Genomic DNA, 288,358 nt, shown 5'->3' with positions numbered 1-288,358 from the left:
TAGGGCCACTTTGGGTGTGCTGATCCGATTGCTGGTGGTAGTCTGATCATGCTCAGATTCACCTCTCTGCTTGTGTTTGTTCAGCAACTTAGATTTAAGGGAAATATATCCCAAACCTCATCCTGTAGGTTGTGTGGAGTCAGAGGAAACTCCTGCAACAAGCGTGATGGAAAGTTTTAGCAGCTCCCCTCTTGCAAGCACCCACAGGGGCTGTGCTGAGAAGCCAGTAAGGAGCCGTCCCCAGAAAGGGGGATGTCCTCATTGGGGAAAGGCCACCCAGCACGGCTGAGGCAGGTCTGTTACTAAAACAGACCGCCGCAAAAGGACGTCCAAGCTCCACTATAGCTCGTCCCACCCTGCTCAGCCAGTACCTCACAAGCATTGCAGTGATTTTAGGAAATCTGCAGTGCGTTGTTGTAGAAATTTTCACAGGACCAACAGAAATAGTTGGCACACCCATGGTCTCAGGTGGAAGAAACCCTGTGCGTTAATGAGTTGAGTCTAATTAACATGGGTGATTCATGCCTACTCCATTCCCTCTGATACTGAGAGGTGTGGATGGTGGTGCTGGTGGTCCTCTGTGACAGAGAAGACACAAGCTGACCAGAACTTCGACTGTGAAACAGGAGCTACAGGAAACCCAGGACTTCCAAAGTGTTATGTACACCATAAGTGTGTATACCAAATGTATATACCCTAAGTGGTATACACAGCACTTTGTGAAGTTTTCTTTCCTGTGTGGGAACCATCTAAAAATTTAGACTATACATTTAAGTTGTGTGTGTTTATGATATCATATTGCATATCTTTAGCAATCGTGTGCATGTTTACATTTAAGTATTTGTTCTTCACTCTGTAAAATATAAATTCCATAAATATACAATCAGAACCAGCCAAAGGCAACATTCTCCGATACTAGAGAATTTGGGTGGGAATCAGTTTTGTGATGCATAGCTAAATCTCGTCCTATGGCAAGTAGGTGCAAAGGGTTTTCCTGTATGAAAGGGAGCCAGATCTCTAAAAGCAAAAGAAGTGTTTCCCATATCCTGAAAGTCAGCTGCGCAAATGGTCTTACTCATACTCAGTGTTTTGGAGCCCTGATGCATATGAGGTCCTACCCTGCTATAATGATACTAACGTTGTACACACACGCACACACGCACGTCCCCCACACTGACGTTTTATGTGTGTGTGTGTACGTGTGTGAGGGTATGTTTACAAATACATGGAGAGATTCAGTAACTTGCTCAGTCACGCAGAGGTCTGTGGTGAGAGCCAGACTTTGAACCCAGTATTCCCAAGTCTGGGATCTTCTCACAAGCCTGCCTTTACTTTATACTGTACAAAAATCTACCCTCTCTTCTCCGTCTCTCTTTCCTGGCCATGTCATGTATGCAATAGTGTTCTTTTAAACGGACCTTTTAAGATCTACTTCTGGCTTCACTGGTTCTCATAAAAGTATCACTAGTTCAGGCACACATAACTAATGCATCTTTAGAAAATGCTTCAGCCTGACGTAAAGAAGGATATATTTGTTGACACTGTCCTTTATTGAAAAGAAAAATCATTAACAAGTATTAGCATGATGTCCACTTGGACATATATTTGAAAATATGAGCTTTGCTTCTCCTTAGGACAATTTACCTTCCTGGATCAGGAGGAACGTGAGCAGCTGAACTTAAAGCCCTCACACTCAAAGTACAGAGCTCATGTTCAAGTGAGCCAACTGCAATAGATCTGACTCAAACATCTTGGGAAAGCCAGTATTTTTCACTCACAGAGGGCTCACCTGATTCAACTTGGACTTGAAATACAGAATTAAAAGAGGTATTTGCCTTTAGGCAGAGATGTGAGCGGGTATTCATTCATCGGCCTCCTGCTGCACAGCTGTGTAAAGCCCGTAGAACTTTAGATCCCATCACAGGTGTAAGCAACTAAGAGTGGCTGTATAACATGGATGCTGGGGGTGACATTTATAGTGAGTGTTCAGTTGAGGCCATGCTGATCTCAGATGAAAATTAGCATGCATATAGGAGTTTTGCAGAACCAGGGCTCAAGAGTTGAGGAAATAATTCCTCCCAGCAAGGAGCAAGATCTCTTCTTCCTTGGGCTGGTCACTTTTTAGGGACATGATCATATGAATGGAGCACTCTGTACTGCAAAGCACGGGAAAGAGAGGCTAAAAAAAAGATTTGGTTTGATGGAAAATGGAACAACCCAGAAAAAAAAAAGGAGTTATTTCAATTACTAATTATTGTAGGCACTACCTATAAATGCTGTAATTCTTAAAAAATGCCAGCGTTCATGTGCAAATCAAATAGATCAGGTCTGTGCATGCAACAGTGCAGTCAGCAAAAGCTTGAGCCTGTGTCACTAGGGCAGAAGGGTTTGGGGTTTTGCTGAGCCAGCTCCTGGCAATTTTCACAGTTAAGTCATTTATAACTATAATTTAGAATTTATAAAACTTATTGCTCATGTAATTTAATTTAAGAGTTACCCAATGCCAATCAAGGCTGGCTTATGGGAGCACAAGAAATTTTCATAGTCAATAGAAGAAAAAAATTTGTTTTGTACCCAGTCTGAAAAAGTAAAGAATGCTTTGACTATGCATAGTTTACTGATGACAGAGAAAGGGAGCTATGGAGCTTGCACAAGGGGAAGTAGCAGCAGCTGAGCCAGAAGACTATCATGCCTTGTTTTGAGAAATGAAGAATGAAGTTACTAGGATGAAGGGGAAAAAGTATCTCCTTGCAACACACATAAAAGTCTACTGCAATGAAAAATGTAGGCTATCAATTTTAATAATGCCTGTATTAACACTTTTGTGTATGATAGACATCATTTTAATAAAATCTGAGATGAACATGGAAGGCAAGTGAAGGATAAATTACATACTGCTGGAGCTTAGCTGTGCTGGCCATAGTGAGCAGCATCTTTTTATAAAATACTCCTGCAGGTCAGTATCATATTTTGGGTTATTTTACATTAACGATATCTATTAAAATTGCTGAGGAATCTCTGATCATCTGATAACCTTTTTCTTTTTGTTGTGGCATCAGATATTAGATGTAAGGCATTCAAAAATTAGATGTAACTTTTTCAAGAAAGACTTGAGATACATACCTCCAGAACAGAGAGGGAATCATTCATATTCCTGCCAGTTAAAGTATCTGATGGTATTACATCTCAGATTTGTACGCTTTTCTTTAAGTACGTAACCCCTTTAAATGGATTTTAATATCTCTCAGGGCATCAAGGGATTTTGCAGTTATCAGTTCTGCATTTATAAAGCTCAGCTTACCTGGATGCAGGTTTATTAAAAGCATGTTCTTCTTCAAGAAGAAAAAGATCTATTAAGCTACCACTCTCAGAGGAAGAGCTGAGTGAACTATCCATAGCGTGTCAGAACTTATTCAGGCAAGTGGTTTTTTGCTTTAGTGAACACCGGGGGATGAAAAAAGTGCCAGTTAAGACAGATCTTTTTATGGGGCATATGTCCTTTTCTACAGTAGAGTCCTAGCAGTTAGCGCCAGAAAGAACTGTTATGTTGAGTTAAATGAAGCCCCTGCTTATCACAAGCAAAGTGTTGGATTCATCCAGTGTGTGCTATATCAAGCATATACACTGCAGGTAGGCTGTAGGATACCTCTTACAAAGTTACCCATATTCAGCTGAAAGACGCTGAGTCAAGTGGAATCAAACACAGCTTAAGCTATACTATTCCTTTGATTCATTACTGACTCCAAAGAGTGACATATCTCACACCTTATTTCAAGCTATTTTTTCCCTTGGCCTAGACTCCAGTCCCAGGTCATGAGGGACTTGGACCCAGGCAGGTTGACAGGAACTGCGGGAGGTGTCTTCTCCAACCTCCTGCTCAAAGGTCACCTCTGAGCATGAGTTCGCTTCATAGGCTGAAGAACACAGTCACTCTTTTGACATATGCAATACCCGGATTTTGAATACTCTGTGACACTGCAGCTGTGTATCTCAGAAAGTATAGACTGGCACTGGAAAAGGCAGAAAGATCCTGCTTTCAGCAGGAGAATGTTTTTTAGAAGGTAGTAGCTCCATTTGTAAACCCTCCATCCTGATCCTCAAAGCAGAGGTCACTTCTAAGGCACCTTCTAAGGACGAGCCAGGAAATTAAAATCCTTTGAACAGTGAAAGTTGAACAGTGAAAGTCATAGGCTCCATACAGCTATGCGTTGTATTGCACATTATTATTACACATTAGACATAATCATCTTATTGCCTCTCCTGCTGCTGAAACCTTTCCTCCGACCAATGGGAATCAAGCACCTTCTTTCTCTCAGATGATCTGATTAATTAACTGGTCTAGTTAAACTCCAAAAATATATTTTCAACTTTTGAAGACTGCTGTTTCTCTTTTTAGACCTGAAGAAAGCCTCGTGTGCCAAAAATCATGTTTATTTTTCCCAGCTATATTAATTGGCCTTGCAGAAGACTTAACCTCCTCCCACAGACCTTGCTATAATTACATCATGAGATTCATTACCACAAGGCATTCAGAAAAAGATAAATATGTTGAGAATAGGACTATCACTGACTATTTAAAATAGCATCTGGAGGACATATCAGGAAAGAACAATTCTATTCTTACCTTGTTCATTGCACATTTTTCTTAAATTGGTCATTAATGATAGAATACTAAGCTAGATGGATCTTTGGTCTGAGCAAAGGCAGTTCGTATTATGTTCTTGTAAATCATTTATGGTCAAAAATCTATTCCCTGGGTAAGTTGTTCATCAGGTCTCTGTTTAACTATCTCTTGGTTAAGTTAAAAAACTAGAGCTATGTTTCACATTTATAAACAGGAAAAAGGAAATCTATGGGATTTTAAGATTAACATCTGAAAATGGACAGCACAAGTCCCTGTGTAAACACACATTTGCCACAGACGTTCTTTTGGAGCAAAAATAAATCAACACTCAGAAAATAAATAGCAAGAGTCTTGAGTCTGGTCAAAGCAGGTGTCCAAATGGACGTTGCATTAGTTCTGTTTGGCAGCAGAAGCCTATTTCTAATTAGACGTTATCTTATGTGGGCAACATGTTTAAAATGAAAGATATATACTGCCTGGGTATTACATTATCTGCCTGCTGTTCATGTTAACTCATTCTTGTCATTCGCCATTGTATGTAGGACTGCTAAAAGCGGTATTTTTCTATTTGTATTCAGATTTTCACAGGACCCAAGAGCAGGAATAAGGCAGAGCTTAGAATCTTTGGCTGAAAGGAGAAATGTGGGTTTTTGCAATGTGTGTGCTCTTCTTCATCCTCATTAAATTGCAAGCATTTTGGACCAGCTTGTGCATTGCCTTGCATTGATGTGGTCATTTACAACAGTGCAAAGCTTGATTTTTAGCTGTCCTTCCCATTTCTTTTTGTTTAAAGGTGTGTATGCTATACAGATCAGTGGAGGACTAGGTCCTTTCTGTTAATTCAGAAAAACGGATAACAATCAGTCATTTACCTCTTCATGTCATCCTTATGACTCCTTTCTCCTGTTGTCAACAATGACTGAGAAAAAGAATTAAAAGCGTCCTCTTTGTGCTCTAGGGCAAAATACAGAGGTTGCAGGGTCTAGTCTGGTCTCAAAAGCTGTTTTCAGAGAGCAGGTATTCATTCTTATCAATCATATCATCAGAGATTACCATTAAAAATGAAAAAATATATAGAAAATGCTTTTGGTGGAAATAATTATACAGATCTGCCTGTTGTGCTAAATTCTTTTTTCAGCCTACCCAGTGCAACCACAGCTTTGTAAACAGAAGGAAAATTTTGCCCTACGTGTATTTTAAAGATTAACTTGTTCTGACCACAATTACAGTAAATATTATTTTGGGTGTAATATAATTACCAAAGTCATAACTGACTTTTTCTCTATTTTTTTTTCTCTAGTTCTTTTTTTTCCCCTCCTCAAATAATGCGCTCTTTCTTTTCATATGGCTGAATGTTACTGGACTACTGCTTCAAAAAACACATATTTTTTCATTTCTGGTGTGCTATTTCATGTGCAATGTCTTCATTGCATGCTTCCATTTTTAGAGCACTTCTGAAAAGCAAGATCAGTTTTACTGGAAAGACGATAAAAACTGTTTTACCTGTTTCCCTTCTGGAAAGTGCAGCTAGGCATGTGCAGTAAATTGGCACCTGCACCTATAAAAGACCTGGTTTTCCTCTACAGTGGTTCATGCTGTCTTTTCCAACTACACCTGAAGATTATCTTGCAAAGACTGGGTTTCCTTTCCAGGCTATGGCTCTTTGGCATTATGGTAATATGTCCAAATGGTAAACAAATGAGTATCATCATTGTTAACCAGAAACCAAAGAACAAACAGAATAACGGCCACAATGTTATTGATAAATATGTAAACGCACCCAAACTTTGCCAAGAACCTTTCTGGTGCACGAGGTTTTCTCCATATGTTAGAGCTGCTTCAAGTTTTCTGACCTCACAATTATCCCAAAGGGAAATACACCTTAACTGAAATCCAGTTCTTTGCGGTAAAATGTCTCTATTTTTTCCCTTTCAATCTTTTTAAATCAGTTTTTTTTTTGGTACTGAAATTTTTGTAAGAAATATTTTTTTAATCCATATGTGTGAATTCAGATGCCTTATTTCATGTTAAAAAAATCTTGCAGACATTTCGATTTTGGATTGGCATTTAGAATTTACATGGCAGAGAGTGAAATTCTCTTTCTAACATTCTTAAATTGCAAATTTTGTGCAACATAGAAGTACTTTTGCTTCCCATAGAAATCCAGAATAAGATATCTGTATATCTCTGTATAAGGAGAAAAATCAGGGGAGCAGCAACTTTGCCAATGTATTTATGCACCTTTGAAAAAGAGGTGTAAAAGCCCAAAAAACGTTGAGTGCATGCATTTGGAAAATGTGTCTCATTATACCTAAACAAACTTGCTATCAGATTCCAACTTTCACTGCCATGCCCCCTGCACAAACACCTGTGCTTACTGAAAGAAGGTATAAAATTCAGTGTGTGGGTGGGTGCATGTGCACGGGTGGATCGGTGGGACCATCCCGGTGCAAAGTGCAGAGAACCCAAGGGCTTCCCCTGGGCAGCAGAGGTGGGTGAAGCCGAAGGCCCGGGAGCAGGTGTAGGTACACCGCTGTCTCCCAACCGGGTCTGCAGTGGTTCGGTGTGGTTTTTACACTCTCGCCTCTTGGCTGAAGGCTGCCCTCGGGCTGGGGAAGGCTTCTTTTGAGTCATCGTGGCTGGTGGAAGGGATTTGTGTGGGAAGGTCTGGTGCACAAACCCTCCTCTGAGAAGCAAGCAGATTTAAGCTGGGCAAGTGTGGCAGAAGACTGATCTTTTGCTAACCGGAGTTTAGGCTGGGTTTAGTCTGGCTGATGACTGCTATTTTTGCTTATGAACAGCAGCCACGAACCAGGTTTCTTGCATGGCTAAACCCCTGGCATCTGCTTTGCAGGGCTGGAAGCATCCTTGCAAATGCAGTCCTCCACCTCTGAGCTTGACACGCTGCTTTGTCTCAGCTCATACTATTTGGTCTTATTTGAGGGACAGTAACATTTTATTTGTAATTGCTATTTTCGCAGTGCTCTCCTCAGGGCTATTGTTTGCTTCTGGAGAAATTTTGTGGATTTTCAAGCCACAGGGAACAGTTACGGTCTTTCAGGGCAACCTCTGCATAACACAAGCAATAAAGCTTTGCCCCTGGTTATTCCTGCTGTTAATCAGCTACCCTGTAGATGAGCTACAGCACACATCTGACAACAGTTTAAGAGGGCTTGGGTGCCTGCTCAGTAGTGTGGAGGTGTCTTAGCAGGCCTTGACTTTAGAAAACCATAGGCAACCTTTTCCTCTCCTTCATGTGTGATTATTTCTAAGGCATCATTGCGCTAAGTAATAAGCAGCCTCAGTGACCTTGATAACTGGATGGCTGTTTTTATCAAAGAGCGGCGGCACAGTTCCCGTAGAGCCAAACAGAAAGTGACAGCCGTCCAGTTATCAAGGTCACTGAGGCTACTTATTATTTAGTGCAATGATACCTGCCCGTTTCCTCACAAGCCTGGCCAGTGCATTAGGAGCGGTGCCTGCCAGAGCCAAGATCCCAAAGACTGGGCAGACCTGGGGGCTGCATTTTCAGCTGCAAACAGTCTGACGTGGCGTGCCTGCGTCAGCGCGTGTTGCTGTGCTTGCCTCCTTGTAGAAACCTTGGCCAATGCAAACGGTGTGTAAAACATGGTCTTGATCGGGTGGCGTTTCACAGTAGATTCCTGTAGCAGATACAGGGCAGCTGGGGAGATGATCCTCATCTTTGCTCCCATAAAGATGCTATATATCTGAGACCTGTCAACCAGAGAGATTTTCATATCAAGGTGTGGTGAGGAAAAAAACAAAAATGACAACCACCCAAACTAATTAAAGCATCAGTGGGGGGCAGTGTTGGTTCGTAAGTAAGGTGCTGAACTGGGAACATTTGAAACTGCAGCGTTGCAGCACCAGTTGGATATTTCACAAGAAAAAGAGGATCGTTAGCCTCACGTTTGACTTGCTGCTGCAGGCAGAGTATCTTGGGGTCCTGTTGCTGCTTCAGGAAAGCTACTCTGCAGAAAGTAAATGCCCAAAGATTGGCCACAGCAAGACTGACCTAATATTACAGAGAAATATTTGGCCAGTCAGTAGTAATGGGAACAAAAGAGTCCCTGGGACACCAGTTCAAGGAATCTGCTTGTCAGGAGTTTGTTTTTCTTATAGATGAAAGAATCTGGATAGCCATTCACCGACGCTGGGTATGCTTTTCAGAAATACCTGGACGAGTCGGTAGCAAAGCAGGGAAGAGAGCCCATCTCCCCAAATTTCCCACAGAGTGCTCTGTCCCCTCATCCCCACAAAAAGAGCTCACCTGCAAGAATCACCCACTAGGTTGTAGGGGCCCGAGGAAAATCTTGTTCAATTTCCATCGTGGTTTGTGACAAAGGAAGTGAACCACAGAGGTGACTGCTACATAAGGCTGTGTATACAAGGCCGAATAGATATAGATATAGATATAGATATAGATATAGATATAGATATAGATATAGATACACACACACACACATATGTGTGTGTATATATGTGTGTATCTATATCTATATCTATATATAGCGTCTTTGAATGGTTGGGTGCGGAGCATCTCAAGCACTATCACTGCTCCAAGGGGAAGGCCCTGCTGCCTTCACCCATCCAAGCCTAAGAGGGACACCTGTGGTTTGGTAATGCTTCTCTATGAAAGTGTGGCAGCTGGAAATATAGCTAGATGCAGCAGATACATTTTCTTCAGTACATGTCAATATAAGTTGTTTTGAACCCCTGTCCATAGTTCCCAGTTCTCTTATATCACATCTGCGGCTTCCACTTCTGGGATCAAGCCTTCAAAAGAGTTCAGAGCTGCAGCAGAGTCTGATGCTCCTTCTGTGCCTTGGCCTGAAATTTCCCTTCAAGACTCCTTTTGTTTTTAGCAAAATGCTTGAGCCCGTGTGCAAGTCTCCTGCTGAAAAACCTGAGAAAACTCAAATTTATTGCTTATCACAGTAATTTGCTAATTTGCTTTGCTTTTCACGAGGCTTCTCAGGAAAAACACAGCAATGGTGGTGTTTTTTGACCACTTCTCAAGGTGTTTCATCTGAATCAGTTTGGAGTAAAACCACAGCAATAAGAGTCAGGGAACATGTTGTGAATTCTTCCTTTTCTCTCTTTCTCTCTATGTACATATGTGTGTATGTGTGTGTGCGTGCACATGTGCTGGAAAGCTTTATAGATAGTACTACTTATTAGAGCCATAGTGACTATCACAGCATTCACAGATCTTCTTTCACTTTAGGGGTGACACAGGATGTAGCTGCATGTTATCAAGCTCACATGCACAGTCTGCCCTTTGCAAGCAAAAAAAAAAAAAAAAAAAAAAGGAGAGAGAGAGAGAGAGAGAGAGAGAGAGAGAGAGAGAGAAATTGATGGCCATGAATTAGTCATGGAAAGTATTTTTAGTAATACATACATCATTCCTCTATGTTCTGCATGAAGAAGCCCCTCTGTGAAACAGGCTTTATTTTCAGTTTGTGAATTTGAATGCTCAACTATAGAATGATTTTTGAGTAAATGTTTTGCCTCAGACTTTTGGAAGATGGCATCCCATGTTACCATGGCAGTCCACACCTGCAAAAATTGGTACCTATACTGAATGATGGAGACACCCAAACAAAACAAAAAATGCAAGTAGGATTTTATTTCTATTCTCTATCTTTTTGCAGCTGCAAAGTGCTTTTGCACAAAGGAATGTCTGGCTGAGGCCAAGCTGGAAGGGGAATTTGAAACAAAAAGATGAAGAACTCTTTTCCATGCCTTCCAAAATATAAATCTCTAATGGATGAAGGTGAAAGACCTCCAACCAACAAATTGTTGAAGGGATTAAAGCCCACCAAAATCCTTATAATAAAGACAAGCTTTGAAACAACACAAGTTTAGATTTGGTTCTCCCAAACAAATATATTTACTTAGTTCAAATATGTAAAAATTCTCATTGAGTTTAATGTGTTGCAGCACATTGCTTAACATTATGCACCAGATCTTTGATGTGCTGGGCCCTAGTTTGCAACCAGTAAGTTTTTGTCTTGTAAAGGCTTTTTGAATAGCACATTGTGTAGACATCTGAGGCTACCAAAAGAGTGAGGGTTTGGGAGCAGTGGACATCAGAAAGATAATTTATTTTGATGAGCTTAATCAGTTCCCACAGCCTGGTTGCTCACAATAAGATGGAACCAAACTTTCTCACCCAGAAATCTCTTCTGAACATATGTCTTATGTAACTGTGCCTTGTCTACTTAAATTACAAATGCTTCAGGTGGTACCTGCATCTGAGAGAGATTTGGAATTTGCGTTCTTACAGATATAATTTAACAAGAAAGTGAACTACCATCCTAAGGGTTGCGAGAGAGATGAAGTTTCTTCTAGCCTGGGATGTGGCAGATTTGGCTGTGCAGATCCCACAAATAGACTGAAAACAAGGCACTGGGGACCGTGCAGGGTGCTGCACTGCCTTGCAGTGGCTTAAGTTAGTTGGGGCTATGCCGTGCTTCAGCACCAGACCTAGGGCCACGTGTTGCTCCCGCGCTGGAGGGCCTTGGGAAGCATGGCCCTTTGCTGTGCTCTGGACATCAGTTTGCAAGAGCGGGGTGACTGATTCCCTGGTGGCCTGTGATGGAAAAATAGGACTCTCGCTCCTGCCCCTTACTGACTGTCTACCAGAGAGGAGCACGTCCCTGCAGACCCGGCACGCTGGGGAAGGACACCCGTGGGACTTGGCAGCTCCCCTGCACAGCTGTATGCAAAACCAACTGCATGAAAAATTAACGCCACCCAGGTTTTCATTTGTGCTCTGGCAGAGTGCTGGTCTGCTAGGAAACAATGTTTTTTTGCAAGACAGGAGGAGCTGCATCTTGTCAGGTGCATCACGTTTGGAGGGTGCAAAGCTGATCCCTCAGGTTGCAAAGTAACCGTGAGAGAAAAGGAGAGTTTTTTCCCCCTGGTTCCCGTGGCAGCTCTCACTCTGGTCCTCAGCACCACTCCAGCAGCTGACAGAGCACAAGTAGACCTGGGAGCTGGCGGTGGGGACAGGCAGGGGGTTGCACATCGCGTCATGATTTCTGAGCCTGGCTTGCTAGGGATGATGCTCTTGCAGTCTCAGCTGCAACACCTCCGTTCCTAGCCAAAGGAGCAGTGAAAAGAGAAGGGGCGGTAGGGGTGTATGTATGTGTGAGATGGGGAATTAGCTAGATTTCCAAAGGGACAGCTGTGATTTCCAAAAATATCCCTCCCACTAGTTGAGCTACAGATGTGTCACTATTTTTCAGCAGACCAGGCCATCTGCTGCAGTGTTTCCCTGGAAACTCCTTGCCTTCTCCCCATCCCTCCGCCTTCTCCATCCTTTGCTATCGGAGTGGGCGAGTGCCCTCCCATGCACAAACCATGGAAGTGAAATGAAAGCAGTTCCCAGTGACGTCATTGGCACTTTCTTACACAGGGAATCCCTAAGCAAAAAGAAATCCTCCTGAGCGCCAGGCGAGGAGCAAACCGTGATCCATAAAAAATTACAGAAAGAAATGGAATTGCCACAGTCCACAAAGCATGCTTCTCCATCATTATTTTGTATTAGAGATATCGTTCTCTTCTGCAAATTGCTCTTTGGGGGGGAAAAGAACTGATCTATGTAAATGTTTGCTAGGCTGCAGTAGCAACTCTGCCGCAGAGTGCTTTTCTTTTTCCATGCACTGCTTGAGAAATGTGGAACACACAAAGCTAAAATGCAGGGATTTTTTAGGTCTGCTAGACCCCAGGTCAGCTGCCAAGGGCCAAAACCCCATCACGCGAGTGACAATAATGCAATCATGGATTTATTCCAAAATTAAATTTTCTTTCCAATGGAAAGAATGGGCATAAGTATATTGGCATGTCTTAATTTACCTTTCCTTTGTGTGTGTATTTTTGTATGAAAGCAGTACCTATAAGGTAGGCCCCCGTGATGCCATTTGAAATGGAAAATGCAAAAGGATACATGCTCCCTTCAAGATCCTGCTTGGACATGTGAAATGCTAATTTCATGTTTATTGATTTGCCCCTTATGAAAAAATCCTAAAGGCAACAGATGTTCCCAGAAGTGTCTGCTGCTGCTCTGAACCTGACATAAAAGTGCTGAGAAATCCTATATTTTCAGCCATCGCTGGCTTCTGCTGAAACTGTGCACCTCACTCACTGAATACAGAAACAGAAACAGAAACAGAAACAGGTCAGGTATTGGCTTGTCTTGTATATGTCCCCTCTCTCTTTCATTATTTTAGAAGGGTTTTTTTTCAGATTGATGTAGAGAGCTTCAATTTGCCATTCACTTCCTGTACTAATTCAGAAGAAACAGAAACATCAACCTTAAAGTTCGTACCAGCATTTCTCATAAAAAATTTTGAAGACCAGTTACCTTAAATTAACAATTTTTAAAGCTAAGCTGAATAGAAAGGTTACTCTGATCTACAGAAATCCTTTAAAAAAAAAGTTATAAATCTTTTTTAAGTCTTAAGTAATTTTTATTTAAAAATGATATGTTTTGTCCATTGAACCCATCTATTCTAGCCATTCTTTCAACTTTCAGACTTTTTCATCCAGTAGACTTCTAATTCCAAAGAGTCCCAGTTTCTTAAAGGCAAAAACATTATGTGTGGACATAAATCCAAAGCTAATATTATCCAAAATACTTTTAAGCATATTTTTTGATCTTTCTCCAAAACTGCTCTAGAAATAGATTTCCTCCCTTCAGACTACTCTGGCAAGCTTACAGGCTTTTCTGCTTTCTACTTTGGTGCCTCAAAATCAGTGTATTGATTTACTAATTTATTTTGTTTGTTCACCTTTATTTTTAGGGAATTAATTAGAAAAGTTCAGGTAATCAATTTCTTCAGTTTCATTGCTTTAGAAATGTCTAATAATGTAGTCTTATCCAGGCTATAAAGAAACTTTAAATTTTGGATGATAACAACTTAGTTGCAAAATTTAAATAAGGACAAAATATTTACCTTGTGGTATCCAAAAGGAAGGCCTGAATAAGCCCCTTTTTTTTTTTTTTTTTTTTTTTTAAGTATCAGTCATCAGCCTGATGATGCATTATTGGTCTATTTGGATTATTACAAAATGCATACCTGAGAAGATCAACAGTGACTATGCATGGTTCATATTCTGCCCAGTTTATTTTTCCCAAAAGATGTCAACATTGTTCCGCGGTTTGTTTTTTAGAAGTTGTTGTTTGTATGTTTGTTTTTTAATTAAAGAAAATTTCACAACTGAACACAGAGTGGAGCACAGACAGAAGTAATGACTCAACAATTTCTAGATATGTGGCAGAAATGTGCATTCAGATTCAGAAATGAATTTCTCTACGGCCATGATCATAAATCATGTTCTTTCTTGGAACATCTGAATACTATAGCTCTTACTTCTGGTCCAGAAGTAGTCATTTGGGTTTGCATTTATATTTCACTTCTGGTAGTGTTATTTATATGTCGCTTATTACTGCTGTATCTCAGTCACTCTAGGGGCCGTAGCTGCAGTGCTAGTAATGCATAATGGACATGTATCAATGCTCATAAAAAGCTAATCTGAAGCATGGACACTTGAATACTAGCCACTAGTGAAATTCAGATTATTGAGTAGGTTGTATAATTTGTGGTTGCGTAGCATGGGTCCTCCAGAAATAAATAGACTATATTCGATTTATTGCTAGTAAGCAGTGGGAGGTGTATGAGCCAAAAATGTGAATATTGGCAGTGCAATGCTCACTGGCGATCTGCAGAGTTGGACTCATCCACTGAGCAAAACTGTGGGTAATTTGAAAGAGTGAATTCCTTGTGAAAGGAAATACAGGAAGATTTGCTAAGTTAGCAAAGACGTAGTTGCTCTTAATGTAACTTAATTCTTTTAATCAGTTTATCCATTTGGGAACGCATGTGGTTAGCAATGTTTGGTGCAGAGTCCCTGCATAAACCAGAGCCTCTGTTAAGTCCAGGACTTTTACTAGGAGGAAGAGCTGTTATTTTGGTACCTAGGCTCATATTTGGAAAATAATCTGTAACTCTCTGTTGGGGGCTGGGACAGATAGATCAGAGATGGGCCAGCTGTTTTGTGAGATGTTCTGATTTTGATAACAGGATGTGCCTCTCCTTTATGAGCTGCTTCTGGTAGTTCATTCTGGACCTTAACGACAAGTTTCTCGGGTCGGAGGCTTCTCAGGAGGGTTGTGATCAGATCCTGCCCTTGCCAGCCAAAGAGCAGATAAACTGCTTGAGTGCTCTCTTGCTACACTGAGCATAGGACTAGCGCTCTGCTTGTGCAATCACAGGGAGAACGTAAAAATCATCCCACCACTTTCCAGAAGTACTACTGATTACATCAGATATTCAGGGTCCTGGCAGGTCGTTGTCATAAGACAAAGCTAATGAGTTCTTGGTACTGAGATGCAGCCTCATGCTTAAGGAATTTCTTACAGAAATTAACCATATAAAAGGGAAATAAACTGATAACAGATTGCCCTCTCCCAGGGAAGACCATTTCTGAAATGGCCTGGTGGGCTGGCTTCAGCTCTCTGTTGCATATGGGAAGAATGGCACCATGTTCCCTCAACACATCAAGCCAGGTTCAAGGGTTGTATGTCCCAAGCCTACAGTCAGTCCATGGTGGCTTGGCTATTGTCATGTTTATTTTCTTTCAGGGGGCAATAATAAGCAATTTTTGTGTGTTTTTTAAAAATTATTATTATCTTATCTACTTGTGTGTGAAATAGTATTGTTAATATCCTCTTCAATGCATAAACATTCCGTATATCTGGACCCTGCCCTGGCGGTTTGCCTTGCCCTCTCGATGGTTAGTTTACAGCCTTTAGAGCCAAGTTAAGCACCAGGCTTGTCCTTATCACCTTGCTTTCACATTCACTGGAGAGTTTAGATTTCTAGCTGCCAGGGGAAGGCTCCCTTTAGCCATGCCTGAGGATATAAGGATTTAAAAATTTGGGCTACAGCAGTTAGTCTTTGATAAAGGTATTTACAAACTGTTATCTCAGTTACCTACTAAGTCGATGAATGACAGAAAGTCCTTGTGAAGGTTTGAATCTGAGTGAAATTCCCAGAAGAAGATGGTTTGAGAGGGTGAGCCAACAGGAGGTCATACAGGAGGTCATAAGGAGGTCAAGATTCAGCCTTGAGAGCAGTGTAAGTGTCCTATCAGGATTTTGTTTGAATGAGCAGAAAGAGACACTCTGAGTTAAAGAATAGCAGTTACTGTAAGGGTGTGTTTCTCTTATCTCTTTCTAGGTCTTGTATCTGTTTCATTCATCTTGCATTCTTAGTAAAATATATTCATTCTTTGTTCCTCACTTAACATTTGCATAAGGCTGGGCATGATGTGGGATTGGTTGGCTAACCACAGGTGTTGCTTTCCTGAGAACGGCAGTCCACAAATACAACAGCTGAAACTGCGCTTGCAACACTCAGCGAGATTATTCTTCAGTGCATTGTTCCTTAATGCAGGTGTTCCTCAACTGAAGTCTTAGGTTTGGTTTGGGACTTGGTAACACAGGTTGCCCATTTGGGATAGGTATTTCCCATTGGCAGGTCTTAGCAAGAACATCTTGGCACGGAGCAGGACAGGAAGGAGGGAGCTCAAAGATCTGTTCCAATTAGTACCGTAACTACAAGAAAAAAAATTGTTACCTCCTTAGACCTCCACAGCTACAGCAACAATATTTGCAGCAACATGAACAAGCAATTTCTGAGAGGTCATGTGGCTTTACATTTGAATATTTTCCACCTACAGTATTGTGGATTCAGTTTCATCTTCCAATTGCTTTAAGTAGTGTGGTGCGTAGGACAGTGTGAGACTGTCCTTGAATGCTGAGTACTAAGTCTCTGCCAGCCATAAAAATTGCAAGTAGCCATTAATATACAGGCCTTATATGACAAAAAGTCGTGATGCTGTAATTAGCCTATGCTTATTCCAAAAGGGTGGTGTATCTATACCCATTTGCAATACAGCAATTTTTGCTTCAGTGTTGAATGTACCATGCTTCCTTTCTACGTGCTTTTTTAATCAAAAGATGAAACTTGTGTCAGCATGGTTTTCCCATGTAGTGATCATTGTTAAGCATGCTGTTTATAGCAGTCCAAAGTTTGGATTTTAGTGGTTACGCAAGAACACATTGCACAAGAGCCTTGTAGGTACAACTTAAAGATTGTTCAGCCATTTATCTGTCTTGCAAGAAAATCATTTTCATCTTTGTGGAGTAAAAGGCAAGTGCAGCTTAGATTGTTGAGCACTTGTTTAGTTTTAAAACAAAAATAACAGGTTTTAGTGCCTAAAGCAGCTGTGAATTGATTCATTTCATTGACATTTTTCTTTCAAGATTTGGAGATTGTCACACAGATTTGAAAGCCTCCTTCTATCCTCTTTTACAGTCCAGGTGACTGGGAGAGTTTGACATGGCTGGTAATGGTTTTCTGTTGCTAGCTGTCCAGGTAAGCCCACAGTTTGCATTAGAGTTGTCCATGGACAGGATCAAAGGACCAGAATACCTTAGCAGTGTGCTTTGAGATGTGTTAACCATGAAGCAGGACAGACAATAGAGGCAGATCTGCTCGTGACTGCAAATCTTGTGTACAGTGTCCCAATGCCATGCTGAGGAGGGTTGTTTTAGAAAGATAGTCGATGAAAACTTTTCAGTGCACCTATGTCATCTGCATAGCTCAAGATAGGGTCAGGGCCTTCAAGGCCCTGGACACCTTTCTTCCCACAGATTAACAGGGCTGGGACATTAGTATGTAATGAACGACTGCATTTTCTGCACTGAAGTTTTATTCCTAGGACTGAGACTGCTCTGCAAATTCCTCAGTGCAGTCTTATTTGGAGGTGGTAAAAGAGCAAGGATGTGTTCATTTAACCTCACTTCTGGCACAGACAGGATTTTGACCTACTGCTCCCTGAATTACCTGTGTCATCAACCTGACAGGCAGTTTCTGAACATCTCCAGGCTGAGGGGGTCAGCCAGGGAGCTGGAGTGACTCATCTCCTGACCCTTTGTATTATCAAAGGCAGCATCATCTGGCACTGTATCATGCTGCAGAAGGAAGGGTTTAGCGGTGAAGGACATTTCTCATAGCCTCCCACAAATGATTTTGCTGTCAGGCCTGCACTGGAAAAAATGGACTAGGAAATTCTGCTCCAGATCTGATCTCTCCTCAGTGCAGCTCCCTGGACTTGAGCCCACAGGGCCAGCAAAGTCTGTGAAATGTCAATCCTGGCCTGAGCCAGGCAGCATGGAGCAAAGAGACATACTGAGCAGTCTGGCAGTGCTGCTATTAGAAAGGTTTGGTTGTTGGGTTTTTTTTGTTTGGTTCCCCCCCACCCTGACACCCCCATACTCTCTCTTTTTCCGGAGGCTGTCCTTTCTTTACTATTTATGTGAATAACTGTTTTGATGAGGAAGAGTCTTCCTGTAACATTCGTGTTCCTCATCTCCAGGGGTGACTCACACTGAGTACTGGGGCTGCGGGCATGCCAGGATCCTCCTTCCCATAAGCTTCTGCCTCTGCATTGTTCAGAAACGTGCTCTTAACCCACAGCATCCTGAAGGGACGCCTCTTCATCAGCGGGCTTAACTTTGTAGTGTAATAGCATCACTGCTGGATGGGAAATCAGTGCTGACTCGCAAATTCATCACAGGAATGTCCTTCCGGCTCTCTACCACTGGCTACTGAATAAGGGGAAAGGTAACAGCAAATGTATCATAGGTAGGTAGTGAGACCTCACACTTTTCTAAGAAATCTCTCCTTCAAATTGAGAATTGAGGAGATAGATTTTCCAAAGTGACACAAACTTCTCAGCTAAATAAGTCACACTAAAGTGTTAGGACCAGCAAGATATGGCATGGTACAGATCTGGTTAGGTCACAAAAAAATGTTAATCCTTGCCCACAGGGAGCATGACTTTTGCCTTTCAGTTCAGTCAAAGTAAGGTCATTCATAAATCATGGCATATAGATATAAAGAGATGAACTGACAGATAAATAGATGTTATATTTATATATTTAGAAATTATTTAATGAAATAAATCTGCCAAGTAAAACTGCTCAACTAAATAGTATCAATGTCTCAGCTAAACATTATGCACTGGGTCTCATCTAGAGGAAATTATTACAGCTCTGCTGGCAACTGCCATTAAGATCATATTGCAAGCTACAAAACCCACTGTTTCAGGCTTCATCCGGAAAGGGAGACTGGATCCTCTGCTCCGACCTTCTGTGTAGCAAAACCTGTCACATTTCCCTTCGCAATTTGACCCCAGAGCCCACACGTTCTGGTTGAGCTGCGGTGTACCTTCAGAGACTCACCCTACTTTGAGTAAAGATTCAAAGGACAGAGAATCAACATTATCGCTGGGACTGTTCGTCTTTAATGTTAAAATAATTAGCATTTTAAAAAATGAAACTTCTTTTTAGTCTGAATCTGTCTTCAATATCTAAGCACTATCTGGGTTTGGACCTTACTATATGGCTTAGTGTACCTTTACCTTGGCAGCAATCCCGGCTTAAGGAGGTTTTTTGTGCTCGTGCTGCTCTCAGCACCTTTTCTGCACTTCCATTCTCCTCTTTCTGGTGGCCAGCAGTTAGTTAGGACTGAACAGTAAATCAGGTCAGGATTTCATTTGCAGAATTGTTCTTGATCCATTTATTGATCTAACTTTCACCTTCACAAACAGTTGGTTCACACAACTGAAGGAATGATGTGGAGGAAGGGATGGTACCTGGGGTGGAAGAGGGGGAAAGGATCCATACATTGCCAGGAGGAAAGTAGGTGGTCTCACACCCTTGTCTGCTAAATAGAGTTATCAATAATCTTCTTTCCATGGAGATCCTATAATTAATTCACATCTCAACTTTCTCTTTGTTAAGTTAGACGAGCTAAGCTTTAGTCCTTCATAAGGAGCAGGTTTATGTGTCTCAAGTAACATTTTAGATTCTTTTTCTCATGTGCTTTTGAAAATTTGACTGTTGGAAACAGACACTGCCTTCCAACAGTGCCCCAAAAGAAGCAGTTGCCCTCTCCCTTCTTCTCTTGGACGCTCCTATATTTCATAGAACCAAGGACAGTACTGACTTGCTTCAGCCATCACTCAGTATGGCTATCTAGCTGCTCGTCCAGATCATTCCTACTTCCCTGGCCGTTTGTGGCCTGTGTTTCGTTATGCCAGTTGTGAAGCAATTGGCATTTTCTCTTCTTAACACTATCTAGACCAGAGTGTTTTGGGGATTGTTTATCTCCTCCCACTTTCAGTCTCTCTGAAGTCTCTCTTGGCCACTAGGCTTGAAGTAGAAGGTTCAGTGTTTTATTTTAGTGTCTGTTCCTCAGTTGGGGGCTCAAAGGTGGATTAGCTCCTGAACTTTGTAATTAAAACATTTAGTAGCAGCCAAGCATGTCATAACAGCCAGGTCAGAGCCATTCACAGTTCTCTGCCCAGACTTGCAGGAAGGAGGGAGACTAGGACCTCATTGTCATGCTCTGAGCCTTTCTAGCAAGGTGTGTCTCTCCTCTTTGCCTGGACTTGCAAAAGTGAAGGTTGCATTGCAGCTCTCAGTATAACCTCATCCTGCTGTTTTGTTTTAAAGGGGATGTCAGAGCAGGAGTGAAGAAATGTGCCAGTGAAACACGGAAAAGCAAATAACTATCAGATGCTGTTTGCCACTCACCAAGACTTAATTTAGTTCTCTGCATCAGCTCTCTGGATGCATTTATTTCTTAGAAAATAGAGAGACCTGTGAGGCTGCAATACGAAGAAGCTGTTAAAATGATAGTGATTGCCAACCATTGCCACATAGCTACCACAGACAATGGAGAAGATAATTGCTTTATTTCCACAGTGCCAACAGTGTGAAAAGTGATTTATGGATACTTCTGAGCTCTGTGAGACTCACCCTGTTCTTCTCTAGGTTTGGCTTCCACCACTGGGGCACTACTGACTCTAGTAGATTTATGCTGGGGTGTTTACAAAATCAGCTTGGACTGTGGCTCTAGCAGCTTGGTATCTCCTGCAAGAAACATACAGGAGAAACTGAGATGTTACACAGTCAGATGTCCACTAATTCCAGCATACATAATAATGGAATGGCAGCAGTACTATTTTTGAATACTGTGTCCAAAAACAGTAGAGATGAGAACTTGCTTTTATATCTGTAGAAAACTGGGATGTAAAGTGTATAGCAGATCTTGAACTTGTCCACGATTCTCAGGCGGCTCTTCAACAAACAAGATTATCTTTGGGTTTGTTTATGTGATGACTTCACTGTGGTTGCTAAAATGCACAGCAGAAAGTATTACATTCATGATATAACACTCATCTGAGGCACTTGGGGGAGGATTTTCAGAAGTTCACAATGTTTTCCAATTTGGTGGTGATTTGTATTAATAAAAGCACTTGCACTGAACATTGTCAATCAACACTGAACACTTAGAAGTATCTCAAGAAAGATCACACAGTTCCACAGACATTTAACAGGACATTTGTGCCTGATTTTTGAAAATCCTGTATATGAAGTAAAACCCTAACCAAGGAGAGCTCAGCACTCCCATCTCCTACTGCTGGAGAACTCACCAGCCATCTGTATCTTGCAGAAGTCATTCAGCATAAGAGCGGGACAAAAGCAGTCAGAAATTGTTAGTAGATTTGTCGCAAGTTTTGGCAAATGGCCCAGGCTAATAAAGGTTAGGAAGGCCAAAGTGAACCCTTCCAATTTCTCAGCTATGTCCTTTTATAAAGTGTGGTCCCAAGAACTAGGAAGGAAATATCCACCTTATACTTCCCAGCTTGGAAATAACAACATCAAGGATATCAGAGACCCAGGCTGAAATCCCTCTTCTGCCTGGGTTGGAAAAGAGAGTGGAATTTGGGGTCTCCCCTTCCATGAGAGTACCTAACCTCTTGGTTATGGGAGAAGAGGGTTTCTCAGTCTCTCCTGTAGCTGTTTTATCTTGAATAAGATACCGAATTCATTAGGTAAGCATCATTCTGTAGAGTGATTTCAAACTCTTTCTGACTTAATTATTATATAAGTGATATACAGCACTTCAAGGAGAGCTCCTGGCTGAACAAAAAAGGGATTTTAGTCTGGCTCTTGGTACCTTCACTCGTGCTTCTGCTTCTGAGCTGAGGTGGAACAGCACTGTCTCTCTTTAGTTTTGTGTTGGTGCTTTAATAAATCTGATCCCATGTTTTCAAAGTCCAAGATTTTAGTTAATAAAAGAAAGCCCTAAAGCTGATATTGTTGTGAGATTAACCAAAATTTTTAATTCACATGGTGCCATTATTCAGCATCTTTCAGACCTTCACCTCCTTTGGGGTGAGCAGCTCCGTGTCACAAAACTGATTCTTTTCATCCCTTTTATTTGTAGAGGTTTTTATTAAATTCTGTACGTATAATTGAGTGTTAGAGTCACACTGCAGCGGGATTCAAGGTGAACATGTCTTAATGTCATTATATGGACCTTTAGCAGTCAAACAGACAGAGCGTCACAGAAGTACTCAAGGCTCTTGAGTTGGGACTCAACCCTTTTGTGGCTGATGTGGAAGCCAAATGCATGAAAGGGTTGTGCTGAAATCCAAGACTGAGTCTTCACAGCTGCACAGGGAGTGTTGCTCGACAGTGGAGATGGAGGACAGGCTATGCTGTTATGAGTGACTGCAGTGATTATGGTCAGAATAGCCATTTTTGCTAATAGCTGTTAGATCTTCAGGGTCAGCCTGCTGCAGTGTGAATTGCTGCGAACTCTTTTTAAGATTAATGCAGGCATGTAATAAGGATGTATGTTGCAACTCAGCCACGCTTAGACAAATAAACAGAGAGAACATTTTATAAAGCTCATGCCTTCTTCCTGATGTGACAACATCAAATTCTCAAAAATTTCTTGCTCATAAAAATAGGAAGAAAAGCTAAAAATAAAAGTGTCTCTGAGAGCCTGCCTTCCTGTATTCTTCCATTTTTCTCTGTTTCCAAGAATAGCAATGCCACTTCTCTGCCATATGGAAATGGACTTTGACTATTGCTGCCCACCATTTTTCAGTTTGCCAGTGGAAAGCAAGCAAAGCAAGCCTGTTTATCCATGGGCCATGTTTATCCAAAGTCATGTGAGTGAAGGAAGCATAAAGAGCGCAGACAGCTGGAGGCCAAGCCCTGGTGGGAGGACGAATCCAAGTGTGGAAGATTTGGCCCTGAGGAACACCCTGTGAAAGGTGAATAGGACAGATGAAAATTCTGGCCATAAACTTTCAATCCCAAAGATTTCCATTGCAGCCTAGTGTAGTGCAGTGATAAGTTGTGAGTAAAATGCAAACACTCTAATAAAAAACACACCAAGAAAATGATGCTCCTCATGTTGGTGCAATATTCGGAAAGAAGAGCTGGTAGTGTGAGGATAACTGGCCTGCTAGATGGCTCTCAAGGTGGTGAAATTAAAAGGATTGCCAGGTTCATAGCATCCACCTTGAAGCTCCAGAGCCTTTCTGAATACTGTTACCCTGACTTGAGAAAGCAACTGGTGATTTGAGTAGAGGTCCATTTTGGGATGCTCTGATAGGGCCTGGTTTACAAAGGGCAGCTTCTCCTGCAAAGTACACCTTTATAACCATCCTGAATCCCAAGTCAGGTCAGAAAATCCTGGCCTAGCTCAGACCTCTATCCAATGTGCAGTGCACCACTTTCTCTGTGGCAGAGTGGTGTCGCACAGTCTTTGCTTTTTGGTGCTTTACTCACAGGTGGGAGAGCAGACCAGCAACTCAGTGCTGTGCCTGGTCATATGGTCAGTTATCTTTTAATTTCTGCCTGCTGCATTGCATCAAATTGACTTAAAAAATATACAAAATCTTTTCTTAATTTGCTTTCCATGTAAGCAGTCACTGTAGGTACCCTAAGGTGGTTATCTGATTTTGTGCAGGCAGGAGGGATGCACAGGACAGTGTCGCTGTTGAACTAGTCTGCCAGGGCGCCCAGTAAAGCTAGTCTGAATTACCTTTTAAAACAGATTAGTTAAAGCACATTAAATGCCCATGTGAGCAGTATCACTCAGAATTTAAAATAATTATCTGGTACACAAATACTCTGAAACAAAACAGTATTACTGTAAGAATTGCTGAAGCAATAACATATAGTATAAATGCCGCCTAATCCTCTTGTGAGGTAGATAAGATCCTGTTTGCACTTCTCTGTGGCCTGAATGCATTACTGTCATATTTAGGGACCTCAGTCTCCATCAGGATGCTGAGAGGATAGGCAAAGATAATGGTGGCAAATTATGACTGCTCTAAAGAGTCTCTGAGAAAAATGGATTAAGAGATTTGCACAAGAAAGCCCATCCGGTAGTCCCAGACATTCCGGAGGAAGGAATGAACTATCCAGACTGCATCTACTTGTCCAGTATTACATCAGAGACAATCTATTTCCTTCCTGCCTAAGTAGTTACTCAGCTCCTGCCCTGGTAAGTAAGATGATACTCACTTTGATTTTGATCAGACATAAGTATCACAGTGAGCTCCATACCTGGCTAGGCTCCTGTTTCAGGGACAAGGACATGTGCAATGATGCAATATGTTTCATGATGCTGTTGAACCCTTTGTAATTACTAATTATGTTTAAGTGGGGACTTTGTCTTGCCACTTACTGGGTGCAGAGTCCTTGCGTTCTTGTCAGTACAACCTCTGCTTTGTAAAATTGCAAGTAAAATGTCTGTCCTGATGTTAAGGAACTGTTTTTGCTCTATGCTCTGGAGCTCGTGGCCGTACCTGTGACAAGGTGGAAATGGCAACGCAGATATTGCCTCCCACAGAGCGCGACTGCAGAATATAACCAGCTAAGGCCTTCGCATCCGGCAGTCATATACAGCAGGCTCAAACTTAAGTGATGATGCTTTGTATCCTGATAAAAGGATAGTTTGGACTACTTCTCGCTGTTGTAAAACTTGGTGCTCCCATTGTGCAAACACATACTGAGAGAGAAAGACAGAAGATTTATGTGCCAGATGGCAGCCTGTTGCAGCTGACGTAGATGACAGAGTCAGATCCACAGCCGGGTGAATAGCTTCCCACACCTCTGCATTTACCTGACTGCTGGGAATAGATGCTGGGTCAGGGTCATTTGCAGAGAACAACTGGTATGTCTACCTATAATACCTTTTTCCACTCATTTGCTCCCTTTAAATAATGATGACAAAGTCAAAATGAGCAGATGGACATAGCTGTGCACCTAGAAGCTATCTGAGACTTTATCTTCCTAGTCCTTGAACTCTCCTGTCAGTGACCACACTGAACTGACTCTCACAGCAGAACCAAAGCACTCTGCAAAGACTGGGTCATAAAACATTTCTAACTCCTCTTGGGTTATTGCTTAAGCAGCAGCCGCATGTGATAAGGCTGCAGAATCTTATATACTGTAGCAGTTGATGTTGTAATGTTGCGTGCAACAGGTAGTCTTTTGATCTTGTTTTTGAATCAGTGTCGACGCATTAATCTTATTAGTAGCTAGCACCAGCTCCATTGCAAAGATTAAGGTTAGGTGGTATAATATGATTTTGACTTTGCAAATTGGCCATTACCAGTGAAAACTGAGAGGTTTAACAAGTATGTTTCCTTTGCTTTGTTTTCCATTGTGTTTCAGAAACACATGCATATTTTCTTAACTCAACCAGAGGCCTGTCAGTCTTGAGAGCTATTAGAGTGCCTTGGAGAAACATTTTTTATGTGGAAAATGCTGTGGAAAGCTATTCTGGGGCTCAAGTGCCCCTGAAGAAGCTAGAGGGAAGAAGTACAAGCCCAGAGCTCGTAATACTGAAGAGCTTGTAAGCCAGTCCACACTTCCCCAGTGGTTGTCTGGTTAGTGAGACAACTTACTCTAATCTTCCTACAGAGGTAGGGACTCTCAGATTTCAGCATAAATTGCTTTCATTTGACAGTTGTATAAAAAACAGAGTGGACAACATCAAATTTATCGTCTGCCACAGAGGATCCCAATCCCATCTGCCTGCGCGTCGCCCTCCTGCCCTGATGCTGCTGGATGCCCGTCATGGGACACAGTGTGGTGCAGGGATCTGGGCCGAAGGAAGATGACTCCTAAATGATTCTCTTCACTGCAGCAAGAGTAAGGGACATAGACTGCTGCTGAAGCAGAAGAAAAGGCTGAGTGGTGAAACCAAAGTCCAGCAAGGGAAAACAGGTGTGTGAGCAAAGCTCAAGTCTGTCCACAAGAACGAAGGACGTTTCGGTGTAACTGAGCATCTGTCTCTTAGAGCCAAATTCAAGCCCCCGGAGTCCACAAACTGCAAGGAGCATCTGTTCAGACCCTTAAAGGGTCTGAACAAACCCCAACATAAGACTTTAGAGACTGAGAACATTTTCAAGTTCAGAACTGCAAAACCACAGGAAGCGATACCAGGGAAGATGTGCATTTTTCTGGGTAAAAAAATAGCTACTGCTGTTTGAAGAGCTCTCCCCTGCACTCTCCCCACATGACCATGCACACTTTTACAGATGACACTAGTAAGCCTCTATAAAAAGAGAGATTATGAAGACTCTGCCACAGTTAATGGCTGAAAGAGAGCAATTTCAGCTGAAAATATGTTAGAATGAGGCTTCTTGACATGTTCCCTGTACCTTAATAATTTTAAATGGAGATGCCTGCGTTGCCTGGTAGTTTGCCTCATTTGAACATTGTGTTCTTTTATTCAGCAAAATGCACAGTCAAATATCCAGGAAAAGAAGTAAATAAATTGTGCTTGCAAAATAGAGGTCTGTATCCTGTAATGCACTGGAAAAGAGCTAATGGATCATGTTAGAGGTCTAATTGATCTGGGACCTCCAAAGCAATGTCATAGGACAACCAGGGTCACACAGAATAAAAAAGGGAACTAAGAGCTGAGAGACTGTTGTGATTGTGTGCATCAAAACAGATGTTAGAAATTTGGTAAGGGATTCAGAAAAGAACAGCAAAAATCACCTGAAGACCAGAAAACTTTCTTTACTGTGAGGTTATTTGAGAAGCACAGTCCATTTCATATGTTCAAGGGAAATGATCTGATGTCAACCTCTAGAGAATTACCTGGAGAAGAGATCACAGACCTCTCCTTTGCTTTGCAAAAGAAGTTGAAGTAAGAAGGCAGTGGCTAGAAGCCAAAACTAGACTAATTCCAACCAGGACAAAGGTGGAAAGGTTTATATGAGTCACAATTTACTGAGCAACATGGCAGATCTTCCGGTATTTGCAGGCTTTAAAATAAGGCAGAATAATTTTCTGTGAGAAACATTATTGTTCCTTTCAAAGTTGCTGAAAGTCGCTGGTTACACAGGAGATCAGAGCAGACCATCTCTGTGATGCACTTAGATGCTGAAGAATAACTTGTACTCAGGGATTATAGTAAGCATTGCACCTCTTTCAGCAATTTGCTAGTTAACCATTCTTTGTACCTCTAGAAATGAGGTTTATAATTTGAGCATAAGGTCATAAGGGGAAATGCATCTCTACTATGTTCTGTTCAACTATTGTAGTGAAAAAGCTTGTCTTCCGGAAAAAATAAATAGTAAAGGTAGGAAAATTACAGAGCTGCAAAGATGTGAAGAAGAAATGATTCCCAGATTTCTAGATGAGGTCCTGAATGTGTTTTTCAAAGAAAAATCAATCAAATTCTTGATAAAATAACTTCAGCAGTACTATTAGGAAATCTAGTCTGAGTTAGAAAGCAAAATGGTTTCTCTTTTTATTCCCGATGTGGTATTTGACAGTGTTGAATTACACAGCTGAATATACATACAAAAGATTCCAACAGTAATAACGTGAGGGAAAAAATCACTACGCAGTGAGTTAGGTGGCAGGAGGCCAACAGGTTTCCTTTTTTGCGTCTCACAATAAAATTGCACAGCTGGAACCTGCACGTTGTAAGTCAGTCAGAGTGCAGGTGAGCCTAAAGACTAGCTCTGCAGAAAGAAAACATTTAGGAGGGTCTGAAGGTTCGTTCTGAGGGTCCGTTTACACTGTCAGGCATGGATCTGATCCAGAGTTTGAGACTAGAGTTTCCCATCGTTCTCAAATAAAAGCCCTGTTTGGCTTCACTGAGCGTTAGTAAGAAAAGCCATACAGGTCCCTTTTCAAAGAGCACAGAGAATTTTGTTCTTTTTGAATGACTAGTACTAGCTGTGTAGCCCCAAAACCAGCCAGCATGAGCCGGTATGACAGCGCATGGAAAGAGGAGAGTACAGATACACCGGCTGCAGCTAGTTCACAACAGGGAAACTCACACCTTCTCTCCGCAGTCCGGCTGTCTGTCCGCAGCCCTAGCTCAATACTTGCCAGCAAGAGGACAGAGAGGGTCAGAGACTCAGAAATTGCTCTAACGCTCTTGCCTAGAAAAAAGATTTAGCTGCAGTTGCTTCTTCCTGCCACTATGAGCACTGCGAAGAGGAGAGGTGTGTGCGTGAGCAAGGAGGACAGGGTGCAGCCTGTCGCTCCCCTGGGTGTCCGGGATGTCCCCCAGAGCAGCAGCTCATAGCCTGGGAGCAGTGTCGTATTTCCCAAGGTGCTGGCCAGCAGCCAAAAAGCAGGAGATCAGGAACAAGTAAAAGTCAGCAGAGTAGGCCAGAAGAAACAGGGGAAACTTTAAAAGCTCATTTCTGCAGCTGGCCTTAGGGAACAACTGACAAGCCGGGATTTGCAGGAGAACTGGGCTCTGCCACTGGTGCATCACTACTCTGTTCACCCGACTGCCCTGCGCTGCTGATTTCACTTCCTGATGCCCCATCTTCCCTGTGCGCCAAATAGCGATAAATTTCCCAACTGCTTTTTGCCAGACACTTTGAAACCTCTGGAAAAGGAAGACCAACTCAGAGCTGGCTAGGATGAGCAAAGTGAAGCAGCAGCAGGAGGAGGCCAGTGAATGTGTGAGGTTATCTCAGGGACCACTTGCTTTGTGAGCATCCTGCGCATCTCAGCTGCTAGCGCTCGTGTCCCCTGTAGCTGATCTTTCAGCCCACAAGCCACCTGTGGGAAGGGGCTGATTGATTTAAATGGGGTTTGGCTGAGATGCTATGCAAGAGAGATCTTTCTCCTTCAGAAAAGGTCAAGACAGCTGAGCTACGACACTCCCAAAGTTCACAGTTCTCCTCCAGGTGCATGACAGCACAAGGAGAAAGCCACTTTCTTCCCTTTTTCCCAGCATGGGGTGAGGAACACATGACTTTCGTTAAAGCTGGACTGAGTCACAGCAGTTGCAAACTGGGCAGGGGAATCATGCTCCTGGGGACTCCATGCTTTTAGTATTTATCAGTGCTGGCTTAGGAGAACCCTGTTCCAGGGGTTACAACTGTGGTGGGTTTCTGTTGCAGCACCACCACCATACGACAGGAGAGAAAAGGTTTGTGAGGGATCCATGTGTGTCTCTTTCAGCTGGTCTCAACCAGAATATCCTTTGGAAAGTTATATATTAGCCCAAACCTCTCTTACGAGGTCAGCTATGCTCCAAAAGGTAGGAGACCAGCTCTTTCTTGAAGTAATTGTGTAAACACTGCATATGCTGCATCCTTTGCGTCACAGTAGTATAGGTCATTGCATCAGTTGAGGGCTGGCTTTGGAGTGACACATTGCCTAGTCTTTGAGGTTTTGAGATGACTAACTTACCAGGAAGGAAGAGGACTGAGCAGTCTTTATGTGGAAGCACGGGAAGAGGAGCAGGGCAAAAAGACTTACTAGAGAGGAGGGTATTGCCCTGCCCTGCCTTAGCAGTCTGGCCAGCCCATCCTTGGGCAGGATGAAGGAGCCGCTCCCTCTCCATGAGGGACAGTTAGGTAAGAAAAGACATGTTTTCCAAATATCTGCTGCCTCCGGCAAGTTCCTAGCACATGCACGCTGTGTTGTTCAGAGAGAGATTATTCATAGCCACATGCACACACCTCCCTGCTGAATTAAATGGAGCAGCGATGGTCAAGACTCTGTCTTCTAAAGTAGCTTTCATTGGACACAACAAAGCTTTTGTCCGGATCTAAATTTGCCTCTTTTGATGGCTCCCACCCCCAACGTTCACATTGTCCTTAGTTTGAGCTGGTTTCTTCTTCATCTCTGTTTCGTGTTCCTTCTCCCTCCCCTTCACCAGTCACACACCTGGTAAGAAAGGAAAGGAAGGGGCTAGGAACAGAGGCTTATAGAAAAGGAGACTGAGCTGAAATGGGGAAATGAAAGGTAATAAAATACATTTTTGAAAGAGAAAATAGACAGCTTTTCTCAGATGGCTGTTATACACCTGGATGTTAAATGAAAACACTGTGAAAACTAAGAAGTGTCTGACCTAGGGCTGCCTTGGGAGGGTCATTCGTCTCTGCAGTATGCGTATGCTAGGATGCAGTATTTCACTGCAAGAGCCTCACCTCTTGTGTCTCCCTGTTCCCCCGGATGTCCCCTCTGCAGCCTGCAACATTATTCCCCTTTCTGCTTGCTTCCTTCTGTCCTGCTGCTCCTCTCTTCATTTTCCAGGCTAGTTATTTTCCCGCAGGCCCAGCCCAGGGGAAGAGAGAGGCACATGTAGGCGAGCTCTTTGCCATATCAGGGCCTGAATACGTGGTATCAGTGGTAAAAAAGGCTTTCTGCGCATGTGAAACCTGGGATCAAGTACCTCTCACTGCTAAAGAGCAAGGGTGGGTATTTAAATGCATTAATTTAGGTGATACCCCCGGTGGAATCAGAGTTAGTACAGCTAACCTGGAGCTTTTCTGACATACTTCTGCAGCTATAGGCATTTCAATACCTTGAAAAAAATGGCTTCTATTATTTGTTTGATGTGTTACAGTGGGTTGCCTGTGTCTGATGGCAAGGAGGGACTGTGTTATCATTATAATATTCTGAATGATGTTGCTTGTAAGGTTGCATGACATTCCTGAAAGGCTTTGAGTTTTGGGTCCGGAAAGCTACAGAACCAACCTTCTTTTCTGTTCATGTAAAACTGAGAATTGGCCAGTTGTTATAGATGCCTTGGTTTCCTAATCTCTAATATGAGACATCTTAATGGATCAGGCTTCCAGAAAATATTAACCTTCTTAGGTCAGACACCTTTAAGGTACGTGGGAACCAGTGAGACCCCTAGATCGCTAGCCATGCCATTTCTTTTCTCAGCTGCTTACAGAGGAAGCTGTCTTCAGGGAAGGAAAAACATATTGAATACAATAAACAACCTTGTTCATCACACAAACTGAACACATAGCTCTTAGCTATAATTTGAATGTAATAAATATTTTCAAGTTAGCACGGCCTTTGAGTTTTGCCAGCATATTCATGTCACAGACACAGTAGTATCTGAAGTGCTGCAGTGCAATGAGATTGAGTAGAAACTCACGCTATAATTTATGAGGATATTCCTGTCAAAATATGTTCCACACTTTGACACCCTTGATTTATTTGCAACATGCTTGACAAGGTTTCAGTCTCACTGTGCCTATCTGACATTTGTTCGAGCACTGCCGTATTGCTAAAGAGACATTTCAGACAAGTCAGAGCTCATCAGCAGGGCATTTCCTTCGGCATTCTGTATCTAAATATTGACGGGTGTTTGCTGTTTATGATATTACTAAAGACTAAGCCATTGTTGTTAGGCTGGGGCATAATCAACTTCTATTGTGCCTTTGATCAAAGAGAGCTGACAGTGCCTTTTAGCTTGAAAATCCCCTTCATTTACAATCTTACACACAAAAAAAAATCTGCAGTTTCAAGCAAACTCCATTTCTGACCAAAGCAAAAATATTACAATGGTGCTGTGGCTTTGTCCGGACAAGTTAAAGCAGAGGCGTATTGACTTTCCCGATGTTCTTTGCCCTCAAGTTCTGCTCAATGAACATGTTTGCTTTTATTTAACAATATTGTCACAGGGGGGAGAAGCAGTGCCAGAGAAGTGGGCCGTCATTGGTGTTTCCGCACAGTTGGGATGATTTCCTTGTGAATCACCCATCTCACGAATGAAAGCACCCATCCCCAGCTCGAAAGGTGGGGAGGCGGCAGGAAAGACAAGGAGCTCCTTGCTACTGCCTCTCACGCTGGAAACATTTTGTGAATGACTTTAAATGCTTGAGTGGTTGGATCTCATTTAAAGCAAAAGTCACAAGAAAGTGATTCTCTTTGGTCATAGGGGTTTTATGTGCTATTTCAATCCCATTCTTCGTCTTCCAAGGGCACAGGGGCAGCAGCATGGAAGCAAGCTGCACTCAGAGGGTTTTGGAGAAGAACCCCTCGAGCAAATTGCTATGGCTCCATGTACACATTTCAGTTGTTCAGTGAGGGGATTCTCTCTGAACGGTTGTTTCCTGCTTGCAACTAGCCACCTATCATGGCTGTGGCCCGGGGACAGCAGGAGAGCAGTGCAAAGCAGGCTGTGCATCTCCTTGACAGAGAATTGCATGTTTCACAGATGCAGGCATGCTCTGAGCATGTTCGCTCTATTTTCTCTTACCCTTTTATTTCACCAGGAGAAAGGGAGTAGAGGGTCTCTCATCTCAAAATGGAGCTCTTCAAAAGATGTTTGCAGCTCCTTGAAGCGGTGCGGAAATATCTGAGCATACCAGCTGCCTGCTTGTGTGACTCTTGTGCTTGTGCCCAGGCATCCGCACCTGACCACTCTCTTAAACAGTGCTTGGTGGGTCTTTGCGCTCACCCTGTTTACTCATTCTTGTGCATCATTTGCTGTTCTCTTCTTTGACGCACGGTAAAGGCAAAGCATTGCTGAACTGAAAAGAATGCATTTTATCCTGGTGTAAATAGCAAAACAAATTTCAGAGAAACAGAGAATCTGTCCTGCAGACAGCATTTCAACTGAAAGCATCCAAATCTGCATTTTCCTTTGGTACAAGGCAAGAAAGGGGAGAAGATGATCCAGAAGCGAAAGTACTGGGATACGGGTTCAGTCCCATCTTCTGCCACAGGCTCCCTGATGGGGCCAGGAGTTGACATCTTCATCATCAGCATGGCAGAGAGGGAATGAGGGACAAGACAATGAATTCATTCGCTAAAGGTTATCAGATGAGAGCCAGGATCCCCTACACAGAGAATTTGGATTTAGTACAGAGCTGTTTCTCACCAGCACCACTGTCAAGTACTGTCAAACTAGCACAAGCCCCCTGTGCACATGTGAGTGGGCAGAAAACAGAAAGAACATCAGAAATTATGCACAGATATAGGTAGGTTTAGTCTGAACTGTAAATCTAGCTCCACGGAATTAAGTACAAATTATTTCATTATTGTAGAGCCGTTTTCATTCATATATAAAAATATACTTTGCTGCAGCAAAACCTGTTCTCCTTCACAAAATAAAACAGGAAAGCATTCCTTAAAAGCCTTGATAAAAGCAGAAGAAAGCTGAAGTAAATCAACAAGGAAATGTTCATTTAGAAGTGTTAGCAAAACACAGAGGGGGAGGTAAGTATCTGTACACAATATTTTATAGTTTGTGTTGCTAAGGACCGTGTTCAGTAAAGGGCTTAAGTGCGCTTAGCTTTAGGCACAGAAACATGAAGGTAAGACAGGATCTAATCCACTCTGAAGTCAAAAAGAAAGGATTCCTGCCAGCTGCAGCAAACGTTGAGTTGCGTCCCAAGCAGGTCTGGCTAAAGGCTTGGTCTCACAAAAGGGATTGAAAGAATAAGGGTAAAACATAAATACAACAAGAACAGCATGTCAGGTCTTCTTGTGGATCTTCTACAGTGTTTGGGTGAAGGGAAGCAGAGAAGGAGCTTTCTGTTGTTTTCCTCAGAACAGTTATTGTAATGTTTCTTATGCAAGAAATGAATTATCAGGAAGGAAATAAAAGAGTTCAGGAGTATTCCAGGAATGAAATTCTGGATTCCTTTTTACATATTTTTGCTGAAGTATTGGTAGTTTGTAGAATTAAAATATTTGGTTCACTGGGTTGAGCCTGGAAGTTCTTCTTTAAAAGCAGTCATTGCCAAAACTCTTAAGAGCACTTTCTTACTTCTATTATAACATTTAGCAGCTTGAAACTGAAATGTTTGTTTAATTTTTATCCACCCATGTGAGGTGTTTGCTGCCAGGCTGCTTGTCAAGTTCAGTGACACATCTGAATGGATTTTGTAGGAGCCGGGTTTATTTTTGTTTTTATTTTTAGCAAAAGCATGATTGAAATATTTGTTCTGAAAAGTCAGGCTTGGTATATAGGCTTTGAATATCAGAACAGATGGGAGAAATAGAAATCTCCTAGTTGGATTTCCTAAATCTAAAAAGCTACAGATAAAAATTTGCCAGTCAAATTTTCTTTTGCTAATCATTCGATATGCATTCTGTTGCAATACACTGGTACTGAAACTTGTGTCACCAAAAAACAGCTTTTTGTCCTGAAGCAGCAGAGGGTGCTAGACAGACATAATTAGCTATGTGCGATAGCTAGTCCCGGCTTCTGTAATTGTGAATGGAGACCTTTGTGTGCTGCATGTTCCTGGCATCTGCAGAGATGAAAATCTCAGAAATATACTGAACTGTGAGAGCAGCCACAGGGGAAAGGTGGAACATGCATCTGAAAAGTAACCAACGAGATCAGAAAGTAAGACAAGAGAGTACGTTCAAACGCTCTTAGGTAGGAAAAAGGATAAGAGCCTTGCAGTTTGGTGGGATGCAATCTTTTTAGACACTTTGACATTTTTGAAAATTGCATTTTTTGTTTCAAGAATGTGGGGAATTCCAGTCATTACTTCGGGAGCTTAGAATGGCCTTTTCTCTACCATCTGCATCTTCCTACATCTTCATCCTGACAATGGCACCAACTCAGAAAGCTTTTCGCCTTCTCCTCAGAATATATGCATATACCCCACTGAATATTGTGAGGTGTAAGCATGCACTGACAGTGAAACACATGCTTAAATGCATTGCTGAATAAAAGAAAAATTAATCACTTATACTTGAGCACGTGTTCAAGCATTTTACAATTCTCCTTGAAAGGTTTCACTTGAAAGCATATTAATGCAAGCAACAAATCCTTCAGCAGCTAAATATCTAGAAAATCTTCTCATTTTTACCAATTACCACAAAAAAAAAAACTTATTTTTCTGCACTGTGTTTTGGACAACCTTATGTATGTCTATGTTTTTCTGCGGATATGCATGTCTACATGTATATAAATACATTCTCATCAAGTTATTTTACAACGTGCATATTCCTCTTCCTACCCAATTTTCTACTCTCCCAGTTTGAGTCCAGTGACCACCAGAGGAGACACATAAATCCAAACACATACACTGTCTCAGAGGTCACCACAGATTTTTTGGTTCTCAGATCAGGGGAGTAATATTGCCCAAGGCAATGAAAAAAAACAAACAAAAAAAATGAAGTCCTGTGGCAGCTGCAAATTTTAGTCTCCATTCCCAGCCCTTCAGAGATTCTGAGCCAGGATCCTAAATAATCAAGTTTTGAAAATATGTAAGTTGGAGAAGGGGAGTATTCTCATTTACAGTCTAGATTTGGGGCCTTTAGAGTTCATACTTGCAGCTTTTAATTGCAATTAGAGACTTAATTTTTTGGGGGGGGGGAAGAGGGCTCTTCAGTTTCAGGACACTGCATTGCTGGTGCCCCATGCCTGGCTCTGTAGTGAGCTGTGTGTTTAGCTGCAGCCCTTTCTTCACTCAAGTCAACTTTTTTTTTGTATTTGGAGGCTGTCGGTGGTTCTTGATGGGACACTGCTTCAGTCTGTTTATTCAGGAGTCTGCTAGACACCTTTAGAGTTATTATTGTTTGCTTGCTTTCAAGAGTGGGGATGAGGTAAGATAAATTAGGTTTCAATCCTCACTAAACATATATTTAGCAGTCACATATTGTAGCATTTAGTGTGTCAGAGAAGAGATGTTTGTTAATTTGATGTTTGTTGAAAAAGCTTATTAGAAGAAAATATGTGTGCCTAATAAAAACTGTAAGGCAAGTGTATGTATCTGCAAATTATTTGACCCACTGAATTTCAAATACTTCTTACACAGGTGTTAAGAAGAGGGCAAATAAACTAGCCATCTTTGTACAGAATTATAGAAACATCTGCATTTGTAGCTTTGCTCAGTCCGTCCATTGTAGTATACAAAATGCTGGTTTTATTCAGGACACAAAGCCAGAGAATAACGAAAAGGTCAGTGGCAAAGGAAGATTTTTCTTGACAATCCTTTCATAAAGTAGGTATTTTCTGGAGCGTTTCCCCAATGTGTCTCCATGTCCCAGGGGAGGACTGGGGAGCTGTGACACTGCAGACCAGGAGAGCAGACGTAAGCACACAGAGGTTCAGGGAACTGAAGCGTTTGGTATTTTAATCCCACTGGAGCAACTCAGGTTCAGTGCCTGGAAGGATCTGGGTGTGTGTAGCTCTCAAGCTCCTTTTCTCCCTGATCTTGGCCTTGTTCGCTGTTCATACAGGTCCTGAAATGAAAGGAGTGAAAGATTGCTTCTTGGGGACTGATCTGCAGCGAGTCAGGGCTCATGGGTGCTCTCCTGGTGTCTCCGGGGGCCTTGGGCTAAGATGGATAAAGCACCAGTTGCTTTATTAGGCTGGTAATTTCATGTTTATGCTCTTGGATATGCACACAATCACTTTCTTTTTATAAATTCCCGTTTTTGTTAACTAAGGGGTCTGTGCTGAGACCTCCCGAAATCACAAAGTCTGCAGGCCCATACAAGCTCCCAGCGGTGGGACTGTCTAGGTGGGACCCTGGATTAATGTCACAGATAAATCACTCCTCTGTGGAGCCATTTTCAGACTGTGAGGACCAAACGCTGCAGTCCTTAACGAAGGCTCAGATACCACCCGCTCGGCACAGAGCGGCTTACGACAAAAACTGCGGGGGAGTCTGGCTTGAGATTTTCATTTTGTGTTAGAAAAGTGAAGGTGAGGGTCTGGGGAGAATGATCAGATTGTATTAAAACTCTCAAGAAAAGCGCAGGTTTTCTCCAGGGCAGTGTCCTACTCTGTGGCATGCTGCGCATGGTTTTCTGGTGTGAAAACCCCCTCCAGGATTTCAGCGAAACATGTTCTGAGTTGCCTCTAAAACTGGCTTGAGAGCCTATTACACTTTCCTTAAACGTTTTCATTAAAGAAATATTTTCATTTAAAAATGTCTTTGAGAGAACACTGACACCAAAATAAGTTGTTGTAGCTAAAAGCTTTTTTTTTCTAATTTTGATTCTTTATTAGAAAAAGGTGGCTTTTTGGATATTTTGTATTCTCTTTCTTTCCCTCCTCTTTATGTCTGCCTTTACTCTTACTGCCTTCAAATCTTGCGACTGAATGCAACAGGATAAATTCTGTCTAGCTCTTGGATTTTTCTTTTCCTAAATCACTCCAATTTATTTTTCTAAGTTACTGATATTTTTACCACCAAGAAAGGCGGGAAGGGAAACAACATGTCCATTATAAAGGACTCTGTAGGTTAAAGTCAGCATTAACAGAGGACTAAGCAGAGAGGCTTTCTAGGAGAGCGGTACAAAGGCATGGGGCAGGAAACCTATGAGGAAAGAAGAGTCCAGCAGAGGAGTCCGGGAGGAAGTAAAAACTGGCTTTCTTTCTATGCTGTTTCAGCCCAGACTGTGGCTTTGCTATAAATGCCATGCAATGAGCGGCAATCTCATTGTGCTGCCCCAGGCTGGTTTGTTTCTTTAAATGATGGTGTTGTCCCCGGTTGCTCCTGACCGGAATAAGAAATCTGAACTAACCTCTTCCTCAGGCAGAAAATGCCTCACTCTGCTCTGCCCTCACTACTAGGCCTGTAGATGTAATTTTTTGACATCTGCATAAATCTGAGTACATTTTCAAGATGGGTAACATACTTTGGACAACACTAGAGCAAGGGATGAAGGTGTTCATGTTAGGGACCATGGTACATGTTTTTCTGATACTTCTCCAAAAAAATATCACATCATTTTTATGAAGCAAACACCTTTGAAACTTGCTGTCCACTTACTATGTTGTAAAAAATGTTTTGTTTGCAAATTACCTGATTTTACTGGAAAACAGAAATGGTCTATACAACAAAAGGATTCATCAGTTCCTTTAAAATGTGTCCTTCGGTTTTCCCAGCACTGTCACCACTGGCAAAAATGTCTGAAGCACTGACATAACTCAGTACAGCTGGGACCTAGTCCCCCTCAAAATCTTTACTACCCAGTCAATAAACAAGAGATAAAATCAACTGAAAATGTCAACAGTGTATTTCCATTACAGAAATAGACAAAGAAGCAAAGTTAAGGTTGACATAGCTATGTAAACACTGTGTGTTAATAGTGAGTGATAAAGGCTTATGGGGCTTTTGGGAAGTGGCTAAATTCCATTACCGTCCATGTCTAGACAGACTTACTAGTTCTGGTCAGGAAATGGAGGTGAGGGGGAAGGGTTCCTCACCCTTTATGAAAAAATGTCTGCAAAACCAAAATAAATGAGTACTCTTTTTTTGTACACAGAACATTTGTAACAGGAAAATATTGTGACAAAAAGAATGATCCCCAGCAGAATTTCTCTTCAGAGATGCCCCAAAATATGTTTTTTCTGTTTGAAGAAAATCTGTGGGAAATTCTCAAACAGCTCTAGCTGTGACATATAGATTTTCTCAAGGGCTCTCATTTTAGCCATGTGTGGATCTCTGTTGTGTTGTTCATCTCTGCGCCTGCTTTTACAAGTTGATCTTTTCCAGTTTTGTTTGTGACTAAGGAGTCTCTGCTTGGACATCTCCAAAGTTTCACAGAGCTGAGTGGAGATTTGCTTTAATAACATCTTAGGATTTATAATCAGGTAATGCAGACAGTCATTTTCTGGAAAATTTTCATGTGAAATCCAAGCACTCAGAATTAATGAGTCTTTCCCCTGCCTAGAGTTTTAAGATTTATTTCATAAGAGTGTGATTTAAAAGATAGTCTATTTTCATGGAGATTTGTATTTTTCATCCCAGTGGGAGGAAAGAATTGGAGCCTGGAGCCCTTCTGATCAACAGGTATCTCCAAGCTCTGCAGGCTGGAAAGTTGCTCTTTGAGTGAAGTGAAAGCTGAAATTTTCAATTGTTGACTGAAACCAGTAGAAGGAACTTTCGAGGAAGGACCAAATATTCTCAAGCTCATGTTAACATTGTCAATATTGGAAATACCGCTGAGTCGAAATGCCAGGAGCAAAACTAGCGGCTTCTTCTTTCCGCAGAGCTATCTCCTTTCTGATAAAAGAGAAGTGAACATTGCTAGTAGCTGGGGTTAGTTACGCTAGGCAGAGATCTCACTTCTAGAGCAAGGTCTAGTTTTGAGATCAAACTTTAGTATACCCAGTACAGTGGGACAAATCAATAGCCCTGGTGGATTCTTCTTAATATACCCAAGACGAGGCTGACATGAACAGCAGTGTGAAGTTATGAGTTCATCTTACTGAACCTCACAGAAACACTTCCACGTATATTGTGATGCTAAGATGGAGATTGGGGCAGATCCCACTGGGACTACCTGGCAACATATTTGCACAAATCTGTTCTTATTCCTAAATTTTTAGTCATTATGAATTGGTGACTTCTTTTGACAAGCCTCCAGCCTCACCTATGAAGAGATTTATTTGCAGGCTCTTAAAGCAATGTGTGGTTGGGGAAAGAGCTGCTTATTTTGGTTAACCACCAGACAGTTAGACTGCAGTTGCAATGCAGAAGCAAGCAAAATGTTCAGTTATAAAATCTGGCTGCATTCTAATATAAACATCATCTATCCTCAGACGCTGCCTTTTTGGGGCAAACTGGGATCATACCACATAGCATCCCCAATTATCATTTTCTCTTTATCTAGGTCTCTCATTGAGGAATAAATCAATTTCAGTAAATCACAGGTTTGCCATTTTTATTAGAATAATAATGAACTACTGTTCTGTGCCTTGCAATGTGCAATGGCTTCCTAGCTCTGAATATGAAATAAATAAAGACATTCTTCTTTGAAGGGTTATAAAATGTTGGAGTCACTGAGAGCAGTTAAGTGGGGGGACAGCTTTCCTGATTGTCGAGAGCTTCGCCATGTTTATCCTCTATACTTCCCAAGGACTATGTCTATACTTCTGTCTAGACTGCATGTAGTGTTAAAACACCAAACGAACTTTATTTCAGAGAAACAGGAACAAGTAGTTCTCTGGCCATGGAACACAGTTAAACACAGGCAGACCAAAGAAACCACATAAATACTCCTGCCTGCGCTTCAAGCTGCTACAGCCAGGTTGAGTATCCTCATGCCACCATGCGTTTTTCAGGACAGACTTATTCTTGTGCTTTTCAGTGGAGATGCCGTGTTTTGAAGGAAGATTGAGGATGCTCCTCTGCAGTGAATTTGTGTCTGGGTCGCTGGGAGAATGGCTCCCTAAGTTCCTTCTGGCCCCACCAAACTTATCTCTCTAAAGCTGCCACAGAGGGATTTCCAAGCTGGGACAAATATTGGCTGATAAATTGATGTGGCTTATATCACTATGCTGACTATGAGGCTGAGGCGGTGGGGGAAAGCATGAGAAACTTTCAAAAGTAAATATAAAATTGCTCTGTGTAGCAAACACTTGGGAATACAATGAAGACACATCACTGCACAGTTTCTCTTCTCTGTAAGTATTTGATATGCACATATTTCCACACTTGTGAGCCCTGCTTCTGAAATCACTCTTTTGCTTAAAGTTATAATTAACAACTGACAACTGAACAAAGGTTCATTAAGCCAAGTGACTTGGCCTTGAATTAGGGGGACTATTTTTATAAAAGAAACGGTAACCTATCCCATATGCTAGTTGCAGAATCAAAGACAAAACAGCATCCCAAAGTATCTATGGTGAGGTCTTGATCACAGGTCTGTGCCTACTGATCTTGAACATGTCCTTAACATAACTTAAAATACTATATTTAACTTTTTTGAAGGCCCACATCTACTTTCCCCCCTTCCTTTTGCATTGGAAGGGAAGGGAGGGAACAGGACGGGATGGGACGGGAAGGAAATTTGAGAGCTACTGGTTTGATTTGCCAGTGTGCTGAGCACTTGAGAAATCACAGTGAACTGGGTCTGAATCACATACTGCTGTGTAATGCTAACTTCTGTGACAAATCAGGCCCAATCTATCTCAGTCTATCCTGAAATGTGTTATTTCTGTGCTTCTCATCCTCCTCTGTGAGATTAGGATAATAGCCTCTTGGGTCATTGTGGTGAAAACTGCATGTTTCCAAATCTTTCAGATAGTATAATAATGAAACCCATATTAAATGAGGAAATTAATAGCTGTGCTTTTTCACCAGGTTTTTTAATACTGAGCAACTACTGGAGAATAAGGGAAAACTGGAGAAAGGGAAATGTGTAAATATCAGAATGAGGAAATTTCCATACTGTGGAACAAGAGAGGGAAATAGTTATAGATTCTTGCTGCAAAGCCACATTTCTTCACTACTGAGCACTAAATAAAATCGAGGTAAGATAGTTGAAACCTGAATCATGAACCATCCACAAAAAAACAACCAAATCAGGGACTCAGGCATTGTCTAACATTTCAGTGTTTAATATTGCAAACTTAATGTTCTTCTTGTGTAGTTTGTCCATGCATAATATATACTGAGAGTTTGATCTTGCTCCCTTTGACTTTTGAGATATAGATCTTGATAACCTGGTATTTGTAATTAATACAGCTGTAATTCTGTCAGGGAGTTTTAGTGGTAACAGAAACCCCAAGATCAAAACTCCAGATACCTTATCTCTGAGAGGCATGCATACAGGAGGACCTTGCAAGAGCTGAAAGTGGAAAGGTTGTTGCAGTGAATCTAAGTGCTGATTTAATGGTAGTTTTATTGCTGTTGTCCTCATTCCAGACTTTAGCCACAGAAGCTGGGAGTTGTCCTCGTACGGTGTGGTGGTGCGCAGGGCAGTGGTAGGGGTTCATGTCTTCCCAAAAGTGCTGTTTCGGACTCAGCTAGGAAGCAGCAGCAGCCAAACGACAGAAGACAATCTTTGTCAATCTGCGCCTTAAAGCCGCATCCTGTCCTTGTGCTCAGCGATGGCAGCAGCAGCCGATTTGGGGATGATGGCAACGAGTCAGCAGCTGTAGCTGTGCCATCCCATCTGTGTGACAGGGGACTTTCTTCCTGTTTGTAAGATGGTGTGAGTTTGTCTCTTGCTGTGTTTATCTTCAAGGCATACACAAATGAGAAGATCTACCTTCCTGGGCTAAAGTTCACATTTCCCTTCTGCCTATGACCTGAGTCATAGTCTTTATGCTAAAAATACTGAGATGTCTCATGGGCGAAAGAGAGGGATACTGTACCTTAGTTTGAACGCGCTGTAGGGAAGCTGAATGCTCCCTAAACCCTGCCAGGCTGTGAGCTGGATCGGGCTGTGGCTAGCACTGCCTAAAGCCAGACGAACCCAAGGCCTGAAAAAGGAGCAACTTTCCTCCTGCTTCGTCATGACTTGCCTGAACGTTCCCCTGCAGAGACGTCCCCAAGCACTGTGGTCACCTCTGTCTGTCCATTCACTCGCTGCTTTGGTGGTGACAGGAGCTTTCCAGGTCCTGTCCCACCAGCCACATGCTGTCCTCAGGGATGAGACTGCAAGGGAACACGTGCTTGTGCCATTTCACTGACATTTCTGAACCTCCCTGAGCAAACTGCAGTTTCTCAGGTATACCATTCTTGCATATGGCTGGAGCAAGGGTGTTCTCTGACTCTTTTAAACCCGTGCTGAATCAATCTGAGTGAAATGAGAATAATCCAGAATCTTTTTCTCACTTGACTGGACCCTGAAAACCTCTTGTAGACTTGTATAAGTTCAGAAAACTTCTGTTTTCCATTAGTTCTTTTATTTCCTCTGGCAGAAGGACAAAACTACCCAGTGAATAGCAACCTTTGTGGTATTTCTGGCCTAGTCAGAAGAAAGATTTCTGCAGAGTTTTAGAAAACAAGATCCGTGGTTTAGTGTCTTAAATACAGCTTCAGATTGTATAGGCACTGCATGGATATAGGAAGAAGCACTGTTCCTGTCCCAAAGTGCTTAGAATACAGATTATAGCTACTCCAGGAGTACTTTACTTGAATCAGAATATGGGTACCCTGCCTCTTCTTTCTGCAGCTATAAATGGCACAAACCAGGATGGTTATATCACAGTTTGCCAGTCTACATCTCTGCTGAGGTTATCTGAACCACTCTGTCAGTCGGGACCATCAGCTGAAACTGCAGAGCCTGAGAGGGCACAACTGGTCCCCGCTGAGCATGTTGCACCTCCCACAGCTGCCAGCAAGGACCGTGAGGAGCCCCAGCATTTCTGACCCTCCCTGACCAAGCTGTCAGCAAGTTTTGTTTCTCCTTTATTTTAATTTCATGAAGGAGGTCAAGAAAGCGGGCAATCCTTTTTGAGTGTGAGATTTTCCAGCCCTGGTTTAGAGAGAGTAACTGCAGGGTGAAGGGATCTGGTCCAGACTGAGCTTTGGATCTCTTTGAGCTTTTGCTGTCCTTCTTGCGCCTCTGTGCCTACCACAGCTTGCATCTCCAAGGTAAGAGATGCCTACATTGCCATGACTTCACACTAGAGCTACTAGGGGTTGTTTCACTGCTTCCAAAGACTGCTTCACAAAAAGGCACCAAGCCTAAGAGATGTCCTGGCTGCCAGATGCGAAGGTTTATTCACTAGTGGAAGATGTGATAGCCTCGAGGGATTTTACAGGCTGAGTCATTGGTTAGTGACTAAGACTGGTTATTCATCAGTAGCTGACGATTGAAACAATTTTACAGCCTTGTGGGACAGCATCCTTCATAGCTTTGCAAAAAGTTCGTTTTAGCCTCATATTTAATTGTCACTTTACAGGTTGCACATTATGAATAACATTGTGATTCAGATGTCTCAGAGATGTTCAGAAACCTCTTATCTGGAGAACCCCTTGTCATGATTATTAATCATAGTTTTCCCAGAAGCAGGTCCACCCATGCAACATGCCTGTTGAACACAGGGGCTGAAAAGCAACCTCCTCCGTCCGTTTCCCTCATAAGCAACAGAGAAAAGCATGAGAAGAAGCCTGTAGCTACTTCCTGTGAGTAGCAGTAGGAGCAGTCACTGAAGACTACTAACCCCCAACACCTGCAAGGATAGTCATTTTTCACAGTCCCATTCTTTGTCAAGGTCAAATAAAGGTCTTATTCCTAATCAGCAGACTTAGAGCTTTTTCCGTTGACCTCAGTTTGAAGGGCTGAATAGCACTGACTCAACATCAGTCCACATTTACAGTTTTCTACCTGCTGGAGCGTTTATAAGGCTGCTGCGCCAAGATCAGGGGTTTGAATAATTGCAGAATATGTTTTACAAATATGAAAATTTAAATCTGCTTGTTTTACCTTAGCCTTGCTGGATCAAGCTGAGAAGACACTTAGGCAATCAGCATGTTTCCTTTTTACACCATTGACAAAGATTAAAGCAATGTAAGAAGTCAAAATCTTGATGCGGTCTCTGTGCTTGACTTCTGCAGTGTCTTCAAAAGTCTCGTGTACATATTATGCCTCTTAATTAGAGTAACACTGCCTGTGCTTTCAGCACAGCGTGGACACAATCCTTAGGAAATAGTGTGAGGGGTTGTCCCTAACCATTTTTTTTTTTTGCTAATTTATATGCTGCTGCGCAGATTTGCTTGCTTATTTTTCTCATGTTTCATACCTGTCCATCTCCTCTGGACCTTTGTTGTTCAGCCACTGGAAAGGCACCAGTGAGGCTGATTTTCGTCCTGCTTCTTTTCTACATAGTTTATTTTTGCGGATGACTACCTCTCTCTAGGTTGATAGTGGAATTTGGAGGGGTGAATTTTGAAACTAGAATCTGTTGGCCTCCTGTGGTGGAACTAACAGAGGAGCTTCAAGTGGCAGCTGTGTAGGCTTTATGCATTGACTGGCCAAAGTTCAGATCCTACAGATGTGTGGTGGGTTACATAGTGGGTGCCTCACGGTGTACCTTATATTCTGTACACCTCAGGTAATCCGAAGTGGAGGAAGTATGTAACCCTTGCAGAAAGAAATGGATATTTCTGCCATTTAACAGCTAGTCCACATACAAGGACTGAGTCTGCTTTGTGTGGCATTAGTAATTATAACTGTGCAGTGCCATAGTAATATTTACCGCTTTTACTCCCTGTGCCTTTCCTAGGAATCCTAGAATTTTTGGCTGTACCTGAGCATTGAATGACATTTTCCTGAGTTCGTCATGACCCTGAGATCTTTTCCCCCAGTGGCAATAGCTAGTTTTTTAACCAGCTACTGAGTCTGTAAAGTTAGGATTCCTTTCTCCTATCTGCTTTGCCTTCAGCAACACAAAATTTCCACTTCTATTTATCACCCACTCATTTGGGATCAACTTCTGCATTTGCTGCACTGCATGATGTAGGATCATCAACAGAGTGCTCAGTGTCATCAGTAACTCCATCTTCCACCTCCTTTTCCTGATCACTGATAAATACATTGAACAGCACAGGTCCCAGCACAGCGCATCAGCAAACTATGCTGGTATCTTCTTTTGTTGTGAAACCTGAGCATTTGTTTGTACCTTTTTGTTCTTCCTCTTTCAACCAGTCATTGATCCCTGAAAGGACCTCTGAAGAGATATTAGTTCCTTTCAAACCTTCAGTAAGGGTTTGTCAGATACTTTGCGGGACTGAAACTGTTCACCATCAACCTTATCCATGTGCTTGGTGACTCCTTAGACAAACTCTTAATGCATTTGCAAGGAATGGTTCTCCTCCCTGCATTGACTACACTGACTCTTCTTTTGTGTTAGACTGCAAGAAAGCTGTTGGACTTGCAAGAATAAAATTCTGTACAAACACATATTTATTATCCAATCTGCATGTGCAAATACATTTTGCATGTCCCAATGGGTGGTAGGTTTCTCTCCCAGCTGAAGATGCAGTGATAACTGTCTTCTAAACAAGTGATTTTCATCTCAGCAATTTTAGGCTTCTTTGGCTGCTTGTGAAGACCAAAAATGTTGATATAAAATAGGCAAACCAATATCACTCCCAATTACTCTCACTTACAGTGCTGCCCTGCAATTTCATTCTGAACCATATAGCTTGCCTAAAAGAGTAATTGCCCAATTAAATAAAGCTGCCCTGCAGCTTTGCATGCAAATTTATCTAGTATTCAGACTTACTTGCAGGATATTACAGACTAAGAAAGGACTTCTTGTCATTACCCACAAAGACTGGTACACAATACATATGCTACACTTCTAGGAGCTTTGTGAGAGAGCAATAAATCTGTAAACATAGAAAAGACTTTAGATGACCAAAGCCAGAGCTACCATAAGCTATATTCCTGTGTCATGGCTGTAAATAGCCTACACCAATGCTGCTGGCTCCTGTCATAAGTAGGAAGGTAACGTTTTAAGAGCACTTCTGAATGTAAATACAAATCAAACAGCTTTCAACATTGACAAAATCTTGGTCCCACTTGAGTAAATGGGAATCTTGCCACTGATTTCCAGGTAGCCCAAGACTTCATGGTGGTGCTTTCCGAACACCTGAAAGATGTTGTATTTCTCCTCTTGTTATCTTGGCAACAGTCCTGCAGTTCAAGGAGACGGCACTAAGACTTAGCCTCGAGGCCAAGCATAAAAAATGTCTCTCCAGGAAGCAATATTCACTGGAAGCTAAATACAGCTGAAAAAAAGCATTTGGAATGCAGATGACATCTCAGCCTGAACAACAACATCGCCAGTGCACAGCTTGTGCTGGAAAGGGTGCTTTCATTACCCTCCAGCTCCAAACCACCCCACTCTGGGGGTCTCAGCTCCACGTATTCACGAACATGTTGACATGCTTCAAAGAAGACTTAGGTTAAAGACAAATAAAAACAGCTCCCATGTATTGTAGCCTGGTGGTGGGGCCATGCATCTGCTGAGCTTCAGCACTATGAATCAGAGTGTGAATATTTGCAGCTAGATTGCTGCTGAGAAAGAGGAGGTTCCCAACCGCAATTTTTTGGGGTGAGCTTCTTTCTGCTGTCTCTAGATTTTGGCTTGTGGGTAGAAGAGTTGTCTCCGTATCCCTGAGTGGAGAAGCTAGGTTTGGAAGAGTAAATCCTTCCCCTTCTGCTGACATGCGGGTTTCCAGGGAAGTGGTCACAGGGGTGGTTCTGCTAAGCAGAGAAAGAGGCAAGTGAGGATGTCAAGGAAACCTCCTCCCCTGAGGCAACCCGCTGCTGCGTGAACAAGCCCTGCCTAGCTCAATACGAGTACATGGGACCGAAGTTCTGCAGGAAAGCCACTGGGATGTAAAGGTGACTTTAACAAACATCAGTGCTGTAGGCTGAAACACACAGTTTTTCTAGCCATGTACATCTTCTGCTACCCCACCCTCAAAAGTGTGTCCAGACTGAATGGGAAGCGAGGACTTGGGTGTTTAGCCCTAGCAGAACTCAGGCTCCGCATTTATCAAGTGCTTTTTTCCAGGGACAATAAGTAAGAAAAAAATAATACTAATGGTTTTAATTTCATTTAAAATAAGCATTGTAATGATTAAATATCACTTCTTCCAAACCCTTGCAAAGATCTTTTTTTAAAAGGCATTTGAACTTAGGATCGTCACTCTATATCTAAACCAATGCCTGTTTTTTGTGCATTTTTTTAATCTCATCCTACTTGAAGTCTCCAGAACTCCTGAAATTATTGTCTCATTCACATGGCAAATACCTAAAATGTCAAATATTTGTGGGATAATTGTTGTTTACTTGACATTTGTTGCTGCCCTGAATTTCATTGGACGCACGTTTGCACAGTTCAGCCATTAATAGTAAGCTTAACATCAGCCACTTTGCAAAGTTAAATAATTCAGCTGTTTGTATTTGCCTACTAATTGCTGAGAGCATCCATCCACACAAAGGATTAACTGACTGAAAAATTAAATTATTATTCTGTTGGAAGAGATCTGAAAAATGATGTTTAGTACTTTCATATATAGCATCTTGAGGAGCAAGTTAATGGAGCTTAACAAGTTTAAAAATGCATTCAGGTCTGCATATCAAATTCTAGCCTGATGTGCATTTAACTTTAGAAAAACATTTTAGAATGGAAGTAGCAGTCAGCTCTTAACTTCCATCTACTATTAGAGCGGAATGCAATGTTACTACTAAAATCAAACGGTTCATTAAAAAATAAATAAATAAGCCATCAACTCCGAAAGTATCTGAAAGCTGGCAGTAGGCATTAATGAAGACAGCAGGCTCTTCTGTGATTGGGGTGCTGAAAACAACACAGCAATATATAATCAAATGAATACTTTATGAGTCATTGTAAATCTGTCTTGTGATAGCGCCTTGAAACTAGAATTACATTCTTTCCCTAAACATTTTTAATTTAGTGGAGCTTTTTTGCTGAATTTTTTACAAGCAAATGTAACTTTTAAAAGATCTCCTTCCCATTGCAATGATAACTCCTGCACAGAGTTTATTGGTAAGAAATCAAGGGATACATCTCAAGGCAGTAATTTTCAGAGTATTCTTTTCAGTTTGACTAATCTGCTACGTTTACATCTCAAGGGTTCTTTCCCTGGTTAAATAAATACAGAGACTTTCACTTACTCTTGCACTTGCTGCTGCCAGTAACAATGACGCTCTAATTCAGCAAAGGAAAAATAATTGCACTGGAAGTAGCTGTAAAATACAAGATGGTATCTCTGCATCAATAAAACCAATTTTATTTCCTTTGTAGCTTGCACAAAGAAAAGGTGACTAAGGTCATGTTTCTTTGGTGCATCCTAGCGACATCCATGCCAGCTCAGAGGTGAGGGGCAGTGTCTGCACAGCAAGGTGCGATGCTGCGCAGAGGCTCCGGGGTGGACACCAGAAGACGCAGCTGGCCAAGCACAGCACTATGCCTGGAGGCTCTCGCCTTGGGGAAAGGCGGGCTGGTGTGCAGCAGCTGCACTCCTCCAGCCTCAGAGAGATGCCATGACATTGGTGCTGTGGCTCCCGCAGCTCTTGGGAGTGCTGTCAGGACGACACGTGTTTCCAAAGCTGCAACTCACAGCCAGCGTGTGCATCCCTTGGGGCGCTTTCCAGAGAGGGGCAGAGCTCACGGTAGGGTGGAGGTGTGCGCGCAGTGCAACCTCTGGCCCTGCTGCCAAAAGCTGCGCCAAACCGGCGCCAAAGCAGTTGGATGGCAGGCGACACCAGCTATTGCTACCAAAGGAAGGACGCGGTGGCGACGCATGGCCCTGCTGGTTCGGGGTCTAGCAGCTACCAGCAGCAGCTGTCTCTGTCCCCACCAGCAGGAGGAGCCAGCTCCAGCCCAGCTGTACAATTCCAGATGTTGCTTTGCTCCTATGGCAGCAGCAGCACCAGCTTGGCCCAGCACCAGCCTCTCACCTTCAGGCAAAATCCAGTGTCACCCACATGCCTGGGAAGCTTTTTCCTGAGTTACCTTCTCCAGACCTCTCAGAAACTGTTCGCAGATCCTCGTGGCTGGGAATGCCTGCTATAGGAGACATGCGTGCTCGTTAGAGCTAGTGCAGCCCGGGGGATGCTAGCAAAGGCCCCACTTCAGCAAAGTGCTCATACTTTGCTCCTGTTTTGCTCTCTCCTGCAAAATCCACTGCCTATTGAGCTTCCGTTCTTCCAAGAAACGGTCTTTGGACTGCTTCCTCTTGCGTAACGCTTGGTCTGCAAGGAATATTTCTGGGTTTCGTGTGACTGTTTGTCTATATCTCTACGCGGTCTGCAAAACTTGCCATGTGCTGTTGTAGTAACAAAGCTGGTTGGAGCAATGGATTTCTTGTAACCCGCACTGGTAGTTTTGAAATGGCTTTTAAAACCATTTTTAAACCATTTAAATCCAGGCACTACCTACTTTTTAGCGCTGTGTTGTGCAGGAGCCAGCTTCTGACTCTGGGGTGACTTTGCTTGCAGAACTTAACAGGGAAATAACTGGCCAGGTCTTATTTTAAGGTTACATTCTTACAAGGGTAGTATGTGATTAATGAAAGCTCTGAGCTTGTTATAGGCATGGGCAGTCTATGCTGTAAAAAGCTATAAACACAGCAGGAGAAGGTAGTGTAGCTACTTCTAAGCCAATGTTTATAAACAACTTGTCAAACTTTATCACTGTTGGTTAATGTCTATTAATAATGTATTAATGCTTTATAAACTATTTATAAATGGGACCTTAATATAGGAAGAAACTTTTGCAGCTCAGTTCTATCACTGCAGTTAAGAACATCTTCTCCCACTCCAGGCCACATCGATAATTTTTCTAAAGTCTAAAGAAGTAGTACTGGACCAACACTAAATGTTTTTGGCCTTGACAAATGCAACACTGATATAATGACAGACCAAAGCACACCACTCAGCAGGTTCTGATTTGGTACCCAGTTATTACTTACTGGATTCCCACTATTGCTCTACGCTAGGCAGTTCCCTGTACTAGCATCTGAACACAGAACGCTTCACAGTGTTTGGCCATTTATTGAAGGTCCCAAGGCTCATCTTGGGTAAATACATGGAGGGCAGTTTTGCTGGGTGATCACAAGTAACCAGACCACACTGCACTTGCTCTCCTAGTCCATGGAGAAAAAACAGGTGCTGCTGAAGAACTGAACTTTTTCAACAAACTTAGGTAAAAAGATGATCAGACAGGTATTTGGAGTGGGCCACAAGGAACCATTAGGCTCAGACATTTCAGTGGAAATCAGTTTAGCTGAACATACCTCCCTGCTCTCCCACTTCCACAGGGTACTTGCAGGGAGAAAAGAAAAAATAAATCGTTGATGTCTTTTCTTCGCGGAGCTCAACAGTGCTCTGGGCACAGCTGAGGCTATTGAATTAATTCAATTCATTGCATCACAGAAATGTGACATTTTATAAAAAACATATTCACTCCAAAACTGATTTGAAAAGATCAGAATATCACTGTGATAAATACTTGAGGACCATAGGAAGTAATAATTGCTTTTCAAAATATTATCTACAAGCATTTTTCCAAAGAATATTCATACTTCTCAGTTACAGTCAGGTCTCTTATTATCCATGAGTGGATTATACACATCGTAAATTGCCAAATTATGCTAAAAAATAAAACAAACCCAACTTTTTTTCCTTTACATTTATGAGTCATTCTACATCTTTTTTCAAAGATAAACATGGTGTGTTATGCTAGCTTACTTTACATATAATGTAAACTATTTGTACAGTACAGTTTTTTGCTTTGTCTGAGCTATCCATCATCTGCCCTGGATATCTGAGAGCTGAAAGTGCATCCATCCTACCTCACCACCCCGTGTTGTTAAGGAGGGGCCGTGGCTAGACAGAATAATGAGCAAACATCTGTACAGTGCGACACACTTGTGACCTAGCAGTCGAACTTTCTTTTGGCATGAGTTCCCACTGGCTCTAATCAACCTCACTTTGAGTCCCAGATTTCTTCCCCAGCTTCCCTCTCCACCCAGGATCCATAATCATGGGAAGGTAAAGCCAAGAGGAAGTTGAATGTATTCCCTGAACTGTGTGAAGAACATAGCAAATGTGCATTGTTTTTCATATTCTTGGGGTCTTCTGGTTTGGTATGAGGTATATTTTGTGGAGACTGACAAACAACACGTCATCGCTGTGCATTAATGAAAGAGTACAAACTCTTGGCACATGTTCAGGGTTAGCTTGAAATTCACAGGTGAGGGGTTGTGTGACCCACTGATTTGCTTCTGATGGTGCAGTGTCACTGCAAAGAGCAACCTGTGCTGTTCATCTCCATCTGACTACCATAGTCATAATTGCTAGAACAAACTGTACTAGCTTTCCTGACTGTGATGTAATTTCTTCAGAAGTGATCTGTGCATGGCGTTTTACTGAGCTGCATCTGGGTGGAAAAACTGGAAGAATTAGGACTGAGCAATATGTTAGCACTTCTGAAGCTAAAAAAAAAAAAAAAAAGTGAGATCTTTCAAAGACATATTCTGGTAAAAAGCCCAAACTCAGGTTTAATTTGTTTTAACTTAAGGTCTATCAGAGATACTTGCAAATTCACTGGCTGTGCTGAAAAAGTAAGCACTGGAGAAGAGGTGTTGTATTAATCACACAAAGCAAACAAGTCAAAGGAAGATTTCTGAAACCATTAGAGTGATTTAAGAGCTATTGCCCAGTTTGGGAAAATGACAGGCTTGCGAGACTTTAAATCTTTTTACCTGTCAATGAAACACAGCCTCTTAAGGACCTACAGATCTGCAAAAGTATTTAGATATTGAAGTGGAGAAATCTGCTAACAGGACAGAGCACAAGACACTGGGATACTGGCAGACGATGAGCATGGACCTATCTGCCTTCCACTTGCCCATGTCAGTGGGCATCCATGCACTAGATGCATCAAAGGCAGTTTTCAGACAGATGTGCAAAATTTGCCGGCATTCGCCATAAGAACCTACAAAATTTAGCAGGCTTAGCAGGTGAACTCTGAGTTCCCTTGTAGGTCTCCACAGGACAAAGCTGATGTGTTTGTGAGGCATGCTGGATAAGCTCTCACATGCTCTCTGTTTCTTAGCGGTCTTTCCAGACCATTGTGACAAAGTACCACATATGCTAGGGCTTTTTTTTTATTATTATTATTCTGTAAAAAAGAGAGAAATGTGAAATATTTAAATTTTTCCAAAGATCATTATCTAGGGCACATTCTCTTGCTGTCTCTTTTACATCTCTGTCGGTTGTACTCGCCATTACTGAATCATGCTGTTTGATAATTGAGACAGTCTCACTTGCCCCTGTTTGTTTTTATGGGAGATGTGCTGGCCACGCCAATGTGAAAACCACCCTGCAGACAATTACATTCACTTCAAAATCAATAAAAGCTGTTCTTAACAGAAAGTGACAGAAAATTATGCATCACACTACCTCACTTCTTTCTTTTCTCCAAATCATTTGTACTTGAGAGCTTGGCGGGCAGCATCTCATCGTCTCACATTTTCCTATGGTGAACTCTTTGGCTGATTCCATTTAATGTGAGAACGAGAATTACAGTTTATCTCCTCACTGAATTTTACTTTACTGCTTCTATTAAGAAGCAGAGCTTCCCCAAGCTGTTTTGATCTTCTCTTTGCCGTGGGCTCTCTTGCTAACCCAAGTGGCAAACTGAGCAAAGTGTCTTCACAGCAGTGCAGTCGCTGGGGTCAACATTTTCCTTTCAAAAATGCAGTCTTTGGACAGTTGTAAAAGTTGACCCTTGCACTCCCAGTAGAATGAATGGGATTGAAAACTGTTGATTCAGAGCTGTAAAAGAGACTTTCTGACATCTCACCCATTCACACAGGCGGTAGCTGTTCACTCCAGTAGTAGCCCAACAGCCAGTGAGATCAGAGAGATGGTGTCAGCATTTCTTCACAGGCAGACTGCAACAGCAGCCCTTTCTCATAGCCGTATAGACGTCAACTGAAACAGAGAAGAAACTTGTGTCAGACACCGAATACTGCTTTCCACGTACAACTGAGCAAAAGGTGGGATTGGCAAATGATGTACTGATGCACTTTTAGAGCACACACTTTGCTAACCAATTATTGGAGGTCTTCAAAAGGCTCAGAAGGTACTGTGGTGAAGCCTCAAAACAAAGAAAAATGAGTGGTGAAGTCCAGAACGAATGTCCAGAATTTAAAGCACATTCTTATTTGAAAGAATGCTGCCGAAGTCCAGGATCTGCAGGCCTGGAAATTTCTCCCTTTCTCAGCTAGGTGAAAAGAGCGTCTTTCTTTTTCTTTTTCTTAATGACCAAAAAAAAAAAAAAAAAAGGAATGAACTCAAAATGTTTTTTTTGTGGGAAGAGTTTTGTTTCAGATCTGAATACAAGAGAACCTTGCTGAAGGTTTCTCCTCTTGTCCCAGGCAGATTTTATCTAAACCAGAAAATTACTGAACGAGAAGCTCTAGTGTGGACAGAAAGCTATGCAATCATCATTCTTGCATCTTTCTGAGGAAAACAAAGGGCCTTACAACATCTCTGTGTATTTGGGGAATGTTGCTTGTATTCAAGTAAAAAAAACCGCAGAATTCCTATACCAAACACTGGTGGATTTTAGTCACAGTTTCACCAAGAGAACCATCTGTCCTGGTGGTTCCTGAGGTCCTGGAGGGCCTGTGTTGCTGCTGCACGCCTGCTGCAAAGGCTGAGGTAGCAGTGGGTGGGATTCCTGTCTCGGCAAGGGAGTGGGGTGAGGTAGGGTGGGGGAAGAAGTGCTGTACAAGTCGCATAGCTGCCTCCTAGCCGATCAGTAATGTAATGGAAAGAAGAGCTGCCTTTCCTTTGTGCCACCTACACCTTCCTGTGATAAGCAGTCAGCACACCCAGGGACCTGCCAGGGAGCTGTGCATCACTGGTGTGAATCTGAAGTCTCACGCAACGGTACAAAGATAAGGGCTTGTCCCTCGCTTGTGTGGCAGGAGCGGTCTCCTTGTTCACTTAGCTGCTCTGAAACTCACCCCACAGGGTGAGAAACAGGCCTTTGGGCCAGCATTTTTCAACAAGCTTCAGGGTCTCCCACCAAAATTGCCTCCCAGTGATAGCTGACACATAAGCAGTCAGGAAATGAATTCCCAAGCAAAAGCGATCCCCAGCTTCCCTATGCCTCACAGCGCTTTAGGGAAGCTCATGCTCAATCACACAAGCTGGCTCCACCTATTCTTTAATTCAGCCCATTGGAAAACTCTCAGTTAGTCTCATTTCTCTGAGACAGTGAGTGAAAGGAAATTACACTGGCGCTGCTTGGGTGATTAGCACTGCTAATTAGAAGGAATGAGGCAGTGTGGCCATCCAGCGCAGCCTGAATTTCACTTAGGTAAACTCTGCCAAGGGAGATTCAACTGTATTTTGCCTGGACTGTTTCAATTTTGTGTGAGCCAGATACTGTTTTCTTCATGGTCTGTGGTTTAGATTGATTGTTAGGTGTTTGATTCATCTTCTTCTTCCTTTTTTTTTTTTTTAAATGATGCAGAAAACCAGGCTGAAAGTAGAGAAGAATAGTACAAGAAAGACATTGGCAGCCCAGAGTGGGTCCACGGAGGTCTGAAGGCATCAGGGCTGGAGTCCTTGCCCTGCAAGGAGCAGTTGCAGGGCTGGGCTGGGTCACCCGGAGCAGGGATGGCTTTGGGGCACCTCGCAGCACCCCCAGCAGCAACGGGAAGGACAGTGAGGAGCTAGGGCCAGCTCCTCACAGAGAAGCCAGGTGGGAGGGCAAGAGGCAGTGGCCATGATTTGAAACAGGAGACCTTCTGACTGGATATACAGGAAAAAGAAAAAGAAAAAAGAAAACAATAAAAACACTACTAGGACAATTAGGCATTGAAACAGGGGTCCAGACAGGCTGTGGGATCTCTGTCCTTGGAGGTTTTTAAGTCCCACCAGGGCAAAGCCCTGAGCACCCTGGTCTGAATTCAGTGCTGACCCTGCTCAGACCAGGAAACTGGTCCAGAGACCTCCTGAGGTCTCTTCCAACTTGAATAATTCTGTGATTCTAGGAATAAGCATCTAATTTTTCTTTAAATAAGGACGAGAATAAAATATACTGAACAGGTACCTGCTGTGTCTCAGCCTTGACCACAAGGGATCCAGGCATAGTTAATTTTTCACTATCTTCTATGCTCAAACTCAATTGTTGTAAAAATTGCAGAAGAACAAACAAAGACTCATCACATAAACATGCCACGCAGCTACTTAACCACACATGGACTTTGCTGGCATGGTTTCTAGGGCTGGAATGTGTGCCTTTGCGTAAATCTCCATAGGACTGAGATTTAAATTAGCAAGCTACTGTCAAGGTGCCTGGACCCAAAATCCTGGGGTTGTCCAAATCTTAGTCTTTGAGCTAGCAAACTGCTTAGTTTCATGCTTCGATTTCAGTGCTTAGCTAAAATTTACCTGAAGAAAAATGTGTGTAGTTGCTTTGATGATCTGTGGCTGTAGCTAAGACTTGCAAGATGATAGCTCGTTTGTAAATCCACACTTTTCTTGTTGTTTGGTGGGAGTGGAACATACAGAAGCAGCTTGAATACATGAGCAAGCAGTTGCCTGGGAGCACTGTGAAATGCCAGCAATGGTCCTGATTAGGCTGGTATAGAGTTAAAGCTGGGCAGAATTCACCTTCAGGCCAAGGTTTTGCACACCCAAAGCTTGTGATGTGTGGTTATGGTTGTGGCTCACACCATGCTCATGTCTTCCACAGAGCTAGTTCTTGTTTTTCTCTGAAAGTGGGGAAGGTCACTGACTGCAACCAGAAACATCTGTAATAAAAAGAAACTTTATAGAGTTTGTAAGAGTTGTGAACCATGAACAGCACGTTCGATAAAAATGTTAGCAATTTATCTTTGTCAGTAGCACGAAGGATGTTGCACAAACTTGTAGGAAATTCCCATCCAGGGCAAAGAACGACACTCTTCCTCCACCTCGAATATTTATTCCAGCGCTTGCAAGACACAGACTGTTACAAAACGACGCGGAGTTGCTGTCACAGCACAGCAGCGCTGCCAATGCACATGATTCCTCTTAGAACTATGGCCCCTGCTGCCATGTCACTACGTGAGGGATCCCAGCTTTGACGGAAAGAAAGAACTTGCTCACGTCTGTGACTTGAGGGAAAATCTTGAAAGTATGACCTTACTGGTTCAAAAACCAGAGAGGCACTGGAAAGAACCTCTAATATTATTTTTCAATTTTTTGACGTTTCAATCTAAATTCAAAATAGAAGAGGAGAGAGGACATGAGCAAGGGAATCGTTGACTCAGTTTTTGATTTCTCAACTTTCAGTAGTGGCAATATTGCAGAAATATGAATGAAATAGCCCAAGTCATGCTTATCAAGGATTTCTACTCTTCCTCAGTCATTGAAATGAAATGCCCTTGTTTCTGAAACTGCTCCTTCCCCACTCTGATGTCATGGTCTTCTCCATAAAGGAAGAAAGTGGTGATTCTCCGCTTGTCTTACTAAATACAGTGAATGAACCTGAACACTTTGGTTCTAGGTAGCCAAACAGGACCTGAACACTGTAGGATATATGACACACTTTCTCTTATAAACTCAGCTGGCATTTTTTGTTATCATTTCTGTGCTCCCCATTGCCTATTGATACAGAAATTGCTAAGAGTATCACACTTTTGGCCAGTGAAAAACAGAATCCTCACTGGCAGAAATTCTTTTTTTTGGGGGGTTGCTGTTCCCTGTGGCAGTTCTGGTTGTTCTGTACGGTTGAAATGCCCCCCATCACTATGGCAGATGAAGTCAATTGACTGCATCATTTGGGGGGGGGGGGCATTTTCTATTCCATCAACAACTTGCTTATTTCTGAGCTGTTTTTGTTTACTTTTCTGGAAATTTGCTAAAATGAACAACTTAAGTACACACTGTTATTCAACAAATTCTCATTTTGGAAGTGACATACACTGAATGCCCTAACAGATCCCCACTGTCTTGGACTGATCCTTCCCCTACATCAATACTCTGCCCTGTTCCAGCAGAAATTTGTTGGTATCCCATGCATCTAATTGATATGATTTTGTCAGTGACAACTGTGGGAGAGTATTAACTTTCTCAAAATTTGGCTTTTTTTCATAGAAGTTACACAAGCTTGCCATGTAAGCCCTGTTAGAAATGGACAGAAACTGTCAACCTCGGTAGACAGGGGATTCTAAATCGTAGGTGGCTCCTTTCAAAACACATGGAGAGCTACCTTCCTCCACTGCCATTCAGTGTAAATTCAAGGCAGATTCTGCCTGCCCACAAAAATATGTAATTAAGCAGTATTTACCACTATTAAGCTATTATTTAGCACAGCAAGAGGGTTAAACAGTGCTGCGGCACTGCTTTTGAGACATCCTCTACACCCTGGCCTGCCTAGCTTCTTCAGGCCAGTGTGAAACCAGCTCTCTTCAGTTGAGGGAACAAGAAGAGACAACATCTAGTCAGAAGAGCTTTCTGCAATGCTTGTAGGATGAGATATCAATACAGTGCTGCTCACATCAAGACGAAGCCAGTACCTGCATCTTTTGAATCCAGTCCCTCCTGATTATGTGAAAGGCTAATGCCTCCCCAGGGACACTGTTCGTTTTGGTCCTGGACAGAGCTGAGATGGGCACACAGTGCCCACCCTTTGCACCGTGACCATCCCCAGGTGAGCAAGAAGATACCATTTCTAATGGTGTCTGCAGGCAATTATGACCCAGAAGGCCAAGATTCACTAAATCCACCTAGATGAAGTAGATATTTGCTCTACTGAACTGGGAGCCTAGGCAGAGTTCACAGGTGCCAGCAGCTGACTGTTCTGTTTAGGAAACACCTTCCTTCCTTAGGCTGTGAGTCGTGCTCCAGCCATGTACACCTGCCATCCACTAGCTTCCTTCTACGTTGCTGTCATATCCACAATTTTTCAGACAACATGAGTCGACTAGACATCTGGTGTCTCTAGAAACAGCAGGATTGTCCTACCCCTGCTATCTTGCCTGGTGGAAGAGAGGAGCAGGTGGGAAATCTGTGCCAGAGGTGGACAGCATGTCCGTTGTCTCTGTTTCACTGTGCTTTAGGATTCCTGAAGAGCATCCACATCAGGAATGCCCTGCATGTCCCTGACCGAACTGGGGAGAAAAACTGCCTATTTCACCCTGATGCTGGAGGGGTTCAGGCCTTGGGAAGAGCTTCACTGGGACAATGAAAGCCTGAGAAAAGATAGTCCCTGAACACCATGCTCTTTCCTTACCATTTGCAGAGTAAATTGCATATTAAAGGACTTATATATTGGAAACCTGGGTTAAACCCTGAGTCTCTGCTAGTCTATTTCAGTGACTGTAATGAAGTAGTTGAAAATAAATTTGCAAAGCAATACAGATCTCCAGACCACTGTCCTCCGTCTGAAAATGAGACTAATTTTGCATCTCTTCTAGCCTTTTGCCTTTCTTGCCTCTAAGCATTTCAGAGCAGACACGGACTCTTGCTTTGGGTTTAAACAGCTCCCAGCACGACTGGAAACTGTTTTTTTAGCTGAGGCCTCAGCTTCACTGCGGTGGAAATAAATGATTCATTGAAGTCCAGTTTCAGAATTGCTTTCAGCTACTTTTTTTCCCACATGGAAAACAGAGGGGTTGGTCCTGTATCCCTCATCTTTACATCCCTGTCCCCAGCTGGCATCTCATACCAGCTCTAATGCCTATGTGTACATATGGCCAGTCAGATCAAGGAGCCGACCTGCCTTAAAAGTAATGACTTATTGTTTCATGCTATTTTCTTGTAGGGTTAGTTTTCTGCCAGATGATTTCCCTTGTCCCTCATTGTCAACACAAGAGAGAGGATGAGAACAAAAGCAGAAGGGCAGGACAACCTCTTTCAGGAATAGATTGTCTTATATCAGTCATAACATTTCATGAGTAGAAAAACTTTAAATTCCCCCACGCCAAAGAACATAAATAATTCTTCTTATGGAGAAGAAATTTTCTTTCCTGAGGTTTTTTTCACAGAAACCCCATAAGTGAAGGCTGGTTTATAGATCTGTAAAAATACATTTGTTAGAAAATCTTGCTTTTCCGCTTTATTCTTGCTGCAAGTTTAGTTTTAGGCTTCCCTTTTGAGCAACGGGAATGGATACTCATTGCCGTGGTTTGTGCAATCTTGGGCTATCCAAAGCCATATGTATTTCTTCTTCAAACCCATATCATGTTTTCAGCATGTTCTTGGAAAAGATAGTAGCATTGTCATACTCCTAAACAGAACACGGTAATCTGCCCCACAGCTCAGAAGTAGCAGCAAAGTGGAAGATTCTACTGGCTGATAAAGATTATCTGCTGTTTCCTGTTCTAAGGACGAAAAATGAGCAAAAATAAAGGTCATCTGTGTTTATATTAACAATACAACAGTTGCACTATGTTTCGTAACAAAGTTGGGTCATTATTTATCCACTTGTCCTTTATATCATTGCTTTGAACTCTCTGGGTTTGCTTATCATGATATTTCTAAAATCTATAAACAGTCAGGGAGAAGCATTTCTAGTTTTCTAAATAGAGCATTAGGTCATTTTATTATCAGAGAACTAGTAGGCTGCCCATCTGTTGTTCTTCCACATGTGGAACAGCAGGCAGCCTCCTCCTAACTGTTAATTATTTCAAGGAAGTCACTACAGCAGCTTTGCCATCTGTGCCCTGTTTCATTTCTGCTTTTCAGCCTGCTCTTTTCCACTGCTATCGGTGAATTACAGGCAATGTTATGTTAAGAAAACACACAAATCCCCCAGTTAGCAACCCATTGGTGATACAACTTGCCACAAATGTTTTTCCTTTTTGTTAGTGGAGCAAAGGTAGGGTTTCATTTTCACTTTAAAGCATTAATGCAGCTTTCTGTTTTAAATTATGTTTGCATCTTCCTTGAATCCTCTGCAAAAGGTGAGATTTTCCCCTGCATGCCCCAGGGGTATTGTCACCTGCTAGATCACTGTACTGCTTCCTGCAGCAAGATGTCTCTCTTGCTGCTTTCATATAATGCAGGAGGTAGAGGCAGATGGGAGTAAAGGGGACAAGAGGAGTAATAGTTAACCAGGTCTGAAGATCCCAGGTCCCTTTGTGGTTCACTGATGTTCTTCCTTGTCAGAAGATGATGGAAACATTGAGGTAAAAGAGTTCAGTCCCAAAGTAAACAGAAGGCTCTGTATTGACCACTGTGTCCTTTAGGCAGGGACTGCACGCTTGCAAAGGATCTGTGCAGTGCCTAGAAAACTTTGCTAGTTCTTGCAAGTGGTTCAGCCACACAGCAAACAGGAGGGATTATTTTATATGAGAGAATAAATTTAGGAGTTTTGTAGGCAGCATGAGCCCATATTGATTTTACAGAGTAGAGAAAATCACATGTGAACTTGCTGCAACCTTTCACCTTATATACTGCTGTTCCCATCACCTCTCCTCTGCAGTGCCACCTCATTCAACACGTCCTGTACCTTGAGAAATCATCACCTCCACTGTGTAAATAAACACATCAACAGTGCATGAGGATGTGGTGCTTGGGGCTCTAATTCCCACAGGGATTTATGTTGAAGATCTGTATAGCAAAATTCAAGGCAGTTCCCACCCAAAGCCTGTCAAACCCTTCACTGTTACCTCCAGCAAGTGTTTTTCCATCAGCAAATTGACAAACGGTGGGAGAAAAGGATCAAGGAATCATCTAATGACCACAGCACTCAGTATCTGTGAGCACACTGACTTGCTGATTTTACTTAATGATCACCTTAGGCCTGATGGAAACATAACAGAAGAAATGTCCTGGGGCACCGGCTGGGTGTCTGTGGGCTCTCACTGCTTCTGTGGATGTTCCAGAGCATGAAACGCTGTGCAACCCACCAAGGCCAGCGTGGGGGAAAGTTTGTCTTGAGGTAGGGGATACATGTTTTGCTTTGTTTGGGGGGGTGGAATTGTTTCTTCTTTGTTTTTTTTTTTTGGGGGGGGGAGAGTAATTTTTCTTGGTCTACAGAGTTAGTACTGTGCAACACTAAGCATGCTACCTGTGGGTATGGCATGCTGTAACGTGGAGGAGGCCCAAGCACCCTGCATGATTTTTTTATTATTATTATTATTTTTTTTTAAATCTCAGCAACACCTTTCACACCTGTTCGCAATCCTCCTCTCTTTCTTCTGGTGCTGTGGGATCTTCTTATAGGGAAGCATGACATTCAAGATATACCAAGCCTACTTTAACTGTCTTCTAAGATATTAGGCAGCAGAAGGCAAAAAGTATGGCAAGAAAAGACTACAGACATTTGACAGGCCAGCAGCAGACCCCAGACCAGAGTTTGAGAAAGCTTGCAGTAGACACTGTAGGTATTAGACAGACTTCAGAAAGGACGGAGGGCCAATGTAAGCCAGTAGGGCTAGGCTGGACTAGAGGAATAGGGGTATGAATAATGTACCCAGCTCATCTTGAAAGCTGAGAGTCACACATAAGCAACATATCTGTATCAGGACACAGCTGTGTGTATTTTCATGCAGTCAAGACACCTCTCTTGCTTGTTTCGTATATCCAGTCCAGATAGGGAAATGCATGAGATGGCGCTTGGAGGATAGCACTCACTGAGCGACTGGGTGAGTCTCCTCAGGGAAACATGGTGAAGAAGTCTGAAGCAGGAAGATAGGTGCCTTTGGATTCACCGCATGGTGTGAGGACTCTGACCTGGGTACGGGATGTACCACCTTCCCCTTTCTACAAAAGGAAGGAGGTGTCCATAGCTTGAAGGAGATGAGTGAGAAGGTGTGAGCTGCAATGAGGGTGCGTCCTAGCCAGGGACCACCTCACCTCTTGGCCAGATGAGCAGGGGCAGCTCCACTGAGAGAGTCTCCTTTGCAATCAATGCAGTTACATCTGTTCATCCTGGCTGATGCCTTAGCTGTCAGGGGAAAATCCATGCTAAATACTGATCTACTCCATATGGATCCCCCCAAGACTCCACTGAGGTGCATGTTTTCAAGTCCCCATCCTTGCCACTGAGAATTTTATCATCAGTGACCTTATCGAACAGGAATTTGTTAAGCCGACGTGATAGTTTTCTTTAGGATCTGGCTTACTGTAGTAGGTAATTATTATGTCCCTATGAATTAGCCTGTGAGACAGTTTTCAAAGTGAAGAGTAGCTGTTCTTTTTGTGCCCTGCTGAAGAGGCAACCTGCCAAATTTTTTAATCCCCAATGACCTGTAACTGACTGCATGGGCTTGGATCACTTAAAAAAAAAAAAAGTGCAAATGAATTGCAAGTATACATTAAATATGAATTTTTTGGTTTTCACAGTTTTCCAGTGTGAGTGTGTGTGACTATGACTGCACATGGATCAGTGCACAGGCAAGACAACTTCAAGGCGTGATGGCACTATTAAGCATACTAGTTCCTTGAGTATAACCTCCCCTCATAAGCAATTACTGAATATTTGATATAGCAGCAAGGCTGATATTTTACAAAACATGTGTAATGCTCATATCAGTGCTCTTCCCTAAACTGGATGCTGCTGCCAGCGCACTTACTCTACTTACTCTCTCTTGCTTGTTTTTCTCCTCCTTTCTCAAGTTTGTGTATCTCTCATCCAAACAGTTTGTTACATGCCAAGAAAGCCCCTTGTCCTAAATCTTGATTCTATCTTATTTAAATGTCAGAAGTGTATGTTGTGCTTGTTGCAGCCTGACTGTACGTTACCTAATTTAACAATGAAATTTTGCCCCCAAGAACTTCACCATGTCTCTGAAAAACGGTGTTTTCTCTTGCTTATGAGGCTGGCAACCACTGCTTCATAAATCGCTAGAGGCAGCTGTCTCCATTTCCCAAAGCCCAGCTTGCCTGCTGCATGCATCCCCCAGAGAAGTGGAGTCTCTAGGCAGAGAAACCCACTGGCACTGCCATGGTTTTCCATCCGCACATGCCCACTTATAACTCTGCTCTCTGCCCAGATCCCTATTAGTGAGCTCTGTATCAGCACCAACATTACCTCCAAAAACGGGAACACTGCTCAGGACAAGCAAAGCTTTTCCAGCAGTTTTACATTTCTGCCTGTGAATCTTCTAAGGGGACTTTATGAAACACATAGTAAGTATATAATAAAATAATATAAAATAATAGAGCAGCAATAAAGTAGATTAGAATAAGGCTGAGTTAGGCTAAAGGAGGGGAGCGAAGAGACTATAAAACTAGGGGGAAAGAATGAAGGTAACCTGTTTTCTATCAGAAATCTAATTTAGAGCTCCAACTCCATTCCTGCAAGGACAGGAAGATGTGTGTGACACGTAAGGAAATGAACTCTCCAGGATGTGCCTTGGGAGTGCTCTAGGACAGAGGCATTTTGGAAAGAGGTGATAATGGCCTTAAAGGGCAGTGATGAGATTATGGAACTCCTGTGTGTGGGTTCTGGAAAAAAAAGATATATTTGAAAACCCCCAAAAAACAAAAGCTCCCGGAAAATACTGGCAGCTGGGCTAATTGCAGATACTTGGAAATGGAAAGACATTTCCTTTTTTTTTTTTTTTTTTTGACAGGCACTTTTGTAATCTGGCTTCTGTTCAAGGCATAAGGAAAATTGTCTTGATTTCCGTCTCTTTGTTTTGTATACTCTCCACAGTCACCGTCTGTAAACCTAAAATAAAGGAAATCACCAATGGCTAAACCCCAAAATACTGAACTGCACCCACTACACTGCTTATCAGTCATTAGGAAGTGGATATATTTTATAGATGTGTACATAATACTGCTTCCATTTTTACCCATCCATCAAATGAGAGCGTAGGAGAACATACCTGTACATCTAAGAGACAGGTATGGCAGTGTCCACCAGTAAACTTAAATTGCAGCTTCTGATCTAAATTATCCAAATTATGGGGAAATTGTAAAAAGCTAGCTCTGAAGTCCATTAACCACTCCAGTGTACCTGTGATAGACAACTCTCTGTTTGGTGCTTACATCTATACACGGCTTGATGATTTCTTAGCTGAGATGATGATAATATTTGTGTTACTGCAAGCATAGTGAGAAGTCTGTTGGATCTTGTACCAAATCAAATTCCCTCTGAAACTCTTATTTCTTGTTCTAGTTCTGCTCCTCATCTTGCAGTAGCAGCTCTGTGAAAATGATGTCAAACGTTAGGTTTTAGAAGATATTTCCTTATCAGAATCGATTGTTGCAGTTCCTTCTTTGTTTCATGTTCTATTTCAAGGATTTAAAAAAAAAGGGGGGGGGGGAAGAAAAAAAGCACTTTGAAGGCTGTGACCCTGCTGTGAAATATCTCCAGACTGTTGATTGCTAGGGTCTGCAGCAAGGCCCATCTTCTTGTCAAGGCTGCTGAAAAAGTAGACAAAGATAGGGTGTTTAAACTAAAATGAGAAACTTGTTTCTTTCTGGTTTGCAGCTGTTTGTCTTTTTTTTTTTTTTTTCAATGTTCAGGGATTTCCTATTATCTTTGTTGAGGTTTTGCCCTACTATTAATTACTGTGCCAATTTTGTCTAACGTGTTGATCTGGTTATCTCTTGCCCTTGCTATTTTGTGAAAATAATGGTATCCTGACCTGGCTTTTCTCATATACCCAATTTGTATTCACTGCTTAATACTCAAAAGCACGATTTGGCAAGTCAGAGACCAGAAATCCTGCTAAGCTATTGCACAGTGTAACTCCAAGGAGGTGAGAGACAGCTTAAGCAGATAGGTTTTTTTTAGGTTGGTGTACATATTTTCACAATCTCCAGGGTCTCTCAGCTCATTATGTCCATTGGAGTGCATCTTGATGTGAGCTGTTTTGGTGCAGAATAGACTTTAACTTAGTCCCAGAAGCACACAGCAAAAAGTATCAGGGAGGATGCTCCAGGAGGTACAACAGTGCTGCTGCTGAAGTCTGTCTCCCAGCACCTTGTCTATTTTATCTGTCCAGAAGGACCTAGCACTCGCAAAGCATTTGACTCTTCCACTAACTATGTCTTCTCCAGGTTTTAGCAGTTCTTGAGAGGCTGAGTAAAAGCACTGTGAATTACTGATCCATCCAGGAGAAATCTACAAGACTGAGTCTTCAGCTGACTTTTTGAACTGTGTGTAAGATACTACAATTCAATTCACAATAGCTCTGAGCTGGTGCACAAGCTATGTCCATTGCTCTCTTTTCCTTGGTGTAAGCCAACAATTAATCATGGCACAAGAGGTAAATGAGTAAGGGATTTCAGTGTAAACTCTGCTGTTGGATTGGTAAACATTTCTGGTATTGTTGCAAATAACCAACACAAGTGTAAGGAATGGAAGTTTAGCTTTAGCCCTGTATGTTTACCATTATGACTTTAAACTGTTTATACGAAGAAGAGTACTTTAAATGTCCCTGAGGAGATGGGCAAAACCACATGGCTACTAAGGGTTTAACTGAGATAAAGTGTTTGCCTTAAAACTCAGAGAAACATGGTCACTTTGCAGCCGTGTTTTGTCATTTAAAACATTGCTGTTGATACTGTGCTGTGACGACAGTCTAAAACGTTTATGATAACCCCAGAAATGAGGTGTATAAGAAAACAAGAGGCAACATCTGGACTCTTCTTTATCACTGTGTCCTCAAACAGAGCTAGTTCAGAGTTGTCCACATGAAATACCAATGCAAAAGCCCTTACTCCTACCGTTTTTGTTGGTGTCGTTAGGTGGAGGCTTAAACGGCTTTCAGTAAAGCTCTAGGTCTGCATGGCAATAGGTGAGGGTGTCAGTTTTCATGATGGCCACTAAAACCTTAACTGGGGTTTGCTACTAGCTGGGCCATTAGCTGGAGACTTGGGAGAGCTGGGTCCTGTTCCCCAGGGGCTTGTGAGCTGGGCGTCCCACTTCCTGCCAGGAGGCCTCGCCTGGGAGCTGCCCTCAATGCCGAGGAGCTTGGACACAGGAAACCACAGCTCAGATTCATCTTCTGTGTAAGACAGGTCAAACCCTCCTTTTCACCAAGAGACTCTCCAACTTGCAGGTGGCAAAATGTTCTGGTCTGAAGTTGCTCTTTACCATGTTAAAGCTATTTCACTCTGCAGAAAAAAATCAGACATTTACTGAAGCAGAGAGAGTAGCTCTCTAACCAGGTCATTATGGCACTTGGTTGGGACAGCAAAGCCCACGGTTCTGGCCTCTTTCCAAGGTCTTTTTAAACATCCTGTGAGGTTTGGCGCCCTGACTCAGGCTTTTTAAACATTTGTCATTGGCAAGTAAGAAGCAGAGCTCTCCCTGCAAGTACAGGTGGGGAAGGATGTCAGAAGGAGTTTGTCACTCAGCTTTGTGAAAGGGCTTGCTACAGCAGGGGCCGAACTCCACTCCGCCGCTGTTCACAGGAGTCCTGTGTTACCTGAGGACCAGCGTTGGTCTTGTGACCTTCCAAAGGAAAAGAGCAAATGTGCAACTTCTTGTAGGTGTAACCATTGCAGCCTAAAGTTATAAACAAGACAATTGTTTTTTGCACAAATGTGTAACTTCCCACTTAAGACAAGTGCTCTAAGATTTTAGGCTGACATTTGTACTCATTAGCTACAAAATATACAGGGACAGATGTAAACAACACTGCTGTCCTCACCTGAGAGCTCTGTTTCCCTTATTAACATCCTTAGTTGAGTGCTTTTGCTACAGCGGTACCAAGAGGGCCAGCATGACCCTGGTGGACTCTGCTCCGTTCAGTGCTGAGCAGACAATAAATGTCACGCCTCCTTGAAGAAGTTTTAATTTAAATAGAAGAAAACAAGCACAGAAAAGAAGACGAGCATCCTTATCCCATGTCTTTGGTTTTGCCCTTTAGCCCTGTGTTCTCCATGCATTCAGCTCGGCTCACAACAAACAAAACCACCTTTTTCTGCAGGTGCCACTCAAAAGAGAGCATGTTGGGTTTTGTGGCTTTTTCTTTGCGTGTCAGTGTAGCCTCATTCACACGGCCCTGAAGTAAAAACTTACCAACTAGCGTTTTCTTTTGCTCTCACTACATTTGTGAAATTTCTTGGCTAAGGCATCTCTGGGTCCCATTGTCAAAGACTGAGCTCTGCAGTGTTCATTCTCCTATTTTCCTCATGAGGAGAAAAAGGGTCTCCTAAACTTTTTTTAGGATAGGCTGCTCAAGTGTTGTGTGTTTAAATGCTTAAAATCATGTTGTAAATCCACAGGAGAGCAGCTCTCCCAAGCCCTAGACCAGCACTCAAGCCACTGAACCTGTCCAGTGATGTCAGTGCTCTGTTACCGATGCAATGCATATGAAAACATGTTCCATGCGGTGGGACGAAGACCCTGTAGAAACAGGAAGGAGTCACTGAGCCTCATCCAATGAGAAAGGATGCCTTCAATGCAAAGGATTCATAAGTACCACCTCTGTCAAGTTCCTGCATGAATTCCCCTCAGATTTGGAGTGCTTAAAAAGAAGGATTTTCTGGAAAACCCAGGGCTTGCTACACAGGGAGTGTTTTGGATGAAAAATGGATTAGTGTTATACTGGAAGGAGTATCCTTTGGTGTTTTTCCAATCTTTCTAAATGACTTAGATATGGAAGTAACCCTTCAAAACCATGCCACCTGAGCTGGTGTTTCACCTGAGTAGTCAGATTTTACTTCTTAAGACTCTGCCCCAAGCCCTGCCAAAGGGCAGTAGCACACAGTGTTTTCAACCTGCTCTAAATGTGTGCGAGTATTGGGTTGCTGTGCTTGGTTTAACTGATGAGGTGATGAGGAAGTACTAACAGCGCAGTCGGTTCAAAATGTAACACTAGCATCTACCTATAATACAGATGCGTCACGCTGGCCTGCAGACACCATTGAGTTCATATCCAGGTGCATAGCACTACATTTGCAAGGAAAAGACAATTCATTGCTAACTGGCAGACTCAGCTAGCAGGATTACAATACCCCTCTTTATACAGCAAAAGGCCAAGTTAATTATCTGTACTATACAGGATAGCTGCATGTGTCTGATGGCCTTTGCTCCTTCCTGAACGGAGAGATGGTTTATTATTTGCTAACTCCGGATCTGAAACTGCTAAGAAATTTGTTTTGATTTTTCTCTGTGGAAATGTCCTGGAATAGTTAATACTGCTGTTATTTCCCTTGCCTACTCTCAAAGATCAGAACGGAAGAAAATTCTGTTTGATCAGGCAGTTATGCATTTGGTTCTGCTGACTAACATATTCTGGGTTGTATGTACATATTTCTTATTCATATACATATCAATTTACATATATATGTACATGTATACACATGCACAGATATATTCATACACACACACTCATATATAGAGAGAGATTATATATATGCACACACACATATATCTGCACTACCACCCTGATATCCATAGCAGCTATTCTCCGAGAGAATTAGCTCAAAGGTTTCCTTGCGGACATTTCATCTTGCAAGGATGCTTTCTTTACCACAATATGGTGGTGGGATAACAGAAGGATTGGTAGTCCAGCCTTTTGCTTTGTAAATGAGCAGTTGCAGTGATTGTACGCTCTTCATCAGGAGAATTCACTTGTGAACTCTGTCATCATCCCACTAAAGCCTGTAAAAAGAAAGTTGACTTCACTGCAGGTGAGCCTCTGCCAGGAGTGGGGAAGAGGAAAGAGCACTTTGAATATGTTTCAGATTATAGGTCACAGCAAGAAAGCAGAAGAACCCTTGCAACCATTTCTAAAGGAATACTCAAAGTATTTTGGAATAGAGTCAGACGATGAGACATAAGCCTATGGAGAATGTATGAGGTTGGTTAGTTTGGGCTTCTCATGGATTTCTGTAATGTAATCATGCTGCAGTCTTGCCTTAGCAATAAAGAATGACTCAGCACAGCTTTTCTCCAAATGTATGTTGCGTGTGAGAAGCCTCATCATATGGTCTAAAGTTTCCTAGGATCTAGCATATGTAACAGACAAACATTAAAATTTAGGGGCCCACATTTTAAAATATGAGTTCATAGCTGGGTCCCAATTCAGGAAAATGTTAAGCACTTGCTTAACACAAGAAGACTAAGCTCTTCTTGATTTCAGTGGAAATAATGCATGTGCTGAGATTTAAGCATATGTCTGTGCATAAGCGCTTTGCTGAATCCGTTAGTAACAGCTTATATTCTCAGAGCTACCTCTCACCTCAGTTCCTGTTCAGGTTAATCATACTTATGAAGCTCATCGGAAATATAAAACTAGTCATGGGTCAACCATCCATGAATAATCAAATATATTAAAATATAAAGTGCACTCATGGAAATCACGTTGCTCCAGCAGACATTCTGTTCAGAGTGGTTAAAACTCATGGAATAAGTTACTCATTGTGAATTATTCACTCATTTGTAATAAACAATTGGTTTTCACCAGAAATCTTAGACTGGTTTATTTAGCAGAGATATAAACTGAGAATGGGATGGAGTAAATGCAATATACTTGGATTTTATAAGGCATTTGCTTTTGTATTTTCCAGAATTATAACTGAACATTTTTACATAGTTGTATTAGTTGCTAAAAAACAACAACAACAAAGTGGATTGAGTCTGGAGGAAAAAAAAAAATCACTGATTTGGACCTAGTGATACACTTGTGTGTTTTTACAGAAGAGGGAGTAAACTACATATAAATGGATTCATGAACAGAAAGGGGATGGAAAGATTTGGGGAGATACACAGCACTTACGCAGCTGGGGCATAAGAGACATGAAAAAGCAATAGAACAGAATTCATTTAGGAAAAACAAGAGTTACACTGACCCCATGTCCAAGGTAAAGATTTATTTAAAAAGCTATTCAGGTCTGAAGGTGTGGAATGGACAGCAGACATCAAGTTAAAGAGAATTTTGTTACATGATTAGACTATACAAATAATGGTTAATTTTAGTCCTGTAAGCATTAAAGCTTCTGCTTCCCAAGGTGAGGTTGGAACTGGCCATTTTTATATCCTGGATGGGTCCACACACGCCACTGGGGAGGTTCCTCTGTCTCTGAAAAATGGTAGCATGAAAGGAGATCAAAAAAGAGAGATAAAGCATTGTGATCTGTAGGAAGCAGCATAGGAGGTGGTAAGCAGCACAGAAGGGATTTACCCAAAGTAAGTGTGACCCACTGGTCACACTCTGCCCTGACCCTACAGGAGTCACCCACAGCTTGCCTATATCACCTGAGACACTGCAACTTTACAGGATAAAGCCTTGAGAAATGAAGCAAAATGAGTCCAAATCTGTCTTGTGAGGATAAGTCTTGCCAAAATTGATCCCTCCCGTTGCCTATTTTCCTTTTCTCTGGGTTGTTTCCATGAAATATTCATATAACTAAAAGGGAATGATAGAGAAAAAAACAGGACATATCTGGGAAGTGAATGGAACAAAAGGCAAGCTCTTCAATCCCATCTTCCAAAGCATGAGGAGGGACCTAAATGCTAGTGTTTTAGTCATGGAAAATGTCTGTGGTGTATAAAGACCTGGGAACTGAACCTTGGCACAGGAAGAGACCCTGGGATGGTTACCCTTGGAGAAATCTGTTTCTCAGTTTCAAGTGCTTTTGGCTATCCATGTGTGCAGTAAGCACATACCAAAAGTGTTTATTTCAACTTAAGAATGGATCTGAATACCTCCTTACTCTGCAAGACACTTAGGCCTAGATCCTCAAAGATATTTATTTGTCATTGAGAATTAGGTCCTTAAATATCTTTGTGGATCTGGACTTTACACCCTAGACTAGGAATGCCCTTAATCGTTTGCTCAGTTTAGGCATCCTCCTCTGACCCCAGCAATGCAGGTGAAGGTGTCAGCATCGCCCCAGTGGAAGCTGCCACCTCTGCATTTCTGCCAGCAGATTGGTTCCCTAATCTGTTGTCAGCAAAATCAGCTGGCGTAACCCAAACCCAAACCACATAGTTTAAATTTAAGTGTGTAAACCAGCCTGACTGACTTTCCCTGAAATGGAGGTGGTGATGAGCAGCTTGAGGGTGATAAATTCATCATCTGCCATGGCTCTGTGTAGTATGATGATCTGTCTACAGCTGTAAGGCATGGCAGCAGTTCAGTCACATTTATTGTAGCCACTTGCCCGCACCACACTGGAAAAGTGTCCAAGCAGGAACAGAAGACCTAAAAATATCAGAGGGGAACATTTGCAATATGACAGCTAAGAAAGGGCAAACAAAAGGAAAACACCCTAGAGGTGGAAGGGAGTCTTTCTTTATTTCAAATAGGTTTATTCTCATCTAGCATCTCACAGAGCATGGTTGGACTTTGCAGTCTAAAATGTCACCATGTTCACTGCACAGAGCACAGAAACTGACAGGTAATAGAGGCATAAGTCTTCAGGAAGGCTAGCCAGAGGAACCGATTTAGTCTGTATCAGGACCCACTCTCAAACAACATGTGCAAAGGTGTACCTGCAGCTTTAGGCTGTGCTTGGACCTCACAGAGGAAATGTCGTGGTGATTTTCCTTTTCATCCCCACCTACTGCCAGCATTTATATTTAACTGCTTGGTTATCTTTAGTGATTACTTAAAGTTACAAGAGATCTGTTCCTGTTTTGGTGCAATTCTCAGAGTTCAGGGACGGGATTTTCAAAACCACCAAAATGCAATAAAAGTTGTTGGGGTTTTTTTATTGACACCATGCAAAATATCTGGTTCAGTGGGAGTCAAGCAGCACAGCCCATTATGAAGAGTGAGCTTCACAAACTGTGAAGTCCTCTGTGTCATATTTCCAGATATATAATGTGAAAATAAAATATAGCCAGAAGACAAAACACTGCAAGAACCAGAAAAGATTTGGCTACTGAGGATTATCCACCTTGCTAAAATTTGCTAAATTATAGCTTCAAACAAGTTTCTATCCTTTATCTAGATAGTCTTTTTTCCAGGGGTCCATATAGCCATCTCTACACCATTGGACCTGCAAAGAGGTCTCTTCTAAATTTCTGCAAAAGCCATGGAAAATGGTATCTCTCCATTGTTGACAGGAATCAACCAGGGCAAATGTTTTGCAAGTTCATGACTTAAAAAAAAAACAGTATCTCCCCACAGCTTGCCTTCCATTGTCATCTCTATTACTCTAGTTCCCCTGTATTCCCTGATGGCAAAGACGACCGGTTTCTGTATGGATTGAGAGCCATTTTTTTTCCCTGGCAGGGACAGACCAAAACACCACTGACTTAGCCATCCCTGCCATCCTTCTCCTGCATCTACATGTATTGTCCATCATGGTCTGCCCCACAAAGCCTCCACAGAGCAACACTCCTAAGACCTTTGGCCTGCTGACCAGCTGGTATTCCTATGAACTGGGGAGCATTACTGGATCCTTGGGTTGGGAACTGGTTGTTCCTGATCTAAGGGAAGCTCTGAGCGTGATGTATCACTATCTATTCAGCTCCAGTACACAACTAGCTTTAGATAGCATGACTCATCAGCAGTCTCCCTGACTTCTGCCCAAATTCTGTTTAGTGTTCTTTTATTTAAGAAAATAACTTCTAACCTTGAAGAATGATTTGATTTCTTGAAAACATTGTGTTGATTTTTTTTTTCCCTTCCTTCCTGCTAATATTCACTGCTATAATGGACCTGTAATGTAAAAGTGCTAGTTTAGAGCAGGTGCATAGCTACAACGAAGCAAAATATAAGTGGCTCCAAAGTACCTTTTAGCCTTTCAGATATTAACCAATTTATCTGAATAGCATCTCTGTGAAGACCTGGTTGGCTTTTCTTTCGCCTAGTTGCTCAGTTAGGCTCCAGGCAGTGGAATGGGATGGCTTAAAAGAAGAAAGTGTAAAACCTGGAGTTGAATGATGCCATAGGCCTAATTCTGACTTAGGCTAAGTGCTCTGACTCACGCGTACTGACATCTTTGTCTGCAGTGGCTCAAAACTATTTACTGCTGTCCGCCCTGCTCCTCTGCCAGAAGATGCTACCCCCATGGTGCGGTAAGAGAAGCAAATGTGCCTACACCACAGCCCTGTGTATTACCTCAGAGTGCTCGTCAAGGGAGGGTGGACAGGCAGGGGGTGGTTACATCTGAACCTGCCGCAGATGAAACCACCCAAGCTCATGACTCAGAGCCCGCATGGCCCCACTGTACCACACAGATGGTGTGAAGTGGTCTTCCAGGCTTTATATCATTACAGGTGTCATGCTCCTGCACTTCCATGCAAAGATTACCATACCATTTAGAGGTATGCTCAGCATTGTACATCCAAAAGGAAAACCAGTTAAACCAGTTGCATAGACACTGAAGGAGGTCTAACTGTGCAGGGAATTCCTACCCACCTTGCATGAAACTGTTGAAAGGATCAGGAGGAAAACTGGTGACTGTTTCAAGTATTTCCAGGTTACAAGAAAGAATTAGACTGGATATATTTTCTTAAAAAGTTGTCAGGACTCTAGTGTATTTCCTCACTTCTCTTTTTGAACAAAACCTTAAAATCAATTCTCCACAGATTTGCTGTGCTTTCAAGGTGCATTTGAAAAGGCTGCTTTGGTTTCCCTGGAGTCTCTTAAAGGTGTTATAAGTATCTACCAGCTTGATGGCAGAAGGAATTGCACATAGCCCTCTTTCTACAAAAGTGGTTGACTATTTCAAATGGGTAATTGATTAGACAGCTGACATAGCAGTCAATTGACTACTCCAGTATCCAGCCTGATTGATGATTTTTCCCTTCTTTCCTGGTGAAGTGAAGCATACAAGTGTCTCTTTTGTTGTTGTGGAAACACTAAGGTCTTATGTAGCCTTTTATTTAGGTGGTTTCACCTTCGACACAGGAAAAATGGGCTTTTAGAAGTCAATGGGTGTAGATCAAAGCAAACGGGAGAGGAAGAGTTCATAAAGCGGGAAAGTGAATAAAGCCTGGAGGAGAGATGACTGTGAACTGGGTTGAGCTTTTATTCTGGCAGCAAGGCAGATCGTCTACAGCACTTTGTCTTCCTGCAGCTTCCCACTCCTGCGAGGCTGGAGGGGACAGAAGTGTCACCCATCTCCTGTGGAGCCTGGTAGTCAGATACTGGTGCATCTGCAATGGGGGAAAGTCTTCTTGTGTGCTCAGAGCACCACGCTCGAAAATGATTTTGTTCTCACAAGTTTCCCTGGATACATCTTAGTTGATTTTTAGGGGGGGTGACCCCAGGATGCCCTTCAGATCATATTGGCTGTCAGTACAAGCATCAGATTGGAAATGGGGTAGCCAGAGACTGGCCTTTGAAGTTCAGGGGATCCTCTGTGCCTGAACACAGTCAGTGGTTGAGTACACTGGTAGCATGACATTTGGCACCTATAGAAGGGCTAGGCACACCTAAGACAAGCTGCACTGTGGTGGGGTGATACAATCTGGCCATTCCCAACATCACCTTTTAAAGACAATGCAAGCGTACACATTGACTTTGGAGGGGGTTTTAACTCCTTTGTACCACAACCCCTTTAGAAAATGGGGCTGAAGTTGCTGGGTTCCTTGGGTGTTTTTAAACTGTGTATCCAGAAGCACACCAGCTTTTTGTGTGGTTAATGTTGAGCTGGAGAAGACGTTCGTAATGAATATTACATTCCCTCAACATTCACAACATGCAGGTTCTCATTTCTGTTAAGTTCTCTTCACGTTGTTGCAGGAGTGCTAAGTGGGTGTAAATATAATTTGCAGCCAATTTAAAGCTATTATAGGCTGCCAGAGTGATGTAAAAGGGTCTCCTAATGGAATAAATATCTGCCTTGAGAGTTCATTATTGTTCATACAGTAGCAATATAGCCAAAGGATTATAAAGCTCACTGAGCTGCACTTCTTAAGGTGATTTAGCAACCGGAAAGGAGCTTGGTAGAAATCCAGATAACGTGGTCTGAGTCCCACCATAGACCTTATTAATGTCCTGTGTATTTCCAAGCATGTTTGCTCATTGAATGGCTCAAACATGTTCCTAGTGCCATGATTTTTCTGTTGAGGTTCATGCAGTTAGAGGCAGCCATCCTGTTGCAATGGCAAAAGGAAGTTGATAGGTCTGTCCACTGAGCTACAGTATTGCTGGAGAGGTGAAGACAAGAGAGAAGGTGTGTTCAGGCTGAAAGACACATTTTTACATACTGTTTTAAAGTTCCACCTGCTGTCCCTTTTCTCTGCCTACTTTTTCATTTGCCTTATGGCCATATTAGATCCACAAAACCCTAACAGCACTACTTTTTATACCCGGCACTCTTCAACTATTTGGCCTATTCTTCATCTCAAGAGACATGGCACCATGGAAGAGGCATTTGCCTGTCTCAGATACAAGGTGGACAACATGTAAAGAGCAAGAAGGAAAAGGCAAAACAATACTACTTGCAGAGGTTTTTGCTCATAAACAGTGGTAAATATTTAGACATTGGATTTGTCCAACCTTATTCCCAATCGTAGCTAATGAACTGTAGCAGCAAGGCAGATCAGTGAGAATTTTACCTGTACTCCAGATGGAGGAGGTAGGCAGGCCCTGGAGAAGAGCTGAGGAGGGACTGCCCTTCCAAACTTTGGGACACCCATCTCATATCCCTTCTGCAGCATGGAGGCCTCCATGCTGGGCCGTATCCATTTGCCTGTTGGACCTGGGGAACAGCATTGCCCTTTTTTCAAACAAAACAGAATGACACTTGGGAGCATTTGATGACAGGAAGTAGGACTTTTTTGCATGTAGTCTTCCCCCCCCCCCGCCCCCGCTCATTTTAGCAGAGAGAGTAGGAGGAAGTGATTGAAAGTGAAGCCTGGAAACAGCTGGCTTCTCTTCTGGGTCACAGAATTATCCAAACTGTTTGCAAACACAGGTCTATAAAGCTAACAAAGTGGAAGTCACCAAATCCACCGTATACTTTATGTTTCATCTGACGCCCACATGCTCAAAAACTACCTCAGTTGCATCTGCTAATACAGCGAGATCCTTGCTGAAGCAAAGTCTCTCTCCTGCGCTGCTTGTCTGAGTGTGCTGATTTTCTGTGCTGGGAGGGTTTCCCTGAACTCTGGGCAGTGTCAGCACAAACACATCTGTGGCTTCCTCTCCCACCTGCTTGAGCATGAGTGAAGCCACCTGTAAATTCCCTCCACATGTTTTCATAACAAAGTTGTACTTTTTAGAGATAAATTTAGCAGGACTGGGTGTGTGGAAAAGAAAGCAGACAGTATGGCTGCATGTTTCCATAACCTCCAGCACAGCTGCTTGCAGTCAGTGCAGTCTTTGCCTTAGGCAAAGGAAATCCAGGAGGAACAAAAGTTTCACACCAGCAAACATCAGTGGGGTGTATATGTGATTGCCTCGCTCTTTAGGCTGCTCCTTTCCATGGAAGTGCAGAGTGCACATTAAAAGTAAATACATGAAAGAGTTGTAATAGAGCTGTCATCTGTCTTCCACTGTAACGCCAGGTCAGGTAGGCTGGCTAACTGCTTTCAAATGCCTTATCTGTCCCAGTGCAGCTTCCTCAACATGGATATTTTATTTTTATGTATCTATATTATGACAGTTCTCAAAGCCCATCAGTGCCTGTGCTGTTTTGCCATAGGCTTTATAGAAGTGTGCATGAGAAAGTTGCAAAAACACTTCCATCAGCTTTACTAACTTTCTGATGCACGGCTGATCCTAATGTTGTGACTTGTGAAGAATCTTCACCATGCCAGTCCCTGAGCCTATGGTCTGAAAGAGAAAACAGAGCAGGTGGATTTCAACCACTACATGGACAGCAAAGAGGGGTAACACAACTAAAGTGAGCTTTACAATGGCCTGTCCCATGCGCACTGCTTGCTTAATCTTTGTGATGTCTTTTACACTTTTCTCACACTTTATGTCAAAGGAAGAGGAGGTAAGCAGCAACGTGAAAAAGTTCCTTTTCTGTAGTCAAGAAGCTTCTAAGGTCTGTTGTTCTTAGATTGCATTTGTTAAGCTGTCATCCTCCATTCAACAACAGCAAGCATTTAAAGAATAAATCCTCACAGGGAGGAGGAAAAGCCTCTTTGTGGACTGTGTAGTTATCAGTTCCAGGCACAAGCAGACCAGCAAGAGCATCAGGGTTAAAAGAGCTCCTCATCTCTCTGAAGTTGTTCTTTCTGATGGAGCTAATATGAGCATGTTGTCCCAGAGGAGCCACCAGGTGTCTCATACTAACATAAACATAGCAAGGAAAAGTGTGCTTTCTTGTTTGATTTTATTTTCTTCCAACATAATTCAACATCTCAACATCAGCCAGGTTATATATTCCTTGCTTGTCAAATACTTTGCTGGGTTGAGGGGTTGGGTTTTTTTTGTTTTTGTTTTTGTTTTGGTCCGTAATATAATCACTTAGCTCAACAGCATCAGTTTTACTTCTGTTCTAGCAAGGCAGCAAGGCTTGAACACAAAGATTTTTCAGCAAGACTGGCTTTAGGTAGAGACAGTTCAAGCAGTCACTGCAGTTCACTGGCAGCTAGCAGCAGAAGGTGGCCCCACTGAGGCCATCTGCTTTTCCTCCACCCATTCTAGAAAAGGGAGACACAGCTGTCTGTGCAGCACACTACCTGAAGAGTTGGTCTCCATCTCTTGCATGAAGAGCCATGCACAGTGCCAGGCTTGCTGCTGCCACTGGGAGCTGAGTGGGGGTTTGTGGGACATCGGATGCTGCCCCACCCTTCTCCGTCTCCCCTCTCAGCAACAAGTCTCTGTATTCCTGCAAAACTGAGGAAAAACAAACTTCAGTGGGGTAGTCTGGTCCCCCTCTACCTCACCCTGTCCCCAGCCTACTCACACACCACCAACCTGGGAAGGGCAAGCCTACACCAATATGAAGATGAGGAGAAGATCCTACAAAAAGATTTGATCAGGTGATAGGACACATGGTACTGAGGAGGACAGAGAAAGAGACACCAGTGACCTTACCCATAACTGCCTGAAGCCTCCTCACCGTCCTGGAGCCCCATTCATCCATCTCCACCCTCCTCTCTTACTCCAGATGACCTCCAGTCGCATTCATCCCTCCCCACTGCAGCTCCTCTGTCTCTCACCCCCCCCCCCTTTTTAGCTCCCCATACACTTTTCTGACACATTTCTAAATACAGATTAGAAACAATTCCTCCTGGTCTCACTTAATCCTCTTCATTAGCCAGCTAGCTGGGTAATCACAAGAAATGCAGAAGTCCTGTAAACTATCAGTGAAGCTTTTGCTTTTTACTCTGGAAGGCACTTGCAGTTTGTCTACAGTTCACAAGTAACATGTAACTGCAGCAACTGCAAGTCTTTGTGGGTTTTATCTTTTCAGACTCATCCTGTAACTAAAGAAATGTGGATAGTTGATTTTTATTAGGTGATACAAGAATTCCATGTAGTACTATCCAGCAAAACTTACTTGGGAAAATAGTCCTTCTTTATCATGAAACAAAAACGATGCATACGTTGATTCAAATCAAAAGGGAATGACGCAAGCAAGATCAATTTAATCCTGAATTGAGATGAAAAGTGAAATTCCCAAAATGTTTTGCAAAATTAAACATTGTTTTGACTTTTATTGTTTTGACTTGGTATAATTTACGAAAGTCTAAACAAGAAAGTAAAAGATGAGCTGCTTAACGTTCTTATTGAAATTAAATCTTTTGAGTTTGTGAACATCATTAAATATTTTGTTCAACTTTTTATTTTAAATGTTGGTAAAAATGCTCAGCTTTGCAGTCACTGAAAACTAATTATCCTTTTTATATATTTTTTTATATGTGTGTGTATGTGTATATATATATATACACACAAAAATATATATACACATATATAATACATATAAATATATATACACATATATAATACATATAAATATATATATATATACACACATACTCTCTGTCTCTCTCTCTCTGTCTCTCTCTCTCTCTCTCTATATATATATATATAGTTTTAAAGAGCATTTACTGCGGGAGCGTGGAAACTTTTCTTATCCCTAAAATGGGTTATGAGAGTTGTATCCGGCAATGGCAGTTAATGGACACTATCATTTTTTTCAGTATATTGAGTTTCTCTGTTTCAGACAAGGAAGTCAGTTCACCAGGGGGTCTAAGGAAAGGCAGAGGTTTATAGGACAAGTCTGTATGTTCTGGTCCTCAACAATATGTTGAGGAATATTGCAAGTTTGATGTGATTGAAATACTAAGTAAATCAATAGTGTTTTCTTGATGTGCATTGACTGAAGAGCTGAGTGAATACCCTTTCATATTCCATGTCACCCAACAGTTTGACCCATTGCAGCAGAGAAGAATCAAATACATATTATTGATGTACCTCCATTTTTCTTTCACTCGGTGTCTGGTGGGGTCAGAGCGCAAAGCACACTGGTGCCATTGCAAGCTTTGCACCCGTTATCACCAAAGCAAGGTCCTGTTCACAGTAGAGAGAAAAGATCTTCTAAATATGATCATGAGTTGTATGACTCCATAGCATGCTTCGTGTGGGGGACCTTATGCTGTTGGCCAAGCTGGGCTCTTCTCATTTCAACAGGAAATAAATGAGTGATGCTGCCTCTGAAAAGTCACTGCACTGAGATGTCACCATGACCGGTGGAGGCCTCTGGCTTTCATATGTTTTTCATTAATGATAAAGTTGTGCCTGTTATTTTAATTCAGTTCTTCAAGTCATATCTTAGCCATCTGCTGTATGAATAAATACAGCAATCACTGGGATCAGGAAAAAATGTGACTTACATGGCTATTTGCTCCTCTAACAGGTTTTATTCAGATGACACCACTGGTTTGATTTGGAGGCAGCTCTGTGACCTTTCTGTGTTAATCACTTACAACTAGGGTGTGCAGTCATGACACAAAGAGCCTTGATAATGGGCCCCAGGGTTTAGCACAGCTGTCCAAGAAAAACTTCAAAATCAGTGTGTGTATCAGTTCTTCAGTCTGTTTAAATGACATAAGGCTTGTTTGGAGAACTCAAATCTTTAATTGGAACAGCTGATATAATAGGAAAATACAGTCATACTTCTAGCACACATGCCCTTCTTCGGCTCATCCTTTTTTTCCAGCTATATCAGTTGTTCTAATAACAGACATTACCTCTCCCTACAAGACCCACTTGCGCCCAAATTCATCACAGTTACCACAGCAGTCCTACCCATTTGTCCATCTGGTGAGCAGAAGCATTTCCTGACGTGACGTCTAGCTTCTGGTTGCAATGTGATTTAGCTTTTATTGGATTTTATCAGCTTGCATTTAAAAATTTTGTTGCAGGGATTTTAAGTTTATAAAGTCAAAAACCAGGAAGTAGTAGCAGGAAAAAAAATTGTCTGTACAGCTCAAATTCAGCATTCTAGTGTGCAGCCTTTATGGTACAATCTGTAATTGCGAAGGACTTTTTTCCTTATGACACCTTCCTCATCCAGTGCAGCTCTTCAAAAATCAAGGGGGCTTTTTAGGTACCTTAGGATGGAAACAAGTACCTACCTTTAAGCACTTATGCTTGAAGCATTTGCTGATGCTTTCCTTGTGCAGGAAATCACAGCTTCATCCTGTTGCAGGAATGGATCTCGTGTAAAGTCTGATTCTGATTCCCTGGTGGGAGGAAATTAAACCTCACTTGTAAGAGACTATGCTACTAGGATCTGGGTGCGAAAATTTGGCTTAACGTGGTGAATACCATTTAACCCACAAGATAAGTTTCCCATCCCCTGAAGTAAACCAGAATGTCAGTTCTTAAAATCCAAAGTTAAACATTAATGTGTTGGAGAAAAAGTTAACAGGAGGAACAGGCGGCTATGTAAAAGGAAATAAATTGAATAGATTGTGGACTCTACAGCATGGCCAGAGTTTCAAGAGCTGGATGCGGTGCTATCTTGCTTCTAATTCCCAGACTACTTCTTTCCTCAGAGTGTTAATCTAAATTTTACTGCTGATTTTTGTCTGCCACTTTTCAAGAAGAGGCGTGGTGTTTCTCCTTAAGGCTTAAAGGTATGGGATTTGGGGGCGGGGGGTGTTGGTGTGTGTGTTTTGTGCTATGATGCAGAATGCTGAGGATTTAACTGGTTATAAATTCATTATAGTTCAAGACATTAAAAATACTTCTACTAATACTTGCTTGTCTGCAGGAGCAGGAATGGAAAAGGGCATCTTGGGCTTGGCTGTAGGTGCATAGGACTCAGGAAAAATCCTTCTTTCATTTCCATAGGTTTTCAGCTACACAAAATGGGCAGAGACTGGTATGAATTTATATACAATATGTATAGGCTTATCAGCAGCAGCTAGTTTGGGCTTAATTGGGGACTTTTCAAAATAGCACTTAAAATATGTTAAAAGAGAAGGAAGTACTTTTATTCTTCTTACTAGTCTGTGGAGACTGTCGGCCCAAATGTCTGCACTGAACTCCAAGGTGTGTTTCCCTCTACCCACGTAAGGCAGAGCAGCCCAGAGGCAGCTTTAAATCATCTCTGAAACCACATCAGTGTTGAGAATGGGTGAAATACAGTTCCTCCAGGTGTAGCGCTGAAGGACTCCTGCATGCCGCTGGTTTTCCATGGCCACGGGGCAGGGTGGGCGGGTTGGCGGGAAGGTCAGGGGAACGGTGCCAGTTGCACCTCCTTAATCCACTGCAAAACTCCCTGCCCGGGGGGCTCTCAGCTGGCGCCCAGGGCCTGATCCTCTGAAGCAGGGAGTGGGGGACCTCTCCCTCTCGTCTGCTTCCCAGGCTTCAAAACCCTCTTGAAATAATAATAATAATAATAATAATAATAATAATAATAATAATAATAATGCCCCTGCTACCAGCACTTAGGAAAGAAAAAGAAAGGTCCTTCTCTGGGGTCAATTAAAAATGCAGGTTTAAAGACTGTGTGTAACAAGGCAACCATGAAGCTGAAGCAATCATCATGTACTTTGCCATTGTTCCAAAAATGGACATATGTGTTGCTTTCCCTCCTCTTTTCTCTTTCCCAAGCCCAAACAAGATGTTTGCCAGCTCTGTGCCTGTTAAGCCAAGATGGGAGCTACCAAAGACGGTGTGGTGTACCAGCCAGGAGCAGTAGCCCTTGGCAGAGAAAGATGCCATCCCCATGACTTTTGCTATGGTGACTGCCCCTCAGGTTTGCTCTTCTCCATACGTGACAACTGCCAGCCGGTGGAATGTGGCTAAAAGCTATCTTTGCCTCCCAACATGAAAATTCTGTGATCTGCAGTGTGTCAAAAATAACTGGGCCAGTGCCTGAGAGTCCCAGCACCCTCTGTACAGCTGCATGCCATGAAGACTGAGCAGGACTGGTGTCCTGCCAGACACACCTCCAGCCATCCTTCCTCACGCAGGCAAGGAGCAAAAGCATGTACAAAAGTGCAGTTTCCCAGCCTTGGAGCACAGCCTCAGCAGTAGCACTAACAATTTTTTCCTAAGGGATTGTAGTTTTGAAATTCTGGGTGCCCTATGTTAGAAGACCATCAGAAAGAAGGATTCTTGGTGGTTTATAGTGGAGGAAGCTAAGGGGGAAGGAAGGTGTGTGATTTTGCTAGAGTCATGCCTGACTCCTGATGAGCTCAGTATCTGCAAAGAGATCAGGTTGGGGCTCGGACATGTGGTACTGGTCCACGTGGGCTGTGCAGGCATAGCTTGTGCTGTAGAAAAGTGGTCAAATTGTCTCTTTCTCTGTTTAAAATACATACCTGGCAGGAAAAAGATATTTCTTCTTCTTATCTATGCATCAGGCAAATGAACTCCATACTGCAGTTAGACAGACGCTTTATGTTCATACTGCTTGAAGCAGTGCTACCAAGCACTGTGGAGGCTTCCTCAGCAGGGCTGGCCAATAAGTGGCTTGTGTTCTGGAGACCATGAGTCAGGATCTTTCCTCACATGACATTTGGGCTCACAGCTAATTTGTCACAGTGACCTTTCAATATGCTTGTCCTGCTGGTTTAACCAAGCAGTGTCCCCATATTAACTCCAGTGGACCTGGTCTACTTCCACACAGCAAGCAGCTTGGGTGGAAGTGACTGAAAAGGCCGCTCCTGACGTAGGAGAAAAGCTCTTTGTTCTTCACAATGTAGTTTAAGACATTCCCAAGCTCAGGCCTTTTGGAAAGCAATGTGATAAAGGTAACTCCTGTGCCTGGCAAGATGTTGCTGAAAGCCACCAGCTGGTCCTAGCACACTGTCCCGCAGTGCGCTGTACAGGAAGGGTGTGTGCTTGTGTGGGGTTAAAGGAGCTCCACCAGGAAATGCTGGTGGTTCCCAGAAATGATATAAGGTATTTACTGCCTGTGGAGCGAATGCCAGACTTGGATGAGCAGCATCCCATCCAACCAAGATGGACTTAGTAACCTCCCTCTTCTTTGGCAGTGGGGGCTATCTCAACCCTGCTGAAATTTGAAACACCTTTGTAAAATTTGCATGTTTCTATGGTGCTTGAATACTAACCATATAGTGCTCCTGTTAAACAGGAATAAAACAGCATCTTACCAACAAGGATGGACATGTAGCACATTACAAAGATGAAGAAGACAGTAAACATCGGTGTAATATTTTACAGGTCCCTTCATGTATCATTCTGTAAGATCCATAATCAAGATGATTCAAACGAATAGCATTGGTGACACGCAGGCTCTGTCTGAAAGATTTATCGTTGAAATTGTTGGACTAAGAACACCTCCTCTCCCTGGTTTCCTGTCATCAAATACAATAAAAATAGAAGTAATTTCCAGTTTAGTAACAATATTATGCATATGGCGGGTAAGGCACACAGGTCATGAGGTCTGTCACATACATATAATTTTCTTGGGTTTTTGAAACAGTGCATGGAGAAATTTGGAATAGCTCTTCTGTTAGTGATTGGCCAGCTCAAAAAAAATCACATACTGTACATTTTGGATTTGCATACTTCTTTTCCTTCCCTCTCTGCAATGATTATGCTGTCTTTGTTTGCTCAGCTTACACCCAGCCAATCCCGCATTCCTCTAACTTTCCAAAAATTATGTGACAGTTACAGAGATCATGCAAAGGTGGTTAAATTACACCTGGAGCAGGCATGCACAAATTTAAGCATGATCAGGTATTTGTGGCCTGGCTGGAGAACCCTTTCTCCTGATGAGTAGCACTTGGATGAGTAGTCCCACTGACTTAAACAGAATGACTCATGCAAGCAGTGTGCGTTGTAGCTAAATGTTGCTTGCACATAGGTGGAAAACCAAGAGGTGTATGAAAATTCCTCTCCGTTGAGTGCAAGCCCCCAGCTCCCGAACAGCATGAACAGCCAGTGCATGTGTCCACAGGCCTTTCTGCGGTAATGACTCATGCCTGATTTGAGTCTATGCCGGGAATAAGAAACAATATTTTTCTTCTTACCTTGCTGTGTCTGTTGGTCAACATTTGAATTTTTAACTGGGATAACAGGTAAATTTGGAGTTGTATTGCCTCTGTGGCAATGGAGACATTAAAGCAGCCCATTACTCTTGGCTATTCCAGGCTGATACAAGGCAGGGAGGAGGTTTGGAGCTGGCAAATCCCAGGCAAGGGTCATTCCGCTTTGAAAAGAGTGTTTCTGTCGGTGGCAAATGCCCTAGGAACAGGCAGCTGTCTAGTGGAGCCACTGCCTCCAACGTCAGTTTGAAGACAGCTCTGCGGTGTGCTTTGAAGGATCCCACATCACGGCCGCTGATAGAGCAGGGCCTGCACATTGCCACCCATCCAGCAGTCCTCCTGGGAGGAAAGCGAAGCCTTTTCAGCGTCGCAAGAGGAAGAGGAAGCAGCCCCCTCCTCCTCCTCCTCCCCCTCCGCTGCGTACGTGTGCGAAGGATCTGGCTAGTCTCCCCGCTGGCGTGCAGAGATTGTGCGAGCCGCGCGTGCCCCGCTCTGCTCTCCCGCCGCCGCCAGCGCCGGAGCCGGGAAGCACAAGCGCACCTTTGTGCGCCGGCCGAGCCGCGGCTCTGCCCGTCGTCTGTCCCCAGCCGCCTGCCGACGTGTCGCACCCGGGCGCCGCTCCTGGCCGCCTAGTGATGCTGATAGAAGCAGGGCATGAGGGACAAGGAGGTCAAAACGTACATAAGGGCAGGCTTTCAGTGCAGCTCTGCCGGCTTCCCTGAAATGGCACTGCCTTACACTGGCTGAAAACCTGTGTGTTCTTCCTGGGTTTGATGTCTTTTTCTCTCCTTAAGACAGGGACAGAGCAAGCTAGTGGTTACTATTTTTATGCAGAAAGTTCAAGTTAATCTCTGTTTTCGCATGAGTATAAATGCCAAGGCCTGCATACATATATTTCAGCAGCAAAGAGAAATTATTCACTGAATTTATGGCATTTCATTAGCATTTACGTTATCTTTGGGCCCAGAGGCCCCAAAGGAAACTGAGACACTCCTGTGAAAGGAACTTTTTTCAGGTCTTTATCCAGCTGGGTCTTGAAAACCTCTAAGGACAGAGAATACATGACCTGCCCCGCTGCCTGACTATCATTGTGGGGAAAATTTCCTCATCTCCAGTCTGAACTTCTCTTGTTTCAGCTTATGCCCAGCATCTCTTTCCCTCACACCAGCCACCACTGATTTCATGGGGTCCCTGTACAAATCTGTCTGCACTGTAGAACTCATGAACTAAAGAAACAAGATAAGTTAGGTCACAACAAAAATAAAGATGTGGAGGACATGGCTTGCCCAAACTGAGCTCGCTTAGCTGAGATCAGAAGTCCAGCTCAGTCAGTATCCTGTCATTGAAACCAGCCCACAGCTGCGGAAGAGTGAAAGGACACAGAGGTCTGCACCAGTACTTTTTGGAATACTTTCCCAGCTTCCAGGAATTTGTGTCTCAGAGGTGATGAGTTTATATTTAATAGCTCCTGAATCATTTTTTTGTCCATAAGTTTATCATATTGTTTCTGAATCCATGTAAACTTCTGCCATCCATAGCATCCTGTGGCAAGGAGTTCCGCATTGTAATTAACTAAATGTCATGTGAAAAACATGCTTCTTTTCATGTTTGAAAATAGCAGAGGTTGTGTTTGAAACCATCACTTTCTGTTTTTATTGAAGCTCCTTACCTGAATTACGGGAAACAGTGAATAATTCCTTAATCACCTTCTCTGTTCAGCTCATGCGGGATGCACAGGACTCTACCACATCTCTTCTCATCACCATGCTGCATCCTTTCAGCCACCTGCGTTGCCCTTCCCTGTACCTTACCCAGGTCTTCTGGGTAGATGTAAGGACAAGGACTGCACAGGATTTTCAAAAATACGGGTGCAAACTGACAGTTTGGCAGAAAGATGTTCTCTATTTTCTTCTCTCTTCCTTTTCCAAAAGGCTCTAATACTGAGTTTGCTGTTTCAGCTGAGCGCTAAACCTGCTATGTGCAGAGCTATGTGTTTGAACCTGAAGATCTCATCCTGAGCAGGAATAATCCATGCAGAACCTGTCCCTGCACCCAAAATAGTCAGGGAGGGTTTTTCCCTCATTCTGACCCCTTTATCTCCACTCCAGTGTCCTGTCCATTCAGCTAGGGCGGCTTCCAGGAATACTCCATAGGGGTGGTTCATTTCTGCTCCCATTTGTTTTCAGCTTGTGTCCAACACACTCCAAACCTTGCCTCTCTTTGGCCATGAGGCAGTGATCATACAACAAAGACTGTGCCCCAACAAAATACTTTTTTGGCTTTTGTTGGACAGAAGGTTTTATGACATCTCTGTGGGCTCATCTTCCAGCAATCCCACTGATTCCTTTGGGCCTCATGTTTATCCTAAACACCCAAGTTTCAACTTCTGAAGTAGCTTCCTTCCCTGCTTCCAGCCCCAAACATTAAAAGGCTATGAGAGCATGACCACATTCAAGGAACAGGAAAGCAGAGGCAGACAACCCCCTCTACACCCACTAAGCCATAGCCTGCATTACAGTGGTGATCAGCCTCCACTGGCATTGCTTCAGAGACAGTAAAATGGCAATAGCAAGTGTCACGAGTCCATATCTTGGCAGTGCCATTACCCTAGTGCCATCTCAGGGCAGGATCTGGGCACTATTGGGAGTTTACTAGCAATGGGATCAAACTAGTGTTCTCTTGACTCAAACTCCATGAAAAGGGAACAAAACTTGTTTTCATTGTTTCATTTATCTCAGAGAGCACTAGTATTTCTGACATGTAAAGTGACATGTGACTAGTCCAGCACAGTATAAAACCCTCACTCCATTTTCTTTTCTGTCACTGACTTCCTCTGTGGTTGGTACAATGCCCATATAAATATTCTCACTGATTTCTATGAGCAATGGATCTGGTCCTTTAGGGTTAAGTTGGGGTGGCCAGGCTTTCTTAAAAAGGTCTGTGGCTTGTGGTGTATTTTGTGTAGGGCCACACTGTAGTGGGTTGCCTGATGGGGCAACCAGTCTGCCTAGCCTGGCAAAGAGGCCAGTGTATGGTCTTGCGTGTCCTGTGTCCTACTTCCCCAGGGGACACAGCTTGAAAGGGACAAAAGAGAAATATTTTGTGCCCTGAATAAAGACCTGAGATAAGATTGTGCTCTGCAAATTTCTGGAACAATATTTTAAAGATCTGACATCTTTATGATTCTCCCACAGCTTTGATCTGCTTCCCTGAACAAATTGCTCCATCACATCATGCCTGAGTTTCCACCTCTGTTGAATAAGAAATATTATACTGACTCCTTAAAAGCCAGGAATTATTCCAAATATTCCCAGGGAATGGTATTGAAGGAGTTTCTTGAGGGTGAACACTGTCATTTCCTTGGTGGTTCACAGAAAGCATTCATGGATGTTAGAACTAATAGTAATTAATTGACCACGTAAAAACATTGATGACTTAAGCTGACTCAGATCCCACCTCTTTGTTTAGACTTGTCTGTAAATTCTTCACATTTTTGTTTGTTAAGAACAAAGATAAACTTCTTTAAATGTAACCACAGCCTGTGAACGTAACCTGCAACATCTGAAGGATGGGTCAGATTTTCTGTTGGGTGAGTGGGTGCAGCTCCTGATGCGGCTGAGAGGTTGGCTCAGGAGTTTCAAAGCTGCGATCATTTCCTCTATGAAAGAGAAATGGGTCTTTCTGCATAAAGCAGAAGATCAATTCTGCGTCATGCAGAAACTCAAAAGATGTGGTCTAAAAAGGCCAAGGGAGCAAGATGATGAACCAGAAGAAAATAACCTGAAAGAGCGGGCTTTTGCTGGAGGAGTATGCAGGTTCTTACTGAGCAAGGGGAAGGGGGCACAAAGGAAAGGTTTCAGCATGGCCTACAGTCCAAAACGCTGGTGATTAAGGGTTTTAAAGTACCACTCAAAACGAATGGAAGATAACAAACCCATGGGAGCAGGAAACCTCTCCACCCAAGTGCAAGTTTTGCACACGTGCGGTGGCAGGTGAGAGCCATGGGAGACTGAACCCCCTGTGCATTTCAGACACCGCGAGCTGCTGAACATCCCCCAGAGCACTTTTCAACAAGGCGAAAGTGCTGCCATGGAGCAAGCACAGCCAAGCACCAGTGTTAGACAAAGGACACCTGTGTGCTCATTGCTGATAAAGTAGTGACTCGGGGACACAGGTGCACTGGTGCTCAGGTCAGTCCCTTCGTTACATCCACCCCATCCGGATCCTCAGACAGCTCGAGCTGCAGTGTGTGTGTCAGCTCAGGTGCTAGGGCAGTCACTGCCCTGCCCCAAGGGAGGTCGGAGCGCGGAGCATCACTCCCTTGGTGTCACGCCTTAGCCTGCCAAAGCCATTAGCTTAGCTGAGAGAATAGGAAAAGGTTCTGAAAATATAATTTCAGGTTCTGAAAATATCATTCCAAACTAGGCCTGGCTTACCCCATTGTTCACAGGGAACAGCATTCGCATTCAATTGATTTGCCAAACCTTAAATATTTTAATTTTGCTACAGCAACTCATGCTAACTAATTATTCTCTCCAAATGAGTTCATTTTTTTCTCCAACCCTTCAGCACTTACTCAGGGCACTCACTCACTTACTTTTTTTTTGCCAAAACACTGGGATCTGTATCAATGTGACTTATTATTTTCTTGAGGTGTCCCTGACCATCAGACACTTCATCAGATTCTTTAATATCTTTTGCATCCTGTTGCTGTAGACAAGTTATGCACCTGCTGGACCATCTGCAGTTGCAGACTGCAGTTCAGCCCACGCACACAAGAGATTTCCTTATCCATTACTTTACACTTACACTAAATGGTATCTGTCTATACAGAGAGGCTCTAGTGATGTTTCTGATGAGGCCCAGCTCAAGACATTTCAGAAGCACAGGCAAAACTGAATTTTTTGCTGCCATGAGGACCAAGGACTTCTAGGGCTATCTCCAGAAGATGAGAGGAGTGCCCCAGGGAGTCTGCAGGGCAGCTCCAGCATGCTGATGTCTCTGTCTTGCACCCAGGGAAACGGGAGGTTGGAGACAGCAACTAGTGCAGCAGCACCAGCCAACATAGCTTCCAGGGACTGCAGCACAGACAAAGAAAGTGTGGGGTTATGGTCCTTTTCCTGCCAACATTTTGCTTATTCCCTGGCTTGTTCATTTCTTGCTCATGTTTATGGAACAGCACTACCAAGACTTGCTGTAATCACCTGGCATTAGCATGAATTTAATTTTTGCTGTTTATTCATTCTTTCTTTCTTTCTTTCTTTCTTTCTTTTTCTTGCTTGCTTGCTTGCTTTCTCGCTTTCTTTCTTTCCTTCTTTCTTTCTTTCTCTTTCTTTCCTTCTTTTTCCTTCCTTCCTTCCTTCCTTCCTTCCTTCCTTCCTTCCTTCCTTCCGTTGTCACAAGCCAGCCAGTTGAGAAACAGACTGTACAGACTCCTCTGTAAGTTTATTAGGCAGTCTGGCAAAATATCCAGCTTTTCACCATACTCCCAAAGCTTTGTGTCCATAGCAATATTTTACACTCTGATTTCTTTGCAGTTTAAGCTCAGAGAAGAATATTTTTGGTTTATTTTGTTGCATACATGATCCTGCATCACTGAAAACTATAAAGTTCAGTATTGAATGGGAGGACTTCTGTTCCCTGCCCTCAAGCTCCTAGCCACTGCAGATGTTGTTTTGGTAGGTCTTAATGGACCTTAATGGAAGTGTGCATTCCCCAGAGACACCCTTCCTAGATGACTTACCAGTCCAGTCTCACAAGATGAGTCCTTCGTATTTGGTTTTCTTGGACATTTCCTGTGGAAAACTAATAGCTTGTCAAGAAACTTCACAGAAGTGAATCCTCCTGGTCTACTCTCTGTAACAGCTGCTGATTACTAGAGCTACTGTGCACCCGCTTGGTGTGAACACCTCCTTTCTGGTGCAACCCAGAACATCTCGTGGCATTTTGACCCCCTTCTAGGTTTCACTGACAGGTTCCTGCCACATCATCAGGATTTGAGTGACTGTTCTTTTTGTTCTCTCTGCTAATGTGAGGCTGACCGTGATTTACCTGGCTGGAGAATGAAACACAGCTAAAGAATATAGTTAAATACTCCTTGACAGAGAATAGGGGCCTGTATGTACTGACCACAGTGGCAGCTGTTGGTCCCATTGTTATGTTCAAGCTCTGTTTCTGTTTATAAATGTTCCTTACCCATCTGAGGAGAAAAAACAGTGTAATTTAGGGGACCAGTGACATAGCTGAGATGGTGATTCAAGATTACAAAGTTCTCCGCAGTGGCTGCTTTGGATAGTTCAGGAGAAAACCAAAGGATTAAATGGGCTTTCATAAAACAATCTATCAAAGAACTACACATAGTGATCAAATTATCAAATAGCAATTTTATATTCTCCCTTATAACTGACATACCCACAGTCTTTTTGTGGGTTATTCATGAACAGAACAAAGGTCTGAGGTTGTGAAATAACATGGTCACTGATCATTTTAATTCAAGAGTAAATTTGTAGAAGGAATTGCCATTAAAATACATTCTTTTCCTACTTAGTGAGGTGATCCAACAACTTCCGGTGCTTTACTAGCAAACTGTGTAGGACTAGTACATTTAGAGTAATCGGATTCCTGTCTTGGCTCAGTTTTGAATGTTTTATGAGTCAATTAAAACCACTTGAAAGAATTTTACGACATAGGCACCACACATTTTATTCCTTGACAACTGAGTTCTGCGTTGTTTTCCTAGGCTAGGATTAATGAACGTTTTCAAAAAACTTTGCCCTAAAGGGAAGCACCCAGATCCCAACTATTTGTATTTTTAAGCATTGAAACTTGGCAACCAGGGCACTCCTTGTAGGAAGTTTTCAGTGATCCAAAAAAGCCCCACAGATATATGCATTTAGGTTTTCACATGTGCTAAGCACTGTGTTTACAGGGATCTGTGTGGCCCCACAGAATCTCCTGAGCCTTGTTTTGTGCGTTTGTGTGTGTGTGTGTGTGAGTGTGAGTGTGTGTGCATGTGTTGGGGGGAGACGGGGACACTTGAGGATTTGAACAGGGTTTTCCCTGAAGAGTATTTTATGAAAAGTTTTATCCGCACAGGAAGTCACACCACTCTGACTCTATCAGAGCAGTTACAGTGCTGAGGGTCTCTAGCACGACTCCCCATTCAGACTTCCTTTCGAAACAAGGAATTAGTCAGCATACAGAAAAGCTATTTGCTATCTACTTTAAACCAGGGTTCATCTGGAAATAGTCACACTGCGTTAGGACCAAATTTTCAGGAGTGCAAATCACCATTTCCATGGACTTCAAAGGAGCCATGCTCATTTTCCACCCTCAGGGATCTGACCCCTGGATTTCTCTTCAGCTTTTACACTGTGTTCACTATCTTCCTTACCGCTCCTTTTGCCAAACAAAGTTATATTTAGCCCTTTCTCTGATATTTTATGCTGAATTCAATTTTCCTACCTCCACCAAGAAACACATAATACCTCCATTAGTGATTTTACAAAGACATAAAAACAAAAAGGTCTTTTAAAATTTAGCTCTAACTTTACTCTAGAAGTCTTGTTGTAATAAGCATAGTTTGGTGACAGGCATAGTTTGGGGTCTAATGCTGCAAAATGGGGAAGCAGAAGAAAGTGATAATGGAGATCTGGTTATTCGAACTGTGATAGAATGATAGGTCAAAAGGATTTTACACCATGGGCTCATATGTGCAGAAAAAATGGGAAGAAGAAATGAGTCAACTGAATGACCTGGTGAGGGTTTTGGAGATGTGGAAAAATCCTTAAAGCCATCAGACCCACACACACACTTGAAAAGAAAAAGCTGTGGTGCTGGGACAGTAATTAAGGAAAGAGAAAGAAACCAGGATGCTGTTCCTGTAAACAGCCCTGAATCAGTGGTCACGTACAGATCACTGAAGTCACCACTTGCTTTGAGAAATACCCTGAAGCCCTGTGCTGACCCAAGACCTCAGGCACTTCTTAAATTGCGTGCAAAGGAAAAGAACACAAGAATAGTCCTGCTGGGTAAAACTAAAGGTCCATCCAGCTTAATATCCAACTTCTAGCAGCAGACAGGAGCAGACACCGGGCATGTGGAGAGTATTCCTGGGTTCATGCTCCCAGCTCCTGTCTGTCAGCCAGGTACCCAGTCCCTAGCATAACTGCAGAGCACCCAAAGTTAGTTCCCCCGCTACAGTTGGCAGGGTTCAAAACAGACAAATATACAGTTTTTGCTCTGGCCTGTCTGCAATCAGTGCCCCCCTCCACCCCACCCACAAGTGCACAGCATTTAAGGCAATTTCAAAACATTATTTTTGAGGCTTGAAATAACTGGATTTCCCTGGCCTTTAATTTATCACTTGACTAGTTTCCTATTTAACCTTTCACTTCAATCCTTATTTCACAGCATGAAATGATACCCCTGCACACCGTATTTCTCTTTTTGAGGCAAGCCTACCAAAATTATCTTCAGCTTGGATGTGATGGGAAGTGCATACCACTTTCTGAAACAAGTCAGTGAAAACAGCATATTATTTGAAAGAAAATTCTCAGTGAAGGTTGCAGCTGAGAAACTTCGATAGGAGAAATGGCATATCAGACAGGTTTTAACCGAAGTTCCACTTATTTAGAAAGGCAAGGGCATGAAAACTTTCTAAAAGAACAACCATTCCCAAAGCCCCATTTCAGTAAGATACCTAAGTCTGTGCCTCACTTTAAGGAAAGGAGTTGCTGTAGAAATACTCCCGAACTTAATATGATGCCCACTAAATTGTGGATTGAACCAGGGACTCTAGAATTAATCACACAGGCTTCTACAGCTTGAGCTAAACAGTCAAGACTTGCTAGCTGAAACTGTAAGGAGATATATTTCTTATGTGGATAAGGCACAGCAGGGAATCTTACCACTGGTTCAGACTTTAATTAGGCACATCTTAATTATCTTGTTGGATGGAAGCCCTAAAAACAAGGCTGGAGTGACTGTACCTCCTCTCCGACAGTGTATTTAATCATTTTACTAAGGATTAAAATAAGAAGAGTTAGAGAGAAGAGGAAGCCCACACAGAGAGATTCTTCACACCACATGTGACATATTTTTGTTTACTGCCGTACGTCTAACTGATTTTGTGGGCAGCAAAAGCTGCAGTTGAATCATACCAGTTTTTAACGAGCCGTGAATGTGTGTGTGTGTGTGCGTGCATGCGTGCGTGTGTCTCTCTCTCTCTATATATGTGTGTATTTATGTACATACATATGTGGGGTGGTATATGCATAGGGGAAGTCTCATCCTTTGCATTTATTTAGTCTGATGAAGAAACCCGAGCTCAGATTTCTCCTTTTTGAGGAGAGGACATTCACCAACATTAAGCTGTTAGCGCAGGTACGTGGGAGGTAAGGTGTCCCTGTTGCCTTCGTTTTCAGGTGCCATCTCCTTTTCTCGGGTGTTTGTCTTTCTCTGAGGCTGGAAAGGCACTTCTCTACAGCACGCACTTGAAAGTTCCTAAACTGCAACGAGGCATCTTGCTTTATTGTGAACATTTCTGATGGGGTGGTTTGGGTCGGTGGTAGCTCAGCAGACATGACTTTTGCAAATCCCACTGTTGGGCACTTAACGCTCCCCAACCTCTGAGAGGGGAGCCTGTGTGCTTAATTCAGGAGGCTGCTTTGGTGGCCAGGCCGTGAAGAGTTTGGAGATACAAAGCTGAGAGCTGTTATGTCTAAATCCCTGCTCGGTTCTAAGCCCGTTTTCTCCCATCCGTAAAGAAAGTGACTGATAGCTTTGCCATGCAGCCTCGGGAATGTTATGAAGACAGATACCTTGGAGACTGCATGTCATTGGGATCATCTAGGAAAGAAAGCTGTAACAACCTTGAGTCAGAGACACTGGGATAATTATGCACCTTGGTCAATTGCATCCCATTGGGAACACCATTTTTGCTCCAGCAATTGCTGAAGATTTCAGGTGCCTGTGGTCCCTGTCACTCCGTCGCTCACTTTTTGCAGGGCAAACCAGACTGCTGGGGAGACAAGGAGGGCTCAAGGGGGGCAGCGAGGCCACAGCACCGCCGCACTCGCCAGCACACGAGGTACAGGCACACCCACGAGGGGAGCTCCATGGCCCAGAGACAAAAACAGCTTTACCAAGCTGCCGAGCAGCGTGCAGTTTTGGACGGCTGACCATGTGGATGCAGCCTTTGGATGGGACTGGGCCAAAGACCTTTCTGACATATGTCACCTCAGAAGTAAGGCATGTGTGTTGATTGCACAGGAGACAGATTAACCATGGATTTATTTCCAATTTGTGCCAGCCTATTTAAGACCAGTGGGTCCCTGGTGAGTGTACCAGGGCAATGGGGATTATCATGCTTGGCCACTTAAGTTTTGTCTACAGTGAGAAAAATCAATCTGGATCCACAATAGATGTAGATTTAAAGTGAATTTGTTAAACCACATTAAAACTCTGTTTGGGCTTTTTCAATTAGAAGTGGTCTTAATGTGATTAGACTTAATTATTTTCCCAAGTGAATTGGTCTGAGCTTAATTTAAGATGTTTCAACCCTGGATGAGAGGATCTACCCAGAAATTGAATGAGGTTTCAATATCCACTTAAAAAAATTAATTTGAATTCATTTCCATGAGAGCACATTGTGTGGATTAAACATTAGTCAATGGAGTCACAGCAATGAAGTGACAGAACTGTCAGTTCTGTCGGCACCTGAGGATTTTACTGCCTTGCGGGTCTGGATTAAACAAAGGTTGTCAAAATTATGCCTTATAATAGATTTTCACCTTCTATGCCTTTTCCCCCTTGTTTTTTATTTTCAGCGGCCAAATTTTTGGTTATAACTAGTGATGTTCTTCAGGAATGTAGTAGCTGTTATGTCTGTAGAAACAACGAGCCACTCTGGCCTGGTATTTTTTTAAGAAAGATAAAGCTTACATTCATTAAATACACAAAACTATTTCTCTTTCATCCCGGATCAAACAGCATCAACATCTTGCCCATTAACGTGACTAGCAGTTGGTGACCAAAAGACCCAGAAAGTTCTGAAACAATGTATACCAAAGTGCCCATTTCTCTTGTTGTGACAGTTTCCCGAACTTTCACAAACCGCGTCTGTAAAAATTGTTGGTAAATCAGATGCTCTTGGATCTTGTTTGTAGCATCATATATACAGACACATGTACAAACAACTCCAAAATGTGCCATTTCCTGAAAAGAGACGTTAGTGAAACGTCATCACCTGTCACAATTGCTGCTGTTGCCAAACGCGTTGGTCTGTCAGCTTGACCTTTAAACTGCTGTTGGGATACTTGTATGTAATCATGATTTGCAACTTCAAATATGTCAGTAGAACAGAAGCTCCTGTTGTCCTGACTCAGCTGAGTAGATGTCAAAGTTTTGGTGCTTAGCTGCTGACAAAATTTCAAGTCCAGCTTAAGAGAAGAATATGTTTTATTCCCAGTTATGGGAAGGATACATCTTAATTATGTATTTCTACTTATGTTGATGTTTCTTGTCCTTTTCTTGCCATTAGTGGAGTAGTGATAAGTGGTTTGGTGATTATACAGATGTAGGTCCAAAATTCTGCCCTCCTTCATGGGTTTAAAGGAATACTAAATGGAGAGAAAGAGCAATCGGTAATTATCAGACTGATTTAAGAGTACCCTGAGAATAGGGTTAAACTACTAACTATGTTGATGCAAGAACCAATTTTGTTAAATCAGTGCAATTTCTGCAAAAAAAACAGAGGTCTGAAACCACTACATACCCTTCAGTAAGGCATTGGAGTCTCAAAGCAGTTGTAGTTAAGCCCCCTTTGTATGGTCAGTGTATTTGTAAAAAGGAGCCTAAAAGCAAAAGAAAATCAGGTTGTTGAAGTTTTACTCAACTGTTTGTTACACTGGAGCACTCTTTATTTATTTTTGTTTAGTGATCAGTCTCTTTTGCCCCACATTTCGCAAAGTTGTTTATGTGAGTGAAAAATTAGACTTAGCAGCATTTTGCATTCACTTTGCATTATGTAAATAATTGCACAAAGTGCAGAGGTTTGGAGTAGCCAGTTTCTCAGCAGTGAGATGAGCTTGGGCATAGACAGCTTTTTTTTCTCATATTGAAGAAGGTGAGATGAAGAGAGCAAGAGATGAATAAGCAAAAGCTCCACAAACAGTTGGCACCTACTGTGCCTTGGTGACCAGTGGGCAGCTCTCCTCTGCCCAGCCTGTGATGAAATGATGCACGTGAGAGTTTGACTTCTGTTCCCCTGAGATCTATGTAATCTTCCCAGGTTGTACAACATGTCTAAGTTATGGTTCTTACTCCACTGAAATGGTGTAAATGATAACATCCCTCTACCTGAAGAAGTCCAAGTGGCCTCTGGACATGGAGACAATAAAGTGCTCTGAGACCTGTAGATGGTACCGTGCTGTAACAACTCAAAATATTGTTGTATGCGGCTCATTTTTTGAACACTCTTTGAAACACTCTCTCATGGCAGCAGCCAGGCCACCCCCAAAGGCCACAAAACACACCCAGGCCACCCCTCCACACCTTCCATTTGCTTCTTGCTCTTTACCACCACTCTGCAGCAGAGGAGCAAACCCAGCTGCCAACATGGTATTAAATCAGCCACTGCCAGCTCTGTTATGGTATCTCAGAGCTGGCAGCAGCTAAGGAGGAAAAGACAAACTTCAGTGTCCGGAGCAATCCCTGCCACTTTCACATCAGCAGAGCTATGACCTGTTGCCTAAAAGGAACAACATGCCTCCTTCTGGGCATATTCCCTCAGGTTCCTGGGTCATCTCACAGTACTGGGCCCTCAGAAAGTGGCTCTAGTGGGGGGGTCCATCCTGCATCCTGCTCATCGTGCCCCAATGCTGATAACTCCCTAGCATGATTATACAACACTGGTGAATGCAGCGTGGAGGTAATGTTTACCTCGAGCATTTAAATTCCGCAGAGCACAGAAAACCAGGTCATATCGAGATTATTTAATAGTATACTAGGTTCTGCAAGCACAGTTTCTCCTTACGTTTTGCCGAAGTATGCTCCCTCCTTGCTGAGTAGTGACCCCTTAAGGAAAAACAGAGCTACTGCCGCCAGGAACACCTTCCTTGCCACAGGCTGTTCCTCCCGGAGATTTGCTTTTTCTCCCCTGCCTGGGGTTTATTCCCCGGTTATCTGTTCAGCACGTTTGAGAAAGGATGTCGTATCCCTGTGTATGAAGAAATTCAAGTGCTATTCAAGAACTCTGAGGAGTAGGTCTCTTCTGTGACTTTTTGTGTCAAAAATTGTGCCCTCATCTCTTTTCACGATCTGATACAAATCACCGATGCTGCGCTGCCAGGCCACTTTGCATGTTCATGTCTTTGCCTTATTGTTTTGCAGCCGATGTTGTTCACTCCTTTCAATTTACAATACAGTCACAGCTTAGGCAGGTATGGGATTTTTTTGATTGTTTTTATTAAGTCCAGACGCTAAAATCCCAATATCACTGGTTAACCACAGATTTCTTCAAAAGCTTCTTGCTCTAGGGGTTCATTGGGAAAATCTCGAAAAAATGGACCCTGCAACTTTCAGCTCCATAAGACAAGGAAGAGCAACTCAGTATTTATTGGTTTTATATGCTTAGGGCCTGACTCAGGAAAGTTTTCCAATTGTTTTCAGTCAAGCAATACTGGAAAATAGTTCTATAGCATCTTTTGTGCATGGTGATTTTTGTAAATGTTTTTGGAGCCTAACAGACAGTCAAAATAGTCTCGTCAAAGTCAGTCTCTAAGACCTGCTAAGTAGTAATGCTAGTTTTAGGCTCTGGTCCTATCTGTTTTTCTGTGTTACATGACATTTCCAAACCTACAGGATTCCATTGTGAGGTTTTGAGCAATTCATGCACTTTTTTTCTGTAACTTATCTGAGTACCCTGTTTCCTGCCTGATGGTGTAAGTGCACCTTTTACGGATAATACCGTTACCTGCGCCAGCAGGGACAAGCAGCTCAGGTTAGTGGAGCAAGTATTTACGCAGACTTTTGGACAAGTTTTCCAGATGCAGCGAGCTCCACATTGCCGTAGTGACAGCGCTGTCACTGGTGTAAGAGTCACTCAGGTATGTCCGTACGAGGAGCAGTTGCATCTGTGAACTGCGGCGAGGTGAACACCTGGCCTACTCCAACCCGTGTCCAGGTGGTTTTGGGATCGGCCCTTAAGGAAACGAAAATAGGAAGGGGTTAGGAGCTGGACCGCAAGTGCCTGCCGCCGTGGGGCTTTCCCGGGGGCAGGGTCCCCCCGCGGGGCGCAGGGCTGCACCCCAGCGTGGCCGCCTGCGCGCAGCTCCCCCGTCCCCCGCGCTCCGCCGGGCGCCGCGGCGTCCGCACGTGCCTAAGCGCGAGCGCGCAGGGCCCCCGCGGCAGCGGGCAGCCCCCTTTTTTTTTTTGGGGGGGGGGAGCCCGCACCGCTCCCTCCCCGCCGCGCCCGCAGGTCGCCCGATGGCCCCGCACAGCCGCTCGCCGCTGCCGCCCCCGGCCCAGCCCGGCCCGGTCCGGTCCGTCCCGCCGGGGCCGCGGTGCCTGCGCCCTCCCCGGGCCCCCCGTCCCGCCCCACGGCCCGCGGCCGCGCAGGCTCCTCCCGAGAGCAAGCGTGCGGTGCCCGGGGCGGGCATTAGCGCGGCGTGCGCGCAGGGGGGTGTGTATGTGGGCCGGGGTTTATTATTATTATTATTAAGAAGGGAAGGGGGGGGGGAGGGAGGGTGGGGAAGGAGGAGGGACGGAGGGGGTGAAGAAGAAAAAAAAACGCCGGAGAGGAGTTTCCAAAAACTTCCGAGGAACTCGCCGCTCCGGGTCGCGGGCGGCGGCGGCGGCGGCGGGCGAGGCGGACCCGCGGCGGGGGCGATGCTGGAGCCGCGGGCGCTGCGGGAGCCGGCGGACAGCGGGGCCGCGGTGGCGGCGGCGGCGGCGACGGCGGCGGCGGGGGGCGCCGGGCCCACCGGAGCCGGGATGGCCGAGAAGAAGAGAGACGGCAGAGGCAGGAAGGGGAGGAAAGGCAAAGGGCCCGGCAAGAAGCCGGCTCCGCCGGAGGAGGGCGAGGCGCCCGGCGCTGCCACAGGTAAGCCCGGCAGCAGGTGCGGGGGGCGGCCCGGCTCGGCCCCACCGCGGCCCGACCTGCTTTTGCCCGCACCCGGGGGCACGCAGCGAGGGGCGCATCCCCGCGCGGACCCGGACCCGGACTCGGACCCGGACCCGGACCCGGGACCCCGGACCCGGACCCGGACCCGGACCCCGGACCCGGACCCGGACCCGGACCCGGGAGCTCCACGCTCGGCCCCGCGGAGCGGCGGCGGCGCTGCCCGCAGCCCCCCGCAGCCGGTCCGGTCCGCTCGCCCACCCTCCGGCCGGCTCCTAAGCCCTGTGCGGCTCCCGGCCGGCTGTTGCTTGCTTTTGCGGGGGGGATGTCTCCCATGACAAAACGCGTTTTCTCTCCCTTCCTTTCCCCAGAAAGCACTCTAGCCGAGTTGGACAAATGACAAACTTTCGGGTCAGGTATCTTGTCCTGGGGCTGGGCTCGCGGCTAGTTCCTCAGGGACGAGCAGAGAGGACTTTTCTCTCACTTAGCAGCACGTGTTGTTCGCCGTACGCCCCACTAGTATGAAGCGCAAGGATTCTTGCTGGTGAGACCCTCGTCCTTTGTAGGTGACTAAGGCTGACCCACAGGTAGGGCTTCATGCTGCAGCGCTCACTGTAGGTGTTATTTCTATCAGCTGAACATCTCAATCAAGATCAAGTCTCCTGAGTGTTGTACAAACACACATGAGCACATGGTGCTTTTCCTAGAGAGCTCGTGTTATGCCACCTAGTTTATGGGAAAGCCTAGCTGTACGTACAGAGAGAGATGCACTTAGCTATTTGCAACGGTAACACATAACTGGAGTTATCGATTAGTCTCTTCACTTGTTTGAACTCTTTGTTGTAATTAGTTTTAAAAGAAGCGTATGAAAAGCAGTCAGTTACTCGTTTCTGGGTCCCCCCCCTCTTTTTTTCACCTAAAAAGACAAATAAGCAGAAAGCCCCAGAAGGGTAAAACTCTCTAAACACACCTAAGTTAATTTTGCTTGGTGCATCATGGCCAAATATGATGCTGCTCTAGACTTTAATCATCAGCTCTCAAGGCAGATATGCATGATTCAGCAGTGGCAGGTATCCCTTCAGGCTAATAATCTATACAAACCAGCACTGCCCAATGCATCCGCTCCTCCTCTGTCCCTCAGAGAGAGACATATCTCATCCAGCTTCTGCTCAGAAGTGGATATAAATGAAAGCTTCAGGTCCAGCAGGAGACATTTCCCTTGCTATGCCAAGCTGTAGAAAAACTCTTCTTTTGACCTTCTTACTGCCTCTCTTTCACTCTCTTGGTGTCTTTTTAAATATATAAAGCTGCTAACCATTACACAGTATGAGCATTGTGAGCCTCTCCTGCTAAAAACTAACTGCCTCTTGCAAAATTAAAACCTCTGGCAAACCTGCCAGTGACAGCTGGGCAGCTTGAAGTGTTTGGGTTTTTCTGTTTGTTTTTGTGGTTGATAAAGAAAGTACAAGGACAGTGACATGTTGGAGGACTTGTGACAGGAAAGCTCTGTCGAGGACGTGTGGTAAAGGAAAGAGACCTTTTCTGACTGCCTGCGTGTGCTCTGGAGGCTCTGTGTCCCACCCCGTTCGTGCAGGAGAGCTCTCCTTCTCCTGCTCCGGGGACAGTTTGCTGTCTCCAGCAGAGCAGGGCTGTTGCATGAGCTGGAGGAGCTGAGACGGTCTCAGGCAGCTGGGACCATCTCTGTGCAGGGCTGGGGAGACTTCAGGCGCCTTGGGCTGGGTGCTCGTGTCAGTGGGCAGGGAGCTGCAGAAATCAGCTGTGGAGTGGAGGGGGTATTTTTCAAGTAACCCAGCTGGCCTGACTCTGAGCTAGGCAGAGCTTTTGGGGAAGATGACCTTCTTTCTCAGGTGAGGGGAGCTGGAGTGACTGAGTCTGGAAGATCTGCACAGATATATAACACCTAAAGTTTTGGTATCCACATGGACTTAATTCCCAGTCCTGGGGCAGGCTCATCGGGTCTGCTGCGGTGAGAGTTTTATTTGAAAAGCTGAAGAGTGGCAAGTGCATTATTGTTGCAGCTTGAGGTCCACCAAGTCAGGATTCAGATCAAGCAAAGTTCCTAAGGCTTTGCTAACACGCCAGAGGGTTCATGTCCCTGCTAAGCCAAAATACGGCACTGTTTGTATCAGCAAAAGTCAAATTTTCTGGCAGTGCTTGCCTCAGTTTTTCAAATGAAGAGAGAAAGACCTGCAGAAACACTTATTTGGAGAAAACGCGTCTGTGCAAAAGTGCCAGTATGTTTTTGCCAGCATAAAAGTGTAACGCCCTCATCCATACCTGACATTACTAGTCAAAAGTTTCTTGTGTAGGCAAGAACTGAGCATTCCTCTATCTTATGTAAGGAAAATCCCACTCCTTCCAGGATGAGTGCATGTGGCAGGTAATTCACATGTGTAGCCAATCCCTGTACAGTGTTTGCAGGTACAGTATCTAACAAGGAGAATCAAATACAGCATGAGACATCACCTCGCACTTGACTTGCAGTCAAATAATGTCAAGTAGAAAGTGTTGTATTTACAAATTACACCTATTCTGTTATTTAAAGATATTTTTCTGGGAGCTTAGAACAAGAGCTGATATTCTAGAAGAGAAAGAGCAGCAAGACTGGTACGATAACGTGTAGCAGGGGAGTAGTTTTACATTTCATGCAATGGGCTTTTATTCTGTCTGTTCAGGCATGTTAGAGCTTAGGTTAGCGACTGGACTATACGTATTGATTAATGCTACATTAATTGAGCATGTAATGAAGGCCTCAGTGGGACCACGATTTCCCCTCTTAGCTAATAATGTTTTGCAGTAAGAAATAAAGCACTGTCATATATGCTGATCAGTTGGTGTGTTAGGAATGTAAAGCTGGAGAGGTCACACAGCAGCTCTGCTCTTTAGTTACCTGCTTTCCTAAATTGAAATATGCCAGGAATTGCCATTGTCTTTGTTGTGTTCCTCTCTGTCAGTAATTTACATCTATTCCTGGGCTTACTTCTGTATGAAAAGTAGCCCTTACCCCCAGACAGCAGTTTTAAGACCTGTGCAGCAGCACGGAAGCGCTTAGCAGAACTTGGGTTTTTTGTCTAGTGCTATGTTTTTCTGATTGTTGCTTCTCTCAGCTTAGTTTGGTGGGCTTTGGCTGTCAAAATAATTCACATATCCTTTCAGTCCTGGGTCTGGAAGCATTGTTTTAGTGGTAATTTGTCATCAACTTCAGAGTCAGCTTTATAATTTTTAAAAAATTGCATGGGAACTTTTCCATCTTCTCTTATAACTGTTCTGGGAAACTTCAGAATATGTATTAGACAAGAAAGTTAATTAGAACATTATTAAAAGAAAAATCTTAGCAGGTATGACCTGCTTTGCTCAGCTGCACAGTGGCAACACAGGAAAACATCACACTTTTCATTGCACAGGTGATATCAGGGCTCAGTAGCAACAGTTTGGGGAGGGCCACTCCGCTGTGGTTTATTTGTCCTAAAACTGGGCAAAAGAAAATTCCCCCCACACACACACACTTGAAGTGATCTTGAACAAATTGATTCTGACTTGCATAAAGTCCAGAGTGATTTTATCTTCCTTAACGTGGGCACTCTGGACCATGATAAATACAGAGGGTGGTAAACTGAGGAGAGAGTACTGTGAATTGACAGAAGCTTGCAGCTTTTCTCCCAGTGATTTCACTGACCTGCTGTGCCAACTGAGTGTGCAGGGGGCCAAGCAATCCGGCCAGCTGGACCTCCTGGGGCGCCGCCGGCGTGCCCAGGACATCCCACCTGGGCAGATGGACCTAACGCTGGAGGCTGAGGTGCTGGAGGGAGCGTTGTCTCCAAACCTGCCCTGCACAGAGGCACTGATCCTGACCCTGGGTGCTGTTACAGCTGGGGCTGGGAGGCAGAGATCGAGGCCCCTGTGTCAGTCCTTGAACCTTCCCATCAGCCAGACGTTAGGATTGTGCCCCATGAGGTGGTGCCAGTGAAGTGAGAGAAAGGAGTCAGCCTGGGAAGAATCTCACTGTGAATTTGGTAAATAAGATGGTGCACCGGCATATCGGCTGCCCTGCCCCTTTGTCGAGTGTTTGCAGACATCTTGGGGAATGTGAGTTTTCAGGCAGTTTCTCCTTCGCAGAGAAGATGAGGGAGAGGCTGCTGAGCTTGAGAGGACAAAGTATGAGAAAGCATGAGGTACCTCTGAGAAAAAAGCCTTGGTGGGCTGCAAGGGCTGGCTGTGCTGTCAGAGCAGAGGTCTCTGTGGCTATGGATTGTATCAGCCACTCCGAAGTTTAGAAGCAACGGTAGGACGAGCAAGGCTCTGTGACAGTCTGGTGAAAAAAGAATGAAATAAAAAATTTGACGGTTTTGGGGGAAGAGCAGCAAAGGTGGGACACCAGTCAGCATTTCAGTCAGCATTGTTCTGAACAGGTTTTAGGGACACACATCTACATCTGCAGAGCCCAGAGAAGGGATACTAAAGTCATTGACGTAGATGATAGCGAATATCTCCTGGTAAGAAACTTTATTTAGGCTTAGATGAAAGGCCAGAGCTTTGAGACTGCATGGCAGAAGAAAAAGCACAATGTTCAGATGAGATGAGTGTGACTGTGCATCACCTTCGACTTCATCTGGGTAGCAGGCCTGGCTGATGAAGAAAGAAATGGTGTTGAATGGTTATTAAAGACCAAGATTTAGTTCAGGGCTTGGTGAGGAGGATTGAGAGCTCAGTCTGGGGCTTGCAAAGTTTGAGTTGAGACTCAACATTAATAAAAAGAGGTCAGAAGGCAGATCAAGATTTTAGCATGAATTGAAAGAGAGAGCCTTGGAGATGGCAGTGGAAGCTGTGATTTCTGGGAAGAGTCATCCATTTCTAGAGGAAAACCATTGTGTAGAAGGAGTGACAACTTGCGGTGTTTTCAAGCCAAAATGTCCTTGTGCTGCCGGTATGCCTGTACATTTTTCTGGAAGGAAAGTAAAGCCTCTCCACCTGTCTGCAATGCATGAACGCTCCAAACATTCCATACAATCTTCAGAGCAATTTTGAGAATGAATCTTTTAAAAAGCATGCAAGTGTGTTCATGTTTTGTGAATAAATGAGATTAGTCACTATTCAACCTTTTTTGACTTAACACTACAAGTACTACTTGACTGTAGCCATGGGAATGCAAACAAAATTGTGAGGACATACCAGTACGGTTGTCCAGTAAATACTGCATGTGTATAGAAAGACATTCCCCCTATCTTCCAGAAACTGCTCTGAACTTTGCAAATATTGATAGCTGGAGAAGGCTGAACTGATTTTTTACCTTGGGTATAGAAACGCCAAGATCTGCTAAGCTAGGCAAAGATTTTAAAACATTAATGTCTGGCAAAACTTGTGAAATGACACTCAAATCTAAGTTCATGTCTTTGCAGTTGTGGGTTTCTCTTCTTTGGGCTCCTGGAAGGGCACTAACTGAACAGGAGAAAACAAGTTGAGTGAAACAGTTTGAAGCAGCTCTTTAAAAAAAAAGGGGGGGGGGATTTTATGGGGTGACTTTTCCAAAGGCTTCAGCATTCACTCTTTGGGGCAGCTCACTTTTGATCTTTTGCACAAAATCAAGGACACTGGCTTTTCAAGAGCACATTTGGGGTGTTGGGTTCACAAAGGTCTAGCTACCAGAGTCACAGAGGAGCTGCTGAGCATCTTCGAAAATGAGTTCTACTTTAGGCACCTAAGTGGCAATTTGTTCCTCTGAAAGTAAGGAGAGCTAACTACTGAACTGTGGAAAGCTTTCTTGCAAGCACATCCCCCCTGCCCCTTAATCTATCCCTAAGCGTCTGATACCCCTTTGAGGCAGGTACTTAAAACCCAAGAGCAAAACAGTGAAGAACAATCATGTCACAAAGTGTCAGAAGTTCTGGAAATGCTATGAATTCTTACCAAATCAGTGTTTTGTTAACATTCCAAAAGTAACAAGAGTGAATGTGACTTTAACAGTACTGATAGTTTATCATGTTCCGTTATGATACAAGAAAACAAACCAAGTGTCAATATTTTGTGTGAGTCATTCTAGCTGTACAAAGAACTGCCTGAATGTGCTTCAAGTGTTTGAGTTAACCCTAAGTTACTGCCTCGAATACACTGAGGACAAGCCCCGGGTGGGTTTATTCCAGCCCGAGAAAGTTTACAGGGGAAGGTCCGCGCGGGAAGAATTACGGAGTCGGGTCTGCACGCGACAAGCAACGGGAGCAGAGCTGGGGCGAAACGTACCTTGGTGTTTTATTGCAACCGCGGTGCTTTAACGTCATGCCCGCCGAGGCGTCTAGGGAAACGCGGCTGTAAAAATAACAGTAAATAGTGATAATGAAGAAAATTTGAAAAGGCCTTTCTTTGGTGACCCGAAGAGAAAAGGATGAGGGGCCGCCGCCGCGGTGTCGCTGCCGCCAGCGGCCGCGAGAGGGTGCGCGGGGCGCGCTGCTGGCCGCTGCCGCCGGGCATCGGCCGCCCCGGGACCACGGGCGTCGGCCGCCCCGGGACCACGGGACCCGGGCACTGACCGCCCCGGGACCCCGGGACCCGGGCACTGACCGCCCCGGGACCCCGAGCACTGACCGTCCCGGGACCCCGGGCTGCCCCCGGCCCCGCTGCCCTCGCTTCGCAGTCCCGGCAGTGCAGAGCGCCAGGCTGAGCCCTGCGGGAGTTTCACGAGTTCTGGAGGGATTTTTTGCTTTTTCGTTTTTTTTTTTTTCCTTTCCCCATCCTTCGGCTCTATGTGTATTTCACAAGCAGTGTGAGGTATCGGAGGATCATGTCTGAAAGCAATCTCCTGAAAATATAAGGTGTATGTGTGGGGGGGAGGCGGAGGGGGTTAAACCGTGCTGAAGCTCCGTGGATGTGCAGGTAAACTGGCAGGGAAGCTGTGAGGGAAACTTGGGTCCTGACACACACTCTGCTCTGATGTCATGTAATATGAGTATGAAGAAGTTCGGTGTGAGGTTACAGGAATGTTCATGAACATGCTTTTCTCTTCTGTTCCTTCCTCCGTTCCTGCGTCTTTTCCTTCCTCCTTTCCTTTCTCCTTTCTTTCTTCTTATTCCTTTTCTCCCTTACATTCCTCCCTTCCTTTCCTCCCTCCCTACTTTCCATTCTTCCTTTCCTTCTTCTCTGCCTTCCTCCCTCCATTCCTTAATCTATTCCACTCTCCCTTGTTCCCTTCTTTCCTCAAACCCTTCTTCCTTTCTATCCATCCATCCTTCCATCCCCCCTTCCTTCCTCCCTCTCTCTGTCCTTTTCTTCCTCCCTCCTTTCCTCCTTCCCTTCTACTTTTCTTCCAACCCCCCTCCTTTTCTCCTTCCCTTTTCCTTCTTTCCATCCATCTGTCCTTCCATCTGTCCTTCCCTCTGTCCTTCCTATTCACTTTGTTTCTGCTAATGGAGAAAAACAATAAAGGGAAAATAAAGCAAGAGATTTCATAAGGGACAAACAGGGAGCTTTAGTATAACACCCTGTCTGGAGTAACTGCTGTCCTTCTTGTGTCTGTTTTCTCATTTCTGCTTGTGTAATTTCTTTGGAAGCATAAGATCTGGGGAGAAATCAGCCATGTTATGTAGGTTGCTGGTCGTGTGCCATTTGACTCCCCTTAGCTCTGACAGGGAGTCCACAGGCTTCAGAGGTCAGGGACTGAGAGAGTGACATCATCCGACCCTATGTTTTGGCTGATGAGATGCTAATCCAGTTGTGATAGTTCATCCAGGCGTCTTTCCTCATTCCCTCTGTGCATCTGTTTCTCAGGTTTTATGAGCTGATCATCCCTTCCACCTCTGTAAGCAGGGGGAATCTGGGTCAGGCAGTTTGGGGCCTGGCATTCAGAGCTCGTACTCAGGTTGAGCCTTGCCCCACGGCTTTTTCCAGTGTTAACAGCTTTCATCTCACCCCAAGTTAACTGCATGCCGTGTCCTATGGCTAATGGTTAATCCCTTTGAAGACAGTTACAGGAGCATGAATGCATATCTGAGATGATATAAATAGAGTCTTGGTAACATCCAGTTGCAGAGGTGATTGACAGGGGTTGTTCCCACTGCAGGGGCTGCCAGAAAAGTTAAAATTTTTAATCTCATATAGGGAGATTTTGTGTGTGTGTGTATGTGTGTGTGTGTGTGTGTTGGCTTCTATAGAGATAGACTCTTTCATTTTTCTTTGGGGAAGTACACTGAACTTTGAAAGGGGAAAAGAAGGGGCTGTTCTGTCGACTCTATATTGCACCTGTATATGAAACAGCACTGAACACTGCTCTGAGTTATTGCATTATGTTTGGAATGGGTGCCAGGAAACAAAATAGGGCCAGTAATTCTGTGAATTCTTTTTTGCATGTAGCCTTGAACTGGACCAAATGCACGGATGTTGTTTGTGCCATGAAAGTGCTTCAAGATCTAACCGAAATCTGTGTCCTTCAAAGTGCCCACTGTGCAACAAGCTCAGGTTGAGAGAAAGCTCCTATTACCAAGGAGCCTGCAGTCTGCATGTCCCCTATCATCTGAGATCAGAGTCAGATCCCAGGACAGAACCCAAGTCTTTTTATTCACGTTAACCTCTTCCTACAAACAACCCCGTTTCCTGGTGTATGGCATTTCTATAGATAATAAGATACAGATAACATGAGCCAGCCCAGCTCATGCCCTGTTCTTTGACATGCAAAAAAAAAAAAAAAAAAGAAATCCTTTGTTGCTGTGAAAACGGGTTTCCTGGAGGGCACTGTGCATTGCTGGTTCATTTATTGTAGAGGGAAGAAAAGATCCAGGGAGCGTGCACACTGTTTTCCCATTGGTCATGTGGAGCCAACTCTGTGGCAGGAGCCATTTCCATAGGGAGGATATAAGGATGAAGAAAATCAGGGAAGATGTCGGTCATGCCGTTGTGCTGGAGCTGCACGTTCAGGGAATATCACGGAGAGGATTTGAGAGACCCACAGAGAGGAGCTGGTGTTAGAAAATTTTTCCATCAGGTTTATTCCAAGGACACATTTTCCGCTGCGAGAGAGAAGAGCAACTTGTGAGGGGAACTTCCTTAGCAGAGCTAGCTCTGGTGGGAGCAGTGTGGTCCAGCTGCCGGCACCTTCTTCTTGCTTCTGCCTTTGGCTGTACTGCTGCAGTGAACCACACCAGCTTTGCAGCCACGTCCTGACCAGCTACAGAAGCTCACAGAGCTTTGTCTGGATAAGTTAGCTAGGCTTTTGAAAAGTGAACATGAAAACATGAAAGCTGCTAGTTGGACCTGTTCTTGGAAAGGGTAGTCTGGCAATACAGAGGTATAAAGCACACTAAAATGCGTGTTCTCCGGGGGAGCTCTAGAGAATGAATGGAACTGCTAGCTCACGGATCAGATTAGATAAAAGGCACTGATTTTGAAAGTGAGAGTAATTATGCATAGGACTTGTCTGGGCATGTAGAGGATTTCCTGTCGCTCACAGCCTGGGAGGCAAGGATTGGTATCTTTTTTGAAAGTTATTCTATAGCTCAACCAGAAGTTATGGAATGAATGCAGAAGTTACTGGGTGAGGTTTTTTGTGTGTGTTTGGCTTCTAGGCCAACCTCCTGCACAATTTATTGCCAGACTTAGTTTTGTAAGTTCCAGCTGTCCTGGCCTCCTCTTTTTTTTTTCTTTTTTTTCTGTTGATACATTTGGACTTAAAACTGATTCTTCTCTTCAGCATGGTGTGGGTGGCACATCTGAGAAGGTGCTGCAAAAGTGTGCAAAAGGCTAAGTGCAAATGCTGGATGACAAAATGAGCTGCGAACGTAAGTGAAACTGATGTTGCGTGGAATTTTTCCTGGCTCTGTGAAGGGGTAGCAAGGTCAGAAACTGGAAAGCTATTTCAAATTAACCATCTAAAAAAAAAAGGCGAGGGGGGAATTAAAGTAAAGTAGGAGGTGGAATTTAAGATAGATGAATGTCCTTTTATCTCAGCTGCACTCCTGTATTATTTGGCACTGCTGTTCCTCAATTACTTCTCCCACCTGTGTGTGAGGCAGTCTCTCCCCCCCACTCCATCCCCACTGCTACAGGGCGAGGAGCCTCTTTGCAGGGTTAGGGCCAATCCTATCACAAAAATGGTCAGCACTCATCCCTCGCCACAAGGTCTCTCTTGAGGCTCATGTTAGTCCCACAGATCCCAGGTCCCACTGGTCTTGGCTACAGGTGTCCTTCTTCCCATCCCCAAAGTGCTGGCTGCCTCCTTCCCTTTTCCAGCTCACGCCTGACCGGCAGAGGCTGTTGGCAGTAACCAGATTGCCTCCAGTTTCCAGGCACGGTGCGTGACAGGAACCAGTTGTCCAGCTGCAGCGTGAGTTGTACTTAACAGCAGGATGCAGGCAGGCCTTGGTGTTATGGGGGTGTTATCTTCCCTGCTGTCCACAAGACAGAGCAATGGAGAGCATATCATTTCTGGGAGCTGCTGAGAGGGCAATGGCCTGATCTAGGCATTTTATTGAAAAGACATGGAAATAACGGCACTGCTGCTGCCAGTGATATTGTTGCTTCCTCCTGAGAGGAGGTGCTGAGGAGAGGTTCCCAGGGACGCAGAAGGCAGCTGAGGATGGCTCAGCCCCAGGGTGCGTTTTAACGGCATCTCATGGCTCTCTCTGGAATTCAGTGGCTTCCCCTCAAGTCTACTTCAGGTGCAAGTGCCATCAAAACTGAAGGAGGCTGTCAGATCTGGATATCTCTTTTCCTCTCCAGAGTCTGCAGTTTGATTCTGCAGTGTCTGTTTCCTTTTAATTTCCCCAAAAGTCAGACCTGTCCTCCTGCAATGAATAGTATTGTGCACTGACTGCCGTAGCAAGCTTGCCTGCAATAGTCCCCAGCCAATTAAATCTGATGTCCTGCATTGTGGCACTGGCAAAAGGCAAACGGCATGTAGATTAGATGAAATGGCAGGAGGACATCTTGCCTGCATGTAGAAAGACTTTACTTTGCAAGCACTTTGGATACTTGCATATGAAGAAGGTGTTTGGGGGCCCCTTCTTCTGCTGTTGCCCTGTGTATAGTCTCTACATACCTGCCCAAGATGCTTCTCATAACTGGGGATGACAAACCATTAATTTTCACCAGACTGTCTCCAGCACCAAAGCTTGCTTTGGAAGGGAGGCAGTTTGGTCCATGCTCTGCCATCTCCACCATGAGACAAAGTAGCCCAGAGACTTTTCTGGTTTATACCATCATTTAGTTTGTGCCAGGAGGTTGTAGGTGGTCATCCCCTTCCTGCCACAGTTCTTCACTAATACCTGGGGTTGGTGACCGCATTCGGGTCACTTTGTGCTGTCCAGGAGCAGCCAATTCTCAGTGTTACCATCTATCTCTGAGCTCTAAAAAAGTCTGTTTGGAGGGCATTTTTCCTGCCAGAAGTGGCAAAGAATGGATGGTAATGCTAACTTGCTTCAGTGTAGGCAGCTTTCTTTGGATGTTTCCCAGGCACTTGCACGCACCACAGCAGGTAAGAATAAAAGTTGCTGCTGGTCATTTTGAGGCAAGCTGCTGCTGGTCATTTTGAGGCAAACCCCCAGGGGAAGAAAAGCTTTCATCAGAGAGTTTGACTTGGGAGAAAGAAACATGGGCAGGACAAACATCGGGTGCCAGCTGTAGCAATACCACTTTCACGATATGCGTGGTCCTTATCTCGTAGCCAGAAGAGCGGGTCCAACCCCCTCCAAGCCATTACAGCTCTGGGGCTACTGTGTCTGTGTATCTCCCTGTCCTCTGCACTGCTTGGTCCTGCAAGAAACCTCATCTTCCAACTTACTCACAAAAACAAGTTCACCTGTCAAAAATGCAGGAAACTCCTTAAACTTTGCTGGGACAATTTGCAGACTTCAACTTAAGGACTCACTTAAGCACTTTGATAAATGCAACTAATGGGGGCTGTGTGTGAAGGGAAGATTTCATGCAGTCACATTTCCTCTCAGCCTACATGGGTGACCATGGTTTTTAAACTGTGAGCAGGCCCTCCCAGGTGTCCCTTGGCTAGTCCTGAAACAACACAAGCGTATAAGCAAAAATGCAGTTAATGACATTGCAAATTATTTAAACTGAAAATAACAAATGGTCTTCACAAAATTACAAATAACTTCCATCCTGCAAGCACGGCATTGAAAGAAGTTGACATCATGCATTGTATCATGTCTGCTGACCTACAGATGATACAGTAGAGAAAGATAATTAAATTAAATATTGAATGTTTGCTGCTGAGATTACTGTTTAACTCATCTGACCTGTGAAATCAAGTGGTTCTACATCTCCAGGTGTTTCGGCATCTTTTTCATCTTATTCTCTCTGCCTCAGCAAAGGGTCAGCCATTTCTCTTTCTACCTTGGTGTATTTAGCTCTTGCAAAGAGAAGGCAAAAGTGTTTCTTCTATCTAGAGTTATACTATAGCAAGACTAGGGCAAACACACAAGTAAACTTGTGCTCACACACACTTTGGTCCATCACAGCTGCAGCAAGAGGGGAGTTAATTTTTAAATGTTCAAGCCCTCCTAGAGCTGTATAACATCAGAGAATTCCTCCACTGGGGAAGTATCAAGAAAAGTAAAGACTCATTTTTAATCCATTTTTAATTTTTGTTTCCATAAAAATGCTGGAGCCCCTGGACAGACCCCCTCAGGGAGTGGTCGTGTGAAATGTGCCAACAGCTGGATGGCACAAATTTGGAAAGCACTGCTGTCCGTAAAGAACGGAACTGAATGCTGCTGTGAGAAAGCAGCGCGTTTTCCAAAATAATCCTTTTATTTCCATATTAATGTTTAAGAGAGGAACAAATGTGTATTCTTTGGATAGAGCTGGGAAGTCAGCTCTTTACAGAAAAGCAGAAGTTTCCCCACCACAGCTCACAGCAGGGAAGTGTTGAAATGTTTTACAATAGTAAATTCCCTTTGATTTTTTTTAAACTACAGTTGGTTCAGAACTCCCCTGACAAATTAAAGGAATACCGGGCAGCCTCAGGATTGCCTTGTTTCGTGGCATGTTTCGTGAGGTTTCTCACTCTCAGTTTCTAGGAAAAAGCCGATCCATTTCTGATCAATCCCAAAGAACCCGGGAACAAAACGGGAGCTCTAAAACACTTTGACGTTGTGGGATAGGCAACAGCTTGAGGTATTAAGAACTGGAATTTGTTTGCTAGGCTCTTTCCATTCATAAAACCACAGCAATTGCTGGCTTTGTAACCGGGGACCAGGTAAGATAAAAATGATAAGGCCGATGAAGGATTACGCTGATGGTGTACGCGGGCCGCTGTCCCATCAACCGGCCGGAGACTTACGGGTCTGGGGCCATTGCGTGAGGGTCGCCTGCTCTGCTCCTGCGAGGAGCTCCCCTTCACCCGCTCCCTCTCCCAGGCCCATGTCCCTCCATGGGGGGCACCCAGGCCTCCTCACCCACCCCCAAGTCTAGCCAGGAGAGGCGAGAGGTGGCCTGTCCACCTGCCTTTCGGCACAGAGGTCCCCAAGCACCTACCCCAACTCACCAGTACCTGCTTCCTCCTCGGCTCACCCACCTGGAGGACCTTGCCTCGTCCAGATGAGTCACAGCCAACAATTTGTGATAGCTTTTCATCTCATCTCTCTTCCCAGTCACCCACTGTCAGCTGCTGCTGGAGGTGGCACACCAGGCTAGACAAGCTTTTAGTCCAACCAGGGACATTGCTTTTGTGGACAGTGAAACCTCCATGAGGATGGAGGGAAACACGGGTATGTGGGCCTGTCTGACATGGGAAAATATGGGGTGTGGAAGATTTTTCGAGCAGGAGTGGAGGGCAGAGGCTTGACCAGGAATGAATGCATCGGCAGCCGAGGGAGTCCTTCCTTACACAGCTGCCCATTTCTCATGTTCTCAGTGCTCTGCTGCATCCCTTTCCCCAGCACCACCATTCACATTTCAAGCAAACCCTCTTGCCTGGAGCATGCTGTATATAATGTTTCTAAGGAGGAATGTGGGGGTGGAAAGACCACATGAGGTCATAAAGTTTTTGTGGAGTTGCAATTTGATCCAAAAAGTGAATTACCAGGTGCTTCTTCAGAGAGGGATTGGAGGTTATATTTAAATACCTCATTTAGGAAGGTATTTTACACCAGGAGAGAATCAATTCTATTTATTCTCTAAAGGTACATTTGTTTTACCATAGCATAATTCCAGAACGATGTTTTAATTGATCAGTGGATTGAACTAACAAATTAAAAAAAAAAAAAAAAAAAACAGGCTACATGTCGTTATCCCTAACAGAGGGTTTTACCAGCCTATGGAGTAATAAAACCTTAAAAAGGCAATACCCTTCAGATATTTATTTTCAGAAATTTCCTTCTCTTCTTTACCTTACAGGGAAGGGAGGGAGTGGGGGTGCTGTCCCCATGCGGTAATCAGCACATGATCTCAGTGCTCCAGGACCAGGGTGGATATAGCATCCATCAGTGTGTTTCAATCAAGCAGGGAAGACGGTGGAGCTTTGATAGTGCTCTGCAAATGGATATACTGCTGCTAGAACGGCTGTTAGCTCCGTTACCTCTGGGGGAGGCTTCTTGTAATAGAGGATTTATAGAAAAGATGTTGTGCTTCTGTGAGTTGTAAAGCAGGGGTGAGGCTGGCCATGACTTGGCTGGGAGGCTGCTAGGTTTGTTCCCAATTCGCATGTAGACAGGGCTGCTGGAAACACAGGCTGTATTTTCTTTCTGCAGTTTTACTGAACGGCAGGGCTGATTGCTCTCCTGCCCACTTCTTCAGATGTTCAGCGGGGCAGCTGGCTGGAGAAGTAACTGCACTGCTTAGGCATGCTTGCAAGGCAAGAGCCTGCAGCCAGTGGCCTGCTTCTGCAGGGACACTTGGAAAGCTCATCCCAGTGAGCTTTTAAAGCGCAATCATTAGGCCATACTAGATCACCACTTGCATATTTTTGTCTAGCTCTAAAATAGCCAGATTTAAGGTAGCTTTGTTTCTCAAGGTGAGTGCCTCCATCATAGTTTAACTAAAGCAGTTCAGACTCACAGTTGCACTTAGTTCAAGCAAAGTCTTGCAGCCCAGCCTTGTGCCAACAGCCCTAAAATGCCTCTCCCTTGCTGCTTAGCCTGGGCTAAGACTCTAGCCCCAGCTGAGACTTCAGGGGAAAAAAGGAAGTCCCAGGCCACAGTGCTCCTGCATCATGAGGTTTCAATAGGGACGGGGAGAGGTCAGCTTGGGAACGTGTTCGGGAGGAGGGGAGAAGTGGTGGAAAAGTGCGTATATGTATGGTGGGAGGTAATGGTGGGGCCAGACAGGAAGCTGTGGGAGAAGAGCTATAGTGAAGAGATGTTCTTGGTGGAGAGCAAGGAGAGGAGGGATGGAGAGCAGGAGCGGAGAGCCCAGGAGCCAGGCACGGCTGGGAGATGAGGAGTGTGGCAGAGGGACGGGGTCACGTTGGGCTCAGTGTGGGGCGACTGGAGATGTGGAAAGAGGAGAAACCAAGGCACACCAAAGCCTTATGATCGTGGGGTGAGTGAGGCAGAGAAGGAAGGAGGCCTCGGGGGTGGAGGCCGAAGGCTGCTGACGCCGGGGGCGTTGTGCAGCCCTTCTTTCCCCCAGGTCTGCAGGAAAAATGATTTCACTGGTCGTCCCCAGGGTCTTTCCCCCTACCTGCCTCACCATGCACAGGGACTGGGGCAACCCAAGCCCTCGCCCGGCTGCTCGAGGATGGTAGCTGTAAGGACAGCAGTAATGAGCACTGACAGAGGGGAGGGAAAGGAGAGCAGCTGCGGAGCAGGGGGAGCTTGCCGGAGTACAGTAATCGTGTTTGGCAGGTCAAGGGTGAACTGCGGCCGGCGGGATTTGAGCAATGCCCGAGGCTAGCAAAGTGGTGTTATAATAAACCCCAGATGTTTCCGCTATTTACAGTGTGTATGTTATGTTTAAACCTGAAAATGCGTCCTAGGATCTGGTGGGTAGGGAAACAGTTATTAGCTGCTTGGAAATGACTTGTTGGTAACGTATCTGTTCCCCCTAGATACTAGCTGTTGCCTGTTTAAAATATAAATCTTCTAAGCAGAGACCCTCAAGAACACCCCTTTTTTTTTTTTCCTTCCCCCCCCAAAACCAGTGGTTCCATTTGGCTTCACAAGAAACTCGCACCGTGCTCCTTGACAGCTTTTTGGGAGAGCCGAGCCTGGGCACTGCGGACCCTGGGAGCTGCGCTCACAGGCTGTGTGGGAGAGGGGAGAGACGCTGCTGTCAGGCGTGGGGGAACGAGGCAGTCACAGGTGCACAGAAAGCACCATTTAATTTTCCCAGTCTAATTGTTTCAGAGCTTGGAGCCAGGAACCTTGTGGGATGTCATGGGTCGCAGCAGAACCACAGCAGCTTTGAATAAGCGTTTAAGGGGGGATTTAGTTGGTTGGGCTTTTGTGTCAAATCAAAGGTTTGTCTATGAGAGTAAATTAGTTAACAAAACTGTGAATTTACAGCCCGATGGTTGCTCTGCGTAAACCCTCCAGGTGATCACAGTTACAGCTGGTCCAGACAGGGCACTCAGAATATTAACATTTAAAGTGGTTTAATTGAACTGTGAAAAACCCCGAGGAGGATGTTGCTGTGGAGGCTTGAAGAGCTGTGCCTGAACTTCCACCAAATCTGCTTTGGGAATGAGGCAAACCAAAGCGAACCAAAGCCACCTGAATGGAGCCGCTCACTCCGATGTTTAATTTGATTTAACTATTACAGGTGAAATTCACATCTTCAATGAATCCCGACTGATTTTTCCTCCCCGTGTCCCCTGTCTGCCCCGATCCCCGTAGGTCAGTCTGCACTGTGCAGCGATCACCCCATTGCGTGGGCGGCTGCGGTGCGAGGGGACTTGTGTGGGGTCCCCTGCGCTTGGGTGTACAGAGACTAGACCTCAGTGTCAGACGTGGAAGAGAAATGCTTAAAAAAGCCAGGCTGTGGGGAAACCTTGCTGAAGGTCAGGCTGCTGTTCGCAAGGAAAATGACTAAAAACGGGGTCCTAACCTGGACACACCAGTCTAATTTATTTCTACCAAGAATCCTTTTGCCAAGGATCCCTGGGACATGAGCAAGAGCTGAGTAGCCACCTTACACTGCACTTGTCATGTCTGGATATGTCTTTGGGTCTGGGTACATAGAAACCTGGGGGTGCTGGGGAGCTAGCTGTGCTGATCCTGACAGTTTCCATCAAGTTCTTCTTCCTTGTTCTCTCTGTTTATCCCAAATCCTTCCTGTGCAGCTATTCAATCACAAGTCTATTGTGGCTTCTACTAGGAAAGATATCTTTTTTTTTTTTCTTTTCTCCTGACTTTATTGTCCTCCCGCATCCAGTGTGCCTTCCTCATAGAGATTTTCTCCTGCTTGAGCCCCCATGGACAGCTCCCTGCCTGGCCATCCGGTCTTACAGTATTTCACATCTTAAAAAGGGGCACGGTGCAAGGGTTCAGGCAGACTGCATGCCCGCGTGGTGTCGGTGGCTCTCCGCAGTCCTCACTGCTCGCTCGGACACGTCCGCAGCAGGGAAGGACCCATTTTCTGCAGCTCTAATGCGATGCTGCCCACCCCAGTTTAAAGTGCAGGAGGCCTCTCCAGTTAATGTGGATTTGGTGTCTGCGATGACTTAATGCAGACTTACGAGAGCCCGTCCCATCCCAGGTGCTAGTTTCCCCACGTGGGAAACCCAAAGTGTAGAGATTTCACTTGTTTGAGATCATTCTTGAAAGCTAGACTTGAGAGAGATTTTTGTGTTTTTCAGCTATTTCAGTTTGATGACCAATTTATTCAAAGTGAAGTTGCTGAATACAAGTTAAAAGAGCAAAAACTGCTTTTTCCTCTCCCAATCTATGCATAAAAATGAGGTACTTCCCCTTCTTTAAGGACATGGTGACCAGAAGTAGTTCACGAATCCCATTTAGTATTTCTCTGTTTAGTAAGCCTGTTGATTTTGAATTCAAAACACGTTTTAAGCAAACTTTCTGCTTCACTCCACTCCCCATGTGTCTGGCAGCTTCAGCTAATACAAGACATCTCAAAATTCTTTTTTTCTGTGTTTTAATCTCCATCCATCTGTAATTTAAGAGGAGCCACGGGTAAAAAAATGATCAGTCAGATAAGAAACATGTCAGATAATACACTATTTTCCAGCATAAAACAATCTAAGAATTTATGGGCTGGCTATGTTTATGTTCAGTTATACAGGTGACTAAATAAATGGAGGGCAAAAACAGCATATCCTTAGTGCCTGGAAGACAGAATTATCAAATTGAGAAGAAGGGCTATACTTAAGAAACCAATGTCAATACCTATTTAGAAACCAACAAGAATCTTTTTCACTTTTTCTTTTTAGGAAAATAATAGAGTACAGAAAGGAAAAGATAATTAAAACCTGTTGTTTAGATCAGTGCTTCCTGTGATGATTTAAATTGTGTTTAAGATTGGTGCAGCAAGCCATGGGAATTAACAGCTGTCAAACATCTAACTACTATCAAAACAATTCATCTCATGAGCACTTAAAATACTGAAAAACAAACAAAAAAAACCCCACATTCTTTTCTTTACTCAGAAAAATTGGGATCAAGAGACTGGGGGGAAGGGAGCATCTGATCCGGGAGCTTTTTGTCTTGGCATGGGAATGTGGCCTTCCAGAGATTGTACATCGGGTTTGGTGTGCGCGCTCAGTGAACCTCAGATGCGTCTGTGAAAGCTCACAGATGGACGGAGGTGCCAGACACTGCCAGGGGAGATCATCATTTTGTTGTTGTTTTGCTGGATTTAGATGTCCTCTATACACTCCCAACTCATGTCAGAGCTACTCACGAGAAAGGCTTTTGGGCCCTTTCACACCTCCCTGAACATGCACGGTGTGCTCACTTCCTCTGCCCTTTAACAAAGAGCTCGGGTATTCTTTGGCTCCAGGGAAAAAGGTATACTGATATTAATTTTATTTAATCCTTAGTGTGTTCATGCACTACTGTATATTCATGAAGATGAAGAAATAAAATGCTCTACAAAATGAAGAGCACTCCTGAAAATAACAAATTCCAAAACATGTCTTAAATTCCTCCCAGAAGCAATAAAAGATGATAAAAATATAATAGGCATTCAGTATAATGATATTACCTTTTTTAATTATTAATTTTCTCAACGATATTGGGTTTTATGACATCTCTCACAGTATATAACAGTATGTATACTCACAGTAGCAGTAGGTCTATCTTTTACAGAGCATTTTTCTGGCTGGTTTTTCTCCATTTCCCTTAGCAGTAATGGTGTCCTGCGTGGTTGCTTCCTACATAAAATTCCCTTTGCAGCCAGAAGGGGGACTCAGGATATTAAATTTCAGCAGAGGCAGTGAAATCATCCTTTACATTTCTTCTGAACATGCCTTTCTGATGCTCTTGCGATTCATTCTTGGCTTCCTCCATCAATCTTTCATGGCTTTCATTTGCATAGCTGTCGTTATTACGTACTTATCAATGTAGGACAAATTTTGGAGAAGGAAGTACTGCCAAGCTAGGACATATGGCTGGAATCAGGTTTCAGTCCATCAGGAAGAGGCTTTAGTACACCTTATTTCTCTGTGTGTTTATCACAGGAGTTGTCAACCCCTATCAGACCAGGCCTCTTCACAGTTACGTCCTCTCCCCAGCGATCGGGCAGGATCCCAGACTGAGTTAATATGGGAACATTTTGGAAACTGGTACTCCTGAGCACACGGGAGTGTTGTGAGACTGAGAGAGAGTCCTTGGTCTGCAGAATGAACTTAAGACCACCACCTAGAAGGGCAGGAGAGAGAGAAAGTGGGCATCTCTCAGCAAAGACACTCATATTGTTTCGTGGTGGTGGCAGTAGCAAAATCATCTGGGGAAGAAGAGCCAGATGCTACATCATTTTAGATAAACAGCAGACTCATCTTTTTGCTCATCCCGAGGCTATAAATCCTGTCTGCAGTGGGCTTCCTATAAAAGAGTAGGGTCTGCTGTGCTCATGCCATCTGGCAGGAATGCGTGTTTTAGCAAACCTGAGACACCTGCTAGTTCTGCTGCTGGAGCTGCACAACAGTTTCCACTGTAATCCCCTGTTTCCCAAGCCCTTTTAGGATCAGATTTTTATGTTGGTTTGTTTTCTTCATGGAATACGAGTTTCTTTCTCATGTCTTCTAGAAAGCTTAGACAAAAGAAATACCTGGCAGCCCCTATGGGTTCAGCATGGTTAGGGAGAAAATAATGCATTTGGCCTGTTAGGTGGCAGCCACACTGTTCAGTGAAAACCCAGACTGAAACTGGACATGATACTGTCTCTGTGAGATAATGAGTTTTTGTTTGATTTATGAAAAATGGCTTTTTCTTGAAGGAGTACTAGAAGAAAGAAAAAAGTGATGACACTTATAACCTTTGGCTTTTTGTCAGGGAGCTGTTTCAAGGCACTCTGGCTTGAGATTTTGGCTCTGTTGGGAGAGCAAAGAGATGTAGACTCAGACCTTGCAGTTCAACTATCCAAAAATAAATTGAGCTACTTTGAGCTTTCAGTGGGACTCTGCAGTAGAAACAGCTTTGCTGCAGATAAGCATGCAGTGGTATTACTAATGCTCTTCAGTAATTTATCAGCAGCAGAAAAGCACATTTTATGCAGGCTGCTGTGTGTATGTAGTTCAGGTGATTCATGATTGAAGTTGGTGTCCAGGCTGGGAATTAAGGAAGTGGAAGAGTTTCCTGTTGCAGAAATAATGGTAAACTGAAACTTTTGTTTGCAATGACGTGGAAGAGATAGGTCACAGGAGATGACATGTGAAAATCTCCAGCTCAGAAGTAATAAAATAAAGCTGTTGCCCATAATGCAAGTATCAATTGAGAATGAAACAAAAAGGAGAGTAGGGGATGGTCCAATTAGCCCTTTTGTGCAGATGTTTAGAATCACATTAATGTCTTTATAGCTTGAATGATGGCCCCGTACTTACATGTATGAGTGATAACACACAAAGTTGCTGTCATTAAAGTCAAGTTTCTTGAATCAAATCAATTGAAGTAGAGAGAGCCTTGCCTCTAGGAGGACCTGTTAGGACTAATTTAATCCAGAAGTTTATTGATTCAACTTAATTTGTTAAGGAATTGATTTTATTGTGCATTTAATCATAAATCAGCTTTAAATCATTTAAGTGTGTTCACACTGAGGCTTTCAATTGGTTTAAATAAAATTGATTTATAATTTATTTATAATTCTGGAAATTTGGAGATAGAGAAGGTCTGTGCTTTATTTTTCCCCCCTTATAAAGATTGCAGCATATTTCCTAGTCTTCTAGAGTGAAAAGCTGACTGTATCAAATCAATGACAAAGCATTTTGATTTCACAGGGCCAGAATTTTGCCTTAGTACTGTGCTAGGCCTTCAGTTCTTATTGTAACACAAATAAGGCCCTAGATGCTTGCACGCTTCGTATAATCAATTTTCAGGCTGTGACTTCACCCAAAACTGTGACACATGAAAACCATTTCTAACTTAAAAAAAAAAGTTAGGGAAGGGAGTTTCACTTATTTTACCACATGTTTATTCTTTTAACTGGCAGCCAGTTCAGAATTTATATGTGGAGTTTTTTAGCTAAACCTTGTGTTTCTCTTCTGTTAATGGAGACTCTAGACTGGGGCATAAGATTTGGTAAATTATGCACATTACTTACTAGGGTAATTTCGACTGAATCTAGAAGGTCTGTATGTAGCTCCTATGTAAAGAATATCACCTTTATGCATTTAGAAGCCATAATTCCTTCCTGACAAGACATACTGGTGGCCACATTTCACAGGGAATAGATACTTAAGATGTTAAATAATCATTAGCTGGTAGGATTTATTTAATGCGTGTTATATTCTTTTTCACATAATCATAGATTTTAAGGCCATTGAGGGATTTTGGCAAAAGATTACATAAGCACCTGCCAGGATAAGCTTGATAGATATGGACTGGGAGCTCTAGGTTGGACCTGATGTTCTCTTTGAGACCTATTTCACTCTTTCTTGTATTCGTGTGTTGATCCCTGTCCTGTGTGACCTGCTACTTTCATGCAGGTTTCCTGGTCTGCAGTTCCATGGCACTCAGTTGATCAGGAATATATTTTTTAAAAGCCTTGTAATTTTTCCTGCATAATTTTTGAACCTTTGACTACAGTCCAGAGACCATTTCAGAGTTGCATAAAGTCTTCCTGTCCCTCTTCCAGTGAAAGCTGAAGCGTGGCATATTTCTACACGCTTTACTGATCATGTGGTTACAGATTTTTGGAGGTTGATCTTTAAAAAGAAATCTAACCTTGTATAATAATTTAACCAGGAGAGATGCTTCTAATTAGGTCTTCTTGAGCACTGTTTTTTGATTGTAAGTATTTAGCAAAATTTATTCTTAAGAGGTTTTAGTACTCCTTCTTAAGAGGTTTTTTTTTTCATTTTTCATTTGTTTGAAGATTACGCATATATTTAAACAGGTGTGCAGTTCTTTCTCCATTTTCCCATAGCTGCATAGTCTAAATGTGAGGTTCAGTATATGTCAGAAGTAAATTGTTCTGAAGGGTGTACATGAGATCCTTTCTGCATACTGTGTAAGTACATTATGGTAAGTGCTATGCTTAGATTTTTTGCTGAATTGAGTTTGAGTGGGTAATTTATGTACAATGCCCAGCTATATCCAGATCCCCAGTTCCTAAAATGACTCAAACATCTTTGGGATTCATTGGCTAAACTGTTTGTCTACCTCCTGATAAAAAAAAAAAGAAAGATTTTGCTAATAAACATTACCAAGTGATGGCAACCTCAGTTGTCTGAAAGGGCAGGGACTACGTGTGCTGTGTCCTTGGGATAAGGAAGTCCTTTTGTGGTGCAAATTGTACCCTTCTGGGACTGTCAAACCAAATTCTCCTTTCTTAGTGTGTATATATGAAAGCAGTCATCTTCTAATATGACTTTGGAGTGGAGGAGCAGCATGTTCCACTAGTGACAGTTCTAATGTTTTTTGCCTGGTGGAGATTTTGACAGCCAGGTGCAAGAGGAATCCCTCTTTCACATGCTATGGTGCTTGGCTTGATGCTGGCACATGCAATGCTGCCATCTGTGCCCAGCACCAGAAGAAAATAACCCAAAAAGACTTGACCAAGGTGACCCCATCAAAATTTGCATTGTGACAGACCCTTCCCACAGGTTTTCTGTGTGTTGTCTTTGGGCACATGGATGCTTTTGTAGGCATAGGTGCTTCCACAGCCTGTGCTGAACACTCAGGTAAATCCCAGCAAGGGAGTATTGCTAGGAGGCTTGACCACATAGGATTTAAATGGGAGAAGGGGAAAGAATATGGTGAATGGGGAGCCAAAATCCATAGTGTTAAGTTCAACTTGTGCATTAGCAAATCAATGTCTTGAAAGCTTGGAAGTTCTTCACACTGCCGTGAATATTTTATGCAGCCTGTAATGCAATGCCAACTTCTTTCTTTTGATGCTTAAATTAATCTTCTTTTCTCAAAATTGGTCTCTACCTTTTAGCTTTGGTTTGGTTCGTGTCAAGAAAGCCATCAGACTTAGGCTTCAGTTCAGGTTTTCTACCTTCCCACTCAAAAATTTCAGCAGAGATGAGTATTTCTTTGTGGGGAGAAACATCAGCAGATGACTGAACCCATTAAAACTGCCAGCTGTGTCTGAGAATGTCCAGAAATCTTCTAAACTATTGTTCAGATACCATTATTCATACTTTTTTTATTCAATTTGTCATTAAATGGGAAGGTTCTCAAGGATGGACACTGGAAGCTTCTCTTGGGGATGTTGCATGCAGGGCTGGGTGCAGTCCTGGTGCTGTGGAGGAGGCAGGCATGGGGTCAATCTTCATGTGTCTTTCCAGACAGTGCGTGCATGGAGGTTACACCTTGCTTTACCCCTGCAAAGATATTTCCACTCCTGCATGTCACATTCCTAATGTTAGTTTAAGCATAACTTGAGATACCTCTAGGAAGCAGCTATTCCCAGATACAAGTAGCAAATTGTTGAAATGCAAAGGCTGCTATTGCTTAAACACTTTCATTTGGGCATGCAGCAATTTGAGTATTATTCACACAAAGTTTGGGCAATCTTTTTTGGCTTTGGTTTGTACAGCACCTGGCTAGGGACCTCTTCCATTAAGAGAGTTTCCAAACACTGCTGCAATAGGACTCACCAATGGCAGTAACAAATCAGTGCTTGAATTCTCCTAAACTATTTGCTTCAGTATGTTATAGCAGTTCATTCCATGGGTTAATCGCACACATTTATAAAATAAGCACTTTTCTCCAGATATTTAGGTGTGTCTTCATTTTTTATAGGGTGTCTCCTTAGCTGTTTACAGGAGCTAAATAAGCATATTCAGCATTATGCCTTTTGTTATTTAACGTATGTCTTTCACTGATCTTGCGTAAGGAACTGATGGTTAGTCTGTTAAATCCATCCTTATACAGAGGTACTGCAGTGCATCTTACCCTTTTCAGGAACTTCTGGCTTTCTCTGCCATCCTTGTTAAGAGAAAATTACAGGAAATTTGTGGCAAAGAAGATGTGTGTGTGCTCATGTGTTACATTTGTTCATATATTGCCTACTCGTGATTATTTTGTATCCTTTTCTTAATGTACCCTGTGGTTCTGTTGTCATTGCTGTACCTTGATCCATTTGTTCAACTGAACCATCTTCATCATTATCCTACTTTCAAGGCGAAGATTTCTGAGAACTTAAGTCCTAAATTCATGCTAGGCTGCCTCAGTAAGGTGCTCCTGCTGTCTCCCATTGACATGTGGCAGATACTGGTTTCCCTGGACTCTTGAAAACTGAGTCATTTCCTCTGATGCTGAACTATGGATTTGATGACCTTTCTGTGGGCTTTGTGGGAAGGTGATTGTCTTGGGCTTTTGTGGGGGGTAGTTGTTTTGGTGAAGCTCATTTCAGGTCTTTCTGTGTGTACTTACTGGTTATTACTTCCAGTGCTTATGTCACGGGTCCCTGAACTCGGCTTACTTGGGTATCACTGTTGGTGGTGGCCATGACTCCAGGCTCTGTGAGTCCATGCAGCTGTAACACCTTGTGGTACCTTGTATCCCACAGTCTGGGAATCCCATCTGACCCCCTTTCACCGAATTTCATCTGTCTTAGCACAGCCTATTCCCCCTGTGTTGTATCATTGGTTAATAAGACATCCATGTGTGCTGTAGGGCTTTCTGGCTTTCCTCTTCAATATGGAGAATTATTTTAACACTTGGGAAATTTATGTCAAACGTTAGACTATAGTTTGTCTGAAGCCATTTTAATTCTTCACTGTGCACAGATGTGGCAGACTGTTGCTTTTATGCATATAGGACTGAGCTCTCCTTGGGAGTAGGGATGGTTTGGCAGGTTTAATTAGGAAGATCTCTGCCCAGGCACATAAAAGTCTCCTCACAGTATCTCTGTGATAGATGGTGTTGTTCTTTCTCTTAAGGCCTTCACTGTCTCAAGGGGATGAGGCAGGTTTTGAGGAGTAGCAGGGCCTGCCGTGGATAAACCCACAGTAGGCAATTTATTGACTGATGCGTGGCACACTTTCGTCTGTGAAGTGGAACTATTGCAGAATCAGAACATTCTGAAAAGCCAAGAAAAGAGTGTAAGAAGAAAAAATGGCCTGTTTCTATGATGAAGTTTAAGGGAAAGCAATGATTCAATTCTTTGTGCATGAATGCTCCAGCCATGCTGGAACAGTCTGAAGGGAAAGAGCATGATGGAGAAGTGCTGAGAGGATGGAGAGTCAGCTGAGTCCAAAGGAGGTGGAAACAAGAGTTAAGAAATTTAACAGATGCACATGAGATTTCAAAGCCTACAGGATTCAGCACACAGAAGACTGCATTCCCTGGTGGTGGCAAGTACAGGAGTGTGCAGGAGAACAGAAAATGTGAGAGGGAAAGGAGGAGATGGCTGCAGCACTTTGGATCCCTCAGACTGAAAGACTAAAGCTGTAGGGAGGCTATCAAAAAAGTGTAAGTTCTACAAAAACAAACAAAAAAGGAGTTACCTAAGAATTCGATTTTCATTGGCAATCCACTGTTGTGGAGTGGAATGCACTTTGAAATGATGCCAAAGGAGAATGTACTTGGAATATTGTTGTGTTGCTCATCTTTCCTTTCTTTTTCTTTTTTCTTTTCTTTTTTTTTCCATTTCTCTTTATTCTTCCCAGCACCAGCTTTGGGCACACCTAAATAGCCAAGTGTACACCACATTTTAGACCAAAGTTTAAATCTGGCGTGCCTCTCAACTCAGGAATCTGGTGAATCTTTCAAATCTGGCCATAAATCCTAGTCTGAGATCCAGCCAAATTAACAATGCCATCAAGGCCTTTGATCTTAGGAGGTTTTCTCAGCTGTGCTAGTCTCTGTTTGATGACTTAGGGCAAGTCTTGCTGGAAGCAAAGATACAGAATAGTGTTGAAAATACTTATGCTGGAGAGTAGATGAGAGAAAGAGACAAACGTATGTTGCAGCAAGCCACCTTTCCTGCCCTCATCTGACTTCAGTGCCTGTAACTCAAGACAAAGTTTTCTAATATGCAGTCCTGAAATTCAGCTCCTAAATCAAAAGTGGCTTCATTTTTAAAAAAATCATTGAGTACTTGCAGGTCCCCTTGAAGTCCATGGTATTTATGCCTGCCTAGCATTTCTGAGCATTGGATTGCTTTCATTTTAGTGCTGAAATAAAGATTCTGGAGTATACCTTTGTGCACTTAGGTATGTAAAATACGCCCTGCAAGGTTTTTGTATCGACTTTATGAGCAGTTGTCCCTACATTGCTTATTGGATATCAAGTATATTTATTTTACGCTGTCCCCGCATTTTCAGCCTGTATGATCAGGTTTTTGTATTGACAGTGTCTAACAGGATCATCAGCGTTTATCAGGCAAGTAGCTAGTTGGAGTCAGCTGCAGCATTTTGAACCTGAGGAGAGAACGTTTAATGCAATCAGGCTGTGTATTGCTGTAGACATAACCATCAGTAAATAAATTAAGTGTTGACCTTTAAATTATAATCTTTAGGTTAGACGCTCGCTCACACCCAGTTTTTGTTGTGCAGCCTACATTTTGCTGTCTTTGAATTTGGTTCCCTGTCTCTGAGGAGGTCTAAGCTCTGAAACTGATACTTTGAGTGACTGCACAAGGCTTGACAGCTTGGTATTATCTTGTTACAGAGAGTAAATGGCACTCTCAGTCTTTCCCTCATGCGCATGGTTCTGCTTCTGGACATGCTGGTTTGTCACTGCCATCCTTTTTCTCACTCCGCTGCAGACACTTTTTATTTACACAAAGTGGAGGGGAGTAGGGAGACCTTCTCCATTTGCATAGTACTTTCTCCACTTTTCCATTTTCAGCGGCCTGTTGAAAACATTGCCCTCCCAAGGTCATGTTATGAAATGGCCTATAAAACTCTTCTTGGAAGGGTTCGCTGGGATACCAACAGAGAGAACAAAAGTGAGATTAACACAAGCTCAGAGAGCAGCTTCATGGCTAGAGATACATCTCCATGAATGTTGGCATGAAATACCATGCACTTGATAGCATTTCACCCAAAATAAACTAGTAGTCTAGGCAGGGCTCTTTGAGTCTGTTGGGTGCACCATTACGTTGAAAGAATTGAGTGAGACTACACCACCATCATACCTAAACCTACCGTGCTCACTGAGTTTAGACACAAACTCTCCACAGCCTGGGAAGATCAGTTCCTAGCCAGGGAAACCAGTCACAGTTGCCTTTGCAACTAGCTTTTGGAAGGAGTTACTCTGTTTTATGGTGGCATTTATTTGTTCCTTCCTGGTCCAAAAAAGCATATGGCTAGAGTGCTACACCCTCTCCCCTTTGCTCTGTTTCTTGGTACTAGCTACTCTTATGATCTCCCTTCTATCGGCCTTTACAATATCTAGAATTTCTAGATATATGTATAGCAAAAATTTCCTTGTAGCATAACTAAGAAGAATAAGATTCTGTGGATCTTGGTTTTGCATGCAGTGCTCAAAGATAAACGTTGATTCTGCTTTTTTCCTTTTGCTCTTTGTCGCAGACATAAGTGTTCAAATCATACCAAGATCCGGAAGCTGAAACATGTTTGGCCATATTTTCAAAAGAGTTCAGCATTGAACAATGTGCATTTAAGCAACTTGTTGAATTTTGCAATTTCTCAACTCCTTTTTAGTTATTCTGGTATTTTGGAGAGCTTACTTGTGCAGGATTATGTTCTATCATCACCCACAGTGTTTTATCATATAGGTAATCTGCACAGAGACTTAGCATGTGGGAATGAAATAGCTAGATTTTGAAAACTGCTCAGAATCCAAATGTTGCCTGAGATAATAATAGGAGTACTAAAAACAAAACCAAACCACAAAACTGCCTGCTTTTTTAGTTGTCTAAACAGGAGCAAAATTATTTCAAAAATAGCTTATAGAGTTTATGCCGAGGGCTTTAGAAAATCTGGCCTGCTGATGATAAATCTGAGCTTGATTACAATCTCATATGCAAGGGGAGAAAGCTTTTTGGAAATATTATAATTTGTCATGTATTACTTCACTGCATGGAGCATTATGGTACAAAAAAGCAAATTCAAGACCAAGGCAATGGATGTTATTCTTGTGGCTTCCATTGCTTTTCACCAAACTGTGGGTCACAATTTTGCACAGCAAGCTACGCACACCTGCGTATTGGCAAGAATGCCTAACACATTCCTGTGTTCAGATGCTTAAAAGGCTTTGTGCCTTCCTAGGAAAAACAAAAAAACAAAAAACAAAACCTCATGGAATTTCAGCTGAAAGCATGTGGTTGTGTGATAATATTTTGCAGGTTTCCTGTTTAATTTGTTCAATGTGTTGAGCTTCCATGCAGATTAACTATACAATCAAACACTGAGGGTGAGAAGATAGCTGTGCCTTGCCAAACTCACCAAGAAATAAGAAGTTATCTCCAATCATATATTATCAATGTGTCTTTTGCAGAGTGAATATGGAAACACGTGTTCCTTGACTGAGATAATGTTATACAGGCCAGTAAGAAAAATGCTAGAAAATTGCAGCTATTCAGACTGCCTTAATAAGCAAAGGTCTAACAATCTGCATGCTTTTGCTGGTTAAATCCTTCTCCTGGGCTTCCAGCCGTGTGGGCCCTTTGCTGACACAACTGCTCTGTGGCTTTGTTAAGGCCTTTCGCGTCGTGATTACCCTCTCTCCCTGTTATCACCCATGTTGCTTTCTTGGACAGTCTGTCAAGTCAGTGAAGGTCCATGGGTCACAGAGAGAGGTCCTGACCGAGGAGTGTGAAAAGCCCGGGGTTAAACGTGGGTGCCTTTCCGTGTGCCTAATTGACTCCTCAACTGGGAGGCCCTCCCAGGGTTTCAGCGTATTGCCAGTGCAAAGAATACATATAGAGCAGATCCCTGTGCACCTTTCATTCAAGCAGTGCCGCGCGGGGAGTGTTTCCACGGTTAGTTTCCAGCGTTTCTCTTCGGGATGTGCTTATTTTCTTTGCTGTCTGGCCTTTGTCGTTCTTTGACTGAGGGCACGTGTAAGAGCTCTGCCGCTGTGATACGGCAATGACTTACAATGGCAATACCCAAAAGTCGATCAGCAGTAAATGCTGCGAGACTTCTCTTCAACGCTCAGCGCGTGTTTTGACCAACTCATTCTGGCACAGATGGTCTCCTAACCTCCGTGCATTTTTAGGAGCCACAGAAAGGGCTTCCCCTGCCCTTTCTCTCTTGTTCTTCCCTGCAAGAGCAAACTTTGCCCTGAGCGTGTGACAGGAGCCCTGCCGGTGGTGGGAGCGGGGCTGTGAGAGGCAGACGCAGGAAGAAATGGACAGAGAGGAGCCAAGCTGGCGTGAGATGCCCCAGGAGCCAGCGAGGAGGGGTAGGGAGGCGAGGGCAGCGTCCGTGTTCAGTTATCCTTATAAATATCTGTGCCTGCTTTAAAGTCGTTTTCTTCCCTCAGACAAGGTCATGCCTTACCAGAACTGGAGAAATTGACACAGGCTGTGATAAAAGTCGGCTATGTCTTGCAGCGTTGGAAGCTGTAGCTGATCTCAGTCCAAACACCCGTGCTGTAGTTTTATCAGCACTAGCTTTCTCATGTGCCTGACAGGTCTGATTAGCTTTTGCAAAAGAGTAGCTGAAAAGAAACAAACATAGTGTAAATGAAAGGAAAAAAAAAAGAAGGAATCTCTTTTTCTGACATGTCTGTGAGCAGCTTTTACTGCTTTCCCTGGAGACCCTGCATGCTTGGACAGCGAGTTACTGTGAAATAGTGAGGGTCACTGCCATTGATTAAATCCTCTTTTATGTTTCCTGGTAACTCCTGAATTATGGCAAGAGTTGAGCATATTAATTTCACACTTTTTTTTCATTGACAGCCCTGATGGAGGAAAAATTCTGCAAGTCATTTCGAGTAGATAATATTGAATTAAAATAAAATTCAGGAACAAAATGGCATCTCCGTCTCATTCCCAGTTTCACACTGATGTGTTGACAGGAAAATCAATAACCAGCTGAAGTCTTAAGCACAAAAATTTTGAGCCTTGCAATTATAGTTGTTCCCTTAATCTATAGAAGATATGGAATAGGAATACTTTGAGTGAAATATATTAAAATAAGAAATATTACTTTTGTATTTCATACCTCTGCAGCTCCTTTTCTCACTTTGTGACAGAAGACTATAACCTTAACTCTTAACTGACAGACTGAAACTGTCAGCAGAAACCTCAGCAAAGCTGTTAATTAATGCTAATTATTTTGTTGGAAATTTTAAAGATGACATTTTTCAAAAATTGTTTCATTCTTTTGGGTAAATGTCTGAATATTTATACATGTGTACATATGTGTGTGTGTGTGTGTGTGTGTGTGTGTGTGTGTACAAATATATCTATTCACACAAACGCATACAGGTATATATATTTAAACATACTGCTTTTAGAATGGTGTGTGGGCATTTGTTTTGCAGCAAACAAAAAATGTTTTGATAGCATTTGGGGGACGAGTTTGGATTTCTTAAATTATGACATGGGGAAAAAGATGGAAACCAAAATATAAGAACACATTTTGAGGGAAATTTCTTCCTGATCATGAAACTCTAAACTTCAAGCACTTACCTAGTCTGCCATACTGCCTGAAGGCAGTCGTCTACCCCCAACTAAAATCTCCACTGATGGAAATTAATTCCACGTCCTCCCCAGACAAGCTATTCCTGCGTGTGCTGGTCTCCCTGTCAGATATATTGCTGATGTCCAGTCTAAGACTTCCTGCCAGTTACTTTTTGTCCTAGCCAATGGAGACACAGAGAAAAAGTTGTTACCTTCCACTTAATCAGATTTTTTTTTTTTAATATTGAAGGCTGTTCTGTCCCCATCTGGCCTTTCTGCTGGTGGCACAGCAACCACACATCGTTCGCTCTTTTGTCGCAGACCACGTTTTCCCTGCCACCCACCATTTACGTTGTTCCCTGGGCTGTTCCCAGCGGGTCCAGTTTCCAAGGACATCAGGCCTTCCCTGATTTCCTCCGCTTCCCTGTGCTGGGAACAGAAAGGTTGCCTCACGTGTGGGACAGGCAGCACTCCTGTGTATACCAGGCAAGTGCTTATCAGACCAGTGTTTATCCAGTTCTTTTGACAAATTTTTTTGTCAAGTTAAGTTAAGAGTTAAGGCTGTGATGGTGCCGCTTAATTTCTGCCTGATTGGAATAATTACTAAGGGCAATTGACGCCTGCAAGTCTCCAAAAAACACAAGTGACAAGTATCAAAACATAATCAAGTGTGCTCCAGGGTGTTTAACATTTTCTCATCATAGAACCGTATTGGAGACCTGCTGGTATCATGATGAAAGCTCCTGATTCTCATGTTGCGGAGAACTGTTGGCCACCGAAGGCAGAGCCCATTTGGCCATTTGTTTCCCTAGACAATAGTACAGTAACACCAGAAACAAAAAAACAGTAGACTTTAGTAAAGGTGCTGCATGTAAAATACTGTCCCTCCTGAGGATACAGATCTGCGATGAGGCACAACTGAGCAGAGCTGGATTCACAAGCCACCACCCACCAGCTGCGCGGTTGTAGCTAGCAGCGCTTCCCTTATCACCCCTCCCCAGTAGGGCAGTAAATGTGTTATCCTGAGCCTCAGCAGAAATAGGGTTAAACTAGGTTTTTTTAATTCACTATTAGAGCAGGATAGATGCTGCCTTAGACTTAACCCATTGGGTCACATGAAGGGTTGTGTCTCACAGAGCGACTACATCTCGTTGTGAAGCCTATGCTCAGAGACCTGTACTGGTTGTGGAGTCTTAGGGGTCTTCTTTAACTGGGAAAGTCCTAAACAGTTTGAGATTTACCTACACAAGAAACACCATTGCTATAAAGTTACAGAAATTCAGTGCATGTGAGCTGTTGGCTGGGCATTTGCAATGCAGTGTGCCCTTCTGGTTCCAAAATATACTTAATTGACGTTGATTCCCTTGATAGGCTTCCAAGCCCATCTCATGCCTCAGGGAAAGGTTATGGCCAAGCTGAGTTTTGAGCTAGGTGTATAATGCAGGTTATAATGTTCAGCTGGAGCAAGAACCTTCTCCTCAGGTTAGAGAAGCTGTTGAGTTTGTATTTATGCTTTTAGCTCTCCATCATGTCAGTTGCACCTGGAACCCTTGGATAGCCACTGACTCAGAGCAGTTGGAATAAATGACGCAGCAAGACACCCCCCCTTTCTCCTTCTGCATTACCTACTGGGATTGCCTGCCTCAGTATGCTGTCTCATGTCTAGGCGCACATGATCAATTAAGTATTTTTAAAGCTTCATACCGAATACAGAAGCAGCACTTTAGTTCACGGTAAGACTGCATATGGCTTGCAGGCCTGTCACACAAGGCCCGTGTAGGAAGACTCCGAACAGTCAAACTAGCCTCTCGTTAAATGCTCCTATATGCATTAATTGTGGTATGCATAACACACAAATGACTCTTATCTTTTGTATTTTGGTATAGGAAGCTTTGCTAGTCTGGTTGGGAATTTGCTCTCTATGGCTTGCCTTAACTCAGCTTTGTTTGACACTGTTTTCCCGTCCAAGGATGGTCTAATCACCAGCTCGTTCTTTTATTTCTTTAGCGGTGCCTCCCAAATTGAAGGAAATGAAAAACCAAGAGGCTGCTGTGGGTCAGAAGCTAGTGCTAAGGTGTGAAACCACTTCAGACTACCCTGCGCTCAGATTCAAATGGTTAAAGAATGGAAAAGAGATAACCAAAAAAAACAAACCGGAAAATATCAAGATCCCCAAAAAACAAAAGTAAGTACAGAGACATATCTTGAAAGTGGGGGTGGGAGGGAAGGCATGTAAGCTGTTCATCACAATGCAAGCATTGAGGTTATTAATTGCAGTCTCTCTGCCACACAGAGCTAAATGCTATGAGTTATGGAAGAAGAATATTTAAGGAAACAGATGCTGACTTTATTTCTCTTGAACTTGTGCATGAAGTTGTAGTATGTTATAAATATCCCATAATGTTCCCTTTTTAATTTCTGTTTTTATTCTCATAGCCAAAGACTATTGTTTTAACTTGTAAGTCTTGGAGACAGGCCTTTTTTAAACTACCAGTAAAACAGAGGTACCTTATGCATGTTGTCTGAAATCCAAGATTGTTTAAAATCATCAAAGCAGTGCAAATTTGGAAATATTTTTGAGATTCACTTTGCAAGCAATCCAGTCCTGAAGGAAGGCTGAACACTTCCTGCATTAGTCCTGGGTGCCCTATGCTCAGCTGGCAGTAGCCCATTACGGGAGGTATCCCACTGCCTACAGAGTGAGGCATCAGTCTAGCAGACGTCAGGTGAGTTGGGAGGCCTGCAGATCCCATCCTTCCGCCTGGCACAGGGTCTCCTCTACGTGCGACTGGTGGCCAATGCCAAAGGATGGGGTGGTGCCTAGTTTCTGTGGGGAAAGCAGAAGAAGCTATGCAATAGCTTGTCTGCTTTGAGGCAGGAGAGAAATCTTTCACTCTTGTGTCTCTCCTATGCTGTTTAGGTGTAAAAGCCTTGAATGTGGCTGCTCCTCTACAGAAGGGAGCTGTGAAAATCTGTGTCCAAGCCCAGCCCTGCAATGCCCACTTCTCCTCCCCATAGGTAGGGGTGCTGCCAGCTGCGCCACACCATCCCTTCCCTCTGTGCAAGGCACAGCAGATCTGGGGGGCTCTGCAAGAGAAGGTATTTCCCTCCAAAGTGTTAAGTGCCCCTGTACTCGTTGCCAGCTCTCATCTCCTTAGACCAAACAGCAGCCCAAATCAAAGAGGTGCTTGTGCTTTCAGACTCATTTTGGATGAAAACTAGATGTCCTGCTCTCCCGTTCAGTTTCTTGTGCCACAGCCAGGGGCTGGTGAAGCAAGGAGTGGGGTAGAGCAGCACCGCAGCAGTCCCACGCTGCAGTCCCACAGGCAGCAAAGAGGGAACCGGTGATGTCTCTTTCCAGCATTGCTGAAATGGAGCTGTTCCAGGTGGCAGATAGACTTGTAAATTGTCTAGACCCATTTGCAGGGCCATATGTCTCAGTCACAGTTGTGCTTCCAGCCTGTTCTGTAGACAAAAGGTTCAGGTCGGAGCCTGGACCTCAGCCGCCCCGGCTGCACAGTGCTGCCTGTGCAGGAAAAACACTATTTTCTCCTATTACATTTTGGCTGATGTTGATTGACTGTGGAACCCTGGCCCCACCAAACTGAGGGGAGTCAGGATTTCACCTTCTGTTTCCTCATGTTCCTCAGGGCTGGGCTCTATCTGCACAGCACTGGATCAGTACCAGTCTTGGCTATTAGCAGGCACTGGGAGACAGTAGAGTCCTTGGTGGGGGAAATTATCACCTGGAATTGAGCGGGAAATGGTTTTGAAGCCCCAGATCTGTACTGGGATGAACCCAAAGCCTCTCAAAGTTTTATGGAAGAAAAGGAGAAAGAAAGGAAGTGGTAACAGGGAAACTAGCTAGTAGCTGTTGGTTAGAGCACGTATGTGGAACACATGAGGCTACTTTTGAGGCTTATGAGCCAATAAATGTTTAACATTTCCCAAAAGTTACATTTGTGGTAGAAAAATGAAAAAACTAACAAATGTGACTTTTTTGGAAATAGAAATCTAAAGTTCTAGTCCCCCACCTTAAGTGTAGGCTTCAGCCTGGATTTCACACTTGGGTGTGCTACCCCAACAGCAACTCAATCTGGAACAGAGAAGACCTTTCACTTAGAGATGTGGAAGTCACTAGGCATAAAGTAAGAAAAAGAGTAAGACGAGGATTTTCTTTGCCCATATCTGAGGGATTTGGCTTGCCTTTTTGCTTTCAGATTGTAACTTGGGGAAGCATCAGTGCCTTGCCATTCCTCATTTTGCTCTTTGCATGTTCTCCCAAGGTGGAGTGGATATGAACAGCTTAAGAGGAGTTAGATTTTATTTTGATAGAAAATGGGACAGGCACATGTTCTGAGGCTAATGAAATGGAGAAAAAATGCAGTGCAAATGAATGCATAACAGGCCAAAATTAGAGTGCATGCAGATTAGAGTAAATAAAGCCACATAAGAATTTCCCATAACAAATGAAATGAATATCCATGATTAAGGGGGGGGGGGGGAGTTCATTTATTTTCCTCATGATTTTTTCATGACAGCACATTGATAAATATTTGTCTCATTCGTATGTTGCCACATTGTAAAAACAAGCTTTCTTAGTGTGAACACTTTACAATTATTAAGTGTGGGAAACATGTGCAAGGAAGGTTAGAGGTGGTTTTTGAGCTGTCTAAGATTAATGACTATTTTAAAGGTCAAATGGCTACATAAAAAGTAGGCTGTGTTTCTGAAGAACCATTATCAGTATGCAGGATAGCACAGTCCTATTGGTTCCTTCAATCTAGACAGCTGAGAAGAACACCTTCCATATTCTTATAAATCCTCATAAAGTTTGCAAATAGTGTTCAACAGCCAGAAGTGATTTCTGGCAATTTCATATTTTACAAAAAATCACTTTTCTCATTGTGTGTTGGCAAAATAAAACTTATTCACTGTGGGGAAAAAAGAAATGTTTCTGAGTTCTGACTATTTACCTTTAGATTTTTTAACAAATTGTGCAAATACCTGTTAGAATTGCTATGTATCTAGCTTACAAACAGAATGTGAAGGCTTTGGGTTGTCATCTGGAATAGGCATGGAAAAGACAAAACTACAGCTTAGTATTTATTGGATGCATTGGGTCAGGGGGAATACTACAGTTTCATAAGATTTGCTGAAGCAGGGGGCAGATGCTGACTGCATTTCCCTAGCTTTTTAATGTGTTTAGCAGAGTCTGTGGAACTGCAGGTTTCCCCAGAGCTTAGCATTTTGAAGATTGGCACTTCATGTAAAAACGGACTTCAGGAATCACTCTTCCAAGCTTGCTAGGTGGATTTTGTGGTGGCTAGTTCAAAGGGCGCAGGGCCCAGACATGATGACATTACCGTACCACAAGTGAATCACTCTAAATCACTGCGCCCCTCCAAATTCCAGCAGAAACTGAGAAAAAGACACTGCAAGAGTTAAAATAAAGAGAAATTGCATGAGTTTAAATTGTAGTGAAAGACATTAAAAGTAGTCAAATCTTTCAGTAAAAGATACCAAAAGCAAACACTTTTTACCTCAAATTTGCCATGGATGAAGAGCAAGCTCACAGTGAGTTTCTGCTGCTCTTACGATTGCTGGTGACTCATTAAGCCATAATACATTAATCGATGCATCCATCTAAGCGTTTCCTCTGTGTCAGTGGAAACCTTGGAAAAAACAGGCAACAAACAAGGTCTTTTCACCTGCTAATTGAACATCCCTGCTCCTGCCCACTTGTAATGCTAAGGTTTCATTGTCCTTCTCTGCATTTCAAATCCAGCTGAGGGCTTTACTTTTTTGTGTTGGGTAGTATGCTGAGCGGGGTAAATTTCACTTCATTACATGAACAGAAACTCCTGCGCCAGGGTTGGTTTGTCTGGGCACAGGGAAGGGGTTTGCTGCTGCAGCCAGCTGATGGCTTTGGAAGAAACTGCACTAGGGAACTTTGTGTTAAGTGCCCTGTGTTTTGGGCTTCTTCCTAGCTTAGGCTAGATATTTGCTCACAGATAGGCAATTCTGGATGACAGATGGAGCCTGGAAGCAAAGTGAATTCAAGCAGTCAGATAAACGGGGCTGGGACTGCGTTCTGTGGATATATTTTTTCCTTTCAGGCACAAATACAAACTTAGTAGTGTCATAGCTGCGATGAGCTAAATATATAGCAGAAGCAAGCTGGATAGGGAAAGGCATTTTCTGATAGAGTATGGTATATATTGAGAAAAGGGCAAGCTTTTGAACACAAAGTCCCTTATCAAGAACTGTAGCAAGTACTGTTGGAGTACCATATTGCTAAGGAGCTGCTTCATTTATGGCCATTGAGTCAGACTATTTTGAATTCTGCCCTAGTAAGTCTCAGTAATATCCTTAAGGTTGTAAATATTCATATTATTTCTCCTGTTTTCAGACTTTTTCTACAACCATGAATAAATTTGACTTATTAGACTTGTAAAAAATATGGTTGTTTCACTTATTTTAATATCATCTTAAAATTACAAAGGAAAACCCACACTTCCTCAGCTCTCTCCGTAGCTGTCACTTAAAACAGAGAATAAAAATTAATGTGGAGGGACAAGAGTTGCCTCCTCTAAAAGCCATGAGTGCCATGAAGATAGTTTGCATTGACACTACTTAATATCACAGAGTCATAGAGAGCAGAGATACAGAGAGTGCCCAAATAAAAGTGATATAGCTGCAGCTGTGCTTCCTCTTTATCACTGGGTTAAACTAAGTTCCCAGAAGCACTGTGTCTGTCTACATTGCTTCTCGAAGCACCCTGAGGCTATAGTCTGCTCTCCATATAGATAAATATCTGCAAGCATGGCTGAAAGATAACCCGTGGAGTATAGGAAGTATCACCTGTCCGCGCAAGCTTTTGGGTGGCGTAGACCACTGATGGATGTTCCTGGACAGGCCATCATCAGCTTGTTGTTGCAAAGGCAGATGTGTGGATGCCTGGCAAGAAGACTAAAGAGCAGGTCATGTTTACTGTGATATAAGCATAGCTATAAGATGAAAAATTCCCACCCAGAGAGGCAGTAGCTGTCAATGTCTCAACCCATTTCTCTGTAAGTCTGTGCTTGTACACCATCAGATACACAGCCAGGAACGCAGCCCAGTTAATTCAGCGTTGGGATCTGGGCTCCTAACATGAACTGCCAAGGGACCCCAAGTGGTCAGCTCTTCAGTCATTTACCTTTTCAGTAAACCTGATCAGATTGCTCACCTAAGCTTGGCTATTCCCTCTTCTTGGTCACAAGAAAGCTCTTTCAGGGCATGAGGGGGAAACTCTTATGATGTGGGTCTCTAGCAGAGCTAGGGGTCCATCTGGTGCATGGCTCTCATCTCAGGGCTGACTGCTTGGCAGTAGCACCTTTGCTTAGAGATGGGGAAGGCTGAGCTGCCCATAAGCAGATGTTAGAGATGGGGTAGTTGACTAAACTGCTGGAGGGAGGGATGGCCATCTGTGCAGGGAGTTAAGAGACTTGGCTGGGCCGAAACAAAGCAACTCCTCAAAGATCTCTTGGCTTAGCGCTCATGACTAGCCGTGCTGGCGACTGGGAGATTTTAGAGGAAAAAACCTCCACATCCTTGGAAACTATTCTTCCCATTGGGGTAGGCTATCACAAGGAAGCCCATGCTCATGCAGTCTCCCAAGAGCTATTCTGTGGGTTATAAATACAGGTCTTTGTTATAGGCAAAACTTCCCCAAGGACCTCTTTTAAAGAGAAACTGGGAAAAGTAATAATTTTGCAAATTTTCCCCAATCTAGTCATTTTCCACACTCCAGGTAATGGGATTACTGACATCGCATATGTTGGGGACCCCTTGAGTGACACCAGAACATGTTCCTACCAAATTAATGGGCAGGCAGGAGTTCTGCATTTTAAAATCTAATCTTAAAACCTTGGAGACTGATTAAATTACATCTCTGAGCCAGGAACAAAATGTAGCTTCATGCAAATTGTGCTCCTGCCCATAATTTTTTGTTAGCGCTGGAGAATGATTTACTATTGGGGTTTCAGAGGTTGTTAAAGAGAGTGGTGTGTCCTTATCTCATGATTATTTAGTCAGATGTTGGAAACTACAGTACTTACCCAGAAGTCTGCTACTGGCAACATGAACCCATAGGAAAGGGTAATCTATTTTAATATTACACCCATCTCCATGGCATCTGAATAGCCAACAGTTCAGCTGAGAGAGGAAGGCTGTCTTTCAGACATTTCCTTTAAGAACAAAGCCTGCTCTCAAGCAGGAAAGCATAAACAAGTATCTTTATTTGAGTTCATTAATATGCCTGTTTTCCATCAGCCTGTAGGAGAGAGACTTTTTTACTCTCCTCCCTTCTTTCAAAACTGGATAGTGTTAACCTGTCAAGAGTATAAGAAAGGAAGACAAGACTCATTGTTGGGGGGAAAAGAGGGTGCATTAGTTGATGCGGCAACTGTTACTGCAATGTAGGACGTTTACACGCCTTTTCTAATTTCACAGGAAATACTCTGAGCTTCACATTTATAGAGCCACGTTGGCCGACGCCGGGGAATACGCATGCAGAGTGAGCAGCAAACTAGGGAATGACAGTACCAAAGCCAGTGTTACCATCACGGACACCAATGGTAAGCTTGGCTCTTTATTTTACTATCACGTTCAGAGACCTTGTATTTATGCTGCCATTGGGACAAAAGGCTTTCAGGAAGGGAAAACTTTTGCTGGTGAAGTGGAAGTGGAAACACTGAAATCTATCAAGCGTGCCGAGAAAATAAATTAGGCCTGACTTGTCTCCTATGTATTTAGTATCAGTTTGACTTTCCTTACCCAGAGAAACGGCATCCTCTTATGGATGTTGGGAGAGAGCAGCATTTTCTGTGAGACACTTTCCGACACAAAGTACAACTCACAGCCTAAATAATCAAGATATGAAGATGAAGGAAAGGAATATTATTTTTATTCCTATCATACATATAGGTAGTGGAGGCACTATAGGCCTGTGGTGGAGCTTTCATTTAACCTGAAACAAGTTGCAATCTGATTTCTAAACCAAAACTTCCTCATCTGTCTTTAAGTAATATTTGTATGGTTCTGATTGCCACAGCTTTTCCTTTCAGAGATGTTGATGGGTTTTTTTGATTTTTGCCGTATTAGAGACATTTAGAGCAGGCTCTGTGATTGACCTGTCAAAGTTATTCAAAGGCATGAATGTTATTCAGGTACTGTGATTTAAATTTATTTCTTGAGGAACAGAGATTCTCATCAGGCAGATGGCTTTCAGACTTATCCAAACAATTTAAAGTTATTAAAGTTTTTTTTTTTCCCAGAGCTCCTTTCTGTTTCATTTATAGGAAGTTCCAAATGCTCCTGACAGAATTTAATGAGTGTTTTCGTAGTACACAAATGTTTTAGCAGTACTGTTTTTCACTGCAACTGTATTGGAGGCTGTGGTTCAGTAGAAAACTTGTTTCTTGAGTGTGAGATTGACAAATTTAACTCTGGCAATTCAAGCTCCAGGATCCAGCCAGTTGTGAAGCGTCAAACAAACATGCCCTGATTAGCAAATAGAGAAAGTTTTGTGTATATACAAGATGGTTTTTAAAATGTTGTTGCAGGGAGAGTTTACCAGGGATGCTCTTCTATTCCACATTGTCCTCTGGAGCAGGAGATAGATATTTCAGTAAATAGAAAACTGAATGTGACCCTTTGCCAGTGGGGCTTGTCATTGGCTATTTGTTGTTGTGTGGTCATGCGGTGATTGCTAGACTGCATTGACATCGTATATTTGCTATTCTGATTCATCAGCTAAAGACTCTCAAGTGCTGAGATTTCATACTTGCTGTGTGGTATTGTAGTCATGATCGGATGTCAGGAGACTGATATAAAAGATCAAGTGTTATTTACCAGAATAGTCTTAGGAGCAGAATGGGGTTGGTGCTTCTGTGTAACTTTGTAAGTGCACTTGATTTCCCTGAATACGATATTTGGCCGCTCACTAGCTGCTTACACAGGAAGCTCCTATAGTTTTCCCAAGGAGCCAGAGGTCCCAAAACTCAGCCAGAAGCACTCTCTCGGGGCAAGGATACATATAAATGAAGGAAATGTTTGGGCACCCTCCATGTCTTTCTCAGAGAAGGAATGGTTGTGGAATGTATGCGGGACCTCATTCCTATGCTTCATGATGTGAAATTTCAAAACTTCCTTTTGGGCTGTACTGAATGACAGCAAAGCATTCTGGCTGCAGGGCAACAGGAGCTTGATTTTGAATGAGTGCATCTGCAAGCAAGCCCATCCGTGTGCATTTATAACTGATATGTTAGAATCTGTCTAATCATGTTGTGAAACATAACTCATTTAAAACACAACTGTGTATGCAACCCCTCCTTAAACACAGGGAGAATTTGGATCCAGTCTAAACCTGGCAGCTGGCTCGTATCTGTAAAATGACTCAGCTGGAAACCTACATTTCAGTGATATTTGATAATCCAGAATCAGGCGTAGCATCATTCAGTGGATAAATAAATCAATTATGCATATTTGGTTGCCACACATACATTTGAGCCCTCTCTGATTATTATTGCTTATAAATTACCAATAAAATAGTTACTAATTTTCCTCCTAAAGATGGAATTTTCCACCTAGATCTTAAGGAACAGCATGGGCAACATCTGGTGACTGAGGAGCAATGTTGCCTCTGAGGGCAACATCTGCTTTCCAAACAGGGACAGACCCCCTGCGTGGGTGACCTCCTCACCCCTCCTTCCCCTGCGCTCCCTGACCTCTTCCCCTCACTCTCTTAATGACAGATTTGGGATCCAAACTCGGCAATGAGCCCTGAAGGGCAGTCATTAATCAGATCTGATGTATCTGTGTGGTCCGGCCATATTCATAAGAAAATAAAAAATGCATATTTATCCATTATCTGTAATTTCCTACTGACGGCTTTTGGGGAAGACCTTGGGGTCCAGAAAAGCCCTACAGCCCCTGTAGAAACCTAGTGTGTGGACATTGCAGGGGACTGAATGTCATAGGGTAGGAAAAGAGGTTGTTTCCTTTCACCTCCAGCAGACAGAGTGACAGGGGGATGGAGAATGACATGTCGGAGACTCTGATTTTCTTATGTTGGTCCTAATCTGCTCATACCTGCGAACCACAGCATTAATTAGCCACTTAATTACTGTTCACTACTGCTACATGTGTGCTCACCTGGTAGTGTTTATTATGTATGCCCTGCAGTCTACAGACTGGATCCTCACCCCTCTTAATGCTGGGTGCCTTGCACAACTATGGTAGATAAGGTGATGATATTCCTGGACATGGACTTTTTCTTCTTTCCACTAAAAGATGAGTGTTTTCCAGTAGAAAATCCTTGGTTTAATTCCCTAGAACTTTGTCAAACTTTAACAATTATAGTTGAAATTTTCTTTGCTGGTGTACATCCCAAGAGAGAACTCTAGGACCAGACCAAAGGTCCGTCTAGCACAGTGCCTGGTCACTAACATCTACCAGCAGAAGTACTAGAAAAATAGCATGTGAAGAGCAAGGCAAATGTAGATTTTTTTTTTCTAAAGAATAGGAAAAAACACACCTTTACTACTAAAGTTACACTTCTTAAAATAGCTGATTTCACTTTTCCTGCTCCAAAGCATAGAAATATTAACACTTCTAAACAAAATCATTGTAAGAATTTCTTTTTTGTTGTTAATGAGTAAAGCACTTTAATTTTCCTTGATATCGTTCCCAGAAATGATTAAGCTATTTTGCCTTAAACAATAGTAGTCAAAACAATAGTAACTCGAGTTGTTGTTGTTGTTGTTGTTGTTGTTGTTGTTGTTATCATTACTGTTATTTAAAACTCACAAATTTGCTCTTGTGCAAGTATGGTCTACAAACACACGCACACACACACACACGGTATGTGCTATATTTACCCACCTAAAATTTTAAGTTTTTTTCTTTTTAATGAAAGAAACATAAAGTCTCATATATAGTGCCATATGTATAGCTTAAAAATGCAACGAATAAATATAAAAACAGGTAGACAAACTCTGTTTTCTACCAGTCTTAATATCATGCAGAAGGAGCTGTTCTGTTCTCTTTTGAATTTATAATGAGTATAACTTTCCTGCAGGATATGAACTGCCTTCTTATTTTCATTCACTCCCATTCATGTATGCTCCCCTAAGAAAGATTGTAATTGAGGTTAGAAGAGAGGCAAGAAGTTCTCCTGGAGTTGTATAATTGGTGCACCGGTTTGGGTATGTGGTAATAATTGCTTTTTTGCCTAATTTGTCACTTTAGCCAGGCAAAGGATTCTTTCAGCAAATTTTTTTCACAGACTTTCTCATAAATGTAAGACCTTACTAAGTTTGGTAAAGGACACTGAGAGAATACTTTATACCACAGGCAAAGTTTTCAATTTCCTGTTTGAAAAGTTTGTCACAGATTAGACAACCAGGTAAGTGACCTTGTTTTCTAAAATGTTGAGCGGCTAAATCTGACGTCAGCCACTCACATTAAAACCTGCTGACCTAAATCTTTCATCCCACTGAGGAGGTATGCTGTTCCCAGCGTGGCTTAAGGGGCAAAAGGGTGGGTTCCTGCAGAGATATTTCAGAAGTTGCCAGTCTCTAATGTAGAGTTGTGGTCTGCACTGCTGGGCTGTAGCAGGGTGTTGTGTGCGCACTCATCCTCCACTTCTGCGCAAAAGGAGGTGACATGGTTTCAGCCATCAATAAAGGTGTCTGGGACAACTCTCCTTGAACTGAAGGTAGCAAGTGCTCAGGTGCTCTGTTGATGTTGCTTGGCTGTGGGCAGAGGTAAGCCTTGGTAAGTTCATTACCTGCACAGCCAGTGCCCTGCACAAGCTTCTATATCCTTAGGACTTTCAGTGATACTAACAGCTTAGAGTTGTACAGCATCTAATAGGTATCTGCTATTCCTCAGGCCCATGAAGTTTAATGTCTGAGTATACTGTTCTTCTTCTGAAGGAATCCAGGAGCTGATCTTTCAGAAAATGGCAGAGAAATACTTAAGTAAAACCAGAGTCATGTGTCTAGTACCCCACAGTGCATGTTTCTAACTATGAAATGCTTCACATGGAAGAAGAATGCCTTCCTACTCAAATGTCGATCTGTCTGAGATCTGATTAGGGCAGGAGATCCGTGTACCTCTTCGTTAGCACAGTTACAGGTGATTTCAAGCCATAGTTTATTATTAATATGCTAGGCTAACATCATGGGTCAGATTCTCAAGTGGTACAAATCAGTATGTCTTGAGTGATGTCACTAGTCTGGGCCTCCACATAGAAGTTTTTTGTTGCTTTAACTGTGCTATTTGAGTAGGAAGAACAATATTGCTCCTTCATCACCTTTTAAGACTGGATAAGAAGGACAAGAGATATGGGTGCAGTCACACACTGGGGAAAAAGTATATGTGTGTAATGTTCATTCTGTTGGACGGTGCTTACAGAATTTTGAAAAAACAAACAAACAAATATCAAAAATGTGTGACGGTCATTCAGTCTGGCATAGCAATTCCCCTAAGAGTTTTGCATTAGGAGATGGCTCCGTGTATGCCCCTGGTTGCTTTACCATCAAGGAACGCTGTGGTTTGGCTCCTCTTCCGTTTGGAGCTTTTTAGAGGAACATGATTCTGTTAAGGAATCTCTGACCATGCCAAGAAGCAGCAAGACAAACCCGAGCAGATAACTAGCACAATTTTTCTGTAATAACTAAATAAATAGGACATGAATGTGAATGAAAAGCTTTAACTTGTAGAGAGGTGAGCAATTTCATCATTTTTAATTATTTAGAGTAAAACCATTAATAACATATAGGCTACATACTGTATAGATTCTTGCATAATCTAGATTTTATATTGTATGGTACTGTACTGATAGGTACTGTATTTTATCAGTTCTCACTGCAGAAAAGTCAGTGCCATAAAACTTTGCAGGGAGAGAATTTAGATGTGTAAGATACAGGCTGCCATGCTGAGAGGCCTGCCTAAGTTCCTGATTTATGAAGGTGTTCCTTGACTGCTGTTGCCTAAACATTGCACATTTTTTTAGCATTGCTTCCCATGCAACCACCAGGTTCTGTAAGACTACATGGCTGAGCGGTGTGAAACAAATGTATGGAATTTCTGTGGAAAGCCAGCTGTGCAGCAGATTCCTGTTTGCTGTGTACTCACTGATGTGCATTCACAGGATAACTCTAGAGATTTTTTCACCATGGCTGGTTTAAGGGAGAGGAGATGCCCAGGACAGTCTCTCAACCCTTGCCTGTTCTACAGCTGTTTTACAGAAACTCAGTGTTTAAAAAAAAATATATATATATATATATATATATAAGCCTTGAATCTTTCATCGCAGTTTGACATATTTGAGCCCATTGCTTCATGGGAACAGTGCTCTTTTGATGTCATTCCTGACATCACAGTTTCTTGGAGGACAGAGCAAAAGGGAAAAGGACAACAGTTTTGCAAACCAAAAAGAAAATTTTATCAACTGGATCTCACAGTGTCCCTGGTCAGCTGTGCCCACGTGCCTCCAAGGCCTCAGAATATGGCCTTGCTCACCTTATAAGAAATGAATAAGTAGCAGAGGTATCAGGAACTTCCCCTTTCTTTGGGATGTGCTAGCTGTGCATTTGAATGACACAATCAATGCACAAAGCATGGTCTTAAATCACTGCCGGAACGTACACCTCAGGACAACAGAAGGCTTGTTTGCAGCTCTCGCTAGTCTGCTGCTCATGGTATGTGAATCCTTTTCAAAGCCCAGGTTGCTTTCCCTGTCAGGGTCCTTTGAGCCTTCTTCAAAGCCTAAACCTAAGCCAGTGAGATCAACCGAAGGGCTTCAGTTGGCTTAAGTAAGCTTTGCATTAGGCCTTTGACAAACTAATTGGAAAACAAGGCTGTGAGGGCATGCAGAGGGCTCTCTACAAGAGCAGCCACAGGGCTGATTAACCCTGAAAAAATGGTCTACCCTCACGAAGTAGACATGCTACCTGTCTCAGAGGTGCTACAGCAGAACTTTTGGTCCAAGCATCAGGCTGTCACCTCTCAGCAGCCCAGCGGAGCTCCCTGTCTAGCAGGGTGCATCAAGATGCAAAGCCCAGTAAGGCGTCTTGTGCTGGGACACAAGGTGTCACAAGGCACTCTTCTGCACCTTGGCAGAGGAGACAGCAGGAGGTGGCCTGGCCAGAATATTGAGGAAATGGAAGTGAGTACCTCACTATTAAGTGCTCCCTGGAAGAGTCAAGGGGCAGAAGTGGATGGAGCATTTGAGGTTGCTGCTCCTCACAGGAAATGAAACATGAAGATGAAGAGAGAGCTGCAAGTCACAGTCTCCATATCTCAGCAGACTCCAGCAGCAGCTGCAAGTACTGTGGCTGGAAAATGCTTGCAACTCTTCCACCTCCGGCAAATACTGAAGGCCCCCTTCAAGCAGTGTCTATTCTCTCTGCTTTTTGTTTCCAGATGGAAACAAATGTGGATCTGTGCCAGCCCTCTCAGATGGAGTATAATGTCTCTCTCACCATTGTGTCCTACTGACCTCAATAAGTGAAAACCAGCACGTTTTACGTCTTTCAAATGTTAACATCCACTGTTTAACGTTGCTAACATGATGTTATTAACAGGGCTTGGTAAAGACTGACTCTGCCACGTGCTTTCCAAATGTGTTTCTTGACATGCTTCTGGTGCAGGAGGCTCTGGCTGTATTTCTGCCTACAAAGGGGAGCTTTCTGTCTGCATTTGTGCCAACACAGGGTAGCTACTCACACAGCTGAGCCTGTGGAGGTAACAACAGGAAATGCTCCATCAAGCTCAGCACGGGCACTGAACGGAACATGGCTTCTTTCTCAGGGAAAGAAAGAGTTGCTCCAGCCTTGTCAGGTGCTGAGCTGCTCAGCTGTCAGACCTGCTCTGTCTCCCCTTGTGACGAAGAAAGGTTAATTGCTCAGGCACCCTACATGTTCAGCAGTGAACTGCCTCCATCTCTGACAGACGGCAAAGGTCCTGAGAGCTGCCTGGCTATGGGCCACCATGTTCCAAGGCCTCATGCAAAGGTTTTGACCGTAAAAATTTTACAAATGATATACCATGCACAACTGGCTGTCAGGGAAATGCTGCATAACACATTCTCTTGCATTAATGAAACCAGGTCGTATTGCCAAGATAAACGATGCATTTGCCACAGAAAACTGGACCAAAATGCAAAAAATACAAGAGTAGAAGACCTAGCAAATCAGAAATTAACACAGAGGCTCAGCATTGAGGTGTAGTGACAGAGATGTTGAGGGGAAGACACTTGAACAGGTTTTGTCTCTGGTCAAGTCTCTTTGGACCCTGAAGACAAAGAACAAAGGGGACATCTGATCTAGAATCACAGAAAAGAAAAATATTTGGTTTTATTTGAAGAACTTGAAGTATTTGTAGTAGTGCAACAAGACAGAGTGACTTAGCTGAAGAAAACAACATCTGTTTATCTTCACCATCAGCAAAAAAAACAAACTTGCACTGTAGAGTAATCTTCACTGATTTTCCAAGATCTTTTCCTAAATCTCTCATGAGGCTTTTTCTAAATTCTTTTAGCTCGGTCTACCAGAGGATATTTGTTGTGCCTTGAGGATTCAAAGCCAGGCTTTTGCCCTGGAATTTGTGGTCTTTCTCCAGCTATGAAGTTGCAGCTTGTACATTTGTACTGAGCTCCACCACTCTGAGGCTGAGAAGTGTTGCACCAGCTTGAAGAAGACTGAGATTGCTGATGCATGTGACTGAAAGGCAATGTGTTCACACCTAGGAAACTGCATGCATCTGTGGCTTGTGGGGTCTGCAGTTCACAGACAGCTGGTTGGTGTCACTGGAACGAGGTGTCGGTACAAACCTGTGAAGCCCAAATGAAAGCCTACTTTCTGCTTTATTCCATCTGCATTCTGCAAGACATTTAGCAGGGATCTAAGCATGGCAACATCATCCACCATAGCCATCAACTACTCAACAAGCAACACAAGAAGTCCACAGTACTATGTCAGTAGCAATAATGTATCCCTGTATGACCAGTACAGGAAGATCAACTTCCTTCCTCTCTTCAGCAGTGCAACTGTTTGATTTCCCTTGAAGAGCCTCAGCAGTCATTCCGTGGGAGACTGGGTTTGTATGTGTGATTTAGATGATTTCCCTCAAGTGGCAAGAGACATTATCGGATGTACTTAGCAGCAATTCAAGTGAGCTGAGCAGGAACCCATCTTTGCAATATTTAATTGCCTAAAAGAATAAGGACTCCCTACTCACACTGACATCTTCCAGAAGCAGAGCCATCTGCATGATTTCTGTTGTTGTCACTGACCTGTTATTCCCAGAGGAAAATGAGAGATTGAAAAGCTGGGTCCTTTCAGAAGAAACTGGCTTTTTCCTTGAGTCCCACCAGTAGACACCATCATTTTTCATTTTTTCCCAAAAGGAAACTTTTGCAACCTGGTGTCTGACTGCAGCCCCTGCCCAATGAGCCTGAATCTGAGCTTACTTCTTTGAGCATCTTTTTCCCCCTTACCTTGTCCATTCTTGGAGTTGAATGCTGAGTTAGAGGATCGTCTGACTCCATATTATAACTTCTTGTTGCCTCTTGTGTTTTCCAGAGAGCACCAGCAAGATACCAGTATCAACAGAAGGGACAAAAACTTCTTCACGTAAGTTTAATTAACAGACTCTTTCTCTTTCTTTTTCTCTCCTTCTTCCTGAACCTGCTTCTTCAGCTCTGAGACTGCTCTCTCTCAGCATAAAGCAATTCGGCTGCATCCAAAGCCTCGGCACGCAAGTACAACCTTGAATACTGGAGCTGCTTCAGGGACTGAGAAATGAATGAAGAAGGGCTAAACATAATTTTTAGTATCCTGGAGCTGTACAGAGGATGCTAATTTAATCTGCAGTATTCAGCCTGCTGCAGCTCGGGTGAAACAGTATCTGATTTGGTAGGACCCATGTTCTGAATAAGGACATGTTTCTCCTGTTCCTCATTAATCCTACCAGCTGCATGGTACTTTGCAAGGTACATACACATATGGATTTTTCCTCCAGAAAGTCTGTAAGCTGGACCCTGTTCTTAGGGCTCTAGTTACATTGCCTGACAGCTCTTCTGGGCATATGAATGTGGACAGGTATCTTCCTGCCCAGTATTTTAACCACTTTTGAAGCTGCCTGAGCATACTAGCAACCTTCTCCAGAATGACTTCCTTTCAGACTGATGGAATTTGGTTTTCAATAGCCTGCAGTTACATATTGCATGCCTCCAGATTTACTCCTGGAACTGACCCCAGTGAGAAGTCACTTTTATTATTTTAACTCTTGGAGCTGCTTTATGTAAGGCCACAATACAAGCAGTCATCTCTACTGCTGGGTTTGGCTGAGGAAGCTGTGGATAGGCGTGCGTAAGACGAGCATCCCAAGGATTTACAAAATGCACATATCCTGCTTGGCAAAGGGGCTGGGGTCCTGCCAGCTTTTTGAGAAAGCTATGTCTGGCAGAGACAGGTTTTAGTGTGAGATGACAGTGTTTGTAGGCTAGATCAAGGAAAACAGTGTGATTGCCAGATTCTGCATTTAGCATGCCTGCAGTCTTTCCTTTGATGCGTCTGCGTGTGTGGCGACCTACTTCTGAAATCTTGGCACTGCTGCCTGACAGAAGAGCCCATATTCTTTCATGTTCTCAGTGGGGCCTGTCACTGGTGCTTCACTGGCTATATACGAGACCACATAGCTAATAGCGAGTGTCCTGTAACCATTGGAACCATTTTTGTTCAAAGAAGGTGACATGCTGGTCGCTGACTCCACCGGGGTCTCCATGTCTTGTGCCTTGGGAAGCCAGAATGTAGTGCCTGCGCTTCGCTCCCTTCTTTCCCATGAACGAAATCTGGAGTTTTTAGCGCTCGTGTTCCTTCCAGCGCCTGCTGCCACATTACTATTCTCCTCTTTACTGCTATTGTGTCACAGGAGAGGAAGAGGCTTGTATGTTCAAAAGTCTGGCTGCATTTCTGATAAATCACTGTGCTTGCACGTTTAATACCAGGTGGCACATTGCACTGCCACCTTGAAGGAAAGCAGAAGGTGATACATACATTCAGTGGCTGCTTGTTGAGATCTTCTAATGTGCGTCCCTGTGGAGCTCTGAACAGGGCTTGGCCGTGTGGCTGGAGCAGACATCTGCTCAGTCCCAAAGTCAGCCCGGTGCCATTTTTCCCACAGTTGTCACCAGCCCTGGGCCCGGATTGCTTTCAGCTTTCTCAGCCACTGAGAAACTATTCTTTTGCTGACTGACCGTGACTGGGGTTTTGGGCACCACGGATTTTTTCCAGGCCTTGCAAATGCAAATAAGTTATTAGTATGTTGTTTCTTTAATCGGAGATAGGCTGTTGTGAGATGCTTCTGTTTAAATCACCAAGGGCTAGGTTTCTTGAAATACTGCTGCACTTACCTTCTGGTGATGGGAGGACTTACAAAGTGGCCTTAGCTTTTAGGTGTGGCTTTACGCTGCTGAAAGGCTGAACTCTAGTAGGCCATAGATTCACCTCCTCCGTCTGATGTGCCTTGCTGTTAAATATTTCAGTAAAGGTTATGCAGCATGTCTGACCTGTTCCTTGGGATCTACAGGGTGGCTGCCAGCTACCCTGACTTCATCCCTCTCCAAGGATGGTGCCTTAGGTTAAGCATTCTTTTTCCGCAGGCCCTTTCCTCCACTCACAGTACTCCTCAAGTGCACTTTTGAATTTGTTATTCGTGCATGACACCATATATTTTTGCTGGGCTCTGAAACAGTAAAAGCCCATGCAGCTAGCCAAATGCATGGCCTCAGTTTACTGCATGGTTTGGTACCTCACAGCTCAGGAGGTTCAGCCCTAGTTTCCGACTGGCATGTTTCTTCCTTTAACTTCTCTGAGCGCTTCCTTTGTGTGAGTCATGTTCAAGGTCTGCTTCCTTCAACTGTCTTGCAAGATTATTCGCCAGCTTGAGAATGCTTCTTCTTTTGCCTTTCTTTGTAATCACTTTGGGGCTGGTGCTAGGTCCAGTTTTACTCTGGAGCATGTCCTGCTCTCCCATCCAGCTGCCACTGTCTCCAGAGGTGGTGGCACTCATGGATCCTGCTCTTTTCAAGGCAGAAGTCCTTAACCATAGCTGTTGAAAGCCAGGATTCTTGGCTGTCATCTGGAGCTTGTATGAGAAGAGGATAAATATCTAGTGCTTCCAGGGTCAGCACATGGAGCTTCAAGACCCACTGCCCTCTGCTTTCCTCTGAGGCTGTCACGAACAGCTGAAAACTTTGCTGCTACTCTGCCAGTTTTCTCCTGGGCTTCCCTCCCAGGACTATGGAGCATTTTTGCCATAATTGTTTATTCACAGTGTGCCTAGGACATGCTGTACTGACTTTGATGTTCCTTGCTTTCTGGAGCTATCTCATTTTTTTCTCTGCTTTGGTGGTTTCTGATTACTGTGGAAAAAAAAAGAAAAGAAAAGAAAGAAAAAAGAAAACACTCTTCTGGGGGAAGACATTCAGGCTCCTCCAGGATAACAGTGTAGCTATGGTTGTATTTTTACAACTTTGTTGTCATCTTCTGTGTGTTGCAGAACCCATGCTTAGGATACAAGCTTCAACAGAAGGAACAAACACTTCCTCCTGTAAGTACACATAAGTTGTTTAAATTATTGCTGGCAAGCTCCTCAGACACACCTCCTACTCTAGCTCTGCAAACAATATGCTCATATCTAGAGCGACAGTAACGGCTGGGGACTGACTGGAAATGATTCTTGGACATACAAATGTGTCTTTGAAGGGTTGCTATTTATTTGATGCTTCAGTATAACTCTCAGAGCTATGTTCTTTGTGGACTGAGGGCTAAACACCTTCCTTCACAAAGGTCGAAGAGCACATTTGGGCAGGGCAAAGGAAGAGGAAGCTGCTCCAGAGCTTCCTACCAGGAATTCCCTTCCCTGCCCTCCCCTAGGACACAGCAGGGTGATGTAGGACTTCAACAGTGAACTCTTACACCTCCGCCCCCACAGCCCTGGCACTTGGGTAGCTGGAGTGTGCTCAGGTCCAGCCATCCCCAGCTGGTGCACATTTCCCTTCTTCCCCACACCAGCTGCTGCACATTACAGCCCCTCAGGCTTGTTCCCCTGAGCCAGGCTGCTCTTGGGGAAGAGGGTGATGAAGATGAGGACATCTGTCTGTGCATCTTCCCTTGGCTGGGGCAGAGAACTGGGAAACGGTGCAGCCAGAGCCATCCCCTCCCTCCTGGGAAATAGCCTGGAGGTGGTCCAAGTGCCCTCAGCTCACTGCAGGGGCATGCTGGGCCTGCAAGTGGAGGCGGGTGGACCTTTCCTTCCCTCTGCAGCGCTGCTTCCTGGAGAAGCATGCTTTCCAGCCACAATCCTATGCACATTCACCCTTGAATGTGCCTTTCAGCTCTTGAATACACCCAGACTCACTGTCTACCCAGCCTGGTTTTGTGCGGTCTGGAAGGACATTTCACATGACCAAAGTCACCAGAGCTGTGGGAGGTAGGATACTGTCCTTCTCCTAAAGCATTAAGCACTTCCCAGTGCCAGGAATGGGATGGCAGGTGAGATAGACCAGCAACCTGATCCACCATGACAACTCCAGTATTTGTATGAAATGTGATGTGTATTCTGTAGCAAGCTATACATAGATGCTGTTAATTCACATCTACAGTGCCTACTGTGGTGAAAGGAGGGATGTTCAAAGTCACATCCCTGGGCACAGTACTTTGAACATTTTTCATGGTTTATGTGAGACATGGAAGATTTATTTTTGAAGTTTTTCTCGGGTGGTGGGGGGCATTAGATTGATTGGTGTTTTACATGTGCATTAAAGGAATTTCATAAATCCAAAAGCTTATTTAAAAAGGACCAAAAATTTCTCTGACAGAAAGGTAAGAGCAATTATTTTTGTTTTTTTGCCCCGATGCATAGCAGCAGGGTAGGCAGGAACAGTTACTGGAGCAATTTAAAATAGTCAGTTCTTTCTGTTCTCTTCTCTATTGCACTGATGTAAATCAGGAATAGTAGTATTCAAGCCACTAAAATAGCTTAGGGAGGAGAGAGAGCAACACTGGACATTGCTGTCTTTCCTGGGTACTAAAGGTACTACAAAGCAGGAAAGAGCTGATGTTTATTACTAACAGATGTGAATATCTACTCACACCACGGAGCAATGAGGGAATTGGGTCCATACACTTATGCTAAAGTTGCTTAGGGCTTTTCTCTTCTGGATTTCAGTGGGACATGTCCATTTCACACTTGTCACTGTCAATCTTGTAACAGCTACAGGAGATAAAATAAACTGTTTCCTTCCACTTCTCAGACAATAGCAGATGTTTCAGAGAACATGCCAGCACTGTCACTGTTGGCCAGACACTGGGAAACACCTGAGAACAGCAGAGTGATTAAATAGGCTCTCTCCCCTGAGGCTTCACAAGTGAATAGACATGTTGCACGCTTTGCTTTTCTGAAGTCCCAAGGAAAGACAAATGTTCAGAGGGCTAAAACTTTCTAAAAATCCCATCTCTTTAAGGCACTCTGCAATGGGCATCCAAAAACTGCAGGTCCCTCTACCCTTACATGTGTGCATAGACCCACACCCCTCAAAATCCAGCCCATTTTGAGAGTGTTGGCCTCCATTTCAATAATCCAGAGTCCTGCCTGGAGCTGAAGCGGGGGAGAAAAGCACAACTGTGACATACTCTGAGTTTCATGCCATCACATATAGGGTTGATGACTGGGCAGGTTGGAAATCCAAGGGGCAAAGAGGAAATTCATGCTTTTGTGTCCTGTTTCTTCATGGGAGACTTTGCGACGCTGACACTAACTATGCCCGCATCAGTCAGAAATGGTTCCCAACTTCCCTTCCACCCCCTCAACACCCCCAGGATGGTTGAATATATGTTTATGTTGTAGTGTGTAATATTGAAAGCTCAGTTATAGCTTTCATTTTCCTTGTCAGTGGAATTCTCTGTGATACTATTTTCCCTGCTGAATGAAGTAAACAAACCAACGGTAATTGGAGCCCCATGGGCTCTTGCTACCGAGGACTGCTAAGGTCATTCTTAAGAACGTAAGAACAATTTGGGGATGAAAGATGTTTTTCCTTCCCCAGTTTTCAGGACTGCAGTGCTCTGAACAAGTCCTTTATGACCTTGTGGCTCTCTTCTGCCCTGGTGTTGCAGTAGAGAAAGTAAATATGAAACCCAGACTTAGTGCCTTGGTTTTGTGATTTCAGTCAACTATGCATTCAACTCTAGAGAAGGAAAATGCGGTAGTCTTTTCACTGTTTTGAGACTTGTTGTTAAAAGTGTTGCCTTCTCACTCTGACAGGCAAAAATAGCACACACATGTCAGTCTTCCTTTTTTAGAAAAGCAGTCCCAAAAGTTGTATTCTGGTTTGTGAATTAGAACATACCTGTGAAGACATTCAAAAATAATGAGGTTTCCTGAGTTAAAATCACCAGCAGTACACAGCCTCCAGGTGGAGGACATATTCTGCAGGAACATCCGTGCAGTGCAAAAACAGGGAAGGGAAAGGGCAAGATGCAGGGTGTTTGTGGTGACCCTGTTGGTGAGATGGTTGTCTGTGGCATGGTACAGGAGCCCTCAAGTGAGCGTTGACCCGTCCAGCCTCACAGATGTGGTGTGTAGACCAGCAGGGCTGCAGCACCTGAGCTTACTGTTTCTACACCAGTTTGGAAAACTGTGCTCTGAAGGTTAAATTAGCTCAAGCTAAGCGTTTGTAAGAAGTAGGAAATGACAAAACTGGATAGAGTCAGCACCCAAAGGAGCATGTTTCAGACTTTTCATCTTGGACAGGATTGCTTTCTTAGCTGTATCCTGCAATAGTACCTTCATGTCCTTGTCGATGCTGTCTATCAAGGGCAGCTCCCCAGAATTTCTGTGGAGGTACTTCCTCCAGCAAAGTTCCCTGGTATCCTGTGTGTTGTCTTCTCCAGAGCTGATTGCCTTAGTCTGGGATTCTCAGTTCATATTTGTCTGCTGTGCAAGATGGTGAGCCAGCAACCTCAGCTTGGATATGCTTGGAGCATATTCCCTGCAGCGTGCATCCTCCTGACCACTGCCTAGCAGGCTGATGTGATGCCTGGCTGGGAGGCAGGAGTGAGGATGAGGAGCAGGTGGGAGGCGTATCCCACCTTGCTTACAGCTTCTTTTTCAGAACAGTATAGGGTGAGTTTGTCTTCTGGCTCGAGGGAAAGACCCATCATTTATCATCTGCCCAGTAGATTAATTTCATCTTATTTTCCATAAAACTTTCATGACGGCCTCTATAAAGTGTGCAGAAATTAAAAAGGAAAGATCAGCTGGAGAAGGAATGTGTCAGCTAGGGCTGCTCATCTCTTCTCTGCAGAATTAATGACTTGCAACCTCCAGGCCTGGCGCAGCAAGGCACCTTCCTAACAATTCGCCTTTACAAGGTACAATAATGTAGACACCAACTTGCTTATTAAATGGAGACCAGATACAGCACACAGCAAGGAGGCACACAAAGACGTTCTGCCTGTCACATTTTCTCAGGTGAGAGCATATTGAGCTGCTTTTTAAAAATGTTCCATGCTGAGCAGTAAAACCTTCTCTGACATGGTGTTAGAGGCTGTTTGTTTACAGAACATTTTTAACATGGACATTTTGCACTTACAGGACAAGCAGCTTGGCCAGTAAATCATCTGTGTCCTAAAATCTTAACAGGGAAAGAGCTGGTTTCTGCTTTCCTGCATCTCTTGAAGTGAACACAGTCCTCCTCCTCAGCAGATTATTTATTTGTTTATGTAATAACAGGCATCCACTTTAGAAAAACATTGTTTTTGTCTAAGAGTCAAGCAAACCTGAATCAGCATTTCTGGAAGACAATAAGCCTGGGCCCACAATGGTGCAGGTTTTACAGTGGTGGTTCAGTGTTCTTGCAGAGATTTGGATGGTTGAATACACTGTGGCTGTTTCCTCTGCCTATGGGATGCTTATCCAAACCTCTAAACACCACCTGATTTAGTCAGTGTTCTGAGCAACAGTTTAAACATGCCATCTTGATTTGTAATGCACCCTTAGACCTGTCAAGTTACCCTGTTACCTGATATTTGGAGATTTAGCTAGCATCTTTTTTATTTTTTTTTAAATAGTACTCATGCAAAGGGACCTACAGGTATATGCTTGCATTTGATGTGTGAGCAAAACCTACAGATTCGAGAAAATAGAAAATGGAGAGTGGAGTCCCACTCTGAGGTCCTTCCTACTCTCTCAGGTCCATGTGAATTGCAGTTCATGAAAGATGTAGTGTGACTTGGTGACCAGATATCTTGCAGTATACCAGAATATAGTACATATAACATTTCTGCATTAATTCAGAGATTCTTCTGTTTTATTTGACTTCACTTTATTCTGAGCTTGACAGATGTTCATTTCTAGTATTCCCTTTATAACAGAGAGGCAAAGAAAATGGTATGGTGGACAGTGCTGCAACATGGAGAAAAGGTCAGAACAGAGCAGGACACAACCTAGCCATTAAATGTGCATTTAACTCCTTTTGTCCCAAAAGTGCTCAGCTGTTTTATCATAAAGTCTGCTATCAGCTCACTCGCTTCTGAAATAAGGCTATGTTTGGTGCAATGGTAAAACTGTTTTAGGAGGCTCTAGTCACAGGGCACAGTCATTCAGGCCAGGACAGGAAGTGAAGAATGCTGTATCCAATTGAAAAATCTGAAGGAATTCAGATGGGTAAAGGCAATTACTCATATTGCAGTTTTGCTAGCACAGCAGGACTCCCAACTCCTGCTCTTGTAATAAGTTACTCTGACATGTCCGATTGTCAGTATTTAACTCATCAGTTCCAGGGGCTGAAGGGCTGCTTCTCCAGGAAAGCCATGTATCTGACACCTTGGTGGGACCCTGGGTCAGAAGAAATGCTATGCCGCATCCTGCACTTTGTTGTATTATTTATGTGTTCTTATTTTTCTGAATCATCTTCTCTAGAGAAAACAGTTCACTTTCCTCTAAAGATAGAGTAGGTGAGTAGGGGCAGGGTCAGATAACTGGTTCTCATTCAAAGTAAAATTAATTTAAGCTTCCTGGCTAGTGGAGTCTTGTTGAAAGATGAGAGATGAAGATGTGACTCGATCCCTCTGTAAAAACCTAGTTCAATATGTGGTATTTTCACATTACTTTTCTCCACAGTGGACACTAGCAGCAATGGGTGACACAGTGGTAATCTCAGTACACTTATGACTTGATCTAGCATGACAAATCCTGTTTCCTGTGCTTAAATTTCCCAGATAGGGCAAACTTATGTGATTAGTTAACATTTCTCAATAACACAGCTTTCAGCCTCTGTGCGATTCCCAGTCTAATGCCTGGGTAACATTAAATGTCTGCTTCCAAATCACTTAACCTTGCAGGGTTCTCTGCGGTTGCAATCTCAATCCTTTAGCCTTGCTCTGAAGGTGGGGTTGGGTTGGCAGTGAGAATCTGAGCAGGATTAGGCAGCTCCACTGGGAAGTTTGTACATGTCATCCTTTTGCAATCAGACCACTACTATACAGTCAAATCTCTTCTGTGCTTTTTTTTTTCTTTCCTTAAAGAGGTCATAGAGGTAAATGGCAATGATGGGTATGATGAGCAGTACTAAAGTTGGAAGCAGCTGACATAACAGTCACAAAGGAATAAGCGGAAGAGTTTATATTGCTTAAATACAGCTGCCAGACTCAAAGGGTTTTAAGAACATTAGCTTTAGCCATCTGCATATTTGTGTGTGTAAGGAACAAATCTATAAGGCTAGCACTTGCCTCAGCATTTGTACAAGATGAGGCAATACTGTTTTATATATAAATATACATATATAGGTTTACAAAGTATATACATGTTAGAGTGAAGACAAAGATTTGGATCCGTTTATTTCAGACCATGTGCTTTCCTGAGATTGTGGCATGCTCACAGCATTGAGAAGCACCACAGAACATGCAGCAGGCTTCTCTGCTGGCATACATGTCATGCAAGGACCCTCACACACTTCTGTTGCTTGGATTATTTCTGGTAGAGTTTCACACACCTATATTGCATTGCAGATCATCTCCAATTACTGCTAAAGATAACTTAAAAGCTGAATGTGTGGCCACTGGTGGGGTAGGAGACACCTTCTCAACAGGGTAGCTGGCTAAAACCCATACACAGTCAGTTGCTGCCTTGGGTGGATCTTGGAGGTAAGTTCACGAGCTCTGTACCTAGCATTTCCTGGAATCCCCACGTATGTCAGGACCCTACAGTCACTGACACCCTGTAAATCATATGGGAATTTGGCTTCATGCAACTTGTGATCAGGCCTAGTTTCTCTGGGGGTCTTCTAGAGGAGCTAATCAGGTCAAAATCTTTTGTAACAGAGTCATTATCTTATGCCCTTCTGACCTGCTCTCACTGTGTTGAAGGTAGGTCTGATATGTGCCCACCTGAAACCAAAATCAGTGTCTTTCTGTTTTGCCAGCCTACTCTGTGCTGAATTAGTGATCATAAAGGAGGCAAGCTTGCAGCACAGAGATGTGTTGCCTGTCGGATCTTAGCATTTTGGTTGCTGTGTCTCGCATGGGAAGAAGTCCCTGGTGCTGTCACTGAGACAAAAACAGCTGTTCAAGGTGTCCAGTTCCCCAGTGGCTAAACTCCTCCTGGATAGGCATTACGAACATACTTCATGGCAACCTTCGCAAAGTCTTCCCCTTTCATATTATTTTCAAGACATCAAGGTAGTTTAGACTGAATAAAGCTACACAACAGGCAGTGATATTAGCTGGGCAGAGATCTGTGAACAACATGGAATATATGACCTTGACAGAAGCATACATCTATTTCAGGCACTCTAGTGAATCAAGATATGTCATTAACCATGCTGAAGTCAAGAATGTGAGCGCTTTGTAGGAAAGCATAAGGGAGCCAAAGAGCTCAGTGAGAGTGTGAAAAAAAGATACAGCAGGCAAGAAATGATTAATGTGTGCAGCATGGATATGGAATAATATCAGTATTTTAATAAAACAGGCAATTCCCAAGTGTTCCCTAAAATCCAGATACTCCATTCATCTCCTTATCTTCCACCTATTTATCCAACAATCTACATACCTGTAGACAGGCTTTGCCTGAGGCACCCTGATGTGTTAACCCCCGGGTAAGACTAGCAATGCAAGGTCTTTTCTGTTCCTCAGGAGGCCTTCCTATCTTGAGAAGGACGTGCTTGCAACCTGCTTTCTCATTTTGGAGGAGGTGTTCTTGTTTTGGCTTTGGGGGGAAAACTCCAACAAAGAGGAAGGGTCTGAAGGAAATTTGGCTTTGAATTCCACCAACGTACCCAGAAGTTTGCTGGAATACCCTTGATGGAAATGCAGGTATATCCAGCTTTCTTTGGTGTCTTCTGGGCTTTCTAGTCCACATCCTTCCGGGGGACATCTTAGGCTGTGCGGGCAGTAAACAGAGACACACTGATGTGGTAGGGGCCTGGTCCATTAAAGATTACACGAAGTTAGTGGTCTGGCAGTGGAAAAATCTGCAAAGAAACAAAAGTACTAAATGAATGAAATACAAAAAAAAAGGACAGGAGAGTGGGTCTCATGCTTTCTTTTCACACTGAGCTTCCTATTTGATGAATTCTAATCAACCGTTAAAGGCAGATGCTGTTGTCTAGGGAGAAGCACAGGTTTCTTAGAGAGCAGTAGGTGAAGGGAAGGTACTCTGAATTGTCTGCCCAGTCTCCTGGACTCTGTTGATTCCCAAGCAGGAATCAAAGGAGTCTCTGCCACTTTGATCACTGGAAGTGCCCCAGTGTTCAATGGAATTTGTTTACTGAAGACGAGAGCAAAAGATTGCACAGTAGGAGATAAAAATGGACAGATAAGCACACTGTCAACTTCAGAGTAATTTGTAATGTTTATGGTTTTGAACAAGTTCCCACTTGTTTAAAATAACCAGTTGATAAATTACTTTTTACTTCTTAAAAAATGCAAGCTGCATGACAGAAGTTATATTTCAAAAGCCAGAGGTACAGCTCTATGTACATAAATGTGATCTCTTCGTAGATGCATGGCTGTGAAAAGCCATGGCTGCGTCCCCTTATTAACTTCTCCGTAAACACACTGGTACACTTCAGTTGAGACGCAAGTTAGAATACAGCCAATCTAACCAAATAAATTAAAAAAAAATGCTTTTTTTCATGTTGCTATTCTAGCAATATTCTAACAATACAGCGGGTGCCAAGCTAAACTGTTGTGTAGAAATTACCAGACCTTCCTTCATGTCAATATCTCTTCTTAAATTGCTTTTTGGTAACCTCTCCTAGTTGGATGCAAAGTGGAAAAGTTGTATCTCCTGTGACTTTCATTATCAAAGTGTTCCTGCAGATTTGTAATGGTTTCTGCTGTTCTTGACACCCTCCCCTGTTCAGCGAGGAGAAGGAATCACTGTACTTGCTGAGGCAATTAAAGAGCAGCCTTCTTCCTTCTGGGTGCATATTTTCCTAAATATTTAGCAATAGTTGGCTAGTCAGTAACTTTGAATTGCATCTGCAGTAGGGTGGAAATGCACGATAAGGAGCACAAACACCCAGTTTGGCTTGCTGAGAAGGAAGCTGTACGGATCATGTGTCTGAGGGGTGTCAATGTTTTTCTTCGGTGAATATATACATATATAACAACTCTTACATTTCTTCACAAGATTTCTTCCCCTGACTGCCCACTCTTCAGGCTAGGCATTTCAACTTTATTATGGATATACAGAGCTCTGTAGGCCTCATTAGTAATTCATATTAATAGCAGTATCCAGCTCTCTGACATCTATTGACAAGATAAGTCCAAATTTTCCTTTCTACAGAGATGTGCTTGCCCAATGGGAGGAAAATGTTCATGGCATTCTGATTTCCAAACTGCATCATCTCTGTTGAAATTTGAAATAGCACGGGGCATTTCTAATTTATGACAGATGATCATTAAGGCTAAGCCTAGACTGTAAGTGAAGTGAGGCCAAGGAGTGCTAGAGCAGTGTCTGTCTGATTCATCGTTAACAGACTTTCTTGTATCTTTTTGGCTCATGTCAACTACTGCTCTCCAAGACACCCAGGCATGATCTGAAGGATCGAGCGCACCAGAACCTCTCCCAGGAGGCAATAACTCCACCAGGTTGGGCTCCCTTCACCCTAAGCAGTCCTCCCTCATCATCCCAACAGACACTGCACCCCCAACACTCCCTGGGACCTTCACACTGCACCAGAAGGAATTTAACACATTTCCGTTTTCACGACATAAAAACACCACTACGACCCACCCTCCAACTGCTTAGAGACTTTGCACTGAAAAAAAAAAAAAAACCCACAGATCCCAGAAGTATTTTTACTGAGGGGTAGAGAGCTTCACCGTGGGGCCCAGAGGAGAGCCACAGCCAAGCTGTGTGTCGCGTAGATGCAGCCCAGTAATGACGCTTGCCTTGGGCCGGGAGCATCCTGCCTCCCCTCCGTATTCAGCATCTGCCTTCCCCGGTCTTCCCCACTCGCAGGGCACAAGAGCCTCCGCGTTACAGCCCAGCGTCCCAAGCCTAGCGGCCAGGGCCACACTTTAAATCCCTTTTTCTGCTCTTGGGCAGGAAGGGGGGACCATGCTTAAGAGACTGCAGACTCAAGCCTATCGGGGACAAGACCATTTTTTCCAGCCCTGAGCATTTGGCTTTTTTGTTGGCTCATTTGTTTCTGTTTTGTTTATTCAGCATGGAAAAGCTCCTTGCTTCGGAGCTATAAATGTTCAGAATAGATATTGAGTCAGGAAGGATTTGGCTGGATGCAACTCTACGGCTTGAAGCTTTTTCAAGCACCATGTGCTTGAATCGAGCTTATCTTAAATGTTCAGCATTTATACCTGGTAGTAGCCCATCAGAAGTGAAGATGCTTCATGATTTAAATAACATAATAAAGTCATTATTTTTCTGAAGTTCAGAAAGTGGAACACTGAACTTTATTACTGATATTTTTCTGGTAATATTCACAATGATCTGAAATGTGATTCTTAATAAGGTAGTCAAGTGTTGGACAGGTATTTAGAAATTCTCCCTCGAGCTTTCCAAAATGTCAGCAGGTTTGTTGAGGAGAATTACTGCAGTAGCTGATTTTTAATAGAAAAAGATAAAGCCATACTCTGAGGAAGAAATATGAGGGTGTTTCTTCAGATGCTTACAGGCAAACATCTAATTGGTTGTTCTGGCTTTGAGAGAGGCCACAGTTACCTACTTTGAAGAAATCAACCGAACAGATCCGCTGCTGACAATTGTGGCACAAATTGTCAGTGGTAGAAGATTTTTTTTCATGTCTTCTCAAATTAGAAGTAAGCTAAACCCACATTGTGCTTTTATTTGTTTTGAAATGTCTGTGTTTTTATATATAGTAATGAAGGATGTTCTTTTAGTTGTAGCTAAAATGTTATTGTATCCTCTTAGGTACTGGCATTCAATGCCATGGTGCATCAGTTCAACAACTTAGCTATTGTTCTGGGAGAAGAGCAGGTTTAAATGTCTGGTATTTTAGTCGGATTAGACGCCACCCCCTCTGCTTTTTGCCATAACAAGAAAGTCCAAAACTGCCATTTACTGTGTCAAATTTCTGAATATTTTATGTTATTTAAAGCAGTACAAACATGGAATAATTCCCTGACTCCAGAGAATACATAGAGAAATAAGACTGGAATCTAACCTAACCTTTTCTATAATGACTATGACTTTTACTATTTCCTCAGAAAAAAATTCTTCTTTCTATTTTCCACTTGGGATCAATCTTTGTCTTAACACAAGCTGCAGGCTCTGCAGAGTTCTTGAATATTTTAACTACTTGCGTGATAACCGTTAGTTGCCACAGTTGGCAACTAATAATTAACAGGCACTAGGGCAACAGTTGTCTCAAAGTCTGCAAAAGGTCAGAAGGACTTTAAAAATGCATTTTGCAGGAAGTGTGCAGAAGGGCCTCAAGGAGCAAGGCAGCTCATTCAGGCGCGCGTCTGGCTGGCTGGCTGGCTGTCAGTCGTGAAGCAGAGTTGGCGTCCCAGTTTTCCTGTGTAACAGGCTCTGAATCAGGCGCCTCTCTCTGGATACTAGGCAAGCTACGGGTTTGCACCGTAGATGCTTTTATCTCCCATACATGTGTTGCTTTGGAGGGAGGAGGAGGTTAAGGTCTATCCCCGGAAGGAATCCTGTGAATATGGATTCCACATGTTCTTCCAGTCTAGTAGCTGAGCAAACATGACTGTGATCCCAAAGAGCTGTGGATCACTCCCAGGCTTCATGGGAGGTGACACAAGCCTGAAGTCCTCCCCAGCTGTGCTCAGCCAGCATGTCAGGGCTGGGCTCAGGTGCGATGCCCTCCTGGAGGCAGGGCCGGTGGGAATGAGGCATGACACAGGGACTGTCTACCTCAGCCTGCTCCTACCGCATGCTTCTGTTGGACGCAGAAGATCCTTGGTCTCTTCCCCAAGGTCTCTGCATCCTGCACTGAGGGTACCAGTGACCTCTCGTGTCTGCAGCAGTGCTGTGGGTGAATTTCATTTCAGAAGACCAGAGCTCAGCAGCAGCACCTTGCTGATTCTTTCAGCCAAATGGTGACCTGGAGAGCTAACCTATTGCTGTTGCTATTGTTTATGTGCAGAAAATATGCAGTAAAATTCCAGATAAGTGGCTGTGGGTTGCATTTGCAATTATATATTTATTGGGTAATATGCACATATCAGAGACCTAATATTCACCCTAGCGAGAGCACAGTTGTAGGTAGGCTTAGCAAATGGAGCTTTTCAATTTAAATGTGCAAATGAAATTTATACACACATGGATGCTGTTAGCAGATTGCCAGTCAGGAGGGCTGGGTATAGGGGAGGAATTCTTCGCTTTTAATTTGTTAAGAATCTGTTCCTCAGGATGATGCTTGATCTTGAGGAATAGCTTTATTGTCTTTAAATATCTTGTAAAATACGAGATTGCCATTCACAAAAGCTAAAAAAGCAGCATGGATGAAGTACTAATTGGATAATTTTCTCTGGGTGAAGAAAAAATTATCAGAAAAGAGTTAGCCCAACATACTGAGCATTATCAAATTTGCAAGCAAGCTGTGGAGTAGGTAGCTGTAGCAGAAACACATTAGCCATCATTGATAAACTGGCACAGGCTTACTGAGACTTTTAAAACTTCTTAAAATAAAAAAGAATTCTTAAGAATATTATTTAAGAATAAATGAGTATCAGGTAACTTTTTAGCATGGGAGACAAAAAAGGAATTGGCTCTCCATTTTGGTTCAGCTTGCTGTTGTTTGGTTCATCTGCTGTGTCCTAGTGCTAAAGAAGTGGGAGAAGAAAGGGAAGCTAACCACCTGAAAAAACTCTATTTGCTGCGTGGCAGAAATTCTGCCATCAGTATACAGTCAGATTATAGCAAAGCAGACTAGTCAGAGACACATAAAAGCATGCAGCCCCAGGTCCACCGAGCCCAGTGTCCTGTCTCAGGCAAAAGGCACCAGTTAGTGCCTCAGAGACTGGTGGAGGAAAGACACAATAGAAAGATGATGCCGCTGCTAAATGAGTTTCCTCCAAATCTGCAGCAATGAGAGGTAACTCATCCTTTCTGACTCTTATTTTTCCTCTTACTAGACCTGTGGGGAGTCTTGTCTCTTCTCTAATCTTGTTTGGTTGTTGGCTCCAGCTCCCTCCCGCTCTCCCATAGCAACCACCACCCTCTTATGCCTTGGATCAAATTCCTCACCATGAGGCCACCCAGTGCCTACTGACTTTGGAAAGGAGCTTTTACCGCCTTGCAGACACTGGGCAGTTGGGGACAATGAATGGTCAGCCCCTGAGCCACTAACTGGAGTTTAGTTCTCTCTGGGTCTGCTGCCTTTCCTCATCCGTTATCTGCATTGAGTAGAAACACTTACAGCAGCGAGCCACATAATCAAACATTACTGCTGAAGTCGCACGCCATTTCAGACACCTTCAACACAGTTCTGCATGACTGATGTGGGAATATAGGTATTGCCCTAGCAGGATATGCTGATTACAGTCTTTGTATCTAACCATGGGCAAGGCCCTAGAAAGGTGAGGGAGATGTAAAAAGAGTCTTCATGGTCAACTGGAACTGTCTGGTCACTCAGTAAATGTTGTCCTTGCCCTCTTGTGATACAATTGATTCATATTCTAAAACATGAGGCTTCCTAGCCCGTGCAAAAGAAGTGCTTATTTTTGTTAGTGCAGCAAGGGAATGCATGTTCCTATTTCCCATGCAAACATTAAATCCTTGACTATGCTGGTAATGTGCAAACCTAAGTTGAGAGAAGGTTGGGGGTCCCATTTTGCAGCCTTTGTGAACTACTGAGGAAGAGGAGTGTGTTACAGTCACTGCAAGGCATCTAACTGAGCTTAGATTGATGACAATTTCTCCTGAGCATCAGAGTAGATGCAATTAATATATGGGTAAACATGCAAGGAAAAATACATCTTCTGCAGAGCCAACTCAGGGTTTCTTGTCACTCAAGCTCTCCTTTGCTCTGTCGTTTCACCCACTATGGTTAGAAATGCACCAAATATGTCTACAGAATTTGCATGTTTAGCCTGCTTTGGAGAGTGGGGATTGTCTTGCTATGGAAGGATATTATGCAGCAATTTCCTCCACAGCACAGCAATACAGTGACTCTGACTCTTCATTATAGATGAATAAGAACGATTGCATTTCCTGTGCAGTGAGAGCAACATGAGCCGTGCTTTGGTTTCCTCTGGGAATTTCCATGACCATGTCTATTTCAAACACCATGCATAATGCTACTATGAGAAAATGTACATATTTAAAGATGAATGTTTGAGGGGAAGGGGAAAAGGCTCAATTTGTTAAATGAGGTGTTTGATCTCAGCTTGGAAAGCAGGCTGTGTGAGTGAGGACAGAGGCTCGAAGTTAGTTGCCCGAGTTTTCTAATTCATGCATTAGTCACTGACAGAAGCAATGTATTGCTGAGATGGCTGTAGTTTTTAGCTGATATTGTTGTATTCTTTCACCACCAATCAAAATGTTCCCCCTTGTTTTCGTACGGTGGGAGGCTGTGAAGAGTGCTTGCAGTTACTTGCACTTGCTAAATAAATGAAGGAGAGAAGTCCCACAAAGACTCTGCATATCTCTCATTTGTTTTCACACTCCCACTCATGGTGAGCACACCTCAGTGCTGCTGCCAAGGTATCAAACAACTCCTCTTTCCAGAGGCATCCCAGGGTCTCTAACTGAAATGCAGCTCTGCTTACATTTTCCTAAGTCTGCTACTTGAGGGAGGCTGTACAGCTGCAAATGCAAAACTGTATCACAGGGTTAATAACCCTGGGAGAAGGACACGTTCCTGAGAGCTCAAGAAAGACAGACAGTTCAGCAACTGGATGTTAGCAAGATGCTGACCAAAGGAAAGCTTTGCTGAGCCACCCTGCATATGTCCCTTAGGACCAGGATGAATGAAGGTTGCAGGCTGGGAATCCCAGTCTGGCACTTGGCCCTTGAGGGAGCAATTAACACACCCCGAGCTGCACGTGTGGACACCCTGGTGAGTGCCCAGGGAGGCTTTAGATGCCTCAAATCTAAAAACCTTTCCTTGTTGGTTTAGTCCAAATAATTACCGCAAGACGTGCCACGTTCGTGTGCTGAGTGGGGAGCCAGGCAGCCAGCCTGCAGGTGGGAAATGCCCAGGACGGAACAGGGGCAGCTGTCTCTGGTCCTGCCTGTGCCACCATCCTCAACACCTCACTTAGACCTAGTAGGGGCACCAGCCTGAATTAGGGTGCTCAGCTCAGCTCCTTCTGGTTAAAAAAAAAAAAAAAAGAAAGAAAGAAAAAAAGAAAAAAAAGCATTAAACCATTAAACCACCATTGGATAAATGCACCAATTAGTCTGGGAAGAGATAGTGTTCAGCAAGTCTTTCCTCCGGCCACAAGGTTTCATAAAAAAGGCCTGAGTGAGCTCATCTTCTCTTTAGTCTAGAAAATACTACCTCTTTTTCTGCAAAGCGAGACACCTCCTTCAGCAGGAGGAGCTTGGATGTAAATCATCCCTGAAACAGCCTGCAGCCCAGAAGGGTCTGAGGAGCATTCCTGGTTCATCCAGCACCATCTAGAGCAAGAAACGGAGGACAGCCTTGTTTCTGGGTCATGATCAGGTCCAGGCATGAGAAGGGAGCTGAAGTGCCTAAGGCCACATGGACAGGGGTGCTTATAAGCCAAGCTAGGCACATTTTAGGTGCATAAGCACTTTTTTTTTTGGAGCTGGCTATTTTTTTCTCATAAAGAAAATGCAGTGACTTCACATGCCGTATTAAAAGATTAGTTGTTTGGCTGTTGGCCGCAGAATAATTCTTCTTATTGCACAATAAATCAAGCTACTGTAATTTTAAATACTCTAGCTGAATTTCTGATGTGCACATGAAAGAGTTAACTCTACCATTATGGTGTTACCACAGCACTAAAATAACAGCAGATCTGGGGATCATATGTTTGTTCCCCTCTTGGAGCATAAATGTAGAGCATAGGCAAAATCGTTATAAAATTATTCACATTCTGTAAACATCTGCCTCGTTCACTTGGAAAATATACAAGCTGAACTGTGGACTTGTAAAATACAAACAAAATATGGGGAGGTGAGCAGAGTTCCTTAGAATTTGTAGGCATTTCCAATAAATTTTTCCTTATTTTTTTTATAAATTGTTAAGATGTTAAACAGTCTGATTCCAATTAACACATTTTTTTCCTGTGTAAAATAAGAATCAGGTTATTTGGGGTTTGAAGAGGGGCAGTGCTTAAATTTTAAGTGTGTGTTGGGGGGGGGGGTCCTTCTCTGAGAGGTATTTGTTGCTTTAGCAATTGAAAGCCTTTCTTTCCTAATAGGATTAGTTCAAGTAATTACCAATGGATTTGTCTGTGTCAGCTGAGTACAGTTCCCCACAGCGGTATTAAAAAGGCTGTCTACAGTAGGGAAATAGTTGGTGGCAGCTGATGAGATTGTAGTTAACTGTTGCCAAAGGAAGTCACCCTCAGCTGCAGGGTTTTTACCCTAATCCCATTTATGTGCAATGGACAGGAAGAAGAAAGAGTGCATTTCTATCAGCAGAAAACTACTGAGGGTTCACAGTTTGCAGGGTGAAGCTGGGAGCCGTGATGCAAATGGTTGGCACTGCGGCAACCCCATTTTTGCAGCTCTTTTTGTCACTGACCTGCCCAGCAACAAAGAAGTGATCTGGGACAACGAAGCAGTAACATTGTGGGGACCAAACTTTATACTAGCCCGCTGGTTGTGGCTCCTGACCAGGGTCCTCCCCTCCAGGGCGGAGGTTTGCTTGCATTTTTTTTGGCATGTTCCTGAGGTCCACGTGGTGCTCGGACGCTCCACGGGAGAAGCTCCTGATGCTTCAGCTTTAGGACAGCTCCTTGCTGCTGTTTACAAGTTTCACGTTTTAGGCGCTGTGTCAAGAAACTGCACATTTTGTGCAGAGAAGGAACCTGTTGGGGAGAGGGGAAAAAAAAAGAAACTCGTGTTTATAGCACACAAAGGCATCCTGCTGGGCACACAGGTTTGAATTAATTTCTGTGATTTTTATCCGTTTATCTAATCCACAGCTTTACTACTTGTTGAAGTCGTACAATATTTTCCTGCTGCTTCCGAGCCTTTGCTTCAGGGGTTTGGGCTATATATCTATATTTGTATGCAGCACAACATGCTGTCCAGGATCATCTGGAAAATGAAATCTGAAAGGCATTTCTTCAGAACGCGTGTGCAGATACTGTCTTGACAGATACATGTCTGCAATGACAGGTCATTGTGCAGTATGCCAGGAAATGAGCACTTCTGGCTTGTCTGACTTGTCTGATGTTCCTTGAAACCATAGGGCAAGTGCGGGTTTGTTTTTTTTTTTTCTTCCGGCTCACTGTGAACACCATGTTGTTTCAGTAGGAAATGGGCATGAGGAAAAGGGCTTGGTAAAGACCTTATTTTGGGGCAATTTGTTTCCTGCTGCTGTCTGTACCCATTTCCCGTCTGCCTCTGCTCTGGAGATTTCCGACTTGCGTAACTGCATTTGAATGTAATCACATTCGTGGATCAAAGAAAACACACAACCTTATTGTGGCAAGTTAATTGTTCCCAGAATAATTCCTACAGGTGGTCCAGAGCTGCCTGCCTCGGTGACAGACTCAGCCCCACCATGCCTCCCTGCCTCTGGGATTTTCCATACATCTGATATTATTTAGCTGTTTTAGTTGGTACGGTTGGAAACTCTCTCATTTACCTAATGCACCAGCCAGCTGGCTGTTGCCAGAAGCTGCAACTTACCTCTACAGTGGTAAGCAGTAAACGTAAACTTTCTGGCTGCTGCAGCCACATTAATAATGCATTACGCTTCCTGTAACTACATATGTGCACAGAGATTTTCTTTTTATCAGGGGAAGAAAGGAGGTGGAGGGTGGAAGGTGGTGGAAACAGCTACAAGTAATTATTAATGCTGATTAGACCCCAGCTGCATAGGTTTTTAATTAGTCCACGTCTGACCCTAATAGTCACTGTTGGGATGATGCTAGCGCTCCTTAAGTGAGCTAGGGGAAGTGTATTGTCTGCTCGCACCTGCACTGTGCAGCGTTACCAGCACGTATCCAGCAGTGCAGGCCAAAACTTTGTCCCCTTCTGCTTTTCAGTTAAACCTTAGTCATTTTGTGTCATTCAAGGCAGCTTCAAAGAGTGTTTTGTGAACAACTGAGGCAGGCTGCTTTCCTGCTGAACCGGCGAACTGATGCCTAATGAAGGAAAGGAACGCGAAGAGCAGAATTTTACATATTTTTTTTAAAGTGTTATTAACAAGAACTCCAGAGAATCGTTTCAAACTGTTCAGTGAGGTAGGAGCCCCGTCTTAGCCCTTTTGGGGGAAAAGGAGTTCAAAAGGTTTCAAGACATCCTGCCTTTTCCTTCCTCAGCTGAGCGTCAGGCTTCTGGAATAAGCAGAAACAACACTATGCCCATGAGTACGCGTGCCAGCCCCAGTCTGCCCAGGGGAGCTCTGGCCTGGAGACGGGCTTTGCCCCATGGAGCTCGTGTCTTCAGAATATGATCTATTTTGGTCACATCCTTGTTTTCTCCTCTACCACATGCAAAGTCGTTAAAATATAGTTCCTTTATCAGAAGCCCTGTAGGAAGGACACGGGGTTCGATGTGAAACTGGAAACATGGAGAGGGTTTGTTGCCCTTTGCAAGCTTTCAGTTTAATTGGAGTTAAGCAACCGTTAAGCAGCAGGCAGGGAATTTTTGCGCGAGAGCAAGCTTGCAACCCTCAAATGAGAGCAAGCACTTTTACCTTCACTACCGCCTTGGCTCAGTGGGCTGAATTCTTGCCCAAACTGGCAAGAAATTTGGCACCACCCTTGCAGCAGTCAATGTTTGAAGGAGTGCTAGAGCTTTATAGGAGCTGACTGCAAATTAAGGCCCTGGTCGGGCAGGGATCTAGGGACAGACATTTGTGCGTGCACAAGCTAAGGCAGTGAATGGCATTGAGTGCCTCTTTCTCTCCGTGGACTGGGGAAGGACAGTAGATAAGTTGCACTATATCATGTCTGATTTCTGTCTAGGCATTTAAGCCCCTGTTGATTTCAAGGGAAGGTAAAGGCTGCGGGTCTGCACCTAAGCGTTTACTACGAGTTCTTCTGTCTGCAAACTGGCCTGACAGTTGCCATTCGTGTCACTTGGGCTTCCCCGTGTCCCTTAGGGCCTGAAAACCCCCTCTGTAACTGGAGCAGCTTGGGATCTTGTCATACCTCAGGGCTGAGAGCTGCAGCTGTTTTAATGCTGGGCTCTGCAGAAGGGTGGCAACACCACAGAAGAGTGGACAAAAACACTCGTCGGAAAAACAGTCCCACCAGTCTTCAGGAAACCATTGCCCTAATCTTGCAAAGCCCCCAAACAGCATTTTCTCGTTCTCCTGCAGCTTCTAGGTACTTATTTCCCTTCCCTACCATCACACCCACCTCTCCCACCGCACTGCGAACCTCCAGCAGCATAGATGAGGACATCTCTGTTTTAGTTGACTTTTCTTCTCTGGGTGAGCTGGGGTGAGCTTGGTTATGAACACAGGATACGGGGCAAACTCAGCCCTTCCTGTCTGGCCTACTCTTTCAAGGACTGCTTCAGAGCAAAGGTATTTCTTTTGTAGGGACCCTCAAGCAGAGGGATGAAGACAGCTTGTCCCCTCCACCGCCTTTTTCTCATCCCATTGCCACCCCACTGCCTCTGTGGGGGAACGCAGGGTCACACAAGGCTTCCCTAGCAGATGTGACCTGAGAACCTGCAGGCTGGATGCAGGAAACGCTGCGGGAAAAATGCACCCATCAGATGACTTGATGACTGCAGTGACACTCATTCCAGTATATACGTCTGTATGGGTGTGTAAACACTCCCACGCATACTCTTGCCGTTAGTAGTGGGGATCAGAAATAACTGGGTTTGATAGCAAAGGTTATATTTGCTTGCCTCTTCTGTATCGTTGCAAGCTTTAAAAACTCATGTTTCTCTCTTTTACTGCCTCCTACCCTCCATTCGTAGGTTGTCCAAAGCCTAGCAGACGGCAATATTTCCAAAGCTGCACTACTGTTCTTATATCTTCCAGCGGCAATCACCCTGCGTTGTGCATGCCCAGTCATTAAGTGCAAGCAAGTTATGATGAACCCATTTTGTTCTGGTGTAAGGCTCTGCGCAGTGTCTGCAGCAGCACCAAATCTGCCCTGTAGCCTTGAACTGCTTCAGAGAAATGAGAGTGCAATAGGCATTTCTTTAAGGTTTGGGAGTTTTCTCTGCTGTTTTCCTCACTTTTTCTCAACAAGACCCAACATGATGTAGGAACATGAAAGTCCTGTGTGTGAGAAAAGTAACTGCTTTATTTCACTTTAAATTTTGATTTCTAAGAGGTGAATGTCCTGCTTTTGTGCCAGACCATATATAGCACAAACAGTGCCTGGGTGCAGAAGTGAGAAAGATTTGCAAAAACACACCTTAAAATTCAGGTTAGGGATCTGGATTAAAAACATAGCTATGTAATAAAAGCATTTTCAGTTAGACTACCAAAAACTCATGACTAGACATAAAATCTCCTTTGTCATCCTTATTTGAATTCTTCTTAATTATTTGCTGGAAATTGACAAAGTTTTCCAGCCAATGCCAAAGGAGTGATTCATGCCTTCTTTGGCTTTCTGAATGCACTAAGAAAGAGTATTAAATATTAAATGTCCTTGATGATGCTACTATTCTGAGACATGATGAGAGCTGTCGTTTTCATTATTGTTGGAACTTCAGCAGTTACAAATACTGTGTTTTTTAATATGTTTTAAACAGACAGTGTCTCAATTCTACCACCTTATCTTGAACATTATAAGGTTACATGTAGACATGACCAGAGCTGAACCAGCCAGTGTAATTGAATGAATATCTTGATTCAGGATAAGGTATATTAAATTCATTATCTGGAGGTGTTTGCAGAAGGCTGCTAATCAAACTAGCTCTTGAGCTGAAGCATAATACTTTCTTCAATAAAATTCTGAAGCTTGTAGATTCTGAATGCGTAACTGTATTGTAAGGCATACTTTATAAATCTAAGCCAGCGGGATGTTAATAACCATATCATTAATGTCTCTTTATTTAATATTGCAAAAGTTCTTCCTTGCAGTCAGTGCGGCAGCTGCATGTCTTTGATGTCTCTGTTTTTGTTTTCCTAGTAACAAAATACTAAATACAAGCTGGAGAGTTATTCTATATTAAAGCCCAGGTAGCTGAAATTTTGAAAATGACACTTTAAAGTAGTGGTTTGGTGCCTTAAAGTTTTAAACAACAAAAGTTGGGAATTCGTGCAAGCATAGTTTTGTCATTACAGACAACTGAAAGGTGTAATTAGTAGAATGAAGATTTTTCTAAACAACAGGTGTCTTGTTCGGATCTTAAACTGGTGCCTAAGTTAAGCCTTGACTCAGAAAGGGCCCTGGGTCTTGGCATCCCTATGCAGTCTTCGATGAGAAGATCGGGTCAAGGGATTTCTGTCCTCTGGTGCAGGGTACTGCTCCAGTTCTTCCAGCCTCCAGACATGTTTATGGGGCTACACTGGGAAGTAGCCAGTAAGCTGACCCCCCCCCCCCAAAAAAAAAAGAGTAAAAAAATATTTTTCTAAGTCAAAAATCAATTCTCTCATCCAGTTCACAGCCTAACCACTTAAGCAGCGGTGCTGAAACAGTGCAGCAGAGCAGAGGCAGCAACAAGCAGGGACAGGCAGGGAAAAGGATGATGTTGCTGCCAAGCCGTGTATATCGTGAAACCACGGCACTAGGATCAAAAATCCCTGTTCAGTTCTTGAATTAGGCCCTGGTTCAAAAAGGCACTTAGATGTGTGATCTAGCCCATCTCTAACCAGGAAGGCATTTCACTACTTGTTTAACTCCATGCGTGTTTAACTGCTTTATTAACCAGGGATCAATGTGGGAGGGATAATTCCTCAGTTCAGGGCTTCCAGGACCTTTGCTCAAATTTTAGGCCTCCAGCGACTCCCCCCGCGGCGGCGGGATCGTGGGTGTGGAGACATTCGGTGCCGTGGGCAGAGGGAGGCAGGCTCGAGGCTGGCCCGCGCTGAGACCCGACAGCGCCGCGTCGGTGCGGAGCGGCACCGTTCCCCTTGCCCGGCAAACGCCCACGAGGAATTTGGTCCATCTCCCAGGCAAGCTGCTCACATGGAGGCCCGCAAAGGCCCTTGACCGCTGACGTGGGTGGGAGTTAGCGAGTGGCTCTGGGCCGTGGGGCTGTAGCACGGTCCCAGCTCCCTCGCCCTTGACTGAAACTCCTGGCATTCACGGCGGGATGTTGGATTGCTGCATCTCATGCGGTGCCACAGGCTCTGCTTCTGATTAGGATGAAAGAAACCTGGTGTCTCACGTTGCACTTGAAGATGAAAAGACTCAGAAAGCCTTTCGGTTCCCCTGCAATAACAGCCTACTTCATGTCAGCTTTCAGTTTCAATTACTGGCAGCAGCTATTTAAAGGATAAATATATCTTGAAGGGCCATTGTAGTTGTGCTGTTTTTTTCAAATGACCGTTTCTGTAAGCCACTGCTATTGTACTTATAGGAAATTAGTTCCTGATGTAAAAGGGTGGTGTAAATTTGTATCTAGGTTGCAAATACAGAAAATTCTGCCACGGAGACAAGCTTGTGATCTCTCAAATGTAAACTTTTCACCTACACTGAAACTTGTATTCTGCGCTCCAAACATTTCCAGAAAGTGTGCTACTGAGAGGACTTGATTCTGGCACGATTATCGTAGGCACTGGAATAATTTCAGGACAGCTATCTCAGCATGAGCGTACAGAGATGGTTTGGATGATGTCCTCTTTACGTCCCTGTGTCCTGCGCTGTTTGGGAAGGCTTTGGGGAGAGCGGATCTTCCCACAGCAGTCCTGTTACAGCAAATTGCTTAAACACACAAATAATTCTGCTGACACTGATGCATTTATCCACATGTCTGAGGCTGAACATGTGCTTAAGGTTTCCATATTTTTTGTGCTCACGTTTTCCTGCATTTTCTTAGGGGGTCAAGGTCTTTTCTCCTCAGTCATATATGGTTGTAAGTGGACAGAGTGTTTAAAAAAAAAAAAAAAGAAAAGGAGTGTGGATGGGCAGAGGCATAATAATAGCAAAATCGCATAAATCCTGTTGGCTTTCCATCAGGTGAAAGATGGGGGAGGAGGGTATGAGTGACAGCCTGTCACACGTTAACATTTGCAGTTCCAGTGAAAGGACCAGTAGAGAAGCAAAATGAAATTTTCTCCTTGTGCCATTTGAGCTGAGAGATGGGGTTTTTAATACAGACTTTCGGAAGGACTCAAAAGTAGAGAATGCTGGCACCAGTCCGAGGGGATGGATGAGGGACGGGAGACTGGCGAAGCATCGAAAGGAGGAATAAACGAATCTTTTTTGCGTCGCGTGTGTGACAGCCAACTCTTCCCACACCACGACGGCTGGCAGTGATGCAGCTTACTGGGCCCGCTCACTCGCATTTGGTCACCTCCCATCTTTAAATGGTGCACTTATTTAATTTGAAGAAAGTGCCTGCAATCAATAAAAAGAGATCCTTTTATCTTCCTCATCAATCTCTTATTAATGAATGTGCACTTTTTTTTTTCTTTTTAGCTTCTTGGTTGCACTGCTTTTAATTTCTCAATGTATGAAAAAAAGGGAGTGCAATCGAACACACGATGGAGCAGTTGATACCACGTATTGCTGCTTGTTTCTTGTTTCTTTCTGAAGAACTGAAGTCCTCTCAAAGGAAGGCAATGCTCTGGGGGGAGATCGCTTGGCTGGTGCCGTCCTGTGGTCCACTGATCGTCCTTTCTTAAACTGTGATTCAGCAGGTCCGTGTAGAGCATGTAGGCACCTGTGAAGACAAAAATCAGTTTTCTAGGTCCCCAGCAGTTGCAAGAAGATTATTCTTAGATTATTCTTATGGAATCCTTTTGTGAATTATGGGGTCTTTAGTTAAAGCAGATGAATATTGGAAATCCAGTGGCTTCCAGGTGAAGGACTTATGAGGCCTCATTTCCACAAAATTCAGCAGGTTGAGGTCTGGCTATGATGTGGTTGAGGGGTCAGCTGAGCGTAATGGTACTTGCTGCTCTCGTTTGCAGGATGTTGTCATTCGTGATTGCGTGTCTATTTATGCTTCATTCAGAAATAATTCTGTATCTCTGTGGCTGGCTGTGGAGAATGGTCCTCTGCAGCATGGTAACATGAAATCAACCTTTTAGAACCCGTAAAACTGGAGGAAGAGGTACAGCTTTTTCATCCTCATGGTTGACTGGTGTTTAATGCTGATTTTTGCTTTGTGTCTCTCCTTGAGGCCTTTGGGAATGCAACTTAGCAAAGTAACCCCTGACTCAACACGCAAGAACACGCCACAAAATCAAGTTACCGTTTGCAGACCTCTGTGTTTCACCCTGTCACGTAATATACAGCATGAGCCCAGATCTCGGTCACACATTAGCTTCATTAGCCTAGAGTCATAATCCTGTCTCCTCTATGCCAAAGGGACCCAAGCCACGTAGTAATCAGAAAGAAATTTTTGCACAGGGACCTAACCTAATTACAAAAAGAAAAAGCATTTCCCGTCTTATCTTTATATTGGCCACCGGCGGGCTACCTTAGTAAAATTTTGCACCTACGAGGCCACACTCCCTCCTGTTTTCTCCCAGGGTCTTCCTTTCCATTAACTAACTGCTAGCACTTTCCTCCTCCAAGGGAGGCCCTAACCTCCTCCAAGCATGGCATGTCCATGCTAGTATGCTACTATGGGAATGCAGATGTCCCAAATCTGCAGATTTCCACACTGCTTCAGCATGGATGGAGAAAGAGCCCTAAAAACAGCGAGTTGTCCCTTCGGTCCCGGGGGGCCGAAGCGGCGCTGCAGCCCGCGCTGGGGGAGGGAGGAGGAGGAGGAGGGTGCTGAAGGCAGCAGCCGGAGGTCCAGCGGGCAGGAGACCTGCAGCCAAGCAGGGCACTGCAGCCTGGACGGGAGCCAGCCCTGAAGGCGATGCGGCGGCGGCCGGTGCCGGCAGCCGATGCCGGCGGCAGGAGGGGATGGCGGCGTGCCGGGAGGAGGCGGCCGGCCCCAGCAGGTGCAGGGAGCGCAGGGAAAACCGAGGGAGGCAGCGGGAGTTACCCTGGCTCTGGCAGCACCAGAAAGACGTGAGTGAAGCAAAAGTGTAATTTGAAGGACAGCAGTGAAATGGGAAGAGCAACGAAGGCTGCAGGAAAAGTTTAAAAGAATTAAACGCAGGTCGTTTGCCTGGAAAGCCAGTGCGAGGAAAATGCAGACCTGACAGTGCGTTAAAAATGCTACAAAAGCTGCTCAGAGCAGCGTCAGCAGGGGAAATTGTCTTACTGGAAGTAGGATGATTAAAAAATTAGACATGAATAAAACGGGCAAGATGCTTTAGAAAATTTGCGCCGAGCGCTCGGAGGCTGCAGTCTCTCATCCGTGCAATGAAGAGAGTGTGCCCAGCTGGTTCTCAGCTCGCAGCCAGCCCTGAGGAGCGCTGCGTCAGCTTCACACCTGAGGAGGAACTGGTGTGCGTGAAAGCATGTCTGCTCTCCCCAGCTTTATCAGTTTAATTTAATAAAAGATACATCTCCCTAGAAACCTGCTTGCTTGTATCCGCAGACCATCACAGCTGTCATGACAGTGCCGCCGCAACCTTCCCCTTTCTGCAGTGCCGGCGTGGTTATCGCTCTTTGAAACGTGTTCTCAGATGCTTGAAAGAGGCGGCTCTCATGCAGGATGTTGCCAGCTAAACGGCGCCGGTGCTCGTGAACGGAGCCGTGCGCTCCAGCAACCGCGCGCCGCAAGCTGTTTGTTCTGTGTGAGGCTACTGATCGCACCATTAGCCTGCAGGTAGACTAGATCGTATGATGATTTATCTTTATATGTTCTTCCAGCCAGTGTTATCGTTGGCTGTGTTGTAAGGTAAAATCTCCAGGCGCTCAAATGCAGTAGCATCACGATTACTTGAGTTGGCTGCTACAGCCTCGCAGGAAGCTTTGTGATTAGACGTTCGTCAGTTAGCCCTTGACAGGAGAAGCTGTGAAAACACTGTAGGATTTATTGAGATTTTTGATAAACCTTTTTTTATACGAATGTTTCTGATGTTCCCATGGAGATCTTGGTGAATAGTTGGGGAGGGGGCGTGAAAGCATGGAGAGGAGGTGGGAGGAGACAGGTGCATTTTTTTGTAACTTCCAAAAACATGTAAATACAAAGGAAATTACCTTTTGGATGCCTAACTGAAGTACCAGCAGAAATAAATTCAGGGCAATTTGAAGGACTCAGTTCTTTGTTTCCTTATGCCTTCTGCAGCCAGTTGCGCTAAGGAAAAAGGGGGCTTCATGTTGCCAAATCTTTGATGTAAATGTTTTCACAAGGTCCAAGGAAATTGTGTTAGAAGTCCCTCTCCATTATGTACATATGCCTGTATTGTTACATGGATGTATTTTTTTGTGGAAGTCAGCAGGGAGTGGGCAGAGGGCTGATTCTGATCTTACCTCCATTGTGATTTACCCCTGCTTTACACTGCAGTGGATGAAATGAGAGTCAGTGCTAGATATTGGTAGTGATGGAGAATGATAGGCAAGAGCAAGTGGAAGCTTGGTTTTTTGAAATTCTTTGGGCTTTTTTTTTTTTATAGGAGGTGAGGACTTAAACACTGTATTCTGGTATGTTAGCATCATTCCAGGTCTCGAGAAGTATGCTGAAGAGTTGAGTTTAATGCAAAGGGTTTTCTTTTTTTGATTTTGCAGGTTTCTTAGGAACTTGAAGAGGGGGTTGGAAAATGCACTGTAAAAAAAAAAAAAAAAATGGTGCAAACCTCCTCTTTGTAATAACTTAAGTGCAAACCTGCTGGGGGGGTAGAATGATTTTTTTTATTTCCCCCCGGACACTTTCCCCGGCCTGACCTACGATGCATGCCAGATCATTCTGAGTGAGGCAAACTTACTAGGGGGCTGGGGAAGAAGCGCCGTCTCCAGGTGCCAGGCAGGGAGAGCTTTCCCGCGGGAGAGCTCGGGTGTCGGCCTTGGGGAGCCCGGTGCGTGGCGAAGCGCACCCCGGGCCCTCAGGGGCTTGCGAGCGAGAGCGCGCGGTCGATGTCCATCCATCCATCCATCACCTCCAGGCCCGAGGAGGATGGAGATGCCGGGGGCGTGCGCGCCGGCCGATGCGCACCTCCTGCCTGCCTGCCTGCCTGCCTGCCTGCCTCCCCGCGCTTCGGTGGCCTGTATTCCTCCTAATTGGATAAAATAGGAAGTCGCTGGCGGTCCTGCGCTGCCGGGCGCGCTGATTTCCCCGGGAGCAGCCCTGCGGAGGGCTGGGGGTGGGGAAGGGGAGGAAGAAGCCGGCTGCCGAGGGGGCTGGGGGTGGGAAGGAGGAAAGCGAGCGAGCCGGCGCTCGCCGGCTCGGGGAGGACAAAGAGGGAGGGGAGGGAAGGGGAGTCACCAGCCGGCGGGCACCGCTCGTCCCCCCCGTCCCCCCCGCCCCGGCGCGAGGATGCCGCTCGCCGCGGTGCTCGGGCGGCCGGCACCTGCTGCGCTGTCATGATCCAGCCGCTTGCAGCCGCCGCTCCAGCGCGACAGGATGCTGCCGCCGCCGCCGCCGTCGCCCCTGCCGCCCCTGCCGCCGCCGCCGCCGCCGCTACCGGTCTTGCTTTTGCTCCTTCTCCCGCGTGACGGTTGTTTTCCTCGTCCGAGCAGACACCAGCCTCAGGCGCTCAAGGTGAGAGCCTCGCCGTTCTTCGCTCTGGGCTGCTCCTTCACCTAACGCAGCCGGTTTGCTCCCGCGCTGGCGGTGTCCTTTCTCTTCTCGCCCTCCTTCCCCCTCCTTTTTTGTTTTGTTCTGTTGGCTTTTGGCGGGGGGGGGGGGGGGAAATGTTTGTTTGTTCCCTCCCGTGGAAGAGCTGGAATTGCTTGAGAGGCATTTAAGGAATTATAAAAGTGGCCAGGAAGGAGCAGCTCCGTAATTGCGAAGCCACTCTCGCTTGAGGAGAGCGGCAGAGGGCTCTGGGTGGAGGGAGGGGGGTTTCTTACCTTTTCTGTTCATTGCTCCTCTCCCAGTTTGGATGGTGTTGCCGAACTCGGACCTTCTGTTGACGCCCGCTCTGTGATTTTTGCGGAGTTGTGTGACTATTACTACCGTCGTCTTTTTATGTATTTATTTGTTTTTTTGTCTGTGTCTCACAGTAATGGACTGTGATAGAGTTAAGGCCTTTTGGAGGTGAGCTGCTTGAGAGCTGGTGCTTAAACATGTCTGAAGTAGCCGCCGACACTTTTCCCAGCCCCTCAGCCCAGCTGAGGCCCGACGCGTCCCTCGAGGGGCTCCCGGCTGAGGAGAACATGCCGGGGACCCAAAGGGAGGACAGGCGGGTCCGGGGCATAGCAGGCCTTGCTGCTACCTGCTGCGTGTGCCTGGAGGCAGAGCGCCTGAAGGGCTGCCTCAACTCCGAAAAGATCTGCATCGCCCCCATCCTGGCGTGCCTGCTCAGCCTCTGCCTCTGCATTGCTGGCCTCAAGTGGGTCTTTGTGGACAAGATTTTTGAGTATGACTCTCCCACCCACCTTGACCCGGGGAGGATAGGACAAGACCCGAACAGTGCTGTGGATGCTACAGCCCTGCCCGCCTGGGTGCCTTCGGAGGTGTACACCTCGCCTTTCCCCGTAACTAGCCCCGAGAGCAAGGCTGGCGTGACCGTGCGAACGGACAGCTCGCTGGTGCCCTCCAAAACGTCCCTCCAGCCTACCCTGTACAACCGCATCCTCCATGTCGGGTTGCTGTCCTCTGCCGCACCTTCGCTGCCACCACCCGCCCGGGAGCCTACCACAGCGTCCCAGGCGCGAGCGACAGAAACCAACCTACAAACTGCTCCAAAACTTTGTAAGTAGAAAGATATGTTTCTTTATTTTCCCTTCCACAAAAAAAAGGAAAAAAAAAAGGAGGCACTTTATGGCTCTGCGGCTGTCTTCAGGGATGACACGCGGTTGGCATGCTAAGCCTAAGTGGGCTACGGCAGGTGCGGCACGGGTGTCCTTCCGAGGACAGCACCGACGGGCCTCTGAACTTTGTCAGGTGTGCATGGCAAGGACGAGGGCTTCCTTTGGGACCTGCGTAAAGAGCCGGTGTCAGCCCCTTCTCTGCATCCACAAGCAGGGAGGCGTGTGGTTTACCTGGTGTCTCTACCTGACAGCTGTTCCCCACAGCCTATCGGCCGATTTCTCTTGTAAATTTAATTTGCGTCCTGTACTGGATCTTCCGCGTGCGCTCGTTTTCTTCGCTCTGCCTGCAGAGCACTTCTGCTGCCTCCTTCCTGAAGTGTGCTGCTGGCTAACGTCCCTGTCATCCTCCTGAAACAGGCAGGGAGAACAGCGGGAAAGAGCGACAGCGCGTTTCAAGCAGCTAGACACTGGGAATTATTAATTTAGCAGTTAGCTTATGATCTTTCGCGTTCTCTTCTGAGCAGAGTACACATTTCCTTGCATTTTTCTCCTCCCTTAGGAGCTGAATCTTGTTAAACTTTTTCCTCAGACGTTGCCTTGTTGACTGTAGTGGGGCATTTCAGGGAAGCGCTCCTGCCTGTGAAAAGGCAGGAGGGATCAGTTTCCGAATGAGCCTTCACTCATCCTTGAAGCAAAACACACCCAGGGCACCTGGATTATTTTCTCAGTCGCCATCACAAAGCCTCAGACCAGTGCATTGCTCAAGTGTAATTTCTTTGACATTCAGCATTTCAACCCATCATATCTGGAGCAGATCAAGCTAGCGGTTCCTGAGCTGTGCAAAATTGTGCAAGTCTAGTAAAAGCAAAAGCAGCGTGCCATTTGTGAGAGCGTGGGGCTGGGCTTTCCCACAGAAAGCTGCAGTGGTCAGGGTGAGAAAGTCGGCTCCTGGTGAATTGCCTCGCCGGACCCCATCTCGTTTTTCCTCCTTGTGCCTTCCCTGTAATACCGCAGGATAGCCGCCCTGCAGCTAGCACATGCCGGACCTCACCCTGGAGCCCTGAAGTCACTAGGAGTTTGCCACGGAGCTTAGCCCCACGAGGGTCGGACTCAGTATAGATATGCGGCAATTAGATATGATATTTTGGGCCAACTGCTTTGGTGGTGAAAATGTGCCCATGCACAGTAGCTCCAGGGATTTCTGTGGAGCCTCTTCCAGCTGAGAATCGGTCCTGAACAGCTCGCTGTTGGGAGCTATTCCAGGCTCACTGAAAGGAAATTGTAGATACCCCTACAGAAGCCCTGCTGCCTTGTGCTTAGATAATGGCTATCACCAGCCATTGGATTAAAAGTAATTTGTCTGAGGGACCTGGTCTGATAGGGCAATATTGCTGTGCAGTTAAATGACAGGGCTTTTTGTCTGTGTGAAGTAAGCAATTACTTGAATTATTGGGACACTTAACCAGCTTTGCAGTTATACAGAATTATACTAAGTGATTTCTTTCAATAGCTGATGCAGAAAATCCTTTTGGAGTGCAAATCTCATAAGTAGCGTGAAATAAATGACACCTCTTTTTACTTCATAAAGTGAACAGGGTACACCATCCAACCCAGATTGCTGCTTTCCTACAAGAGGGGTAAGGAGCCAAGAGCTAGTTATGCCAGGACCACCTTCACCCTTTTGAATTTCCACATGCAAGGCAAACCTTTCTCATCACCTGATAATTTCATCTCTGAAATAAATAAAGGGGAAAAAAAGATTCTTTGAAGCAGTCACTGACAAAAAGCTATTATCTACATTATTATCTGCTCACATCTGGGCAATAAACAGGTGTCCAGAAATTAAGTGATTGGGTTGGATTTTTTAGTGTTGGCTTAATTTTCTTAAGATAAATGTCTCCTAAGTGTTTTAAGGCATCTGATTTCCATATAGATATGGACTGAAGGAGAGGGAGGACTGGCCGTAAGTTGCGTTTGGTTTGTTCTGGGTGAGACAGTCTTGTAGAAAGTAATTATTCTGACCGTGGCAAGTAATTCTGGCTATGGCAAAGGGCTGCAGTTCCTTGCAACTGTAAGAAAATGTAGCTGGAAAAGTGCATTGCAATAGATCTGCCTAAAAATTGAGAGAGACACAAAAAGAACTTTTTGGACAGCTCTAAAGCACTGTCTTGGGGTTTTTGAAACAGCTGCATTTCAAACACATCCTTGCATTTTATGTACAGCAAGATTTGTTGGAGAGGTTGACAGATTGCATCCGTGATAACTTTTTTTTTATGAATGCTTTTGACAACTATAAAATTCTGGGAGAGATGCCTTGGGAAGCAGCATCTGCAAATAGGATTGTCCCTTCCGATGCCCTTTTTTCCATTTCAGGCAGAGCAAGGCAACTTGTTCCCAGAAAGCCTCTTTTGTGCTGATAATATTATTTTTAATCCAGAACTAGGAACGAAATGTCACATCTCATATTCTGTGACTGATGTATCCCTTCTGAACCAGGCCGTTCCATGAGTTTCCAAATCCTTTTCTCTTCTCTCTTTTCCGTCTTACTCAGCATATTCCCCTTAAAGCTGTATCCTTCAAGGTCATAGCCTGTTGAGAGCTAATTGATTCTTCCTTCTCCTGGAGCCTGGGAGAGAAAGCAGGAGAGAGACAATCCTAGTAATTGTGTCTGGTGCATTAGATTCAAGACTGGTCTCCCTCCTGTTATTATACTTTGCCCTCTATCAATACCGGAATAATCTCTTCCTTTCTTTTCAGTTTCTGTTTTATATTGTAATATCACTTCTCCTTTGCTGAAACACAAAGGAAAGGTGAAGGTATTAAAGTATTCACATATTTAGGGAGCATGTCAGTCTTAGCTCGCTTATACTGGAGGAGGTTTCATTACATGAGGGATATAATATTACTCACTAACCTACAATTTCTCTCACTCTGCAAAGGCATGTAAATTGTAAAAATGTAACACAGTTCAGGAGCTAAATTTTGCTTCTTTCTCCATTGTCACTTTTGAATACAATCCCACAATTTACCCAGGTCTAGTTCTGCAGTACTACCAAAATCATGTTTCCGTAATAATTGTTTCTTTACAACTGTAAACAAAACATTCCCCTCTTTACAGATCTTTCCTTCTTCTTCTGTTTGAATGGACCTTACCCAAAATAAATTCAGATTTTACGTAGATCTGGAGAGAGGAAGAGTGACAGGCCAGGGGACTTTGAGCATGATGGGGATCTGCGGATCTCTGACACTTTCCTCCTGGCCTGGTGCACCTTCTTGTGATGGTCCAAAACCCTCCCCGGTCACCACTGTTGCACCAGAGTTTTGGCCTCCTTGAGCTCCTCGGGGCCCCGTGAGCTCCTGGGCCAGCCGCATGCCTCCCCTGTCACTGCCGGCCAGTGGGACGCCTCTCCTTGAGCAGCGGGCACCTCCCCGTCCTACCGTCTTCGGGGCCACCGAGTTGCGTTGGCCATAACACAGGGAGGTGTGTGTGTGGGGGGGGGGGTGTGCAGAGCCGGACCCCACGCACAGGGCTGCCAAGCAATGTCTGCCGCCCTTCCTCGGCTCAGTTTTGCTGGGAGAACAGCAATTCCTCCCTGTCTCACAGGCGCTGACTCTCACTGGGAAAAGGTGGCAAAAAGAAGAAAGTGCTGGGCGCTGCCAGCTAACCACCCCTAGCCAGGACCACTTCCTTCTCCTGCTTCTGATTTTTGCTGCCTCTTCGTTTGTGCCTGGAGATAGTCAGCAACAACCACTGTTTTCTCCCCCTCAGGGGGAGAGGTGTTAAAAGACTTCCATGGAGGACTAGTAATGGGTGTTTACCTAAGAAAAGATCTCAGTTTGCCTCCAAAGTAATCCAGGCACAGTGGCTGTATTTCCCATGTCATTTTAGAGTTAGGGATGGGGAGGGGAAATGGACAGAAAACTAGTCTTTAACTTGGTTTTGTGTCATACGGTAAACATCACTTGAAATTTCTCTCTGCCTCTTTCATCTCCTCTTGTCCTATTCCAGTTCTGCATTTGATGTCCTTTCCCCTACATGCAGTAATTTGCAAAGGTCTATATTTTATCTCTGTGGCAGGCTGGAGGGTGCCTTTCCCTTCAGCTCTAAGTGCTGCAGCCCAGCTAAGGAATCCCATTTATAAGCAGCGATGGCTGGTTCATAGCAAGTACCAAGGCAGCTTTTTGCTGCTTTTGTTCTGCTTTTTCTCGAAGCAGTCTGGTTTTGACTGCTGCTCTGCAGTTCAAAGCCCCAGGACGATACTGTGGGATGTGATCCACGCCTGGCACTCTCCGCCAGTGTGAAGGTCAGGGATGTCTCTCCTCGGAGAGCGGCAGGGGGCTGTGTTCACAGGAGGGGAGAGCGGGTGGTACGGCACAGGCTCTACAGCATCTTTCCTCGACACTCACTGCTGTTATGCAGGGCAGCACTGGAGGGAAGATTGCTTGTTTCCCAGTGCAAGAGCGCCCTGAAGCAGGTAGTGCTCCACTTCTGATGCCCTATTGATGCTGCTTAGCTTCAGACACCTAAGTGCCTGCATTAGAAATTTAGGCTGCCTTCAGCCTTCCAGGCAGCGCAAAGGCAGAGACCTCCACCGAGGATGATTCCCAGCGTGAGTTTAGCAGCAGTTACTCTCTTTCTCCAAGGAATGTGTCAGGAAACTAACCTTGTATTCAACTTCTAAGTTAAGTGCCTGCTACAAAATGTGAAGACTGAATTTGAAAGCCATGAGCTTTCCTTGACATGTCTTGTGAATTAGCAATTTCTTGTCACAGGGAAGTTACATTTGTAGTCACATTTATCTGCATGCAGCAGGAAAAAAATAGCAAAATCATGGACAAAATGATAAATAAAGGTGAACAAAGATACCAGACAAGTTCTGAGCCAGACTCGAGAGTGTAATAAAGAGATACTGATCTTAGTAAGCCTTGGAGACACAACTGGGCCTCCATTAACAAGCAGCAATAAAGCAAGTGCCGATATACCGAGCCAGCCAGACTGTATTTCCCTAAAACACTTCCTTCCCTGATATCCCAGAGGTCATTGGGGCTTGCTGATGTGTATAGTTATGGTAGTAATACCAACAATAAAGAGGGATTGGGGCTGATGGGGTGAGGTGTGTAAAATGCTGCGAAATTCAGGAGTTCGGGTCCATTAAACCTACTAAAGTGGTGACTGAGGTATACAGATTTCCCCTCGCCACTCCAGTTAGTAACACTGTCTTTAAAATGCCCTCAGTAAGCACATGTTTCAGTCAGATGAATTTCTTGTCATTTTGCATCTTGTTGTAATCATATTATCCCTCCTTTTGACATTGGTTCCTTGCACAGAAACAGTTCTTCTCCGCTCTAACATGCAGAGGGCTGAACTGACCAGCGTGCCCATGCCTGCTTTCCTTTTCCCTGGAACAGCGCCCCAAAGTTATGGCTTTTACAACTGTATCAAGGGTGTGGTTTCATTTTTTAAAAGGCAGAACATAATGAGGAGAGAACAGCATTTTCTGAAGTATTTTCTCTTAGTAGTGGTCTGAATTTCTCAGTGTGAAATAACTGTTTGCAGCTGCATTTCTTTAAAAAAGCTTCATTTTAATTTGTAAATTTCACTAAGTTACGAATTCATGCTACATGGAACTTCTACATTTCCTCCTTCCTCATTTATATACATATGCATGTGTGTGTAAAGAAAATATCATATGTATATGGAGTATATGGCCATTGTTTCTTTATTAAAAGTGACATCGGGGACTGCACTGTATCATAAGTTTCTAAGCAAAACTGATTAAAAATTGATGTCATAATAAAGCCCAGGGTTTGGATTTTCACTTCAGGGGACTGAAATTATCATCTTTCAGTATCTATTGTACTTGTAAGTGAAATGTTTTGTTCCCTGTTCGTCCGTTGCAGATAAACACATGCAGCAGCTGACCTCAGGTTTGCAGTGTCTGGTCTTTGGGTACAGAGAAACCTCAGGGAACTTTCTCAGCATCAGATGAGAAGGCAAAATTTGGAGAAGGCTTGCAGGAGGCTAAGTAGCAGGTTAATTGTGATGCAGAGCCAAAATGATATAAATGAGCGTTTTCATCATTTGCAGTCCTGCTAATGGAAATGCAATAGATTTGCTGCAGAAATCCAACTCGGAATCAATAGCAATGCAATGAGGCAGCTGGTTCGGGGAGAGCACATGTGATGCCAATCTACTGCAGACAGTACCTGGGCAGAGATTGCCCTGGCACTGTGTCAAGAAAGGGCAGACAGCCCCAGAGGATACCACGGCAGGTGATGAAAGATTTCTTAGCAGAAAAAGCTTGTTTCTCCTAAGATGGGGTGGTGTTAGGAGGAAAGGCTTTGTGACGCTTGGGACAGAGTACTGTTTTCTTTGAGGAATTCAGGTTTGTTTGGACCCAAAGATGTCTCTCTTATTACAAGTTGCTGTGCAAAGTGAAGAAGGGACTCTTCTTGCTTGGGGTCATGTCCAGGCCACATGAAAGCCAGGAGGGACTGAGGCGCAGTGCCCAGGTTTGGAGACAAGTAGACTGGTATGGAGTATCTCCTGCCAAGGGCTCCTGCCCTCCTGTTCCCCAGGCAGACTATGCAGGCTCTGTCTTCATGTGGATGGCTTTTAGTAGGCACACTGGCTACCTGAGGGAGCCCAGTGTCCTGGAGTGTGAGCACGGTGAATCACATCTTGCTCTTTCACATTCAAATGCCGTATTGAGCTCCTAGGCTCACACAGGAGGTAGACACGAGACTCAGTAAGAGACGGTCTGAGCATGACCCTTGTTTGGCAATTAGAGAGCTCTTGGAAGCAGCAAGGGAGAAATCCCTGTACTTTATTTTGGGGCACTGTAAGGCTAATGTGTCTGATTATTTATGGTCTGTCCCATCCAGTCTCCTGCCCCTCGCCACCCCTAGAGACCTAGTCACTAAGACAACAGGAAAGGTTTTAGCTGGGGGAAGATGGGCAGGAACAGATCCAGTGGGATGTGGTTGGCTGCCTCTGCTGTCATTTCAGACAGCCTCAAGGCTGCCCTAAGCTAAACCAGAGGCAAGGTCAGTCTCCATCCGGCTTTGGACAAGAGTGGAGGGATTACAGCATCCGTCTATTAGATTTGCTTCTGCATCATATTATTATGAAAGTCTCATTGTAATATATGTATTCTCACAGAGTAAATTCAGCTTTCTCACATATGCTTTGACTATGCCCCTCCCCCACTTTTTCCTCTTTTTTTTTTTCTATACTTTATCCTGGAACAGCACGTTCTCATAATTCAGACAGCTTTTTAGTTTGGCAATGAATATTGCTTCAGTTTTTGAGATGAAAGGAAATCAATAGTGGGTTGGTAGTCACATGGCGCTGGGGGGAGTATATGAAGCTATGATCTTAAGCGTGATTTGTGACATAGTTCAGTTTTGCTATGGAATTCCTGAAAGAGATTTGAATTTTACGTTTTTTTCCAGTCAATTAATACATGTGATTAGACAGATCAAAGGAGAAAAGAGAATACCAAGCTCGTTCAAAAGCCTTTCTTTTATGCAAAAAAAAAGACTCCAAGCTCATTAAAGATAACTTGACTCTTCTAAGATGCTAACTGAAGTCAGTATAAAGCTGCTGAGACTAGATTTCAGGAAGAGAAACCTACCCTTTTCACTATAGTAAATTAATCTGGATAGTTAATTCAGTTTTTCAACTTGAACAAAATGGCCTGAATTTTCACTAGCATAAAGATTCTCTGGTTCATGGATCTGTAAGACCTAGAAGAGCCTCAGGATGCTCTAGTCCACGAACCACAGGACACAGACTATCTTCCTGACTAAAGTTTCCACCATATATGCACCAGTTATGGTGTGAAGACTGAAAGCAAACCAGTGTCTGCCTTTTCCCTTGTTCTAACTTCTCTTTTAAACAGGAGTGCCCACTCTGACTTTGACTTCGAAAATATGTTTTTGCTTTCTGGCCGTTTGTTCATTTAGACCTAGACTGAAAAGCTGTTCTGTGCCTTGTATTTTCCCCTCACAAAGGTACGCACACACTGTAATCAAGTCAGCTCTGGGTAAGTCTTTTTGACAGGGCGGACAGGCTGAGCTCCATAATTCTCTCCATGGAGGGAATTGTTTTCAGTCTTTGAGTTATTTCAGCCCCCTTCACACTTTCTTAGTTTTCAGGTAAATAGAGCTATAATTTTGGTGTGATGCTTACACTTGCGCTAGCCCAAAATTCCAACAAAGGACACCAAAATCTGTTCAGTGTCTCAGTCACTGTGCAGAAATACCCAACATGCATGAACTAGGACTGGTGTCCATTTAATATTTTAAGCAGTAAATAAGTAATGATGTCTGGTCAGGACAGAATGCCCATGCCTCGTGCATGCAGAGGCCCCCACTGCCATGCTCCTTGAGCTGTCCCCAAGGTCACACGTTTCTTCTTGCTGAGGTGGAATAACAATCATAAGGGCAAGTCAAGGTAAAAAAAGACCAATATCACCATTCCTCAACAATGCTGTGTGCATTTTAGGAGATATTCCAGCTTTTCCATTCCCCATCTAGTTCTGTGCAGCCAGACCCAGCTCTGAAGGGTGCCCTCAGTGTCACGGGAAGCTGGCTCAATGTTTTTAACTGTGTGTACTCCTCCATTCCCTTGACTTCTGCTAGTGCTTCCAGGGATTTCTCCCTCTGTGCCCTGCTGACACTTTTCCTACCCTTGGCCCAAAGATCATCACATCAGTTTACCCCTCATTCAGCAGATCGTCTCAGCTCCTCCAGATATCAGGTTCTTCCTTACAAAACTGACAGCAGCCCCAGAGCATGGATTTGTGGGAGAGAAGGATTTTGATGACTGTGCACCACTTTTGTCAACCCAGCTTAAAGACACTTTGCTCACATGATGGATTCTCTTGTGCTTTAGTCTCATGGTGGGTCTACAGCATGAACCTATCAACCTGATAGGGTTGCATGATGTCCAGGCAGCCTGTGTTATCAGGACACAAGAATTCAGGTGCATGATGATACCAAGAGGGTCACAATAACTGGTATTTTCAAGATAGCTGGGACTAGCATTCCTGGGATTGTGCTCAGCAGGATGGTTAGCAATGAAGGTAATACTGACCTAGTAATGGAAAAGAAGTGCTCTCCAAGAGCTAGATATTAGGATTAGGGCGAGAACTGTAAGGGAATGGAAGAATGATCATTTCTGTATACAGTCTGAGCTAATCAGGGAACAAACTAGTGTCCTCGTTGGACTATGGTGGTAGGGTTTTAGGAATTAAAGATCAAGGACAAGAAGGATGACAAGAGGATTCTGTTTGACTTGGCAGAGGGTCCTGAAGAGGCTTTTGAACTCGTATGCAATAGAGGAACATAGTTATGTGGCCAAAAAAGTGCTGGGAAACTGTGAAGAAGTGGATATATCTGCAAAGCACAGAAGAGCAGGGGAGGTCTGACCTTTTCTTGGTCAGAAGAAAGGAAGAAGGATCTGTGCTCCAATGCCTTAGATACTTGCAATCTCCCTAGGACCTTTCAGGAGGTCCTGCAGCAATTTTGCTCCCTTGCTAAAGTGCTGGAATATGGATGCAATAATCCATTCTTTGTTCATGCTGCACTTCTAAGGAAACCTTCACAGAGCAGGGCCTCTCACAGAATCACAGAATAGTTGAGGCTGGAAGGGACCTCTGGAGATCACCTAGTGCAACCCCCCCCTGCTCAGAGCAGGATCACCTAGAACGGATTGTCCAGGACCCTGTCCAGTCAGGACTTCAATATCTCAAGGGTGAAGACTCCACAACCTCTCTGGGCAACCAGAGTTCAATCACAGTAAAAAAAGCTTTTTCTTATGGTTAGATGAAATTCTTGTATTTCAATTTGTGCTCATTGCCTTTGTCTGTTCACTGGATACCGCTCAGAAGAGTCTGGCTCCATCTTCTTTACTCTGTCATCAGGCATTTATACACATTGGTTAGATCCCCTGAGCCTTCTCCACGCTAAACAGTCCCAGCTCTCTCAGTGTCTCCTTGAATGAGAGATGCTCCAATCCATTAATCGTCTTGATGGACATTCACTGGACTTGCCCCAGTAGCCCCATGTCTCTCCTGTCCTGGGGAGCCCGAGACCGAACACAATACTCCAGTGTGGCCTCACAAGTGCTGAGTAGAGGGGAAGGATTGACTCCCTAGACCTGCTGCCAACACTTCACCTGATGCAGGCTTGGATGCTGTTGGCCTTTTTTGCCGCAAGGGCACGTTGCTGGCTCATGACCAGCTTTTGTCCATCAGGACTCCTAGATCCTTCTCTGTAAAGCTGCTTTCCAGCAGGTCAGCCCCCAGCCTGTACTTCTGCATGGGGTTATGCCTCCCCAGGTGCAGGACTTTGCAGGTCCCTTTATTAAACTTCATAAGGTTCCCCTCTGCCCATCTCTCAAGCCTGCCCAGGTCCCTCTGAATGGCATCACATCCATCTGGTCTACCAGCCACTCCGCATGGTTTTGTATTATCCTCAAACTTGCTGAGCATGCACTCTGTCCCATCATCCAGGTCATTAATGAAGATGTTTTAAAGTATCAACCCACTATTGAGCCCTGGTGTAGCCCAGTAGTGCTTGGTCCCCCGCTGTACTTCGTGCCACTGATCACAGCCCTCTGAGCCCAGCATCTTCTGGCCATGCCGACTACGGGCTCCTCACCATCGATGGGATCCAAGGAAGTGCCCTTCATGCCCTGCTCTCCCCAGTCTCCCCAAGGGCTGGAGTCACTCTGCTTCGCCTGCACAGCAAATCCTGCAAAGTTGCACTTTGTCACTGAATTCCCTTCTGTCACTTTGTTCAAAAAGCCCTCGGTGCACTGCAGCTATTGCCTCATGAAGGTTTATCATCTCACCCTATTTTCTGGGGACTTCAATTCAGTAACAGCATTAGCAGATTTTGCAGGTTATCAATAACAATTTTTGCCATTCATAACTCTTTCAGCTATATAATTTTTGTGATGTACGGCTGTGTGAATGTGTATTCTGTTTGTGTGCAAAGAAAGGCTGTGTTTCAGGATCAAAAAGCCAATCAATGCATTAGCACGCAGCGTCTGTTTTTCAAAGTCAGTTAATGGAAAGATACCACAAAATTCTCCTTTTGCTCTACAAAATGGTCTATGGCAGCCAAGCCAACACATACGTAAAGGTTCATGAACATGGCTAGCAATCTCTCTGGCTGTTGCTTGCTAGCTCCAAGCATTTGAATTCACCATGCTGGGAGATTAATGGAGATCTCTCAGATCAGTAGCTTTTCAGGCAACCCTGTAATTTTCCTAATTGCTGCTAATCGACTGTTTAGTGTTTGCAGTTTCTCCATCTCCAAATTTGGAGGAGGGATTAAAAAACATGTTCTGTAAGTGTATACAGATAACTGGTTACAAGCTCAGGAAGCAGAATTATTAGCTGTGAATCAGAGGAAGTATCAATTCCCTTAAGCCACTTAGCTGGGCAGAAGCTAGGCAAGGGGAGGGGAGCTTGATGTTGTGTGGGGATGAAGACAAAGAAAACAGAATATTCTGTTCACCTTTTGAACAGGACTGAGATCTGACAAGTATTATATGCCAGCACTCAAAGAAGAATTTGGTATCCAGATCGAGTTGCCCTTAACAGAGAGCTAGCCGGTTCCCCAAGTTGCAGAGTAATATCTGTTTATTCTCTTATTGTAGATTAGAAAAGAGCTGTAATGTCTCTCATTTCTCAGGACTGTTACTGACACTTTCAGCATGCTAATACATGTTGATTTGACAAAGTGGCATACCTGGGGCTAGTGCCTGATGTGAATTTACATTTCATTTATATTGTAATTTTCACATGTTACTCTGTTTTATAAATGGGTGGTGATGGCATAATGAAAAAATATCCCTGATAATTAATTCAAAATGCTGACTTAACAGAAACACTGACTGAGTTTTTAAAAAACAGAGCTTGTAAATGTTGTTCAAGTCATGGAAATCTTGCCATTGCAGAGGAAGGCTTAAAAATCTTAGTCAACAGAGAAGGTCAAGACAAATTACTTGACCATGAATTTTGGGTAGCCATATCACAAGAGAAGATTTTGGGTGTGCAGATCTGGCAAGGGAAGATTCCATCATGTGACAGGGAGCTGCAATTAGATAACTTAAGCTGGAAATTAACCACAGTTTTTTAAGAATAAGCCCATTTAACTGCAGGATTTTTTTTTCTTTGAGGGTTAACTGATCTCAGTCAATCACAGGGTAAGACTGTGTGTCTCAGTCATTACTGCCAGCCGTTGCACCATGGTATCTTGCTACCCCAGGGTAACTGGTTTATATCTCAGTTCCATCAAGAGAGATGCTTCAACAAATTCAGATCCCACCCTGTGACTGTCGATGAATGCAGATTTATTCAAGTTTATGATGAATGTTTGAAGCAACTCTTTACCTGCATGCTGACTCTCATTTGCATTTGGACAGTTCAGCTACAATGATCTTCGGTTTATCTCGTGGTGGTTTAGGTTCAAAACTGCTCTTTCCCCTTCCAGTAGCAGTTGAACCTCTCTGTGACTGTATGCAAAAATAGAAGAAACTTTGGAATGAGCATTCGAAATCTAACGTTAGTTCCACTAATTAAAAGAGTATTATGTTCCATTCTTGTGGGTAGCCCACATAGTGAATATTCATAAAGAAGATTATCTAGCAGGAGGACAGCAAACCTACAAATGTGTACATGACTACCAGGGGTTCTGGGGAGGTTGTCAGTCCACTTGCTAGCAAAGCCTTTAAAGTTGGCAATTTGTGACTTCCCGTGCATGATTTCCACTTCAGAGGTGTTTGTGCTCCCTTTTCTCGCACTGCAACTGATCTGCCCTGTTCATTGCTTGTGAAGCCTTGAGGCACGTGCTGCTTGCCATTCTCAGCAGGCTTGGACCCAGGGATCTGCTCCCGAATGCAGCTCATGTTTTGAATTATGCATGAGTGCATCACGGAGGGGGCTGCACTTCATGGCTTTCATTTGGGGGAGATGATGTAAGGACGCCAAAGTAATATAGTGACACTTTTCATTTTTTATGTCCTAGCTCAGTTAAGAGCAACCCTTGAATTGTGTCATTTTTCTCCCTGGTGACTGTTTAATCACCTGAGAGAGTACCAGCCAGAGTTTTGTGGTAAGATTGATTATACTTCCAACAAAGTGCTTCCTTCAGCTGAGCGCTGGGAAGTAGCCTAGTTTAGAAGCTAATGGGCTTCAGTCTAGGGGGGAAATGGTGGCTGTGATTGAAATGTCACTGCAGCGCAAGCCCTTTGGGCTGCATGCTAAACGCTACTGAGATCCTGGAGAGCTTGCGCCTGTGGGGAGTGGGAGTGGGGGGGACATTCATGAGCTGGACCAGACGAATGCGTGGTATGGTGGATATTTCACAAGTGTCAAGGGAGCGGGCATGGGAATGCTCAGCCTTGTTAGTGCTTGCAGTGCAGAAGAGAAAGATACTGCTGCAGACACAACGATGATTTTGTTTGTACCGTTAGCCTGGACTGGTGCGGTGAGGTTTGCAATATCCTTACTGGTGTCAGCAAAGTGCGTTGCAGAACAGACTAGGACCCCAGTTGGCATGGCATCAGATGAAACCGTAAAGCAGTGCTCTTCCACCACCACTCTCAGCACACATTTTGACACCAGCCTGCACTCATATCCCTTACAAGTCTGTGAGAGGATTAAGGAATTATACTCATCAGCCCCATTTTACGGGGAATGAGTCAATAACAACATTGTAGATGACAGTTTGCAAATGTTTTGCCTTGCTTGGGTAAATTCACAGCCTCTGAGCACCAACAGTTCCTGTTACAGAGGCCTACAGATTTACCCAATATCACAGACAAAGTCCAGTAGAGATAAGAGTGAAATCTCACAGTCTGAGAAGCAGTTATCCTCTCTTTAAAAGATGATACATACTAATGAAAATCCAGGAGGAAAGGGGATGAAAATCACAAATAAAGAATATTAAATATGATTGCATAAGGCTATAATGAAGTAAAAGTCATTGTAAAAACCTTCAATTCCAGACTTTTCTCAGCTGGTGAAAAAAATTATTGTTTAAAAAACATAAGAGGAAAATAAGTCTATGTAACAGTGTTAACATACATTCATTTCTAGCATTTATTGCTAACAATGGATGAAATAACTGTAAACAAAATTAGATCCTGACATTTCAAGTTAGGCTGTTTGCCATTGCTTCATTGAATGTTAGAGATTGTTTGCTATTAGCTTCCCTTAGAAAAAAAAAGAAACAGCAAAGTTGCAGTTCGTTGACATTTTATAAAAACACATTATAGACAACTCAGCCAAAGTTTGGGGATCACATTTCCCAAAGTTGAGAGCTTTGAATGTCAAATGCATGTTGTTTCCTTTGGCCAAACCCCAACCAGCTGCAGGATTTGTTTGTTTGGTTGGGTTGGTTTCTGTTTTCTGGTTTTGTTTTCTAATAGAAATTGGTTGGTTTTTTCCAAATCTTTACTACTTTTGCACATAAATACACAAAATCAGCTGGTCTTTTTAAAGGTCATCTACCTCCAAGGCTGCTTTTTCACAGCCACATGCATAGCATGGGTTCAGATCTCAGGCCCTTGCCCCATTCATGGAGCCCCATTAAATTTAATGTCCTGGACTTGCGCAACACAAGGTTGCAGGAAAGACCTTTACAGCAGCATCTCCTACGTCTCTGCCTTCTGCATGGCCAGAGCCAGAAGACACTGTGACGCTTCACTGCTGTGACGAAGGCACAGTGCTGCCGAGCGACGAGGAGAGGGGGAAGTCCCCACAGCGCTACTCGACCAGGGTGTAGGCATCTGGCATGGCATGCAGGACAGCTCTGGTGCAAGGGGCAAAAAGGCACACAGGAGAGGAAGGGACATAAAAGCTCTCTGGGCATTAGCGCATGTGGAGGGGGCACTAATAGGTCTGAGTGTAATCTCTTCAGCAGAAAAAAACCCTCCTTGCTTGTCAGCCCTCCCCAGAAAGATTTTTTAGCTTTGTCCTTGACTATTGTCATTACTTTAATAAATTGAGGATAATTGTTTGGCTTGAACAGCTCTGCCTTCTGCTGTGTAGGTGGGGAAATGAAGCCAGGAACAATCCTTTCTTCTCCTGCCAGTTTGCTTTTCTCTGCAGCAGGGATACTGTACATATCAGTTCTGTTTAGCTGCTGCTGTTGGCAAAAAGTAACCCAAGCACTGCCTCAGCTAGAAATGCAAGATTGATTACATTAGATGTGCTTTATTCCCAGTGTCCTCCATGAAATCAGCTCTTGAGTAGGTTAATACCATTGCTTCAGAGTGGAAAATGTCAATGTTAATACAGAGTTTGTTACGGGTAGGTGGCTTAGCGCAGAGCACAAAAGCATGGGATTGGGTCACTCCCAGACTTGTACCTGAGGAAGGAGGACAGAAAAAGGTTTGCTTGTGATGAAATTTCCTATACTGAACTCTGCATGTGACCAATTGTTGGGTCACCCCAGGAAACTGTATCTTTTTTAGATTTGAATTCAGCTTTGATATGATGGCATTTACAGAAGACTCAGACATGTTTTCAGCCATGACCCAAATTGCTCTGCTGATCCAGGGTGAGGGCAGGACACCATAACAACACTTTAAACCCCACTTGAAAACTAAACAAGCATCCTGGAAAGCTTCTAGTCTGAAACTGCAGGGAAACAACTGGAAGCAGAGCAGAGCACATGATGCCTTCTGAAGGGACACAGACCCTCCACATGGCCCTTGTGCACTATGAGATGGAGGAATCCTACTTTTTCTTTGGGACCATTCACTTTTGTCTCCAAAAAGTCTCCAAAGAGAGCAGCCCTCAGTGGGACATCCACGTCCTCTGCTCTACTGTCCCAGCATCAGTGATGGTGGAGACGTTAAGGGATTTTGGCACGGCTCTAGAGCTGACAGATTGACTTCTACTTTGCACTTGTACTGTGATGGTCTTCTCCAGCAGTCAACTGGGCAGGGAGGATACCCGCATTAGTAGCTACATGAACCCAGTGTACAGCTCAGATGCGACTGTGGCTCTGATGAGATCTAGAGGGATGGATGAACAAACAAATGAATGGACAAGTGGCTTTCCCATCTCCAAAAGCCCAGCCTTGGAGCTGAGTTTCTGAGTGTTCCCATATGATGAGCGTAGCCTCCCAGCTGTGAACGCCCTGGTTGGCAACTAGCTACTCACAGCTACAGCAGATACTGGCACAGAGCTGGAACAAAGCGTGTGCTTTGAAGGGGGGGGTCCTAAGAAGGAAAGAGTGCTGCTGATCTGTGGCCTGTCCCTTGGGAGTGCCACACAGCCTTGCACCATGCTCCTGTGCCTCCACCCCCGTATGCTGCACAGCATCTCTTTTGTAGCCGCCTTTTGTTGTCAACCTGTTTTCCAGGGTGGGAATTGTGAGGGGAGTGCCATATATCCGGGATAGCCTGCGGAAGCTTGAGAAGCAAATGACACACTGCCCCTTGGTGAAGACTGTTGTTTCAGTGTCCTCTCAGAAGGCTGTTGTTCGGGACCTCAGAGGCAGGCCAGGCTGTGAGGAGGTCCTGATCCTTGTTTGGAGTCTGGCCAGAGCAATGAAGTTAGCTTCTCTGAGTCAGGATGTGCTAGTTCTGTACAGTTTTTACATGTTTTCCTGGCCTCTGCACCTTTATCAGGTCACAAACTATGTCCCTCCTGCACCCCAACCAGTCCTTGGAAAACGTGAAAGGTGTAACCTATTTTAAGGCCGGGAAACAGTAGCTTTGAGGCTTCCCGTCAGCATCTTTTGTTAGAGGGGGTGGTTGCATAGTCTGTGAATGGCTGCAGTCTGCAAGACATGAGGCAAAATATTGCACACCTCTTAGAAACAAAACAATAAAGGATCTTTTGGCTTGCAAACTACTAGCAGCCGAGCTGATGCTCTGCCATGCAACACATCTGTTTTGTGTTTGTAGCAGGCAGAAATGAAACACGCTGTAGGCCATTTTTAACATTTCAGATAAATTGGTGGGGTATCGCAGTGGGTTGATTTCTCAAAAGGATCAAAATCAGGAAGGAGGAAAAATACTTATTTGTTAGCGGCTACTTCTACAGTAGAGTGCGTGAGTGCATTAATGCCTGTTTAATGAAGATGTACTTTTAGGCCAGAATGCTAAGCTTTTAACAAACAATCTGGAACATCCAAGCACCTGTTTTCATTTACTTTGCTAGGATCATCTCTGGAACTAGTGTGGACTTTTACAGGTATTAAATCCTAATATCTGGAAAATAATTGAGAAACATGGATTCAGGATGTTGTGGGTGGTGGCCTTATAAGGTATGGTGCCATCCTTTGACCCTTCCTCAGAGATTTGACAACCCAAAACCAAAAACATCTGTAGTAAACAAGGTTTATTGTCCTGTAGCTGTCACTGATATTCGTGACTGTCTATCTCTAAACTACCCTAATCCACTTTGTATTTCCAAGGCTTTTTTTTTAAGAGGTCCCTTGCACCCTGAAATGTTTCAGACGTATATTGTTTCATAATCGCAATGCCTTATAGCACGTCCTGGTTATCTGACACTTCTAGAGAATGACAGTAAGCTAAAGGCTCTTTATCTATTGCCATGGGACATGGCTAAGACCTCCTTTCATTTACAGATTTAAAGTCTTTATTGTGGGAAAGGGGGAAGCTGTCATTGCTTTTTACAAGGCTAAAATTACTGTATCATTATGGAGATTAAATAGAATAATCTTGACTGCTCTTAATGTATTAGCCTTGCCTGATTCCAACTAAGAGCTGGGAGAACAATATTTCCAGGGGACCATCTATTATTCATCCCTCTTTCTTCCTCTAAATGAAAGACCATAGACACTGAGCGTAACTAGTTTTGCTTTTGCTTCAAAAGAAATGCCATGTTGTTTCATCTTTTGTGGTGCAATTCAATCAGGTCCGTTGGAGAACAAGGCAACAATCTGTTCTTGCCATGGTGGGGGAGGCCATCATTTATTCTAACCAAAAATGAGTATAAGACACACATGTCAAGAGTATAAGACATTAGCAGAGAACAAGCCATAAGGTTTAATAAATCTCCAGAGATAGATAGCGAGCTCTTGAGAAAATGAGGATTCTCGTATAGCCTCCCACTTCCCTTCCCAGTGTGTTGCCAATTTTAGGGAAAATTAAACAATTTGGCAGGGGCAGAAGCCATACCGTTTCTCTCAAAACGACAGTTACAGCAGGCCTTTCCTAGTACTGTTTTACTCAGTTCCTCTCGCCGAGGTCTGTTCAGCTCCGTAATTGCTTCTCATAAAATGCATTTGTCTGCATAACTCCTGCTTTGTCATTCCTGCAGTGCGGGGTTTCTCCGGGGCTAACAAATGGAGCTCTTGCAAGCTCAGGAGCATGGGGCTGCAGGGGGTGGTGCTCAGATCCAGGCAGGCCTTGGGTGGCCACAAAAGGATGGATTTTGCATTGTGCAGTAGGGCTGTTTTGAGGGACGCCCTGCACTGTGCTGTGTAGGCAACAGGGTGTTTTCTCAGGGCTGGAATGGCAGAAAATCTTCACATTTGCCTCTTTGGAGTAGTAGATCTGTCCAACTGATTGCAACATGTTTCCCAGGCTTTCTCTGTGCTCATCAACTCATACTGCTCTGCCTGGCCCACCAGGACAGGGGTAATGCTTTGATCCCGTCACTGCCTGTTGAATGACCTAGAAAAGAGGTAGCAGACTGCACTGTAACTCATTAGAGAGAGGGATCAGTAGGGAACAAGGGGTTAAATTGCACCTATATCCTGGAGCACCTGGAAAATCTGCTTGCCACTCTTGCACTTGGTGACAGGGAAATGCTGAAGGAGACTGCTGTAGACGAAATTCAGCCATAAGTGACCAGGATCTCAAGCCTTGGGCATTGCACCCTCCAGGGTGATGCAGGTCTTTCCTCTGCTCTGAGCAGAACTTTGGCCCTAATCATTTTTTAAGACTGTAAAAAGACAAACTGCAGCAGGATCAGAACTGGGGATGATGCACATATTTGTGGTTCCTTTTGGCTTCTGCTGTACGTCAGCGTAACATTTCAGACCTTGTTAATTATTTGCTGGTGAGTGTTTATTATTATTAGCGTTATGAGCTATGTCTTGAGGCTTCAACCACCTGTGCAAGCAAACTGAGATAAGAGGCAAAGCCCTTCCTTTAAGGGGTTGTTGTCTGCAGAGTCGAGGGAGACAAAGGGTTGAAGGTGAAAGCAATGTGACCGAGCTCATGCTGCGAGTCAGAAGCAGGACAAGGGACTGAACTGAAGACTGCAGAGTCAGGCCTTCGCTGTTATTGTACGCTACCTTTTCGCAGCTCCTGCTGCCTGAGCTGTGGTGATTTACCAAAGCTACTGCTTACACAGCCAAAGTTGACCACCTCCCATACACTCCCAGAGTGCAGCCCCTCCTTTGGCCTAGGACACTTGGGGGATGACCTAGTACTAGGATGACCTAGTACTGGGACAAAAATACCTTGGTCAGATGCTGCTCAGTACTGTGCTCTGAAACACACTCTGTGGGTTCAAATCCCTTCCAAAAATGATGATAGCTTTGTACTGTCCAGGTATTGTAAAGGCCAGCAGCAGAGCATTAAGCAAAAGGTAAACCAGGCATTTGCATGTCTTGTTGTGGTGCTGGAAACAGAGAAATTCAGCACAAGCTCTTAGTTGAATGTGTAAGGATTGGTAGCCAGGACGTAGCAGTTCTCAAATGACTCAGCTTTGATTTGGACCTAAGGACCATGCAGGGATTAGGAGGTGCAGAGCAGAAAACTGCAGGTCTGAGCATCAGGAGAGGCAGCGTGTGCTGAGTCAGATGCCTGTCTAACAAAACGCCACTTTCTGAACATGCTGGAAGTCACTTGCACAGCCTGGCTGAGAGCTTAGTTTGCAATTATCCCTTATGGGCACTCAAAGAAAGAGAGGAAAGCCGTCCCAGGGCTGGATCAGCTCGGCAGCGCCTGCTGCATCAGGCACTAATTGTGCGCGATACCCCCATAAAGACAAAGGCACAGCTGCTAACCCTTTCTGTGTGGCAACTCTTAATTAAGGCTGTGTAACGTGAGAACTGCTCCACACCAGGATCACTGCCTTCCTCCTTCCCCCTGCCAGACATGCCCCAGCTCACAGCCTGCCCCTGCAGGGCGGCGGGCACATCGGGACAGATTTTGCATAAGTGAAGAGGAGCAAAATCATCTCCAGCCCTCCTGCACATGCAGACCTCTGTCTGAGGCTGATACCAAGAGCGGTGGTAAATTGCATGCTCACCTCCTGCTGATGGATGCTCCTGCTCCAGCATACTGCAAGGACGCGGTGGTGGCAGACCAAACTGTAGAAATGACCGTATGCAGGTGCACATGGTCTCTCTCTCTCTTTCTGCCTAAAAGCTGCATGAGAGGGAGGGAAGGAAGGAGGCTTCTTTAAACGAAGGGGTTTTTTTGTATTCCAGGGGGGTTTAGGTCCTTTCAGCAAAGCCCATTAGGTGTCAACCAGAGTACTTAGGTGTTTAAATCCCTCAGAAAGTCTGTCTGTGCACTGGAGAGAGGTTGTGCTGTCCCTGAAAAACACTTTCTGCCGACGCCGCCCTGCATTAAGCCTCTCCCTGTTCAGGCAGAATAGGAGCTGGCCAAGGAACAAAGTCCAGCAGTGCCTTCCCCTGCCTCCCCGTCTGCAAAAAGGATGCGGTAGGGGCCCCGGTACTCGCTGCAGTAGCACATTTTCCCCGCAGCATCTGTTCAGCCAGGTTGGCGATGCCTCCCGCTTTTGTGAATTCGACCGGTGTAGGGGCTGTAAGCCATCAGTTGGATTGGGGCCCCGATTTAGTCAGCTGTCGTCAAAAACTGCTAATGAATATTGACTAAAGGTCTGCAAGCGTTAATTAAGATAGCTGTTCTTTGGAGATATCTGCTTTGCCACAAAAACTGCCTCAGAAAAATAGGCAGTCAGACCGACTGTCTTAAAAGTCATTTGTAGCCAAGTCAGATATCCTTCCAATGCAGTGCTTAAGAAATAAGGAGTTGGAGAGTGTCTTGTCAAAATACATCCAGATACAGCCACTGACTCTTCTGCGTGGACCAATGCTAGTGCAGTCATCATCAGTGTGTCAGTACTCAGAGCTTCCCTCAAAAGTCTCAGCCCCTTGAGCCCTGATACTACTCAAAAATCTGTACTTCCTTTCTTTTTTATTTTCTTTCTTTTTCATTAATTTCTGCTTGTGATAACTGCAAAAATAAGCTTGAAAATGTGGGTAGTTAAAGTTCAAAAATCCAGGGCCAAAACCTAATGTATCATTTTAAAGCAATTTTTGATTTTCATGCCAGTTTCATAATTTTTGAACACTTAGGATTGGCGAGACACACTGTATAACCTTTATTGAGAATACAAGCTTCAAATCTTGGCATGTTCATAAATCTAGATTTTAATATATATTTTTTTAGTTATGATAAGACATATTTTAATTCATTTCAATTTATGGCAAGCTCTTCAGGACAGACTTCTGTTTTTCTTTTTTCTTTAAATATCTTTCCTTGTCTCCAATTTGGCTGAATAAAAATGTAAACAGACCCATACATAATACTGATGGAAGCTCTGGGTGATGTTACAAATGTCTAAAAACCTCTAGAATGTTTCAGAAACACGTAGGGTAATTTTTGAAACTCTCTGGAATTCCTCCACTAATAGTTTTTTTTTCCCCATAGGAAACAACAATTCTATCCCCAGCAATAAACATCCGGCACCCTCCAAATAACACTGTGTTGCTTTATTGTGAATTTTGCTTTCCTACCATCCCCATGCAAAAACACATGTGCTTTTGTGCGCATATACATGCACACACACACAACATGACCTGAACACAGAATATTTTGCCAAAAGTAGCATAGGGATGTTTTTGTCTCCTCACTAATTCCTCTACTCTCTCAAGAGCTGTATGTCCCACGTTGCACAGAAGGTCATATTTGCTGAATATAGCATCCCTCCCTCTGCTGAGTCTGTAAAGTAGATCAGAGCCAACCAAATGTTTTTATCAGCTGCCCCAAGCAGAATGGTAATTTTTTGCTAAAAAATTAAGCCACACTCTCATTATAAGCATACTCTTAAAACTGAAGTCCTTTTGATCTATTGCTTAGCATTAGCGCTCTTAGCATAAGAGTTAAAGGTTAAAGAGGGCTATTGACTCAAGGCTCATTTAATTAGTATCCTTCTACTAGAAGGAGCGCGAAGCAGGTTGTCTGTCTGAATACCCTGCTTTGAAAAGGAATGGCCTGCTGAAATGTTAACCTCTCCCATGTTCAGAGGTGCGTTTGAATTTGAATCACAAAAGGGTAAATCCAAAACAAATGTATCTCACAACAGTAAGGAATTTCCACATCCCAGCAACATCAGAGCCTGGCACTTAATGACCTGTTACGATGGTAGGCATTACGCTGTTATACTGCTCAAGCCAGAGTAACAATCTAAAGTTTCAGTGTGCATAATTTCTCTTGCTCTGTTTAAGCATTTCTGGCCTTCAAGTTGTTCACTCCCTCATCACAGCTCATGTCTCGGGTGCTAGATGCTGTCCTCTGCACTCTCCCCAGGTTGTCCACATCCTCCTCCCTTAAAGAACAGTCTGGTGCCTCGCAGGTGAGGCTGACGGGCGCAGCCTAGCATGGGAAGTGCCTTTTCCATGGCTTTGTTGATTCTGGTTGTTTGTGATCCATGACGACGCTGATGTCCTTTCCGAGAGCTGTTCCCCCGGCCTGTGTATATGTAGTTGACTCATCCTGCTCACATGTCCCCACTGAACAGCATCTCTGTATTTTCCCAGTCCATTGCTCCAGTTTTTCAAAATCCCTTTTCGTGAAGATACTGTCTACTAGTCATTTCCACTCTCACAGACCATAACAAACTTCTCAACCTTTACAGTTTTGCCAGTGTGTGACACAGGCCATAGCAATGTGTGACAAATGACGGAAATGTGGAACACTTGTGCCCTGTTGCGTAGCGTGCTGTAATAGACAGATTATAATCGTTTTTAAGCATAAAAACTGTTTATGGGATGCTTTTTCAGAAAGCATGAGTCACATAAACCAGTTTGTGTCGCTCACCTGTTTATGTGTGATTTTGCAAATGGATTCTTTGGCCAAGTTATGTGATGGCTGATGCAGAGGGTCTCAGCTGGGAGTCTCCCTTGGTACCTGGAGGAGTGAAGCATTGAGCTTGTAGGGCTGAAAGAGAAGACATTACCCCACCAACTTAGCTCCTAAGTGCGTCCTCCTCTGTAACTCTGGGATATGCTCCTTCACCCCCCTCTAAAAGACCATGGACCATGTGTAACCACTTGCAATCATGCTACCATCTTCTGAGATCCTCTCTCGCACATACTCAGGGCTTGAGCTTTGTGATTCTTCCATTTCCCACTCAGTCCCTGCTGGTGGCACATCAGAAGACACCATGCTTGGCCCCAGCTGTCAGAAAATGAGTGAAAGGGGATTAGTGGTCAAATCTGAAGACAGACCGGCTTGCTTATGCTACACCGGAGGCATGTGGGAGAGCCAGGGATAAAGCTCAAGTCCCCTTCCGGCACAGCACAAAACCTTAATTGTAACAACCGTTTCCTTCATGCATGTGACTTCTTTAGTGGTGGTTACGGAGCTACACGGTAAAAAGCAGAATAATGCGAGGAACCAGAGGGTGCATCCTGTGAGGGAATAAAGTCAGCAAGGGGTCTGTGAACAGCAGGGACCAGAGAGCACCATCATTCCTGGCCTAGGAGCAGCACGGTTATAAATACGGTGGTGGAGCCTGGGGGTCCCATCAACAGGAGTCTTTCGCCCTCCCCAGCCACACTAACACTTACAAATCTAGTGAAGGTGTCAAGAGGATAATAGTACCAGTTTTACAGCAGCTTTAACCCAGCTCACATTTAAATGTGCAATCTCACACTCATTTTAAAAACTTGCCACATTTAGGATTTGCAATTGAAATGAGGGTGCCTTGGTAAACGTTGTTCTTCATGGGATGCTGCTGCAGAAAAAGTGATCATTTTTGGTGGGTTTTTTTTAGAAAGCTGTTACCACAGTGCCCTCATTTCCTAAATGTATTGAATATGAGAATAAACTAGTAGAGAGGACTAACTCTGAGTCACCAGAAAGGGAAATGCAAAAGTCTTTAGAAAAGATTCAAAGTCTGTTTGGTTTCTTGGAAATCCCTTGTCAAAGTTGCCCTTGTAATTCTCACTTGCACCAAATTCAAGAATTAAACATAATAACATGATCAGGCCATGCTGGGAAAGAAATAGATAGCCAAAACTGACTTGGTAAGATTTGACTTCTCCCCAGCTCCCAAGTTTATTATGGGACTTGCTATTTTTCTTGGTTAGATATGCAGGGATTCTCCAGGAGGACTCTGACCTTGGCTTCTTCAGGAGCACACTGGCCTTAGAAATACATAGCAGAAAGGCTAAACCAAAAAGAAAAAGCAAAGAGAGAGAAAAAGCATATTTTAGTCTTTCAGAAACCAAATATATTTTCACAAAGACATCTCAAGTGTGGAGAGCTGCAGCTGCTCCTCTATAATCTCTGCAGAAAAAAGTAGAAGGGCCCTAATAAAAAATCAGATTCTGAAAAAACTGCTTCCTCCTGCATTTACCACTAGATCTGCACAGCAACAGCCGCTATAGACTCCTTTGCATTCATTAGTTATTAGAGTTATTTTAATTAAGTGCTTAAAGATGTAGGAAACCATAAAGTGCCATGACCATGCTGCTCAAGATTTTTTGTAAGTATTGGCAATTAATGATGAACACTATATCAGACAGCTTTTTCAGTCCCTTGGCAAAGTTATCTGCAAACATATTGTGTAATAACTGTTCTCAGGACAATGTTCTGTCACAGAAATTCTGTGATTCAGGCAAATGCTTGAAAATTTTTCAGAGCCTGATAATTTTCAGGACATAACTACTAACTACTTATTTCACAGTGAGGAGACAAAGAATAAGAGAGAGAGTCTCATTAATGTTCAGTGTTGCAAACTCATTAAGATAACTCATTATTTCAATGGAAAAGCTTTTCTAATTCATCTGCACTTAATGATTTTGCTCTTGTATTTGTAGTATATGTTTGCTATACGGTCATAAAAAAGTGTAAGTAATAGAGTCCTGGAAGATTAGCTGGTGAGTTTGAACGCTTTGTAAGCACAAGTGTCTCTAGGAATGAGCTGGTCCAACTTGAGATCTAGGTATTACATTAAAAAAAGAAAAGAGAAAGAGCTATGTCATTGAAGGAAAGATATGCTATATTTGAAAGAACAAGGGTGCTAAGAAATCTGAGAAGGATAAACCCAGCGAGGGAAAAGCGAATGACATAGGAAGATGGCTCCACCAGGAAAGGGCACACGTTAACTGATGAAAGTCGCATAACTCGCGACCGGACCCAGGCATTTGACAGCAGCAGGCTTATTTAGGAAGGGCTCTGCTATAAGGCAATGTGAGCATGAATATTGCGTGGAGCTGATCCTTTGCACACCGTGCAGCTCCAAGGGTGGTTTTCACGGGAACTAACCAGCCTCTGGGCAGGCTGGCTCGTTTCTTCCCAGCAAGCCGAGCCCCACGGGCTGCGGCCAGGGACGTGGCCACCTGGAGAGGTTTGGTGCTTTCTACTCAGCACAAAACCTTGCTGCTCCTGTAGTAGGCGGCCTCTTTTCGAAGGGCAGGAGATCTTCCCTCCTCTATACCTAGCACGGGAGGTTGCTCGGGGGCTGACTCTCTCAGTGGTGTTTTTACGGTGCTGGGCACAGAGAGGTCAAGTGGGGTGGAGGCCTTTGGGGATCCCTTTCTGCCCAGTTGCTTTGTTCACACACTGTGTCCCCTTGGGCGTGTGGCTGACCACACACAGTTTTCCTAGTGTGGTCTCACCAGGAGGGTCTGTATCACAACTCGGTAATATTGTCAGTAACAACGGTAATTGCAGATCCCAGTGGTTAGAAATTCCCACATTCAGAGCCAAGTCTTCATGTGAGGTTGCCTCTGAGTCAGCTTGCCAGAGTGGTTTTAGCAAGGCCTGAGCTCTTTTGGGATATGGTGACTACTGTTGCAAAGAAAGGGCCAGTTTATTTTAAGTGCACTTCTGGACATGCAAGTGGAGTCACACTAACTTGCCAGGAACACCTGGCATGCTTGCATTAGTTAATGTGGGCAATGGCACCCACAGCAAGGGAGGTTGGGCCAGAGGCTAGCAAAACAAAGCATAGGTGGAAAGTCTACTCTGTTCTTCTTGCCACCAGATGGGTTGTTACTGTTTCAGTTTTCCTCTTCCCACTTCAGCCATATACTTCCATACAGCAAGGACATTTCCTTCCCCTACACATGCTGACATTACTCTAGCAGCCTAAGGAGGCTGACTAGTGAAGGTGGGACTCAGGGTAGATGGTGGAGTACTGGGGCTGCTGGAGCCATTTTCTATTTGTTGGAAAGAAGTCTAGTTTTGGAGGCACTTACGGCCTCCTAAGAAAACTTTTGCTGTATTCTTTTCAACACAAGCCAGATACATTGGACCTTGCTAGGCACCTTCTGGTCATGGAGGACATATCTGACCACCTACCATTGGAGTTCAGCTGAAGGCAAGAGGTGAGGCAGCTCCACTCACAACGAAGAAATTTTCTAATTACTTTGGAAATGCTGCCTTTCTTCCCCTCGTCCCACTGTGTACCCTTCACCAGTACAGGCTGCTACTGTGAGTCATCTGCCTGGGGCTTAATGAAGTTAGGCTGCAGTGTCAAAAGCAATTAAAGTGCTTTTGCAGAGCAGCTCTGCACAGTTACCTTTAGCTCTTCCTTTGCGAAGTCCTGTGCTGCGTCTGCAAAGACTCCTGTGCAATTGTTGGGGAACAGCCCTGCTGGTTTTACACACAAGAAAAACAAACCAGGATTGCTCTTGTCCTCCATTCAGCAGGCTGGCCTCCTCTGGGTTCAAAATCACAGCCTCTGGAGATATGTGGTGGCACCTCTGTCAGCAGATAGGAAACCTGGAAGGGGATTGATAGAGGTGAAGTTCCCTGGGTGTGGGTTTGAGATGGGTTTTCTGCGTTCCTGCAGCTCCCATGGAGGAGTACGCCCTCCCATGAGGGTCTGTCTTCATACCAGTGCTCCCTGAGGGGACCGGCAGTCCCTGTGGATGAAAGGTATAAGGAGACACCCACATGCTGTGAGGTTGCTCAGGATTCTGCATCAGCATGGCCCAGATTAGGTGCTTCAGCTCTGCACCCAAAGAAAAACCAGACCTTCCCAGTCCTTTCCAGCTCCCTTTCACCACAACTGAGCACCAACAGCCCAACAGCAAACATAGTCCCTCGCAGGACAAGAAATGGGGGTTCCTTCCCATTTCAGGAGAAAGGGGGCCTGACATCAGGTCACCATGGCTTTTTCACCATGGCTAAGCATGCCAACCCCCCTTATTCCAAAAGCCACAATCCCAAACTCTCTTCCTGCTGAAAGCTTTCTCCAAATGGAGACAAAAAATGCTCCAATTGCAACAAGTCAGCACTTCCTAACAAAAGGAGTTTTCACTGAAAAGAATACCCCACCTCAGCCCTCACTCCTGTTAATCCCCACCCTCCGGGATTTTCCAGCTGAGCAGATGACATTGGCAGCTGGCTGGATGTGCACAGTTGTGCCTCACTCTCCCTCAGGCCTGTCACTGGTTGGCATTTTGCTCTCCCCAGTGTTGAAGCTAATCCTCTCTCCCCATCTAGGGCCTGAAGCTAAAATCGAGGCTCAGGTGGAGCAAGCTCTGCACAGAGTCAGAGAAATGAGGAAGGGATGGACCAAGCTAGGTGGCACATGCTTAGGAAGTATGGGGACTGACTTCCCAAGCCAGGGTGGAAGATACCTAGAGCAGAGCACTAGGAGCAAAGGGGCTGCAAACATTTGGAGGGAGAAATAAGGGTAGCTGCAGATACAGGAAAAAGGCATATGAAGCTATAGCTGGGTTTGGGAGGGAGGAGTAACAAGCACAATAGTTCCTGACAGCTCCTGTTTTGAAAAAGGGAAGTGTGGCAGAAAGAAGGGAGCAGCTTGCTTTGAAGCTGTGACAGCAGCAGAGATCTGGCACCCTCTCCTCCTGCCGATGCCTCCCAAGCACATCTGCTGACTCCACACCAGAATGGGTGTCATCCCAGTTTCCTTTTTCTTTGTGGTTTGAATTTTATTTCTTTATTTTTTAAACCTCACTCCTGGTCATCTCGTTCAAGCAAAGTGATAGGCATATACATTTTTCATCTTCTTCTATGCTTCATCTCAAGGCCTGTGGTTTTCCATGGACAATGCTGTGTTATGTTTTCTGGCAATGGATGGAAATAGGAGCCACAAACAAGGTTGTGTGTGTGTGTGTGTGTGGTCTCAGGAGGTGATGTGAATACTTAGGAAATGTCCTGGCCAGAGACCACGCAGAAAAGGAGGTCGTTTAGAAACAAGCAGCCTGCTCTGCCCCCAGAACGGTGCCTGGCAGAAACTGCTCCTGGACTGTTCTGCACCACGTTTCTTTCCATTACAAGGCTAGGACCATGGTATGAGTGACGTAACAGAGGCCTCAGCAATATTTAGGAGGAATCAGGTCCTGTTTCACCGTTATAGTGCAGAGCTGAGTTGGTCATTTCCTCCCCCCTGTTTTTCACAAGGTGCTTCAGCGCTCATAGTGAGTGTTGCCATTGACAAGAAGAGCTCTCAGCTCTGCGCTGGGCACATCTGCCTTGAAACTGGTGCGGGCACCAGCCTGCGCGGCAGGTTGCCCCTAACCATATCTCTCCATCCCTCCCTTTCCCTTCCACAGATACTTGCCCCCCGTGCGTGGGTGTAGGCACCAGGGGTTCTTTGGGGACAGGACCATAGATGGTGCCGGAGTGGGAGTTTCTGTAGCCCTAAAGAAAACTAGCAGCAAGAGGGCTAAACAGTAGAAATTCTGCTAGAAAGGAAGGGCAATGTCATCATACCCGGTTTCTTTTAGCTTAGGGGTGCAAAGTAGGGCCTGAGTGCATGTTGTGAGGCTTTAAGCTGCTCAGCTGGTAGCTGTGTCCGATCCCTGCTGCACCGCAGATCTTTCGTGAAGAGCCTCAAAGCCTTTGCTGCAAATTGCCTGTTTCAGGAAGGGGTTAGTATTCTTCACTACAAGTGGTGCAGGCTTCTTAAATAAAAATCATGAAGGAAAGGCAAGCAGCAAAGTTAAGGCTAAATATGTAAACAAACAAACTCTAATGTCACCCAAACAAACCCAGCTTTCCCTGCGCTTCCCTCCCTTGGGCAGGGTTTGTGGCACCGTGCTTTGAAAGTAGTGATTTATAGTTCAGTGTGAAAGGAGAAATGTTCCATGAATATTTAAAAGACCCAGGAAGTCAAAAACAGCTTAGTCATGAGTGAAATAGCCTTGTAACACCCCATTAGCTATCTGATGTCCTCTCCCTCTACAACCCTGCTGCTTCTACAGTGCTGTTTTGAGGGTTATCTTTGCATTTGGAGCTTTGAGTTTTTGAATGTGAACTGATCCACAGCAGAAATACCTATGCCAGGCAGGATGAACGTCGCGTGTAAATTTCCAATGACAGCTGTCTGAAGCGGGCGGGGGGACCGGCAGGTGGTGTCTCCAGGATGTGCATGGCTGCTATTGTTAGACCTGCAAAATAAGAGCAGAGAAACTCCCTGTTTCTGCGGTGCCTACACAATAGCAAGCTAATAGGCAAACAGCATGATGACACGGTGGCCGATTTGCTTTCAGTCAGTAGCATCTCCTGGCTGTGCTGTTTGTGGCATCTCTCGGTTAGCTGGTCAGTCTCTGCTCGCTCACCACGCAGCTGACCTACAGAAGCTGGTGTCTCAGGTGGCCATGCAAAGCGGGAACCTCACTTGTAAGCTTTGAACTTGCCCAGTGGCATAACCTCCCTCTGTCCACAGGCTACAGAGAGTCTAATTTAACGCCCTTGTTTTCCCCTCTCCCTTTAGCCACTAACTAATGATCATTTACTAGGATTTCAAGCAGTTCAGGGCAGTGCTCTATGGGCCCTATATGTGACAGACCTGCTCTGTGGCTGGAGCTCTTGCATGCTTCTTGCAAGCCAGGAATAACAGAGGATTATCAGTTGTTTTCTAGGTGACACATAATGGGAATTAGCCTTGGAAATCTGCCACCCTGTTCGCAAATTTGCAGAGCGTCAGTACAGAGGCAAAAACAGGTTGTAAATTGGACTGAGAAGAGAGTATTTTTGTGATCGAATATTCATTGAAATTCAGAGATAAATGACTGGGGAGACTCCCAGCTGCTGCATATTGTCACTTCTCCATCAGTATAGCAAAAACAGCTTCTGCCAGCTGGGGTCTGCCTCTTCCTAAGTCACAGGGAGGGTGCAGTCATGTATATTTTGAGGACAAGGCTGGAGCAGGTAAGGAAGTTACTGCCCCTGGCTGATTTTTACTGTCAGTCTTCTGGAGTCGAGCTAAATTTTTGGAAGTGTCACGTGCTCTAAATTTAGAGTAACTCTGTATAGACCAGTGGCAAAATACCTTTGTTCCAATGGAGTGAGCTTAGGAGTAGTCCTGCTGACTCCATCCTGATACAATTCTTTGCTAAGCAAGGGGAAATAAGGGAATTCTGCTAGATATTAGCTTTTGAGACCTTGGAATGAAAAATAGTTCTGACCTAGAAGCTGTGTATACAGCTCCTAAAATAAGAAAACTATGGGTAGTTGAACGTTTCTGGGCAGTAGCCATATCCTAAATAGTATTTTATGCAGTTGTTTGGAATACTTGAATTGCCTCGATTTTGTTTGGAAGCACAACACTATCCGTTTTCGTATTGGTTTGTTAAGCTTTTCATTGCTTTCTGGCGCCTTGGATCGTTTGAGTTATGTCTTCAGATATGACATGCCATAAAACAAAGCAGAACGAAACTTTGCTGTGGCTGTGCCTGTATGTCAGCACTCAGAGCAGTGGGCGCTGCTGAGGCCTTTAGCAGAGGCCCCTCGCCTGGCCAAGTGCATGCTGCTTCTGCCATCCCTGGCTGCAGCAATAGATGTGAGTGCTGTGTCAGTCTTGTTAACCCCTCTTGTACCATTTCCTCATTTCGACTCTGGATACCATGAGGCACATCAACCCTTCAGGTCATTATGGCAACAAAATAGTGCCAATGATTCAGGTTTTTGTATCACTAAGTACAGCATGGCACATAATACAGAAAGACATTGTATTCAGGTTATGTTTCCAGTGCTGTTCATCTCAATATACAGCCCAGTGATGCAAACAAGCTCCTTTCCTGGCTGTTAAGGGAAGAAAAAAAGAAATAAAGAAAACTAAATAAATAAAAATCAGGTATCCCTTCTAGCAGCACCCCCGGAACAAGTGGTGTTGCTGTTATGTAATCATAGAATCGTCAGTGGATTTCCTTGTTGTGAAAAATCACAATGGACAGGGGAAAAAATCCTTGAATGATTCATTGCCTGTCTGTGGAGATGGAATCTCATTACAAACTTCATTAAATGCCTCCCAGTTTTCATAAGCAGGAGAAAGCTTGGGGGAGGGACGGTGAAGACATGAAGGGAAGGAGAAGGACGGACAAGAGACGAGAGGGTTGCACACTGCGCTGACAGATACCCTATCATTGCTTTCCTGGGGGCTAAAAATAGGCTCCTGCTAGCGTATACATAATGGATATTCCGTCTGTCTCCGAACTAGGTGTGTGCAGGTTTTACAAATGCCTGCTCTCTCCCCAGGAGGACAGAAGCAGCCTGCAAACCTGCTCCCCTGCCCTACATACTTTTGTTTAGACTCGTTTAGACTTTTGCTTAAATCAAGTGCAAAGCGACTCCCCCCCTGCCCGCCGTGCTCAGTCTGAGTAGAGGACCCTGGCTCCCGCATCCACCGAGTCCCTTTCTACCTTTGGGGGAGTGGAAACGGATTCGGAAGCCGGGAAGAATGAGACCCTTGTTCGGGGCCAGCAGATGAGGAGCTGCGAGGGCTGCGCGGCCCCCGGAGGCTTCCAGGGGCAGGTCTCCAGCTGGTGCTGCTCTGAGGAGCTCTTGTAGCCGCTGGAGCTGCGGGGATTTGCAGTTGGTGAAGCTGAGACTCGCAGGCCTGCGAGCATCTGGTGCTGACTCACCGCTGGGTGCAGCAGCCGGCAGAGCGGGTGCGGGCGCAGCAGGAGGAGGCACTGACATCTCGTGCTTTCGGCAGCAAACATGACACTTAGCACGGGAGCACCCACCCCTGAAGGAGGGCTCACCCTGCCAGCTGCCTGGGGCAGAAGCTGTGGGGCTGTGGATTTGCTGATTTTCTTCTTCCGTTCTTTGTTCTCAAAGAGATTTCTCCATCCACGTCCCTTCCCCAAGAAAATCAACCTAAGAGGCAACTTCCATCGCAGATGATGGCTTCTGTCACATTACAGGGAGCAGCGCACAGCTCTGTACAAACTGCTGCCTGGTTGCACTCCCAAACCGCTGCCTACATGAGCCCCGCTCGCTGTCAGATGTCTCGGCTTCCACGTGTGCTCAGCGAGAAGCCGGATTTATTGCGGTGATAAGTGGTCTCTGAAGTGCAGTCCTGCTGCTCAGTAATTGAAGCCAAGAGCCAGGCTGTTCCCAGCCCTCGTGTGACTCTCGCCACAGCCAATGCCGTGTGCTCCCTGCAGTATCTCCAGCTGTGCTTCTCTCCCATGTCCTTGCCCATGGTAGTGCCTGCCTGAGAGAGAGCTCTGCTCCCTTCTCCTGCCCATCCCGTGTCTTAGCTCCAGGTAGGAGAGGAAAAGCAGGGTAAAGGAAGGAAAAACGCTGATCTTGATTCTCTTCTTGTCAGCTGACATCAGTCATGACCGTCTTCCTCTGAGAGGAAACATAGTAAGTGTGCTTGGTACGGGCAGCTGCTTTTGACAGAGCTGCCAGGCAAGGTGTCCTCTCCTAAATGGACCTTTCACTTGAGGCTTTCAGAACAGCTGTCCAGAAAAAATCTTGTTTTTTCCATCTGCTGAATGGGTATGAGGCAGCCGAGACTGGAGGGAAGGTCCACAGGCTGCGAGCGGGTTTGTTTTTATTTGCTTGTTTTTCTTTTTGTTTAAGGACTTTCTCTGACACCTCCTTTATGAGCACCACCTTGCTGCTCAGGCCCCAGCAGGCAGACACACGGAGCCTTCTGCAGGGGCCCCAGGGGGACAGAGAGCTGCTTCTGCAGGGAAGCATTTAGGGAAAGCATCAGGAAATGAGAGGAGGTCAGACTGTGAGAAGAGAACTGGAGAATATGGCTTGAGTTACTTCACAGCTGAAACGTGCTGACTAAGGGCAATTAGGTATTTTCCTAAGCATTATGCTTGTCTGCATTTGCAGCCCAACACAAGCTGCATAAAACATGGAGGGACACTGTGCGGGAATCAGGCAGAAAAGTGAGGAACCCCAGCAGAGAAGATGAGGGGACTCATTATATCCCCACTACCCCCTTCAACCAGGGAGAAATGCCAGTGATGTACAATTGCATTGCTAAGCATGGACAGGATCCAGCCCTGGGCACTTCCGCTAGCTCTTAAGGATAGTTATGTTGGACTCACTGTCCTACTGAGAAAGCCATTCACGTGGAGGAGGCTCCTTGTTCCCCACAATGTCTCAGGGTGGGTTTCTAAGCTATGAGATGGGTGATCTCAGCACACAAAACTCGCCTGGGTGCAGCACCTGAAAACACCATGGTGGTAGTTCCTCCCATTCCAGTATAGGGAAAGATGCCAAAAAGTAAAAATAGGGCATGGTTTCCCAGGGTGTCCTGTTTCTACTGACTGCTGTGACCCTTGGCAATAGTGGAAGGGAAGAAGAGATTGCATGCAAAGAGCTCAAAGAAGGGACTAAAGATACTGATGTTACTGAACCAAGATCCTTATGTCTTCATGCATCTTGGAAGCTATTGGGTATTAATTAGCGCCTCTGTTGCAAGGAGTAAGCTGACCCTGATTCTGAATAAATGCCTCTGAAAAAAGAGAGCGATTGAGTTGTCTGTGAGCCAAAAAGTGGGAAGCTCTTGATTATTTCCAGCAAGTTACTACTGTAGACAGGAGGGAAATGGTGCACACAAGACAGGGCAGTGAATCACAGCCCAACAGTTGAGTGTGTCCAGTTTGTTGAGCACTGGCAGCAGAACTACTTGGCATATGAGAAAAGATATATGGGATGTAACCATTAAGGCCTTCAAAAATTGTCTTTATTCAGCTGCAGCACAGACAAATTAGGACAGATGGCAAGTGATCTGGACGATGCTGGAGGCTAGTAGTAAATCCCAATAGTTTAGCAAGTTCAGACACTTACAAGCTTGTGGATTTAAGAAGAATACCTGGAACCATGCAGCAGTCATGCTGTTGGGGTTGGGACCACAGCTCAGTCGGCACCCTGTAGTCAGCTGAGTAGGTCTCACTAAGAGGTCATATTCAGGAGATGCCAATTTCAAGCTAATTCTACCACTGATGTAGTGAGCTACACTGACCTCCATGAGGTCAAACCATTAAAACACCAGCAGAAAGAGTTGCTTCTGGAGTCTATGAAGAGTATGGAATTGGATGAATTTGCTGAAAGTACAGGTGCCTGAAAAGAGATCCGTGAGTTAAAAAGCTCTTCTGTCTTTGCCAACCCAATCAGTTAGTCTACCAAAAAATACTATCTCTCAGTACATACCTGTCCTCATTTAGAAGGTAATAGCGTGGATGTGTTACAAAGAGGGTTCTGCTGCTTGCTTACTTATGTTACTGCAAAAACTACAAATACGTCTTGGGTGAGCTGACATGAAAATCTATTGCCACCAGAGAAAGCATTGCAATTAGCCAATATTTTTATCTGTGCATGCTTAAAATGGGTCATCAAAAATGGTTTCATGTCCATTAGTAGATTTAAAAAATTCCTGCTCTGTCTTAAAATGCTAAGGAAAGCATCATAGCTTTCCTCTGAACGAGAGACAGGGCTGCAAACAGTCAACTGAATAGTAATCCAGAGCTGTCCAAAGAACAGAGCAATAAATAGCCCTGAAAGACAGACATGTATCTTCATATGGAGAAGAAACTGTGCACAAGATCTTGTTCATGAAGATGTAAGCAATAACTCAGTACATTTGGGGGGAAAAAAAAACAGACCAGAAGGTATACCTAGTGTTTTGGTATCAGTGATCTAATCTGAAAGCCCCTATAAAGCAAAGTCTCTAGTATACTGTTTTCATTAGATAAATAATCTTAATAATGGGGCAAGCTGTCAGGCAAAGGCAAACCTCATCAAAATTAGAACAGTTTAGGAAAAAAAGCACTTTCAGCATTTTGTCCGTTGCTGAGCAGTCTGGCAAAACAGCAAAGCTGTCTGTCTCCGTTAGAAGGCCCACAGAGGGTAGTCTCCATTATGGGCTGTGTTGGTGGCATATGTTCATGAGGACAGTTTCAGCAGAAAATCTTGTGAGCCAGAAACCATAGTTAGAGGAGACCCTTACCAGCTATCACTGATTAGTTTACAGGCAACCAGGGATGGAGAAGAAACCAGAATACCACAAAACCTAGTGAAGGAGGGACCCTGTCTACTCCTGGCCCACATTAAACCAAGGCGAAATGACTAAGACTCATTAAAAATAGGAGAAAAAGAGAAGAACCGTAACCCTTCCCTAATGAGGAAGGTGGCTAGTGGAGATTTGCCAGATGCCTGGGGTTTGTTTGTCAGGAAGAGCAATCAGCTGAGCAGTACCTTCTCTTCTTCAGGTGTGAGATAGTCCCAAGGTCCCATCCTCACTGAGGACAAAGTGGGGGTCTCATCCAGCTCATGGTGGTCATGCCGAGAGATGTAACTCTTGGGGAGAGCCAGGGGACCCATATGAGATCTAACAGGGTCAATTAAAAGCTTGTCTGCTTCATTGTCGCCCATTGCATTGTCTCAGTGACAGTGGGAGGTGGGATGAACCCATTTGGAAGACTCCTTCAATCTGGAAAGGTGAGAAAAGTCTTGAGACTGGGCCTGCTGGAGCTGATGACTGCCAGACTTGAGGTCATCTCTCAGGACAGGACAGACTGGAAGGGAAAGCACCAGTCAGAGGAGGGAGAGAGAATGAAAGTAGGCTGGAGACAGAGGATGATCCTTACCCATGAGAGCAGGCATGCACTGGAGCCGCTCTCCCGGGAGCGTGACGAGGAGGAGCAGGAAGGACAAGGCTGCTCAGGCACCACCATATTTCAGGTGGATTTTCTTTTCCACAGCATCCCCTGGGGTACCCACTCGCCCTGCTTTTCCCAAGCTAGCCCGCAGCCGTAGTGAGCCTCCTCTTCCAGAGCCAGCAGCATGCTCGCAACCCGCCACCAAGGCGCAGTCGTCCTCCCTCACTCCAAACGGCCACATCTCAGTGTTTTGGAGAAACACCAGGAAGTGAGAACAGGGTAGAGGGCAAATAGTGAGGAAATTGGCAGAGGTGGCTTGAGTTACAGGCAGCTGGGGCATTGTTTTGGATATACTGTAGCAAGACGCTGTGCTGAGTGACCTGTTTGATTTTATATTTCCTTGAGTTTAGGTCCCCTAAAAATGACGGTTTTCCCTGTGCTCCAAGGGTTATTTTCTTTATTGTAGCCTAACATGCGGTGCCTATAGTAATAACAGGCTGTCTGTTTATCAGCTGAGCATCTCTAAAGGAAAACTCTGTTACTTCTTATTTCACTCAAAGTTTATTGCCTTCAAGTTTCAGTCAGCATACCAGAGTTATAACACCCCAGTCTGAAACACAACATGTGCCTTGTGTCCCCAATGTCTTCCAAGAAAGCATTCTGTGGCCAAAAAAAATTAGATAGCATCTCGAATACACTGGGGGACCTGATATTACTAAAAACATCTGCACAGCCAGCCTTAGAGTTGTTCAGAAAAATTGAACATACTATTTCTGAAGTGATGGTATTGTGTTTTCCACCAAGCCATCTCATTTTAAAAATATTTCTCTCTGTGATAAGATAGTTTTACTTCCGAAATTTTTTTAAATGTTTCCATTTCTCAAGCAAGTATTGTCTTGCCCATTTTTTTGAAAATAAAACTTTTTATAGGAAGAAAAAAAGGATAAGCATGTTCAGTTTTGTGCTTTCATCAATCTTATCAGCACAAGGAGATGTAAATTGCATTTACCTTTATTTCAGATGAGAACTAAGTAGGAGTAGCTGTGATACTGGTGGTCTTGTGGGACAGGAAGCAGAAAAAATGCTTTCCGTTGTCTGTGATACAAATAAGAAAGGCTATTGTAATTAGTTCTGTACTGTCTATGCAGGCGATGTGTTTTGTATTCCTGAAGGTAAAATATTGTATTTGTTAGGGAGTGGACAAACCTGGGAGCCCCAGGGAGGCGAGGCTGCTGGAGCTCCCTGCTCCCAGCTCCAGCCGGTGACCAGGCTGAGCATGTATTCCCAGCAGACACACACGCAAAAACACATGTGCAATACCCATACAGAAAACATGGCATGCACACAGGCACATATGCCACCAGTGGCCTCATCTGGTTCCCTGCTCTGGCCTGTCTGGATGGAGGTCCGTAGCAGGACATGCATACACACATGTACAATGCGGCTGGCTGCAGGCACGCCGTCTGCCCCAGAGCTGCCCCTGGGTCTCCAGTCTCCCCAGTTGCTGGTGCCTGGTCATGTGAGCCCCTGAGGCTTGTGGCCCCGCTTCCGCTGCTGGGGCAGACCCCTTGCACACACACACACACACACACACACACTCGCTGTGGATCCCTCTGGTAACTGGTCACCACGGACCCCAGGGTGCCTTGTCCATGGTGCCTGGCACTTAGCTCTCCATGCATGCATGCACAGAGAATAAACACCCCCCCTCACCCTGGATGATAATGAGAAAGGGACTTACCAAGAAGTCGGGACAGACTGCCTTGATCAGGTGCAGAGCACAGCCACGCAAGCGTACTGACGAGTGACCGGCTCTTTTTTCCCCCTTATCCCTCTATTTTCCCCCGTTTGCTCCTCCCTAAGCCATCTTGATCCCTGCCTTCGGTTCCTCCCCTGAACATCCCATGATAAGTCTTGTGCAATCCCAAAATGCTCTTCCCCTGCATCCCATAAGGAGCTCCAAACCGCTGCAGGCAGTAACCCCGTCTCAGCCCAGAAGGTGCTCGGGATAGCCTCTGCTGTCGACTCCTCGTGATGGGTCTCAGCCCGGGGCTGTGGGGCTGGTGGCTCCCCTAAATGGGCCTGGGAGTAGGGGGTTGACCCTCTGTGTGTGCGGGGACACGCTTTTTATCACATAACCTAACAGGATCAGAACCATAAAACAGAGAAAATAGAATTATGACCACAGCGAGAAGTGCTTTTCTTTCAACCCTGTAATTCCCCAAATTTCAGATTAATTACGCTATGGGCCATTGTTAGCCCTGCCGTTTACCAAAATGGAGATCATAAGCAAGAAATCAGTGTTTACTGCTGAATGGCATTTGCCTCTAGCCGTGCTACAGGTATGCAAATTGCTCCTGCATGTTGTGGTTCCCAGGTGGCCTCCGGGGACATCTTTTGCATAAGCATTTTCTCAATAAGCTTCGTGCTTCCCTTGTCTCAGGTGCAAAGTAACCCAGGCACAGATACACACCCCGTGAGGGTGACATCTGAGCGTCATATAGGAGGCATCTCAAGGCCAGTCACAACATGGGGAAGCAGACTACCCCAAGGTAGTCATTTCACTTTGATAGGCCTAGTATTAATGCTGTGACCTTTCGGTCTGCCACCCGCTTTTCCTGTTAGAAGCAAGGGAGCTGGTGAAAGACAGCAGAGTTTTCTGGCCTAAATTTCCAAAAGGGGTGAGTGATTTGGGACACCGGCAGGAGGTGAGGGACAGAGGAGAGGGCCGCTCTGGCGTGTCTTGAGCGTGCAACAGTTTGGAGACCAGAGTCCTTCACAAGACCTCCAGTTTGCTATCAATAAGAAAGCTGAGGAGCCACTTTTGCAGAGATTTTCACCTATTCGAACACGTCCTGGGAATGATACAGCTGTTGGGGACGGCGTGGGGGGCTGAGAGGAAGGGTTAGTTGTTAACTTGGCTATTGGCAGACAACAGGCTTGTGCTCTCTGTCCCTTGGCTCTGCCTTGACTTTTCGTCTGTCTGGGGACCGGGTGCCTGGGGGAAGTTTACCAGGCTCCTTGTCAGTGGCTGACTAGCATTCAAGCAAAACACACTTTATTTAAATACTTGTTTAGAGATTAAGTGCAAAACTATTTTTTTCTGCCAAGGTCTAAGCTCGGAGCTTTTTACTTCCTCTGCGGCGGTGAGTGACATCATTACCACCCTCTGACACCGTATTAAGTGTAAGGAAAGACATTCAGTGCTGCAGCAGAAACAGAAAACAACTACCTGGAAATCTTGCATGACAAATAAACCATTTTCTTCTAACTGTTTAATCTTTATGGGAAACTGATAGCCGGTCCCTTGTAGCTAAGATTGTATGACATTTTCCATTATAAGGCCATGTTGCCAGCAGTTTATATCTTTGACAGACTGTGACTATTCAGGTGAAATTTTCCCTTCCTCATTCTGTATGTAGAACATCGTTGGAAAGTTTCAGTGAAAAAGCATATTTTGCATTTCTGAGGGCAAGATTAGGGAAGTTTTTGAAGAGCAGATTTGCCTGTGCGTACACAGCACACGTGCTTGCACACTCAGGTTAGCCTTAAAACACAGAATCATGCGACTATAGGGAGACCGCTGTAAAGTGTGTGTGTGTTCGATATAGTGTGTTATTTACATTATCCATTTATCAGACAGGTAACAGCCTCGCTAACGACTGGGGAGACACAGTATGGCGGTGGCTAATAGCAGCAAATACTGTAGTGCATTTTGCATAGCCATGTGCAGACCAGTCCTTCCCAAACCTCAGCGCCAGCGCTAGCTCCCCTGCCTGTCTCTGCCTATTGGTTCTGAAACCTTGTCTGACCTGGCGAAGACCTCGGCGTGATGCCGAAGTGCCGGCACCGTCCGCGTTAGGGGCTCGGGCTCCGGCGGCGGTCCTGCCACCGTTTACTGCCCCGCCAGACCTCCGCCAGCTCCCTCGTGGCGCGGGAGCAAGCCAGTGTCACCCAGGCTCCTAGCACAACCGTTTCCTCCAGCGGCACCCAGTTTGCTCTTACGTGGGATACTAAACTCTTGCCGCTGTGACCGAGGTGCCCCTGGGGCTACAGGCGAGTTACCTGCCGGTGGGGCATTCACAGGAGGACAGCAGCAGAATGTTTCGATTTAGTGAGTTTTTGCTAGGAAAAGGTAGATATTATGCTCCCCATAATAATAGATATTATGTTCTCTCAAGAAGAGGCAAGGGAGAGAGGGGAAGGGCACACTTCGAAGAAAAGCTGCATGCCCGCTGGTTGCAGAAAGGCTGAAAACACAGCACAAGCTTACTTCACTTTTGGCACAGCTGTTTGATTTGCCATTAAGGGAAAACAAAGGTGATCTGCCTCCTGGTGTGAGTCAGCATTGTACACTAGTTTGACAGGAGTGCACAGGGTGTTGCTTATCTTTTGGAAGAATAACTATCTGGGATTATGACTGAAGACCACGTTGCCCTGAAGCATGTTTTTTTTTGTTGTTGTTCTTGGTTTCTTTTATTTTTTATATATTTCTTTTTATGAATGATCTGTTTTACGTTAAACTGAAAGACACAGACCAGCTGATTCACTTGCTGCAGTTTCAGACTGCAAATGGAGAGCCAATTAAAAATTAACAATAACATAGAAAAAAAAAAACACTCAAGGATAAGAGCCAACGTGATCGGTGATTCTTCCAATTGCATTGCAAGGATGTAGCACAGGCCACATTTCTATTTTCCCCTTTGATTTGCTATGAGAGGCTGTGAGTAATGTTAAATAGCTTATGCCGCTACGCTTCTCCCATTCATTTCCATAAATTTCTTGGTCATCTAAGACGATGGCCCAACAGACAGAAGGAACCTTGGCTTTGAAACAGTGGCTGCTTGTCAAACTAAATCTGGCTGCTCTAGGAGAAGAGTCTCTCCTATGCATCTAAATCTCTTTCACTCTCTTCGTCTCCACTTCCCTCCTCTATTCATCGGCAGCTTTTGTTCTGAAAGCTTCATCTCGAACTCAGACATCACTTAAAATCCTGGGATAGTAATCATAAGGCAGTCCAGCCAGTACTTTAACGAGCAAACAATATTTCCGGCACTGGATAAGATTTCTTTGTTTAGTCTTTTGAGTCCAAGAGTGTGTGTGTGTGTGTGTGTGTGTGTGCGCGCGCGCGCACGCACGTGTGGTTTTGGTCATTGGTTGGCTATTTTTGTTTATTACTCTTTTTACCTGCCATACTAGGATGAATCCTATTGGGCTGTGAACAGCAGCTTGAATTTGCATTTCATCTTAACTGTGGGACGTGTTTGATTCATTACTTGCATCGTGACTGTTGCATAAGACTGCACTCAAAATGACAAAAACAGTGGGGCACGTGAGGGTGCATAAAAAGGCGAAAGCACCATTTGCTAGTCCCCCTCCCAGAGCACCCAAGGCTTCAGTCAGGACTTGCACAGCTCATGGCATTCATCACAGCACCCTGCCTAGAGGGGGCAGAGAGCCCGCGGGCAGGACCGAGCCATGGCACATCGCCATTAGCCTCATCGTGGCAGAGCAGAGGGCAGAAGGCTGTTGTGCACTGGGAAGCTACAGATGCTGCTGGAGCTGCTGACCACGGGAGATATGGTGCAGGCAGGCGTTATCAGCCCCGGATAGCAGGCTCATGCTGGCAGGCCTTGGCAGAAGGAGCAGCTTTGGGAGCAAGCTGTTGAGAGCTGGGAATCACAAGTTTTGCAAGATGCTCTAGCCTGGGACTTTGTGTTTGTGCATGTTCATCATCTGAGAACAGATTTTCCAGAGGCAGAAGTGGGGAATGAAGTGTCCACTGGCCTTTGGTGGGTGAGAGCAGCATCTGCATCCACAAAGGTGCGGAGGTGTCCCAGCGTCTCCAGACATAAGAGGGAATCTCCCTGTGACACAGGACCTCCGCACTGGTTTGCCCTTTGCAAATCCCCTGCAGATTAGCAAAATTTGTGGCTGTTCTTTTACTTGGTATTTCTGTTTTATTTGCACTTGCTTTGCTTAAAGAAGAAAAAGCTCAGAAAGATGCTCTGAGATGTGGGGTGGTTAGCTTTTGGTAACCCTGCACCATCTCAGGCAGAAGACTTTAAGTGATGGTCTCGTAACAGATTCCCACTTCGCATTTTGACTTCAGTTGCATCTCCCGCTATCATGAAAGCCTGTTGTTATCTTTAAGTAAAGGAGGCAGTTTGGGACTCAGTACAGGTAGTGATTTTCTTTGAATCCTGTCCCACCACAGACACTTCATCAAGTCAACAGTGTAATACTTTGTAGTAATTTTTTACCTTTTGCTTTCTGACGAAAACATTGTAGAGCTCTTCTGCCTAGAATCCCTTATTTTCTGTTTTTTCCTCTCCACCTCCATACATCCCTCAGGTTCCTCTTCAGTGGTATGTACCATGATAGCAAAGCTCTTCAATGTAGTATTGCACTGCCTTGCTGCACAACAACTGTCCAAGTTCTTACAGAAGAAACATTTCAGCAATGCCGGCAGTGTCAAGTACTGTTTTAACACCACACTCATGCAGCTGATTCTTTTCACCACAATGACAATTTCAAAATCTGGAGCACACATTGCCACTGTAAAAAGCAGTCTTTGCTCTTTGGAAATGAAGATAAGCTGGTGGTCTCTCTGTAGCTAAGGCTGTTATTAGTTTTCCTTGTTAAGCCTGGAGTTAATCCTCTATTCTACTGTGGCCAAACTAAATTGGTCCATCTGTGATGTACATATAGTTTTTCAAGAGAATTATAGTTTCAGAATGTCGAGGATAACTGAGTGGAAGAAAGGAGGAAGGCTGTCAAACATAAAAATTCAGTGTTATCATTTTTGTATGTCTCTGGTGGCTACTTGCAGGGATAGAGGGGGAGGATGATATACAGAAACAGCTCGAACAAGAAACCTAGATTTATGTTTTTCTGTTGTCTTAATTGAAAGCCAAGGTACTGGTCTGTGTAGAGAGTGAAGCATAGTAGCCCTAGAGGAATGGATAAACCAAATAAACTCCTCCAAATTTCTGGCTTGGGTTTTGTAGTTACATGAAAATAGATCTTCTCTAAGTCAGGAGACTAAAAAATTGCAGCAATTTTGCTTCATATTAATAGAGGTTGATTTACAGTTTTATAATCATCTTAACATTCCTTCTTTTTTTGGCATCCAGTGTTGTGTCACTAGCAAAATGTGGCTGCCTCCAGCTTCAGACTTCTTAATTTGTTAGCAGTAGAAACAGTGTAGGAAAGAGGGCGATTCATCCTTTTTTTACCTTTGTGAGCACACGAGCACAAACAGTCATAAATCCATATCAAAGCACCACTTCTTTTAATTAAGCAGCAGCACTTCATCTGTTATTTGAAAGGCCAGACATACCCTTTCCTTCTGTGCCCAATATGCAAAAGCTGCTGGGCAGCGCAAGGACACAGCAGGGCAGCTGGGGCGCTTCGCATGGGCCTGCCTTAATAATTGTTAGGGACATAAATAAAGTCTTCCCAGCTTGGCACGAGGCCTTGGGTCTTTGTCAGAAGAAGCGGCCCGGCTGCATCGTAGCGCTGCTGCGTTGCATCTCTCCATCCTGCCCCAGCCAGCTGTTACTACCTTTTCTCTCCGGGTCTCTCCTGTGGTTCATCATAACGCAGTTCAGTACCCTCAGACCCCAGGCAAGCTCTCTGCCCTCAGATACCCAGCACCACATAGGCAAGGTTACTGCGCACCCGGTAGTGTGCCCATGGCACTGTGCAGGCATGCAGGAAAGAACAAGTTCTTCCAAGATCTCCCAAATGCAGTCCTCTCTGATGGCAACAAAATGAATCCCAGAGCAGTCTTTCTTGTCCCTTTTTCCCTGTGGGAGTTTTGGGGTGTCAGGGATCTTTGGGCACAGTGGAGGATGGCCACCCATCCTGTTTACCATGGATGATGGTTAAAACCTCAAGTGCTCAGAAGTGAAATCAGTGGAAGTTTGGCTGTGAGCTCAAAGGTTTCAGGAGCTGCTTGTCCATTATTTGACCTCACACGGTTCAAGCCCCCCCTTCTTTTGGAGTCAGCATCTGGGCACTAGACTAGACTAAAGCCATGTTTGGGAGAACATGAAGGACAGGCAACAGGGTGAAGACTGCCCCCTCCTATTAAGCTGATGTGTCTGTTGGCATGACTCATCAGAGAGCTGCAGCCAGCAGATAGGAATTTGTTCATCTGCATCTGGTTGGAATAATGTGACCTTTAATGTCCGCTGCAGATTTTGCTGCCGTCAGTCATGTCATTGCCTCTTGGAGACTGGTTGTTGCATGGTGCCTTCTCTCCCTGCCATCTCCCGTCTGCTCCCTGCCCACGCCTCACTCCTGAGGCAGTTGTGGGATGGAAAATCAGGAGATACAGGAAGCATTTAATGAGTTTGGAGCTGTCCTTTTGCATAGTTTAACAGCTGGTAACACAGAGAGGGAGGCTGCATCACACAAGGAGCCAGGTCCCCGGTTGTGGCAAGGTGCCATATTTTGGGAACACACAGCCATTCATAGCTTCCTCCCAGGTACTGCAGATTTGTAGCTCAGATGGGTACCTTTGGTGACCTTTACAGTCCTTGCCAGCTCCTGAGACCCACCGTGATCTGGCTCTGAGGCCAAAAACAAGTCCCTGGATAATTCTTGAACAGGACTGGAAACCACAGAGAGTGTTCCTCCCAACCAGCACCTGCAAAGCCACCCATCTATCACCGGTGGCATGCCAGGCATCCTGGGACTGCCAGATGTAGAGGTCTGTCCCTGCCTGGCAAAAAAGCAGAGCCCACCTATGATCAGGAATGAGCCTTGCGTTGTCCACTTCTTCACTTCAAACCCATCAGGAGAGAGTGAAGGGAGGCAGAGCAGTATCATGTGCGGTGGGGAAAAAAACAGGGGACTGTTTGGAAGAGTACGGGTTTGGCAGTATTCTCCTGTTTGCCACATGCGGTTCCTTCTGCACTCTGCCCTTGCTCTGTGTCTCACAGGAAATGATATCTTCAAGACTCAAAATGTTTCTTTTGTGTGAAGTTCAGTCTGTCCAAAACCAACATGGCAAGGACAACAGCCATCAGGAGCGAGACAGCCCATCAGGAAAGCCCTTTCTTCTCTTTCTCTAGTATCATGGCATTTTAGTTAGTTTTCAAGGAGCAGGTGTAGTATGGGTGAGATAAGAAGAACTGAGACCACAGATTCTTATGTCCATGATTTGTTTGAAGCTCTCAGCCTAGAAAAATGGTATTGCATGGCCTGTATGTGCCTTCTGTGCCTATTTTTGCTGGGGAGCTGCAGTAACAGCACAAGGTGCTGTTACTATGGTCTGTGCATCTCAGTAGAGAAGCTCTGGGAATGGTTGTCTGCTAGTGCAGTGTTTGAACACCAGCAGAAATGAGGGGATACTTGGCTATCTTTTTGTCTCATGGGGCACTATTACAAAAATATTTAGATTTCTAGTCCCCAATTAAGCACCATGGCTCCCACTGAAATGTGTGGGAGTTTGGATATTTGTATGAACCTGTGCTCTGGCCTTTGAGCTTTCAAGGTGTGCGTATGTGGACTGCAGAGACAGCACACAGCTCAGAGAGACAGAGAGGTACCTCCTGCAGTTTCTGCAGATGGCAAAAGTCAAACCTCTGCTTCTTTAAGCAGCTCTGAGTATGCAGGACCCACCATATACTTAGAGGTAGTGGGGCTCTGTTTATGCACCAGAACAGAGTCATTTGCAAGACCAAAGTTAGAGGGAGGTGACATTTCTTGGCCAACTAAAGCTAGGTGTAAAGCAAGGGGTCATTATTCAGGACCAATATCTTCCTGTGTACAAGTACTAAAGTAAAAGTATGGTTGCAAAGAAACATTGTGGCTCTACAACATCCCAAATGCAAAGAGGTCTGCAGGCTTTGTTGGGAGAACTCTGTGAAATTCACTTTTATTTCTCCCACACGCCACTTGAGACAGGAGAGTTGTGGATAAAGCATTTCTCCTTTTTTACAATTTGTCACTGTCACTAACCATGATTAAGGGCCCGTGCAAGAGCTGTCTTCTTTACTGCCTCTCCTCTTACATGTGTTTGTGTTGTTTTTAATTTTTACTGCTTAGTAACACCCAGTACTGGATAAATATGTGCCGATCTTTTGCTCAGTCTCACAGTGAGGTCATACACCTGTTTATACTATCACAGCCCGTTGCCATGGCACCGTGACTCCAGACATCTAAAGCAATGACTTTATTGTGAGACCAATTAAGACAACAGGCTGTGAGGCAGCAGTTCTCTGACACAAACTGATGCACAGGCATGCAGAGCAACTGCAATGGGAAAGCGTGGCGTGGCAGGCTTGCAGTTTTCATGCCTTTGCTGTCTACATGCAGCATCTCACTGAGCTGGTCTTTGCTGGTTTTGTAGCCTTTTGCTGAGCACCTCGTTCTTTGAGGTACTGTGGCAACCCTGAGGTCAGCTCTGCACCTTGCCTGCACCTTGTCTTGGGTGGTCTCTCAGACCTCCCAAGATCACGTTCAGGAGATTGAATGCCTTGTTCAGCAATCGCCCCCTTTTCTGTTCACCCGGCTTCCTTGAGGCTCCAGACCAGTGGCTATGCATGAATGAAACTGCCATGCCATTGCCACTCTGCGTTTAATTAAGTAGTCATTGAAAATGAAGCAGTTTCGCTTCCTCCAGTTCAGTAGGTGACAATGATTGAGAGGCCCAGTATGCCCATGATGGCACTGAAATTGATTCATTTAATTAGTTCAGTCATAAGACCCAGATTTTGATTAGTTAAACAGCTTGCTTTGGTTAGTGATTAATGTGGCTTCAGAATTGAAATTTGTTTTTTCTAGAAGATAGAGAAGACAACGCTTTATGAAATACAGGCTGTGACACACATCTAATTATCAGAACAGTGACCAGAACGGTTTCTAAGTGTAATGCAATACTGAGTTTTTGAAGTCAAAAGATGGCGTTAATGCTACAAACAGCATGAAGAGCAAACCTTTGATTTCTGTAGGTTTCGCCATGAAAAAGGCATTCTCAAAGTAAACGCAAACTCGTATCCCCTGGGTCACGGATCTCTAAAACTTGATGAGGACCAACAGACTCAGTTCAGCCTGAGCCCCTGTGAGTCGCTGCCATTAGTGACGTTTTGCTCTTGCAGCAGAGAGCTTTCATGGTGGTAGGCAATGGTGTAGGGAAGTAATTTTCACTTACCCTGTACTAGGGGATGTGAAACACTTGACTCACAGGAAGCCAGATGCAAGAACAAGTCCTAGGTTACTTGCGCAGACTTTTCTGCCCGGATTCTCAGAAAGCTCAGCTTTTGATTTAAGGATGTTTTCCTCATCAGAAAATCCCTGAGGAAGGATGTCACTGGCACTGCCATCTGTCTCCTTTTGGAGAAAGTATCTCTAATGAATAAGAAGGAATGCTGGCTGGCAACTAATAGTAAATTTTATCCTTGCCTTTGCCAATTCTGGCCCTAAAGACTACTGGTCTGTAACAAAACAATGAATATATGATTTAAAGAAATGAATCAAATGGCTGAACTAAGAAATGTAAAATCACAGTTCATTACAATAAAGTAAAATAATACAAAAACACTAAAATTTTGTTCCAGACACATTTATAGCTCCAAAATCTATTCCTAGAAGCTCTGTTTTCTGGGGTACTGGCACATCACAGTGTTGACTACTTGGGTTGATTAGGTGATGCCTTCCGCCCCAGTCCATGTCTTTGAATCACTGGCACAACCTGCATCAATAATAAATGTGTTTCCATTTTGCTCCAGCTATGGGCTGGATATCTATTTGTGAGGAAAACAGGAAAAGAGGAGGGAGGGAGAGATAAAATGGCAAAATAATTTTTATTAAGGCAATAAAAGTGAAAACTAATAGAAGGAAATACTTTTTTCACACAATACACAATTAGCTTGTGGAACTCACTGCCAAAGGATATAACTGAAGCCAAGACTGCAGGCCTGTTCAAAACAGGATTAGACATAATATGGAGAGCAATGCTAGCCAGAGTCATAATGGTTAATACTTAAAAATAAACAAGAGATTTTGGAAGGAATATAAATCCCTGGGCTTCAGGACAGAAGCCAAACTCTAGCTAACAGGGCTTAGGAGGAAATTTTCCTCTGGGGTCTGTTTATTCCGTAACTGAGCATTAACAGAGTTCCTTGCACCTTTCTCCAAAGCATCTGGTGCTGGCAACTGTCAGAGAGGGGCAACTGGGCAATTGAACCCTGAGCCTGACACAGTCTGGCAAAACCCATGTTTTCTTTAGTCAAATGAGCATTCAAAATTAAAATATAAACAAAGCAAAAGTTTTGGGAAGGCAGACCAAGTTTTCGTGTTTCAGATTCTGTGAGCAAAAAAAAAAGTTAGCCTATCCCCAGGCCAAAGCAAGGATCCTAATACCTAGCCTCATATGTTGACTCAATCCATTAAATTCAGTGAGACCCAGCCACACACATCTTTAAGGCTGACCATCAGTGCAAATATGATAGGCCACATCATCGTCTTGCACTGTAACATTGGGACCCATCAAAAACATTTTCTATTTTAATGCTATTTTTTAATTTTTAAAATAATTTCTACAGGGTCTTCTGTGCAGGGCAGGTGGTATGGTGATTCTGCTAGCGAATCAGGGGGCTTTGCTAACACTAGCATTTGTTCCCCTTGAAGAGGAAGAGAAGGGTTCCCATGTTTTAGGTGTCCAGTCAGTGAAAGATTTCAGCAATGGGATGGGGTGATAAGGAAAGAGGGAAGGAGGAGCTTCCAAGACACGCTCAGCACCTGTGATCCCACTTTGGCTCCCAGTTAAGCCTATTAGCAGACAGTTTTCTCAAAGTCTGGAGAACTTCTCTTTGGTCCATGTTGAATGTCACCTCCTGTAAACACTTATTCTTACATAGGAGCCACCGCAGGAGGGGGATTGTATCTGAAAATCAAGTCCCAGTAGTGGAAACCGGGTGCTTAAAGTCCTCAGAAAAGTCTGTCTCTGTTCTGTTAGGACATTCCTAATTGCTGTGGGGTTTGTTTTTCTTCTGAAGGCAAAGCTGAACTGATTTTCTTCTCTTTTGCTCTACTACTTCTTCTGAAAGGCAAAGTAATCTCATGATAAACCCAGAGAGAGGACAATATTGATACTTGAAATCTTCTATTCTGAAACGAGGCATACAATTGGAAATAGATTAGAAAATTGATGTTGGAAATGGGGAGAGGGAGGAAGTGGATGGTCTCTTTTTCACATAGCATTATATGTGGCTCAACAATATGAGACAGATTACTGCAAAATTGTCACTTCGGTGACAAAGTTCACTAAAGCATCTACAATACTTTCTTAGTGGCTGTTCTCATGCCAGACATGCCAATAAGAAAAGGACAAAGGGAGAAAAATAAGAGGTGTTCCTATTTATAAACCAGACCAGCTGTAAGGCTCAAAGGACTCCTGAGACTTTTGGAATGAGGAACATGAATTAAGAGTTCCCCATTCCCTCCTTCCCCTCTACCCTGAAAAAGATATTGTGGAGACTATTTTGTTTTTCAGGGATAACTGGATGACTTTTATCTTTGGTTTTCTCCCATGTTTTCCTCCTTGAAATGTTTGGATCAAAGGCATTTCTTATTTCCTTGTTAAAAGTTAAGCTTTGGCTAGAAGTAGGTCAGTCAAAGTTTCATTGTCTCTTGGGTGAATGTATCTGTGCAGATCTTTTAGAGTGAAGCTCATGTAATGGAATTATTTCTCATGATTCATGTTAAACAAAACTGGCAAATAATACATGGTACAGGAGAAAAAAGGAAGAAGAGAGCCCCTAAGGGGACAATAGAATAGGTAGGCCCCTTGATGCAGGAGAACAGACTATTGGAAACAGATCTGTTCCTGACAATTCTTTGTTATGGTTTCCATCCCATTTTATTAGACTGTTTGACTTGACATAGGACATAGGTCTAATTAGATCACCGGTCTGTCACCCAGAGGGAGAGTTTGAACCAGGATACTCATGCACAGTCTTGGCCTTGGTTCAGGACACCCAAGTATTTCCCCTGCCTCTGCTACTGACCTTGTGTCTGTCCTTGGGTAAGTCACCTGTCACCTGTCCAGTCGTTTCGGATTATAAGCACATTAGGGGTCTATGTAGTGGGCCTATTAATGCTGATGAAATACAAATAACTGATACCACTGCTACCTCAGAGCAGCCAAAATCAAGTGCTTTGTTCTTTCAAACCAAATTAAAAGAGCTCCAAAGAGCTCTGCAGCATGTACAGCTGTGCTCAAAGACTCGACAAGGGTCTTCTAAGGAGCTCTGTTTTGGTTTGTTTTGACATTTCCTTTGTTAGGAAATGTATGGACTGGAATAAGAACACTGTGGGAAAAAAATGTCACAATGCCTTCTTATGAATGGTGACTTTTGTCTGGAATGGCGCTGTTTCACAGACAGAGTAGTAGAAGTAGAAAGGGATCCAGCAAAGACTTACAAGAATAGGAAAGAGCTTGAAAAAACTCTTAAGGTTTTTCACAAGTGGGGAGATCGGAGCTGACATATTTGGGGGATGAAATGGGGGTGGGATGATTTTAAAGAAGACCTTGAGAAGGTAGAAAGGAGCAGGTATGTGCTCAGTCACCCTGCTCGGCGCACTGATCAAAAGCAATATTATTTTATACTACATGCAGTTCAACTGCGGAGCTTATTGCCACAGGAAATCAGTAGGCCAAAACCAGAATGAAGTCGGGTGCGTCTGTGGATTCAATTTCTGTGCAAAGGGTTGTTGGGAGAGCACTGGATGTGCTCAGTGGAAACCATCAGAAGCCCTGAATTTTCTTTTGGGAGCTACTTGTGTGGTAATGGTACAAGTAGTTGCATCTGGCCGACTTCAAATCGTGCACCAAAGCAGGAATATGGGCCAAAGTGATGGATAGGTAAAGAGGGAGATTGCCTTGGTTTGGTTCAGGAAACAATGCGGATGAGAATGGCCAGCAGGAGGAAATGCTGTAGCGGCGGAGCGGATGAAGCCTTTGGCTAATCTATCCGGTTATCAGAAACCAAGCGTGCTGGGGACCTTCAGGCCGCTTGACAGCATCACGAGGCAAAAGTGGCAGTTTTCCAGTGGCAGCCAGCCAGGAGTTTCCAGACAGACAAGAATGCACCGCAATCACGCAGACGCCCTCCACCTTCAGTCTCGTGACACGTGGCCAGGAGCACCTTCTAACTCCAGATGGCACCGCGTCTGTCAGTCCCCTGCAGAGCAGAGCGGGCCAAGAGGATCTTGCCAAACTGGTGGGGCAGTCCACCGAGCAAGAGGGAGGGAAATTGCTGAGGTGAATCACAACAGCAGGCACAGCACCAGTCTTCCTCACAGGCCTCTCTCCAGGGTCAGTTTCCTTCTTTACTGCCAAGTGATGCTCAGACCCAAAAGACATGCCTTCATATGTTTTCAGATGTTTGTCCCTCCTCCCTGCTGCTGAGTAACCCTGTTAGCAGGACAGAAACAACGCAGCTACGGGAGAGCAACAGGGATGTGGGCCAACATGCGAACAGAGCTGTTAACTCGCTCCAGATTGCAGGAGTTGTGTCACTACCGATTAACCTCCCTTGACTTCCAGATAGCAGACCTGAATTTCCAGGGCTAGCGGTTTAGCCTGTAGAGTGATCAGACTTGATCTGGGAGTAACAGAGAAACAATAACTCTGGAACCCCATGATACCACTTTTACAGTCCTTACTTCAAGAAGGGCTGTGCTTTCAATTATTCTGCTGTCCTCTCACTATGCAGATCTTCTCTGCAGGAAACACAGTTCTCTCCAGAAGATTACGTCCTGGCCCCATACTGATAAAAATGGATGGGTTTGCTCCCATCAACAGATTCAGTGTGGATCCAAGCTAAGGACAGATGCAGCTGAGCTTTCATTCTCAAAAATATAAAACAGGCAACATGTTAAAGCTTGAAACCTGACTCTTTACAGGTGGATTTGAATTAAAAATGCTCGCTGCTTCTCTGGGTACTAATAAGTGCTGCTGACAGAAAAATGAGGCATTCTTGTCCAGTTGCTTCAGTCTAAGTTTAGGTATCTAGGTTTGAATACAATAGCATTAGCTTTTTATACTGTCCTCTTTTTACTCTGCTGGACTGAGACCATCTATAGCCCATTTCAAACAGCCCATTTTGGATGCTGTAATAAGAGATTTCATTTCTTTTAATATCTCACTCTTCTTGCTTGTGCTTTTTTAAATGATTTGTCAGATCAGAGAAGGATATTTCCAACAAGCTTTATTAACACAGAGGATGTATGATCTCAAAAAGTAAGGTAGAGAGACTGTGCAGGACAAATACACATGACAAAGAAAGTCTTCTAATGAATTGGGTCCAGTTTTCTGAAGTAAATAGGCTGAGAACAGTGAAAAATACAATGAGGCAGAAGCATAAGAAATGTGTGACACAGGGGCTGATGCATTGTCTCACTTATAAACCATAGCTTTAAAGCAAACTCAAGTGCATTTTTGACTTTTCCCTGTACTAATAAAAACTAGAGGAAATCTCACCATGAAGTCAGTAACCTTTTGTTTTTCCTGGTCGGGATGAGACACACATCCCAATGCAATCCTGATGCAGATTTGTGATCTGTGATTAGCTGGCTCTTGCAGAGATTATTGTTTTAATGAAGTATCTGTGCTCTTGTAAAAAAGCCTGTCATCACACAGACTCTCCCATATGCTGAGGAAGTCAGTTTCTTCCTCTGGCAGCCAGAGGAATTAAGAGGACACTTAAACCACCCTAGTACCAGTGTGTGACACACCATATCGGCAGAAGAATTCATGCCTAAAGGCACCAAAAGGCTCTGCTTCTCCTCCGACCCTGTTTTTTAACTTACACAGGTTTCTGCTGTGCAGAAGCTATAAAAAATAAAAGAGTGAATAAGATCTTCCACAAAAACTACTTTTCTTCAGCATTTTGGGATTCATACCAGAGACCAGTTAATTGCCCCATTCTCACTCTGGCTCTGATTGGGTTTTCTGTTAGTTGACATGATGAGGACTTGTTCTTACTTGGCAACATGAGAGTAATGTCCAGTCATCTATAAGCTGATGTTTACTGCGGCTGAATTAGGTCTGTTGTGCTGTCAGGAACAAAAGGCATCTGAGCAATCAGGGTGTAGGGTTCTTGTCATTTTTGCCTTAAATCCTGCATGGGAGGGCTGAGGCATTGAGCTGCTCATGCCCCACAGGTGTTAACCAGCTCACTCTCTTTCAGATCTGTTGAATATCCCAGTCTGGGCAGACTACAGCCCCTGAAATAAGATGTTTTGTTTTCTGAGAAGCCCTCTGTAGAAAGTCTGCAGAAGTTATTTTCTTGGTTTGGAGGTAAAGGGGCAGAAGAGTATGTTTATTCAACCTAAACTTCCAGCACTTTAATGAAGAACCCAGTCAGGCTCTGCTCTCCTTGTAGTTGATGGAGGCATACCTGAAATGTGATTTAGGGAGGGGTATGGGGAGCCCAGCAGAGTGCCATTAGCCCTTCGCTACTGAATCACCCTGTCTGACTGAGCCATCTGTCGCTGCTCTGCCTGTTGACCCATCTTCCAAGAAGCAACGTCAGGCCTGTAGGCAGTTTAGGGGCCCTGGGACCCTGCTTCTGCTGGGGAGCACCCTGCATGCTGATCCAGCCTCCCAGGTGTGCCCTTGCACACAGGTCTCCCCCAGCGCATGCGGGATGGCTTGTTCTTTCCTTTTGGATGCTGACAAGGGTGTTAGCAAGGCAGGCAAAGGCATAGGTGGCCGGGGGAGGCATCTCAAAGCAGCTCTGCATTCTCCCAAAGCAGCTCTGTGTTCTCCCCGTTGGTCTTCCTCTGAGGTCTTTGTCAGTCTGGTTGAGAGATCTGGCAATGCTGGAGAAACAGATCAATAAAATAGGAGGAGGAGGAGGCAGAGGATGGCTCCAGAGCTCTGTCATAAGTCTGATTCCCTCTCCACAGAGCTTAGAAGGGGATGTCTTCTGAGTGTAGAGGAAAAGGGTTTCCCTCTGTTTGAATTTCCCTTCCACCACAGCCTCCTCCTTGTTTGTTCAGCACTTTGAGGGTGTCTCCACAGAGGCATATGAAAATGAGAAGGCAGGCAGAAGATAGACAGTTTTTCATCTGTCTCTGCTGCCTCCCAAGAGGAACAGGCCCATGGTGCTCTCTTCCCAGTCACTTTCTCATCTGGCTCTAGCAGGATCACATCTGTTGTACGTGGCAGGTAAACTGCCTACTTCCCTTCACACTTCAGTATCTTCAAAGACACCATGCAACCCGGTGTTTTCTGCAGTAGAGGAAACTGAGCCCAGAATTGATCTAATCTGAATTAGGTGCATGCAATCATAAGGAGGGCTTTTTGTGAGCCTGTTAGCAAGTTAGAAGAAGAAACCCTGCTTGCAATCAGAGCGTAAGTCTCCAGATTCTCATGAGAGATTTAGGAATGGCTCCCTTTTTCCGCATTTCGGAGAGTCTGGGTGTGCTGTGGCTATAAAATGTCCCTGGTCTCTTTACACTCACACATCTTCAGCTTCAGCTCTGTCAGCTGGAGCTCCATGGAGATCAGAAGAAAAGGAGACAGAAAGAAGAATAGCTGTTAACATGCTTCTCACTGCAGCTTTTAAAGCAGCCTGTTTTTCACAAAGGGCTGATCAGGGCAGGTTCAGCTAGTCCGGCTGGGTATCCAAACTCTCAAGTGCCCAGATTCACTGATCAGCTCAGATATCCAAAACCTGTCAGTGTTAGTGCATGACATCAAGGATCTGCAAACTTTTAGCAAGGTGCTATCAGATTTCCCCATCTCACAAATCATAGGTCTTTCACTGAAAGCTGCCACCTATTTCCACCATGATGAGAGTCGCTGAATCTCTGTTTTGAATAAAGTCTGAAAAGTCTGTAGCAGATTAATTAAACAGAAGAAGTAAGCAACTGCCAATCCCTTTATTTTCAGGGAAAGCTGCTCATACTCAGCACCTACGAAAAATTGGCTGTATGAGATCATGGTTTAAGGGAAGAAATATTCAGGTACAGCCAGAGTTAAGGGCAAGGATGAATTCTGCAAGTTTCGCGTGAAGTATTGTATCTCACCAAAGTATTTTTTTCATGACAGGGTGGTGCTGATTCTAAGGAGTAATAGGATTCATTCAGACTCATGAGCAGGGAGTTGGGAATTGTATGTGATGTGTGATTCCGCATGGATAAATGTCCACCTGGAAGTGCGATCTTTCATTTAATGAAAGGCACTAGACAAAACATTTTGAGTTCTCCCAGGGACAAAAATAATAGTCACACATGAAGGAACTAAAGGTCTGAAGTCTTGGGATCCATACACAGATTTTTCTTTCCTGCAAATGTCTCTTCCATTTCAGGGTTTGCTAACCCTTCAGAACTGGATTACTTAGAGCACAGCAGTCTGGTTTACATATTGCTGTAAGATTAATGGCTGAACATGCTCCTTAAGAAGCAAAAAAAAACAGAACTACAGACTACATACAGACAAGGGATGCATCTTCTACTTATTTTTATTCTGTTACTTAAGTAGAGACCTCCCGAGACTCCAGAGCTGCTCACCACGGCGTAACTCTAGGCAGGGCTTTTCCAAGGCACCCAAGGGGCTATGGGAATGACAGCCAGGCCCACCGTTTCTTGGTGGACATATAGATGCTTTGCGAAAGGGATGCGTGTGTGTTGCATGAAGACAGTGCTTTAAGCACGTTGTCTGGGCTGAGTTTTTGTGTGAAGCTGTAGCCCAAAGGTTACTTCACTTTACTATTTAACAGACTAAGAAAGAGATTTTGTTTCTTCAGCTTCCTTACCTCCTTGGCTGGAACTAGCTCGGCTAATTTCCTCACTTTCTTGCACTGCATTGCTTGGTAAGTGCTTCTCATGTGTGCCTGTCATGCCTCCTAATTTACTCACTGCTAATAATCAAGAAAGGCCTAATTAAGGGTTCAGGAAAAGAAACCCATATATGAGCTGAATCTCTAATTTCCAGTGCAAAGCAGTAAGTTCTATATTGTAGATTAGCCTGCTGATGTCCTAGTAAAATGGAAAATTTCAAAAACTCTTTAAAAAAACCTTTTTATGTCAGAATGGGTAGCTGAAGCTTCTCTCTGTGACCCTTTATTTAGCACCAAGGGCATGTTCTGCATCGAGATATAACCAGACCTCTCTCCAGAGAGCAGGCAGTCTAGGAGAGGAGCCAGGCGCACGAGAAAATGCAGGGGATGCAATTACGGATGGGTCTGGTTACTGTGTCAAACCCTGCTCTGCTCCAAGAACCCCATGTGCCTCCGTCGCTCGGCCGGATGACACATTTCCCCTTCTGCCGGGGGGTTCGTCTCCTCCAGACACGCTCGTACACAGGGACGGGGAAAGAGGAAGCCCCGCTCAAGGTGGTTGAGGGCAAGTTTTGGTGCATGGGCACCTTTGCCTGCGAAGCGAGCCGCGGGCTGCCGTGCGCCGCACCAGCCCGCCGAAGAGCGTTTCTGGAGCCCCGAGATGTCCCCGCTGGCCTTACCTCTCCCTGCTGCCAAGGCACGTAGCCGGGAAAGGGAGAAGGGGGTGAAAATGGCTTCAAAACGGGTGAGGCTGAAGGGCTGTAAGGAGGGTGAGAGGGAAGAAATACGTTGGGAAACACAGCCCGAGACAGAGAGACGGGACTGCTGGTCTGGCACAGGCTAAAATAAACTCCCGGGGGAGAGGGCGAGAGGGTCTGGAAACAGAAAGCGGTTCGGTGTTGTGCCCCGCAGGTCCCCCGCTATAGCAGCGGGAACCAGGCTTGGGCGTCAGCTGTGCCCTGACTCAGGAGAACCACCGCTTTAGGCAGCCGTAATTCTTTCTCAGCCTCTGGAAACCGAGCCGAGTTGGCAAATTTCAGGCCACGGTAAGGTCACAGATGAAATCCCTGAAACTTGCTTTTTTCCTGTTTTATCTCGGAGCGATAACCTCTTCCATTTATTTCTCCAGTGTGACACACTCCACCAGATCACACAGAATATGTGTGAAAGATGGGAGGTAATGAACAGCATCCTGTTCTCACTCATTTATAAAATGTGTCTGCTATTGACTTTGGGCCAAACTCTGATCTCAGTTACAAGAAGACAGACCCAGGCTAATTCCACTAGGAATTTGTACTGTTGCATTTAAGCTCAGATTTTAGAAAAAAAATGGATTTGGGGGGTACTTCCATTTTTGGAGGCTCTAATTCAAGACAGCTTTCATGGACTAGCCCAGCCTACCCAAAAAGCAGGCCGATTCAAAAGGTCTTAAGCTGGCTGAACAAAAACCAGCAGTCAATTTAGCAAAAAAATCATATCTTTTATTTGAAGAAGAGTTCTCCCAACCAATACACACTAAACGAGTGAAAAAGAAGGGATTTTTGATAGCATTTCTTGAAGAATCTATATCAGGTCTCTTCAGACTGGGGTAATTTTCCTCTCCCCTAATGAGAATTTATGACATACACAGTGTACACTGCAGCCCTCTGATACACATGCAAGGGATATGCACCAGACAAGAGCTGTATTTTTTGAAAATATACCTAATAAGGTTTGATAATTATTCATTTCAAAGCCTGGGCAGGAAGCAGGGGGGGGGGGAGCTTTCTTACTGATTTTGCTGAATTTCATCACAATTTAGATCAGAATAATAAATGAAATTAACACAGTGATTGTTTACGTGCAGAGAAAGCAATGGTTGTTAGAATTTCCATTCTTTTCACAGGAAAAAAAATACTCTAGATTCATTCACTTATTTTTTTGTTTCCTGTCAAGTCCTTCTCAAAAATATTAAATATTCTTCTTAATTACTATCTACTGATTTCTTGAATTTTTTTTCTCTAGTTTTGATTAAAGTTGTTAGGAAATAAAAGAAAACAAAAAATATTTCTTATGCTTTTGGAAGCCAAAATTATTTAATATGTTAATCAGGCTTCTTGAACTTGCTTCTGGCTTCACAAAGTGCATGAAAGCTTTTGTCATTCTGTTTTTTCTAACATCTGTGAATAGATATCTTTCTGATATCCAAATTTCTTCTGATCAGCATGAGTAAGGAAGGAAGGATACTGTTCCACAGCAAATTTCCAAAAGACTGCACGTAACTAACAGACCAGAAAAAAAGAAAAAAAGAAAAAGGTGCTCTGAAGATAAGAGGACTTACTGCTAGAAAATAAGCAAATATATTTCACATTGCACTTTGTTAATCTGATTTCATTATCTGGGAAGTCATTTTAACATTAGACAATCCTTTAATCAGAGCTGTCATCCAGTGATTCAGTTTTTTATTTTCCCCACTTCTGAATATTAACGTTAGTCTGATTAAGTAATCTTTATTTGCATCCCTAGATAAAAAGGGGAATTTTTATCTAGCTGCTCAAATTCATTCATTTTCATGCAGGCAATGTCTCAAACTGCTGAGAGCCGTTCTTAGCCTTAGAAGCACTAATAGAAAACTGTGCTCAAAGGACCACTCTTCATTGGTGCATGTAAATAAAAGCAGATAAATGGTGCAGAAATGTCAGAAAGGAGAAAGACCCGTTCCCTCTCTCTCAGTGGGATCAGTTTCTCATTTCAGTCTAGTCATAAGTGACTCTAGCAGATAAATTGTCCTGGCCTGTATGCCCTTTTCTCTCAAAGCGGACTCCTCGCACAGTAAAATGCAATTTCATCCCACTCAGTGAGTTTCATAAAGGCCATGGAAATTAATGGCACCTAGGGGTCAGTCTCTACAGTATCAGGGAAGTAAAAGATTGCACAAACACTGTAACTTAGCTCACCGCTGGCATACTACCAACAAAAGACACTCATGTCACCAGTTTTAAATCAAAATCCTCGCACATTTCATTGGTGACTTCGGTTCCGCTAATTGCTGCCATGGTATTGCCACCGCTAATAACAAAATACATGGTGGAACGAAGCAAGCTGCGTTGGGTAAATGCAGGAAGGGGCCAGCGTCCTCTCCAAACCAAATGCAACTGCTGCAGCAGTATCTCCCGTTCAGGTTGTGTGTCCTGCTGCCCAAGGTTAAATAAGGTAGACAGCTTACTCAGGTTTCTGAGTCAACAAGAAAGTCGAAAAAGACATGAAGTCAGCTTTGCTTGACTGTAACAGAATACCCGAAGAAGGCAAAAATCACTCTGTTTTGCCCTGAGATAATCAAACTTCATCTTGCCTTCGCTGACCTCCAAACATTTTCCCGTAAAGAAGTGCATTCTTGGAAAGGCTGTACATAAGCTGGATGGGTTGAGGCTGGAACTGGCGTCAGTACTTTATATTGACCGAGGTCCTCCTGCTACAAACTCTGCTGAGTTGCTGGAGGACCCACATGCAGGAGCATTGGCTCTGGAGGCACAGAGACGTGGTGCTGCCCGGGCAGAGCCCTACCTGCGGGTCGGCCTCCGCCTCCTCCCCTCGCATGCACGCCTCGGCCCCGGAGAAATTCAGACAGTGACTATTGGCCCTCATAAAGGCTCAGCCCAGCCTAAATATTCCCAGGACTCGAAAAATTGATCACCTCTAAAATCGTCATCACCTTTCTGGCTGATAATTTGCTTCTTGCAGCTCACTCTGGACAGAGTGGCCAGGGATCCTTTGAAAGCAGTGTTTAGAGGTAGTTTTGGAGCAGATTGCGCTCTGTTTCCCAGGCTCCAGGAAAATGCTGTTGTGGCACTACCAGCACTCAGTTCTAGCATAATCCCTCCAGCGTTTGGTTTCTGTCTTAAAGCCGCATCTTAGCTTTCACATGAAAGGAAAAAGGAAAGCCTAACCTTCTGGGTTGCACTAGGAAGATTTAAAATGCAAATCTTAAAGGCTCAAAAGCAACAAATGGATAAAAACACACAGAGAAGAATTTTTTTATATCTTGCAATTCTCTTTCTAATCTAATCTCGGGATTTTGAAGGCTTGACTCAGGGTTTTTAAATGTCTCAGGCCATCAATCTTCTTGTTTTAGCTCACAAGACAATGTTTTTAAATAAATAAATGCTAAGCCTACATCTTCCATAACTTCAGGAGAGCTCCCTCACTGATACTATCAAGTTTGCCTGAAACGTTGGCCCTGAGCTCTTGGGAGTTCTCCCTTTCACTGGTTTGTGTTAAACAGTTACCTTGTCCTTGAGATCTTCAGGAATTTCACTTTGTTGCTAGCTTCATAACAAACATGGAAAAGATTGAAGCATCTACCCAATAATCACGGTATGCGAAGCACATTCTGCTTTTGGATGGAAGCCACGTCTAGCTTCGCTGAGCTGAGATGTACAAATCTCTTCCAAACTTTGGGTTGTCTTTTGGACTTTATTAAATTACTAGCTGAGACTCAGGAAATAATATTATCAGGCCGGAAATATCACCAGACTGAGCCCCGGGGGTTGTTCTGTGGGGTGGTGGAGGGCAGTTTCCTCCGTCACCTTCAGGAGGCAATGACACTGGAGGCTCGAGGCTCTCCTTAGCACAGGTGTTTGGTTGGAGGTGCACCCCATGGCACCGTCAGCCAGATGCAGTGGTTGAGAGACCATAACAAGTCAGCTTGTAGACCGAAAGAAGATGGAAAAACAAACCCTCTAAAAGGCTTACTAGTGCAGATGTGGTTTTATTTCAATACAAGGGAACTCTGGAGCAAGTGGAGTTGGCAAAAATTCATTGGTAGGGTGCCATATGCATTAACGGTTTTCTGTGATCCATCTGAAATATTAAGCCCAATCTAGAGAAGAAAGGTGATCCTTTCAGGGTACTCCAGGTAAGGCTTTAAGGTGATGAGGTTAAACTGCTCTCTGCAGACCCTTCACACCCATCCCTTTTGCATGTCTGTGTCTGCACAAATCCGTGTGCATGACTGACTCCTTTAGCACAGCAATTGCTAGGAATCTGTTAGCATTTCATTATAAGTCTGATTTCTGACAGATTTATACCCAGACTGTAGAAATTAACTGCTGAAGGAAATGTACCATTTAGTCTCAACATGAACACATTTTATTTTTCTACATGGTTGTATTTTTTTTACCAGACTTTTTTTAGATGGTGGAAAAACAGCATTATGGTTGTTCTAAGGTACTTTTTTTAAAGTGAAAAGAATCCCAGCATCTTTGTAAACATATGAAAACTGTCTGACACAGCGACATGTTTCTTGAATAGTCCTCTCTGGGGGTTTTTTAAGAACAGGTACTGAATAAATATCAGCTACTGTATCAGCGCATTATCTTTAACAGAACTTCAGTGAAGAAATAGCAGCTGAATAAAATAAGGTTAGCAGGTGAATAAAATTAAGTACCAGAACAACCAGTGCTGTTGCTGAGTGGAGCATGGCCCCTCCTATTGCAACATACATACCACTGTTCATTTTTTCGAGACCTAGTTGGTAGCAGATAGTAGTTAAGGGCAACGTCCTATTCGCCTTACAGTAACCTGAAGTTTTGCCACAGAGCGTTGTGAGCCCCAGGCGTGGTTGGTCTGTGTCCATGAGGTGCTTCTCGCTGCAGGTAGCAGAGGTCCAGGGCAGAGGCGCCGTGGTTGCAGGCAGGTTTCCCCTGGTGCCGCTGCTGCTGCTGTTTCTGACGCTTTGCACCAACCCTTGAATCCTCCTGGAGTCAGTCCCAGCAGGGCTACGGCCCACAGTCTGAAAAAAGCCTTCTTTCAGACTAGCCGACCCAAAGTCTTTCAATTTTGCCTCGCCAGCCATGCTTTCCAAGCCTCTGTCATACACTAGTGTGTTGTCCCTATGTATCATTTCATACACATTCATTTTCAAACAGCTTTATAAATAGTGACCGTTTCATACCTCTGGGCTGGAAACAAGAGAAGGAAGTGATAAAAGTTTCCCTCAATCCACAAAGCACTTTCTTGGACAGTAATTTCACATGCTTTGACAGCCCTCTGTAAAAGGCCCCTACTTATGGAGTCCAAAGGATCTCACTAAAAGCAAAACATCTAATAATGTCACTCTCCACCACATTCCCGTAGAGAGATAAATTCCAAGCAGGGAAACAAGAAGTCTGTGTTCTTCAGAAGAGGCAGGTCCCATGGCTGTGCCGGTGGGAGACCGGAGTGGAAATTTCCCTGTGCACTCACCCAGAAAAGATTATTTTCCTGTGGCTCAGTGAGCAACTCCAAAACAGGCCTGGAGGCTGAGTCCTTCAGCAGAGCCTGAAAAAGAGACCTGGCATCTCCCTCTAACAGTTTCTCATAGCTTTTTCTAAGGGGAACAGTGCACGGCAGGTATGAAGAATAAGTTTATAACAGTTAGACAATAACTCTTTTGTCTTTTCTGCTGGTTGTATCTCAAAACCTGTTGTGAGTTGCAAAACGTCTTCAAAAAAATGAGGACTTGGAAATCTCTGCTGGGATACAAATATAGGAGTAAACTGACAAATAAAACTGAGCGTCAGTGCATTATGAAGGAAGGTGTCTTCAGATAAACATTCTTGTTCTTTACTTATCCTCCATACGTAACAAGAGGCCCTTTTGAGTAACACCCCCTTGTCACAGATATCAAGGAGATGCTTGGCAACCTCTGAGCAACCCTTTGTGTTTTCTGAGATAAGTTGTGTTTGCCATATCCTTGATCCAGAAACAGAGTTATGTTCCTATACCAGTCTGTATTTCAAAGGGAGTCCCAAGAGTTACTATTACGTGGGAAGAGCCAAACTCTGCTGCCCTGCTTTTCCTCACCACCAAGGGACCTTAGGATGGGTCGAAAGACTGAGCTATAATTGCCTCAGAGCCAGCACATCCCTTTCAAGCCTCAAATTTCCAGCGGGCTCTTTGCACGGCCATCTCCACGAAGCAGAAGGCACCTGGGGGCGCAGCAGGCAGTTTTTTGTGCTTTGGGGCCAGGGTGGGAGGTGGCGGCAATGGAGAAGTATGTCCTTGATGACTTTGAAGATAGGTTTCAAAATCATATTTCATTACAGAGTTAGTAAACTGGTAGATGTTTTTCACTGCAGAGAGTATGCAATAGGAGGCAGATTCATGCCTGCTCAGGAACCTTAAACTGGACATTTTAAACTATCTAGGGAAAGGTTGCAAGCACCGCTTGCTCTTCCAAAACTATCTAACCTACGGTATTTCATTGGACAATTTTTGCTTTCAACAAGGCAAAACACTGAAGGCATTGTGCTTAAATACATCATACTTCAGCAAAACTCTCTAAAGACAGCAAGAAAAAAACATGAAAGTCAATGTGACTTTAAACTAAGCAAGTAACTGAGTGTTTTCTTCTACTTGAATGGGCTTGTATGCTCAGCTTTAAGTATGTTCTTGATGAAATGCTTTCCTGAAGTAGGAGTCCTGACAATGTAGGATTATCATGTAGATTTTATCTGAAATATCATTTGTAATAGAAAGCTTGCATTCTTTTTTCATAAGCCAGTGAATAGTCTTTATTATTTAGCATACAAACACACTGTGACTGTATCTCTGTGAGAAGACAGCATTAAAGGAGTGAAGAGATTTTGCACTTATCTGCAGAAATATAAAGCATGCTTGGAACTCATAAGAATAACCCTTCTGATAAAAAAGGAACAAGAACAGATTTTATCTCTCCTTACTGTAATGGGGTGGAAGTATTTCAATAGTCCATGCGATAAACAAATAGGTGTGTCAGTACCCACATACCCATCAAGGTAAGCTAGTACCAGACTGAACCTGAAATACAATCCTCTGCTGCAGTAACTTTCAGGAACAATAAGGCCACCCTGGACCTGAGCTGAGACTGAGACAATCAGTTGAGCTGCAGCTAACTTGGGTTGGATTTTTTTTTTATTTTTATTTTTAGTGACAGAACGTGATTTACAGCACAGGCAAGCCATGTGACTGGCCCTCACAGAAGATGTAAGACATGGACAGGAGAAGGGAAAAATCCAGAGTTTGCATCCCAAGGCAGGAACAGCACTGTAAGCGCTGTGATACTTGCTGCCTTGAGGTGCTTACTGCAGTGTTGTTAAGCCTGCCGTTGAATGTGGGCAGTCGCCAGGGCCCTAGGATAGTGTTAGGATTTCTTTCTGGACAGTCCCTTGAAGGACAGTGATCTCTCTTAGTAATCTTCATGTTCTTTGTTTGTCCATTCAGTTTTGTCAAGCCAATAGCAAAAAGGCTTTTTTTTCTTTTAATAAAAAAAAACCTTCTTGCATTAAAACCACTGAATACAGATGCTTGTTCTATGCAGAAATTATGCTGTTCAGATTATGGGTCCTTCCAACACTACCTAGCAGAATCACGGCATTTGAAACTTGAAGAAAGAGGCCAAGTTCTCTGATTTACTAGTTCAAATGCAGTTCACTTTCGTACCAGTCTCTGTATGAGGTCAGGGTCTCTGTATCTCTAACATCTGTTCCTCATCCTATTTGGGAAGGAGAGAGATACCTACCTCTTACCTGCCCCCTCACACATACATACGCTTCACTCATAGGATGAGAAATGTTGCTCCAAGCTCACAACAGTTACAAGAGATCATTCCATTTTCTTGGGATTATTGCTGCCTGGGAAGATGCAAGCAAATAGCAGTAGCATGTTCTGTGGAACATAAATTAGTATATAAGAGCTGTCATAGCCTTAAGTGCCTTCAATGTGTATTTCAGCTTTTTTCCTGGTGCCCTTTCCTCATAGCGTGTTGGTCCGAGGCGCAGGCACTGTCGTGCTGGAGACAGTTGTCCAAGGAAAAATATGACGCCTGCCTCCTGTGCCTGCATCCGCTATGTGAGTGCTGTGAAACCCTACCAGGAGGGAGATTTCCAGCTAGGTCCTATCAGTAGCCTCTCCAGGTAGTAATGCAACTGTGGATGGTGCAATAGCCCCTTTCTCTTTGATTAGACAAGGCTGTGATAGAAAAGGAAAAGCTTTCCCAGTGCAGTGGGTTAGTGCAGTCAGTTCACCTGGGTCAGGTAGCTGCTCTCGGACATGGGGAAGAAGGAGGCTTCCCACATGTCCAATAGCTGATTACTCTTATTTATGCATTGGCTCTCCTAGCTGTGTACCGCAGGAAGAAGTGAACTCTCTGAGCAGTTCTTGTTTTGCAAAGCTTTGCCTCCCCATTAAATGTCCTTTACAGCTTCTCCAGGCCTGCTTTGCATCCTCAGTGATGGTCCTTCCTCAGCGCTGGGAAGAGGCATTTCAGAGCTCTGCAGAGGGGCTGAAAGGTCCTCCATGATGGAGCACATCTTATCAAATGTATTGCAAGTTACTTTGTGCCCTGCTCCTGTTACAAATTTCCAGCCCAATGAGTTATTTACATTGCTCTCCTGCACAGATAGCATGGAAAGGAGCAGGGTGCAGCCTTGGAGCCAATGTGAGCCAGGGACCTTTTGCTACAGTTTACTCGGCCACCCAGGTTTTCCTTAAGATGGGATGTTCTCCAGTACAGCAAAAGACTCCACTTTGGATAAAGTTCCCTATATCATGACAGTTGCATTCAGCTCCTTATCTGCTTTAATCTAAAGCCTGTAAGTTTTCAGGCGCTCCCACCCGTTCCTGGCATTTTCAAGGTTTTTTGAGTCCCCTGATAGTAAAGCTACTTCCCTATCTGGTTGAGTGTCAGTTTAACGTTCCTGTCTTCGGATCTGTTTTTCCTGCGCTGGATCCTTCCATACATATTTGCTCTGTGTCCTCTTTCTCTTTCTTTCTTTCTTTTTCCTTTTTGCTGACCCCCAGCTTATTTTTCCTGTCGGTACCCTCTAACCTGTCACTGCCTTCTGTTTTGCCATTCACCTCTCCCCTGCCTGGGTGGGGAATGTTTTCTAAAGGCCTTTCCAGAGTTTTTTCAGAGGCTTATCATATTTCATGGCTTCTTCCTGTCACCCTAAAGTGAAAGCTGACATCTTTCAAGGCAATGGGAAAGTGTCCTTTGTCCAGAAGCTCAGTTCCAGACAGGTCTCTCTGTGCACTCATCTGCTTTTCCACACTCCTCCTTCCCTCCCTTTTTCTCAAAACTCTTGTGTTAGCAAGCAGCTGCTAGGAAGGAGGTAAATTCACATCTCACCTGATGTTTTGGTTTGGAGTGGTAATTGCATTTCCTCACGAATAGTCTGCGAGCTGTGTGTGTCTCTCTCCATCTTTCCTCCCACTGTCAAAAGCAAATTAAACAAACACAAACTGTTCCTGGTCAGGCTGCCTTTAGCCTGTGTCACCTCTCGACCCTCTGCGGTGAGCCAGATGCTGTGCAGGTCTTGCAGTCGCGCGCCTGCCAACTGGGTCAGTCTGTCGGCCTATCAAGGAGGAAGAGATCTGGTGCAGTGAACTGAAGTGTCTGTCTTTTGCTTTTTGTTTTGTTTTTTTCTTTCTTTTTTTTTTTTTTTTGCTTTGCTTTGCTGAGCTTGGATTCGTGAGGGGAAACCACCACTGACTCCGTGTTGTAGAGGGAAGTGGGACACACTGCCTTGGTTCAGCGAGAGTTTACGCGTGCTCAATCTTTCCTGAAGTTTCTATCTTGCAGACCCAGCGGTTTCCTGTTTCCTTCTTACTGGCCCTGATCTGTATAGAGATAGTGCCAAAGCAAGAGAGTATTGTCTTAAAGCCAAAGAATAATTCTCCTAACTTGTAAGCGCTTGATTCAAGCTTCTGGCAAAACAGGAGACTCTTTAAATGGTCTTCTTCTGTGAAGGTCCTAGGAATCTGTCATACTGCACATTATTTGTGAAGACTCAGTCTAACTAGACTGAACAGCCAATTAATTGTATTACACCACCAAAGCAGTGCAAAAAAATTTGAGCAACCCAATGAAATAGACCATAAATGCCTGCTATAGGATTTGAGATTTTTTTCTCCAAGGTTTTGTTGTTGCTGTTTTTTAAAATCTTATTATGTTCAGAGCTAATGGATGCAATTCCAGCTCTGGAACCACCAAGCGTGAAGGACACGGAACATGTCCATCTGCATGTCTGGTAAAATGGACATTTCCAAAGGAGCCGGTATCCAGCTGCTCTCGGTTTTGACTTTTGTTCTCATTGAAGGCAACCATACAGTTTTCGCTACCTGCAGTTGCTCTTGGTACCAGCAGCTTTACTCATTCAGTGCAGCACAGAAAGCTTTCTGCAGACACAGGTACCTCTCCACACCTGGTCTGCAAGTTAAGTTCACCAGGGAAGTCAGAGCAAGTTGGAGAGGCTCAGAAGTCAATGGGATGAAAATACAGATAGCTTAACCAAGACACAGACGGATTAAGTGCTACAGCCAAGGTCACAGGGGAAATCAGTCCACCCTGAAGGTCAGGGCTGGACAGTTCTTTAAATTGTCCATGAGCAAGTCAATAGGGAATCAGCCTGTGCCTTCAAAAGCAGGAATGAGCTTCACGTGAGGGAATGTAGAATCAGTAAAGCCAATTCTCTTTCTGTTCACAAAAGGAGACTTCAAAGGTCTCGATCCAAAAGGGGACACATTTATGTCCTGTGAGTGGCCTTCTGGTGAGAACAGCAAACCTTCCTTCGTGCTGCAGCCGCCACTCGACTTTGTCTCCTTTTAGTCGTTAGCATCTTGCTAGTCACCTTGCATGGCTGTGAGCGTGTCCTCTGATTTTACACCAACGTTTGCAGAAACTCAGTTCAAAGAGACACAGATACTATTTAGTTTAGGTTGCAAAGCCCATCCCTCTCAGTCCATACCCACAGATCCCGCAGGACTCCTCTCAGCGGACTGACTCACTGTTCAGGGCCTGGGAGTCCTGCTGTTGTAGCTGCTGTACTTCAAAAGTTTCTTTTGGAAAGCAGGACAGAGAAAGAGAATGCATTTCCCTGTTTCAGGACAAAAAAGGGTCAGAGATCCCTCAGGTAAGCTCAGAATTACATGAAATTGCTGTGGCTGCCTGGATTGAGATGGTCTTGAGGGAGTTTTACGGTGGTAGTTCATGTTTTAGAGAGTACTGTTTGAAAGATGCTGTAACTCCTATTCCTATTTTTCTTCAAACATTCAAGCAGTTCCCTTAGAAGGGAGCAGATCTCATTGTCTTTCACTGGCACATGAATATTTGCATTAGTGGGGACTTTGTTCATGCCGCTTGTTGTTGTTTGTAAGAGAACTGAGGCTTCTGCATGCGGAGAAAAAAACAGTGCAGCATGCAGAGTTTTTGAATGTCATCGTATGCACGACGTTTCCAGATTGCATTATAGCGTGTGATTTTACCTTTCAGTAAGTTAGGAGTTTGGTATAGGAATGCAGAACATACCAGCTTTGCTGTCTTATGCTTGTATAGCTGAAGGAAACACTGCAGAAAAGAAAGGAGGTACAAATTTTAGTTAGGTGAATAAAGAGCAACACAGAGCTACGCTGCCTACAGCTGTGCTCTGCCTCACCGCTGCCGCTCATTCCCACCGCACAGCCTCCCATCTCCCCTCCGCGAGAGAAGTACGGAAAACCAGTGTTTGGGGGCTAGTTATGGACTGAGTGAAACGGGCTCTGATGAACACCTGCTCTCAAACACCACATTTCTTCCGTTATGTGGCTTTAACGGAAACCCAAAACCACAGTTAGTGTTTCTTGTATTTAATTTGGAAAAGAGACTTACAGTGCACAGAATGAATACTGGCCTTAGGCCATAAAAACTATGCATCTTTTGCAAAGAAAAACTAATACCAGAATTAACTCACTGGAGACTTTTTTCCTTCCCCCCACCCCATGCAGTTTACAAAGCTCAGGCAGTTTGGGACTACAGTGTCAGTAATGCAGAGAAAATTCTCGTGTGAGATTTATAGGACAGTTTTGAACATGTGATGCCAAAAAAGAAGGAAAGGGGCACTCCTCGCAAATATGCGTAAAGCCCTTATATCATGGGATTTCGCTGAGAGCTACAGATTATTCCCATCTCTAGCAATCAGTTCAGAGCAATTGCTGCTGTCCAAAGCTCGCTTACATCAGCTGGGAAATAATTGTTACTTTGAAACTCCATGGTGATCTGCTTTTGATTGAGCTGCTGCTTAACGGAAAAGCAGTGAGCAAGAAGACCAAAACAATTACAGATAGCTACAAACCCAGTTGTTACTACAGCTACCTTTATAATTCAATTTAAAACATTCCATTAGCCAGCATGCTGGTAATATGTTTTTTTTGGCAGAAACTCAGCAGACATTATTGCTTTTTTTTCTCCCTCCCAAATTAATGCATTAGCTTTCTGAGCTCTAGGACATCCTCAGACTGCTGGGCTTAGTTGCAGGAAGAAGTCATTTAATGAGGTAAAAGCAGATGATGGTAGATAGTCAGGCTATCAGCAGAGACGAGCTTAAAAGTGAGGTTACCTGTTAAGACTCACCAATGCTTCAAAATACATATCACTATAGATGGGATTCACTCACCCAGTTTTTTATCTTAGGACATATTATGTCATAGGCTTGTGTCCTGTTATGTCACATCAGTCAGGTACTAATCTACTAATCTTTTAGGTCAGTGGAGAAGGCAAGTCTCCTCCGGAAGACAAGTAGCCCCATCTCAGGAGTGGTGTCGAAGATGCCAGTCAGTCCAGTTACATCAAGCTCAGAGCACCCTTCACCCCTGAGCTGATGGCAATCTCTTGGCCGGCCTTTTGTCAACACAGGGTGCAAAGTCCTGTTTGAACCGGTGCTAGCTGCAAGAGGGTCAGACTACTTTTAAAACATGACCCCTCTTCCTGCGTCTAGACAAGGCACAAATTTATCCCAGTCCAAGAGGTTATAACTCATGCTTTGAAGAGCCAGGAGAAAGGAATGAGTTATTATGAGGAATTAGTACTCCGTGTTTGCATTTCATTAGCGCGTAGAGGCCCCAGTCAGGATCAGGATCTGGTGAGACATGACGCAATGAGTGGTGGGAAGTGGGGGGGGCCTTGAGTTTTGGAAGGTGTTAGAGGAGTGATTTTCTTGGCCTGTTGAAGGAGGGCACCACGTGCAAACAAGACATCATGGAAGAAAGAAAAAGAAGTTGGCATGCTGGTGATCATTGCGAAATAAGGAAGGGATTTGAGAGGCATGTTAGCTGTACAGACAGATGGGATTTTGATGGATCAAAGAGGGGCGGAAATATTCCAGCCACTATTTCTTGTCTCTTTGGAAGAAGGTAGCTCAAAGCATTCTGAAAATGGTGTCAGCCAAGGTGTCCTATTTTCCCAAACACTTTGTGCTAAAAATGCAATTTTACTTGGAAGATGATGGGAAACACATGAAAATCAAATGCAGCTGGGACTACCTCATCTATATCCTCAGAAAGAAGAATTTGAAATGTATAGGTTGCATTTGTTAATAGCTGATTTGGAGAAAAGGGTGTTTTGTTTGGATTCAGTTTGTGCAACAAATGGTAGTGAAAATCACACTTTGCTTATTATGAACATGTCCCTTGTGTGCTTTTATGTTAGAAAGGGCTTTGACTATCATGGAAGTTTTGTGTAGATGCTTTCAGCTTTCTAATCACCTCCCATGGAACTGGTCAGTAGACAGACCAACTGTTCTGCCTCAGAGCAGGAGTTCACCTTTCAAAAAGAAACATACTATTTGTTCAGCATGGTAACAAAATTTCTTAGTTCTTCTGCAGGTCTTGAGATGGCTTCCCAAAGACCATAAGGGCACCATCCCTCCTTTTTAAAGACACTCTACAGACACTGCAGCCAAAGAGCTCAGCAGTCTGTAATGAAGCTCACACACACACAAAAAAAACCTTGAATGATGAAGGCAATTTAAGTAACTGCACATAAATTACACCACCCTGTTAATGAAATACACCCGAGTGTGGCAGAGATTTAAGGGGATAGTGGAAACCTCCTTTTCTCCTAGACTGGGTGTGGGACAGCGTGTCTCTGAGGTGGGCGCTTATGCTCCACTCCCTGTGTCTGTCAACAAAATATAGTGTCCAGCATTTAATGCTGGTGGTAGCAACTGACAGATCGCTCACAGGACTTGCCAGATCCTCCCTGGCCCATACCTTTCCATCGCACATACATACACTTACTTTAAAATCCAAAGATGGTTCAGGAAGGAAAACCCAGGCCATTCTGATCTGTATTCTCACTCTTGTCTTTTCCAGCCACTTCTACGTCTACAACTGGGACAAGTCATCTCACAAAATGTGACATAAAGCAGAAAGCCTTCTGTGTAAATGGGGGAGAGTGTTACATGGTTAAAGACCTCCCAAACCCCCCAAGATACCTGTGCAGGTAAGAAATCCTATTTGCCTACTTTGGTGGAGCCATGATGTTTCACAAGCACTTTTTTCTTTAAAGGAATACCTGAGCAATTTCTTCTTCCACACTTATTGCATTAGATACTTCTTCCTTCTTAAGTATGTGGATATGAAAATAACCCTACCAGAAAGGACCTCTGTGTTGTATGTATTATGCACAGCAGAGGTGAACCAACAAAACTTTCCATGAGAAAAATGGCACAGCAAGGCCCATTGATGTGTATATAGCATGAAGTAACACGTATTAAGCCTTAAGTTAGAAAAAAATGAAACAGATATTGTAAACTAAATATACATCAAATAGCAAAAAAAGTCAAAATAACTGTTTTGGAGAAGTGCCTTTCATACAGGAAAAACTGTGGTTATTTTTATTATCTGCTCTGGTAACTAATTATCTGCTTTCTGATGAGACTAGATTCACAACTGGAGTTGTTACTATTGTGGTAAATGCATAAAAAACAATGAATATCATGTTAATCGGTGCAAACTACCATTTCATATAAGGATCTTGATTCGGGAAGTTACATAAGCACAAGTCTAGTTGTAAGTGTGTGCCTGTGCACCTTTCTCAAATCTTGCTCGGTAGCAGGCTGTTACAACAGTCTGTTATTGTGGAGAAGAGCCATTCAGAGCTAAGACACTGGAGTGTACCCACTACCTGTTAGCACATTATATTTGCATTTACCTCTGGTGCTGAACTGGTCTCGGTAAGTGAGTGCTTCTCTCTGACTTGAGAGGGAGCTCAGGGTTTGCCTTCACCTTCGGAAATGCTCTTGGGACCTAGCAGGACTCAACTGAAAGGGGTCGCTTACATGAGGGTGTTGCTGCAAGAGATGGTGGTCAGCAGAGAAAGCAGTCTGCTGTAACTGCATAGATTTTCAGTCTTCTAAGAGAGAAAATCAAACTCCGGTAATTGCAAAGGAGACTCTGAGAGGCAAGAAGGAGGAAGGTCTTTGACGCTTTCATTAGGGCAGGAAGACGTAGACTGCACTGCGCTGGGGTTAATTACAAAAAGGCACAATGTTCTGCTTTATTTGTGCAATTTCTTTATTGTAGTAGGATCTTACTCATACTTTATGAGGTCTGTTTTGCTTTTTTTTTTTTCTCAGACTACTCTGCTGCTGAAATCATGAATATTTCATTCATTTTAGAATCACTTTGAGCTAAACTGAATATGGAAAAGCTACTGGCTCTGATGGGTTGGATTTTGGTGGGGAACAAGGGGAGAAAGAGAGAGAGAGAGAGAGAGAAAGAGTTGTGTTAAATTTACATGCTCTTTACAACCCATCAGTACAAGATGAGCAGTTTGATACAGCTCTCCCGGGCATGTACCAGAGCCTGCCTGCCTGTTTCCACTTCCAGTCCAAACACCACTCAGATCACCTCAGAGCAGCAGAGCTGAGCATATAGCAGACTTCCTACTGATTAGCGTTGCCTTGGCAGCTTCAGAGCTACCCTTTTTTCACTGTGTTTTGGGACTTTTTTTTTTAAATGCAGGATCTAACAGTATTTGCTCTTTGATGTTATAATTTGGCTAATTCTTTCCAATGAAATGTCTCGCAAACACTTGAATGGGGTGGGGACCTTTTCCCCCTTTGTAGACAAGAAATAACCTTTAAATCTGGGCCTGAAGTTGAAAGAAAAAGCGACTTCCAAATTTGGCAGATGTGCATCATTCTGGGTGGCCCAAGACCTATCTGGAAAAAGCATCAGAACTGTAAAATCAGAAGGGATGAATCTCATTTACAGTAAGGCAGTGGAAAAGGATTCTCATCCCGAGGACAGTCACGGCCACAGTTATTTTGTAGGCCTTCTGATATGCTTTCCAATGCTTGCCAACACTGAAGCTGTATGTCCTATAGCAAAACACAAAGCCATATAGCAATGTGAGAAATGAAAGGGTGAGTACTTGAAAGTGGGTATACTGAGAAACTGAAGAGGCAAAATAGGGTTCTTTTCTGGGTGAGTAAAAAATACAGAAGTATACTTTTAATTCCAGTATTCCAGTGTTAATTAAAATAAATATCTATCAAGTACACATTGCCTTCATTGTTCTGAGAAAATAAAACTTCCACCAGAACATGCCTGTGGAAACAGAATGCCTGAAATATGGTACTTGCTCTTCATATTTCTGCCTAGTAGCAAGTTCACATTTTTCCATATGGTCCATCTGTTGAGAGCAAAAACAAAATTTCTAAAGCATGAGCCATATCATTATAAATTGGTTTTATCCCTTACCAAAAAACATGACTCAGATTTGCAACAACCATGGAATTTTCCAAGTAATATCTCTGGTTTTGTAAAACCTTCAATTCTATTAAAAGAAATGTCCTAAGACCATCTTCTTTTGTTAAAATCTAGAGGTATGTGTTCAAAATTTCTTTTGGAAAACACATGGTATAACGATCCAGACTGGACTGGTTTTTGCTCTCCTAGATACTGATGTGAACTTTGAGAAAATTCCCTGCTTTTAAGAGGTATTTGCATGAAATACTCAAGAAGTGTGTCGAGACTTAGTAATGTATTGTACGGCTACATCTCCAGCAGCTTGTACGTTTCCTGTAAGTAATTTTAATTATGGTTCCAGACTGAACAAAATAATCTCCAAATATGAAAGATGGAAAGGAAACTTTGAGACCAGTTAAATAAATTAGTATGTAAAATTTTCAGAAGTTTCATGGGAACATGAGTCCCATTTTGAAAATGATATAGACTTTGGAAGTCTGGATTTCACCGACTTCCTGTAAGACTTAGGTTTCTAAGTCACTTCTGTCCTGTTGGAAATGTGACCTCAAGCCACTGAAGACACAAAATCAGATAGCTTCTTAAACAAATATACAGTTAAGACCAGCATTCCTAGTGTTTGATTCTCATTTGAGGAAAACTATATGTAGTATTTTAGAGACTTCTTTTGTAGAATCGTACTACGAAGCCTTTGCTGGTTTGACTAATTTGATCGCTTACAAGCAACAATCTTCTTTTAGAGTGCTTTTGCTGTTACTGAAGAAATGAATTTAAAGTCCTAATTTCACTGGTTGCAAACAATGCTTCTTTCTAACAGAAGGATGTTACTTCCCTTCTTAAAAGTGAAAGAGTGAATTATGTATCTTTTAATGGTATAGACACTTTCTATATTCTTCTTCATGTAAAGGCCTTGGTGGAATAGAAATTGATGGAAGGTTCTTGAAAACCACAAAAAGATAAAAATTGCTTTCACAATACTAACAAAGGTTTTGAGGAAATTGATTCTAGAGGCAGAAGAGAAATGGTTGTTCTGACCTAAGCTATGAAACAGACCACTAAATTAAGTATTTCATGAAAAAAAGCATTAATATATTTGCTTGTGGGCAGCAGATGAAATGAAAATTTGAAGTCCTGATTCATTCAGCCATTCTTCTCCTGCTGAAAAGCACTGTTTGATGATAATGTGTTAGATGTTTGGAGAAGTGCATCTCTCCTGAACATACACAAATACTGCTCTATTCAAATACTGTGTGTAGAGGAAAAAGCAATTAGCTTAGCGTATTTGTGTTTCACCCATTTGATACTGTAAATAAACACTTTGAGTGGCCTTTTGTTAAGCTGAAAAGAAACTCTACAGCTATGGTTGCACAAATGTCTATGCAGAACAACTCTTTTGCCTTTAGCAGCCTTTCTCCAACTTTTGCCAGTGTCATAATGGGAGACTGCACCACCGTACAAAATAAAACTGAAATTACGGGGAAAAAGGTTTTTTACTCTCATTGAGTAACACAAAGCAAAATGAGATCTTCTTACCTGCCCAGTAGCATCACCTTTTCATGGCAGAGTTGTCCTTGTTACCTCTTTCTCAGTTGAATGAGTCTGTGGAGACTGGGATCTCACTACACAAGGTACTGTTCAAACTTATCAGAAGACACGACCTTGGCTCTGAAGAACATAAACTCCCTTTCCTTAAGAAACAAATGTGTCCAAAAAATCCTCTGCGGATCCCCAAAATGGACCTTTATTATAGAAAAGTCACTTCTGCATGGTTTATTTCAGCAAGATACTGGTGTTTATACCTGACACCAGTGCAGTGTTTTTCGCGAAGTACCACTCGTACCATCCCTGCCCTGGGGGCTAGAGGCCATTGTAGAAGAGCAAGATTTAGAAAGTCAGGCCATATTTCAATGCACATGAAGCCCTGATGGAAGGAAGAGATGCAGAATTGTTCTGAACCACTTGCAGTTGCAAATACCAAAGCTCTTCAGCCCCTGGTGAGTAAATGATGAGGCTGTGTGAAGAGGTCACTAGCAGCAGACAAACAGTAGGAGCAGAAGAAAAGGAGATTGCACCACAGCGAAGCTCATGGAGAATATCAGAAAGACAGGAAACGCAACTGAGACAGATGTAAGGAAGCAGATATTGTGTGATTTATGGTTACATGCTGAGAAGGAGTGGATCGAAGAAGGAGGAGGGAAGGACACTGAACTCTATAGATGTTTTATGTGGTGAAGAGTCATGCAGACTCATGTCTGAGGGGAACCACAGGAGCTTGCATTGCTATGGAGATATTTTGGGAGCATGCTGCCAAGCTCTGTCCTGAAACCAAGAATAAAGATGAAGGAAGAACTGACAGCCAGCAGCGGGAAAGAAGACAAGAAGAAACATGGAAGAGAGAAATTCCTTCACTGTGACCAGAGAGCAACCTGCACTGAAGTTTTCCATAGAAGAAAACATGAATTGAAAGGGCGCACAGATGTGGAGGCTTTGAATTTTGAAAGCACCTTCACCTAAAGACTGTCTCAACTTACTCACTGACGGGACTGACTCATTTTCCATTTGTCAGCCATGTTAAAAATGCTTGCTTTGGGTTTCAAGCTATCTTCTCACTTTTTTTTCTTTTTTCTTTTTTCTTTTTTTTGTTATTGTTGTTTTAACTATTCCCCCATTAAGGAGAGTATTTGAAGACACAACATGTCATTACAGAAATAGGAAAATCATGGTATTTCCATAGGTCCTATGTGACTCCTGAAACCAACAGTGTAAACTGCTGTTATACACTGCATTGCAAATTGCAAAAAAAAATCAGTTTGGTGCCTTAATGAGGCGGAATTCACTTGAATAACGAGCCAAAACTCATTTTTACTAGGCCTGATTCTTCTTTCTTTTTTAAGACAGGCAAACAAAAATCCTAGATTTTTCTCTGGTGCATTTTTGTTGTAAATTTTGCAAAGTATTATCTTCTTCAAAGGCTACACTTTCTCTCCCCTTTTTCTGATCATTTTTCACTAACGCATAACCAGGAGGTCATTTAAAGCACTCCCATCTCCCTAGGCCAGCAGATGTCAGTCTGATAGTGCAGTGGTTTTGGTGTACTATTGCTTATCACGTTTTTGCCCTTTAGGTGCCAACCTGGATTCACTGGAGCAAGATGTACTGAAACTCTGCCCATGAAAATCCAAAACCAAGAAAGTATGTTAAAATAATCTGAACTTTGCTTTCTCCCCCAACTACAGCAACAAAATCAATAGTACTTGGTGTTTTCACAGTTCAGCTGGAACTGGCCTCTTTACGCTCTAATTTATGACCTGATTCGCTAAACTGGAATCTGTACACGATGGCGTTATCGACTTCCAAAATGTTTCTCATTTGTGTGATTTTTTAATCTTTCCATCCATTCGCAGATGCATTCGTATTGCACACACAGGCAGCTTTCTTGTTTGGGAGGCTGCTGTAAAGTGCTACCCTAAAAGAGCAAACTCACCGAGATGAGTGACGTACAGATCTCGTTTCCTAGCTGCCTTGTGAAAAAGTACACTCTAAAAGCAATTTGGGAATTTGGAACGGTGAATTTCTCTCTCATACCTTGAAACGCACTTTGATCCGGATTGGTTTGGTTTTGGTTGTTTTTTCTAGGGGGGGATTTCTTTTTCACTTCCACGGAGCAAGCAAGTTGCTCACAACACCTTGAGACATTTTGACATGCTAAACCGAGATTCAGTTTCTGAAAGTGAACTCACCAAGTCACACCAGTTCACACTGAAGGAGCTTCTTTCTTAGCATATATTCACCTCTTCTCTTTTCTCTGTTTTTTCTCTACCATTTTTTTTGTTTGTTTTCCTCTCAGGTGCCCAAATGAATTTACTGGTGATCGCTGCCAAAACTACGTAATGGCCAGCTTCTACAGTACGTCCACTACCTTTCTGTCTGTGCCGCAGTAGAAGCATGCTCAGTCGGTGCTGCTTTCTTGTTGCTGCATCTTTCCTCTTTTTTTTTTTTTTTAAATATATCTGTAACTAGACTTGTTGCCTTAGGCCTAATATTGATCGTCTCTGCCTGTTGCATGAAAATGATAACAAAAAGCAATTGCAATACTCTCCCGGATTGTTTGGCATTGAGGTTATGGGGAAATGCGAGACATAGGAATGCTGTGAAATTAACACTGAATGGTGCGATATGGACTGCCCACTGACATCAAGCAGTAAAAGTGCAAAAAATTACATATTGAAAGTCTCACGTTTTATTTGCCACAAAAACCATATGAATCTTTATACAGAGCAGTACTCCCCCAATAAAGGGATGCACAGCTAAACCTCTACTTATGTATGAGAGTTGTATTTGGAACCACGAGTTAAAGGTAATTCACAAGTTTGCATTGCTTCAAATGAACACGCTCCAAACAGGATCAAAGTGCTCTTTCTGCTCATTGTCCAAGTTTCAGTGGAAAGAGAGCACAGAAAGAAAGAAAGAAAAAATAAAGGGGGGGGGAGGGCGGTCATAAACAATGGGGGCTGACGTTTTTATTTGTGTGTGACAGGTGCAAGAGATCAAGTATTTCAGAGCCAGATTAATTGGCCAAAGAAATGTGCCATATAGGCCCCCTTTGGAGCTCAACACACACACACACACAAAAAGAGAGGAATCTGCCTGTGTGAGACTGCTGGTAAAATCCGCACTGCAGTCAGATCATCTTGTAAGATTTCCCATGGAGGGACTGGTTAATTATTATTAATTGTCAGCACAAAAGCAGAAAGTACACTGAATATTTATTTTCTCTCATTGGCTTTAACAAAGTCAAAGGGAAAACATAAGAAAATTGCTTGGATTTTACATTTTTAATGCATATATGCTATTCATAATTAATTGTTGCTGGCATCAGAATTTACTATGATCTAAGAGGAGTACAATAGGAAGTATTTTTTTTGGTGGATTGCTTGCCAGCATGGAAAGATTTCAGAGACCATAGGCTAGCTTAATTTAATTTCCATTAGTACATAGGACAAAAAGCTGTTAGCCATGTGCTGGACATTTTGGAGCCTGAAGAGATGCATAGGTTTTCTCTTACACTGATGGATGAAAAATGTCCATACATAATTCATAGTGCCCATCATGGAAGTTACCCATGAAAATCCCAAGGGCACTGACTGGAGAGTAGACCTTCTAGCATTCAAGTGTTTATTTTATCCCCTGTTTTAAAAGCTTTATTAGTGTGAGTTATTTTTAAAATGCTTCTGGTACCTATGGATTCAAAAATATTTAGGCTATTACAGTGTTTTATTCTACCAAGTGTTAGATTTAAATGGCCTTTTCTGTTTATTGTGATGAAAAGTAAAGTTAAGGTTTTCTAAGCTTAGAAGAACCTATCAAAAGTAATGGTATAAAAAGATAAAATCCACTTTTTGAAACTGAATTTACCCTTAAAACCATGAAAGAATTGTATATGGATGATAAAATATCATTCCTACCCAGAAAAAAAAAAAAGAGAGAGACTTAGGTGGGTTTCCCCTCTCATTAGTTTTTCAGTTTCCTGCCTCTGATTGGGATTTTTAAAGGAATCTTTGGGCAGTAGACACCACACTGGGGTTTTATGAAGTTGCCTCCATGAAAAAGGCATAGATATTCTTGCCTTGCAGCAGGAGATATTCTCAGTTACATGCATTTAAGCCAGTCCAGCCCACAACTCCTTGCAGTGCAGTGGCGTGAGAGCACCCAACAAACTACCCTAGGCTCTTCTGCGAATCCGCAGCAATGGCCATTGGATCCCAGCTCCTCCTGCCTACTGCCCATCTGCAGCATAACGTCAGGTTTCTGAAGTTGCTACAGACCTTAAAATGACACTTTTGGAAGGGATCCAGGGAGGGTACATTTATATTTAGCAGAAAAATCAATGAAGAAGCATTTATATGACTTTTTATTATTATATACAACACAAAGCAGGGCATACAATTAAAAAGGAGACTTAGAATGAGAGTTCTCTTCAGGCAAACATTTGATTTGGGGCTGAAAAGTTATTTCATATTTTGCACCAAGGTGATTAATTTTATTTAGCTCTGTCAAAGCAGCTTTTGCAAATTATAGAGAAAACCAGGATGTCAAATAAAGCAAGTGCCAACAGGAAACACAAATGTACACGTGGGCTATACAGTGCCATCTAATTTTAATTGACTTCAGAAGGGTCTTTTTTCATTTGGAACAGAAGGTTCAATGGCGTTCCATGCAAAATGCGCCTACTGGTGAGCTGTTACTACCTTAAGGCTGCATTTTTGGCTTCTGAGAAAAAGGTCGCTTCACAGATCTGCTCTAGAGTTGGTCTTTTTAATAGTCCTGAATTTAACAAGGATTTTGCTGGTGGCCTTTTGCTGGATCAGAACTAGACCTATGCTGACCATTTTGAAAATCCCCCCCATCAGGGTGCAAGGCTAACCTGCTTCTCTTGGGATTAATTTGGTTAGTCCTGGGGGATTTGGTTACCAGGGTGCACTGAAAATAGGTTGAAAAAGCACTAAGTTAGATAGATCTCCATTTTAAGAAAACTTCAAAATTAAGAAAATTTAAGAAACGGCTTTCGCTTCTGCCAGTGGAAGCCTGAGCGTGGCTGGGAATGGGTACGAGGGAGGCTCCTGGAAGGCACTTGTTCAGGCTGACAGTCCCTTGGCGTCCAGCTTTGCAAACACACTAAATCATAGGACAAACTGTCACGGCTGAGAGGTGACAGCTGTTCGTCTCCCCCTGCCGTAGTCGCTTCCAGCACTGCAGCCTTGCAGCTTCTCACTTTTACCTGGTGCTTCCTGCCACTGCAGGCAAGGGGAAATGAAGGAGAAATTGTGCTGCTTTCTGAAGCCCAGCTGGCAGACCTTGTAATGTCCTTCCCTTGAGCAGAGCAGCCGCATGTGACACCAGGTGTTTTCCCCGGTCCCCTCAAAATGCCCAGCCTCACTGAATGAGGAAGGGGAGACTTTGGAGATGATACACAGTAGGGAATATGTGCAAATCCACTGCATGGGTGTTGGCCAGGAGTTCGTGCCGCATCCGCACATCCCAGGTGATACCAGAGCACCAGCTGTCTTTTTGCTGCAGTGGTTTTGACCTTGGAGCTCATGGTCCATAAGACATCGGAAACTGGTCCACAAAAGTGTTGCAAAAATGCATGTATTCCATGCAGATACATTTTCTGTGTTCGAATTTTCACTCATTCCCACACTTGAAGGAAAGAAAGCAAAGCAAATGGAGGACAATAAAAGTAATGACTTAACATTAAAAGTTTAGGCTGATTTTTACGTTGTCATCCATGAGAACTATTACAGCAACACTGTGCAGAATGGTCCTTGGATTCAGAAAGAATGGGGGATCCTTAGATTAATAAAAGGTTGAAGGCACTTCTCTAGAGCATAACCACAGGTAAACTGCTTGTCCTTTCAACGTGTCCCAGACAGGCAAAGGACCCCTTTCCAGAGGGCTAGCTTACTTGTTTACTTTACTGGTTAGTTATATCTGTGCTATAACATGCAACATTACGTGGGGCATACTGTAAGCAGACTCATGCATGGACTGGATCTGCAAAAAGGTCCCCGCATTCCTGAAGTTAAGTATTTTGTCGTGGGACACCAGTTTAAATTGTGCTCCATTTCAGCTCTGTCGTCCTTGCTGAGCAGTTAGTCCAGGAGGGGCAGAGGGAAATTCCTGTTTAGATGATACCTTCGGCCCTATATTCCCAAGCTGTGCTTGGCTGAGAAATTAAAGGGGGAATCAGAGAAGAGCTGAGTAAGGCTATGATATACTAGAGAGATGACTACATCTCCACTGTAGATTGAAAGAGCCTCAGTTTTCAATCTTTGTACACAGACTGCAGGACTTGAAAAGTCAAGTGTTCAGCACTTCTGCTACTTCAGTAAAGTAGCTCCATTCTATGTATTTCTCAAGTGGTCGTGTATTTTGGAGGGTATTAGACCATACTACTTGAAATTTCCAGTTTCTGATGCTTTCAGTACCCTACCTTGCACTCTTCATGTGCTGAGACTAAAACTCCAAAATGATACAAGCAAATTGGAAAAAATTTTTTGTCCATCTTCTGACTGAGGTTAAGAAAGGAAGACAGTTTTTCACTATAAACTGCTCAGTTAATGCTCATGAAACTCTAAAGCTTCTATGATAAAATACAATAGAGGGTTTCATTAACAAAGAACATACTCTGACTTCTGAGATTTGAACTAGTTTTAGAGTAAAACTTCTACAGGAGCTGTAGGACTTTACATTGCATGTTCAAAAAGATTTTTTCAGCCTGATGACCATGAAAAGGGACTGAGACTTAGGGTCCAAAGTGCCTATGCCACCCAAGGTGAGGGCATCCTGGCCTCTCAAGCAGAACTGGCTGACATGTAGGGTTTTTGATTTGTGATGGTTCTGTGTATTCTGTTTTTTTCAACCCAAATTTCATAAAGGCCAAACGTTTAGAATTTCTCATGATTCTGAGAGCACAATTAGTAATAAAATTAAATCATGTTTTAAGAAAAAACACAGCTTGATATTTCTGAAGTGAAATTGCTCACCCTGGGCTGCTCTGCTGCTGAGGGCGGTTGATGCAAGTGGATGGTTGCCCCTGCCAGAGGCTACGTCCCCATGAAGCCCTGCTGCTCCGCTTGATCCCAGCCAGGCAGCGCCATAGTCCAAGGCTACCTCGCCGCCTAACACTTTAGAGTGGCCATCCCGAAAACTTGGGTGTCTAGCAGCTATGAGACACAGTTCATGAACACACTATGCACTCTCAGAGGACCTGTTCCAGCATTTCCAATTCTGCAGCCACCCCCAAAACACATATAGAATGAAAACTGTTGTTAAAAATAATTAATTGCATTTCTTATTAAAGCTGCAGGACAAATTTTCAATAAAAAACACACTACATTTAATAAATATGCAATAATATTGGATTAAATAGGAAAAGATCAAAATAATGACCTGTTCATAGAGTGAAAAGTGTTGGGGTACTCTGCTTTCTTTTAATCAGGACTAGGAAATGTAGCTATTAATAGCAAAGATAAATAAGAGCTATATGGAGTCTAGGTTTGAATAAGCATGGCATGTTTCTTCAGCATGTTTTCTTTTAGGACTTCTAGCCGAAATATATTCCCATTTTAAGTTCTAGTTTCCCACTGAATTATTTGAAATAGAAACTGCATGATATGAATGACTTCCCCTAAAATTAAATTACATCCAGGCTAGCAGTCTTACCTATAAGGAAGCATAAATACAGTAATATATATGCATGGGCATGTCATTCATTTTATTTAAGACTTAACCAAGCTTTCTATGCAACTAATGTATACTGTTAGCAGTGTTCATGTAGGCATGTAATACTGGCTTTTTAGGAAGAGATCTGGATGAATTCCAACTTATTTAACCCTTAAAATGTTACTGATTGTCAGGAAAGAATTGGCATTCCCAATGCATACAAACTACTTAAAAATCCACCTGGTCAGAAAATTAGGACCGGATTTAAAATTCACAGCAAACAAGGACACAGAAAGCAAGAGCTAACGTGGTCATGGTGTTGGCCCCATCCATGGGATGAGAAAGCGGATTTCGGCAGGAGTCGGGCCCTGTGCAATTTGTCAGGGAGACCCTCCTAGCTGACCACGCGGTGGGTGCACTGCTGGCCCTTCAGGTGGTCCACCTGAACCATGGAGTCCACCATGGCCGGGATGAGCTGCAGAAGCTCGTTTAGGCGCTGGGCCTGGCGGAGGCGGCGTTGAGCCCCTGCAAGGGGCTGCAGCCGGAGCAGACACGGGAGGAGGATGCACGACCCTTTTGGGTGGGGACGCCTCTCCCCGTACAGCACCCCCGTGCTCCCGTGGTCCAGCCTGGAAACCTGTCTCATACGGAGCCCTTGAGCCGTGGCCCCACTCACCTCAGTAAGATCTTTAAGGGTTAATGGTTCCCGCTGCGTTTTCACTGCATTGTGCCTGTTCAGACACCCCATACATATTTTGGCGTGCAACCCTTTCAAAAGCTCTGGCCACGTAGCTTACAGAGGCGTACTTGAGCACTGCCCATATAACCATATGCCCCCCGTGTCCTGTTCCATGTGCAGACACAGAATAGCCATAATACTCATGTGTGATTTGTTTTTTGAGTACAGTGTATTGCTCTTTTCTGAAACTTTTTCCTTTTTCTTTCTTTTTTTGTCAACTTTCTGCATTGGCAGAGCATCTTGGGATTGAATTTATGGGTATGGACCAATCATTCCTTTTAGCCTGCAGATTTTAGAGCCTGAGAGATAAAAAACTTTTTTTTTTTCTCCACCACCCCTTTTCAATTCCTAACCAATTTCTTTATGCTTTAGAAGGGATCATACAGCTATAACAACAACCCTTGTCAAAATGTGAGCAGCAATCAGCTCACTAGAATGCTAATAGTGACAGGAGATTCCAGAAAAAAAAGAGTTCTAGGAACTACAGAAGTAATCATAACATACTGTACATTCATTTCTCTGTTGTAATTTCAGCTAGTTTTGACATCTGCTTTTGCTAATTTCTTCTAGGATTGCTGGATTTTGGAAACACTTACTGAACGCATTAAGCAAAGTGGCTAACAGTGTCTATAAAAAAAAAAAACTGATAAGCCTGTAACTGATAAGCCACTTAAAATTCTGCAGTTTTGCAGTTTTGAGCCCTGGTTTCCAAGCAAAGGTTTATGTCTAAACCCAGAGCTAGGTTGCTAAAGCAGATGCATATACATATGTGGAAAAGGTATACATATATATATATATATATATATATATATATATATATATATGTTACTAGGCATGCAAATTGGCACTGACCTGAAAGCCTGAAAGCCATTTAGGAACTTAAGTAGAAGCTTACAGACAGGCTCTAGATCCTCGAGTCAGAAAGTATGTCCATTATTTCTAACAACAAGTCCATACTGCACCCAGCCAAGAACACTGACAGTGGGTACCGTTTTTACACAAGAGCTTAAATCCTCTTCATGAATAGGCTACACTTACCTGACAGACATTCAGTAATCAGGGCTACAAATAATGCATCTCTTGAGTAGGCTGACTGTAGGAATTCAGGTCGGTTTTAGTTTGGAATTTCCTAAAATTATCGACAGATGAGGAGAACTAGCCACTGATACTTTGCAAACCATGTTGGTTTATGTACTTATTGAACAGGCCCACATGAAATGGCATTACCTTAAACTGCGAACTATAGAACACCCATCATAAATCTGAATTTAAAAAATCTGTCACAACCCAGCGTATTAGGATTATTATTGCAAGATAATAGTAGTTCTCGGTCATAAGTACTAGACTGTAGTAGAAGACACATGGCTAAATTAATATGTAATGAATTAAATTAAAATCCTAAGAAAACTGTCTTGAAATTATGCTCTATATATCAAAATTCATCAGTAACTGTGCATGGAACTTTTTAAAGCATTTTCAACTACCTCTTGAAAACAAATTGTTTTAAAAGTCCTCAGACAACTGTAAGAAGAAAAACTTTAAAATAGAGCAAATTAAAGACCATATGTATTACCAATTATGTATAAATTAGGGTGATGTGAAATTAATTACATAATGTGCATGTTTGAAAGGCTGCACATAGAGGGATTTAATATCTTGATTTAAGACTCATGTTGGTGTGAATTTTCCTATCATTCTCTAGGGAAAAAAAAGTATTCAAAGTATTTTTGATATATAACAGGCGAAAACGATTTCTAAATTCTCACCGCACACACATTTCTTTGTGGGCTTTTCCCCACGGCTGCTATTAATTTCTTCTAAGCTAGTTTAACGAGCACTTTAAACTCAGTGTGTGTTACATTGCTAAATGTCATTAACTGGCTCTGCAAGTGTTACACCGGTCTGGGAGAGACACCTGACCAGCAGCAAGCCCTAAGGGCCCTCGCAGCGCTGGCCGGGTGACCACCAGCTAGCACTGGGCTCGTTCGTACCATCCTCCGCCTGTAGTAACCCTGCCGGGGCCGATGCAAGTTACGCTGAGCCTAACCACCACGCGGCGTTCCCGCCGTGACTTCCTCATCCTCCTCTCCCTCCCCGTCGGAGAAAAAGGAGTTGATGTTTATTTATTCATTTTGCTTTCACGAGCTAGCAGCTGACAGCATGACCGAAAAAAGAAAAAAAACTCAACACGTTCAAAGCATTCCAAATTTACCCCGAAACCGCTTAGCGCAATTCTCCTGTTTCCTGTGACATCCTCATAATACCCCATTTCCATGGCTAACTAATAAGCGCTTTCAGAAGGGGCAAAATGGGAAGGGGCCAGGTGCCACTAACTAGCCTAGGTGAGGAGTTATGCTGTATGAGAAATCCCTTCACACTCCGCTTCAGTCTTTTTCTTTATCCCCAAGCATTTCTTCACTCTGTTTTTTTCCAGTATTATGCATGTCGTGCCAGGCCTGCAGTTGACTCCTCAACCCTTGACCTTGTCGTTCCCTGTATTTCACCTTTCTCTTTTTCTCTCTGTCCTGATTTGGTTTGAAGTTTCTGCCCTTTCTTCCCTCCCTTTTTTGACTTTCTGTCCTTGGAGTTATATTTTGTTTTCTTTAATACATTTTTGCAGCATCCTAGTTTTACCAAACTCACTTCTTCTCCCCCCAACCCTTGTTAATAATCAAAGCTATTAATTTTGTCTGATGGTGCTCATGACCTGTTTGTTGGTGTTTTGGTTTGCAGTGGGGTTGGCTTGTAGGAAGAATTCTTTCAAGGGTAAGGTGCATTGTATCAGAGAAATTAAGATTTCTTTTCACTCACTTGTTTGTTTCATGGAAGATTTTCCATTTGCCCTGAATCTTGGGCAGCAATAGCTACTTTGAGACTGGAAAATCTTGAAGGGCTCATACCCACGTGATATTTTGTACATCTCAGCACTGGGTATTGGGTAGTACCAGCACTGGCTCATAGCCATGCAAGAACAGTTGGCCAAACCATTTATTGAATTAATTAACAGGTTTTCCACATGAGTGAATTGCAGTGTTCGACACCATATTTCTGAAGTAGTAGTTTCAGCAGCCTCACTACCATGTTAGGAGTTATGATAGACAGCAACCTTTATTACCCAAAAAATCTGGCAAGTCACCCAAATTCCAGGGTTTTAACCCCTTGCTGATCAGAGACCCTGGGTTCAGCTGTGGATGAGAACGTCAGATCCGTTTCCTCCTCACAGTCTTAATCTCTCTGAGGGTCCCTCTTTCCCAGGAAAGGAGGTGGAGGTGGGTGCAGACACTCCTCCCTTGTGTCTCAACGGCTGGAGGGGAACTTAGTGAAGAGACAAATGTGAGCGGGGACCTGCAGGGCAGCGTTCGAGTCCCACCCCTGAACACAGCTTGCTCTCTGTGAGCCCCCGTGCCACAACTTTTAGGAGAGCAAACCCTTTAAGTGCCTGAGCTTGGACAGAGGTTCATGGCACATGTGTGAGGGGCAACACCCAGTGCACAGAGATGGTCTCTGTACCTCCTGGCGGTCTGCCCCATAAACCTTTCATGTTCACGTGAGCAGAGATGGGCCAAGACAGCAGTAATTCATCTATCTAGATCCTCCCAAGAGGAATCATGCTGGCATTTACCCCCATGATAGTGCGGAGCTATGCGACATTTAATCTTTTTTTTTGGATCACTTATTGGTATTCCTGCTGTGGTCAATATTGCACACTAACCTAATGACACCCTGTAGTCTGGTTGCTCCAGGACAAATTTACTGGACTGTATACTTAATCAAAAACAAGACACAGGAAAAACCCGAGCCAGACACCCATTTTTGTCCTAAAAACAGGAATGAAAGTCAGCATTTGTTTAGCTAACTCTTGTGTCAACACAGAGCATGTCTCCAGTTCAGTGCTCTTTATGTAACATTTCCCTAGTACAACACACAGCGGCGGATTTTGCCGAGTGTGTTCGAGGCTGGAATGCAAGTGTAGCTCCAATCCAAACATTACCGGTACTACCGGCTTCTTTATTATAGTGAAATATCTCTTATGAATGAGATCAGCCTTGTGTAGCAAGTTCTCATCATCGAGCAAGTTGCCACTCTAGATAGAGCATTTCCTTTGCTAGAAATGAAGAGACGTAAGCAAAGAGCCAGCATTTCTCTGATACAAGGCATTGTTAGTTGTTGATACCACTGTGTTTTTGTGGGGCACTGGAGAAACAGTCTGACTTTTATGAGCAGATCTCAAAACCTTTGTTTCACTTCCATTGGTGATATAAGTACAAGCCAAGCTCATGTCTCAAATGTAGAAGGATATTTTGAAATTTCTCCTGTAAAGACCACTGAGATATAAATTGACATGAGGGCAAAAGGGGCATTGGATATGAAAACAAACCAAAAGAAGAAAATTAGAAAATAATTTGATCTCAAGGCCCATAAAATTGGCCTTCATTCCAGCAGTCTTTGCAAGAGAAAAACTTCCAAAATGTTTGCAAACTCATGTTATTACTTTAGTACATTGCATTTTTATTTCCAGAAAATGCTGAGTGTTTGTCAACTGTACAGTTGTTTCTTAGATATTATTCTTGTTAACATAAAAAAAACAGATTACTTCTGACTTTATTTGTACGGATGCTCACTAGTCCCCAGTATTGTGTCAAGAGCTTAAGGTATAGTCCTGCTCTCCTCACAGTCAAAATTGAGTTTGCCCGAAGTGTGATGGCTGTGTTTTGGTATGACTGCGTGCATCTGTGCCATGGTATGTAGCATGCCAGATGTTGACTGTGTGTGTCTTGCCGAGCCGTCCTCCATGTTGTGACCTTCTCTGTTTTTGTCCCTTTCTAGAAGCTGAGGAACTGTACCAGAAACGGGTGCTGACCATAACTGGCATTTGCATTGCTCTTCTAGTAGTTGGCATCATGTGTGTGGTGGCCTACTGCAAAACCAAGTAAACTTTTCTTTTCCTTTTTATATTTGTGATCGTTGGTCAGGGCTTTCCCAGTTGACCGGAGGTCTTACTCCTCTGAGCATGAAGTTGTAATCTGGGTTTCTCCAGACTTGAATCAAAGAGACAAACCTATGGCTAAGATACTTTTGTCCGAGCCAGGCAGGTACAAGTGTCTATGTCAAACAGCAGTGCAAAAATAAGAGAGAGATCTGGCAGGCTTCTCACCTTTCGAGTGTAGAACAAGTGAATTTCACTGACTTGCAATTCTTCATTTATTATATGTTCATGATTTCTCCAGCTGAGAGGGAGCAAACTCCAACACTGGAATCATGTTGCTACCAGCAGTAAATTTTAAGGATCAACCTAGTTGTTTTGTATTTGAGAGCAAGGTTAACAGCAGCAAGAGTTAATATATACCAAAGGCCGAAGAACTGAGTGGAAAAGTGCTCCCAATGCAAAAATGTGCGGTTACATGCATGTTGTGACGTCTCCATAAATTATTGGGGGCAACTCTCAAACATTGATAATGCATTTTGGACCATAAATTCTACACAGCATCAGCAGGATTTGTGCTGGCAAATGTGCTGGCTGCTTTTATAAATCTCCCCACCAAAACACAAGAAAACCTTCCCATAAATCTTGCACATTTGTATAAACCTGTAGATTTACTGTCGCAGGTCTTGATTTGCAATTGGGTCATTGGTTTTCCTTGTAAGCCCCACCAGTAATTGATGCAGTGGGCAGGGGGACACACAGCAGTTGCCCCCCTCTAGCCACACACATTGCTCCCAGCCACAAGCTTTCTGCCAGTGGTCTGCTGGGAGGTGGAACCACTGAAACAATAATGAAGAAACAGGTCAGTTATTGTTTTTGCAAATGACAACTGGCAAACCAGGGCAGCTAGGCGACAACTTTCCTGATCCAAAGTTCACTGATACCAGTCAAGGGATCCCCATGAATTTCAGCAAGCATACAGTGCATTTTTTTTTATGAAGTGCTCCTAGAATCCACCAGGAGCATGGACACATTATCATGGTTTCTCCAGGACCTCAGGGATCATTGCCAGCCAGAGGTAAAATGTTCTCAAACAAACATATTTGGTGAGAGTGAAAGGGAGCTGCCAGTTCATGGCCCTCCGAATGCAGCAGTGATACCAGACTGCTGTCCAAGAGGTGTTCTCCAGGTGTGCCTTCCTCCTGCTGGCGGAAAACCCAGAAACCCAGGGAAATCCTGCAATGGGCAGAGGAGAACACACTAAAGAACGTGAAATGCCTTAGATCTTGTGGGTCTCCTTGCAACAGATACTGCTGAACAAATGCTAAGAAAACATCTTCTAACACTGAGTCTTAATTCAGAAGTGTTTTATTTGCAAATCAATTACCTTAAGAAAGAGACTCCACAGGAAAAGTGAAGTACATGTTATCTTTCCCATTATTCTTTCCTCTCAGTGTCCTGGAATAATTTCCTTTTTTAGTTAACTTCCTTCAGCTAGAGGACAAATGTCACACATGGAAGCATGGAAAATGCAAGTATATGGATCATTGAACATCAGAAGTAATGTGGATTCCTAGGGACAGATTCCCAGGCAATAGATAACTAGGCTTTCAGGCCCATAGATGATGAACTTTGTGTGTCTAACATGATGGCTGACTAGCTGTAGCTCGGTTGTTCTCCAAAGACAAAGCCCACACAGACCAGGGACTGCCTCCCACTGGGACAGCAGCAGTCTCATGGCAGCAGTGTATGCTAATACCATTCACGTGGAGTCAAATGAATTAACTGTCTTCCACTGTCCAAGCACACACACATACAGTGTAAAAATGCAGTGTGTCGAGCAGTGTTTTCTTTGTCTTTAAGCTTCCCTGGCTATCGAGCTTCAACATTTTTGTAGTTCTCCCTCCCCTCTCCATTTTGGCAAGCCTGAAATAGTCCCCCTGAGTTCAGAATGGGATTGAAAATGGTTATATCCTACAGTGTCCTATCCTGCCAAAAATATCTGCATTTCTGCATACAGCTTAGGGACTGTGTGTGCATTAGCTCTTGCCACAGCCAAGGTCATACGCACTCTGCAGTGCATTGGAGCCTGTGTCCTCCTTTTGTTTCCTTGGATTCTGTGGTAGGATGGTGGACATTTTCCAGTATAATCAGACAAAACTGGGGAATATTGATAAATTAAGTCTGAAACTGAATAGCACTGTCCACAGAGATTTATTCTGATGTTAAATCTAGTGCATTCTGCATGGCTTCCACAGTTTCAGGTTTTAGTAGACTGCAAACTTTGTTGCTGACAGCTCATAATGATTTCCTAAAAAGTTCTCCTGAGGAGACCCGGAAGGATTAGCAAATGGGGAAGGAGCAGTTGAGGTCTGGGCACAAGAAGAAGTATCCACATCAGCCACAGACCATGGCATTAGCATGGAAGATGGGTGGGTCTGCTATGCATTAACAGCCCTGACATCCATCTGGCAATCATTCGGTTCCAGAGTTAATCTGATGCTGCGGTAAGGAAACCTTTCAGACCTGCCAGGCAGCCTGCAGACTCAGGCATACCTCGCACACTCACTCACTTCGGACTTCCGAGACTTTGCTGCCTTGTCTTCTTTAACATTTTTAAATGGAAGCTGAAGCTCTGGAGTGCACTACTGCCACAGGGGACGAATTCCACAAAAAGTGTCTAGCTGCAGTATCTCAGAGGGCTCTAGCCCTAGTGGCTTTGTGATTAACAAATGTCTTGCCCTGCCTGCAGAACAAAAAAAGGCTGAAAGCTGTCAAATATGCACATGCTACATTTTTGGATGACCATATGCAAGCTCTAAGAAGATGAAGCTGCTCTATTCTGCATGACTGTCTGCTTAGCTGTAAGCAGCAGCAGCTCCACATGGAGAATGGAAATAAGCATAATCTAGTGGGCTGTCAAAAATGTGACCTTGGCCTTGGTAAGGGTGGCAGGGTGATTGAGTTAAAATCCCTGCCCCTTTTCCTTTTGAATGCAGAAAAGCACTCCTCCTGAGATGGAGTGCAGTTTGGAAATGGCTTTCTTCTTCCTCACACTTTTTCATGTCCCTCTGTGGCCTGCTGACTCTTGGAAGGGTTCCCACACATCTTTCCCCCTCTGCAGGTCCCCACAGCCCCAGCTGCAATTAGATCTGAGGTGTTAGGCGTTACTCTGAGATCTTGCAGCAGTGGGGAAAGTGTTGGCAATAGAGAGCTTTTATATTATTGTTATCATCATCTTCATCATCGTCATCATGCTGGAAGGTGCAGCTGCTTTCCTTTTATCCATTAAAACCATATCTGTATTTCATTTGCAGGAAGCAGAGGAAGAAGTTGCATGACCGCCTTCGGCAGAGCCTGCGCTCAGAAAGGAACAACATGGTGAACATGGCCAATGGTCCACACCACCCCAACCCACCGCCAGATAACGTCCAGCTGGTCAATGTAGGTTTTACTGCCCGTATTTCAGGCTAGATTGCTCATGCCATAGTAAAACTTGTCCCACAGCTTTTAAATTTGTAACTGCTGCAGACTGGTGACTGGCATCTCTTGGCTTTCTCCACCCAGAAACATTCAGAAGTTAAGCTATAAACATGCAGTAAAATGAGAAATGTTTCCGCGGATGGTCAGTTTACTGGTGCATGCAGCAGTACTGCAGCTGAGCCTGTGGGCCTAGGACACCAGAAGCAACAAAAATGCCTCAGAAAAGCTTGAGTAACAGCACTACGGTAGGGCTGAGGGTGTGCATAGGGATCATTTACTTCAAACACATATTGTCTTATTCTTCCTACTGTTCCTGGCTTGATGGCTGGTGAGTAGAGCAGGCCACCCTTGATCTGGAGCATGACGCTATGAACTCGTGCTTCAAGCTCCCAGACGCCATGAGCACCCAGGGAACAGTGTTCACTGTAATCCCTACTCCTGTAGTCCTCAAAAACAAGTTTCTCATCCAAAACAGGAATGACAGTATGGAACTTATTATACAAGGAAGGCAAAGGAGTTAGGTGCCACGAACCAAAATGCTGCTGCCGCAGTATGAGAGGAAAAGTAACAAGGAGTTTAAAAAAAAGGAAGCTTCGGGAGTAAAAGCCTGGATGAAAACCTCATTTGGATAATAGCACAGGATGTGTGTTTGGCTGATGAGATGGGACTGGGGCAGATACTCCACCAGCATCCCTCCAGCCATTTGTCAGAGCAAAGCGCCAAGCAGACTCCTATTCATAGCTTGCACCGGCCTCTCTGAGAGAGGTCAGGGTTTACCCTGTGCACAGCCACTTCTTTCCAGCCGTCCCCATAGAAGCCCGATGTCCGGAGAGAAAGTCGGCTTCCTGCAGCCTCCACCTGCCCCTGCTCTCCTGCTTCAGCATCACTGTAAATATTAGTGACAGCTCAGTGCAGGGTGAGCCCTGGCTCCAAGAAGTCAATGGCAACGCTCCCGCTGCCCTTGGTTAAGACCAAGACACATTTTCAGAAGAGCTCAACTTCCAGCATTTCCCCTTAAAAGACCTAAATGCATAGTCAGGGTGTTAAAAGCAGGGAAACCAAGCGTCCCTGCTGAGGAGAACAGAGAGGCCCACCAGCAAACAGCATTTCTGCTGAGATCGGTGGAGACCTCAGGGAAAACCTGTGCAGGAGGTTGGATGCTGCACCTCTCCAGCACCATCTGCACAAGGCTTTTGGGCTGCTCTGCAGACTGTCCCCTAAAAGCTGAAGAATAGGTCTACCCTGGTGGAGCAGCCAAGTGACATGGTATTCCTTGGCACTGAAAATAGCCATTTCCTGCCCAGATTCTTACAGTGCAATGAACAAATGAATTAATTGACTACCGCTGTGTTTTCCATCAGAGAATAGTATTTTTGGTGTATCTGGTAGCAATGGGTGGGTTGCCTTTCCAAGTCTCTGTCCATGAGGACTTCTCATTTTCTTGTAACACAGGCATGTTGTTTATAGCATGGTTGGGATGCAGCCCTTCACTAATTTCCTCATTTGTTTCCTCCTGTTTTCAGTTTAGAGAGGATGTGTACACAGAGGTGTATCTGAATGTGCTAAAGTGTATTTGGGTGACAAAACGTGTGCTTTGGTGTCTGTAAAAAACAGTCTTTGTGAAAGGAACAAACAAAAAGAAATATGTCTGCAGATGTGCTGTGAATTCCAGCCAGTAAACCTGAGATTTGTCTGGTTATTTTTTCAGCAGTACGTTTCAAAAAATGTAATCTCCAGCGAGCAGGCCGTTGAGCGAGAAACAGAGACCTCGTTTTCCACAAGCCACTACACCTCAACCACGCATCACTCCACGACAGTCACCCAGACACCCAGCCACAGGTACTGGAGTGGGGACACAAACAGCACCTGCAGTGTCCGTTCTGTTGTTGCTGCACAAGCAGAAAAAATGTGTAAAAAGACAAACCCAGAACATATATGCTCCCTTTCGTAAGGTTTTAATTTTAAGACCGATGGTACTTGACGTCATGTCATCTAACTAATTATCTTTCCAGGAATTTGAAAAGAGCTTTGTTTGCTGAATGACATGCCAATACTGATACTGTGAATTTTAGTATGAATTTTAGTGTGAATTAGTATGAATTTTAGTTGTGAATTTTGGTATGAATTTTCTGTGACAAGCCCTTTGTTTTAAAGAGTGGTCTTCATTCCTCATGGCTGGAAACCCTCCTTCTCCTTCCCTTTATCCACACATGCATAATCATCTTGCTGCACTTGGGTTCATACAACCCACAAAACTCTGGAGCCCCAGTTGCCAACACCAGGGTTACGTTGTGCATCCCAAGCTGCAATAGAGCCATTGCTCTCCCTGCGTAAACTTCTAGTTTCATCTAAAAGTTTCTTCTAAACTTCTTCTAAACTGCTAGTCTGCATTCTCCTGGTTCGCATTTACAACGAAACCACCCTCTCATGCTCTCCTCCCTTTTTCTCCTTCTCCAGTTGGAGTAACGGCCACACCGAGAGCATCCTGTCCGAAAGCCGCTCCGTGCTGGCGAGCTCCTCCATGGAGAACAGCCGTCGCGCCAGCCCCGCGGGGCCCCGGGGACGCCTCAACGGCATTGGCGGGCCGCGGGAGAGCAACAGCTTCCTCCGGCATGCGAGAGAGACCCCCGACTCCTACCGAGACTCTCCCCACAGCGAAAGGTACTGCAACCACTTGATTGCCGCGGGCTGGTGAGGCCAGGTGCTTTCCAATGGTTTCAGGGTGCATCCCAGTGGGTCGGGACTACAGGAGGAAAGCTAGTAATGCTGTGCATGCAGGGCTTACCTCTCCTCATGCGTAAACAGTAGTTTAAAGCCTACCAAACACGTCTTCCCTTCCTGCCTCTTCCGGACTTAATCCTTGCAGGCAGCAGGTCACATTTGGATAAGGTCCACCAAGAGTCACTTGTCAGAAATTTTCACTGTAAAGTACACAATTTGCAAGCCAGAAGAAGCCAGGGCATTATTAAATCAAGAGTAATTACAAACAAAACCGGCTGGAAGTTTTCCAGCAAAGTAATTTTTTCTCAGAAAAGATTGGTTCATTAATACCTAAGGTGTGCCTTGAAATAGATCAGTTGAAAGAAAACTTTGACTGGAAAAGGCTTCTCAGCATCAAAACGCTCTTCAAATGTTCTCAGTCTTTATTTTGCTACTCTGGGGCCATCCCATGCTTTTGAGATAAAAACACAGCCTAGAGTTTTGATTTCAACAATCAGAAGGAGAAGACAAACCATTACTGGATCAGTTCTTTGAGCACTGTGAAACTGCAAGGGGTTTTATCTTGTGGGAAGTCCGTGACATCAAAAATATAGCCAGACAAGCCCCAGGGAGACTGAGTGGTATAGAAGACATACCATTGGTTTCAAGAAAAATGACTGCGCAAGTGGAGCAGAAGCCATTTATATGGTGTTCCCTCCGCTACACAAAGAATTGCATATCAGCAGGGCAATGAACCATGGCTGTGAGCTCTCTAAGCATGGTGGGACTATGCTAAGCATCATGAATCCAGCTCTCTTCTTACTGTAGGTTTCTTGTGAAAAAGCATCTGTAATTTACCATGGAATTTAATTTTCAGGAAATGTGGCTCACATGACATAAACAGCCATGGCCCCAATCCAGCAGAGCACTTAAACACATGATTAACTTTTAATCATGTGAGTAGTCCCATTGAAAACAGTGTGATTACTCATATGGGTAAAACTCAGCATGTACTTAAGTGCTTTGCTGGATCAGGCCCTATAGCAGTAAATATTGCATTGTCTCCTGCCTGGGAACCATGTGGATTGCACTGCCACGCTCCTGCAGATAACATGTATTATACCTCAGTATATTTGGGGGTCTGTGTGTGAGGAGCAAAGATCGTTTGCTCAGTCCTTCTGAATTGCCTTGAATACCCTAAGCAGCATTATGATATAAGCTATGTGTATTTTAGGGGGGAAAGAGGAATGTGTGCCTTTCCATTTCAATTAGAAGAAGGCATTTTGCAAATTATTGCATTTCTTGAAGATTACATTACAGAGGAGAAACAGCAGCATTTCTGCAATAATTCACCAGGCACTGATGGCTTAGCCTGTGCCTGAGATTCAGAATACAGAATACAGAAGATATTTCCCTGGGCATTAAATTAGGCTTCATCCATTTTTAGCATGCAGGAAATACATGGCAGATTATTTCTTAGAGATGGATTGTGTGTATGCCTGTGTATATAAGGGAGAAAATGAGAGTTATTTGCAACTAAAAATGACTCTGAAACATAAAAGAATGTGCAAGCTAACAAATGATTTCCTGAAGCAATCAAATGTTGCTGTGCAGTGAATTAGTAAATCAAGGCTGCGTTTCCTCCACATGTCTGAAATCACTCCAGTCCTCTGAAATCCCTCAAAATTTTGAAATAAAATCGGAGTAGACACTAACAGACAGGCTCTGTTGTTGCATCCCTCCATTGGAACCCATGACATGAGTGGAGACACCTATATTTTTGCTAGTCCTTGGCCATCTTGCAGCAGAGAAGCTCATAAACACCACCTCTGCTGTGAAAGGCTGGGTTATATGATGAAGTTGGCAGCATGTAACTAGCTAATGCCTGTCAACAGAGTGTGGGTACACTCTGAGCCCCTTTCGCTGCACCAGCACGGTTCACCTCGTTTGCCATGAAGACAATTAAAACTGTCGCTTTTTAAAGTTCCCTTTGGGATAGGCTTGGGATAGAGATGCGCGTGTTCAGCTCCTGTGCCTCAGCTCATAGACAGTAGCTGGTTAACACTATCCCTTTACGGTGTGTGGCAATACACCAGAAATATGTAAATGCAGAATGCCCCAGTATGAATACTTTTACTGTGACGGAAGAGAATCTGCAAAGAACACTGAACACGTTCAGCGAGCTTAGTGCCTTAACTGAATGAGGTTAGCTGAACTCCAGGGTGTCAAGAAAACCTAAGTCTGTTGCTGTATCAGCTGCGGAAGTAGAAAGGTTTCAGTTCTCAGCAACTTAAAAAGATGAAAAGGTCACTAATGTAAGGAAAAACTAAAAAAAAAAAAAGATTTCATTCATTCAATGCACAGGCCTATCAATACACGTTTGCTCACTGGTGACTAGTTTGATTAATTCTCATGCATAACTCCAGGATTTTTTTTTTTCCTATTCCTCAGTTGCTGTAAATCTATGTACCTCTTCTGAAACCATTTTACCTTACATCATGTCAGTTCAGGATCTGTCCTTGTCTCTCTCTTATCTGATAACTCTGTTTCAGTCAAGAGGAATATGTGGAACTGAGTCAACCAAAGTTGGATAAGAAATTCAGATTCAGGATTTTTTGGTAATTTCAGACTCAGATAAATTAATCAGTAATGAAAAACTAAATAACTTCATCAACCATAGCCATATAGCATGTCCCATCGGGGCTCTCATTGTGTGAGAGCTTGGAAAGATTTTAAATTTGGACACGGCTGAAATTCAAGTAGGTGAACTTTGGATAAGAGGGAAAACAAAACCAAGCTATGCAAAATGTCGTGTCGGGCACTGTGCCTTTGACCAAAGGTTTTCAGGCAGACCCTACCCTGCAGGAAACAGCATGACTTCACAGCATCTCACAGAGCTGCACTGATTCAAACCAGCTGAGAGTCTCACATTTTTTGTCCTCTTCCCCTGAGAAAAGCTCTGTGATGGCACCTGAGCTCCTCTTTCAAAAATCACCTTCAACCACTACTCTTCCCACAAAGAATTGTGAAGAAATCGGGGCAAATTTTGCAGAGAGAAGCTAGACAGTCCTCTGCGTCAGCACTTGTTCCCACAGGAGGACGGATTATGCTTCATATTTAGGTTTATGAAGTGAAACTATGGCCAGAGCATTCTGGCTGGAGCTTGGATCCTGGTCCCCAGCAGAACAGGCAAGGAAACCCGTGCCAATATGTAATGATGCCAGTAATAATAACAGTGCTAATAATAATAATAATAATTTTAATCCTGCAAAACCTGAAGAAAAACTTAAAAGGATCATATTGCACTGAAGCAAAAGCTGGCATTTCAAAATGGTGTATTTCATGTTGTTTCAAGACAAGAACAGTGTTGTAAGACGGTAGCTGCAGTGTGGAGATGATTTAACAAGCGCTCAGGCAGGTGCAAGGCTTATCGCAACTCTCCAGGGAAGGAATTTCCAGCTGCTTTTGAAAACCCAGCCCCATGTGTTTTAGTGTCGGGGGTCCACCTCTGTTATTTAACCTCCTGGTGCACACACTGGATCCCTGGGCATGCCTCAGGCTCAGTACGGAGCAATCATGCTTCTTTGCAGAGAGGCCTAACAGCCAAGACCACTAGCCTCCAAGGCATGGAGCAGTACAAACCCGTTGGGACAATACTGCGAATCCTTCTCCAGCTACCCCACGGTGATTAAAGTTGGCAGAATCTAGCCCTAGCTTTTCTGGACAAAAGGTTTGCTTTTTTCCCTTAGCCTGGGACAGCCTAGTTGCTGGAAGGGGGTGAAGCCCCACAACGACTGTCCTTTGGTTCCCTTCCTTTCCTTTCCTCCTGTTTGCTGGTGTGTGCCCCTGGTTCTGGGCAAATACTGCCTGAAGCACTGCAGCCGTTTTCCTTGTGAGAAAATACTTGCAAATGCCTTTTGTTTCTGTCTGCCCTCCAATCTCTGAATCCCCTTCCTGGATTAATTCCAGTAAATGATTCTGGCAAATAACCATCTCCCTGGCTCTTCCCAGGGAAATTGACTGGGTGGGTTTGCCATGCTCCTCGCGCTCTCAAACTTTTTACCCCAGAGTCCCAGAAGTTAGTGGTTTTATAGGTTCACATGCCATAGTACTCATAATAGCAAGAATGTTTATCTGGAGGTTACCATCTTCAGTGAGAATGCTGGGGATCCTAAGAGAGACCTCTGTCTCTTTCGTTCACAGCCCACACGAGCAACCATGTTTATGTGTCACCACCTACGTGTCTGCAACCCCTTTTTGTCTCTTTTCTCCAGGTATGTCTCAGCTATGACCACACCAGCTCGCATGTCGCCTGAAGATTTCCACACGCCGACTTCTCCCAAGACCCCCCCTTCCGAAATGTCTCCACCGGTTTCCAGCTTGACCGTGTCCGTCCCTTCAATGGCGGTAAGTCCTTTCGTGGAAGAGGAGCGCCCGCTGCTCCTGGTGACCCCACCGCGGCTACGGGAGAAGTATGACCACCACCTTCAGCAGTTCAACTCCTTCCACCACAATCCTGCCCACGAGAGCAGCAGCCTGCCACCCAGCCCTCTGCGGATCGTGGAGGACGAGGAGTACGAGACAACGCAGGAGTACGAACCAGCACAGGAGCCTCCAAAGAAACTCACCAACAGCCGGAGGGTAAAAAGAACAAAGCCCAATGGCCATATTTCCAGCAGAGTGGAAATGGGCTCCGACACAAGCTCTGAGAGCAGTAGCTCAGAGAGTGAGACAGAAGACGAGAGAATAGGCGAGGATACACCTTTCCTGAGCATACAGAACCCCATGGCCGCCAGTCTGGAGCCGGCCACCGCGTACCGGCTGGCTGAGAGCAGGACTAACCCGGTGAATCGCTTCTCCACACCGGAAGAGTTGCAAGCAAGGTTGTCCAGTGTAATAGCTAACCAAGACCCTATCGCTGTATAAAACAAAACACATAGATTCACATGTAAAACTTTATTTTATATAATGAAGTATTCCACCTTTAAATTAAACAATTTATTTTATTTTAGCAATTCCGCTGATAGAAAACAGGAGAGGAAAAAAAAAAACTTTTATAAATTAAATATATGTATGTACAAATGTGTTATGTGCCATATGTAGCAATTTTTTACAGTATTTCAAAAATGGAGAAAGATATCAATGGTGCCTTTATGTTACGTTATGTTGAGAGCAAGTTTTGTACAGTTACAATGATTGCTGTCCCATAGTATTTTGCAAAACCTTCTAACCTTCAGTTGTGCTGGCTTTTTTGTGCACTGCATTATAATGACTGGATGTATGATTTGCAAGAATTGCAGAAGTCCCTCTATTTGCTTGTAGTAGAATTCCCAAATCAAAAAGCCCTGTAATGGCATTCCCACCCTACCCACCTCACCAGAAAAAAACACAAAAATACCAAAAAAACCACAAAAACTAAAAAAAACAAAAAACAAAAAACAAAAAACTGTTTTCTTCTATAAGAAGTTTTATTTGCTTTTCGTATATGAAATGAGTTTTGTCTGCTCTATGCCAGCCGAAAGGTTTGCTTCATTGAGCACGGGGATAAAAGTAGATAAAGCAGCATGCTACTATTAATTACAGCAGGATAACAAAAACCTGCATTAAATAATGTTACTTATAGAAAGAAAGTAATACTGTGATTTTAAACCAAATATATTATTAATCAGAGGTCAGCTTATACTCACTAGGAGCTGTCATTTCATTATTTTCCAGATATTAATTGTTCTAGTTATCCCTTAGGAAATGGGTTCAGGTTAGCTGAGGCTTTGAACCCAATACTCTATTAAAAAAAAAAAAAAAAAAAAAAAAAAAAGATTTCTATTAGTTTAAGTTAATGGGGCAAATATTATAGCAGATATCTGTAACCAAACAAGGAAGAGATCTAGCTGGAAAACAAATGCCACTAATAAAAGTGCAATCAGTTTTCACCTCTATTTTTAATGTTGATTTTTAACAGATTATTTATCCTTTTGTTTCCCCTCAATTTTCTCCCCTTTCTTCCCCTCCTCAAAAAAAGAACCCTGACAAGCTTCTAGCAATAACTTGTTAGCGTTGCTGTTACAGTAGTAAGAGCCATTCCTGGACACAGAAGTGACTTTTAGGGAAGAACTGATTTGCTGAATGGTTAAAAAGTGTAAACAGTAGGAAGGACATAGCAGAAGTATGGAGTTCATTTCTAGTTGCCTTTATTGGTTCAACTATTTGGGGGGAGGGGAGGCAAGGCTGATGCAAAGCCCTTTTATGAAGGCAAGCACACCATGAGGGTTACAGCCGTACTGTGCACTGGTATCTGCTACGGATGTTCATATGACCAGTGATGGCCTTAGAGTCTTGGACTGGCAATGGACAAAGTGCTGTCAGTGCTGGAACGGTTGCACCCTTTCAGATAGAAGCAAATGGCCTCTTTTGCACTGAATTCCTATCAGTTTAGTCAGGGTCACTCTGCCTCTTCTCTTCGTTTGATTTTTGTTGTATGTTCAGTTGGCACAACACAGACTCAGGATTGATGTGGAAAACAAATGTTTTGCCTGGACTCTGGGGATTCTGAAAATGAGAACATATGTTCTACAGGTATTACTGGACTCTAAATAAGAGCCATGTCAAGAGAAATTTCAGCCAAACTACACTCATCCTTTGGGCCACGTTCTGGTCCCAGTTAAATGAAGAGAAATAAGTCAAGGAAATTTTGTCAGATGTAAACCAGAGGAGCTAAGGTCTTGACTCAGTAAATTGTTTGAGCATATGCTTATGTTAATTCCAGCAAAACTTATCTTCAGCATGTGCTAGACTCCCATTGACACATGGCGGGTATGCGTAAAGTTAGGCATGTGCTTAAGGGTTTTGCTGAACAAGGTGTTCTATAGATTTGAGTGCTAGTGGCAAAGTCTAGTAAATGAAGCTATTTATCAGGGTGATGAAAATCAGTGAGTTGGTCACTGTATAGACCAACCATATTATGCTAATAAAAGTGTGGAGGAGTTTATTTGACCATCAGAACCAGCAGGAAAAAAAAAAAAAAAAACTTTAGAAAGGGAAGAAAATGATGACAAAGTTGGAAGCTAGGATGTCTGTGTAGGAAGCCAAAGACTGGCTAGCTCAGCTTTGGCCTACATAATGCCTGAAACAGCACTGCTTATTTGAGAAGCCTCTGGGAGACTGCAGTTTGTCATCTACATACTGCCAGGACTCAAGTCCCTGTTTGCCATTTCCCCCTAGGTGGCATGTACTTGACTAAACCTTGCTTTTGCATTCCCTCAACATCAAAACAAGAGCTCTGTTTAAATTCCAGATATCATACACTCATTTTCACGTCTTTAATCAAGTCTGTTTATATGCAGTCCCATGCATACTTCCCCGGTCACCCTGCAGCCCAGTAGTACAGAAGGCCAGGTAGACTTTCCTGATGCCTAACCAGCTGCAGACCACAATAGACTTGTGTTGTTGAGTTACCAGAGGCTCTTAAAAATCCATCCTTTCAATAAGGTCTCTTATATCTCAGATGCTTACAGAATGCTATAAAACAGACAAGACAGAAAAAGGATGGCAGAGAAAGAAATGATTTGTCCAAAATCACTCATCTTAGTGGCAGAGTAGAGATTATTGCCCAGGGCATTTGTAATCTTCTCCAGTATAGATCACCCATGGGGTCAGCTCACATTGAGGTGACTGTCATAACCTAGACAGGATGGAGAGAAAATTTACTTCAAAGTGGAGTAAATTATTTGAATTTACCGAAACTGTTATTGACTATAGAGGGCCGATAGAAAAGGAAGGAGCCACTGTATGTCTGGAGCTGTACCTGTGACATTTATTTAGCCTGGATCTAGTGCAAAATGTCACACCTCTCCTGTTGCAGTGCCTCGAAGTCAAAGTAGTGTCCAAGCTCCTACTCCTTCCCCTACACATGGTAGTGCACTATAGGGTATAAGCTAGCTTGAAAGCTGGGGCCTTCAAATGGACCTAAGACCAAAGAAATATAATTGGGGATCTGGCAGCCTGAGCCCTTAGGTCTTTGGGGAGAACCCAGCCTTACAATACAATTCATGCAACAGCGAGTAACAGGAGTTTCCCTGGCTTGGCACTCACTGAACTGGGAGCAGAACGTGGCCCCATCACCTCTGCACTTACTTTTAGCATATTGTGGGAATGATAGGCGTCCGCTTCAGCCAAGTCCTCATCCCAAAGTCAGCAGCTTTACATGGACCCAGGCTCTGCTGACAGGCTGCAGCCAGCCCGTGCTGGGCTTGACACTAGGGAGCAAACTGCACGTAGGGAGCAGAGCCAGAAAGTCCATAAGGGACAGGCCAGCTCCTCTATTGGGGATAATTGCTCCATTTCCCAGACCTCTGTGCTAGGGCCTTTACCCTCGGGCCAGCACTGTGTAAGCCTTGCCAACCTTTGGCTGAGAATCACGGCAAGGAGAAATGTGCTTTGAAGAGGGGTAAAGTATTACAGAGGCTGTGAAGTTGTTCAAATTGTCGTGGTTTCCATGTTATTTAACTTAGACTGTGGGTTTTCTCTGTGTGTATGAGTGTATGTGTGTATGTGTGTGTGTGTGTGTGTTTATATGCGGAAATTCTCCATGATTAAAAGGCTCCCTTCAAGGGTGCATAGTTGGAAGATGCTGTGCACAACCTGGCACAGCTTGCCTGTTTAGCTGGTGTTAATCAGTACAGCAGCACACAAGCCCATTTTCACCAGTGAAAAACTTAGTCCTTCCTCTTGGCTCAGTGATTCCCTTCCTCAACTGAGCCACCTCAACACCCTCTGGACTGAGAGAAAAATCACTGACTTTATCAGGAAAACAGTGAATCTCCTTCTCTTTCCAGTCCTCCAAAACAACCCTGCATCTCCCTGCTTCTCTCCAGCCACTGTATCGTCACACACATCACAAGCAGTTACTTGTGCATCCCGGATAGCAAACTTGTGTTCCCTCAATGGACACATCTCCGGCAGTTGAACGTAAGCAAAGCCGCTTCTCAGTCCTGCAGCGTGGCTACATACCAACAACTTGGACTTACTTCCGATAAAAAAAACAGTACCTATGAAATGCTGCAGAGAAAAGCAGACAAAGAAAACGGCCACATATCATCATTTGTAATTCTCTGCTCTACTGTAAATGCATCTTGTACATACTTGGATGTTTTCTTCATCATTTACTGTCTTTATGGATTATGTGTTAAAAGAGGGTCTCTTAGTTTATCGTGTAACACTGTAAATAACATAATGTCCTTTATTATTTATGCATAGTCATCTAACATGCAGAGAAAGTTATCCTCATATTATTTTAAGATATATGTCAAAAATATGTTGCATTTTTCTCTTTGCTTTGAAAAAAATTGTTATGTATCCTCTTTTTCCCCTCTTTTCCTTTAAAAAAAAAGAATGCTAATTTATTGTTCAGAAGAGAGAGAGGGAATGTATCTGAAGGCAAACTGTTCAAAGAACATGCCGTGGAAGCCACAAGCTACTGATAAACTAAAGAATTTATTATCCCAAATACAGAGCAATAAGTAATTGTTGATTTATTTAAGGTTTTGTTATTCATTTACAGTAAAAGAGGTGCTGGAATAAATTGCTCGTGTGATGTACTGGCCCAGCTGCTCAGCAGACTGTGTCAGGCCACCAGCCATCACCTTTCTGGATCCAAATGCTATTGTAAAGGTCTGGTTTTGTCTAGCTCCAGAAATTCTTTCTGGATGTTATATGCTTTGTGTGCCACTGTTCCCTGAGTTTTCTAACTTGTACCTATGGAGGTCTCTGACAGACACTCTTGTTTCTAGGTACAACATTTCTAGTTTCTTAAACTAGAAAGATTAAGATTACACTGACCATTACTACTCAAGAGAGGGAACTTGTGGCTGTGAGAGGCTAATTTACAAAAGTATCATCTCAGTCCTCAAAAACAGTCAAAAAAGCAAATCAGATGTTAGGAATTATTAGAGAACATCACCATGCCAGTGCATAAATTCATGGTTTGTGCAGATCTTAAACAGTGTGAGTGGTCTTCTTGTCTCAGAATGGAAATAGTAGTACTGGAAAGGGTTTGGAGGGCAACAGCATGGACAGATATCTGGGACTGCTTCTGTACAGGAGGGGCTGAGTAGTTTGGGACTCATTGGTCTGGGAAAAAGACAGCTTAGAAAAGATGTCATAAAACTCTCTAAAAGCATAAATAGCTTGTAGAGGGTTGACAATGACTGGGCTGTTCACTATCTCTTCCAGTAAAGGAAACTGAGCTGTCAAATGAAACTAGTGGAAGCCGTATTCAGAAAGATGTGATTCTTTATATGGTGCACAGGGAACTTGGACAACTCCTTGCTGCTGAAAGCAGTGGATCTTAGGTGTTTCCTTAGGCTCTAGGGGAGCCCAGATCTCAGACAGAAATCCAATAAAGATTGCTAAATCCACAGAAACCTCATGATGTTTGGGGAATCTCTGAACTGAAATGCAGAGGTTGTATAAAGTGGAAGTATCACGTATACTTGCGCTGCTCTTTACCTTCCCCACCTATCTGCCACTGTTGGAGAGTGGGCAGTTGATGTGGCTGTCTGTATGTGATATTAGTATGCAAAGCCATTTGCTGTTGACAAGGATTAAATAACAGGAGGAAAGGTAAAAGCAAGCCAAAGAGAGAAGAACACACCAAAGACATGCCTTGCATGTCTTCTACTCTCATCTGTTGCCAGACCCAGTGAAAACACATAGGTCATGTAGGTGCTTCCACCTACCTATTGGCACTGAACAAGACATTAAACTGAGGAGGAAGGGAGGGGTGTCATCTGTCACCCTCCCTCCCCCAATCTCTACAGAGAGAGTGAAGAGCTGGTGGGAGAGTCAGACCTAAGGAGAGGATCTGTTGTCCTCTGACAACTTCTCATTCTTGCCACTGCCTGTAGAGGGATCCGCTGCTGGGAGCGTAGGGGTCCCAGCCTCACTGAGTGCCTTATCACCTAACAGCAGGCCCAGTATCCCACTACACAGTAGTCCTATCTTGAAAAGAAAGGTGTTCCTCTTACCTTCCACTTCTGATTGTTGAAACGGGAACCAAGCTGCTTTCAGAAGGCTGTCTCCTCCTCAGGCACCTCCATAGGTCTTCTTGGGTGGGAAAGGAAGGGAGAACATTTCTGAAGCAATTAAGTACTATAGGAGCTACTAAGAGTCAACAGGACTTAGGACATCATGTTACATTGGACACATCCTTTTGTGTCCCAAATGGCTGTTCTTGCAAAAATGTTCTTCATCATTCCATGCTGTCTTTGTCCTAGTGTCTCTCTGTGCCGAGCTCCTGCAACTGCACTTCTCCACAAGGTCTGGAAGCAGATAACCTCAAAGAACACTAGAGCAAAAGCAAGCGATATCATCTCCTGATTTCTGCAGCCTGCAACTGGGCATGCTCTTTGCATGCCAACTCCACCAAGTCATGAATGCAATATTTGGATGAGACATTGCCCAAGCTAGTTCTCTTTGTCTCAGCTGTAGCTGAGAGGAAGAACACTGCATCAAATGCCTAGTGAGGCTGCAGCTAGTCCTTGGTAACAAACCTGCAAATTCAACTGTATGACCCAAGTAAGGCAGCATGTGCTGTCTTCAGCCTATGAGCCTAAAAACTCTTCTTTAGTAATGATAGCCCCTTAACATCAGCGCTGGGAACTTTTCAGGGCCAAATCTCATTGTACCATTCATAAACAAGACAGGGCTTTAGGGCTTTCTGACCCCAGAGTGTCCCTTCTGCCTGTACAGCATGGTCTCTTGCTGGAGTCACACAAAGAAGCCTTTATTAGAAAAGTCATACTGATTGCAAAATTATTTCCCATGTCTCTGGAGTACCTGTGTCAGGAGAAATATCTCAAAGCACTGGCATGTTCACGATGCCCCCTTTTCCACCCACCAAGACAGGTATTTAAGCCAAGCTCTGCATCTCCGAGCAAGGAAGAACTGGAACAAGATCAGGCCTGAGCCCTTCTAGGACAGCTGAGACGCAGACAGAGCACAGTGTGGCTATCTCCACCAGGGGGTAGTTTAAGCTCCCCTTTTTCTCAGCATTGCATGGATTCTCTGAGCCTGAGATATAGCTGCCACAATGAACAGGATTCACCTTGAAAGTTAGACCTCACTCTCTAAGCCCTTAGGCCCAGGAGGTAACCTAACAATAGCTTTAGTTTGAAGCTGGACTTTTAACATAAATGGCAGCTGCTGTTAAGGTTTCTATTTTGTTCTTTCCCTTTGGGAATAGCAAGAGCTTTCCCGGCACTGGATATAACCCCTTAGGAACTCAGGAGAGCGGGACACTGGCAGTGCTGTCCAAAACCCCCCTGACATAAGGCCAGCTCTTCTGATGATAGCAACAGAAGAGGTGGTGAGGGAGTCATTGCAAGGTTACATGTGCGTCAGCTGGTAGGGAGCACAGCGATTATTAACAACTGATTAAATCATTACTCTGGTAATGGCCAATTTGGAACCAAGCTTCAGAAGCCAAACGTTGTGTGGGAGGTATTTTAACTTACCCTGCACATTGTTGCAGACAATTGGGTGATGTGTTCTCTTTGTGTATGCATACACATATTCAGTCTCCCAATTTGCTGTAATGGTTTCCTGATGTTCAGTGCATGCTCGGTGACAGGAAAGGAAAAATGTCTCAGCGAGGCCATTGAGCTGCTTCAAAATTGCCTGGATCCAAAAGGAAACACTTTTTATATGGCAGAGAGCAAAAATGAAGGTGGTATTTGACCCATATGACTGTGAAGGGATTGAAAGGGAATGCCTCCTGCCTCCCTAGGATCATGGCTCACAGAGCAGTCTTTACGTGGATCACAACTGAGAAGGGATTGGAGGGGGCTGAAGGACTGGGGGGACTCAGCACGCAAGGATGGCATCTCGTTTCAGCTGAAAAAATCCCAGCTGCAAAAGACTCAGACTGAAAGGGAGTCACTGTAGATGCCCAAGTGAGGGTGCCCACAGCCCTCTATATGTGGCACAGTGAAAGAATTTCCAAAGTGCAATTTTCCCTCCCAAATTCTGGCTCTCACGAGACATCTCTTACACTCTACCTTTGGACTATAAAGGCCCTAGAGCTGAGGGTGAGATGAGCCAGATCCTCAAGGGAGGCAGACAGACAGCTGCAAAATGTATATGAGTAGGTTCAAATACCTGTTGCTACAGAGCCATTCTTGGAAAGAGCAATGGGAACTATCAATGCTGTTAAAACAGTAATCCAAAACTACAGCAAAATAAAGGCCACTTACATGAATGCCACAGTACAAATTTAGGAACCTGCAATTCAGCATCCTGTTTTGAAAACATCCATAAAACAAAGGCAGGCAATCCTAGAGACACAGGAAACATCTTAGTCCTGAAAAAAGCATATAATTCTGACATCTCATCTTTGACACATACCATTTTACCATACTCAGTCAAAATGTGCAACATTTCTCTGATGGCTAATGGATTATGAAATAAAGATCAAGATAATAAAACTTCACAATAAGAACTGGCTGACCACAGCTATCTTTTTTCTACCTTATAATCAGCAGTTTGATTGTTACAGTACTTAATCCTGGGTCATTTCAACCGAATAACAGAAAGGAACGCATATACTTTAGTGCCTATTACTTTCATTTTAAAGTGCCAGCTTCTTCCAAAGTGGGCTTATGT

At 43.9% G+C, this 288,358-nt stretch overlaps 1 protein-coding gene across 1 annotated transcript; it reads left to right on the top strand.

Moving 5' to 3' along the window:
* Positions 1 to 99,379: 99,379 nt before the first annotated feature.
* On the top strand, positions 99,380 to 283,962 carry NRG1 (neuregulin 1). Its single transcript, XM_067316099.1, has 12 exons — positions 99,380 to 99,445; positions 132,590 to 132,767; positions 139,079 to 139,203; positions 148,219 to 148,269; positions 151,199 to 151,249; positions 251,232 to 251,361; positions 256,756 to 256,823; positions 268,423 to 268,525; positions 271,837 to 271,963; positions 273,711 to 273,841; positions 274,460 to 274,663; positions 278,977 to 283,962. Exons 2-12 carry the CDS (start codon positions 132,613 to 132,615, stop codon positions 279,626 to 279,628), a joined length of 1,797 nt encoding a protein of 598 aa, XP_067172200.1. The 5' UTR covers positions 99,380 to 99,445; positions 132,590 to 132,612; the 3' UTR covers positions 279,629 to 283,962.
* The last annotated feature ends 4,396 nt before the right edge of the window (positions 283,963 to 288,358 follow it).

The sequence above is a fragment of the Apteryx mantelli genome, chromosome Z, assembly GCF_036417845.1.
Source record: "Apteryx mantelli isolate bAptMan1 chromosome Z, bAptMan1.hap1, whole genome shotgun sequence".
NCBI lineage: Eukaryota > Metazoa > Chordata > Aves > Apterygiformes > Apterygidae > Apteryx > Apteryx mantelli.
This window is presented reverse-complemented; position numbering and strand designations above follow the sequence as displayed.

Coding starts and splice junctions, on each gene's coding strand:
- NRG1 (XM_067316099.1), top strand. CDS start 132,613: ATGAAAAACCAAGAGGCTGCTGTGGGTCAGAAGCTAGTGCTAAGGTGT. Junction 148,270..151,198: donor AGGGACAAAAACTTCTTCAC/GTAAGTTTAATT, acceptor TGTGTGTTGCAG/AACCCATGCTTAGGATACAA. Junction 268,526..271,836: donor GTGGCCTACTGCAAAACCAA/GTAAACTTTTCT, acceptor TTTCATTTGCAG/GAAGCAGAGGAAGAAGTTGC.